This window comes from Cygnus olor, chromosome 12 (genome assembly GCF_009769625.2).
Source record: "Cygnus olor isolate bCygOlo1 chromosome 12, bCygOlo1.pri.v2, whole genome shotgun sequence".
NCBI lineage: Eukaryota > Metazoa > Chordata > Aves > Anseriformes > Anatidae > Cygnus > Cygnus olor.
In genome coordinates, this window is record NC_049180.1 from 19,141,547 (window position 1) to 19,355,738 (window position 214,192).

General features: G+C 35.9%; 3 protein-coding genes and 1 long non-coding RNA gene across 13 annotated transcripts; 2 read left to right on the top strand and 2 right to left on the bottom strand.

Annotated features, from left to right (window-relative positions):
* Nucleotides 1–2,460: 2,460 nt before the first annotated feature.
* Nucleotides 2,461–79,162, bottom strand: PHKB (phosphorylase kinase regulatory subunit beta). 7 transcript variants are annotated; one of them, XM_040571649.1, is made up of 33 exons: nt 78,086–78,221; nt 75,654–75,748; nt 71,461–71,478; nt 68,000–68,089; nt 66,249–66,387; nt 61,215–61,314; nt 59,256–59,363; nt 57,190–57,270; nt 51,154–51,269; nt 46,932–46,995; nt 42,076–42,171; nt 40,427–40,624; nt 39,685–39,742; nt 37,104–37,181; nt 36,366–36,524; nt 34,441–34,535; nt 27,859–27,914; nt 27,581–27,674; nt 24,324–24,407; nt 23,707–23,811; nt 22,807–22,889; nt 22,636–22,726; nt 19,871–19,932; nt 19,620–19,782; nt 18,882–18,963; nt 16,251–16,308; nt 14,408–14,498; nt 13,106–13,308; nt 9,725–9,859; nt 7,731–7,860; nt 7,194–7,301; nt 5,794–5,934; nt 2,461–3,488 (listed from the first exon to the last, which is right to left on the bottom strand). In XM_040571649.1, exons 2-33 carry the CDS (start codon nt 75,706–75,708, stop codon nt 3,351–3,353), a joined length of 3,279 nt encoding a protein of 1,092 aa, XP_040427583.1. In that variant the 5' UTR covers nt 75,709–75,748; nt 78,086–78,221; the 3' UTR covers nt 2,461–3,350. The 7 variants fall into 7 exon arrangements, with proteins under 7 accessions (XP_040427583.1, XP_040427584.1, XP_040427585.1 ...); XM_040571650.1 differs by having other exon boundaries at nt 75,654–75,743; nt 78,086–78,215; XM_040571651.1 differs by lacking the exon at nt 71,461–71,478.
* Nucleotides 78,307–149,872, top strand: ITFG1 (integrin alpha FG-GAP repeat containing 1). Its single transcript, XM_040571655.1, has 18 exons — nt 78,307–78,526; nt 80,903–80,975; nt 81,344–81,489; nt 83,185–83,242; nt 84,235–84,309; nt 85,530–85,624; nt 99,898–99,956; nt 101,834–101,918; nt 115,572–115,666; nt 122,076–122,248; nt 130,036–130,186; nt 130,670–130,778; nt 133,858–133,901; nt 135,744–135,822; nt 142,816–142,940; nt 143,765–143,847; nt 145,461–145,578; nt 148,962–149,872. Exons 1-18 carry the CDS (start codon nt 78,340–78,342, stop codon nt 149,019–149,021), a joined length of 1,815 nt encoding a protein of 604 aa, XP_040427589.1. The 5' UTR covers nt 78,307–78,339; the 3' UTR covers nt 149,022–149,872.
* A 5,529-nt stretch (nt 149,873–155,401) lies between these two features.
* NETO2 (neuropilin and tolloid like 2) lies at nt 155,402–185,033 on the top strand. 4 transcript variants are annotated; one of them, XM_040571319.1, is made up of 9 exons: nt 155,402–155,540; nt 166,903–166,959; nt 168,454–168,594; nt 170,482–170,730; nt 172,765–172,809; nt 172,898–173,025; nt 176,646–176,874; nt 181,262–181,375; nt 184,020–185,033. In XM_040571319.1, the coding sequence occupies exons 1-9, from the start codon at nt 155,507–155,509 to the stop codon at nt 184,598–184,600; spliced, it is 1,578 nt and encodes a 525-aa protein (XP_040427253.1). In that variant the 5' UTR covers nt 155,402–155,506; the 3' UTR covers nt 184,601–185,033. The 4 variants fall into 4 exon arrangements, with proteins under 4 accessions (XP_040427253.1, XP_040427254.1, XP_040427255.1 ...); XM_040571320.1 differs by lacking the exon at nt 181,262–181,375; XM_040571321.1 differs by lacking the exon at nt 170,482–170,730.
* Nucleotides 185,034–185,175: 142 nt separating this feature from the next.
* LOC121076739 lies at nt 185,176–203,526 on the bottom strand. Its single transcript, XR_005823690.1, has 4 exons — nt 203,499–203,526; nt 194,013–194,018; nt 193,885–193,886; nt 185,176–186,947 (listed from the first exon to the last, which is right to left on the bottom strand). It is a non-coding gene; the product is annotated as an uncharacterized LOC121076739 (long non-coding RNA).
* Nucleotides 203,527–214,192: the final 10,666 nt, after the last annotated feature.

Sequence of the window (214,192 nt, forward strand, 5' to 3'; positions counted from 1 at the left end):
ACTTGTTCTCTGCTCTCATGTAGCTGAAAAGCATTTTTACAGAATGATTAGGAATTTTAAGTCTCAAAAATACTTTTGGTCAAGTAGGTAGACTTTTGAAAACTGTAGTAGGTATGTAAATGTTATTTTATGACACTGATCGTGAATCCTGATGATTCCTTGAGGAGTTTACATGTCATGAAATCCATGTGTAATGTTCAAGAAAATATTTTAAATAGCAGTGAAAACAAAAGTATTTAAGATCTAAATAACAAGAGTGGAATGGTAGCTATCTAATGGTATTATCATATGGATATGAAGCTTGGTGTTATCAAATATGCTCCATGCTGACAGACCTTGATTAAGAAAAATCCCCCAGCTGCCATTGTTTTTATAGCATCACATTCAGAATTGTTCCTACAACAGCCTGTTCAAATCAAGGCTCTCTTGCTACATTTTCTGCTGTGGTGGATTAGAAAGTAATGAAGAGAATTTCTCAGATTGATTTTATTAATAGTCTGGTTGTCTGTTTCTTTTAAATATAAAGGAGAAGTTCTGTGCCATTTGCACAAACTGATAGCATGGAAAACAAGATGGAAAATTCATACAGAAGAAAGCAACAAGCTAACAGCAAAAATGTCAAGAGAATAGATTTTGAATTGCATCAACTTCTTACCATCTGAATTCTCTCGACGAATGGAGCAGTTTGAAATGTCTGATATACTGTGAACATGACACCTATTAAGTGTCACAGTAATCCAATGTCAAGACGATGGTTTGGGCAAAATTCAAGGTGAGTTTTGGGAGTAGGGAATGGGGTGTTATGTTTATTACATCAGGAGTTGCTACTGCAAGGTGGTATTTCCACTACTGCTAATAGCAGAGGAAAATGTGGTTTGCTTAGGTGAATGTATTTAAAAAAAACACAACACAACTTAAGTGCTGTATTAAAAAAAAAAAAGGAAAAAAGTGGATGGTTTAAGTGGGAGACTAGAACAGGTAGGAAAATAGGAATGTGAGAGAGTACATAGGCATGCGTATGGTCTGCCTGTCATTTGCTAAGAGTTACCTCTCTCCTCTCTCAAAGAGTATTACAAACAATCTATAGTGCTGGTTAAGCAGCCAGGCTTTGGGGAGTTTGCAGAAATCCACTTTTCGTTCTTTCATCCATATAAAATATTTTAACACAACATGGACATATGTTGTGTTAAATAGTTTAACGCAACATAGACATTACAAAAGGAGAAACAAAAGGGGAGGGAAGGGAACAAAAAGTAGGTTGCTAAACAACTTGTTTCCTATTTGTTCTCATAAATGAAGGAAAAAGCTTCTCAAACAGCACTACACTTGGTCTAAGGGTCAATAAGCTGCAGTGGGAAGAATATGCCAGCCCTGCTAAGGAAACCGTCTTTATCTTGTTAGGTGAGCTGCATCATTCCCCATTATTTTTTTTGATTATGTACTATTAAGAAATATGCCTTTTACATTATGGTCACCTAAAGAAAAATAGAAATGAAGATAATGAAGAGCATCTTCATAATGAAGAGCTGTGGCTGATTTCCACCTGACATGACTGTAGTCCTTTAGGTGAGTGTATGTTATGTTCTGTATTTGTATTGCAAGAGATGTATCAATTTTAGAGCATTTTTAAAAACACTAGGAAGACACATGCTTACTACCAATGTAATCACTGCTCCATAGCTAGTTGTAACTTTGCAAGCAATATAAAAATTAACAAACAACCCCAGCAGGTAGATTTGCTGTACTTGGTAATTCTTGAGTTTAGTACTGCCTTAAAAAAAAAAAAAAAGAAAGAGAGGGTAAGTTGAATTGTTGTTTAAACTAGTAGCTTGTTCATTTTTTTTGCAATGCTACCAACTGATTCTGCTGTTTAATTGTTACCTTCTTGCTATAGTTAGAGCAATTCTACAGCCCCTTAGACAATATTAAATGTACTAACACTCAATGTATCCAGAAATCACTGTGTTAGCCTTTATTCCCATGAACCACCCTCCACTGAATGGTAAATGCAAGGATGAGTGGTAGGACCACTATCCTGACTATTAACCCAAAATTAGCTTTTCTGACCTTTAATTCTCTGCATCCCTTGGCAAGATATTTCTTAATGGCTTACTGTCCTCCTTCAAAAACAAATTCTGCTACCATTTTGGTTTAAGAAGGATTGATTCTGTGATTGCTAGGGAAGTTCTGCAAATCAGGGAAGTACTAACTACTGCCTTTGTCAGTACTCCTCTCGTACCGAGCTTCACTCCATCACTTCTGACATTAGTTTTGCCCTATGACTTGAATTTACCTGCCTTTAATATCAAAATGGCAACAATTTATTGACAGTTGAGTTGTAGCTGGTCTGTAAATTCCATTATCAAAATGTTTTAGGACCAGTTCTAAAGCTTTAGAAGTGGGTTCACCCAGTAGTGCATTAAAAGGCTGCCACTAAACTCAATGAGAGTCTGTGTATAACTCTAAAAGTATTTTTATTGAAAGTTTTTTTTTAAAGCATTTGATTTTTATTACTTTTACCAAAATAAAGCATTTAGCATACAATGTTTTCACACATTTGGGAGACAAATTTATCTTGAATTCTTTCATGCGTTAATAGCTCATTTAATACAAAGCTTTTTCTTCATTGATACTAATTTTAAATACAGTTTGCTTGCCTTTTTTTATAAAAACTATTTATGTTGTTATCATGTGTTTCCCTTTATACAGATGCTTAAACTGGGAAACTACAGTGATGTTTATTGCTAGAGCTTAAAAAAAGCCATTCTCTTGCAATGAAACCTGTATATCAAGCAGTAAATTAAAACCCAAACAACTAAATGCCTGCTGTTAATTGAACTGATTTTTTTTTCCAAGAATAACAACTTCTTAATTATTTTACTTGCTTCTATTTTGTGTGCACAATCTAAAATAAAATAAAATCTAGGTTTCATATTTCCAAAGTTTGGTGTGCATTAGTTAACTATAGTATTTTCTGAATTTAATTTAGAATTTACAATAAATTTGTTTGTAATTATAAATAAATAAGAGGTATAAGGACAGAATCTTACACTGTATTTCTCTAAGATACCAGTTATGGTAAATGCATAAATTTAATATCAAAGGTACAATACCATTCTACTTAAGATATCACAGGACTAACTTCATGTGCTTTCAGTATCATGCTGCATAGCTGAGAAAGAAAAATTAAGGTGCACTTCGTGTCTTTAATGGCACTTTTTTTAGCAAAGGATAGTATATGTATTTGTATTACTAGCCAGGGTTACTCTTCAAAACAGTATTTTAATATGTGCATGCAAAATACATAGAACCCTAAATAAAGCAGCAACTCCTATGCTGTATTTGAAGATTTAGCTAACAGTACAAGGATCGTCATTGCTTGATTTCACTTCCCCTTCTAGCAATAAGGTGATCACAGCCTTACTCAAGTAGCTGGATGTTCCCTTTTTTCCGACTGGGTAAGTGTTGTAGAATGCAGTCATGTCATCCTGCAGGAGAGAGAAAAGATGTTTCTGTTAAGTGTTGATTATGAAAGGCAGACAAACTCAAGTGAACAGGAGAAACATTGTGGATATGTTAGAAATGCAAATGTATTTTTCAAACTGTAAAGCTATACTATAAGTCTGCTCACTTTTCAGATATTTTCTACATGTACTCTCTGAACATGTGGAAAACATTAATAAAACATATCGTATTTATATCCTTTCTGAATTTTCCAGTGCTACCTTCTCCATATTTTTCAATTGTAATAGGTGACAGAACAATTGCTATCTTAAAACATGCAGACAAATGACTGCTATGTGGTAACTTACTGTGCTACCACAATATGATTGTGATCCAGGTCCATGCGTGCACATGCAGAGATACTGACTAAAGACTTATTTAAAAATAAAAATGGAAGTAGTAAACCACAGGTAGCATATGAGCTCATTTTGTTAATCAGATAAGATCAGCAAATAGGTTTTCTTCACTGAACACCTGTTTTGCTCAGTTAATGATGTTAAAACAGCTGCTTTTTCTCCAATTATATATTGGCTGTTATAATAGAGGTTCAACTCTTCAGTTCAGGAAATAGATTACTTTCCAATTATATTATTAAATCAACGGTAGAGATTGCATGATGAGACTATGAGACTTCTGTAGTTTTAGGGTGTGTTGGAAGTTACTGGAGTAATCACTTTTAATACTAATTCCATGTTCAAAGAAAAAAAAATCAAAATATTTGCAAATGAGTTGAATGGAAGAACACCTTTCAGACAAATTATGAGTTATTTTAGCAGTATTTGTTAGGAAAACCTGAGACAGAATATCATCAGGCTACAGTTAACTTCCACTGGGCATATACTTGGGAATAAAGGACACTAAGGTTCCAGAAAATTTTCATGTATGTTGTTGTTGGAAATTCCAACTCTTTAAACATACTAATCACAACTCTAAATTGGGATTTCTCTTTAACAGATGAAAGGCATCATTCTAACCAGATCTGGGTTTAGTAAAAAAAGAAAATCCATTACTTAAATGGAAGCTAGGGCAGCACCAGTACAAATCATTTTTTGCATGGGATTTTTCTTTCAGTTTACAGCCGTAGGGATTTCCAGCCTGTCACTGTAATTGGTAGCATATAACAAGATAGCGTGCAGAGCTGGCACTTAATAGCCATTTGTGTGGATGATATGTCTGGTTCTGCTATGGCTGCAACCACAGAATCATTACCCTTCCAAAATGATGAGGCCAAAAGAAACATAATTTAAAGAAAATTATGTCCCTTTAAAAACAAAGGTATTGTGCAAGGTGACGTGTTGCTAAGACTAACTATGTGGATTTCTTTCAAGTCTCATTACACAAAAGTAGTTACAAGAAAGTGAACCTTAAAACTTCTGAAAAAATACTTGAGGACATTCTTCCTCATCTCTAAATAGCTAAACTCAACAACAGGCAGTGCTTTTGCATATAAGTGTTATGAACCAATAGGTTTTTCAGGGCTAGTACAGATCTCTCTGAATATATTGTGCACAGTACAATGCCAGACTGAGTGAGTAAGATCATCCTCAGTAGCAGAGGGACTTGTCCTACTGCTTGACTCATTTCTTTCTTCACCCAGTCAAGTGAACCTGGCTTTATTACAGAATTACCGAGCTTTGAGGCACCAAAACTTGTAGTGAGACTGCTTAGAGGCCTTTAAAGCATAAAACCTGAAATCCTAGTGAAGTAAATCTTAAGAACTACTTGATCAAGTTTCATTTATTTGGTTTTTAAGCCTTAAAGATTAAAAGCTTGCTAGGTTGTGAATGCGACCACAGTGGAAAAATCAGTAGCTAAGAACAGTTTTGCCTTTAAAATTCTTACATTAATATTGTCAATGAGTTCTTTGGTTCATAAGTTTTTCTTAGTATCTTAGTAACTAAGATCCTAAATTCATACTTGCTGAGCATTAGGTTTTGCTTCCTTACAAATTTCTGGTATTCTAAACTAGAAAACTATTCTAGTTCTGCGCTGCAATTACCTCTTTACCCTTTTAATGAACATCCTAAGCATTTCAGCTTTCACCGTTTCAGAGGTGGCTAACACTGTGAGTGTCCTTACTCTATTGCTTTGAATTCACAATTCAACAAATAAACTAAGTGCATCTTTTACCTCTGCTTATAGGCTTTTGGCAGACTTATGCAGCATTTGGGTATATTCATTCTGAACTCCTTATCAATTTGCTTTTTATCTTTTCACTGCACAATATTAACAATATAGTAAACTTCAACAAGAACAGTAAATGCTGTAAGACAGCAGTATTTTACTCACTTGTTTCTCAGCTCCCTTTGACCTGTTGTGATCGTTCTGAAAGTCACGAAATGCTTCTTGCACCACTTTGTCCAAGTTCACTTTGTCCTGGAACTCTAACTCTGGATTTCTCTCCAAAATAACAGATATGACCATCAACAACTAGAAGGCAGAAGAAGACGACGGTAGGACTTTAATTTGTTAAAATTCAGGTTATATAAAAAGCATTGTAAATAACTGCATATGCTTGTTTCAAGCAGGAAGCAATTTAATAGTGGCATAAGTAATAGTGTGCGGATAAAAAGAACTGTGACTTTTATGAAAGAGTCACTGAAAAAAAGCTGACCTTCATGAAAAGTTACAATTTCTGGTGACTACCTAGTTAAGGACACTGCAGAAAAGACTGACATTAACATCTCACTTTGGGAGTCAGGAAGTTATTTTCCAGTTTATTCAGTTAAGTGAGAGGCTGCACAAACAATGGTGCTCAGGCAATGAAGAGAGTGAAAAGCAGCAAACAGTGAACCTCAGCTGTTGATGTTTTGATTATACACATGGGATAATTGCACTATGGCAAAGTTCATAAACAACAAAGCCAAGACAAAAAATGTTGGTTCAAGAAAATTTACATTTCTTATATCTGAACGATTTAAAATAGGAAGACAAATATGATGAGTGACCTATAGAAGTATGTAGTAGAATCTATATTGGTCATCTTTGTTTTTGATAACTGTGTTTTCTTTTAGCAAAAACTGGGGATGTTCCAGCAAGCAGCATGACCATTAGCTGTTTAGCCAGAATTGAGATGGATTTGAATTAATTTTACTGCGGGGAAAATACTCGCAGGCATCAGGGACACATACTTGGGAACTAACAATGAACGCTGCTGACAGCACAGATGCCAGTTACCAAAGGTACATATGCTCTTGATCTGTTCTAAAAGTATCCATTATTAGCTGCACTGGTGGGGGAAGGAGTTTAAAGAAGTCTCTTGCTTTAAAACCCTAGGAAACTGAAAGTTAGTTGAGTCAGTAACACAAAGCAACTTAATAGAAAGCCTCAGCAAAATGGGAAAGAAGAAGCTATTGCAGGCCAAACTGATGTTTTAGAGCAAATTATTCCTGAGACTTGGAAAATCACTAAGAAAAGGCACAGGCTAAGGACTTAATATAACAATTAGTCTTCATAAGTGTATTGGCACTCTGATTAGTATTTACTTATTTGCTAAACAAGGAAAACATTGTAAACTTAGTATATTCTGAGCATGCTAACAGTAACCAGTTTAATCACACAAAATGCATGGAGAAAGCACTGAAGCAATTGTTTGTATTTAAAATTATATTTCTACAAATTTTATTTATTTATTTAAAGCAGTAACACACATGCACATTATGAAATTTCTTCCATTGTAGGCCACGTACCTCTACAATAATTTGCCTGTATTCTGGCTGGTCAATATTTTGCAGCATATCTTCAACTAGGAGGGAAAAATTCATTTCGTACATCGTCATATCCGATAAAGTTGGTTGCTGAAAAACGAATAATACTTTTACAGAGAAAAGATCGTTTGCATTGTCACTCCCCACCCCAATACAGCCTGTGTGCTTGCTGAATAAATAGTACACAACTAAAAAATATGACCACTGCAGCATCAAATAGGAAGCAGATTTCAGAGCCCATGACAGCACAGCTTTCGACTCCATGAATTGGAAAGGGCGTTTTAGTCTTATAGTCCTACAAGAATGTTTTAATAGAAGTAAATGACTTCCATTCTATTCTAATTGTACTTTACTCAGAACCAAAAAGTAAGTATGATTCAAAAAATATATGTGTATCAGAAAAGGAACAAATTATCCTGAAGTAATATATTATGGCATACAATAAATATTACTATTAATGGTGAATGGTATTATTGTTAATGTAGAGCAGAAATAATTGAGCATCTGTGCATGTTTTACCTGTGGTAAAAATTTCCCTGCTACTATTAAACCATTAGGAGTTCTCTCCAAGATCTGCCACACCCTGTCATAGAATCCAGCAGGAGTTCGATTCAGAGAACCGTCTATTTGTCGTCTGTTAAGCCAGCCTCTGTGGACAAAGGAAATTGATAGTCAGAAACAAAAAGCTGTTTCAGATTCAGAACGAAGTCACGTGTTCTGTGGTGTAAGCCAGTAAGGTTAGCAGTGATAGCAAACACCTATTAATGATGCATATGCAGTACACAGTGTGCCTGGGATGTTAGACTCTGAGGAGAATAAAATCAAGATGCTCAGAAAGTAGTGGTTAGAATGTTATTCTTGTGTGTGTGTTTGTGCTTTATGTACCTGGAGGGAAAAAAAAACATACACAAAAAAGCTATGAAGTCTATCTACTGCAGTACAGTAAAGGTAATAGGCTGAATTCATTATGTCTGTCAATTAAGTCACAGAAGACTAAAACATGCATAAAACAGAAGCCACTGTGTATTTAGCAACAACATTTGTTTGGTTCCCATGACAGGCAAATCTAGAAACTCAGGAAAAAAAAAATCCACTTTATTAACTATAATAGTAAGATTTGTTTCCTCATACCATGTAGGCAAAACAATTCGTTATATAAATATAGCTCAAAGAAATTCTACATCCATAAAATATAAAATGTGGTAGGTAGTGGATTAGAAACAGCTATCATTCTACTTCAAATACCAGGTTAGAAAAATGCATTTCAGCACAATTGCTAAAGGTAGATTAGCATGGAACAAAAATGTCTGATAGACCAGCAACAGAATTTTAAGAACTGGCAGCCATCAATACGATTGGTATAGGTGGTTTCAAAGTACAGGATTAGTCTTGTGTAGCAGTACTGCACATACTTAACAGAAAAGTTTTCCCAAATGTTATTGTCCGCCGTTAGTTTGCAAATTTTTAGTAGAGGGTCTGTTTTCATAAGGTAAGAGTACTGACAGCTCCCCTTTGAAGCAGAGCTCTGATTACAAGCAAGTTAACACTTTTGTTAAGGTTTTGAGAGAAATAACGTCAATATCAACATGAGACAGCAACTAGAAAGCTAGTATTAATAACTGCAACAGAGACACTGAGAAGCATGGGAGAAAATACAGAATATATTGTAAAGTGGACTATAGAGAGTCTACATCATACAAATTAAATAATAGGGAGCAGACACCACATTAAGGAGTTTGTTTCTCAAGCGTCAAAGACTATAGATCTAAAAAATAGAGTGGATTTTGAATTGAGCAGGAACAAAGTACTATGATGTGAGCGAAGGTTGTAGTTGCCATCATCCATTCAGTGAAGGACTAGAAAAATTATCAGCAGTATTATATGCCAAAGTTTAATCTAATTTAACTAGAAGTAAAAAACCTATGGGAGGACTTTTAACTTCAGTCTTTTCAATATAGGTAAGTGGAAATATTGTAATTTTAACTTTTTTTTCATGCATGCCTGCATCACAATGAATATTTGGCAACTTAAAATCTTTTCTCCAAACTAACTAGTTTCAGGCAGCAAAGCACTCTCTTGAGTATTCTAGAGAAAATCCGTTCTTAATTCATATAAGCTAGAAAAAAAGGCACTGAACAGCAGACAAACTTAATTTTGTCTTCCTTAAGATTAGTTACTTAAGTAGGCAGTATTGAGTAGTTCTGACTCCTTTCCCTACGTTGAGGAATATGCTTCACAGTATTGCCAAATTATATAGATTATTACTATAAGTTAAGGCTTCCACAAGGATAAATGTGAAAAATGAAGCTGTGCTACAAAAGAAACAGCTGTAAAACTTGGACACAGCTGAAAGAATGAAAAAGTGCACCTTTGCTACCTCTCCTTAAATAAGTGTTACCGATTGCAGATACCTGCTGATTTAAGATGTATACAAAGTATTTCAGAAATGCAAATTACTTGAACAGTCTATTAGGAATGAGAACAGGTGACACAAACTCCACACATCTCATTACCTCCCCTGCTGCTGTGGTTGAAGAATATCCAGCAAAAGCTGCTTCACTTCACTAGGGGACATCTGGTACAGGTCCTTGGCTGGCATATCTCCGGCACGGAATTTCAATTCATACTTCATAGCATGGATAATCCATCTGAAGTAAAGGGAGGAAAAGATTCATTAATTAAATACAACATTTGCAAAGATAGAAATTTAGTCCAGTAAAATACCTCAGGAAAATTCCATGTCATCCTGTTTGTATTCTTTTGCTGTCAGGACGTGGTATCATATACTCTGCTGTTCTTACTGTTTTGTGGAATTTCCTCAGGATTTTGCATTTGTTTGCCTTATGACTTTCAGTTTATATCATATTGCATAGATTTTAAGAAACAGGTTCTGAAGCATAGTTTTCACAGGGAAGGTATATTCACTACATATCTTCCTACATCCCACGTTCATTAAAACAAAATTTACCTGACTTCTGATGTTATAATTCCTACTCAAAATTATGGTCTTGACAGTATGTGCATTCTTCCGATGAGCTTAGGAAAGAAAATTAAATTTTTTTACATTGAAAAAAACTTCAAGGCTTATTAACAGTTTTAGCCTTTGAAGCCCCTTTTTGCAGTCTAGCACACTTTTGCTACTCCTTTTTGAAAAAAAAAAAAGATTAAATTAAAACATGAAAACTGATGATTTTTCAACCTTAGGGACATGAGAAGCAGGACTTTGCAAGCTGTTGAAGGAAAATGCTGATTTTTCTTCTGCACGTAATATAAAACAATGCTGCAGCTTCAAATGTAATATTAAAGATGAAATAATACATATGAAGCAGAGTAACTGAACATCCACATTGTTTCAGTTCAAGTAGCTATTTCTGTCAAAAGGGTAAAGAAACTTCACCAGTTTTTCTTCATATAGTCTATCATATAACACCCAATCAAGTCTGGGATATGTCAAAGAGCTGTTTTACTCTGTTTATCAGAGAGAAAAGTGAAGTATCGCTAAAATATTTACCTTGTCAGCAATATAGCCACATTCTGCAGGTATGTTACTACTTGACCTACAAAGAATTTTTTGTTTCCCTAAGTCAAGTCACAGACTTCTTTTACTGAGGGATTTTTTAATAACTGCATAGAATTTTGAGATGTCAGGCCAACCAATTCAACATGGTTTTACATTTGAGGTTTCTAGGATCATTCACTGAAGGTACAGGATATGAGGAGAATATGAGGCAACATGGGCGTACTACATTGTCCAGAACATACTGGTTTTATTTAGTTTACTGTGTGAATAGCATTCATCTCTTCTTACTAAGATTAACAAACAGAACTGGCTGGAATTGTTTTGTTGTTGTGTTTTTCTCAAATACATCTCTATGCAAGTCATTCAGTGGTCTTTTCTGTTGGCAGTTGCCTATGTGACATAGCAAAGCAAAGAGTGGACCTCCTACCAAACTTCACAGATAAGGGGTGGGTAGAAGTCAGTTGACTGGAGGTTTTTACAGTAATAGGACTGTCAAGAACTTGATCTATTTCAGCATGAAACCCTGAAAACAAATCAATAACAAGACACTAAATCAAATCATTATCAAACTGGAATGCTTGTTCTGTGAGAAGGTTAATAATTCTGCTCACTGGAGTGGGTGATAACACTAGAATAAAAGGAAACTGAATCTCTAGAATTAAGCTTGGAAGAAAGAAAACAAAAAACTGAAAAAAGGGATTAGTTGCAGAGAATGAGGAAGGGGAAGAGGAGTAACATGGACCTGTAGAGGCTACAGAAAGTGTATTTAAGTGAAAGATGTACTTGCAGTTAGATGTAACACAGGTGATTTGATTGAGAAGGTTTTGGTTTTATAATGACTGGAAAGTACTTCTAATGTAGTAACAGGAATCTTACATGATAGAGAAAAGACTGCTGGTATCTACCTCCAGTGCTGAAATGTCATGTTTTCCCCATCAAAAAATATGGAACATTTAAGTTCTAATCTTAAAGGATGCTCACTAAAACTGTAAAGTTCAGTCACTAGCACCTGTCCTCTTCAAAGAGGTACTTAGCCAAATGCATGTCTGTTCCTAACTGTGAAAAAATAATTACTGTAGACAGCAATGTAAATGCAGATACCATGGAATATGATAGCACTGAAGCATGAACTATTTGTAGTCATATTATCAAAGAACTAAAAAGAACACTCAATTTGGTAAATGATGTTTCAGGCTTGAATCATGTTTGTGGTTCCTAAGCTACATATAGCTTAACCTTGATAAGCAGTCAAGAAGCATTGTGCATGTCTGTAATAAGGATACTAATTTTTTGTTTTCTAGAATAAAAGACTTTTAGCATCACATTATAGGATCAATCAGGTTTTTCTTTACCACGGCAGATGCATGTTTGTAGAGATCTGCTCTTGAACTATGTCTTCATTATGCCAGATGTTGGCTACTCAGATTCACTACCTAGGTGCCTTACAATACTCTAGGGATGTCTTAAATGCTACATGCATTTGAACTACAGAAAGCTTTTGTTACCTGAAGTTCCCATTACAGACAACACTGTAGAAGAACAAGCTGTCTTTTTATGCAGCTTATTGTGCTGAAGCTCTGAAAAGAAATAGTTTAAGTATCGTGAAACACCATCTCCAAGGGATTTGTTGCTCATGGTTACTGGACTTTTAAGACTGAATTAGACAAAACTATATTTCAAGCTCATTATATTAAAACTATATTAAAAGCTCAGCACTTACTGGAAACTACAGAATGCAACTACAAGCATATCTTGTCTTGGAGGATTTTTTTCATTTCAGAAGGGAATCAAATTCATGCTGTATCTTTCCTAGATTGTTGCATTTATAAAGTCTCCCCACTTCACCCATTTGCCCCAAACCTACGTACATAGGAACCTGCTTGAGCAAGCAAAAAGCGTTGAAAGGCTTTACTGCCACCATCTGCTAGGTGAGCCAGCTAGACCATTGTGCCTGTTGACTGCTGGCAGGACAGGGTGACCTGGAGGTAGCATGCTTACTACTAACCATTTGTTGTCAACATGCATCTGTAAAATCCTACTACAGTGTTTTTGGTTTTGAAGCCCTAACCTGATAAAGATCAAGCATTTAGAAATCCTACAGTTCACCACATTAGCGGAAAGCTTCAAATAAGGTATTATAAGGACCACCCTTCCTCCACTTTATACTGTTGACTGGCAAACATAAGGCCAGTTGTGTACCCACTTTTGGCATGATAATTTAAAGCTGGCTTCCTAGAAATGTAAAATTGAAGCATACCCGTTTTGCTGCATCATATTATATATAACTTTTTTTTGCAATGTAACAACAATCTCTGTTGAAGCATGTATATTCCCCTGCAATACTAGTAGTAAGCAAAACAGATACTTTACTGACCCAATTCGTATCTTCAGCATGCCACTGAAAAGTTCAGGTGAATTTGAGATGATCCAACCAATATGGATGACGAGTTCCTGCTGAACCACAGCTTCTCTTTCATCTTGTAAATGACATTTTTCATAGATGATGTTCTTAATGACTCCTGGAGATAAGGGATTAGAAATGACTTCTTCCTCTTGGCCAAAAGCTCCAAGTGTCACCTGCAGTATATTGAAGACAATTCAGAGGATTTAGACAGGAATAAAAGCACCATAGAAGGAATTCATAAACTAAACTTCATGAGCTCTGCTTTTCATGCACAAGTTTCACAACACAAAAATAATTGGATGTCAGTTCTTGACAATTGCTAACAGTGTTAGGCGGATGCTATTAAAATAACAAAATTCAGTAAAGACCACAGTAAATATGGACATTTTTTTCCCATATGGAAACAGAAGTGCAAGAGCGTTGCTTTGGGTTCAAAATTGGGTGTATAATCAAGCCTGGACAGCAGATTTAGATGTTCTTTCATTTCTGGCATTAAGCTGTGGAGTTTACTTAAAAACAGGAATTTGCTTAATTCTGAATTTTTTCTTATTTCTAATAGCATCCCAGAAGTTACAGCCTTCATTTTAAGAAACTATATTATAATGCTGGTACTGGATTGTTCAACCACAAGAATAAAATAAAATAAAAATTAACAAATAAAATTTTAATTTGCTTTTAATCTAGTGTCAGTGAAACACAATAACACTAATTTTTCTCCTATAATAAAGATATTTATTATAAAGGGATTGACAAATGCAAGTTTGGTTAAAAACTTGAAAATAAACAGCTGAAAATCATGCTACATGCAGATGCACCTTCCTCTATACCTGCACAGTGCTAGAGGCACACACCCAGACCTCAGTCTGGAGTATAATAGGGACAAATCTGTCATAGTAGCATTGCATATACATATATATTTTATTCTAAAAATACATAATATTCACTTACTACTACTTGGAAATAGCTCTGCATAAATTTAATTAATATTACTGTACTGGGAGAAAAATTTAAAAGTCCTCCGTAGGAAGGAAAGAAATGATGATTAAAATCTGTTTGGAGCAGAAAACTAAAATCTATAAAAATTTATTAGCCTATAGGATATCCAAATATTAAATATATCTTGATTTTCTCTAGCTTTTTCTTCTTCAGAAAGGATATTTTAAACTATTGGGTATTTTTAAAAGAAGCATCTGCAGCCTTCAAAATGAAAAAGGCCATTTATTTATTTTCTGTTATCACTCCTTAATACATTTCTGAAAATTAAAGACTTACCTGCTTGCCCTGAACTAAAACATTAGTAATAGATGGTGCAAGGCTGTCCACTAGTTTACCTAAAAGACTTGCTGCGAAGCGCACAACAGACCTGAGGGCAGAAAACAGAGCAATCCCACTACATATCAAAAGCTAGTTTAATGAATTCATATATAATTTTGAAGTCTGCCACAGCGTTCATAGATCCCCAAATTAACTGAATACATACAATATTTATAATGTGGAATTCAGATCAGATTTTTATATTCTATTGTCTAGATTTTCATTTTTTAGTCTAGATATAGGTTAATGGATCAAAAATAAATTAGTTAGAACTCATTAAACTACAGATGCCATAAAAAGCCTGTTCTTTTCTCCGCATCATCTTGAAAAACATGAAATGCCAACTTCTCTTTTGTGACATTTTCTTCATTTTGCAAGATAAGCAAACAAAAATAAGGTAACTTTTTAGGCCATGTCACAAAGATGTTGCAAGAGAAAGTACAACATGTAACATGAAGGCTTTGGTTTCTTTTCCACAGTGACGTAATGTTTTACATGTACTGCATGGAAAAAAGAGACTTGCGTAAACTGCTTGGTTTCAGATGGGCTGTGTTAAAAAAAAATAATTCATATATCAACAAGACGTTTAAAGATATAAATATCTTTAATTATAATTTTTCCTGATAAAAAGCAAACTTAGTAGACCTGTATTCAAGCTTTTCTAGCACAGGCTTTGAGGTTGCTAAGAATCATTCATCAGCAGAGCTAATGAAAGAGTTGTAATATCCTATAGTGTTAGTATAAAATTCAAACAGTCGATGTTGATTCCTGTGAATATTGCTACGCACTTTTTAAGATCAAGAGCAAAGCATCTCAAAAATGCATTAGCTGATACCATCAAAATGCAAAAAAGCCAAAAAATCTCATGGAGTTCCATTTCAGACCTCTGGGCACTTTACCTGTTTCCCATGTACCAGTAAAGTAGTAATATGTGGGGCTATAGAAGAAGAAAATTTCTGTGCAAATGCAGCACTGTAGCGCAACACCAACCTATATGTATGTCACATGGCAATCATGGAAGAGAAATGAAAAACAGTTTACATATTTTGTTTCTAAAATACGTTTGGTTTTTATTCCTTAAAAAACACAACCAAGGTATTTTGGTTCTACCTTATTATTGGCAAAGGCCCATTTCACTACACGAACTAACTAAAATGAAAAATGGTTTTTAAATTTATAGTCTCATCTGTTACGAGTAGTTACAGAGCGAGAGAACAGAATTCAGGACAGGCTCAACTCATCTCTTTGTTAATAGGAAATGACATTTCTACTGAGCTTCAAGGCAAAGTAATTAATTAACAACATGTAAATACTAACCTAGTTTCTGAAACCTTCTGAAGTTATTGTGACAAAGTCAGGCTCAAAATAAATTACTTCAGGCGGAGTAAGCAAACTGCGTAAGTGTATCAACTTAACTGATTTGTATTTGGTCACCAGCCTTGCTACAGAAAGCTACTAGAATTATTTTACCTACCATGTAAGAAATAAGAATATTAGTATTCTTATTTTTTCTCATTATTTGAGCTTAACTAGAACTGTACATCTGCAATAATTCTCATAACAAAAACAGCTTGCTATTCTTTATTTCAAAAAACAATGCCAAGGAAATAGTTCTTATTTTTGTTTAAGCATTACAGACAAGATCTTCAGCTGCAATGAAACAATACAGTATTGTCAGTAAGATCGTCCTTTTTTCCCCCTCCTCTAAGCATGTAAGGAACCAGCTTTACTTTCTATAAACACATTAGGAAAAAAAAAAAGGTGTAAACCAAAAGGAACATAATGACATCTGTATACAAACCAGAGTTTTTTGCTGCCGGCTCGTCTATAGATTCTTTCAATATGTTCACGAACAGTACCTAAACACATTTATTAAAAAATAAAAAATCAAAAAACAAAATCAAACAAAAAACAAAAATCCACATTAAAGAGATGCATACTTTTTCTTTTAATATAAATAAGGTAATTTTGATTAGACCGGATAATTCTGAATCTGCTTTAGCAAAGCACTTACGTTATTGTGCTTAACATATAAAACTTAGATACAATTAAGTCCCCTATCATTCAATTGTATGCTGTTACACAAGAAGCCAAACCGAACTTCAGCTGGACTTTCTGCTCCTGCTGTAGAAAGACTTATGACATAGCTCATTGTTGAGATATATTGGGAAAATTAATTTATGCAATGATTTGGCCTAGAAGGTACATCTCCATGGTAAGGTACATCCTCATTGAACTACAGATTATGTTTTGGTTATGGGATGGAGCAGATCTTTCTACACTTTCTTGTGCTAAAGCAGCATCAGTCATGTCTTGTGTATGACAGTGTAGTTCATTCAAGTGATGCTATGTTTGGACAAAGGTTGTCATTCCTGATATCCAAGATACGAGTTGCTTTCAACTTTGTATATGAACAATATATCACCTGATTAATCATCTGAGACTTGAGGCTTTCCTTTTACAGGAAGCTGGGAGAGTATGAAAGAGAGGGGTTTGCACTGCTTTGTGGCTCTACCCTGAATTACTAAAATAAAGTGACCACAAAGATACCAAAGGTACAGTGTGATCTAGCTTTGGTATTCAGGTGCATTACAGCACTACTCCAGTGAAGCTAATTATTACTTTTGCAAAGTACTGGGAATATTTGACACATACACAGGACATAATTATTACTGCATTACTACTCTCCCTCTCCAAGCTGATTTTCTGTCTGCCAAAAACAAAGAGAACATTTTGTTAAGTGCTATATATTAAACTAGCATGATGCTGTACAAAAATGACCTTAAAAAGATGGCAGAAAATGAGAGGAGCACTGCTTCAAAGTCAAAGCAGACAGTCCAGCATTTGGAAAAGACAAAGTAGAGAGGGATATTACATTAATAAGAAGAGATACCATTCTTGTGTCAGTCCACAGCTGATCATATTGCATCAGCTTGGTGTAATGATATCTCTTCAGTTGTACAGGGATCAAGTGGGAACCATTATGTTAAAAGTAAAAATGGTGACAAACATATTACTTAAGCTTCAGTTAGCTTCTAGATTTTAAGTTCTCAGATGGAATGTCAGTGTTTCTGATGCCAGACACTGGTAAACAGTAAATTCATCTGTAACAACAACAGTGGAAGTTGACTCAAAATCATAACTAGTGCCTGTCTGTCAGCTGGAACACCCAAGGTTCTTCAGCTTTTAATTTCAGATTTATTTTTTATTGATTGTGTGATTATTTAACGTCAATTTCAGTAATCTCTAGCTGTAAGAGGACAGGAACCTTTAGTCAGCGACTCAGACTGTTTAAAGCAAGGTGCATACTAAAGAGGTTATCACCATCTACTGTTCCATATTGGATTGCACAAGATGTCTATACAAGTTAGGTCTGAACAGTCAGAGGCACAACAGTACTCCTTTGACCTAAATGGTGTCAGTGGTCAAACGTGGTTATGCTGGTTGCTTACATAGTAAGTCTGCCTCAAGTTGTTCCCAGAGCGAGGAAGGACACAACCTACTAAGAACCAAAGAAAGCTACTGAGGCTCTTGAAGTCCAACAACAGTACAGGCAGTGGTGATGAAAAGCCTGCTGCATGTGCTCAGACCATGACTTTGGATTGACATTGTATTTCAACAACACACTGTGTATCGACCAATGATTTTTACTCCACTTTACATTGTTTTCTATGACATTCTTAATACAGCAGTACTAATATAATGTGTATTTATATAAAAATGACAATTCTTCATCACAAGAAACAGCTGTCCTCTATCAAAATTATGAAGCAGGGATCTATAACATGAAGTGCTAAGTTACATTGCTTGAGGAATAACTAAATGAGTATTATTGAATCTTAATGTTCCTCTTTTTCCAAGAAGTACTCATACATAGTATGAGGTAGCTAACAAAGTCTGGGGGGAAAAAACAAAGCAAAACAACCTTGCAGCACAAGCTGCAAGTCCAAGTAGCCTGTTCTGGATTATTTTACATGAATTTAAATCTTGTGCTCTAATACAAAGCCATAATATAAAATTCAAGTAGAATAAACTTTACAGATATATTGAAATAACAACTGATTACCTAAGATTAAAATGAAAGATTCAATATAGTTTCACACATTTCAGACTAAATGTTACAAATGCGCAAATTTGTCTTTAGTTTCAGTTTTATATACAAGGTCAAATCCCCTATTTCTTACATGCATGTGTTCAGAATTACAAACAGATACAGCAACTGCATACAATATAGAAGAGTTCATATGCTTAGCAGCTCATTCCTCACGACACTGTGAATTTGCATGTCCCATTTAATGCAGCAATTGCTTTAATGGCAAAGAAAATAGCTACAGAACTGCTTGCATGCATAGCCATTATTCATGTTCATTACAACTAAGAATACAGCTGCTTCCTGAAATATTCAGGATACTCAAACGACAGAAGCTCTTACCTTCCTTGGTGATAAAATTCGGTCCTTCCCTTTTAAGCAATATACTTGAAAGTAATGCTTGACTTGCAAGGCAATTGCAGTCCTTAAAAAAACAGCAACAACATAACCACAAATAGCCTTCAGATTTTCAGTGAAGCAAAAAACAGAAAAGCTATTAAAAATATAAAGTGAAAACAAAAGGCCTGTAATAATTTGGCCTCAGAAACGTTTCCCAATTTTCTGCTCGTGGGTCCTGTCATTTACAGCTGAAATTCTAGTAATATCATAGGGAACCATATAGAGTATTTTCTGTGCTCCTGCTGAGCACTGGATCTAGAAACAGTCACTGGTAGTTTTCTTCTAGATATAGGAAAAACAACAGATTGGGACTTTCCCTCAATATCATTAAGTTATCAGTTTATCAGTGAACATCAACTGTTGAAGTCTTTTGGACTTCAGTCTAGAAATAAAGTATTTATTCATAAGATGCATGACAATTTGATCCCCTTTTAGATGGTCATTTATTACCAGAAGATTTGGATAGCTGGGGGAAATGGAAGCCAAAAGTTACAGCATGACAAGCCAGAAAGTACTGATAAGTATGAAGAGGCACATCAGACGTTTTATGTTACTAGCCATATTATTAGCATTGAACCATAGCAGTAATCATGTTGATCTAATTAGGCCACTATGTACCAGCATACAGTATGTTATTTCATGAGAATGAAGTTACACTGCATTTTTATCAAGTTTTCTTACATTAAGTTTCTGCAGAATCTCGTACGTTGACTTGTTTTTCCAGTCATTAATATTTACGTCTGGTTGCTGCTCAAGTTCAGAAACATTTGGAGTACTAGACTGTCTCTTGACTTTTGAATGTTTTGGAAGATCCAGCTCCTCCAAACTCTTAAATACAGGAACCCTGAAAAATAAGTATTTCATTTCTTCACAGTTCAAAAAACATTTTAATTATCAAATACTTGACCATTATTATTTACACATAGCCTTACTCTTCTGTTTCAGTGATTCTTAGGAAGTCAAGTTGCTCAACAACTGCTCCAGATATTAGCGTCTGAAATGAAAAATTTGACAATTAAATTTTAAAAAGATGCAGAAACGTACATAAGTATATAGTTGTTGTTTGATCTAGGATCCACGTTCTCCATATGTTGCTGGTGGTTTCCATTTGGAAAGTAGTTTCTTTACAGTTCCAAGTATTTTTACAATTCCACAGTGTTTTTCCTTTTTTCTTAAGATCTCACTTAGGACAAGAGAAGTCTCTTTGGGCTGCTTTCTCTTTTTTGCTGGGGTTCTGCTGTTCTTTTGCCTGCAACATACACCTTAACCTACAATATCCAGCTCTGCTCCCCCAAAAAAGCACATCTGACGAAAATACCTGAGATCAAGGATTCACATTCCTAAGAGTCCAGCATGATACTCCTGTTCTGGATCGTAATGTTTGTTGTTTCAGGTAGGTCTGAAGGATGGCTACTTTTCCTGTCAGTCTTACTGGTCTTTCAGGAAAACACAAAATAATAGCACTTTCTACTCTGTAGTCATTTCTTAATGCAAGCATGCCTGCCCTGAAGTGTACAGATCAAGTGCAGCTTATGATTATTTCTGTCTCAGAATATTACAAACCTGAAACTCAGTGTTTCATATATATGATGTAGTAATTACAATTAATTCACTCCAATTTTTTATGAAACACATTATACTACAATATTTTTAAGAATGCTTTTTGATGATTCTCAGTAGCTAAACAAAATTGAGCGCACTACAAATGCTTAAATTCCATTTTCATTGTACACAAGTTTGCAGTAAAATATTGATACTGTAAGATGACTGAAAAAAAAGAAGTGTTAAAAGGGTACACATTTTTAAATGAAATCACATTTTGTGTATTTTACAAGAAAAAGGAGCATTCATCCAATTTGAGACACACATCCTATCTCTAAGCACTTTTAGACATACGCATCTAAATGAAGTGGATGAAGACTTCACAAAGATTCAATATATCTTTTGTTGGAATGCATGAATTATTTAAGAAAACACCCCAAGTTAGACACATCCCTTGTTCTTGCCCCAACTCCTCCCCCATAATGAAATGAGACTCTTTCCAAAACATGACAAGTATGCATTAAAACTGAGAGATAACGTCTAAACTGATAGCGAAAGCATACTATATTCCACCAATAATTGCACTGACCACCAACATGTACCATCCCTTTATAAAAAGGGGATGAGAAGTAAAGGTTTTGGAAAACTGTGAAGTAGAAAGGGAAGTTAACAATAAGTAAGAGATGCAAGGCAATTTCCACTTAACCCAAACCATTTTATATATCCTTTGCCTACTGCCATAACAGGAATTATATTGTAATAATTAATATGCTACAACATAACTAAAACTATTGTAGTTTTACATAAGGAGATGTTAGTATTTATGGATGTGGTAAGGATTTCTCTCTGGACAAAGCATAGGGCATTTTTTAATTTTTTTTTAATAGATTTCATTCAGAAGTCTTCAGGGGGGTTGAACAAGTATATAACTGTATTTACATTACAGCCCTGTTACACTAACGAGTCTCTCAGTAGCAGATCCCTGGGAACCTTGGAAGTGATTTCTGCATAATTCTACCCATTTTGTCTATCTACAAAAGTTATAAGCCCTTCAATTCTGCAACATTAGCTGTCGTAAACCAAATCTGGCTTCATTTTGCTTTCCGACAGATCATTTTGAAGTTTTGGGTTAGAGCATGGTTATACACAAATTCATCAGAACTGAAGCAATGACAATAACCAGTGACAAAGCTGGGAAGGTAGATAATGCCTCTGCTAGACCAGTCATCAATGGAAAAATTCAAATAACTGCAACCTTAATCTGGCACCAGAAGACAGCCTGAGGCAGGCATTTGCAATCCTTCCTCCCCTCTCTTGCACTCCTACCCATGCAGTTCCTCTCCTGGCTCTGGTTCACGCCCAACTCACAGAGCACAGGGCATATGGCTTCCTCTAAGTGCCAAAGGCATTAGATCACTTAACTAGTTTCAATGGTAAATCATGGCTTTAGTTAACAGATTAAAACTTAGGGAGCTCACGGTAAAAAATTAAAGCATCATATCTCACACATTTTTTTTTTATTAGTAGTTTTTATTTTTTAAAGTTGCATTAAAGCCAAATATTTGTTTTTCCATTATTTCCACAGGTTCTTTATCTGTCTTTGGTCCTCCCTCTAACAAAAAGAGGGTTTCTTCAATAGGAGTAAACTAAGACAGCATGTGTAAGTACCTAAAAACAGCACCTGACTCAGTAATTTTCACATTTTAATGAAGCAATGTTCCTACTTTAAGATAAATTGAAACACCAAAGATGTTAAAAAAAATAGACCTTTGTTCTTCTAAAAATTTTAATATATGTGAAATACCTTTTTTCCTGTTGATTATCAAATCAAAAGAAATCCTTTAACGCTTGACATCATGGATTTTTTTCTTTGGTGGTAATTTCACAAGACATCTGAACATACAAAAAACCCTTCTCCCTTCTGAAAATCCTCTGTGAAGATTAACGCTTTCAAAAGACTCATCAAAAGGAATTAAAATAAGCCCATGTTATTTCAGAGATAAAAGAAAAACTGTACCAAACGTCTTGGTCCTTGACTTCTTAATTTTATGATGCCAAGTAAAATGTTCAGAAGTCCCATGAAAAGTACAAGTAATAAGAATATATTTACCAATATTAGGAAATAAGAACACTCCATTCAGGAAAAACATCATACCTGTACTCTGTCGACATGAACTTTCACTCCTCCAACAATCCCCTTTTTAAAGGCTGCCAACATATCTAATATCGGATTGAATCTGCTCCCTCTGAAATTTTAAACAGAGCCCCATTAATTTTCCAACGAGGTATAAATGACACTGAAAATGATGCTTTTATCTTTCTCTACCTTATATTGTCTTCACGGATAAGTACAACAAACAGTGGACGACCATGCATTTTCCAGTATTGCTTAATGAACTGCAGTGCATTCTAGGTAAGAAAGTCATGTTAGTCACAAAAAAATACACAAGCACAATGTACTAGAATACACAATCCAAGATATTAGAAGGGATATCTTAAAGTAACAGCACTGAAAAACCCAAGAGGCTACAAAAAACCTGGCTAATAAATAAAACACCAAGAGTTATAGATTTCTTCAAAGAACATGTTGTTTTCAAGTACTGCTTATTCACAGATTTTCTGAAAACACTCCTGATCACAGACTAAATCTGTAGACAGACTACATGTTACGTCCTAGGAAGTATGCACAGGAATTCAAGTCCTGAATCACTGCATGGAATAACCAGTGCCACCTTCCATGCACTGGAAGTAGTTGCTCAAGCCCAGGGGAGTTAGCAGGTAAGCTGCACACTGCTGTCATCCTTAAAGTTGGGTAAGAACGGCAATTTTTAATATTTGTGCAAAGTTTAGTAATATTTCCTCCAGATGAAGCTTTCATATTTCCCATAAGCAGTCCAGTCTCACTCCTTTTTGCAGCCTCAAACATCTGTTTTCCCAAAGAAACAAAGGATAATTTGCCTGCTGCACTACAGCATTCCTAATCACTTTAAGGTGAGTTTCTTTTGTTAGATAAAGATACTCGCTAGAATTCATACTGGGCTGATAAAATATTCATCTTAATACTCTTTCCAACATGAACTGCAAGTTTATTTTTGTATTAGAAGAATACGTACTACACAGTGTTCACCTTGCACATTTGTATTTTATCTAACTCCACAGTTTATTCTTCTACAGACTCTATTTTTGTCAGTTTTTCAAGGGAAAAGTTAAGATAGATCTGTCTTACCTTAATGTCATCAATCAGCATCATAACATCCTGAGACATGTAGAAATCACTTAGATCAAAAATGATTGAGTAGCAAACTACAGTCTTTCCTAGTATTCGATAAATCTATTGGGAGATAAAGCTTCCATTAATCTTTTCTTTAGAATCATAGAAAAATTTAAAATAAAAAACTTAAAAATTTAAAATATTTGAAACATTAAAGCAGCTGAAAAGGAAAAAAAGGTATTTTGAAACTATCAAAGAAATAATGAATGTAGAACAGTTGTATTAAAACAAAAACAAACAAAAAAACCTACATATCTAGTTTTAAGCACTCTGGTTTTTATAAGGTATGCAGATCTACATTGTATTCCAGTTAAACTCACTTCACCACTAATTCTGTTTTGGCCAAGTTTTACTGTAGCTAGATGCCTAAAAAACATGACAGTTTTAATAGTAAGATGGAGCATGTGCATTCTTAATAGCAAAATATGTTAAAAAGACTTTAAAAGTAAGACATGAGTAAAATAAAATTACACTTAAATTCTGTTTAAAACAGTTCAGAGACTAATGCAATGTTTATCTGAAATAGACATTAATAACAATTACATAAAAATTAGAAAATTTCTTGCAACAACCTTTGATGTTCCAAGGCATCCTATAGGCCTGTCCGGTCTTCCAGATAATCCCAGTTTGTCATTGACTCCCAAATGGAAGTAAGCCTGTGAAAAATAATCACAAAAACTGAAGAAAACCTATATATGACTTCCTTATACTCACATAGGAAGCTGTCTGCATTCTACTTTAATTAGAAAGCAAGATTCATAAAATATGATCATTATTTCTATTGCTTTTATTCTTTTCTTCCTTTCTTCAAACGACTGAGATGCATGGGTCCAACTCTTGACTTCTGCAAAGCACCACAGGGGCCCTGCCTATCTGCACAGTTTCAAAACTCAGCAAAAACTTGTTTCTTGTTTTAGGTCTTATTTTTAGCTTATTACTCCTATTATTTTTCTTATCTACAAAATCTATAGTATTTTTAAAATCTTCAGATTGCTTATGGACACTTTACTATTTATTTATTTCAATAAGACCCCAACAGATCATTTGTATTGATTGGCTAATACTGCTTTCTGTAATGCTTTTCCTATGTTTATATAAAGATAAAACAGTAATATAGGAGCCATATAAAGATCCTTCCTTATTCTACTTTTAGTAAAGGCATGCAAAATTGATGCATCAACCACAAAAAGCAAGAGGGAGTTATCTCATTATTCATTACTTGATTCTTATTTGAGTTATATTAAATTATGCATGCCTAGTATTACTTCAACTGATATAATTTTGTAATACTTACATATTAAAGGAATAACCTTAATTTCTTACAGTGTATCAGAATAAACCGTAAAAATGCAACTAAGCTGTGGGCAAAACAACATAAATGTATCAGTTAAATCCAACAGAAAGCTGTACTTTTTTCCTTATTTGGGTTGTTTTAGGTGACAAGCCCATTATTACCAAAACTTAATTCATATTATGATTTTATAACAGGAGTTTTAAACATTTTTCTAAGCTCAATATTTCTTTATTTTATAATAAGAAAATTCAGAAGCAAATGAAAGTGAACATTTGAACAAACATTATACTCAATAGCTTTTTACTACGGTCAGCTTGGGGCCTTCCTGATATTGCCTATGTTTATGCATAGAATAACTATATTCAAGCTGAAAGGAATGGAGACATCAAACATTAACAGCTTTACGTAGCCCATATACACATCACAAAATCAAAAGAATGTTTTTGTAGTACATAATGGAGACTAGAAAAATGGTAATAGACATAAAGACACAGCCTTTTCTGGAGGTCCACTAGGAAAAGTGGATCAGGTGATTTAATCAGGTGATTCATTTTTTTCACTACATTCTTTCTAAAAGTACATGTACCTACCCACCGTGAGTATAAAGAAAATATGAGAATTGTCAGAATTCCACCAGCATTTGAAAAAGAAATCTTAACAAAGTTGTCATAGCTAAGAATTTAATTAATAATAATAAATATATATATATAGTGAAGGTCTCATCTTTTTGTCAGGGAGACCAAAGAAATAATGTATGACAGAGAGACAACATATAGAACTATAGTAAATGTATGGGGTATCTATCTGTTAAATCAAAATTTCAGTTTTAGAAGACAAATACAGTCAGAGAATCCCTTCTGAAATATACCATCAAGAAAACCAGCGAGCAAAAATGGGTTGAGAAGTGAACAAGGCTGAATGTAAACAAGGATATTTGTTTTCTCTGTAAGTATTTTTCAGATGTTAATGGCAGTCATTATTTGGGGGTAATCATCTTTCTGAGTAAGCTGGCAAGGTTTTAGTACATCAATCAGCAATATACCTCAGACTTCTTAAGTCTGCGAGGATATATTTTCTACTCTATTTTTGGTTTTGTTTTCCTCTGTGTCCTAGAAGCTTCTAATATAGATAATGGCATCTGCCATGTGATCCTAGTTTCTGAGGGAGAGACTTGCATAGTTGCAGTCAAGGAACAAATAGGTAACACCTTCAGGACTGAAACTACATACATGGATTATACTTCCCCAAGACATTCAGAATTCATCAGGCTTGTTTGAGACAACCTGTATAATTCAGTTTGGCAAGACCTTCATGTACCTGGTTGATGACCAAACTTCATGTGGAGAAGTATAAATACATCAAGTGCACATCTGTGATTCTTGATCACCTTACCTGTCTGACAGCCTCCTGCAGCTTGTTAAGGCTTATTTATGTACAGACGGGACACTTTTCAAGGCTTTTTTTCAGAGGACAGGACCAGTTATAACAGAGATAAATAGGCACCCAGTAATCATATAGATTTTCTTAGGACTTTTGATATGTTTGCCTACAATTGCAGATCAAAGCATTTATCATTCACAACAGCATCTGTCACAGTCTTTTTACTTTGAATGTATTTCCAGGACAAACAGGAGTGGATAGCCTCAGACTCTTACTCAACATAGGCCAAAGTGTTGTATCTAAAATACTAAAAACTACTGAACAAAAAGATGACTTGGTAGTGCTAAGAGAACACTGAAATGGATCAGTGTGGCCTGTAGATGCCATTCACCTTTGACTACTGGCTTCACATGGCAATGACAGCTACTTAAACAGATGCCTCTAAGCTGTCATTATCAGTGAGGCTCAGTATGAGTAAGGACTAACAGGGACAGCCCTTGGAAGCAAGGGGATGCAGTAATCTGCCACAGGACTACATGCCTGTATAGAAAAAGAAAAATCTGAAGCCTTCACAGGGGATGAAGGAGATTCTGAAAATTCCCTTCACCCCAGGATTTTTGGCCACAGATTTGACCGTAGACTGAGTCAAAGGGGTAAATCAAGAAGGATTTAAACACCAAACTTCCTGGATATACTCAATGCAGCAGACTTGTAGAAGAAACAGTTAAAGAAGACTGTATAATGCTTTTTATAGAGGCTGTACTATGAAGTTATATGATGGCTTATGCCTATTGCCTTATATCCGTTTCTTTGACCATTACGCACTTGCCTGTGTTTGTCCATCAAGTTTCACTTAGTCTACTGCATTACTAATATTTTATTATTATCTTTTTGAGAGTAGCTCAGGTAATAAGCCTAATCAGGTAATACCTGGGCTTCACTGCTTCACTGGAAGCTCTAACTAGGCATGTATAACTGACCAGTACTGGCATATCAAGATACGCAACTGAATTAGAATAACACAAAAAAAAGGTAGATAACAAATCTAAGGAGATACAATTCTAACAGCTTGATATAAACTAATTTTGTTAAGAGAGATAGATAGATAGACAGACAGACAGATAGATAGGTAATTTTCAATGCAGAGTTCCTTACTTTGACAAGTTCTTTTTGAGCCCATATCTGAATTGGTTCCACCTGCTGGGGAGTCTGAGTTTGGATTCCATATGTGTTCAGAAAAACCTGTAGGCTACAAACAAAACAATAACAAATTTAATCAAAAAGTAGTCTTAGCTTTAGCAATTATCTTGGCATCAGATAGATGAGTAGCAGGATGAAATTCAACACTTCCTTGAATCCCTTTAACAAATTTAAGATGTATATTGTTCAGCACTTACTTACTGTATATATTCTTAGTAAAAGCAAATACCTACCGTTGACTTTCTGCTATGAGGGCCACATGCACTACCAAATCATTTTCTAAAGGACCCTAGAAAACAGTGAAAAAGTAATTGTTTGCATTACTATTTTGTTAGATATAACGTGAACAGGGGCAACGTCTATTTAAACAATTCATGAGCATAACAGACATCACTGCATTGTTTTTCCTATTTTGTAAACAAAATGAAAGACCACCACAAACTAAAACTTGTACGTCTCAGAACTATGGGAAAATTGTCCTGTCAATAATACTTTGCAAGATGCATGTTGAAGAATTAATAATAAAAAAGCTTCTGGTATTAATTTCCACTATATATTTTTTTAATTTAAAAAATGATGTAGGAGAAATACTTTGCTTTATACAAAAATTTATAAGTTGTACAATCAATATATTTCCTTCCACATGATACAACATAATATTTTGATAGATATTTTTGTAAAGAGGGAAGTAACAGGTAACTGATAATATCCATTTTAAAATAATGAACTGATTTCAACCCTTTACTCTGAAATACTTCAATCTGACAGCAACTAAGAGTTATATTTACACATATAAAATTACACATAATGTACACTTTATATACATATAAATATATATGATGTATTACATTTAACAGGAGATAACATTTCCTTGCATTGTTTATAACAGATAACTCTGTGTTTGAAGTAAGGAATAGTATTTTACATTACATCAGGAAGTCATGCAAATATGAATAAATTCAGTATGTTGGGTGAAATAAAAAAATCAACATCATGGGTCTTGAAATGGCTTTTCTTTTCAGTGGCAACATGCATTACTAACTAAAAAGATGAGAGGTCTGAGTTATTCCCTGTTTATTTCTTCTCTGTAGTTGAATGACTGAAAAAAAAATCAAAAGAACTAAAAAGAGCACATATTTTCATTCCTAAGGAATTTGTGGGGTTTTATGCCTACTTTTGTCTAGAAACTACCAGAACACGAATGACAAAAATTAAATACATCTTCTATCAATTGATTATATAGAAATACAGCATTTTCTGTGCAGATAGATGGATAGATGGATTAATTTGGAACAAAAAGTTTGGAGCGAACGCTTGCTTGTTCAGTCATCCATCTATGAGCCTTGATATCAAGTAAGATCTTGGGGATTTACAGAAGAAATTCCTGATAACATGTTCCCAAAAGTACATCCGCACTATATTTCTGCTAAAAATGCTGGTGGTTTGCCACATGAATAAAAGATGTGCACAAACAGATCAGATTAAGAAATCAAAAGTTCAAGTGGCATTAACAGATGTTCCTCCTCAGAATCAGTTAATCATGCTATCGATCTCTTTTATACAAACACTAATAAAACACAAACCAGTTCTCTACCACAGTGTCTTGAATTTTTAAAATAAAAAGCAATAACTCCCCAGAGAACGAGGCAGCTCCCTCCAAGACTGCTTTGATTTATATACAGCCTGTGATCTAACTTGGGAGCAGTCTTCAAGTTAAGACTCAGCTTAATTATTACTACATCTCAAAGAATGGGACTAGGTAACCAGCTGAACATAAATCTGTATTGTGAATCTCCATGGAGGTATGTCCTTCTGTGGTACTAGTACTAATGTCTCTCACACAGATGCATTCAGTGACATGCCTCATTTATAGCAGCCAGTAAGAAGTGGTTCTAACATAGGCCATAACTGAGCAAATGCATCTGTTGCACAACTGGCACATCACCAAATCTGGTTATAAGGTATTGTCCCTAAATAAAAGCAAATACTTTTTACTGACTTAACAAAGGTGGTCATTAACAAAGTAGACACACAACAGTGGATTTCCCCTCAGAATTAGACTTCTCCATGTGGTTTTATCGTTTCCTCCCTACTCTAATTTCATCATGTCAAAACCTGAGATTCATATAAATGTGTCTTGAACTAAAAGTCAGAAAGAAAGCCTCAGAGGTATTCATGGCAGCTAAGTTCAGGCTTATGATGGCTGGGCTAAAAAACAGGTTCTAAATGCATCCTGCTTTTGTATGACTAAATCTCTGTATTTGCTGCATAATTATATATATAGAAAACAATACTCAGGCCAAAAAACAGTTTAATAAATTGCTGATTCCTTAATATCTCATTCAAATCTATTTATTATGTGCTGGGTTTCACGGATTGATGAACTAGACAAAATAATTTATCAACACCTACTGCAATTGTTTTTGAGAAGACTTGCTGCTTCCATCATCTTTATTTGAGAAAGACTTGAATGTGTAAACAACTGCCTGAACTTTGAAAAAAGTATTATAGACAAATGTTAAACCAAGAGCTGCATTCATTGTCATTTAGCATGTAAAGACCTGAAGGATCAGAAGTATTCTAGAAAAAAACACAGATAAAGTAACAGACAAACTATTCATGAATAGTGTCACCCTTTTCATTAGTGATAGTGACACATAGCGCTACGTATTAAAAAAAGATGTGGAAAAACATTGAAGTCCTAAATAAGTCCACTACCTAAATCTTATCGTTAAAAGTTTTTTAATGTGTGCTGTTTCACATTTGTGTAATAACCCAAGCCAAACTGCTGTTGACACATCAATCACTGTCTCCCTAGGACACTGTAACAGACCCCCCTCCGCACCCTTCTGCCTTGCATTTTCACATTGGATGGTGGGGAGAAGGATCCGTTTCAACTACATCTTGCATGCTGTGCAAATGATAAATACACCCTGGTGTTTTCAGAAGACAGAGGTAAAAGACAGATTAGTTTTGCTTGCTCTCCAAAAAATTCATGGTTTGTAACAAGGTTATAAACTGTCAGAGGCAGATTGAAGGGAAAACCCCTGACTCCATTCCTGGCACTGGAAGAGAAAGCAGCTCAATATCAGTCTTTTGCTGCAGTCTCACTGGACAGATGCTATCGCTATACGCTTTTCTGCACAGATTCCCAGGAAATCTCAGAACTCTGAAAAAAATCCATTCATTTTGAACATGTGAGAAAAAGTGGACATATTATTCAAGAACACAGATTAGAATGGTACCTATTGGGCTTTCCAAGCATATGGAGCAATAGGAGGAAAACAGAAATAGAATGCAACATAAGAAATTGTACTTAAGCCAAAGAATCCACCTTGCTGCTACTAAACTACAAATGATCCAAAAAACGTCTGCTTCTGAAAGCATCTAAATACTGCTTAATGGTTTACGGTCAATACTACTAACAGACTAGACCTCTCTAATGAAATACAATATGGACACAGGTGTGCCATAAATTCCAGAATAACATTTAACCATTTCAGAATTGTGTTAACTTCAGTAGGCAATTGTATTAACACAAATGAAAGGTAAGAATATGCTTATAAGCAACATTACAAAACAAATCATTAAACATGATAATTTTTAAACCATCAAAATTAGGCACTCTATAAACCTGAGCATAATTTAGGTGGCTGAAAGATCCTAACACGTTCCAGACTACCTATACTTTGCAATTTTATTTCCTTCTTTACGTATGTTACTTAGTTCCCTGAAAATAAATAAACAGTTCACGATTTTGACTATTCCCTTCCCAACATCATCAGGGGGCATTAACTTTCATTTCCAATAACATAAGTGAAGTCTTTACAAATTAAATCTACAAAGCAAAACACTAAAAGGACATGGTCACTGCATGCTGACAGACAACATCATGAATTAATTGAAGCTCTGTACTTATATTTCACATTAACCCAGAAGATCAATTAGTCTAACCTTGCAATTTATTAACATCATTTTTATTGAATTCAAATTTAATATGACAGCAATAAATCAGCTTTCATATGCTGCAGTAAAACACAAAACGAAAACAGAAAATCCTCACCCCAACTCACGACATTTCTCATATGTTATTGTTACTACTGCAGACCCTCATATATTCTCCCAAAAGAGAATCCAACAACTGAAACTGTTATAATCTCTTCTGGATATGGAGATATTGAAACAGGAACAACAAAAATAGCTCTTCTAAGAGCAATGATGTTTTGAAGAGTTAACCCCACTGAAAGAGAATGCCCTGCATTATCTTCTTTCAGTAAAGTAGATGGAGCATGGATGAATTCCATGCTTTGTGGTGTTTTTCTTTTGTTTGTTTTGTTTGCCTTTTTTTTTTTTTTTTTTTTTTTTTAACTTGAAAGGTATTTAAACTGAAATGCTACTGATCATTTAGCCCTACAAAGCAAATTACTAGTGCAAAGGAGAAACTCTCTGACTGCCATCAGACTTCATTATGTTTTGGAACAGTCTACAGCTAGCAAAGAGAATCCTGCTGCAGCGCCACACTGGTATTTCCCCAAAATGGAACATAGTGAGACCTCTTCCTGAAAACTGAGAAATAAATTCAGGAGGGACATTAAAGTATGAGAAAAAACATTTCTTTTAGTTATAAATAGAATAGGTAGTTTAGTATTAGTGGTCATTAAGTTTTTAATATACTGCTCATTTGATCCCACAATTTTCCACAGCAAATGAGACTGTCCTCTTTTTATCAGATTTTGAAGGCTGAGCGATGAATTCACAGCATTAGTTATACTGACATTCGATGTATTAAATCTAGATAAAACTCCCTTCCAAACAACCACCGAGGTCCTTCAATCAGACCACATTTCTGTGTGCCTATAGGCCTATATTCTACAGGAAGGGCAGACCTTCAGAGACCAGAGTTTATATGCAGCAAACCTTACAGTATAGCCTCTTCAGTACAGTAAAATGTTTCCAACATATTAACAGCTGGTCCAAAAAAAATTGTTTTGTTTATTGGATTTGTTATTGCATATTTCTACTACAGAAATAAAAACGAAAATACATTTCAGAACAAATTCTAAGTGAATTTCAATGTTAGAGTAATCATTATACATCCTTAGTGTTACTACTTAGTTTCTTTTGTTCTCTTTGTTTCGAGCTAGTAGCTACAGCGCACAGTTACATTAACATCCTTACATTCCTGTATAATATGCCTCAGCAATGACTGCAAAACTGCAAAATCTTAGCAGAGGTTAAAATGCTGAGAGCATATCAATGCTGCCAATTTTCAAACGGTTATATGGAAAAATAGAAGACTAGAACATGGCACTTTCTTTTCTGACTAGAGTAATATCAGACTAAGTGGTGAACAGAGAAATTTGAAGGGCTAACATTAAGAAAGCTGAATTAATTGAGCAATCTTCAATGATCAGAACAGTTAAACTTTCCTAACTGTACTTCTCCAGCGTGAAACTACAGGCTTACATGTGTATGTGGCTCATCTCATCCTTCACGCTCAACAGCTTGTACAGGCAGTACAATACAGCAATACAACAGGTTTTACATCCACAAAAGGACAAAGTAAAAAATTCCTCCATAACTTATGACAGAAGATTCCTTGGCACACAGCTCCTCTATCAATACTGCTAAACGTTGAGAAAAGAGCAACACAAAAGACCAGAAATAATAAAATACATTGAACAATTGTATGTATCAAATCAAAACGTGGTCCATATCAGAAGGACAGGCAGGAAGAGAAAGTGATGACGGCTGTGGTATTTTTTCCACTTGTTTACATTTAGAAGCATTGGTAGTGTTGTATGAGTCAGTAATGTAGGAAGTTTCTCAAATATAAGAAATAATGTATCTGAAATTTTTGAAATTCTTTCAAAGCTTTAAATTCCTTTAAAAAGTTTCTTTTACACCCGGGACCAAACAAAACTTTAAGATGAAACAACTGATTTGAAGTAAATTATGTAAAAATGCAGTTCTTTCATGTTATTTGCGAAAATAATGAAATAATCTCTGACTCTGCAGAGGTAATTTTTAGAGAAAGGAAGGTTACTTGCCAACAACAATGGTTTTCATAGTGATTTTGCCTCTGTAGGCTTATATGCACCTTACTTAATATGCAGTATATAATATTTTATGCTTCAATAACAAATGCAAAGTGCTGAAAAAGAAACTTTTCAGATATATATTTCTCATACTGAGAAACAAAAAGGCTCAAAAAACTTCTTTTAATTGCACATTTTCATACATCCAGTTCTTACTCTTTAATAAAAGAAGTCCTCTACATATATACCTGCTTTCTGTTTTGTTATTCTATTTACTGCAGATTTGAATTACGAGGTTCCAAGCACTCCCCATCCCTGGGCACTCATTCCTGCTGTGGATTTAAGCCAAATCCAGGAACACATGGATATACCACACACACCAAAAAAAGAACTTCATACTTGTAGCTCTTAGTAGCTCTAAACAAAAATAATATTTCAATACTCTGAAGTGGTGGTAATTAACTGGAAGTAATAAAAAAACGTAAATTTCCTCTTGCCTTCCTGACATATCTTACAACTCAAAGAAATGCAATGATTAGCAGCTATTTAAACTTATAACATGTATCATTTTGATTGTATCACTTAATTTGAAAGCAAACGTACCACTTCCCAAAAACCCCAGATGTTAAAATCTTCCTTTTAAAAGTAATTCTCCATTTATAAATGTACATACAATCTTGAATTTTCCTAGCACTTTCGTTCTAATATTAGAGGACTACATAATACATTGATAATATGTTTTCAGCAAAAACACTGTAATACTAAGGTTAGGCTTACCTGGTTTGAAAATCTCATGCTAACATTCCGCTGATCTTGTGGAGGTACATAACGTCCAATGGGATCAATATCTTTAGGACTTACTAATTTGTCAGCTGAAAGTTAATGATAATAAAAACACAGAATGACTTGAGTGCTTTCTGCAGCTTCTGTGAAGGAGGCATGCAAACATTTTATGCGGTCAGTTCTGCTGCTGTAATCTTTGTTTTAGATCAGTGATTTACGTATCAAAAGGACAGTCTACAAAACTACATTTAAACTAATGATTCAGGTATCATTCTTGCTACATGTAATTATAGTACTGTAGTACTTATAAACAGTGCTTCACTTTTTAACAGAAACCTATTATTTGATATGTGGAGTTTTTTTTACACGGGTATGGGGGGGGGAGGAGGGGTTGGGAAAGCAAGCTAAACTTCCATGATTTTAAACTTTTTCCTGAAAGAAAATTAACTACTCCAATAAAAATAAACATCCGGATAAGGAAGAAGTTTCTGAATACTACGCTGTGTAGTAAATTAAGACAGCAGTTTATAAACTCAAAATACGTCCTGCTTCAGGCCTATCAGTGTTTGGCAGGAACATGGAGCTGAATAGATGGTGCGGTGGAAATCAAATGCTTGGGCAGGCAGTGAAGGGCACTCTGGCTGGGCAGTGCACTGAAGAAGCCAAGAAGGAGCCTGCCGCTGCTGGGAGCTATGCCAGTGGTTCTCAGCCACCAGATCCTGCAAGCCTCTCCCTCAGCCGCCTGCTGCCAGAATGCAGCCTGGCTCCTGCGGGGAAGGACCCAGCTCCCTGCTCTGGCCTCTTCCTGCAGTCACAGGCTATGTCCAGGTGGTTGCATTTAAAAAACAAGCTAGATTATTTAAAAAAAAAAAAAAAAGATTAAAAAAAATGTAGAATTTATTAATATACTAACCCATCAGTGACCAAAACACATTTTAAGGAAAACAGTCATCTGTTTTCAGATGCATGCAATCAGACTTCTCATGCTGGCCAAAGGCATGAATGCTACTTAAATTATTTGCAGTACTGATGACACTATAAAATTGATTAACCAAACAACTGCAAGACCAATGGCCTCTGCCTAATAGTACTTAAAAGGAAGAGCTGTTCCCAGAATTGTTGTTCTATCTCCTCGGTTTTTTAAATTGACTTACACTGCTGAGAAATTTACACATGTAGTCAAAATCATTTCTTATTGAAGATGAGTAATAACAGAATAATATGAAATTTAAGCTAATTTTAAATATTTACGCTTTTATTTAAAAGTACACACTCAGTGTATGTTCATTGCCATTATCAGAAATACATATTTACTGGAATCCAATTTGGTCTATACTAAAAAAAAAAATCCTAAAAACTCATACCTTATTTCTAGAGAGCACAGAATCAACAAAAAGCATGTAAAAAATATAAGAAAAGGCAGCCAGTAAATGAAAAAAAAAAAGAATGAATTTTCAATTGCATGGAACAGCTGAATACCTAGTGGCCGGGCATTACTTTCTCTTCTTCTACAACAGAGACCCTATCATGAAAGCTTGACAAACTTCCTCAACCAAAGCAACAAAAAAATTCTCTCGAAAAATAGCATTACTGCATGCAAAATACGAGGGAATGTCAGGAAAAGAAACAACAAATGAGAAGGCTATTGTGTTTAGAAGATTTTCAGTATTCTATAAAATACACCAGTAAGCTTCATAGCATGCTGCATGCAGCATAAAAATTCAACATGAAGAACAAAAAGCAATTTTTGCCCATCACATATATACCAAAGCAGAAGACACACATGCTACCCATACTACCTGGAGTCCTTTCGAAATTCAAGCCAGTATGTTTGTTCAGATTCAAGAAAAACATTAACAAGATAAATATCCTTTATCTATGATGAGTCAAAACCTGATAGAATTTCTTCAGCCTCTTACCCAGGAGCTTTGCAATGACGTAAACTGCCTGTCCCCACAAGAAAAACTTTCCATCACGTCCACTGTTACTAGGAAATCGTTTCTGACTGCCAGGATTCTTCTTTTCCAGTTCAACAAAATCAGCTGGCACATAGTAATACTTGGGTACAACAGGACACCCTATGGAGTTTTAAAATAAGTACAGTAAGTAAATAAATCAAATTCTATTTCCATTATTATTTGATTGTATTCCCCTAATAAAGCTGAAGTGTTATCCGGGTAGCTATTTGAGCAGACAGACTGCTGTCATTCATCATTTTCTCTCAAAACCACAATCAGTGTTGGAAACCGAGAACCACAGTAAACCACTTTATTTTTCACCAAACATTTCCACTGAATTTTTTCCCAGAATACATACACCATCTGTACTATACAAAAATGTTTTCACTGAAACAAAAATGCACTACAGATAAGAAACCATACCCAAAAGAAATGAAAGCTGCATTAGAGCAAAACACCTTGGGTTTTCTCCCTTCATTTAATAGTCACCTCAGTACTAGACAACTTGTTGGCCAAAAATGGTCAAACAATTAAATAATGCTTGCAAGAGATTATTTCAATATTAGTATTTTGCTATCATGAAACAGGGATATTATTATTTCCCTTTTTGTTTACTGCAACATCCATAAATAGTGTAAGTATTTTTTATAGTTTCAGAACAAAAAAAAGTGTTTTGAAAGAACAATTATCAAATTATACCTTCAGATGTATGTTGAAGCAAAGGATCCAGAAGATCCTGATATTCCTTTACTTGTGCAAAATTTCCTCTAAAAACGCCTACAAAAAAAAACAAACAATAATTAATTCAATGAAAGAAGTAACTGTTCTGTGAATTTAGTGTTCATAAAAGAAAAATCTAGTGTTTATTGTTCTGTGGTGCAGTGCCTACAGACTAAATTGTTCATGAAAAAGTACAACACTAAACTAACTGCTTGCTTATTACCACAGCTAAATCTCACAGGGATCATGAGTCAGACATTGTTTTATCAGCTTAAACTGAAATCAATTGTAAGTTACATCACAGAGTAAAGCTGTGAACTTATAGAGGCTCAGAAGTGGACTAGATCTCAGACAACCAGCCCAGCTAGCTGTAAATAACTTCCTTAATTATAGTAGAATGAAGAAGCAGAGCTTGTATGCCAGGGTGGAGACACATAGGCTGTTTCTAAATATTCAGGACAGAGTTTCAAAATGATCTAAAAATGAATTGTCTAGAACTCCCAAAAGATCAATACAATAGGAACTTGAAAAAGTAAATTGAAAAATTCCCCCCCAAAGATATTTAGATGGAATCTTTACATTGATAAGTTATGTAGATATAGTAATTTTAACATGATAGAGATTAAGAACAGGTGACACATCTTGAGATGTTAAATACACAGTCAACTCTTTATGATGATGCCTTAAGGGAAAAAGTGTTAAGTTTGGAAGTACCAGCATCTTAAACGTTTTTCTAGTAGAATTTAGTCATCTCAAAATTAGTCTGATGAATACTATTATGACCAGCGTTCAGTTCTTACATGAAAAGATGCATCAAAAATAGCAAAAGCATTTCTGCTCATCAAGGAAAACTTGGATGAACTTGACAAATAAGAGTAATCTTTTTAAAAACAGAAATGTTTTGAAACATTTAAAGGGAAAGAAGTCAAACTTTTCATTTTTCACTCCTGTGCATGTCCTTTCTTTCCATGTTTCCCTTATCCTACAAAACCACCATAATCCTCCAGATTCGAGTAGAAATTTAAAAAAGCTTTCAAAAATGTTATTCAAATACTTATTATCCTCCCCCAAAACACACATTGATTTATTTATTTCAATCCTTCCTTGCAGTTACAGATGCATATCTACTATCTATGAAGTCCTAAACAATTTCCTTTTGAGAAACATCCCAAAGGGAAATTAGTACTAAAGCAGTCTTTTTGCACTCTTAGGAATTGTTATTTCTGAAAGGCAAAAGTAAGACAAAAGAAAACCACAAACTAGTAACTCATTCACCAACAACAAATGTACCAGAACATCTTATTATAAACAGTTTAGCCATTTTTACAGTTTAAGTCTCTCTGTATGCACTTCAAATTTTGCATTAATGAAGCTTGTGGATTTGGATGCAAGTGCACAAAATCCACTGATGTAATTGTTCTATTTGCTTAAATTGAGCTACAGGGAAAAAACAAAACAAAACAAAACACTAGGACAATATTTGCATGGTATGTATTTAGTACTTTTTCTTTATAACACAAGAAAAGTAGAGAAACTAACTTCAGTTAAAGACAACTGTATTTTTTATTCTTCCCAAAACTGTAAGTGGGCAGCATAAAATGTCAATGCCTTTCTCCTGGGTTTTTGGGGGCTTCACTCCTTTTGAAAAAAGTCAAGCATTCCTTCAGAAAAATCAACTGTGAAACCTTATTACATGTTCAAACAAAATATTTTAATCTATGGGTGAGCACACAGGAGTCAAGGCAGAGAGCAGACTTCTATGCGTCTCACAATCTTTATTTGAAAACTATTTCACACACTAAAGAGCAAAAACAGCTGCTAGAAATATGGCCAGATTTTCATCCATTTACAAAGCTGAAAGACAAATGAATCTTTTTGATGGCTGTAACCCTTACTGATTTTCTTATTCTGACCTTCCTTCTGTGTGAGTTCTAGCTTCCATCCTGAAATCATCCTGTGAACTTTTCTAGTATGTCTCCTAACCTCGAGACAAGGTCTGTCAGTTGAGGATGTATTTATTTATTCATCAGACCAACTGGCTACATGTAAAAACATAGCCAGGAAGCAAAGGCATTTAAAAAGAGCAACTAGGCCTTCTGCTTTGCCTTATTCTCTTCTAAATTCTGTTTCATTCATCTCAGAACAACCAACTTGAAAATATCTGTGACAACATTCAGTTTGTCATTATATTCTCGATTCTACTTCTTTTTCTCTCATATGCTGCTGTGAAGTACTGATACTGTGGAAGTTTTTAAGACTTAAAAAGCAATGCAGAAGTGAATGTCATAGATCTAAGCTTCTGAAAAATGCATATCAAGTTATATTGTAAGAACAGAATTCAAGTTACAAATGCTGAAATATGGGTGTTTTTTGGTTTTGTCTTTTTTTTTTTTTCTTTTTTCTGTTGTTGTTCTTGGTTTTTAACCCATGAGGCAGAACTCTCAATGAGTCTTCCTTACAGCAGACACTGCTTGTATATGCAGGACAAAAAATGATTTTGTATTCTTCATCTAAGGGCCTGTAATGCCTTTATAAAACAAGAACATAAAGCCATACTTACCATCAATTATCATGAAAATAAAGAACAGAGGGAATTCACATTCAATGCCATCAAAAAGCTAAAACGAAGAAAAATTAATCAGCTATTTCAGATTCAAATTTTAGTTTCAGGAAATACATTTCCATATCCTATAGAACTATTTCAAAGCGACAAAAGACAAAGATGAATGTGAAAACATTTTAGGACACCAGCTCTTCATTTAGCTTACAGTCTCTTAATTCTACAGGCACTTCAACTGTGCTTTTACATATGGCTCATTCTCAAGCAGAGTATTTACATAATCTATGTTTTATTTTCCACAGAGAAACTATTGGGGAGTAAAAATAGTAAATTTTCATTTAGATAACCTTTACTGATAAACACTGTGGTCAAAAGCAAAACTGTTTTCTATACACTCTGACTCTAGTCAGCTGTGAAATTAAATAAAATGATAAATAACTTTCTTATTTGTTATGTGAAATCAACTATACCCTAAATGTAAATGGAAGCACATTCATTACAAAACGAATCAACAATTAACTTGCTGACTTAGCAATCTCTCAAAACTGCACATGCCAAATTACAAAATGCATCTCTCCTTCATTTGAAACAATTGGGAATTGCTGTGTAATTCAAACTGCAAATACTAAAGGTGCCATATCTGTTTTTTTTTTTTTTTTTTTTTTTTTTTTTTTTTTTTTTTAAGTATGGCCTAAACACTCCAGAAAACCGAAACTTGCCCTTATATATATATGCCAAGTACCTTTATTTCTGCTGGTTTATAATAGCGCCGTGTTTTATCCTCCAGCGCTGTTCTGTATCCATCTCTCAGGAATCTTTTAAACCCGTATTTTCCTTTTAATTTTCTAATAATTTTATCTAGTGTTTGATTGAACAAAACCTCATCATCCAAAGCAAATGCAGGATAACTGAGACAGGGCAGAAGAGCTGCATCAGTATTCTGCAGAAGGAGAGGAGAAAACAGCAAGTCATAAGTTTAATCAAATCTCTGAAAATTATGTGATGCACAAAGACTATTTTACCTACTCAGTAAAATATACATTTGAAACAATCTTATATTTATCAAAATCACAGTACTAATATACTGAAGTAACTTGCAAAGTGGGACTTCTAAAATGTTTAGGAATAAACCATATACCCAATATTCAGATATATGATTTGAAAGACAAAGAACTCATTTGACTCAAAATCTGACCTACTTTAGAGTTAATAATCTGTTATAACTGATAATTATCAGTTGATAATAAATGAACATATTGTGGAACTTTGTGTTTTGAGAAACAAAAAAAATAGCCTCTAGCTTATTCCTGGAAGAAAAACAAATATTTGCGTATCCTATGCTCAAAAAGAATCCCGAACAATTTATAAAGGTGCAATGCTGAGAAGTAACTATGATTAAATCATCATTTCTGAAAAGCTTTTTCAGGAATTGTCTCCAACTGCTGTAACAAACAAGCCTATTTGATTTACATTCAGGAAGTAAGGGAATAATTTCAGGAAAAAATATATGTGGCATTTCTCAAGAACTATTGGCAACTATCACAAAATGAAAACACAACAAAAACTATTAACTAGTATATCACCACTACAAGTTAGTTATAATGTTAAACTAAAAAATTAGCTGACAGTGCCTTTTAATTATCCAGTATTATCACTCTGCTTTGATTCTTTTATACAATGAGTAAACCATTAACGTTGAAGATTAATAGTTCATTTCATAAACCAAAATGCTATTAGATCCCAGAATGAAAAAGCAGTAGAACTCCATTATCACTCATATTAAATAACCATCTTTCAAAGAACAAATTTACCTTTGATGCTAATACTGAAATAGATGTTTTTTGATTAATTTGTACTTATGTCACTTAGATTTACTCACTGATAAAATACTTACTTACAACAGTGGCTTATAGTAACAAGAAATCCTCCATATTTTGCAATTAATGAAAAGCCAACCTTAAAGGCTTCTTTTCTATACAAAAGAAAAATTAAAGCTAAAAGAAATGTACTCTTTCAAAAATGCAGTCACTGAATTTGTAACGGAAACTGAACCACTAGGGTAAAAACAAGACAATCACCAAGACTGCAAGCCTTACTTAACTTACTGCAGATCATTATTATTTTTAATTTTATTTTGAAATTATTTAGAAAGATACCAACAGGCTAACATTCTAACCTAAGTATTTTTAAAATAAAGAATGCCCTGTTGATTTCACTTCAGAGACACATCTACATCACAGTGATGTTTAAGAAGCACAAATTTAACACCTTCCCAACAAACTCCTATCCTTATTAAACAGAACAAACTGGTTGTCATAAAGCTAAGAATTATGTTCATATTCATTTATTTTCTCCACACACTGTTAAGGTGAATTCCGTTTAATTACTTACATGAGACCTTGACTCTCGGGGTAGCAATGAACACAGAGTCTGTCTGTTACGGTTATGAGCATCAAAATCCACAAATATAACAGACCAGGAGCAGCCCTGTAAATAGAACATGGAATTTAAGGAGAAAGGAAAAAAGTTTGGCACATGCTGGTGAAACTAAACAGCTCTTTGTTTTAACAATGTTATGCTGTAATAGTCTAGTAGCTGGCAACTAATCAGAAAATGAAACACAATATTACAGTGAAAATGTTTTGAACTTTCAAATATTTTAAAAATAAAGCCAAAAATTTTTGAAAAAATTATAACTTGAAATTTTAAACAAAACCAGGTGTTTTTGTCTACTAGTGATTATGAATTATTTACTCAAGTTATAATCTCTTAATTGGATATTCACGTGATGTCAGAATCTTTATTATTAATTACAATTAAGGATTTAAGTACTGCACTAGTAAGGATCGTATCTGAATTCCTATGCCAAAGTCATACATATTAACTACCTCATGTAGATTTATAACTGTTGTTTCAGACATACACAATAGATTGGGAATAAATTTAAGAAGTTTAGCATAGGATGTTAAAGTAAAATAATGAGAAATTAAGTAAAGAGCCAATTTATTTGTTACATTAAAAATTCTCTTCTCGATGTGTAAATAAATCTCCTTTTGCTGACAAAGCGATTAGGGTTACACCTTGACTGCATTCTTATGCTTATAATTCCTGCTTTTTAAGAAATAATTCTAGTATAATGAAGATGTAAACAAATAGCATTAAAAGCCATGTATGAACTCGTCCTTTATATTAAAGCACATAAAATTCAGAGTACATGAAAAGCCAATTGTTTCTCAGTTCGTAATTGTTCTTTATTCTACCTGGCACCTAACAAAGATTGCAATACAATTAATTGAACATAAATCTAGCTGTGCTTTGTTACATCAAAAAAAAAAAAAAAAAGCACAATTTCTCATAGGATTTTTTTTTTAATGTATCTATATTTCTGGGAGAGGAGGAGAAAGCAATAGTTCAATGTGATTATCTACAACCAGCAAGTAAACTTTATGTCTTCTCGGGTTATTTGCATGAATGCACAGGGCAACTTCCCCATCATGAGATACTCCAAGACATAAAACATACAAGCATGTGTGAGAGCACAGATACAGTAATACGTATATATACACAAATATTTACTAGTTTCTCCCAGTATGCACAGTGTGAGTGGAAATATCTGCATGGAAATGTTGAGCAGTCTGTCGCCAGTGATTTGTGCAGGTTGCACTAAGTGTAGTTGCAGGTGCAGTTCCTCCTGAGGGGCTCAGCAGGATTTCTCAGAGCTATTGGAACACAGCTGGAGCTAAGCACAAAGGCAGGCTCTGCTGCAGACTGAAGGTCAAAATGGTTTCTGCTTATGCAAAGTATCTTGGAAATAAATTCTCAGACTATTTAAACTCGCTTTGCTTCAGCAATTTATTCATCCACTTCAGAATTTAGTAAAATATCATTTGAAAAAAAAAAAAAATAAGAGCCACATTTACTGGTGCTTGAGATTATTGAGAAGGTAAAGATTGTAGATAAATGTTTCTTCTGAAATACTGACAATGTATGTATAATGTCTGATCATTACCTAAGATCCTTAGCTCCTAACTAGGCTCCTAGCTCCTATTTCTTAACACATGGTAACAGTTTCAGGAAGTTGAAATAAACCCAATCTACACCAAATGGCTATGGCTAAGTCTTTTTGCAACAGTGTGTGTAAGGCCATTTTCATACTTCTCCACTCATAAGCAAACAGCCATTATTATATCCCCGAAGTATAACCTAAAGAGAACAACTCTGTTGTCCAAAGGAAAAAAAAAAAAAAAAAGGAACAAAAAAGAAATATCCACAAAAATTATAATGGAAGTCTTTAAGAGTCAGAAACCCTCACATTCAGGGGTACATCCTGCACTATTACTTGAGAAGATAAAAAGGTCTAAAAATAGTAAGTGCTACAGCATTTCCTCAATAGAAGATTTAAAACAAAAATACAACTTTCATTTTTCAACCCAGGCATTGCAATAGCTCTAAAAAGTTCCAGTCAAAACAGGTTGTGTGTGTTTGGTTTTTTTATTTATTCATTTATTTGTTTCTGTGACTACATTGTAAGAAAGTACTTTTTGTCCACTAAGAGAAAGATCTTAATGATTTTTTTTCAGATGTTCAAGCAACTTTTTGTTGCTTGAAAGAGCTTCAAGAGTTCAAGAGCTTCTTGAACTAGCTCCATGTCCCTGAGCTTTCCAATTGTTCCAAGAGATGCAGAACGCTGAGTAATAACGCTAGCTGAAGTGCAGAAACTCTCGCTATTAGTTAAGTACGGTCACAAATAAAATGATTATGACTGAGAATAGTAAACAGGGAAGTACTAGTTGGTGAATGTGATCCCATGGTTTAAAAAGCTCACATCAATAAAACGATGGGGTTCTCCAAGGGGAGTGAAAAACTGTGGAATGGAGTCTGGAAAGCCATCACACTAGTATAAAACAGTGATACACCTTAACAGATTTTTCTTTTCCACAAATGCAACATTCAGAGAACGTAGCAGTGTCCTTTACAATTGAGGTATATCGGTATGAGCCTTCTCAGAGTGCTAAAGCCAAGCACATGAGAAGAAAGCCATCTCAGAGGCAAGGTTACACAAAACACTACAGTATCTGCTAGATTACAACAAGAAACTGACATAAAAAAATGATAGATCCAAACACATTTTTCTGCAACAATCTTGTACCTCCCCCCAAAAAAACAGTAGATTCTTATCACTAAGGTGTATGCTCATGAAGGGTTAAGATAAATTTTTATTATAAGATTTCAAAGCATACTTACACTACGGTAGTCAAGGACAAGCTTCCTACTGTTTTCAGCAGTACAAGACTGTACATAGAAGTCACTTCTACATTTTGTTTAATAGCAAGTGTTAATATACAAATGCAACTGTTAATCTAGAATGAACTACAGACTAGGCTTTTTAAATTCATCCTATGTAGTTTCTAGATAAATGTATGCTGAAATATTATATACAAGTAACGTCTGTACACAATGCATATTTCTGCAATATGTAGCTCACCCACAAACAGAATACAGCTATGTGTTTATATGCTTTGCGTTACTGCAAAATTTCAAAGTAAACAATATTTAAGCTTTACAGCTTTTTTTTCAGTTAAAGACATTTGAGCATGCCACAAAAGGGCTAATAATTGTGTGTTAATTAATATAAATTAATTCTAATATGATCATTCCAATACATACCTTCCATTTTGCCAGTAGAAAAATGGAGACACAAATAACTAAGTTGTTTTTTTTTTTTTTTTAATAAATCAAGTAGTACAGAAATGAACTTGGAAAGTAATTTGGACCTTCCATCTCCCCATCACGTTTACAATAGACCTAGCTTATACACACTATCTGACCCAGAGAGCACCTGAGAATTGAGCTTGTTCACCATTCACCACTTGTATCTTCTCTCCTTTGCATCATTTTCTTTTTGGCAAACCAACTCATTTAGCCAAGTTTCTTAAAGCTGAATATTTGAAGCAGACAAGAATCACAATCTAAAGGTCAGATCCATCTGACTTACAAGACAAAAGGAGACCATAGGTATTGCAAAAAAAGTAAAAAAACAATCCTACCTTGAAAACTGCAAGAATATATGGAAACTTTACTCAGAAAATATACAAACAGTACTTAAAATCAAAGTCATGATATAAAATAATTAAAAACCCAAAGGATCATAAACTGCTAGAGAACAACTGCCTGATTACAGGAAAAAAAAAAAAAAAAAAGTATAAAAATAGGCTATTCATGTAAACTTGTGTTGCTTTTTAGACCAAGTTTTGAATGTCACTCAAGCCTAAGAAGTGATAAAGCATGTTTCATCAACTTCTTATGAACCTCTTTATGAAATGCAGCCATTTGGGCATGCGAGTAAGGTACACTAACTACAAGTTGAAAAGGATGTAAGCTTCCAAGAAAACAGTGCAATTTGGAAGGCTTAGCTTACTCAGCTCACCACTTTCTGGCTTGACCAGCCTATCCTTCCTTCCACAAAATTTACAGGAAAAAAAAAAAACCTCACCAGAAAGTTTACAGCTGTTTCTACATGCCCTTAATGCTCTCCAACTTTCTTTTCAGCTGCACTCCTACCTTTCTTTTCCATTAATTAATAACACCTATAGCACGACAATGATGCATCTCTTCCATTTGTACATTTTCTAAGCTATTCATTTGGAAGATGATTCCTTAATCTCACCTATATACTGTAGGTGTAATACCTGAAAAAAAAAATGCACGTAGAAGGGGAAAACAAGTCAGAGATAAAAATTGAAGAAAAAGCTTGCTTTCTTGACTGATACAAGCCACACGAAAAAATGGGAAAAGATTTTAACACAATGTGACATACTGAAATTTAAAACCTCTAAAACAGTGGGATTATGCTGAAGTAGCTTGTTTAAAGCTCTTGATCAAAAGGCACTTGAAAAAATAATGCAGAAGTAAGGTGATGCTTCTAGGTAAAGGTATACTCCATTACGATCAACAAATACAATTCTAAAAGAAAAAAATTTTTGGCAACATAGTCCTTTTTCAGAAGATGGTGTCATCACTTTAGATTTCTTTAACTTCAGAAGGAAAGTAATTCTTGATAGTAAGAACAGTAATTATTTTACCAGACAATTTCTGTACTTGAAGCAGTAGCAATCAGTTTGCTAACCAATTTTTTTTTAAAGCTGGAATCAAACAAATTGTGGTATATTTTTTTTAAATATTCTCTGATCTTCCATGTAGATCATTACTGCTAAAAAAAGAAAAGAGAAAACAAACATTTTTATTACCTGATTTCCAAAGAGATTGAAGCCATTAATTGCTTCTAAAGCTGCTTTTGCCAACCCCACAGAGCTGAGGAGAAAAATAAATAAATAAACACACAGAAACAGACAGACTGTAATTCAAGCCCAGACTAATATTTAATGTGTTTGATATTTTTCAAAGTTATGATCTCTTCTTGATTTCAATTTTGTGCTCAATGTCTATTTAATAAACTGATGATACAGCAAGGCTTGGGTTGGTTTTCTTTCGTTTAAAAGTACTTTTCAGCATTTTTGTTTGCCTTCAAATGTCAGGGACCATCTGGAAAAAGCACTTCTGCTCTCACCTTGCTGCTAGACATCTGGCATTATGTATTTCAAGGTCTTGTTAATAGTGTACTAACAGAAGATCTACTTCAGCACAATTTTTCAACTCAGGTCTCAAGCGTTATGTTTTAATGTTAAACCTTTAACTTTTCAATATCTCGACACAGTACATAAATTTTGGGAAAAACAAAACTGAACCACACACAAGAAAGAAAAGAAGAAAAACAACTCTTATGAGCAGTTACACTGCTATATAATGATGCTTGAAAAGCCTAAAGTTTTAAGAACTAGGTAAAAACAGAATATACCAATGAATGTAACAGTTTCTTTATCAGCACAGTAATTCCTTGGAAGAAGAAGAAGAAAAAAAAAAGGCGTAAGAAAGGAGTTAAAAGTTTATATCTATTTTTCTCTAAAATTGATTGTCCACTGAGCCAACCACACTTTCCCTTCCTTTGCCATCTTTCATTTGGGATAAAAATTACATAGTACTGCTAGATGACGAATTAAATAAAATAAAATAGATCAGAGGATCGACATGTCCAGATAACAATGTTGGCACAGAGATAGTCATGACTGAAAAGTTAAAGCATCCTTTAGAGTACAAGGGCTACAATCCATTTGTGGGGAAAACAGAAAAACTTACAACCATTAGGAACATTTACTTTCTGAATAGGACAGCTCTAGGTACTTTTTTTTTTTATAAAAGTAATTAATGAAGCAACACTAAGGAGATAGAAAAAATATTCAGAAAATAATCATTAATAATCCCCAACTTTTGTGTGTGAGGAGTTCTCATAGTATTGACAAACAGCTGCACAACCCTGACCTAAAAATTTGTAGCAGCCAAATTGGCAGAAAGCTGCAAATACAGTCTGTGCTTTAACCTTAATTCTTCCGTACTCTAAGAAGCATTTGGGGATAGAGCAAACTTTTCACCTTACTGTACGTTAATGATGTACTAATTCTTCACGGAAAATATCAAATGCTAAAAGTAACAGCTGTTCAATAGCAACAACCACTGATACTCACATAGAGTAAAACAGCTTGTTGTATCTATAAAACATTATTCTCCTGCAAAAGTTGAAGGAAAATACGGATTCCTTTCTAAAAATCATTTCTATTTCACACACTATCATTATTCTACAATAAGAATACTTACTATTTTCTACTTCTGCTTACTCAAAGCCCCTGAAGACTGCAGTAGACTAACAAATACTACTTGCAAATATGAAATGAAAATATGTATATCAACATTAAAACGTTGCTTTCTTTTCCTACATCATATAACACTTGTTCAAATTACGATGCCACATCAAGCATTCAGTTCACCATGCACAGAAGTCCTGCTAAGATTGCTAAATGTTTCATTGGTAAGTCACAGGATGAAGTTCCTTTACAAAAAGTCTGAGAACAGCTGTAATATCAAGCATGTCTTCAAAAAACTGAGAAATCACACAATGCAACAACCCGCTATGGACATGCTACGTTAAGCTACTATTTCACACATTCATTATTCTACAATAGGAATAGTTACTATTTTCTACCTCTACTTACTCAAAGCCCCTGAAGACTTCAGCACTCTTGCAAATACTACACTACAGAGATGTGCAAGATCACAGCTCTACAGTCTTTTGGATTTGGAACATGAAGATACTGCACTTCAACAACTTCATTATTCCCACAATACATATGGGAGGTGTCAAAGACATTTTGCAGAAGTACTCAGCAGATGCCTGGAGAGCCACTTGATCAAATGGTTACAGGACAAATTAATTTTTCAGAAGTCCAACCATATGGGAAGGGGACCACGCTACAATAAAAGCTGTTACAAATCTTGCCTTTAAACCAGTAAAAGACCTGGGTCTACAGGGTGTTTCGCTATTTATCATTTATTAGAAGTGTTTTGAACTGTACTAAGGCAGAATACCAAGGCTGCATAAATACATAAAACATATACATTTTCTAATGTAGGCCATAATTTGCAGTTCTTACTCATAGACTTCATATTCTATATCTTCTTCAAAAAGAATACCCCTTTCAATTAAAGAGGAGAACTAATTTCTAATTCTGAAAGCAAACAGATTGTATGTAGACTTACAGTGTGAGTTTTGAGTGCCAGGAGTCTAGCATTTATAATACTGAAACTTAAGTGACTCATTTTCAGTCCATTATCACTGGAGAAACACATACATCATGCATGACTAGCCTTGATTAGTTATAATCACTTCTTGAATTATGTTTTCAGAGCTCTCTTCAGCAGATACACCACAGTAGTAGCATAACAAAGTATAAAGTATTTCAGCGTACCCAGGGCTTTCCTCCACAGTACTTAACTACATCTTTTTATACACATTATTCTTCCATTTTTTCTGATTTTTGAGAACTTGACTAAATTAAAGGAAATTGTTGGCTTCCTACAGCAAGGTAGAGTATGAACATGCGCACAAGGAAAGATAAATAGGGGCAATACCTGTTTCTGATGACCTAAGTCTACTTCTTAAATTAGGACAAAGCTCTGTACTTCCTTTTGTGCCAGATCAGTGATCTGTTAGATTGGCCTATCCATCTCATAAAACTTCAACCTTAGAAAAACCGACCTATAAATGTCAGTCTAGATTAAGACAAAACAACATGCCCGTTTCCATCTGGTTAAAAGATTTTCCTTGTTTTCCCCTCAAGGAAGTTCACATAGTGAACAACCAGAACATTGCGAACAATGGAGATATAGAACTTTCAGAGTTCCTTCTGCTAATTTTTGTAGCATGGATGTGAAAGGAGGTACAAGATTCTCCAGATAAGCACTCCTGTAGTCAGGCATTTGACAATTTAACAGATATAGTAGGGGAAAAAAAACAATACATGAATAAAACTGGTTATATAATGATCTCTTGGAGTTTTTGGTTCTCATACTGGTACTAAAGCTTTATAAAAGCATTGAAAAAAATACCAAAATCAATTGTTTTGCTGCAATGACATGTCATTATCTTATAGCTTAAAACATACGCCTGTATGTGAACTAATAAAAATTAATCCATTCTGAAAAGGAGAACACAGATTCATTTGGCAACATCTTCAAAGACTGGAAGAAATACATATGTATTATTTGTAAGCCCGCAATAATTATGATGATCAATGATGTTTTAAAAATCTAGGATATTCAAGCTACAGCCACGTTTATAACTGATAAAACTTCAGAAGTCAAAAAGTCAGGAAAACAGTATTAATGTTAGAAAAAACATGTTGCCAGATTACAAATTTGATACTTCAAGATGCACAGTATATGGGCAATTCCACTGAAGTCAACTGGACCACACTAATACTAAAACATTAAGAACATTCCTAATGTCTTATGGGACAGGAGTAAGGATGCAGTTATTTGTAGAGTCTGAAGAACCTGAAAAAGAGCTTGTGCACTATGCTATACACCAGTGTCCAGTGTGTTCTTCCCAGCGTGGTGGAGATAAGAAAATCTAGACTCAGGACTCAATACCTACTTAAATCAGGATATTCCTAATCATTCTTGTTAATCTGATCTACTGCACATGGCTCAAGTGTCTGAGCTGTTCTGTACTCAATTTTCAGAATAATATACATGCAGCTGCACATAATTACTGTAATTTGAATACTCAGCTAAGCATCTATGTGGTTATTTCAGCATGCACATGATGATAAAATTATGCTTCACATTTTCCCAAAATACATCTCTCAGTCTTTAGAAAACCTTAGTCACTTCTCATGAGCCTCTACCTTCACGCCATATAAATTTTCAGAAAAAGTTCAAATAGTTGTTGTGGTGGTGGTTTTTTGGTTTGTTTTTGTTTTTATTTATTTTATTATATATATATTTTTAACTCACTACATGAATTCCTTATATCACATTTATTTGTTTTGACTGAAAGCATTACATTCCCTCACCTACCTTGAATGCAGCTCTGGACTGCCATTGTTGTATTTACTTCCTCTTTCCCAAACACCAAAATCAGGTACACGGTAGGCTCTTTCCACACAGAACACAAGATTTTGAATGAAGGACACCTGTAAGACAAGAAGGGGGGAAAAAATGACAGGAGGAAAATTAAAGCATATTTTCTTTTGTTCATTTTTTCAAAAAGACAAAGTTGTTTTTCCCCAGTTATCTTAATTGTGACTTCTATCCAAAATTCTTTTCAGAGTATAATGTTCCCAAGTTCAGATATTCTCTGTAAAAATAATTTTTATTAACAAAATATAAAAAACTATCCCAAATTTGGTGGCAATGTGATTTAAATGAAAGTTTCTATAAAGCCAGAGATAAAAATGATTTCATATTGAAGACACATATTTGAAGAGCTTCAAAAAGGTGGCATTTTGATCTTCTAAATCAGACTTGTCCTAAAAATAACTTTAGAGAGCAAGATAAATTAAATCCTACAAAATTAGGGCACAGAAATCTTGGTGCTCTTCCTTAATTCATATGATATGCTGTAAGTTCTATTATATTAGTTCTAGATAACATATTTTTTCAGATTCAAACACACTCCTTTATAAACAAAAATAAAACTTGAACCAACGTATAATTAGAATATCTTCTTGGATCAACATGTTTCAACTGAATACTCAGGGCTATACTCAACTATACTCTACTCAACTATACCTGGGGATTCATTTAAGCAGACACTTTTTCCTCATTTACATAGTTGAAATTACAATCATGACCTCTCCACTAAATCCTCCGTTTCTTAGAGCCCCTTCCTCCCTTCAGGAAAGGTAGTAGAATTTACTCTCTTTACTGCAGCTCGATTAAATTTTGCCAGTGCGGACATTTTTCTTCTGTAAAACATTGCTGCATGGGCTTTTTGTCCTTTAATTGTGTGCATTTAGGTACATAGATCTCAACTCTGGAAAAAAAAAAAAAAAAGGTATCTTTTTCTTTACCTTTCATCAGCTATGGAGAGAGAGATAAAAAATAAAAATCTCTTTTCGGTACACAATTGGGATAAGGAAATCAACTAATTTTAAGGAAAGTAATTAAAGGCAAAACAGCCTATCTTTCCCACAAGCCTACTGCAATGCTGAAGTTGATTAATATCATCATACAGAAATGCACTCAATTGTGTGGAAGTACAGGAATTTTTTGCAAGTAGGATTTTTATTTATTTATTTATTTATTTTTTAAGATAAACGATTTCAGAAGAGTCCCATACTTTCTATCAAGTAACACTCGAATTTCTGTTACCTTGCATCATCATATTTACCAGATAACCACACATTCCAAAAACAGGAAAGAACCGAGAATAATTAACATTTGATTCATGACCCCAGAATAACAGACTAGTTGAGATTGGAAGGGTCATCTGGAAACCACCTAGTCCAACCCCCTCCCCAAAGGGGAGTCAGCTGGAACAGCTGGGTTTTGAACATCTCCGAGGATGGAGACTTCACAACTACTCTGGGAAACGCATTTGATCATATTAAGTTCCATTATATGTTATCAATTATGTTCAGCTAGAAACAACATTATGCTCAGTTATATGTTAAGAAACCAATCATATCATAAGCAAGGAGCTTCATAATTGTTACTACAGTCAAATGAACTTTTTTTTTTCATTTAAATAACCTACTAGAGAAAAAAAAAAGATCCTGTACTGAAATGTGAGTGCTTGCAGTTTTAAGTAACTTGCATCTCTGTTTTGTCTTTTTCCCCTCCGTTTTTCTTTAAATCTCAAAGAGTTATTATTTCACATACACCCTTTATGCTAATACCAGTGACATATGAAATTCTATACTACTTGCCTCTCTATACGTTATGTATCTGCTAAAATTTCAAATGGGATGCTCATGTACAGTTACCTATACACTATTGTTTTCATAGCTACTACTTTCAAGGAAACACTGTCCCACACTTAAGATATGCCTAGTACTGTTCTTTCCTACCATTTAGCATTTGCTTGTATTAAGATAATCTTTGTCTGAATGGAGCTAGAATACCCAGTGATTCAATGCGTCTTCTCCTATTTCTGTCATTAACTGAAATTTAGATGCATTAGCAGAGTGAAGAGGCTAAAAGCACCACATAGAAGTATATAGCTAGGTGATGAATTTCTACCAGTGACAGTGTTCAGAACATTAGAAAAAAAATGGTCAATTACAGATATTTTACAAGAATAACTAGCAGTCCCCATATAGCAGATTTACAGAAAAAGAAGCAGATAACAAAAGGGGGGTGAGGGGGGGGTCTGAGGAGGAGGGAATATGTTGTCAAAGGAAACCTTCACAGAACAATCATTCATACCATGGATATATAAATGCTATAACCAAGTCAGTGCTAAAACACTTACAGAAATTATGGACTGTGTGTTAAGCTTATTTATCCATAAGTCAAACATGTGGAGAGCAAGGGGTAATAAAGAATATGAATGAAGCATAGATGAAAGCAAATAATCCTTGTTATTCTATTTTATACATAGGTGCTTCAATCGAGTTCATTCATTTGCACAATCATATGCTGTCCTCTTTGCTATGGATGCTAAGATGTGATTAAATTAATTTTTCAACTACAAACAGATGCAACTAGAGGATAACTCATCGATAGTTGCCATGCCTGACAACAAGCAACCTAGTATACAATGATTTCCTCCTAAGCCAAGAGTTCGGTGTACAAACATATTCATGCAGACAGCCTGCCAAACATCAACCATCTGTCAGCACCTTCCACTGTGCTAGCACTGGCTCAAAACCCACTCTCCAGGAAAGGAAAGAGACTAAATACATCATGGAATTCACAGCAGGAACACACATCAAAAAATACATGAAGCCATTTGAACACACATTTCAAAGTAAAAGCATATGCACTATTTAATCTACAAAAAGGCACCATGGCAATCCATGAAATCTTAAGTATCATTTTAAACACCAAAGCCATGAATGAATACTAAAACAAAAACGTTTTTATAAGAAGTGCTGAAGTACACCACTAACTCCAAATTCTTGAAAGTACTATTTAGGAACAATTGACGGGGATGTACAGTGCCCACTGCAGCACCCTCCCATGCCATCGCTACTCTTCATTATTCCTGAAAATGCTAGAATAAGCAATTAAGAAAAGGGCAGAGTGCGCTATGGTTTGGTCAGCTGACGCACATTGTGTCCTAAGGACATACTTGAAATATTGTTTTGAAGAATGAGGTAACCCAAGCAGGCAAAACCAAATGTACTAGGTCCTAGAAAATAACCTCAGATAGAAAGAATGACTTCCATTTTTTCTTTAAATAGCTCTGCAGACTGCTAGAGTATGCCAGCAAACAGCAGTGAACTCTAGAACCGTTAAAAATTATCATGTGTAAGGTAAAGAAACTTTGGGCTGAACCTTGGGGATCAGTACTCTCTTTGCTGGACCATTACATCTAGAGTGACAGGTAGCATCTTCTATTTGCCTGCTGAGCAGCATTGTAGATCTGAAAGTCACAATTACTTAGCTCAAGTGAAAGAAAAAGATATCTTAATCTTGTCCTATCTACTGATGATTCCAAATTCTGCCAATGATCATGCAGTGTTACAGTTCCTTCATGATCAAGCATTTTAGCAGTTCAATGCTTGTTTGATAGTATTTGATTGCTTCTAATATACAAACCTTCATTACTAACGCTTTCAGCAATCACTTACTGTTGTCCATCATTATCCTGATCACTGCCTGCTACTCTTGTCAACATCTGTTTATGCATGTATTTTATCAATCAGCAACGTACTGCTTCCATAAAGCTGCTACTTCTCAGAGAAGTGGAAAGTCATCCAGTACATTCATGCAAGACACCAGCAAAATATTATTTCATATTTTTCTGGATAACTAAAGATAAAAACGCTTTCAATGCCCAATAAAGCACTTGAAAATCTAGAAGATAATTTATAATTTTTATCCGTAGGAAGATTTTCATGCACTAGAACTGCTAGTAGACTTCCTACTCTACGTTAATTATACACATAACCAGAAAGTTGAAGGATGGAACATTAGACGCTGTGGGTTCCACTCTTTAAAGACAGCATCACTTTTCTAACGAAGTATTTCAAAAACACACCACTTGCCTATTTGTTTGTCCGGCTGACAGTCAATGCTGCATTTAGAATCATACATTCTCTGAAAGAGCCTGTAGGACAGAATGTTTACAGAAACTTCATGGTCAGAAACTTTCCTGAACTTTTCCCTGCAAATTTTAAGATTGCTTTAAAAATCTACTCAGCAATGTTCCTTTCATAAAACTGAGTCTTTGGATTTATCATGGAACTCTGACTTTCAAAGAAACAGGCATGCTGAAGAAGACAGATGCGTAAAAGAATTCATGCTATTTTTATTAACCAATTACTTGAGTGACAAAGTGACAGCAAACATAATTTCCATTTTTCTTATATGTTACCAGTGCCCAAGAAACATTACATAGGTAGTTAAAAAAAAAAGGGGTGGACAAACTTGAAATGAAAGTGATTTTTTATATTATGAAGTGAAGGCATCTGCAAGTGTTCTAAAAACTTGTTTCAAGTTTGAAAAAAAGAAGCATAAAAGGAAGAGATTTCCTTTTAAAACATTAAACAAAAACAAAACAAAATTAAAAAGAATCTAAGAAATATTCAGAATCAGGCAGCCTAAGGCTGAACTGGTACTGTATCACACCTGCAATTTCTACAGGTAACATCATACAAGAGTTTTTAATATTTTTTTTTTAATGCTGGAGGCAGTATTTTCTGGGGACTCTGATAGCTATAGTTTTATGCATTCATGAATTAAAAGCCCTGGATTTTCTTCTTCTGGTCTCTTTTTGTTACATCTCCATAGATCACAGATTACTAGAGCAGCATTGCAATGAAAACTACATCCTGACATTAAAGTGGAAAAATCCACTGAATACAGATTCTAGACAAATGCAATTTTTCTGCATATTTTGTAATTAAATGCAAACATCTGGAGGATAACATAAATTACAAGTCAAGCTAAGTAAATACATAATTATATACATTTGCTTCCTGAAAGACATAAAAGCAAATCATAAAAAATAATACAGACCTATCATATGATCTAACTAAGCGGGTGATTAGAAAGGAGACAAGTTCATCTCTTAGTTTCTCATTACATAATGAAAAATCATTAATGAAAATTTATTTTATAGAAACACAAAGCAAATATACTACTACGGGAAAAATCCTCCCACCCCCCCACCCCCCCCTTTTTTTTTTTTTTTTTTTTTATTTTAATGGTAGCACTATAAATACATTTAAGCTTTTTAAGGCAATACAGCAGCAACTATTCAACAGACCAGGGTAAGTTTAAACAAATCCAGATTAAGAAGAAAAACAAATAAAAATCTGTGCCTTTCATCCCTGTCTCAAAACTTAACCTCATTTTAAAACAGGGCAGCATGTTATCCTGACATGACTTGTCCTCAACAAGAACATGGTGGCTGTTATTATCTTATTTTAAGAATAGTTAACAAACGTCTTTTACCATGATATAAATTGTTTTATTGTCCTTGAAAGATACAGCAAAACTTCTTAACACCCTTAGGGTCCATATGTATTTGATGAAAGCCCTTGAGCTTTCCAGAAGATAAACCCTACCTATTGATAACAATGAAATACCACTGGACAGCATACCTTGACTGACAGCTTGAAATAAGGTGAAAAGCCAGTACAACATGACAAGAAATTATCTGTCCTCAAGGCCTTTTAAATCTTGATCCTGAACATTTCAGGAATAGCAGGGAACTATGAAAGTTTTCAATGTCATGTTACATTCACTCATTGCATATCTATCTCTGTTAGCTTTTCATTTATTTCACTATACCTCCATTCCATTTATCTTTACTGACTGTCAATAAAGTGGGAAATATCTACATTGTATTTGCAGAACAATTACTTTAGAGTTGGCAATGTAATAAAAACAAGGAAAAAAAACTTAAAGCATGTGTTTTAACACGAGAAATCTTTGTACCTCGTCTGTGTTGTAGATAATCTGCAGCCCCGAAGAGATCATCTCAACCAAATAGAGGAGAAATAATGACACAGCGTTTATCTGAGGTAATTAAAGACAAAAACAAAACTATAATTAAGTTTATTGGAGTCAAATAAACAAACAAGCTAAATGTGGAGTTACTCACTAATAAAGATGGTACTATTATAACACAGAATTAGCTGTGGTTCTTCAGAAATATTACTTTAATGTACCAATATCCTACATATATTGATGTTGAAACAATCAAAAGGAGTGTTACTAACACACACTTTCCTCTACAACTTCTGCTACAGCATCATTTTTTTAAATTATTTTAAACCATAATTTATTTATTTTTTTTTGCTGAGGAATAATATTGCTTTGACTTATAGGCAGTCGCTTTAGTCACATCCTGTTTCAAGCATACATATACAACAATTCACCAAAAGAAAACAAGCAGCATATTACAGGGTACATACCACACCTAAAAAGCAGATCACTTTATGCATAACTGGACCTTTAGCATTATCGCCTGACAGAACTATAATTAGAACATTCAGACTATGACTACATTTATGAAAACTTTAATTCTGTTGCTACACATGGCATTTATTATTAATAGTAATTACCTTCAGCTACTGTATGGACATGCATCATAATGTCATTTTATCATTAGTTACACTGCTTTTGTTACACAGAATTCTAGTAAAAATTAGAATTTGTAAAACTTTGATAGAGAAAGAAAGTTTTCCACAATAATTTGCTTTAATGAACTATAAAAACACAACCTCTGTATATGAAATTTAGAGAAACTATAATAAATAATTATATAATTTTCAATTCCAATTTCCAATTTTTCAATTTCAAATTCCAATTTATATAATAAATTGGAAAAATAAGGTCCAGATTCTATAAACTCCAAAAGATTTGAAGAACCAGTGACTTCAATTTCTTAATACGATCTGAGAAGCATCAAGTACAGTAACAATGGCTGGCCAGCTACTTAGCATATTCCCTTTTTCCCAACTCAATTACCTCAGTTACTCTCTTTTTTGTTCTCCCCATAGGGCTGAAAACCCTCTCTTTCTACAGATTTGCTGATGAGAAAAGGGAATGGGCATTCATGTTTATAAGAAAGAATGATTTGCCAAGAAAAGCAGAGACTTAGAACAATCACACAATGCTCCCCAAGTCCCAGAACTGCTGTCTTCTCCCACAGATAAAAAATATGCATGTTAAGGAAGTTTCACTCAGAAATCCAAAATGCCAGCTTAGGATAACTCCCATGTTCATTTTTCTCAGAACAAACGTTTTCTGAATCCAACACATTACTGTACAAACTATTTTGGTGATGTTGGTACCATGAAATAATTACCAACCTACTGTCACTTCTGAGTAACTTCAGGAGCAATTTCTGAATTAAAAGAATACGTAGATTTATGGAATGCAAAAGGACACTCATGAACACATAAAAGGGTCTGAAGGTACAAAGGAAAAAAAGAGTAAATCAATGCTCTGAAAACTGAAAGAGAATAAAACTATCAATAGGGAAGTTATATGATGAATCTGATTAGGGACTGCTATGCAAAATAGTAAACAACAAGTCTCTAACTAGACAAAGCTATTGACAGCATCCGTTAAATCTTTACTGTGAAGGAAATTTGCTCAGACTTATGTAAAATTAAGCTGGGAATGATAATAAAAAAAATATAGAATTCAGTGTAAAATTACAATACTTCTTTCATTTCTCTGACTATTTCAACATTTTAATGCCAGGATTATTTAGTGACAGCCATCTCTTGGCCTGAAAAAGAATAAGGATTAAAAAGAAACAATCATCCACCTCCACAAATCCTGCAGGTATTTTAATACCTTCTCACCAAAATATATCACTGAGTTATATTTGAAAACAGTCTGTCCTTTTCATCAAAAGATGCAGAAGAAATTTCAGTTTTATGAAGTTTAAAGCATCTAACAGAAATCTAAACATTTTTTGAGATGGCCACATCGTGAAAGAATCAAGACATTAACATTATTTAAAAACCATCCACACACACACTCTTTACCTGAAGATGACCATACTCCTTAGCTGAGAAGACCTCATCTCCAGTATGTGCACTGAAAACAGAATGAAGACATTCGGATGGTTTGGGGTCTTGCTTAAACTGCTGAACCTAAAGGTGAATTAAAGGCAAAACATAAAATCAAATTCAATAATTTCCAGGCATTTGGCAACTGCAAATTCACTATATAACTCATGTGTTTCAAAATTTTCTGAAAAGAGAATCAAGCTATGTGAAACTTAGAAACAGCAGTTCATAAAACTTACCAAAACTATATCATACACACTAATGTACACATACATGTGAAGAACAAAAATATACAACCCTTCTAATTTATTTCATTTTCATAAAAAAATGAATGTCTAGTCAGTGAACGTATTCAGTATATTCTAGGTTACAACTCATATGTTTATTGGCATTAGAATATAACATCTGCAATTATGGTCACAAGGAGTATAATCTATTCTTGTCACACCTCAGTATTTGGGTACATATAATTCATTTTAGAAACAGAGAATCACAGAATCATTTAGGTTGGAAAAGACCTCTAAGATCATCCAGTCCAACCTTTAACCTAGTACTGACAAGTCCACCACTAAACCTTGCTACCAAAGTTCTACATCTACACGTTTCTTGAAGACCTCCAGAGAAGGTGACTCAATCACTTCCCTAGGCAGCTTATTCCAATGCCACACAACCCCTTCAGTAAAGAAACTTCTCCTAATATCCAACCTGATATTATTAAAAAGCATGTTCCCTCTGGATAAAGTCAGCGCATATAAAATTTCACAGAATAAAGTCCATCAGTAAATGTCTGTTAGGTAACTGAGACTGCTTATTACTACACTGCAGGAAGAGAGAAGATTTTATAGTAATCAAGGTGAAAAATGACAACCAGTACATCAACAGTTTGACACCTGTGTTAATTTAACACTCGTTATTCATAAATGTACTGATCACCCTCAAAATAAAACACTGCATGTCAAAGAGAAAAATAACAGCTCAAATGTAACAAGATCAATTTAGGTCAAGATTATTTAAAGATCTGAGACTACAGAGAAATAAAGAAAACAGAAAAACTATCATGTCAGCATAAACACAACTGGCAATATGCCTGATTTGCTTATTATTATTATTACTACTACTGATAGATGCCTACGAATTTTACATTTCAGTTTGTGCACTTAGAAGTGATGTCAACTACACAGCAACATGGAAATTATTTTTAATAACAGTTTAAAGTCAGTTGGATGAAATTTAAAATAAAATAATCACCAAATATAGGTATTTAACTGTCCGTAGAATTACTGCTAGCCACTACACAAAATTAATGCACCGTATCTAAATTCTGACAAGGAGAAGCCCTGAATATTCTTGAGTGTACACTGACAAGAGGATTATAAGCTGAATATATACATTATAAAATACAACTGCATTACAGCATAAACAAATTACCCTGTTTCTACATTCACTTTGGATTGCTGCCCTTCTGAATTTACATCATTAAATCAAAGAAGACTGCTAAAGAAACCAAGCAAAATAATCACATTGACCACCTAGGTAAGGAAAATAACAAATGCAATAACCAAGTTCACAGTCCAAAGAAAACTCTCTAGCCTTCAATAAAAGAAATTTTGTATCCTTCCGCCTCCAGGAATAAAAAGACAGTAAAAAAACACACCATGTTACTAATGGTCTAATACTTAAAAGAGATAAATGACTGCAAAATGAATCCAAACAAGTTTCAAATATGCCATGATGCTTACTGTCTTTGCAAGATTCTCCTTTCTTTTGTACCTTCACACAATGCAGCAACCTAGCAAAAATGAGCGACGTTTTTAGCTGTGCCACACAGTAATACTGCATTCCCCTTTTGAATTTTATCTATATTTAGAGGCTAGTTTTTACAGTTGAATTAATGCTTTAGAATTGATTGCTTCTGTCCGCACTACAGTGGTTTACCTTATCGGCCTGACGCATGTAGCAGTAGAGAATTCCTCTCATACACTTTATAGCAGAATGCTCCAGTTCATGAGTTCTTCCCTTGTCATCATCAATACGCCTGGTTAAGAAAGATAATTCATAAAACAAATTGGAAGTGCATTAAGAAAATACAAAGAAAAAAAGGACACATTAATGCTTTGGGGTATTAATGTTTTGGGGTATTAAGTATTTAACTAACATTATCATATAGTGCCCACACTCTTATCAATGTATTTACAGCCCTGCCCATAATTTCCTCATTAAAAAAAATATATTTTTTTAGGTTATGTTGCAGCTTACACAAACATTCCTATATCAAATTTTAAAAGAAAAAAAAATCCTTGAAGCTATTATAACATTGCAAGCCACTGTTCTGTGTTGCTTGAGAGATCCAAAACCTGAAGGTAAATTTGCTTTAATTCTACAAAACATTTCATTCATAATCGAGCACTTTCCTGATGATGTTAAGCTACAGCTATACTCACAATATCTGAAAGTTAACTACACAAATGTCCAGAAATGTGTTTTAAGACACTTTGGTTTTTTATATCGTGAAATCAAACGATACTCACAATTACTACATTACTAAACATATATTAAGAACTATGCCAAATATCAAGTTACTTTAACAAGAAATGTATTGTGTGTAAACAAGCCTGATCACTGCATTCATTGTTCTTTCCCCTTTCTTGATTTTTGATTGAGCTTTTCAGGGTGAAAATAAAATTTTGTTACAAATCTGTAACTTAAAACAACACATTTCTGATACAAATATGCACTGAAGTATAATTTGCTCACTGCTCTTTCTCATTCCACTTTATAGTGGTCACTAATTTGGTTATAGGTAAGCAGACAATAACTACATCAGGAAGCGTATCCTTTCCCACCATTCTTAACATGTCATTAGCTTATGTTGAGGTTTTGCTACCTATGCTGAAAATTAGAAGGTAGTGGTAACTTCAAAAATAATACACATCCAAAATTCATGCTATTTAAATGATAATCCTGGATACAAGAAACGTACTTGATTTCAACTGCAAAGTTCAAACAGGAGTGGGGGGGAACAAGTAATAAAACCATAATACAAACTGAGGAGGCTGGGGTTTTTTTGAGCAGTAGGATTTATTCTCAACATTATTATAAATCCAAAGAGCAGTAAGCAGCAGAAAAATAGGCTCTGAAGTTTTCACTTAATAACCTACATTTTTCTCCTTTTATTCACAACAGCAGTGTTTGTTTACTTAATGTGCTCTTAAGAAGTTTAGGTTTTATTGAACAACAGTACTGGTATGAGTCAAGCCCAGTAATTTGTATCTGGTAGATAATGCAGATTTCCACTTGAGTCTTGTATCTTAGCTCATTTTGAATTTTAGTCATATGCTTAATTTGAATCATCAACTTTTGCCCATCAAAGGCAATTCACTGTGCGGCAGTGAAGTCCAGGACCTTGTTTTGAGCTTAAGTGGAAATAACGCAAACTACTTGTCTTGCCACTTGCCCTTTCTTCAATTTGCAAGTTTCACATATCAACTTCTATAATTCTACACACTGGGAATTAAAGACTGAATAACTCAGGCAATGCTATGCTGTGCTTTATTCTATGAGGCTTTTTCAGCTGCTGAAAATTCAGAATAATCATCTGTGTACCTTTTAGTCTTCCTTCTAAACTTTTTCAGTTTTTTTTTCATTTTCAGATGCTTTTATTTCACCCAAGAGAGTGGAATTAAAAGACACAAACATTTCAATTTAAAAGAAATGAAGCTAATAATTACACATTCTGAATGCTAATTTCCTTGTAGTTTTTGCCAGTTTCTGAAAATTTTGAGATCCATTAGACCTTATGCATGGCATTTCCAGAAGAAAACACAGACTAGTAATTACAAATAAGATCTTTGTATGACTTCTCTTTCAAAAGGCATCATTTCAAAACATTTCTGAGAAAAGAATTTTAATTACTTTTTTTCACATTCATATCATAGGTACAGAATCTAAAGCAACAAATATAGACAAAAAAGAAACTCAAAACTTTTTATCTGCTAGATAGATTATGTTTACTTTGACAGTTGTTCCCCATATTATTTCTGGCACTACCTTTGTAAAATATACTAAAATTTTGTCCAAGAACGTGATTACTACTTCACCACTAGTTGGTGACTATAAAAAACAGAGTAAATTATTCCATATTCGCACACCATCATCTTCATTAAGAACACTACATTTGAGTTATCATCACCTCCATATTTTCTTGGGTGGCTAGAGAAGCAAGGTTGGAGACAAGGAATACTAGATCTCAGAAATGAACGAACAGTAAGTCATTGCAATGCTAGTCATGAAGCACCTTGTATATTACAATGCCTTTGTTCTTCCATATTCTCCAGTTTCACAGACAGTTTAACAAGTCATCTTTATGACTTATGTATAGCTTTGTAACATTTTGAATCACTATGATTTTGCAGGCTTTTGCAAAAAGAGAAATCCATTTATTTTTGCTGAAGTGACAAATCTATCATTAACATGGAGCACAGAATTCCAAACAGTAATGAGCTAAATTGGGAGAGTCAAAACTGTAATATTAGTGAACAGAGAAGGAAGAACTGTAAGCAAAGAAAAATTATAGACACTGATGGAGCACAGATCAAACTCAGAGTTTTCAGTGAGTCAGAATGCAGGCAGTGTGATACGAATGCTTAAATCTAGACCAGCATCCAGGCTTTGAATGGAATCATTCCCACTTATCATCCACTGGTTAGATTTGCAAAACAGCTTTGAAACAAAAATTCCTCTAAGAGGAAACTGAACAACAAATGTACTCTAATACCTCTAATTCCTGCAGTCCCCCAACAAGGTGTACAAATTATTAGTACTTTGAACAGGTATGAATTATATGGTCTGGGGGGACGTTCAGTTTAGGAACCTAGAATAAATCCAATCCGAAGTAAAACCTTCAAAATACTTATGGAGAATTAGGGTCCCCCCTCAGAATCAACAGCTTCAACTCACTGACACGTTACTGCAAAGCCAAATTATTGGTGATTGTAAACAAAATCATAGGGAAAAAGTCAATACTATCACACATTAACAGCAAGCTACAGGAATTCGTCCAGAAAGTGAACCGCACAAAATTAGAAAAGGAATATAGAATGACAATTACAGTAATTATAGTAAAATATTAAGGCAAGTAAAACCAAACCAGTAGCTCTCGATGGTTTAACTGAGTATGTAAGGAAGGATGAAGGCAAGGAGGTACCTTTATTCACAGAGGATGAAGATGAAACTTTTCAAATGAGATCTTGATGAGAACTGGGCATAAGGAATCATCAGAACAATTGTTTTGTTTAACATCATTAACTTTACACATCTGAATGGCACCTAATATTTAATGTATCAGTAGATGAGAGTAAATATTTAAACTGTACACTCAAATGTTAAAATCCACAGAAAAATATTCTTTTTGCTTATTTTAAAATAGTTAAATTTTAATGACATTGTAACAGCAGTTAGACAGAAGGCATTTAACCCACCAACAATTAATTAGAAAAAGAAATGTAGAATTACCACTGAAGCTGAAGAATACACACTTAAAAAAACCTGCAATATACTGAAGATATTTCACATGTTTTTTGTTAGTTTTAGTACTACTATTCAAGGGAAAACAACAGTTTTCTTCAAAAAGAAAGCCATGAAGAATAGTTTTAATTATATGAATTGGAAAGCAATCTAGCACCATTAAAGCCTGGCTGTTTTGATGACTTAGTAAGATTCTGGTTGCAGTTTAAAGCTTGTCAGTAAAATGATTTGAGAAATAAACACTGCTGACAAAAGAATGGAAAGTAAGAACCTTACGCTCTCAGGAAAAGCTGAAGAAATTTTTGAAGAAAGAAGATTATTCAGAAATAAGCGATGAAAATCTTCATCACTTTCCTATTAATTTAGTGAGAATAGATCTTAAATTTGTCTGAGAATGTAAGACCTCCTTCATACCATTTAAAATAGCATTTTTCAATATCCAGATACAATTCGGGATCAGACTGAAGTCTTCCCATTTATTAGTTATTAACATAAACACAAAGGGAGACGGGCCTTCTGCCACCAAACGACGGACTATGTTACTGCTGATAATAACCCCTGGGCTTAGCACAACAGTTTCGTCACAGTGGAGAAGTTAATATATCATTTCCATAGTTGGACCGGATTTGTAATTTTATCTTGTTATGACGTCCTTTCCCACTACTCTCAGAAATCCTGTCAATACACAACCCTTTATATTCCATGCAAACTAACAACCGTAGTCTAAACCAATATAGATGTGGAATTTATCCTGTGCTTCATTTCTGGCTTTTAATTTCAACTGCATACACTTAGTTTAATCAATTATCCCGATGAAACAGAGTTTTCAGTGAACTGACAGCCTAGATCAGCGTCCAGTTAACATACTTGTACTAAGAAGTTAGCAGGCACATAAAGTGGAATTATAGAAAATCAAAGGCAACAAGAAAAGTAAGAAAAAAATTATCATGTAACATACAACAAAATACAAAAAATAACCTTTTGGTTGAACAGTCTCATGTCCTTTGTATCTGCTGTGGATAGTCACTGTTATTTCCCAAACATATATTTCTCTGCATTTGAGTATTCCGTCTTCTGTGAGTATCCCGACTGTTACCCTACCACAAGCCTGCTTCTGCTCTCAACCCATGTACCACATTTGAAATGAGCAGTATTCCATGAGTACAGTTTGCCACAATAACCTGTATTTTTAATAGCGTTTATGAATTCCTCGGTTTCACAATATTGGTACCAATGAAATTATATGAAACTGTATTTGCTTACCAAAATTACAGACATTTTTAACCTAGTCGCTACTTAAGTATTTTTTACTGAGATTCAGAAACATGCATCACCTCTAGGTGTTCACGATAATATTTTGAATAAAATATCATCTTTTAAAACATTCCCGGTGTACTGCATAACAGAAAGTAATACAGCAGAGATGTGAATTTAGAAGTTACTCACCTGTAAGCAAGAGCTAATGCCCAGGAACATGCAGCACAGTAAAGATTGTCATGCACTTTTGCCTTTCGGTTATCCCCATATGTCTTTGTAGGAAACAGACCTGTGGTTGGGTTTTGATGAAGTAGCAACGTTGTCTTAACTGGAAAAACGGAAGAAGAAATTAATTGTTGCTAATGAATAATATTCACAACATGTTTCTTCCAGTTTCTGCATAGGTATAAATCAATATATGAACATGTTTGAGCACGCACAATATAAAAAGGTCAGGAGAGACACACACAAAGAAAACTTTTTCATACTGGTTTGACTCTCAGAACTCTTTTCAAAAAACTCAGTATTCACAAAAATTCTATGACTATTCCTATAGCACTGCCCACTCCACACAGAACCACTCCAACACAACTCAGTAATTTCTCTTTTTTGCAAAAAAGGGTCTATAGTATATTGTCTGCCCCCAAAACAATGTAAACAATAGTTAAACTCAGCAGAACTCTACATTCAGAAAAATCAAGTTTTAACTCTGGCCAGATGACTATTTCAATACTCTTTAAAATGGCAAGGAGTGAGACATTGAGAGCAACGCATAGCATAAATTATTTACATCAGTTTTTAATATTAGCAGTATTCCTACTGCTCAGTGTAGAATAATATAGGCAACACAAAACAGCAGTTACCATCATGGAGCAGTGAATGAAATTCATATTCTAGTGCTGTATAATGTTTATATTTCAAGAAGCCACTCTTCAAAGTAAATTGGGAACAGTCCAGTAAAAAACAAAAACAAACAAACAAAAACACAACAAGGACAAAAAGAACCCCAACAATGCTAATGTTTTCATAACAGTAAAAAAACACAAAATCTGCTTTCATATACATATATAAGCTCTACTAATTTCAGGGCTTTGCAATAGCTAGAGGTTGGGGATGGACATGTTTTAACAGTTCTTAAAAATAATACATCAAAACAACATGGTATTATTGGAAAGGGTATATTTAATTACCTATTTCGTATACTTTGAACTCCTTTATTCAACAATTTAGAAACAACTACGTGGACAACTTCTTAAAAGTAAAATATGTCTGGGCTATTTTTTTCCTGTCCAATTTCCAGTTGGAAGGGCTGTAGCAGAACCAACAAGTATTATGAGGATTAACATGGGAGTGGCTCTACTTATCTAAAAGATGCATAAGGAATATTTTCTTCTCCTACCTCATCCAAGTCCAACAGACACAGCTCAAAATTTTAAAACGTCGCAAACACGTTAAAAAGGTATAAGGGGTAAGCTTACGTAAAAAAGACACAGAACAGAGCAATCTTCCATGTAAAAACCAATTCCAAATCATATCTTGGTTAGTTTAAGCATCAAAAACTATCAGATCACCTTTACTCCCTCCTCATCTAAGATAATGGGGCCCAACTCGATTCTCTATCTATTCTATTGTTTCTATTCCATCTATTCTACTGTTTGACAAGTGCAGATGATAACTTTGAACGCTTTGTACAGGTCATCATGATCTTTCAAGCAAGGTATGAAATATCCAAATATATGTGTTACATTATCACGGAAATCCTATGAGGAATTGTAATGATATATTTTTTCTCTTCAGAAAATAGAAATCCTTATCAGAAATTGCAGATATTACTTTAAGATAAAGCTAATGACTGTTATAACCATAACTGTAAATACTCCTGTAAGTTGCACTGAAAATTTTTCATGGTAGGAACAATTCTTAACCAACTCTTTACTTACCAATTCTGTAATAATGATCTAATTTATCCCACAGACTTCCCCCCTCTGGTTTTGGAAGGTTAATACTTTTAAGTGGCTCATAAATTGAACCTAAAAAAGAAAAGAAAAATCAAGATCAGGATTAGTTACATAATTTCTACTATTACTAAAATGCAATATGATTGTTTGTGTTGTGCAAAGGCATAATTTATCTAATTTCAGTTCAAACAAAAAATAGCATTTTTGTTATCTCAGAGAATGTAACATTTCTGTACATACTCTTTCTACAGTGCCTGTCCATGCAAACAAGACCTCCATGTGGATCTCCAATGCCTCACAGATGTTTAACTACAGCAAATGCCTAGCTGAATGCATGTCTCAAACTCAAGAAAAAAAGTTAGTGTTCTCACATACTACTGAGGTCAGTAGTACAAACTGGTCAGCAGACAAAGCCCCCAAATTACCTACATTTCAGGGAAATAGTGTTATCATTTCTACATTGTTCCTCTGCAGTGTCCCACATACTGACTACTTCCCTGTTTGCACCTCAAAACTCTGTTTTGCTGATAGCTGAAATTAGCTACCTATCAGAAAGATAGGTTTCTTTAAAATTCCTGAGGTAAACCATTTCCAAAACCTAATGTTAAGAGTAACATACTGCTCTCCTTCCATTAATCTTTGTGGCTTTATTCAATACCCTGGATTGCAGGATAGACACAGACACAGACACAGATTTCTAGGTTGGAAGAGACCTCAAGATCATCGAGTCCAACCTCCGACCTAACACTAAGCACTCCACTAAACCATATCGCTAAGCTCTACATCTAAACGTCTTTTAAAGACCTCCAGGGATGGTGACTCCACCACTTCCCTGGGCAGCCCGTTCCAATGCTTAATAACCCTTTCGGTAAAGAAGTACTTCCTAACATCCAACCTAAAACTCCCCTGTCGCAACTTTCGCCCATTCCCCCTCGTCCTGTCACCAGGCACGTGGGAGAACAGACCAATCCCCACCTCACTACAGCCTCCTTTAAGGTAACTGTAGAGAGCGATAAGGTCGCCCCTGAGCCTCCTCTTCTCCAGGCTGAACAATCCCAGCTCCCTCAGCCGCTCCTCGTAAGACTTGTTCTCCAGACCCCTCACCAGCTTGGTCGCCCTTCTCTGGACTCGCTCGAGCACGTCCATGTCCTTCCTGTAGCGAGGGGCCCAAAACTGAACACAGTACTCGAGGTGCGGCCTCACCAGAGCCGAGTACAGGGGGACAATCACTTCCCTAGACCTGCTGGCCACACTGCTTCTTATACAGGCCAGGATGCTGTTGGCCTTCTTGGCCACCTGAGCACACTGCTGGCTCATATTCAGCCGACTATCAACCAATACTCCCAGGTCCTTCTCGGCCAGGCAGCTTTCCAACCACTCATCTCCCAGCCTGTAACTCTGCTTGGGGTTGTTGCGCCCCAGGTGCAGGACCCGGCACTTGGCCTTGTTGAACTTCATACAGTTGACCTCAGCCCATCGCTCCAGCCTATCCAGATCCTCCTGCAGAGCCTTCCTGCCCTCGAGCAGGTCGACACACGCACTTAGCTTGGTGTCATCTGCAAACTTACTGAGGGTGCACTGGACGCCCTCATCCAGATCATCGATAAAGATATTAAAGAGGACCAGCCCCAGTACCGAGCCCTGGGGGACACCACTTGTGACCAGCCTCCAACCAGATTTGACTCCATTCACCACAACTCTCTGGGCCCGGCTATCCAGCCAGTTTCTAACCCAGCGAAGCGTACGCCAGTCCAAGCCCCGCGCAGCCAGTTTCTTGAGGAGAATGTTGTGGGGAACGGTGTCAAAAGCCTTACTGAGGTCAAGGTAAACCACATCCACAGCCCTTCCCTCATCCACCAAGCGCGTCACTTTGTCATAGAAGGAGATCAGGTTCGTCAAGCAGGACCTGCCTTTCATAAACCCATGCTGACTGGGCCTGATCGCCTGCTTGCCCTGCAAGTGCCGCGTGATGACCCTCAAGATAATCTGCTCCATGAGCTTTCCTGGCACTGAGGTCAAACTGACAGGCCTATAGTTCCCCGGGTCTGCCCTCCGGCCCTTCTTATAGATGGGTGTCACATTGGCTAGCCGCCAGTCAACTGGGACCTCCCCCGATAGCCAGGACTGCCGATAAATGATGGAAAGCGGCTCGGCCAGCTCCTCTGCCAGTTCTTTCAGTACCCTCGGGTGCATCCCATCGGGCCCCATCGACTTGCGCACATCCAAGCTCCTTAGCAGGTCGCCAACCAGTATCTCAGGATATCAGGATATCAGGATATCAACCAGGATCTCCCACAGTGCCATTTGACAGGAGGAAGAATGGGAGCCTCCCCTTTCTGGACTGCACGCTGCCCTTCTGAAAAGCTCAGAGAGTGAATTGTCAGGGAAGCCCAGACAGCCAAACACTTCTGGCAGGATGCAGCAGAGCGCTCCTATTCAAGTTGCTTCTTTTGCACTCCCTGCACATATCCAAGTGTTAGACAAGAGACTGTCCATAAGCGGGACTCAACCAAAACCAAAATGAACATGTAGAGTGGTGACAGAAGCCTTATTAACCAAATCCTGAGGTAGGAGGACTGAGAAATGTTTCTTGCCCCTCCAGGACTCACATCTCACCCCTCACATTAGTATTACTTTTGCTTTGCAATAGTAGTAGCTAAGAAAATTCCTTTTCTCCCACCAAAATCCACCACCCGTACTCGAGCAGACTCCCGTGGATCCTTTGTTGTATTCCCTGGTAATGTTTGAGCACACAGTGGAGCTTTCACTGCCACCTTGCCTGTCCTCGCTGGGAGAGGTAAGGAGCAAGGACCACGGACAGGTGGGAAGCACAGAGGGCTCAGCTGTTTGGTTGTCTAAAAAACAAACCTAGAAGACATACGTTGTTCTGTAATAGGAAAGAAACCTCAATCTATAACAGCTCTCATATCTTCTGTTTAAAATTCAACATTCTGAACCCAATTAATTTTTTGTTTCAGACTAGTATTATGTTTTTCAACTTCTTTTTGCCTAGGAATTTCTGTCCTTTAAAAGATTCATGATCTCTATTGTTAGTCTACTAATTCAGTTGTCTTGCAAAAGCACACTATAGTAACCTGCAGCGATGGTAATTTTATATGGTGACTTGGTCAAAGTAGGACAGAATATGCATAGGGAAAAATCTTCAGTCACTTATTTGCATAAAAAGTAGCAAATTCATGAGAAATGTTCACTTATGAGGTTTTCAAAGGCAAAATAAAGATACTTACTCTTAGATTTGTTAACTATGTAACACATACATAGGACACTACTCTGTGTGTGAAGTGGGTTCAGAATATCTCTTTCCTGCAGACCATTAAACCCCACACTGCACCGTGAAAAACAGGTGAGTATTCACAGGCACAAACACGTATACACACAAGGTAAAGTTTCTAAAATAAAATTGTTCTAATTTTCATACTTACCAGACAATCTGTGACCCTCTGTGGCCAACAGAGAAACAAAATAAAGTTATCATGAACAGAAAGTATATGCTTGGCTCCTATTTCATAGCATGAAAATTTCAACTTTGGGCAGAAAGAACATTGAACAGAGTAAACAGCAGGAAAATGTCAAAGCACTACTATCCACCAATTATATTCTTTTAGATATTTCAAACTTTACCAGCAGAAATAAATGAAACAGTCAGAATGGTTGTTGATGAAAAAAAAGAGATGAAGTGGATCCAAAGTTCAAGAAAATTGACTAAAAGTTTTATTCTTTAAAAAGTATATGCAAGAGAAGTTGTTTAAAGGAACACTCAAAACTGAAGTCTTCCGCATATTGCTCATAAATACCTATGTAGTTTATGTTTGTTTGCATGTCTAGATGTCTGCTGGACAAATCCTGTGGTAAATTATGGGTCATTAGTACCATGATCTGACTGAAAGCAACAAGCAGACAGAAAAACCATGAAGCTGGCTGCTACTTCTGTGTGGGTTTATAGTGAGACCATAGCACCAGGGGAGCTGTATGTATTTTTAGGATAGCTAAAAAAGCCTGCCTATACTCTTTTCCAGAATCCATGTAACAGTTTATTTCAGCAAGACAGAAACTTAATACATAAAGTTATTTTCAATTACTTATTTAATGTGGGATTTAAAACTGACAAAATGACATCAAGACACTACAGCACTGAAAGTGAATGACACATGCAATTGAGCTCCCAGCACTGAAACTGAACGAGATGCAATTGAGTTCTCAGTTTGCATGTTACCATTCAGAACAAAGAGAATGAGGACATTCAACTACCATTTTTTTAAATATCTCATTTCATTGTAACCATACAGTACAAGTTTCATTTAAGGTAAATATGCACATGTCCTAGGAAGGAATATTAAAATACTTTGCTGATTTAGTATTTTTAAGCTGTATGCTGATGTACAAACATATACAAAATTTAAATAGGGTACATAGTAGTTTAGATTTTCTTCCCACAGAGAATGAAGCATGCCCATTATTTCCCCAAATCAGAAGTGGACCACTGCGGGTCAATAACTACTTCAAAAAAAACTAATAAATTGGGAATCAATGTCACTTCCTACATTCGGGTGTTTAATTTAGTCTGTTAACAGTCAAAGTCCTTGACCCAACTCTAATTAAATCCCTATTTTTCCTCCAGATATTTCACTAAATACGCTATATCCATATTTTGGACGGAAAATGAGAAAATAAATCCCTCTTCACTTCAGATGTGGCTCCTTAAAGTTCCACATTAATACGATTTCATCATTCTTCAGGTTGAAGAATTACTGAAAAGCCATTTCCTTTCAAAGTATTAGAGAACAGGAAGAGATCTGAAACAGCAAAATAACTGATAAAAGCAGCATCAATTACTAATGCAGAACTACCATAATATTTGGACAAGATATTTAAGACTGAGCTAAGACACTGGAACTATACAAATACATTAATGAGCAGAGTTTTGAGAACTCAAAAGGTACAATAATTTCAGGAAAAATTAACAATTTATTCATCTCTTCTAAGCAGAGTACAATACTGAAGGGAATTAAGGGAAGTTCTCCAAGATACGCTGTTAGCAGTGTGAATAGCTGCATATACAACCTGCAGAGGCTGAAAATACTTATGTCATCCTGACGTTAGAGTACTGGCCTATCCACTTTGTTGTACTCTAGTTATACTCAAGAATAGCATTAATTGCTCTTCAGGAAGAACTACAAACTGCCTAGACATTTAGATTGAGAATCTATGGCCAATATTAAAAAACCCTCTTCCCAAATTCGTATCTCGAGAAGCTTTGAGCATCCCCACATCACAGTAACATCAGAATGACATCAGAATGGAATTCTGGACCTAGACTATGGAGAAAGGTTTACCTACTTTAAGATGGATTGATTATTCAAATTCTACAAAGTACTTAAACAAGCAAACCCCTCAAGTTTAATCACAAGCAAATGGAGGTAACATGACAAGAATTTTATTTCAAACATTTAATATGCCAAAGGCAAATGTACCCGTGCATAACTAATATCAGCACACAGCTGACAAAAAAGCCTCAAAATACCAGATTTCTTTCTAGATTTGATGCATAGCACGAGAATCAAAACTGACTGCAGCCCTTAAACACAACACTAGTTCTGTAATACAACACTTGAGACACGAGCAAGTTCTGGATCTCAGATCACAAGTATATCATTGCCCAATATTAGTACAGGGAATAACATCTTCACATTACAGTCATTGGGACGAAAGAGGATTTTATTTTTTCATGCAGCAAATTTTAAGAATAATTGTACCATATGAACAAATCATATCCTGCCAACGTGACATTTCATTTCCCTCCAGACTCCCGCAATCTCTCCTGAGCTGAGACTCAGTGAGTACTGAAGAAAAATGTTAGATATAACAGATATAACACAGTTTACTCTAACAGTTCTGTGCCATTAACTTGCCTACTTTAAAGTCCAAACTCATAGACTTGAGCACGGTGATAATAACAAAATAACTTTCAGAAACAAGAAATAGGTTTATCTTTCACTAGAAGGAAGACTCATTTCTCATATATTTAAACATCTGAACACTATTATCCCATGAACTTAGCATGTACCGCCTGTGGTGGTGGTGGGTTTTGGTTTTTTGTAATCACTATGTACAGGAGGAAACCATCATCTTGCAGCTGACCCTGATTTGAGCAAAAAGCTGGACTACCTGAGCTCCAAACTTTCCTTCCAAACTGAACCGATACACGATTCAGTGATAACACCACAAGAAAACCCAAGGGGGCAAAAAATAAAAGAAAATAGAAACCAATTTTAAGGCATTTCTCTACCTGAACAAATACTAGGAGTAAATGCAAGGGATAAAGTGTTACCCAGACTGAGGAACAGCAACAGCAGAGGTACAAAGGAGTAAAATCTTATAATGGTTTTATTTGAGTAGTTTTAAGGTGACAACACTTTTCAGTTATTACTTATCAAGAAAAATAATGTGCTGGACTGTGCAGAATTCAAAATATTTTAGAATGGAAAAAAGAAAAAAAAATCGTTTACCTATTTCCCTTTTTTAGTCCATTATAACTAATGGAACATTTTAGTCCATTATAACTAACAACTCACAAAAGTTACCAAAGACCAAAATGAAAAAGAAAACCCTAACTGCCATGCCAGTACACAAGAGCTTCACATAACCAAAATGCCAAAGTCTGCCACACAAGCCTTGTAAATGCTACAAGCAAGGCAGAACAACGATCAGGGTTTTCAAGGCCATCACTGTCATTTCTCAGTCTGCAAACTTAAGACAATACCTCTTAAAACTACTAAAAACATTTATTTTTTGTCATAACTAAAACCAGAAATGTCAAGTAGCAATATGATAATCAGGAAAAAGTAATTTTTATTTATTTATTACAATGTCAACAGTCCACGAGCCTTTTGGTGTTGGAAGAGGCAAAACAGAAATGCCACAGGCAGAGTTCAAGTGACTCAGTTGCAGCAAAAGACAGCTGAAATCCTCTTATCTGGTAACTCTCACTATCACTTGTGCTGCTAACATGTTTCACCGCAGAGTGAACAAGAGGCCTGTAGAGGTTCTTACCAGATCAGCTACTACACATACAGACACATTTGTTCCTGTCAAACTCTTTCCAAAATCTATTAAGCTAAAAATGTAATGGTCTTGATAACTTCATATATACAAGCTCCCGTTGTAGCTAAGGAGAAGCTGCCTCATGAGGCTTTATTTTGCTTCCACTTAACTTCCCAAAGTCAAGCTTTAGAACAATGACTAACTTGCAGGTAATCTTATTCCTTGTCTCTAAACCAGTCATGTTGTTTTTCTCATAAGAAATTAAATCTAAAGCACCATTCTTTGTACGCTTTTCACATAACCATTAGCTTAGAAACACACTTCAGTTATGAGATTGTTATACTGACAGACATTTGCAAGAACACAAACGCAAAAAAGAAAATCCAAACAAAATCGGAAGAGTAGACTTCAATTTAAGTAGATTCCAATTTCCATAAATTTTCACTTGAATTTTGAAGTTATACTGCACAATTCAGAAAAGCTGCTAACACAAAACACTGCGTGAAACACAAAACAATTATCATTTTTGTTGGATTCAATAGCCACAAACAAAAGCACGAAACTGCACACTTACCAAATTTTAAAAAAGCATGCGCAGATGAGGTTCTGTCACCATCCAAATTGGCCATTTCAAATTGGTGCAGCTAATCACAAACGTCTGAGGCTAAGCTACAGCAATTTTCAAAACCGTTTAGTAAATGTTAAAGGCAACCAGCATTAAATTAAGTGAAAACAATGTTAGTGGAGTTATTAAAATGACAGAATGCACAGCACACAGGGTAGTACAATGTTGTTATATTTTGTTTTCCCTCTTCTACTCTAAAAATCAGTTTTAGTTTGCCTTTACCTCACTAACACTTAACTAAGTAAAACGGTATAATCTACACTAAGATCATCTTTTGGACTTTACACAGTAAGTTATGTTTACTCAATACAAAAATTGCTACTAAAGTCTAAAGGTGCTGAATAATATCTGTGTGATCTATTTCAGGATTAAATAAAAAATACTTGTTTAACGCATTAAAAAAAAAAAGTGTTAAGCAATAGTAAGCACTGACAGCTAGAATTCTGCTTATGCATAGCGTTGCTTTTATCCAATGTGGAATTTACATTAGGATGCTTTGCACAGTCATATCCACAGCTTGTGGTACTGAATATCTATTATTTGAAGTGGAACATTTGCCAGTTTGGAAGGTAAAATAAGAAAATATTGCTTGTAGTTATGATGACAAGTTGTTCCAAATCTTTAAAGCAACTTAGGCTCTTTAAAGTAGCTGAAATTTCAGAGGTTGTAGACTGGCCAACTGCTGAACATATTTGTAACCTGTTCCTAACTGTTAATTATCACAGTAGCACCAATTGAAACAGTATTTTATTGTTCAAGGAAGGGAAAGCAAAAGCTCTCAAGAAAACTTGCTCTTACTGGCAACAACATAACATATTTTAATACATATAAGCATCAAGATATGCACTACCTCCTACAGGATAGGGTCTTAAATGATACCTTGCTGTTGGCTGTAAAACATGAATCACTCATGCATTTCACGCATATGAGTCTATATTCCATGTTTACTAAATAGAAAGGCTCCATGTTTATTAGATCTTACTCTGAGCAAGGTGTTAAAAAAAAAGAAACAGTACTGTTTGTGAGCTGGGACTGTCAGCATAGCCCTCATCCAATTCAGAACAGCATGGGGGAGTTTCAGCCAATTTCAATGACGCTAACAACCATGGCTCCTTCTGACAACGCCAGAAAGGAAGAGTAAGAGCTCTGAAGTTACACAAACTTCAAAATAGTTATAAAGATGTAGGAGGGAATTTGAGAAACAAGAACATGATTTTCATTTTTAGGTAAGATTGCTACCTAAAAGATCACATAGAAAAATTAATTTTTGCACCAACTCATTTATCAGAAAAGCATTTCAACTAAAACAAGCTTTACTTCTCCAATAAACAAATTTCTTTGGATTCTATATAAGTGACAAGATCCCTAAGTAGGAAAGAGAGGAATTGAACTACAATAACAATCTGTCACTATCAGAGAAAACTTTTGTAGATATTTAATAAATAAGTAGAAGGCGGCAGCAGATAAAAGAAAGTCAAGCATTCAAAACCACCTGAATGCCTTCTGCAGTGACAGAGCCCAGCTTGGACAGGAACCGCAAAGTTAGCACACTGCTGTGTGGCTCGGGACTCCAAACACGCAGGATCCAGACTGTATCTTGTAGAGCTCTATGGCTACGTTCGCTAATCAATTTCAGATAACAGTACCGTGAAATCATAATTAGCCATAAAATAGGAATTCATTTAGTGGACAGTCTTAATAATGGTATCATGCACATTAATACTATACATAAGTAGAATTCTTAAAGTGTCATCAATCAGAGCACTCAGTAACCACTGCACTTTCTTGGAGGGCCCTCAGGAAGGCCACCTTCTTCAGTCTGACCTGTCACTACGACAGCAGCACAAATCAAATCATGAGTTGTGCAAGCACGTATGCCAAATACAGAAACACCACAGGGGCCACTTGGAAAACTGTTTCCACTAGAACATTAGCAAGTAAAGTCCTACTACTACTGTACTTTATTTAAAAGAGAAAAGAAAACAGGGGTCTTTGAGCTTTGGAAATTCAAGCCAACTCCCTAAACTTCACCCTTCCACTTGAGGCCAGAACCTCGCTGCCCTGCAGACTGACTTCAGCACCTGAAGCTCTCACGTTCAAATAAATAAATGCTTTTCCATGGAAAACCAGGCAGCAGCTGGCACTCCCGTGCTTTAAAGCGCTCCACCTGCCCAAGAGCGATGCTACAGCAGCAGCAGCAGCTCCCTTCACCCAGCCCCGCAGCCCCCGGGGCCGCCCGGTGCCCGGCCGTGCGGGGCAGCGCGGGGTGAGGCGAGGCGAGGCGAGGCGAGGCGAGGTGAGGTGAGGTGAGGTGAGGGGAAGGGAAGGGCAGAGAGCGGGGAGCCGCGGGGCGGCTCCGGGGCCGAGCCGAGAGGTCAGACCTGAGCGCTTCGAGCGAGCCCGCAGCTCCAGCATCTTCCAGCTGACATCGGCCATGTGGGCCGCCGCCGCCGCGGCCGCCGCCATCCCGCCGCGCTGCGTTCCGCTCCCCCCGGCCCGGCGCCCCGTTACCCGCGGCGGCCGTAAAGGTGCCCGGGCCGCTGTCGCGAAACTGTCGCGGTGGAGTGGCGGCGGCGCCGGGCCCTCCCCGGTGCTGCCGTAAAGCGCTGCGGGCGGCGGGCAGAGCCGCCGCGCCATGGGGGGCGGTCGCCGTGTGTCGCGGCCGGGCTCGGCACTGGTGTTGCTGGCGGTCCTGGTGGGGCCTGGCGCGGCGCTGCAGAATGTCACGGCGCAGCTCTTCGGTACCGAGGCCCACGGCACCCTGGCGGCGTTCGGCGACTTCAATTCGGACAAGCAGACCGACCTGTTCGTGCTGCGCGGCGGTGAGCGCGGCGCTGGCGTGGGCAGGGGGTGGCCGGGGCCGCCGTGGGGCTCGGAGCCGACGGGCGGATGCTGGGGCCGGGGTCGCGGCAGCCCGGCCCGGTGCCCGTGTCGGAAAGGGCAGCGGTCGGCCCTTGCCTCGGCCGCTCGGTGGTGCTGCTGGAGGTGATGGTATTGACCAGCAGAGCTGCTTTCGGGGCTGAAATTGGCGTTTGTGTTGCTCCCGAGGTGTTCCCGACATAGAGAAATAGATTTGCGGTTTGCACTAGAGCAGGGCTTTATTTAGGAGAAGAGGTATTTACCTTTATAGTTGGCTTTGTGGTCTGAGATGAGATAAAGGCATCACCTGGCTGAGCGGAGGGTTTTGCTCCTCCAGACCTCCTTCTTCTGCTTTCACAATGTGTTGGGAAGTAGAGATGAAGGACACTTCATGGTTGCACGGAGGATAAATTAGATGTTAGCCCGCTTTGGACGTTGTTAAGTCCAAAGGAAAGTAGCCGTGCACAAGGCTGCTGGCTTGTCAGCTGCTGGGGGTCTCTGCTGAGGCTCAGGTTGGGGAGGGGACCCCAGTGGGAGCAAACTAGAGGTCAGCACCGTCTGTGGACATCAGACATGGGTTGTATCACTTCATAAAAGTATGACAAGTGGAGAAACTCATACTTCTTGTCTGTTGAATCCACTGCTTTCTGCTCGTATTTGATGCCTCTTCCAATAGTACAGGGCAGTGAGTAATTCACCTTTTGCTTTTCACTGGGGAGTTTTGGAAACTTCTGTGGTATCCTGACCACAGAATTTTTAAGCTACTGAGTTGTTGTTTGTATGGAAACTGTGCCCTTTTCCTCACCCTTCTCCGTACTTTTTTTTCCCTTTCTTCTGTGCTGTTTTTGAAATGAGAGGATGACAACTGCAGACAGCTTTTAGGATATTTACACTGAGGATTGATGTAGTGCCATACTGCTTTCAGTTTTCTGCTCATCAGATAATTTCCAGTACTCTGTTTGGCTCAGAGCTCATCAGCAGTCAAAACAAAATTTTCATAAATCTATCTTTAGAGGCCATAAAATCTCAATTCAGAGAAACATAATTAACTTGGAGCCTGCTATGTGTAAGGATCAATCTGCTTCATCAGCATCATTACTTTACCACCTAGATGATAAAAAGGCAGGTAAAAAAAAAACTATAGTGTGAAATCAGAATTGTAAGTTTTAGCAGTCAACCTACATCTTTATTATCAAAAGCTTTAACCAGCCAGCAAGCTTCTTCAGCTTACAGCGTGCCAGCTTTTCCAATCATCTGTGAAGGTACAGTGCAACCCTGGCTGCATTAGCTTGCCAGATGGGACTGCACTAGTTGCCTCTATCCATTTGGAAAGGGTTTGTTTTCATTTACTCATCTGTTGGCATATTCTCCTTTGCAAATACGTTTATGGCAGTTATTTTCCTTTTTCATACCCAAAAAGTTTCTATTCTGATATTTCACAGCTGTGAAATGTGCCGCAGAGCAAAGCCCTTGAAGTACGCTATGGTAGCTCAAGTTTGGAGCTGTAGAATTATTTTCACTTAGGCAACCTATATCTTATGATTAGGGATGCTCCAGGTGAGTTTCTTGGAGAATGCAGAAAAACATCATAAAGGATTAGTAAAAAAAAATAAAAATAAAAAAACTGTATTTCTTCAGCTGTGAAGTATGATTTTACTTGCAGAAGTGTATATGAATTATGATTTTTTTTCTGACTGAAAAAAATTTTGTAGTTTAAGAATTTTTTTCTTCCCCCAATACAATTCTTTGTGCAACAGGAAATACGGGCTTTTATTTAGATTATACTGTAGTAACTGAATGACAGTGGCTTATATCATTGCCTCTAAATGAGGAAGTGCTGTGTGGAACCAGGTTACTCCTGTGAGTTTCTTTTAAGGTGCTTCTGTCAGCAGGCTTGGGAGAGCAGCATCAGATCCTGCTATGTCAGAGACAGTATTTTAAGAGTTCTTTAAGTCAGCTTTTATGATTTAAACGTTTGTGTAGAACTGATGCCTATTACTTTTTCACATGTAACATTTACTGATCTAGTATGGGAAGTTCTATTTCAAGCCATGTGGCAGCGATAGCAAAGAGAAGTTTAACACTAAGCCCCCAAGAATAGTCTTGATATTAGCATCCCTTTAATGCTAATGGATTATGTTAATGATATAGTTAGATTTATATTGTTGTACTGAAGAAGTGTTCCTTTTGCTTCCTTTCTAATGAGGAGGAAGTGTCTGTATTTTTGCTGCTATGAGGAATGAGCATTTGTAACACAACACTTAGTGTTGTTTTTATATATAAAGCATCTATGATCCTTAACCATGAGGGGTTATTCGTTGTCTTACTTGCTTTTGCAGGGAATGAGTTGATTATCTTTTTGGCTGACCAAAAGGAACCTTACTTTAAGCCCCGTGTTAAGTTACCAATGAAGTAAGTATTGATATTGAATGATGAAACAATTTAAGTGCTCGTTTTTCTTGAAGGGATATCTTTACAGTCAGTGGGAACGGGACTAGAACTGTCTGTGCTGTGGTCTGATTGGCAATGTGGTTCAACTTGCCCTTAGAGCTCAAGTTCTTTGACCAAGAAGCTTCCAGAATCATTTCTGATACACTTTTGTTTTGCCTTTTTTTTTGTGTGTGTGTGTGGTTCATATGACAGAATTTGTGGATTTTGTTATTTATGTAGTTAAGGTGTGACTTACCACCCCCTTGGGAAACTTATGTCCGTTGATTTTCTTTGTACTCAAATTCAGTTTTCATGCACATGGGACCTCTTTTGTTTGTTTTTACTTCTAGATCTCTAGGTGTTGTCATAACCAGTGTAGTTCCTGGAGATTATGATGGTGACTCACAAATGGATGTCCTCCTGACTACCCGGACACAAAGTCATGGCAGAGATGAACTTTCATTGTTTATTTTCTGGGGCCATAACCAAACATTAGGTGAGTTGCTGAGGCTGCTTACTAATAAGACTGTTAGACTTCTTAATAATTCCAAGGATTTTCTGAAAGTTCTGTTACAGTGTGGAGATTGTTTTTACAATTAAAATAATGATTAGCAGCTATTCAGCTTCATACCTATACATTATTTTGCTGTTAACCTCTATTCAATAATTAACGTAAGAGAATAAAACTAAGACTTTTGCTTATATATCATGCAACAAGCAATACCAAACAGTATTACAGATTGACAGTAACCTACTAACTGAAGAGCTACCTCTCATGGCTTCCCCATTATGCATGTGAGCTTCACCAAGATTATCCCAAGACTGCCTAATTTGAATTTAGATAGTGCTAAGAGCCTGATACGAAGTTCACAGCATAAATTTTCAAAAATGTCACATAAAAACTTATTAACTGTAATATCATGCTCGTATTCCTATTAAATGAAATTCTTTAAAGACAGAGATACTGAAATAGGCTTGGGAAAAGAGGTTGTAGATTCTCTGTCACTGAAAGTTTTCAAGAGCCTTAGACAATCATCTTTCATTGGTGTTCTAGGTGTCTAGCAGTGTTCTGATTGTATCTTAGGGTAGAGTCATGGGTGATATGACCTCTCGAAGTCTCTAGTGTTCTCTGTTAACTTTGCTGGGAAAGCATTTTGGGAAAGGTTTAGAGTTTAAAGAAGAACCGAAAAGCAACATAAGATAATCTCAAGTCCGCAAAACCTATTGAAAATAATCAATATTGCAGACAACTGTATTATTAAGTAGTTATAGATGATGCAAGTGATGGCCTTAGATCCCATTGCTTTTGGCTTTATTCAGAGATGAAACAAGCAAACCAGGAAAGTGCATTGGATCAAGCATTGAGAGAACAGGAGGTAGCTGTAGTATTGGGAAGAATATGAAGGACTTAGATGAAATTATGCTGTCTCGCTTCTGAATAAACAAATACTGGGAGAGACAAAAGCGGATCTCAGAAAGGAGTCAGAGGTTAAAAATTCAGGAAATGGTTGGTATGTAGCAAGGCTACTGGAAAGGATGTGGTGCCTACTTGGGTAATAGAAGTATGACAAATCAAGAGCAGGGTAATATCCTATAAAATATGGGACTGGAATGAAGACAAAAAGTACAGAGATGAAGGAACTGGTATGATGTGGCAAGGGGTTTGGATTACAAGTAAAACTGAAGTCTGTGAGGTGATAACCTGATTAGGACTTAAAATTGTCATTTCCAATTTAGGCAGTCTACCTTTAATCCTTATTTCAAACACACAGTGTATATTGTTAGGAATATATTTATTGTGACAAAACATTAAACAGAGATCTTGTGTGCAATGTTAAATTTTGAGTGTCTTCGTTCCAACTATTTCACATTTCGTATGTGTATTGGATAGCAGTCACACATAAAAATACGTTTCATTATGATCTCTTTAGAATAATTTGTTGGATGTTTTTAGTGGAGAGAGAGGAGAAACTAGCTTCAGCATTTTAACTATTACTTGCCTTTCCTATCCAAAATTAGAAGCTTACGTTTATGCATAATCTCAGGAAACCATTTAGTTGTGTATGCTCGGTGGTGGCTGATTTTTTTTATTTATTTTTATAATTACATTAATAGAAGGATTGTACTTGCTAAGTATGTTACTGTCATAACATGTTGGTAAGTTAATCAAATGGGTATTTTCTGTTTTCAGATCTTAACCATAAAACTGTGCTAAATAAGACCTTTCATGATGAGCCTCTAGTAATGGAGTAAGTATAGCTTATCTTTTTAGAAAAAATGTTTTATAACAGTGACTAACAGCAACTGGATATATATATTTGAACACTAAAATTTCAAATGTGCTCATTTTAAGAAGAGGGTGGCTTGTTTAATGTCAACTGATCTAACAAAAGACATTGAAACATATCATCCATCTTTACAAATCTCATATATCAGCTTGGCAATAGTAAATAAAATAAGCTTTAGTGTTTTTTTTTTAATTTCATTACTTGGTGTTTTATGCAGAAAAAGAGCCATTTATTTTTTGTGAATTTTGAAGGTAACAAGTCACCTTACTGGCTTATCAAAGTGAAAATATCCCTTCATTAAAATGACTGTAAGATATGTGCATAGTATTGCAGGGAGGGATGGGAGCAGGTATGTCAAGGGAAGGAGCAAATTTAGGCTCTCTTTGTATAAAGCTGTTACTTCTTGTAAGCAGTGTATATTATGTTTTCAGTATATATTCAAGCCCTATTTCCAATGTCAAATAAGCTGTGATTCTATTTGATTATGCTGCTGAGACCTCATCTTCCAGTGATGATGGAATTCTGTCTTCACTAAGCCTCTGCCATGCAGGATATACGTAGACAAAAACTAGGTACATTTCTGGAAATTGGAGAATATCTATTTTAGAAGGGTGGAGGAGGTAAGAGACTTGAGTAAGAAGTTTTTGATCCGTTTTGCATCTTAAATCTGAAAAAATCTTTAAGCAAAATAACTAGAATTATTATTCACGTTAAGTGACAAAAAGTGACTTATACAGCTGCAAAATCAAGTGAGTGGCAGAGTTTTAAATTTTTGAAGAAGCATACTACTGTCAGCAGCTCAAACAAGAGGCAAAACTTGGATAAGACTACACAGATGAAAATTCATCATTGCTTAGGGGGAAAATGCTAACCAAATACAGGATAAGTTAAGAGCAACCAGTTTTGTCTCCTGTAATGAGTAAGGTAATACTGAAACTGTTTTTCATTTTCAGCTTTAATGGTGACTTGATTCCTGACATCTTTGGTGTCACAAGCGATTCAAATAAGCCACAGATATTTATAGGCGGGTAAGCTAAATATTTATTAGCATCAATTTTGATAATTTATTCAGTCATCTGCTTCTGTTCTCATGAAAGAGACATGAGACTGGAACTGTGCATACACAAATCTGCATTCCATGTGTATCTTTAAACATTCTATGACAGTATGTAAAGGTGTTGAGCTTTTTAGTAAGGAAGGTATTTGGTCGGCTTATTAGTTTTCATAAAAAGACTGCTGCAAAAGGCAGACAACTTTGAGTTGTAAAATAAGTACATGCAAGTGATATTCTCTGTATTGCATCTTTTGTGTTAAGGAGTAGCTAGGGCCACTTTGCAGTCATTAAGAGTTGTCTGAGTTGGCTACAGTTTTATGTGATACGATTGCAATAAAGAGGACTAAGTTAATCATGTCACTGCAGTAAACTAAGTCATTCAAGAAAGCAGTAATATAACTGCCCTGCTGATGTGTATCGCATATAGAGATTTTTCTGAGTGTATTAGCTAAAGCTCCTGAAAGTAATGTATTTGATTCAACCACTATGCCTTTGAATTTTTTTCTTTTTTTATATTCAAATATGGTGCTAATAGGGAGGTTTGCTGGAAGTTCAGTCATTTTTAAAACAGAAACCAGCAGTGTATGGCGTTTTGTTTTCTCTGGGGTTTTCTTTGAGGGTTAGGGGGTTGCTTGATTTGTTTGTTATTTATGTTAAATTAAATATATATTTAATCACCTGCTTGGGAAATGACATAGCCTATGGTCTATTCTAATGTGATAGCTTAATTCTTGTTCTGATTTTTACTAAATGACTGAAAATCAAGTTCCTTTACATGTAGCGGGCATGAGCTGCTTTAACAGCATGTGATTGTGTCTGGTTTTGTTCATCTTAATTGATCTGAAAGTAGATTTCAAAAGTACTGATAGTAACACTACTTGTGGGAAGGGAGCAGTATTTCAGAATTTAGAGTGGAAGTGAAGGCTCTAAACTTTGTGCATAGTGATGCTTTTCTGTACAAATAAAGCTATTTTAGAAACCTAATAGAATCTAACCAAAGCCCATCCTCTATGAATCATCCTTTGCAAAACCTTTCAAACAGTTACTGTAGTCATTTAGTGTATCGTAAGCTAAGTAGTAATTTTCACCTAACATTAGGAGAACGTGATTTATTTTAATTTTAAAGGTATATTATTATGCTTAACAGTCCATGAGCACTGATGAAATGTATTGTTTTTTCTTCTTGCATTGCAGAAACTTATCATTGCATGCTGCATTAGATACTCAAAGTACAATGTATATACCGCACTCTCATGCATTTATAGATTTAAATAATGACTTCACAGCTGGTAAGTCATGAAAGTATTAAATACATTCCTAAAATTATTCATGAATAAAATATTGTGTATTGTATATTTTCTTCTAATATTTCGGTCAATGTCATGGACAGTTTTAAAGAGTTGGATCTAGAATGCTATCTTCGGTGATTATGACCTTGCTACTTTTGATTTTTAATCAATATCTGCACTTTGAATAATGCTTTTTATTCATTCTGGCAATCTTTTTTTTAATCATACTTTTATTTTGGTCTGAATAATTGTTTCCTATTATTAGTGATGCTGTATTCTAGTATTCAGTTTGCAACTGAATTAGGTGTTTTTCTGCATTTTCTTCATCTGCAGTCTGAAAGAGTTCTATAGTTTGTTTAGAAGAGTATTTTCAACACTGGACTTATTTTGTTTCTTAAAGACTTCAATATGATTTCATTCCATTTTGTTAAAGTTTGTTCTATCACTGAGAAAATTGCATGTGAGACTTATTATTCTATTACTATATGACCAATCGTAAAAGCTATTTATAGTTCAGTATTCACAAAAAATACTGAAGAAGGTTTTTCTTAAGGTTGATAAACTGTATTCTAGTTTTGTTGCTGGTGATTTTGTTTTGTCGTTTTTATCTGTTTTGGTGAAACATGCAATGCAGTTTAGCCTTCAAGTACAGTGGATCTATTTATCGCTTCCATATGTGGTTTGTATCTCAAAGCATATTTAAACATCCTGCTAAACTTCATTTATTTTCTTAAAACAGTAAATGGATTTTGAAATGCATTCTCTTCTGATAGATATGCTTTATACATTAACTCATATGTGGTAGTTTTGGAAAGAAAGCTTACTTCTTTTTCCTTCTTAGTAGTGTGGGAACGAGAGAGGAAAGAGCACATTAACTTAATTAATATGCTTTTCATTTCTATGGATTAAGTTAATTGCTTTAGCACATAGTCAAACTAATACTCATTTCTGGCACATTGCTGCATGAAGCTGTCAAGTGGAAATTCCGACTGGAAAATCAAGTATATGGTTGCTTATTATAATCAGTGTAATGTAATAACCAATTCTAAGGCACTTAGCTCGATACACCCTTTAGAGTTTTGGTTTAATGGCATGAGCAGAGTAGATGGCCAATCCAGGTAACTTTTTAACATGAATATATTGACATAAAAGCTCACAGGTAGGTGAAGGTAGGAACTCTAAGTTGTTTATGTAGATCAATCACAGTTTGAGCGCTCTTGCTAAAATTGATCAAAGTTTTCTGTGACAGCTAAATTGGTCTACAAAATGTCCAGAGAGTTCCTGTTAGTGCTGGTGATATATGGAGATGCCTCTGCAAAATAAAAAATAGTAGTCAGTATCTTTGGGGGGGGAGTGCTGGGAGCTTTTGTAGATTCACATCTATATTCATATCTGAAAATGTGAATAGAAGCTTCTGTGAACATCTCCACTCAAAGATGTTGACTTTTATTTACTTGTAAGAGCACAGATATAACTCCTCAGGCTGGAATCTGTCTTATGTTAGAGCAGCCTAAAGAAAACTTCAAGGAAAATAATTAATTCTGAGAAGAAAGCTGGAAAAAAATATCGCCATAGAATTATTTTCTTGAGAATAACTTTTTGCTAGTAAGATGGGAATTGGAAGTTGTTTCGTGTGGTCCCTGTGAAAACTAGACCAACAGTGAGCAATGCATACGTTGCAGAGAAATAATACCGTACCAGTGATATTTGATATTTTGTGACTGACATGTTATTCCAGGCCTGCCTGCTGCCAAAATGAAAAGCCACCAATTGTCTGGTCTTGTCCGTGCATTTATGGCAGTTCTCTCTCATCCACTATAGCGACTGCTCAAGAAATGTATTGGGGAGGGTGCATGGAGCATGATTCATTTTCACTTGTGTTATTAAACTGATCCAGGTCACCATGAAGTTTCAGGGTTGCCAGAGCCAGTGTAAGCACAGAGAGAACTTGACTCGCTCCTCTTTTTAGTAGCAGCAGTTGTAGTCTGCCTGTAGTCTGCCTTTTCTGCATGAAATTGCACCTTGAGACTTATTGTGCCTCTTCCAAAAAAAACCTGTTTGGTGTACTCACAGTGTCTCCTTTAATTTGTGTTAGGTTGTACAGGGTTTGGCAAGTGACTCAGAGAAGTAGTCATAAAACTAGTCAGCTGTGGGTTTTTTGATGGTTTGTTTTAAATAAAAGCAGAATAACAAAAAAAAAAAAACCTGCCTAACTGCCTACACAGTATTGGTAATACTGTGTTTGTAAATGCCCTCTGCCAAACACTGCTGAAATAGGTGCTGATATTGCTGTAGTACGTACCTAACTGGTCCTGTGTCCCACTCTGTACAGTCTGGATAGACTTTGCAGGACAGCTAAATGTCTCTCCTGTTTCATGAGCTCTGTTCCTGCTTTGCACAGCTGGGGCAGCCCAGGACCATCATTGATGTTATATTATTTTTCAGTGGAGTCAGTGGAATCTGTTGGTTGGTTGAGGTAGAGCTAGTGAAAATGAGATGATTCTTGTGACAGTATTAACCTGTACTACCATTCCTGAGTTGGGACAAAACTCATTAAGCATAGGTCCTTGTGCAGATTAAAATCATAGTAATTAGGAGGGAGGTATTGGCAAGGACGCAAGGGTATAGTCTGCATGCTGAAATCCTGTTGTCCAAAAGTCTTAATGTTATTAAGATATTTGCTGCTGCTGTGGTGTTCTCTGAAAAAAATCAGGGTATTTACTCGTTGGCAGTACCACTATTCATGAATATGAAGATACAGTTGTACCTAAAATAGATGCACTGGTTTTGTTTAAAAATAAAAATAAAAACCTCCAGAATGCCCCATCTTTTTTTTTAAGGCCTTTTTCTAATGTTCTTCCATGTTTTGGGGCTCTTTGTGTTCTGTAACAGATGCAGCCAATTCAGTGTTTTTTAGCTAGGCTATTTTTGGCAACTCCATTATTATAAACAGCTTAGGAGATTTAAAGTGTGCTTGACATTTTAAAAAAGAGAGAGAGAAAAGGGGAAAAATAAAAACCAAAAATCCTCTCTGAGCTGAGAATTTTTTTTGCTAGTTTCTTGTCTAATCTGTTTTCAACCTGCCAAGATATAAACCCTCAAAACAGAGCTTTTAATTGGCACGCTGCTCTGCTCTGGGTGAAATGAAGTTGAATTGTTGTGATTTCTTTATATGAGAACATGTTCATAAAGATGTTTTTAATCCCTGACAACGCTTCATGAAAGGCTAACTGTGTAAGGATTTTACAAATCCAGTAACAAGAACAAAGATAATACTAATCTTTCTTGGTGAGAATTAAACTAGGTTATTTCAGATAGTAATGTTGCTGCTGTCTTAAAATAAAACATCATGTAGATTCTTACAATTTTTAATTCAGTAAGTAAATTTGAGTTAGGCTAGCAATCTTATATAATCCATGTAAAAATGTGCAGTATAAAATTTTTACCGAAGGGTCTGTTTGTGCTTTGTGGATAAGGAGAAAATAAATACCAAATTTTCAAGCGTCTTCTCCATGTGTATTATGTACGTGTTGCTCCGGGGAGGAATTTAGAGTTCACAGAACAGCGGAGGTTGGAAGGGGTGTCTGGAAACTGTCTGGTCCAACCTTCCTGCTCAAAGTGGAGTTAGGGCAGTGCCTGGGGTCATGTCCGGTCATGTTTTGAACCTCTCTGAGGATGGAGACTTTGCAGCCTCCCTGGACAATGTTTCCTAGCATTTGACCACCCTCATGCTGGAAAAAAAAAGTGTTTTTTCTTTTGTTTAAAAAGAGTTTCTATTTCAGTTTGTGCATGTGGTCTCTTACTCTGTCACTGGGTACCAGTGAGAAGAGTCTGGCTTCACCAGACTTGCACCTATGCACATGCATTCTCAAAAAGTAATTAAGTTTTAAATATTACATATTGCATGTTTTCAAAGCTGTATAGGAAGTTACTGCAGTACTGATTTTTACCTCATAGTCACGCTTCATATACCTTGACTCCAGGAAGTGATGCAAATTGCTAGTGCGATGTGCCCTGCTACATTAGCACATAAAATTTTATGCCTGTTGAGAAATGTTCTACCTCTTAGAAATTAAAAACAGTGAAATTATTACTGAACTTCAGATAAAAATAGTGAGTATTTCTGTCCTTTGATAAGTATATCTGTGTGCATTTCAGTGTTATGGTTGAATTTTTACTCAACAGTTCATTAGAGTTTCATCTCTTATACTTCAGTGAAAAGCAAAATATAAATTTGGGTGAAAAATGTTAAATTAACTGTGCGTTTACATAAAAAGTTTGGTTTCTCAACAATAAAACTGTAGATATTTAAAAATGAGACGGTGTTGTTGAATTTGGAATTCCAAGTCTTAATGACTTCAGCAAGGAGGAAATAAGTATGTGTAATTGCAACATTTTATATATCTAAATGTATGAGACACTAGCTATATTTAAATATGTTATATTCATTCACATGGCTTTTCTTCCTTCCCACCTGAATTGTACAGCTCTATTCCAGAACCCACTTCTTAATTGCCAAGGATCAGAACTTTCAACCCAGTCATTTAGGTCAGAATTGCACCTTATGTCAATGCTGATGTTTGTACATGCACCAAGATAGACTGAAAGCTGAGAAAAATGTGCCAAGCCTTGTTAGAATGAGGTTACTATGTGTCTAGTAATACGTAATCACACTTGTTCTTTTTAACAGCTTAAGAACGTAATATTGAAGCTAATAATCATAGGCTTGTCTGAGCAGGTTAACTTCAGGTGTGTTTTATAGAGCAGGACAGTCTAGGTGAGCATGTCCAAAGCAGGCCACCTAGGTAAGAGGCTTGCCTTAAAAATGTCGTATCCTCGAACTGAAAGATTTATATCACATGACTTAAGAAGTATTTGAACAGGATTTAACTATTTGGACTTAGAGCAATAGGAGTAAAAAGTAACTTACCTTAGTGTTAATTCATTCAGTTCGAAGTAAATAGGAACTCGGTCTTTCTCAGAGATATGTATCAGATGTGTTAGTCAGGGGATGGGGATGGTACTGTTTTATTGCGTAAACGCTATTCCCAACATGGTCATCATCCTGAAGATTTCACAGTTGAAATACCTGAATGTAAACATTGAGAGGAAGTGTTAAAATTGGAAACTGGGGCCAAGACAGGTAAAAAGGACTCGATAAAGACCACGGAAAACTCCACAGATATGCTATGGAGTTAAGTACTGTTACAGATCATCTACTTCAAGCTAGACAATAGACAAACATGTTTTGCCATTGTTGATTTGTGTCACAGTCAGCATTTTCAGACAAGTACTTTGGACCAAGGTGAAGATTAAATTGAGTATATGTCACTAGATGAATGCTGGTTAAACTATCTTAAAGCTGTTGTAATGTAAACTCTCATAGACGTATCAGAAGTGCTTTATCTAAAGTTGAAATTCTTAGGCTAGTGATAATTTTGTCACGTTCCTTTTTCTTTTTTCCTTTCCTTACTGGTTATCTTGTTTTAATTATCAATAATCATATTCAAATATCAGATGTTCTGGTAGGGCTAATGCTGTTTTTCCAAGCCAAAGTTGAAATACTTAATTACTGTAGCAAAAGTATTACCAATAAACAATAAATCTGTATGGACTTAGTTATAAGTCTGCTAAGAAATCAGGCCATAGTTCTGCAAATATTTAAAATAATAATAGTAATGTTTAAATGTATGAGACAAACTGCCTTGGGCTCTCAATCATACTGTCACTTTTTTCATAGTGACAGATGTATCATTGAGTGCTATGAAAAAATATCTAATGTATTAAATATTTTGTTCTTTATTGGGTTATGTGATTTGAAAGTTTTGGAAATACTGCTTTTGCAACCTGTCTTGTCTTGAATACTAGCACATGGTGTGCATAATTGCAGATATTTCTGCAACTGTTTGCAGACAATGAAGGAAAATTCATAAATTTGATTTTGGGAAGAATAAAGTGGAAAAATCATTAGTCAGAGACAGCTTGCTGTAAGCTAATTGCTAGTCTCTGTACTGGTTTCTGATGGTTAATTTTCTTCTGTGGTTTTGCTTTAGGAATCTAGAAACCTGATGTCCCAGAACACTTACAATGTGTTTTCTCTTTGATTCCCACTTAGTTTAAACCCATAAATGTAGATGTTTTTTCTTCTTGAAAACCAATCACTCAATCCACAGGTGTTTTTTCTGTTGTAATCAACTACACTTTGATTCTGAAGACACTAATGCTTGATGCCAGACTCTCATTGAGTTGTACTTTAATTTTGGGTTGCCTTTTGATGGAAGCTGGTAACCTCTCTGCCTATAATATTATCATAAAAGCTTATTTTTTGTAGTAGATCTGTGTTTATTCTCTGTCAAAATAACCAGGCTCATTATGTTTGTAAACAAACTGTCTGGCCTTTTAAAACTTAGCTTGAGGGGTATTTTAAAATAGAGGTGTGTGTATATACACAAATCTTCTGTCTTCATTTGAAGTCAAATTGTTCTTTTTCATTTTGCTCTTTCCCAAAATAAATACTCGGTAATACCTGGTCACTGTTTCATTCCTTAAACAGACTTTAATTCCCTACATGTTTAAAGCTCAGATAACAAAGCTCACCTGAGAGTTTACAGCAAATAATGGAGTCAAAAAATGTATTATAAAAGATACATGGGAAATCTCATTCTCAACAAACGTGTCTATAAACTGTTGCATTTTTAACTATTGCTACTATTCCCAAATTGGTTATCTCTATTACTTCACATGGTATTGAACACTGTGCAGGAACACAGGCAGTTGTTCCAGCTCCCTTTCATAAGATGAACTCAGAGTTGTTTATTTTACTAGCTGTGTAATTCTCTTGATTCTGCTGGGATTGGTCTGCTTCTGCCATTGCTGCTTTTCTTAATCATAGCTTACATCATGAATAGTATTAAAGGATAAGTAAGGATATCTAGAGAAAAGAAACAGCCATTTTAACTTGTTTTGCCTAATCCTTCTAAAAGATTCCTATCACCTCTACTATCTGCTTAGCAGTTATTAAAATTGCTATAATGAAATATCTGAAAGGCTATTCCTTTTGAAGGTTTTCATTGTATACTGATAATATGATATTTTTATGGTAATCAATTGCAAATAGATGAAAAGTAAACTGGTTCTGCCTCAGTATTTTGTTGGGTAGGGAAGCATGGAACATGAAAATGTGTTCTGAAAATAATGCTGAATGTGGTCATTTTCCATTGCTTGAAACAACATTCTTGGTTTTATTATAAAAATAAACAATTTTCTGTCAGAAGACTCGTGTGAGCGCTAAAAACCAGAAGAATAGACCAACGTAGCCTGCATATTCACATGCATAACCGTTTGGCATAAAACTAATTTAGAACTTTTCTATTTAAATGATGCTTTTAAATTTGTACATATGTTTTTTTTCTGTAGTCATTCTTAATAATGAAAAGGGATTTAAATGCTTAATTATATTGTTTATAATTGTTTATCGTCTTCTTTATTTGCTGTTCTGGTAAACATTTATTGCATTTGAAAAAAAAAAAAAGATGAAAATTGAAAAGCAGAAATAATCACAAAATCACACAGACTTGTTGAGGTTGGAAGGGACCTCTGGAGATCATCAGGTCTAGCCTCCCTGCCAAGCAGGGTCACCTAGAGCACATTGGATAGGAATTGAAAATCTCCTTTATTATAACCATACTTCATAAAGATTTGTAAACATAAATTAGCTTGTTCAGAACACATAAAGTGCTTTTGGTTTTGCTTAGTTTTTTTGGAGGATGAAGTGGCTGGAAGGAGTGGTTCCTGTAACTACTATTTCATGTGACTAGCAACACAAATTCACGACAACTAATTTGTAAATTCATTAGTGTTGGTGGTTGTACTTTTTATATGTATTGTGAAAGCTAAATTATTTCAGCTAGGCAGTAGGTGTATTACATGTTATCTAGTACACTGCTAATGCCAACTTGACCAGACAAATCTGAATAACAAATGATAAAAGGTTGCTGTACTTGAGTGGAACAACTTATGAATAGAGGCACAAAATGTATCCAATAGTAAGGTTTGGCTTGCTATTTCCTTGTAGTAAAGAAATAAGACTGGCTGTATATAGTGTTTTTGTATAAAGTTAGGTTTGTGCATAATTGAAATGTATGTAGGGACTAAAAAAAGCTGTAATGCAGTGATATTTTCTATTTTTAAATTGAATTTACAGCAAAGACTTCTAGTTCAGTACATTATTTTATATGCCAATACATACAAGCAGATAGATGATCATATCCACAGGTGACTTCTAGTTAAATGTTGCACTTATTAGAAATGTGCACTGACACAACTAGTCCTCCACATAAATGAAAAATCTTTCAGACACGGTTGGCATGCACATGTGCACGTTCTAATTGGTTAACACCTTGTTTTGTAAGGAGAAAGCTCAGACTGCTATTCATGCATTTTGATAGCACTTAAAAGTAGGGTCTTTTTTCTTTATTAACTGAAGGTTCTGAAGGAAATGTGAAATCAAGCTATAACTTAAGAATATTGCTTATGCCCTGGTGGTTTCTGAAGATAACTATAGTTGCTGGAGGTTTTAATTTTGAAGTAAAGCCCTCTGACATTAAACAGAAAGGTCAAATCAGTTATTAGTGAAATGAACACTCTATCTATAAATAGTACTGGTTTTTATAACACTCAAAAGTGAAGGAAAAGAACAAGGTTAATTAAAAGTGAACTTGAAGCAGATTCTGTGTAGTTTGGCTTTGTTGTAATTTCTTAGTGGTGCTAATAAGTAAAATTAATGTTTGGAAGTAGGGTTTGGAATACTATCTGCTTTAGTAAGCTTGTCTGAATTTTTCCAGATGGGCTGAAGTCTTCCAAGCTGTCTCTCTAGCTCTGTGTTGAACTTTTTCTAACCTTCAGTTATACTTGCTGAGCCACTTGCACAAACTGAAGTGGGGGTAGAGCTGGTTTAGAATTCGGCAATTTGGGCCCACATTTTTCATAGTGACCTAGCTCTTTTTTTTTTTTAGTAAGAATGAATGCTGAATTCAGTGTTTGGTATATGTATTTACCCTTGATTAGTAGTACTAGGGATTGGATAGCAGCATTTTATTACTAAGCCAATTAAATTAAAGAATAGCCAAATTTCCTCACCAAATCACTTTTAAGGGAAAGTGAGGCTGTGAGTAAAATGATAGTGTGATTTTGTGTCATAGCCTGTCAGACATCTTATGTATTTAGTATAGATTTAGATTTGGTTTTCAGTCTCATGGATTAAAATGCTGGGTAACCTCCGTGATTTTTTTCTTATTTCTAGGGTGTTGAACTCGGTTTACGAATTTTCCCATTACCTGTGTTGTTTTTGTTAACCATTGCCTGCTAAATCAAAAATAGCAGAACGTTTATATATGAGACACGTCACTTTGCATTTGTTCAAGAGAAATGTTTCCTGCCTGATGATGATGCTTTTTCATAGTTCTAGCCATTCAATTAGGCTGTAAGCGTTAAATTTTGGGAAATCTGACATGAGGACATTCCACCATCCCAGTTATTAAAGATTTTACTTATCTTTTCTACATCATGTCACAAATGAAGAAGTGCCCTTGCAGGCTTAGTCTAGTGGTCCATGCAATTGACCCAGTGTTCTTTCTCTGGCAGTGGCAGTAGGAGAGTGGCCAAACTGACTTTTTTTTTCTTCCTCTGGATCATTTTCAGTGTGTATCTCCAGAATCTATAATAGTCTGAGGGTTATACATACATGCCTACTGTTTTTGGTATCCATTTATATATGTATGTTTTACTGAAATTATCTGGAGAATCACTTTTATATTCTGTAAATGATAAAGATTCTTGAGCTCAAGTTTATTTCATTTTATAACCTCAGGTTATAAATATCTCATTGTGCTGCCATTAGGTTTATAAGCATTTGAACAGAGCATATGGTTCAGCACTTAATACTGTATCTGTGCTTACAGAACTTACAGATCTATGTGCAAATGGTTTTGTTTTCCTCAGCTGAAACTGCGGCCACAACTGCCTCCAAAAGGCAGTGGGGCAGCATATCTTTAAAGTGACATTTCCGTAGCATTTGTAATACGAGATGCATTCCTTGTAGGAAAGAGGTGTTGAGTTTTCATGGCTTTGGTAGAAGCAAAACAAAATTGTTGCTGTTTTCAAGATAATTAGTGTATTAAAATATAAAGTGTAGAAATGAACTGTGTATCCCTTCATTGTCATGTCATCCGAGTACTGAGTACGTATCTTAATGCATTTGTTGGTTCCATATATTCTCCTGCAGCCCTCCTATATTAAAGAAGGTGGTAATGATAGGCTAAGGAAACCTGTAGTAGCAGTTGTGAAAGACACCTACTACAGACACTCCTTTGGGAAGGAGATGCTTGCCAAGATTACTTGCTATGGCTGTATAGAAAAATATATTTATAAATATCACACATTCTTAACGGACCCCCCATCTCATGAGTTCTTGTTCCTAATAACCAAAAGCATATATAATAAAGTCAGAATCTTAAAATAAGTTAGGTTGGAAGTAACCTTTGGAAATCATCTGATCTAAAGTACTGTACCAAGCAGGACTGGGTTTTTCTAAGGCTTGGTTTCTTTCCTACAGACTTGGAGAAAACATTTGCAATTCTAAACTATACAAATTTCTAAATTGTTATTTGAAGTATCTAAATAACATTGTCTGAGGTATTTTACACTACTTTTGTCACATAGAAATGTTCTTATGCTTGCTTTGATATCTATGATATTCTTGTTCCAAATAGAAAGCTACTTTTAAATACTGAAGTTTCATTTTACTCCAGTGCCAAAGGATTTAATCACAAAAACATGCATGAGAATTTGAAACATGTAGTTTGTAAGCTGGTTTAAGGGGGACAATTGGCATTAACGTAGCAGGTGAATTGGTTCAGCTAGTTCTAGAACTACAGGAAACTTTCCTATAGCTGTATTAAATTGGGGAATATGGGAAATCACGGCTTGTTGCTTTACCTTAGGAGCAGCGTGGCATTAGCTCATCTATACTATTTATGGAAGATAGTCTATTTTTGTCTGCCTTTGCATTTTACCAGCGCAGTGTAATATTACAGTAGGCTTGAGCTGCTTTGGTGTGATGGCTCAATTGGCCGTGTAGCACATAAACAACAAGTTAGGGACAAGGAGGGACAGAGGGGTGTATCAGAGGAACAAAGGGCAAAAGTAATTTACTGGCTTTCAAGAGGTTGAGGGTTGTTTGAGCAGTGGGAGGAAGTTCAGTGTGAAAAAGGCATGAAACACGCATGTTGCTGAACTTCCTCATCTTAAAGGCACTGTAGTAGGTGATGCTCAGCACTGATCTCTTGCAAACCATAGAAATCTACAGTTGTTGAAAACATAGCTCGGTTTTCTTACTCTCAAACCATGAAACAAGCATTCATACTAAAATACCTGGTTTGTACAGTGTCTGAACAAAGATTTTAAATCTATAAACACCTCCCCTTCTGAGCAAAGTAAACACTTGAGACATTTTAAATTATTGTCTTTCTATTACCTCTTTGTAGTTTGACTTACGTTTAGTGTCTTGATTTATTCCTCCTACACTGCAGATAGCTAAATGCACTCCTTGCATTTATTATCGTGTGACAAACCAGCTACTGTGGTTCCCCCCCACCCTTGTTTAATGTTTATTTTAACACTATTGAATCTGGTCCTAACATCTGAGATTTTGTGCCTGTTGCTTCTTGTCCTTCTCTATTATTTCTGGTCCCTGTGCAATTATTTCTGAATATTTCTATATACTTATGAAATCATGTTGGGGGGGGGGGGGGGGGGGTGGAATGCAGAGGAAAACTAGCATAATCTGCTCCTGACTGAGGATGAGGGGACAAACGTGATTTTTTTAATGCATAAGAAAAATGCACTGCAAATCACTTCTTTTTCTGTTGTTGTTGCGTGTTCTTACAAAGTAATATAGAGTACCCATTCATGCTTTGTTCCACATAACTCCCTAGTACTTGAGTGAGCAGGTAGTGGCTGTTGCTGGAGGTCAGGATTGATAGCTTTGCAGTTCACTGGGCTGTCCTTGTTGCCTAGTCCCTGTTGAGTGCCTGGCTTTCTGTGACCTGTTGTAGTTCTGTCTGGGCTGAACAATAAGGAATGTCTCTTGTGTCAAACATGGCCATTATATTTTCTGAGGAGCTGTAACTAATACGTTTACTCTGTAAAGCTCAAATGAAAACAAGATGTATTTCTGCTTATGAATACTTTAATTCCTAGTAATGTTTATGTGACTTCCCATTAATATGTGAAGAACATCAATTTATCTATTTCTCTCTTCTGTTTTAAGGATAAGTGACACTGCATTTACCCGTTGAAGGAAATATTTTTTGTTACTAAGAATTTGGCATGGCATGCTGCATTAATATAGGTTTTAAAACTAAGAATAATTAATAAATAAAACTCCATCACATGTTAAATCAGTTAAGAGATAATGCTGTTTGATTTTTGCTCTTCTTATTTTTAATGAACTTAAGGTTTTAACCGTAAATGATTTAAAGAGCTAAGGACTTCGTAATACTCCCAGCATAACTCATATCTGCCTTTTGTGGTGTTTTCTACCGTAGAAGCATAACCGTGTTGCATAAAAACTTGATGGATTTATTTAACCTAGTAATAACCAACTATTCAGAGCTAGATTTCTAGCAGAATAGTATTAGGTGAATTATGGCTTGTGTTAGCAGCTGTGCTATTTTGTCTAATTCTGGGAAAGTCACAAAACATATAAGCATAGCATTACCAGCAGGAATGCTGTGTTAATGGTCCCCAGGATCTCTCCTTGCACAGAGGACTGGGCAGGGAGAGGACTGGCTTAGCAATTAAAGATGAGAGGCCAGAGCTGCAGTGCCGGAAACTGAGTCAGAGATGTTTTGGGAAAAAAACAGGTACAGTGCCAACCAAAATGTCTGCAAAAGGTTAGGCAATCTATTATATTTGCTAATCAAATATTGGTCGTTCACTGTGTACTTTAAATATAATATTGAAAGAGCCTGTTGTGGCATACTCTGTATGTGACGTAGTCCATAACAAATTGCAGTGCAGATTACAGCATGAATGTACTACAACCCTACTTGAAATACCTGTTGGATCATTTAAGTCTTGGAAAAAAAATAGAGGCTTCCATTGTTCTGTGTTTTTTTCTTTTGTTAACAATCCCTTCCCCACACACAAATGTATTAGATTTTAATTTTTTTGTTTTGTTTTATATCCAGTGATAATCAGCAGTATTGTTTAATCTTCCTTCTACATGCAAGTTCAAAATTCAGAGCTTATAAATGCTTTTTAAGTTACAACCCTGGTATTTTCAGACCATTTCTATGTCTTCTGACACCGTCTTCAAGAAATGCTTAAGCAGCAATAAAATTCATTCCAATGAAGCACATTATCATAAGGCTTTTCACGTGAGTGCTCTAAAGGAAATTGCTATTTCAAGTACTCAGGGGAACAGAATTAACATAACTTCCCTCAGGGAGGGGGAACCTGTAAGCAAAATCTTTTGTTTCCATTTTGTTGTGTTTTTTTTATTTGATATGCAGGTTCTGGTTTTTTTCCTTTTTCCTGGAAGACAGTACCCCTTATTGTGCCATTTGAAATTCCCTGTACAGCAGTCCACCTGCTTATTCGGTAAAACACCTCAGGGTATGGCATTAATATTCTTTTTTCTTTAATTCATTTTTTTCTGCCCACAGAGTAATGGTTGTGTTCTAACTCAAATAGTGATATCTTAAACTAGAAAGCAAAGAAGGAGGACAATGGAAAAGAAATCAAGTGCTTAAATTTTAAAGGGTGATTTTCTTAAAATCTTCAGTACACTAGAGATCATCCTTTTTTTTTCTCCCTCAGGCTTTTTTCTTTTTTTTGATGCCCCTTGCAAACTTCTTTCTTCCCCTTCTCCTGAATAAGCTCCTCTTTAAGTAGGCATCATCAGATAAATTTTCTGAAGCACTCTTTTGTACTGTTTTCATGTTTAAGAGAATTTTGTGTAAAGGAAGCCTGAAACGTTTCTCCATCTTTTTCTCTTCCTGTCAACAGCATATGTGTTACTTATGTATCCAAAATAAAAGGATGTAATAAAAGGCTGTTATTAGGTTTTCATTTTTAATTTTGACTTTAAAAAAAAAAAAAAATGTATACTTTTTCTTAAGTTTGAAGCCTGTCTCTTTCTTTATGCTTAAAAAATGTTCTTCAGGTAATGTTAAATGTTTTATTTCTCTTGTTTTTTTCTTCCTTCACAGATTTGTTCCTTACTACATCAAATCCACCCAACATTCAGTTTGAGACGTGGGTAAATAAGGTAAGAGAGAAGACTCAAATAACCATTCTGTTAAAATGCAGAAACATCAAACAAACAAAACATTAAAGGTTGTCTGACATGCCTGGTGTTAGGAATGAGTTGAACCGAATTGAAGGAAATCTTTTAGTCAGCATACATTTCTCTGCAGGTTTTTTTAACATGACTGCAAAGGTAACCAATCAGATTGACTTTGCATGCATTAGCAGGACTCCTGCTGTGTCATCAGCTGTTGTAGCAATCTACTGACACTTAGCACAATGGTTTATGAAGAAATGAATGATAAGATTTTTTTAATTTTGTAGTCTCAAAGATTTATTTTTTTAAGCTTTCTTAGAACTGTGATTCCATGTTTTGGGACAGAGGTGCAAAATCTCACTCCTAGCCATTTGACTATGTACACAAGTTACAGCTGAGAAAACTCCAAGTCCTATGTTAACCAAATATCACAAGTGTAACTCAAGGTTGGGCAGAAACAGGTCAAATGATTATTTATTTAAGAACCTCATTGTTAATAACAACTAATAATATTAGTTGATTTGAAACTAAATGCATCCCTTAGACTACGTGTTATCCTAAATTACTGTAGTTAAGAGTATTCACACCTGTGCATTAAAAGTTTACTTTTTTGTTATAGTAGAAACTGCTGAGTTCTCTCTGAACTTAAGAGACTGTTTTTTTTGTGGGTGGGTGACTGAGCATTGACACGAGTGGCTCAGATTGTAGAGTCTCCATGTGAACATAGTCAAAAGCCACCTGTACATGGTCCTGGGAAACCAGCTCTGGTGGCCCTGCTTGAGCCAAGTGCAAGGTGGAAGAGCTGCAGGGGGAAGGGAATTCCACATGTGCTTTTACGTTGAATTACTGAGAAGGAAGTGACTAAGAACCACCATCAAGTAGCTTAGGGAAAGGTAAGATAACAAAATGAGTACCTGCCAAACTTGGCATAGATCAAGTTGGGTAGGTCATACTGCAGACATCTCATCACTGAGGGCATCCTGTGACACGTTCACTATAGCCACCTGAGGATTTCTTCCATCAGTGGTATCTGATGATTCCCCTTTCTTTCAACATGTGTATGTATAAGAATTTTGAGTGCAAGAATGAGAAGGGTGGTAGCTGGAGAACAAACCAAGGCCTTGTTACTTTTTGTTCATAAAGTACACAGGCTAAAAGTCAGTTAACAGATTGCTGACTTTCTTCATTTCATTTTTTTTTTTATAACTTAGGTATGTATAGTTGCATCTGTGTCACTTCATGAACTGATTGCAGTGACTACAAAAGTGGGCCTTGAGTTGTCTTACTTGGTTATAAAAACTTTAAATTTTAAATGGGTTTTGGTCCAGTTGTTATCCAATTTTATAATAAACAAGAATTCAGCACTCTTCTGTCTTTCTGATGAAATATTAGAATATTACTTTCTGCAGGCCAGGATTTTAATAATAGACAATTAAAACAAGACCTGAACCAGACATAATGTAAAATCATGATTTCCTTAGTAGAAGGAAGATCAGAAGCATGTGTGTTTTTAAATATTATCTATAAAATTACATGTCACTGCATAAATACACATTAGTATTCAAAGTAATTAATGATTTAGATTTTGGTGCTGAAAACTCAGTCTGTTTCTAATAACACAAAAAAAATGTGGACAACTCTATCTGAAGAATGTTACTACTGGATATCCATAGGATTCCACGAAGAATTAGAAATGCAAAAACTCAATTCCAGTATCCAAGCAGTGCAGTTTTCCATAGTTGAGCTTTCTCTTACCTATTTAAGCTCTTCTTTATTGATGTGTATTTTCTTTGGTTTGAAAGTCAAGCTTTATCACTTGATATGCAGTTCAGTTTCTCCATCATCTTTGTTCTGTTTGATAGGATGGGAACTTCTCTAAAGCTGGAAAAAGCAAAGAAATACCCAGTGGTGTGGTGATTGTTGGGCAGTCTGTGTTTGCGGATTTTGGTGAGTTTCATTTTTCTAAACTACTCATATCCTGTGTTTCTTTTTTGTTGAATTATGAAGTTATTTTTTTAAGGTGTTACATCTATTTGCCTGTAAATCTTGAAATATGTAGGAATATTTTATTAATAAATTCAGCTAAATTCAACTGTGGCTTTTCCAGTACAGTCTAACTCACATATATCTACGTTATTTCAGGCATTGTACCAGTATCAAACCTATTTTTATCAGATGTATTTTGTTTTTCATGATTGTGTTTTGATTTTTTTTTCTGAAACAAGCAAAACTTCCTTTAATGCACAGGTTTTTTTCTTAAAGCAGTTTGTTCAGAAGGTACAATTTAGCTTACAGTTTGTGTAAACAAAGAATTTAGGAACATGTACTGAAATTCTAAATTAATTAAAAATGATTGTATAAAGATTGATGAAACGGTAAGATTTTAATGTTTATAATTGAAAAATTCTGGGAGGCTTTTGGACAGAAGAAAATCTTAATTTATATATAAATGCAACTAACTTCCACTGACATCTGTTTGCAAGGGTTAGTGAAAGACTATTTTTCTAGTAGAAGGTACTTTTTCAATTAGTTCTGGCTTATCAATGTGTGTGTCATGTTATGGACAACAGGAATGGTTGGTTTTGTAGTCCAAAAAATACTTTTTGTGTGTGCTCTAAGATAAGAAATTTGTGACCCAAAAAATACTACAGGCCTAATTCTGCTGACGCTACTGTGTCAGTGACATCTATCTTAATAAAGAATTAATTTATTATACTTCATATATGACATTGTTGAGGCTGAGCCTGTCTTTAAACATTGTCAAATGGTCGCTTTGTTGCATCATTTTAATTTTCAACAATTGTGACATGGGGGCATGACAGCTTTTTAAATGAAGTCCAACTCCATATTAGAATGTGTCCAATTCTCCTGCTCTACTGCTGCTACTTAGAAGAATTCTAGAAAAGCTATTTCCTCACTTTTAACTCGAAGACATCTCTGCTGGACAGTTAGCTTTCCTTAGTCCTTTATATAACAACTGTGGATTAGTTTACAGATCATTAGTAAATGAAGTAAAATGAAACCTGAAGAATAGTCTAGGTTCTTCTGTGAAATGTTTACCGAGTTTTGTAAGCCCTTTTAAAGATTTTTTGTAATATCTTTTAATGTTTACAAATATAAATGCTTGTGTATAAATACTACATTTTTGCAATTAAAAATATTTTTAAATATGTTGGTTTTTTTGTAACTATTTTCCAAGCTGATGTTCTGAATAATGTGTCTTAATAAGTATTAAGCAGATATAGCAGATCTTTTTTTAATGATGGCACTGTGGAAAGCAATCTTCTTGTAGGATATTTTCATCTCTATGTTAGGTAGTTAATGAGCCCAAGTGATATATCATAATTTTAGAAATTTATCATAATTAATGGGGTTTTAATAAGCCGTGGGGTGTCTTTGCAAAGAAGAGAACGGTTCAGATGTTAAAGTTAAAACTTTGAAAATGTGAATAAATTGAATGCACAGCACTCTAACAGTGCGGTACACTGTGTGGGTTTGGTACAGCCAAAGTTATGGAAGGCACTGGCTGGTGTAGTGATCGCAGCAGCAGGGAGCTGCCATTGTTTCAGAGTTCCATCACCAATTGTGTAATGCACTGCTCTGCTAGCTATCATCAAACTCATAGGGGAAGCATCAATATGAGGGTATAGCGGAACAATCTTTCCATTAATAAATTTAATGGGAGAGAACGCCTGCAGGAACTTAAGAAATGCACACAAATGAATGTAGAGGGACAGCATGTATGGCAACAAGAATAGAGAGGTGGGGAACAATCAATACCATCTATTGAAGGCAGTGCTGGCTTTTCAGAGGCTGACTTCTTTGGAATTGGTTATTCTAAAAGATCTCAACCATTTCATCTATGAGAGAGAAGATAGGTATCTACCCAGCGTATCTTGGAGTATGAGGACCTTGCTCCCTCTTCCGGAACAGCTGCATTCTCACTATTGTCTTTATCTTCGCAGGTGAATGCAGATGACACAAGCCCATCCAGGGTGAAAGAGGGGAGACACTGTAATGGTTTTTCTTTCCACCATCTCCTCAGTGGTGGGACATATTTTGATGCAGCTCTTGCTATGTAGATTTTCGTGAAACATATAGAAATGCTTTTCTCAAGGCATCAGTGCCATTTCCTTGGCTGATGTGAGCTGATGTTCTCAAAATCATTAGAGGAGACAGATGCCTTTTTTGATTATCAGGTTAGGCTTTATTGGGACACCTGTATAGAACTTTACAGGGATTATTTTTCTAGACCTTTTTGTGGCTGAGCATAGGTACGTCTTTCAGTCGCTTCTAATTAGCATGCAAAAGGGAAGCGTGAAGAAATCTGATGCAAGGACCCCTAGTTATGGAGTGCTTAAAACATGGCTGAAACACAGAAGACACATTTCAAACAGGCAAAATATACACAAATATGAAAGAAGGAATGTTCCATGTCCTTTGTGTTGAAAAATGACTGTCATATTACGTCATCTGTTCAGCTGCAGAAATGGAGGAGATTTGTATGGGAAAAGTAAAGCAGCTATCTTGCTTTGCTGTTTCTAGGAGTAGAAGTCTTTTTAAATGAAACTGCGGAGGGAATTGTGTGGTTTCTAGGTCAGCTTTCTGCAGTCTTTAATTGTAGAGAAGAGGAGGGAAGAAAGTTTAAAAAAAAAAAAGTGCTTTGTGGACTTTCAAGTAAGAATTGGATACAATAGGTTTTAGACTGCCATGTTGGCAATAGAAGATAATTGGCTGCAGAGGTTTGAATCTCTGTATGTAGAAGATAAGGAAAAATTCCCATCTGTAATTAAGTCTGAAGGAACTAACTTGACAAAAGATTAGTACAGATTGTCAATGGCTGTATCCATGCTGGAAATGTTTTGATAAGGGAAAATAAATGTGAAGAGATTTGTGATATTAATGAAAGAAATTAGGTGTGAATGAACTTTCTAGGGGTTTTTTTTTTGAATCTTGCTTTGAAGCAGGTGTTAAGGTGGCTTTTATTTTCCCACGTCACAATGCGGATACATGTTTTAACTTTCCTAAGGGAGCGAAAGGAGTGCTGTAAGCATGTGTATGTGTATGTTGATAGAGGAACCATGTTTCTTCTGACAGTTATGGAAATACTTACAGCTATGATTTTGAAATAACTATTTGAGTACAATTATGACTTCAGTATTTAATTCATCTTCTGTTGCAACAGTGGATAGGAAATTGAGTAGTGCATTATTTTTTTCTTCATCTTGCCAACATTCATTTAAAACGACAATGAATAATTATTTTCTCATTGAACAAAGTTTTAGAGGATACTGAAGTCAATATACTATTAAAACAACGTACATAAGTAGTTAAGTGATATAATTTAAATTCTGTTACTTATGAAGTGCAGTCTGATGGAAGTTGAATAATGCCCTACCACATCCAAAAAAAATAAAAAAGCTGCCTAAATACCTCTCTAAATGTGGTTATACAGTAATCGGAAGGAGGAAGCAAAGTTTCATTGCAAAGGAGTATTTAAGTTGAGTTCTGATAACTTTCAATCCAGTATTTTTTTTCTGCATCAATCTAGCTGCCAAGAGGCAAAATCTTGTGTTACCAGAATAACACTGCATTTACCCACTTTGCTATGTCAGCATGTATTTAGAGACTTCAAAAGGTAGGCATTTATTGTACGGGTTCTGTGTGTAGTGAGCTAAAGAAAATGCCTTATTAGAAATGGTTTGTCGGACTTGAACATCTTTTTTTCAGTTTTATGTTTCAAAAATGATGAAATAATGATTGTCATAAGTCAAAAGGAAGTTAAGGTGTGATGGTTGGCAATTTAAATTGTAATTTGGCTTTCTGTAATGGGGCCTGAAAGAAGTTTCATTGCACAACCAATCAGACTGTCAAATGATGTAAATGATTCCTCAGAGCAGAACCTACCATTGCTCTTGTGCTCCACTTTGTGCATGCTGCAAGCATCTTCTCTGTTGACAGTGGGATACAGCTGCTGTAACTAGAAACGTGTTCAGTATACAGTCATGAGCTTGTTACGTTCCCATCCTATAGTATTTTTAGTGTTGCCTCTCTTTTCTTCCCCTTTTTTCAATGTTTTCTGTATCTCGTAGCTGATGTACCAGGCTCTCTGTTCCCTAAAGGTGTCAAAAGATTCTATGTTTCTCTGCCACTTCTTAGTTACTTAACCTTGTGCACATTAAACTGTGGAGCTACATCCAGTCTAGGCATAAATTTAAGAGTATATCATTTGAGCTGCCTTTTTCTCATTTACACCCACCTTTCTATTTATGCACTGTTGTGCTTCTGCAGTCCAAGATTCTGATTTATTGATCATATGTACATCTAACAAAACATCTTTTGTTTCAGAAGGTGACTTAGTCTAACATTATGTTCTGTTTCCAAAAGTTTTATTTGAATAAACCTTCCCAACCATAAGTCTTTACCTGTCCTTTGAAGGGGGGGGAAAAAAAGGTGGGAGTGGGAGTATCTTTGAGTAACATACTGACTGAGAAATTCTAAAGGCAGCTAGTTTTGGGTTAGATTCCTTTTCTTATATTAATTAGGTTGAACAATAGCTATCAAGTAGAAACCATTTAGGTAAGTAAACATGTTTAAAAAAAAAAAAAACACAATATGGTGATTCATGAGAAACTGTTACAGATGTTAGTGTATAATCTTAGTAGCTAAGCACTAAGATACTAAGATTCCCTATTCCCGATGCACTCAAATAATGAACTTATATTTTTTCATGGAAAAGGTATTCAAACATATGTTTGTATGCATCTATATATGTGAGTCTGTAAGGTCTACGATATTTCTGTATGTACATATGTTTATATGTGTATGTATATTTTAGTGGAAAAATGGACAAATATAGGTGTACATATATGAAATACGTGGTAATGTAGTAGACCTCAGGCTTTGTCTAAATTGGAACCTGTAAAATAAGTAGCCCCCGCTCTGTTACATGATGGTGATGATTTTTATATTAACCTGACTGAAGGACAGCGAACAATTGACAAAGTTGTATTGCCCTTTTTAAAATAAATCAGAAATGCTTTGTGACATGCTTATTACAAATGGCATTTCAATTGATGAAGGTGAGCAGAGCTGGGCACTAGAGAATTCTGCACTTATTTGGCTGACACATTACTCCAACAAGTAAGAGCTCTTCATTATTACTTTTTCTATTCTTCTCATGTCGCTATGGTAATTGCAGTGCAGTGGTTGCTATAGCAAAAATGATTAATCCTCCGTTGTTGTTGTCTGTATGCTAGCAGAGGCTTTTTATAAGATCTGCTTGTACTGGCTTCAGAGGAAATCATAATGTTGGATGGAATTCTGATAAATAATTGCAGTTATAAATTGTTTTAATTGTATTAGGAATTCTGAAAAAATTTATACTTGTAAAGAAACATAAGGATTTCAGTGGAGCATCCTGAAAACAGGATTTGGAGCAATAAGATGAATGTGAACTGTATCTCAACACAAACCTGTTATTTTCTTGCTACATTGAAGATTAATGAAATATGTCTTTAAAGGAGTGAGCCAGAAGCAGTTAGTGTGGAATATGGTGCTGTTTATGCAGTCTTGTAATTCACTTTTATTGGGAATTAATGTTATAATTGCTATTGACCTATGATTGGTTCACTGGAGATTGATAAACTATCTTTTATGATGTCTGACCTGAGAATTGAGAAGTTTTATTAATCAGTCACTGCTTTTGCTTAGTTCACACAAAATAAATAAATAAATTGTTGCAGCTTGTATGTAAGAGAGTCAAAAATAGCTTTCCAAAATGAAAGTAGAGCATACTGTTGATAGTGTCCTTGTGAATAAATACAACACAAGTCTTACTTTTTCAGGGTAGCGTTTAGCCAACTTTTTACTCTCCATATGTTCTCTTAGCTGCTGCTGGGTCTTCATCTGTGTCGTCGTCTTTAATTTATGAAGCCTGTGTTTATTCGTACTATGCAAACTTGTTTACTTTTTTTTGACAAAGCAAGAATTGGGATTGTTGAAGTTCTCCTGAGACCTGAACTCAGTTTTTTTCTCATGTTTAGAATCTAGTAATCCAACTACTAATTGTAAGACATCATCTCCGTTCACCAAGTAACTGAAGAGTTTCATGTATGTTACTTGAATGTCATATGGTAGAAATTGTCATTTTTCTCATAGGTAATGAGAGCTTGTTATTGACAGCTCATTGTGTTTAAACAGTGTAACAGAGTGCCTAGCCTTTGTTCATTTTTCCTTGAAACCGTTCATTGCACTGTGCAAAATGCATTTTGTTGAAAGATTTTTTTTTAAAGTAGACTTTGATTATCCTGCAACTGATGATACCTTAAATACATTGCTTTTATGCCTGCAGAGTTTCATTGCGCTTTTGTAGCTTCCAGTTCGGTATCTCACTTTTCTTTTAGAATCTAAATTTCTTTATTTTTTTCCTCCCCTTCAGAATGTCACATCCTCAGATGCGGTAACTATGTATCACAAGAAAACTTTCAATGATGTATTTTGGTAAATAACATCTTTACTTAGCAATTGTCTTTTGAGCCCTGAATTGTGGAAATGTACTTGAACTCCTGTAGTCAATAAAAGGACTCTTTAAGAATCTTAAGATGCAGGAAGATAATATATCTGCGTTTGAAATACTCAGCATATGAGGAATACTGTTATTACTGTGATCAGTTCATGTGAAAAGATGTAAAAACTGATGGTATTAAAGAATTCTGAATAACCTTATCTAAGGAAGAAGTTGTTTTTGTGATAGACCCACTTGAGTTCATCTGAAACAGGTACATGGAGATACTCCAAGTTAATTGCCACTTGGGTATTGAGTTCAAGGTGCATTGTAGAAAGTGTATTTAAAGGATAAACCTGTCTTGCTTTTTAATTGATGACCAGGAATGCATGCTGTTCAATGATACTTTTAATTTTTCTTAGTCCTATTTTTAAATATCCAGCATCATGACAGTTCTTAAGAAAAAGATCCTGTATTGAGGTTAAGACCATAGCTGTAGCAGTTTCCCCCCCTCATTTGTTAGCACGTGAAAGTTTGATACCACGTGCTTTCTAAATGTGTAACATTAGATAGTTCCAAGCTTTGCTGGTTCTGTTCTTACAATGTGAAATACTTAGAAAAGTAAATTTCAGCATCAACTGCAACAGGAATTTCAGTGCTGACACTTGTTTAGTGTGCAGGTAGCTTCTCATTCTGTTTTTAATTTTATTTCGTGTTTAATCCCTTCTTTTCCTTCTCGGTTTCCAGTTAGTATGTTTAATATGCTCTTCTTTCCATTAAGATAGAAGATCTCACTGGTGAATCAGATGCAGCCTAGAAGTCTTTTTGTGCAGTTTGCTGACATGCTGTGTTTAAATGTTTTTCTTTCCATGGAGATGTTAATACAGATTATTCGGGAGGGTATAGACAAACCTAAAATCAGAATTTTAATGTGAAGGAGTGTGTTATTAGGAGGTTTTTTTAATGTTCACATAACTTTGATTCACCTGTGAAAGCTCTTTACATCTGTCTTTTGAAGTTGTGATTCACATTTTCAAAAAGCAGCTGACATTGATTATTTTAATAATGCGTAATTATCTTAGTAATTTATTATAATCATCTCTGTCATGACCATCTCCTTGAACACCTAAAGGCAGAGAGTGACAAAAGAATTCTAATCATTTTATTACTTCAGAAGATAAATTTAAGATAATCAGCTTTCAAACAAACCTTTATTTTGCTTGAATATCAAACTCAGTTGTACTGGTTGTCTTCTTTTTGCCTGCCCCAGGAGAGTGTTTTGAGTGCTGCTGTAGCAGGATTTTTTTCCTCCTTATTTTCTGTTCTTTAGAACTTTAAATGAAAGGCTCACAAGGAAGAAGAATGAGAACAGTGCAAAGCAGTGAGGGAGAGATGTGAGCAAGCTATGTGCATGGTGAAATAAAAGGCATATGAACGTGCATTAGGATGTATTATATTAAATAGAGATGCCTGATGCTTATTTTGAATTTAAATCAACAGCAGAGAAAAGCTTCTTGGCTTTTATTGTACCATGCTGAGGAAATGTTTTTTCTCACCTTTTTGAAAGGAACTGTGAAGACTGCACTGACAGGAGGTCTATAATAACACAGCCAGTTCACAATGTATATTCTCAGGAGAGAACAGTAGGTGTTGAAGGCATGAGGACTGTGTGGTGTATGAAGTGCCTTGCTTTGATGTAGCATCGGATCCAGAATTATGGAAGCTAGACTGTTCTTTCTGTCTTAACGTGCGTAGTTAGCTTATGTTTATCTCCCAGAGGGGGGGGGAAAAAAGGTTTTTTAATACAACTGGAATAAGTTATGAGTTTATTATAGCAAAAAAAAAATGGCTTTAAAAAAAAAAATTTGGATCATACACCCGCCAACTTTATTGTTTTGCAGCTTGGTTGTAAAATACCACTTTTTAACACCTTTTTCTGTTTTAAAGGAATTTGACTATCTGAATTGAGAAATCTTGTTGCCTGTTTACTTATGTTTAACATATGATAAACATGCTTATTTATAAAGCATCTGTCTGATACATCGTGATTTTGGAAGAAGCTTATCAGGTATAGATCTTTTTTTTCCTTAAAGTGTGGAAGAACATACTTCATTAGCAGTCCTAAGAGGAAAAAAAATCAATTTGGTAGTGCAGGGTTGTATGCTGTCTTCTCTGTTGCAGCGCCTGCTGGCTAGTCAGCCTAGTTACTTTATAGATTTATATTCCTCTTTAGTTATGGAAAGATGAGGGTGGTAAGTTAGTTACCAGACAGAACTGACTGATGGACCTGGGAGTGTGTGTGGTTTTGTTTGCTCTTCATCATAAAGGGTCTATGCTCATTTGGCTGATCATCCAGTTGGTTGATAATGGAAGGGGAAAAATCTAATGGACCTGCTACAGCAATCCCCTAACTGTCAGAGTTGAAACTACACAAACTCCAGTGTCACCATAACAAATTAGGACAGCACAACACCTACATGTAGATGTGCAATTTAGTGAAATGCTCAGGAGGATCAATGAGACCCTCAGAGTAAATGCTGAGACACTGTTTGCTATTTGTGCTTTTGTTTTAAAACATCCGTTTGTTATTGTACGTTAGTATTGAATTTTGAACATACAACACTTTTTAAAAATATCATAGTGTTCTAAATTTTATTTGGGTATTTTTTCTTTCTTCCATTCATATATATTTTTAGAAGAGATGGAAGAGATTTGAGCTGTTTGAACATCTTCAAAGAATTTTCAAGCTTTAGTTGCAAGTAATTTTTCTCATACAATCTATGAAGTCTACTCCCAGTGATCTGCACAATCTCTGTCTTTTGGGTTATTCTTTTTCTGGATTGGAACAGTAGCAGTTTGCAGACATGGAAAGGAGTCTTTGTGCCCATGGCTTTTCATTGAAATGCAGTGAATAGGTAGTTGTAGGTAACAATTCTCATGTGATTCGTAGAAGATATAAGACTGCTAATTTTATCTTTATATATTTTGACATAAATACAGATTTGTAGCTGATGAGTGTGTGGGACTGTTCTTTTTTCATTTCCACTACCTATAAAACCTATAAAGCTTGATTTTTTTTTTTCTTAGCGTAATTCTCTAGTATCACAAGCCAGAGTCATGTGTTGAGAACGTGATAGCTACCAGTTGAGTGTTTATTTTTATGTCAAACAGGCTTTCTTTTAAGATGATTGAAGCTGCCGAAGTACATTGGGAGTCTAGGATATGTTTAAGCACATCTAGTGCTATGAGGTGCATTGGATTTACAAGTAACGTTAACCGTGAGATTTCCAGCAACTTGAACTAAGGTTGGTGAAAATCCATACAGGCACAGAAGGATAGACCAGTAGACTCTAGGAGCTGAGTAATAACAGAATTTCTAGAAGTAAATGTCATGACTGGTTCTAACACCTAATTCCCTTGGTCACTAGTTGCACTAGGATGAAACACGTGTAGTGAAATTTTGCATGTATGGTATTTCTGTACTGTTTGACAAAATGAAGGCATTTCACTGTTTAGACGAAGTATAAATTCGTATGAGCCACTGGGCCACACAGAAACACATGCAAACTACATGCAGCCTTACAAAGGTAATATTGTTGGCACAGCTATCAAGAAAATGCATACTTGTGTTTAAATATTAGTAGATCCTGTATGTAACTAAGGGAATTTCTTCTCATGTATAACTCTGAACTAAAGCTGTGTCCAATTTTATTTACATTTGTATCTAAGCTAATTTGGAAATGGCTAATGTTCATAAAATGTTCAAATAAGCAGTCAAGATCTCCTAAAATGTATAGAAATGAATGTTGCACTGGTGGTGACTAAAATGAGGTTCCCAGAAAGAAAGAATTTTTATAATGGTCACATTTATTAAAAAATAAATAAATAGAGCTTGCAATGTGGATGTCAGGTTTAGCTGGATGTAGGTTGAAGTACATTATTAACTGATGTTATGCGGAGTGTTTTTTCCTTGTCTTTTAATCTGTAGCTAGTACAGCTTATTTCAGTTTATCTAATGAGCTCGTCCAGCCATTATCACCAACGGTGTATTCATTAGTAAACCCAAAAGAGCTTCATATGTGTGTTTTTTTCACCTATGAAAACCTAATAGAGCTGGAGCAAGTGTGCTAATGATACTCCTTTTTCATTTCTGGCTTCCTCCTCCTTTGTGGAGGAATTTAAATTCAAGATTAGAGTTTAAAAAAAAAAAAAGATGTTTATTTAAATTGAGAATTAAACCAAGCATGAAGATGAGACGAGTTATCATTATAGGTCCAAGATAGGTTAGTTGTTACAGTGAGATTGAGTTCTTTGAGCAGCTCCTGGGGTATTTTCATGTGGTTTTCAAGATCTATAGAGTTGTGCAAAAAGCTGGAATTTTAGCTGGCACTTCAAGGTATGAAATCAAGGTAGGAAGCACAAAGATTAAGAATCAATTTTCTTTCAAAAGTGGAAAAGTTGCTGGATCCATTTGTTGTTTCCACATAGTGCCTTTGGACAGACTTCAGAAATACTGGAAACATTGTATTTCTAGTTATTGCGGATCAGGACAGTGTAAAATGGCAATATGAAAACTGGAAAATGAAACATTCTTCTCTAATTTGGTGCTTAGGGCTGGTTTGGGAGGAGGTGTTTTTTTTTTGGGGGGGGGAGGATTTTTTTGCAAAGATTGAGGCAAGATTTGCATTTAAACGTAATATTAGCCAATATTCTGGGTGGGTTTTATCCTTATTTCTATTTTGTTAAAAAACATAACATTTCACTAATCATTTACAGCAGTTATCACTTTTGACAAATCTGAGTTTTCTTCAGAAAATGACTTTTGATTAAATAACCGTAATAATAAAAGAAGAATCTGTGCATTTTAAGAGAAGGGTTAGAAATAAAAACTAGAGAAGAAATAAGAGATAATAGTGTGACAGACATGAAGAATGCTGGGCTTTCCTTCTCTTGATTGCTGCTTTTCTGTAAGACAGTATTTAACTAATTGTAGGTTTTCTTAAACTACTCTGCTACGGCTCAGAAGATATTCTCACTTCATTGATGTCCTATTTCCAGCTATATTCTCATGGTTGGCACTTCACTTGATGCCTTTTAAGCTGCGTTTGTTTTGCGTGCCCTGCAGTGTGAATATGTACCTTGCCTTTTTTGGTTTGTTTTTGGATGAAAGATAATGGTAGTGAAGCTCTCAATGAGGCAGCTTTATCAAGTGCTCACTATGATGTACACTGTAAATGTTACAAATGTTTGTTGGGAAGTTAGACACTTAATTGTTCCAGCTTTCTTTTGCTATGTTTTTCATGGTCATTGTTGAAGTCAGCGATAATGGGCACAGTTCTTATTCATGGTACATAAAACATTAATTCTGAATAACTATCCTGCTTTAATTGTTTTACTTGAATGATGCAGGAAGAAAACTGCTTTATAAGTTGGTGCTGATTTCAGACCTGTCAAATTCACTGGTTGCTATGTTAATTTCTCTGTTCAGTGGTAATTTACTTTCTCATCTCTTTGGTTGCTGACTTACTGGACTTCTACCTAGGCTAACTGACATCCTAAATTGTTTGTACTTGATAACAGAGCTGCGATAATAATTTAGGAGGGTTTTTGCTGTGAGATAAAATAATACTTGAGGCAGATGGCATGTAGAAAGCCACTGAAGGTGGTGGCTCAGCTTTATCACTTGGAGGTATTTAGGGAGGTCTGATATTTTTACAAGTCCTTCTGCCCCTTATGACCCAATTTTCCATCTCCCAGCTTCCTTACGTAATAAGGGAGGTACCTACAAATTTTAACTATGTATGGATGTATATACTAAAAGGTGGTTCGTCTTCATAGAAATATAATTTGGTAAGCTGAGGCATCGTTTATTATGGTATAGGTTAGGTATGACAAAACGTTTTGGTTGTGGTCAATAGTGTATTGGGAAATAAGTAAGGGATTCAGTAACTTTTGAGGGTGATCTAGTGTTTTGGCTTTTAGTGCTTTTTTTTATATTAACTAAGGAGACTTTTTAAAGCAACTGTAAAAAATCCACTTAAATATTAATACCAAGCTGCTCAAAACCATATGGGCTATAGGGCAATTTGAAAAGATGAATTTTGCATTACAGTTTGAGCCTTGATTTCATAGCCTGGAAAAGCAAATTCTCTGAAGCTTTTATGAGTTGGGGCATAGCATCTCTCTAGCAAGTCTAGTTTGGCATATATGGTTATAATCAGGACTTGCAGCACTAGTCATTAACGCAGCAATTCTAGCTTCTCGCGGGCTGCTTACATTCAACTGCCTCACTGTTCTTTCTCAGCCCACACAAGGTAACTTGTGGTAGCTTGGGAATATTCAAGGCAGGGCTGCAAAATGTGAATGTGGGGATTTCTCCTGGAGTAGATAACGGAAAATCATTTTATTTCTCATTATATGCTCTGTGCATCAGAATTCTGGATGCAGTTAGACATTGCTTGTTTAAACATGTAGAAGGTCATTATTCTCCTAAAGGTTTTGGAAATACATGTGCTAGAAGAGCTTTCTTAATCTGTGATTTAGTCAGATTTACCTAGTTCTGTAGGCCTGGAATTTATCAGCCATTGAGTTAGTCAACCTTCCAATGTTGTGGGTTTTTTTTTGTTTTTTTTTTTTTTTTTTACCTTTTAGTATAGATTAACATAGTACATGTGAGCTCATGACTCTTTTTAGTCTTCCTGACAGCGCAGAAGTTTAAAATTGGTTCCAAAAATTGGATTAGCTTGTATGGTAGATTTGTAATGGTAGATTAAAGAGTAATTTTCTTCCCAGCTAAACACAGGGACTAAGTAAATTAATAAGCGTTTACTCTTCTAAATATAATACATTATCATCAGATATAAAATTTAAAAGTTCCTCTATACTGTGGATCGAGATGAAAATACTCAAAGATAATCCTCAAACAAAAGATCGATGATATCTTTTAGATGAGAGATTACAAAGGTAAAGGATTTTTTCAATGTCTAGTTTATTTGCAAGAGATAATTAACTGAACATTTTTAATGTGAAAAAATAGACCAAAATAAAGTTTCTGATTTTGCAAATACACGTTGACCATCTTTTTTCTTTGGCAGATGGTGATGGACAAAGTGAACATTTGTTACCAGTCTGTGAAGACCAAGCATGTCAAAAAAGTGTCATCTATTTAACTAAGCTAGGACTGGATCAGGTATTGTGACTTTTGGAATTGCAAAGACAAAGGAAAATACTGTGTTTTATGAATAAATACGGTATAGAAAATAACTTTTTTCTGAAAAAGCAAATTTCTCCACCTGTAATGATATTATGTAAGATGTTTTTATGTAGGTATGTATTTATTATCTAGCTCAAACTATGGTTTTGATGGAAAGTAAAGTAACTCAAGATCTAGTAATGTATCCATTTCAGCTTTCTAATCTTGGCAATTCTATACTTACAAATGCATGTTTTCCCATGCTCACAGGTTTTCGTTTTGTTTTTTAAATTGCCTGTTTTCTGTGTTCACAGGGGAATAGATTATAGTGCTGCTGGATACACAGCATTACAGTGGGATTTGATTTACAGGTCATAGCATGTGCATACAGCAAGTAGATGATTAGTTTGCGATGCTTGCTTTGCTTTCTGGTCAAAAGGAAGAACACTGACTTGTTAAGCATGTCACATTGGTTATGTTACTGTAACATGCTGCTTGCATTTCGCATTTCACTTTTGAGTAGTTCGGGTGCTCTTTGTCAAAAGACATTGTCCTTCAGCTCTAAATTTAGTTCCCTATTCTTGATAATATAAGAAGCAAAAGACATTTGATGTTTTCTGCTCAAGTAAATTTGAGACAAATATTCCAAATGAAAGTAAATTCATTGTGGAAAATGAACCACACACAAATACCATGTACCATTGATGGGTACCAAGCTGTTACTTGATGGTGGTGGGTGGCTTATCAGTGGGATAAACAAAAGCTGTATGGTATGTTATTTATTATATGTTTCTGGAAGGAAGTGATTTAGTAATGTGTAGATGAAGGTGTGGAGCAGTTTACATAATATCAGAATTTTGCCAAAGTTGAGTCTTTTATTGTAGCGTGCTCTGAAGTAACATTGTATGTAGACAGTTTTCCTGTTCCTTCATAATTTCATTTTTTTGATAGAGGTCAACTATTTATTTAATAACACATTAGATTTCTAACACACTATTTTTGACTGTCTCAGTATATTTAATTTAGCAATTACACTAATTTCAATTTTAAAATAGTTTCTAAGATAATGATCTTTGAGTTTAAAAATTAACAGCTGAATATTGTCATTTTATTTTAGGAAGTGAAGAATCCAACAGATTCTCATCCTACTAGAAAAAAAGCATTAAGAAGTATTAAGGTTTACCTAGAAACTTCAAAGCAATTTTTCTTGCATATTTTTAGAATGACTTTCTAATTAAAAATGACAATATCAAATGGCAGACAATAATGACTTGTTCTGATCTAACCTTTTTTAAAAAATTATATCTTGCATTTTCTTTTCTTGTATTCCGACTCATCTAGAAGTGATGGAGCTTTTTCTTCTAAACCATTTTAACTTTCCCATTATGAAAAAGTGAGAAAATGTCAGTACCTTCATTCATGTCTACAGTTTTTCCCATATGTTGCATGTTTTCTTCAGGTAGAAATCTATTCAAACATCTTGCTTCCCATTTTTATTTGGAAGTGAAATGTTTTAATTTCATTGCATTTGGTCATCTATGAGATCAACTGACCCAACTTCTGATATTTGACTAAATGAATTAATCTTTGTGAGAATTGGTAAATATAAACTTTGTGGCAACAGACCAAGATAAATGCTCTTTGTTTAATTAATAACTTTACAGTTTCAGAGAAGTAATAAGCCCTTGTGGTGCAGAATATATTGAAACAAGGAGATGGTATCCTGTGTGTGACAGCTAGATAACTATCTGGAATCTATGGGAAACAGATTTCAAGTCTATTATGGAAAAAGTAGAAGATGCTACATATCCATAATTTCTGTTCAGTTTTTGTTGTAGGGTTTTGTGGGAGTGCTTTTGGTAGTTACAAATTTTTGAGAAAATTACTTATCTCAGATCTTAAGGATAATAAATTACATGACTGTCTTTAAAAAAAAAAAAAGAAGAAAATCTTGTGGTAACTGGAGGTGGTTTTGTCCTTCGTTGTCACAACAAACAAGCAGTGATATTTGATGAATAGAAATGAAAAACAGTTAATGTGGTTTTCTTGTATTGTGGGATAGACTGAGATGAAACGTGATATTGTGGGATAGATTGAGATGAAATACATATCTGTAGAATTTGTGGTTCTGAGCAGTTATGCTATGAGGAGGCATTCAGTGGCATGTCAGGTTTTGGAGTTGTTGGTCTGGTAAGATCTTGTTTTGTTTGACAGCTGTCAGTCTATGGTATATTTCCTTCTTGTGCTGTGTGTGGCATAGCTGGATGGTTACTTGGAAAGCCAAGCAGATCTAAGAGAATTATTTCAAATTTCAAGGATGAAATTCTCTCACCACAGGTTATATTTTATTTAACCATTTAATCTTCAGAAGTATTAGAAATATCTCAGGTAAATTTCCTTCTTTTGGATGATGAGGCCAAAGGACAGGCCAAAGAATTGAATACGAGTAACTTAAGGAGATACAGACCTACTAGAAGTTTGAAAGAATGTGAATGTTTCCACAGCAACAGAAGAATTGCAGTCAGATCTGAACTAGAATCCCATATGCTGTTTCAGATTGTAGCTGGTATTGGGACACCTTAGACTTCTTGAATTTCATGTGCAGTAAGCTGCAGACTAACTTGCTGATTTAGATCTCATTTAGATTCTGAAAATCAGACTGATCTCTCCCTGAAACTTGTTTTAAAGTCCCTGGTAATGTGTATTGTAGAAACTGTAGGTATTGTGATATTCTTAGAGATGACTAATCTTTCTCTTAATTTTGTCTAGTATTCAGTATGACTTTATTTTATTTGTTTCCTGAGGCAAACAGTATCATTTCAGTCCTTTAATTTAAGAGTTTCTTTGTGAGCATTCTTATAACCTTAGTTCTTATAGCTGTGAACCTTCTTATAACCTTTCTCTATACAATAGAAAGAGTACAGCTTTATTCCTTTTATAAATACAGCAGCTGTGGTGTAGAACATAGCAATGCATCCTATAGCAAACCACAGGTCTTTCTGGTGTCATTCTGTAGGCTAGACATGTATCCAACAGTACTGATTATCAGCTGTAGTTTGTCATTGTAAATAGTTTTTCTTGGTTCCTCTGCAACAGTTTAAAGGTGGGGAGGGGGGATTGCAGTTGATGTAATTTTTCATTAATCCCAGATTATGCAAGATCCCCACATCTCTGGATTGTTTGTCTTTCTCAAAGCAGCTACGAGTCTCTGAGCCATGCTCTTGTACTGAAAATATGACTTACTGCTTTAGTTATTCTCTTCTATGTTGCTAAAGTAATGCTGGGGATTATCATCTTCTGGGCTTTGGACACCATAAGTTAATGGTGTAATGTATGGTGGTGTTTTGTGTTGTTTTTTTTTTGCAGTGGTGGCTACTCAATTGTATATGGAATTCAGGTGACCTTCATATGCACTGAAAACCTAATGCCTCCTGAAATTACTGGATTTATTCTTTATGTACAGCTGAGCTATAATGCATGCAGACAGCAGAAGGGGAGCCCCTAGGAAAAAGGACTTCTGTTGCTGTGGCCAGTTCTGTCAGGTCACTCTTGATCTTCGTATAGGATGCTATATAGTGCCCCTTGCAGAAAGGAGGGGAAACCCTGGCATTTCCAGGGAAGGTAGTAGCCGGGAACGGACTACCAATTTCCAAATGCTTTCTCACTCACAGCAGACTCCGTGCCTGTGTTACATGGTCTGGAATTGGGCAGCTGGCTGGATGGGCTAATTGTTCGTAATAGGTTTCCTGGCCAAAGCTTAAAAAAATACGAGATGTGTTATCCCCATATTTTTGGTTCAAAGGGCAGGCTCTAGAGCAAGGGAACTGTGTTTCCTAATGTATAGAATAACGTGGACTCAGAGAGAAATGAACCCTTTTTGAGTTAGGTGGGGTAAGTGCAAAAAATTTTTAAATATCTTTAAGTACTTGAGATCTTTTTCAAAGTGAAAAAGAAGCCGTGTTTTCACAGGGCAATAAAGCATTCTGTCTACTACTTGATGAAAAACAAATATTTGAGGAGTTTGAGAATGGATTTTCAAGCACTTAAAAATCATTTTAGTTTATAACATTGTTAATTGAAGGAATATATAAATGTTTTAATTATATCAGTGCAAGTATTTAATGAAATTTAACGTAAAGGCAAAAGTAAATCCTTCTCTGAATTAATTTTATGTATTCATTTAAATTTTCTTTTAGATATATTAACTCTGTTTCTCAATCTTTTTTTCATCTTAGGTAGGTAAGAGAAAAAGCATGATGAGACTGCAAGAAATAGCTTTGTGTGTCCTCATTATATCCCACCTATTTCTGTCTTTCAGTAAGAGGAAAAAAAATGGTTTTAGTCTTTTTCCTATTAAGCTTCATACTTGCTATTATAACTTTTAAATAATTGTCTGGGTTAACAAATTCAAAAGTAGTAGCAGATTTATATTGTTGACAAACCTATTTTTTTCTGCCTTCTGTACTGAAATACGTCCTAAGCAACATGAACAATTAATCTTGCATTCCATTACTCAGTAATAGTTACAGGAGAAATATACAGAAAGAGTTTCACCATAAATGTGTATTACTCTGTGAACTTAAACTGTCAGAATAAATTATGCATGGTACCAAAATGTGTCCTTGTTACAGATTGAACAAGACTAATGTTTTGAAATGTTCTACAACTGCCGTTATAAAAAGTCCCGCAACTGGTTCAGTAAGATGCGTAGTGATGTTTAGTAGCAATAGGTGGCTTTTGTTGTACTCACCTGTTGCTTTGTTTGCATATTACTGTAGCCTTTATAATAGTAAAATTGTTTTTTATGAATCGTTTTCTGAGTAGAGTTTTAAAAAAAAAAAAGGTAAAAATTCAGGTTTACTCCTAAAATTTCTTTTTGAATTTTTTTCTTTAAAATACTATTACCGTACACAGCAATATTTAGAAGGTATATGATAAATATAATTGGATTTCATTGCAATGGCAGTTTTTATTTTGCATGCAATCATTAACACAGTGTTTCATGGTTCTGTTTCCAATTAGTTTTTCAAATTTACTGTACTTTGCAGTAATATTTCAACTCTTCTGTATGACAGGGAAGTGCAAAGTCTAACACTGAAATTTTCTCTCAGGTTGAGTCTTTTCCTTTCCTTTTTTTGTCCTTCTTGGATTCTTCAAACTTTCAGCAGCTAACAGTAATTAAATAGGTATACGTATGCTGGGGGGAGGCAAGAGGGTAATATGACCAAGTATGTTTAAATTAAACTTTGAGTTCTCATCAGTGGTGTGTTATGGATCATCTTAGCAGTTCAAATGTTGCAAGTTACACAGGCAGGCACACAGTATATGCACATCTGGCAGAACTGTTCTAGGTTTCTAAGCTCTCTGTGATAACCAGATAAATTTGACCTTAGTGCACTTCTTAAAAAAAAAAATCGGGGGGGTTCTCATGTTCATGTGTAATCTCAAGACAGGTCCAAGTGTCACAGACAATTGTCATGTGGCTGGAATGTTGTTGGTTGCTGGATTGTGCTAATGAGGGAGTCTCTCCACAGCAGGAAACAATGCTGTCAGGGATCTCATTCTGGTTCCTGAAATTGCTAAATTAAGGCTTGGGTGAGAGACGTTGAAGATGCTGTTAAGTGCTGTTGACATTGCTGATAGTGATCCTTTAGGATGGCACCCTTCTGTTCTTTTGAGGATGTTGTCAGTTAGCTGACACAGAAAATTACTTCTGGCTTTAAAAATGGCACTGATTTTTTTTCTGTAGAATTGAAATGTTAACCCTCATACTTCAATTTCATACCGACTTGTGAAATTACTTTGATTTTAATTAAGATAAATTCCTATTTAGCCCCTCTGCAGCTCTTCGTGGAAAGTAAGTACGGAGACATTCTGTTTCTTGTCCTGGAGAAATTGAAATTGTACTTTGCACTTCCTTTGTATTTTCACAGATTTAATGAGAGTGTACCCCTCTTCCAGTTTTAATGCTGCCTATTGCTTGCAATTTTAGACAAAAAAAAATCACTAAGGATCTGAAGGCCTGATAGTTTAGGTGTGGCTACTCTTAAAAAAAAAAAAAAAAAAAAAAAAAAATTACAGGCAAGCATGAATTTCAGTAAAGTTTTTCCTGAATATTGCTATACACTAGATGCTTTCTAAAAACACGTCCTTTATTCTTATAACCTTATCTAGTTTTTTTTTGTTCTGGAAAAATTTAGTACCTAGAAAAGGTTTCCTATTAAAACAGTCATTTGGTGTCAGAGTTGGGAAATAATCCTTAGTTCCTCTTTGGAAATTCATAAACCATTTCAGAATTGTGATGCAGTATAGACCTGTCAGCCGTTTTAAATAGAATTGGGTGGGTTTAATACATAAAATGTATTTCCTTACCTATCTGTTCTGTTCTTTTTTTTCTTTTTTACAGTGGATTCCAGTCTTGCAAGACTTCAAAAATAAAGACACGGTTTGGGGCTTTGTACCACATCAAACTGACAAAACTACATCAGAAGTTACATTTCCAATTACCCTTCATATTGGAGATTACAATATGGATGGCTACCCAGATGCTCTTGCTATATTAAGGAACACATCTGGAAGGTGAAGTATATGTAAACCTAGAAGTAAAGACCATTAAATGGTTGTACAGTCATCAGTCATATAGATTACTAAATCTTAGCGCATTTTAGTGTGTAGTGAAGTACTTTGTGGACTTTTTATTAACTTTCCTTGTATTTCTTTGCTCCTACTTTTTTGTTCATCTGGATGTTTCATCTACTTTCTTGTCATCAGAAAGAGATGGCAATACCTTTCTGTGCTCCAGCAGTTTGATCTTGATCTGCTGAAATCTCTCAAGTTTTTTGAGGTGTCTTGCCCACTGATTCCTTTTATGGAGGACCAAGCAACCAGTTATTTAAGATGAAATCTCACTTTTTTAAAAGGTTTTTTAGTGTCATCTGTGCTTAAGTGATCAGAAAAGCCAGTACATTCTGCAACTTCCATAAGACTGGATGCTCCATTTATAATAGCTGGGATTCATTTGCTACTTAGTTTGTCATCATTCATGATTTATTGTAGCTGAGGCAACAGAATTAGGTTATGCTCATAAATGTAGAAATCAATTTGACTTTTTTGACTATTGAATTGTGCATTGGAAAGTGATATTTGTGTCAACAGCAAAGACTATGTATTTTTTCAAGGTACAGTGGAGAAGAATCTTCTCTTTTAGAGAGAGAATAGCTGCAATAAAACATGGTGATGAGAACCACTGCTGAAGACAGGTCTTCCAACTTCAGTCTGTTAATTCTCACTACAGCTCTGTGATCACTAAAATTACTTAAAACCTATTAGGCAGGTGTCCTGTGTTTGGCTGGGATAGAGTTGATTTCCTTCCTAGTAGCTGGTATGGTGCTGTGTTTTGGATTTAGGATGAGAACAATGGTGATAACACTGTTTTAGTTGTTGCAGAGCAGTGCTTGCACTAAGTCAAGGACTTCTCAGCTTCTTGTGCTGCCCTGCCAGCGAGGAGGCTGGAGGTGCACGAGAAGCTGGGAGGGGACAGAAACAGGACGGCTGACCCAAACAGGCTGTTCCATACCAGATGGTGTCATGCTGAACAACAAAATAGGGGAGTTGGCTGGGGGAGAGGTGATTGCTCAGGGTCTGGCTGGGCATCGGTCAGCAGGTGGTGAGCAATTGTATTGGGTATCACTTGTTTTGTATATTATTATTTTTTTCTCCCTTCCGTTTCTGTCCTATTAAGCTGTCTTTATCTCAATCCATGAATTTATAGCCTTTTTCAGATTCTCTCCCCCATCCCACAGAGAGGGGGAAGACTTGAGGGGCAGGTGAGCGAATGGTTTTGTGGTGCTTAGCTGCCTGCTGGGTTAAACCATAACAGCATGTCACAGACAGAAAATATGTTGTTAGTAGAATATATACCCCAGTGCTTAAATCCTTAGAGAAGGGAAATAAATGATTCTAGTCTTTCCTATTAAATTTGTCAGTGTAATTTTTCTTCTCTTTTATTCTTCATTGTTTGCTTTCCCAATGCTTTGTCTTGCTACAATCTGGTGTTACAGCAGGTGTAGTGATCCGAACTGGGAGAGTATTGTACATCAAGGAGTTAGTGATCCACATAACAGTTGACCTGAGTACATGCCTCTGCTCTTCTGCACATATCACTTGGCTGCAGGATAAACTTAGCCAGCTAATCATAATGGAGAAGCCTGTAGGCAGCTTCCACTTGGCATCTGGTGATGATGCCACTGGCATGTCCTTGTCTTTACCTTGAAGCAGCATGTTTTCGTGTGAACATCGTTTTGCTTGATGGTAGAAATGAGTAGAATTGTTTACTTCCAAGAAAAATGTAAAAGAGCTCTTCAAACTTTTAATGCCAGTGAATCTCACTATGAACAGGGTATGCACAGCATGTGCCCTGACTAGAGGTCTTGCTGATACTGTACAGCTTGGATTTTCCAGCACCGGATTATCTATGCTATCCACTCTTCCTTCCTCACATAATCTCCCATAAAAGGTATTTTAATCAATACCCTATTAAGTCTCAACCTCTTTCTTATTGGGATCTATGATGAATACTTGCATTTGTGCATTACAGGGAAAAATTAAGCCTCTGTCACAGGTGTATTTAGTATCTTCCTCTGTATAGTGTTGTGGATGAGCTTGGGTACGGATTCATAGTTTGAATTAATACTCGATAAGGAAGAGAACCGAGGAGCTCACTATATAGTGTTTAAAAGAGTATACAGCAAGAAGTTAGATGCTTAAGTTAGAATCAATCCAGATCTTCCAGTGATTGTCTAAACATGAGTCACCCACTGACATTTTTGTGTTGGAGTTCTTTATGTGCACCTGCCTAAAAACATTTCTAAAAATGACCCAGTTTGAAGAGCTACGTGCTTGTATTCTGCCTACACGAAGTTGTGATTCAGAGACTGAGCAGCTGAGCTCTGCCACTGTATTTCTGAGCCCTAAGATAACTAGTGCAGCAGCCTTTGAGCCTTAACATAACTAGCACAGCAGCTGGTTTGGTTTTGCCTTTTTTTTTTTTTTTTTCCAAATATGGCAGAGAAGAAATTGATGCAAGTTCTGGGCAGTAACAGCATAGGCAAAGTTAAAGCACTCAGTCCCTGATTGTTGGGTTTGTGTTTTTTTCTTCATAGCCTTGCTCAGTTGGGAGTTTGCATCTTCAGTTCAGCAGTCATTGAAAAAAGACTATAAAAAGTCTAGAGAGCAGACTGGAACCAAGGTCTTTCCTTTTCCATTGAAATACTGAGGCATTTAAAATGCTAAGTTGTTCTTGTCCTTTGTTTTTTCTAAAGCCCCACAAATCTTTCGGTTTCTGCTGTACTATAAGCTATCTCTTAGCGTGTATCATGATGGCTAGGACACTTTGAAAGAAGACTTATGGAGTTCAGAGGGTTTTTTTCAAAGTTTTTATCTTTTAATATTACTAGAAGCCTCTGTTGTCTGGATGGCGTATACTTAGAGTAATGTAATATGTCAAAGGTTTAAATAGTTTATAAATAGTTACTCCTATGAAAGCCCAGGAAGTTACCTGTCTCACAGCAATGGATTACTGTGGTACACTTTTGTCTTTATTCTCCTTGCTTTTGAAATTATTTATTCCATTGGGTGTGTCTTAAACTTGTTTTGAAACTTGACTTCAAAATTGAGTGACATAGTTAGGCATAAGGACTTGAAAGTACTGGCAGGTGATTTGACAGGCCGTTCAAAGGAGGGTTCAGAAAACAGAGGAAGTCTGGCAAAAAAAAACAAATAAATATGTTGTGTGTTAACACAGTATTTTCCCTGTATTTGTTGAAAGGTAATGGAAACATTTTCTGTAGTGACTATCAAATGTCACTTTCACAGTACTGTAAATGCATTGTTTCTGAGAAACATAAGCAAATGCTTCCTTTTTAAAATTTGTAACTGGGTCAGAGAGAATTAAAAGTGTGGGACTTAAATTAAAAGCTCTTCTTAAATTAGATCAAGTTAAAATGAAAACCTTATTTAATTGAATTTAAACACTTCTGGATCAAGCTTTTTATTTCTTTCTTTTAAGCTTTTCATGCTACATCTACAGATCTAATTTCAGTGATTGATTACTGTGATTAAATGATAAAAGCATTTTTGTGAACTCTTGACCTCAATCTGTGTCATAGTATAGAAGGCCTAGCTTCCAGTTGCTGTCTGTAACTTAAAGAAATTAAAGGAAGCAGAAGCCATTTTACTAATCTGAAAATATACTGATATTTGACAATGGAAGAATACGACTAAAATCAATTCTATTTTTATTATAAATCTGGAAAGGACTTTCAGATTTATTTATTTTTTAATTCCTATAGAACACTGAAATAAAAACATTTATCATTCTTGGGGATAACTTCAGTTTACTGTCCTTCCAGGTGATTAATAGCTTCAAATACTCGTAGAATTGCCATAAGACCAGTCTTAGATCTCCTGTCATATTCAGTTGGTTTTCAGTAAGGGCATGCAATGTTCTGACAGCATGGATACATTCCTTATTAACAGCGACAACAAAAAAAGGAATCACTTGTAGTTGCAAGTGTGGTGGGGGTTTGAACTCCAAGGGTCTATGAATTCGAACAGGTGAGAATGCTGCATTCAGTCAGATCTAACGTATTTGTCTGTCCATTGCGAATTCTTTTAACTTGAGTCAAAACCTGCACATTAGAATTCCAGTCTACAGGTTTTTCTTTAGGTTACACACATGCATGATTTTTTCTTCCCACTAGTTATGACTATATTAGAATTTGTGTATGTATATAAAATAGTAATAGGTAAAGGGCTTTTACCAGTGGTTACTGATTGGTTCATCTCTACTTACTATCTTATCTAAATTAATTCATTTTTTTTTCACATGCTGTTTTTAAATTCACTCTGGCAATATTGGAAGTCTAACTACTTCATCGGAGTCTATAATGCTTATCTTTCGTTCAGCCACATAACTAGATGAAATAATTTATTTAACTGCTTGTTTCCCAAGTAGAATACTAATAATTGGCATCTAGCATTGCAAACACATAATCCAGGAATCATTTTTTCAATGAGGCTTCTACTCAGAGGGAATGCTTTTCACAGGTTAAATGAAGTAACGGTATAGATGGAAGTTTAGTATCTATCTCGCATACTGGCGACAAATAGCAGTACAGATTGAAACTTGGAACTAATCAAAAACTGTATGTGAACAGTTGAATGAAAAACTTTAAGTATAACACACTTCTGCAAAGTTCTCCAGACACTCATGCACAGTTTTAAATAAATGTGTGTGTATTAATCCTTTGCATGAGTCTACTTAAAAGGACTCTCATTTGACCAAATCATCTCTTCCTAAATCATTTTTAGTCGTCACTTTCAGAAACAGGGTTGGATAAAGAACTTCTTTAAAATGTAGAAATGATTGACTGTAGATGAGCAGTTTTAAAAATACAGGCAATTTAATTTATTCTAAATGTCTAGAGTAAGATATTAGTTGTTTAGATGTCCCCTGTATAACAGTAGATGGCATAGCCTAAAACTGATGGAATGAGAGTTGTATGAAATTAAGCAGTATATATTTAATTGTAATTGTGAAGTAGCATGTTAAAATAAAACTGAGATAAATCTTCAGTCTGTCTTTGGTGTTAAGCCATGTTTGTAGTAATTCAGTCTTACTAGATTTAGCTTTGCTGCATGTGGCCTTCAGTCAGAAGGTTCCAATCTGTAGACAATTCTATACTTCCTGAGCATCATTTGTAAGTTGTTTCAGATAAAGTTCTGCAGGTAGTACACTAGTTGGTGAGACTGTGTACACAATGGTGTGAATATAATAGTAAATGTTTAATAAACATTAAAAGTTCAGCAAGTATCCGGTTAAGGGTGATTATGCTAGTCTTAATACGCAGTGCAAAAGAACTCTGAATTCTTGGTATTTAAGCTGATTTTTTCTCCATTGTCTGTTACGCATTTTTGTAGCACATGAGCATTGATTTATGGTTTTATCATTTTAACAGTCTGTGTTTTCCTATAGGCTTTAAGGGACATTGGTTTGTCATTTTAAGTATATGTTGTTGATTTCTACTGTTACAGGTAGATTTTTTTTCTGACTGTGTGAATCTCCTTCAAAATTTGGTTCAAAATAACAAGGTCATGAATTTGCTCTTGGTAATCATAGCATGAAGTAGAAATAAAATACAGAGGAAGATGCTTTGATTCTGGTAATTGTAAATTAATTAAAGCCCTAAAAAAGCATAAGGAATCAATTAGCAGCCCACAGGCCAAATCCAGTCCTCAGGAGTTCTTCCAAGAAAGAACTGAACAGCTGATGGAGGCAGTAAACAGCTGATGGCTCTTCCCTTTGCAAACAGCCAGGCACTGCAACTTCTCCTGTTGCTGTAGCCTTTCAAACAATGGCCCCCAACCAAGGCTTCCCCCTCCCGTGCTGAGACATGGCACGGGGCAGCTCCCATATCAGCACAGCCCAGGAAGTGGCCTGGAATTGAGGATCAAGAGAGATAAAATGTGGCTAGCAGTTACTTGGACTCTGTTTTGAATGTTGTATATACATCTTATGCCAAGATGATGATAAAGAGAAATTGAAACAATTTGCTTAGCTTGAGTTGTCACACCTTAATTTTATAGTTGGTTAATTTGACATACAATAAGAATGTGAGCACTTAGCAATTTCAAGTTATGGTTATGAGTTCTCAGGTTCAGATAATACAATGCCTTAAATATTGTAGATCACCTAATTTGATTTTTAGCTAGACATTAATTCTATATATTCATGCTTTTAACATTGACATTGTAACAAGTGGGTTGTTCAGATTAAGGCTCAGTCAAATGCAGGCGTATGGCAGAGAAATAGAGGCCTATTCTTTGTTTTTCAAAGAAGCTCAAGAAATGTGATTATAAGGTTTTGAGGAAGATATTTAAATATCCCATTTGATTTTTTGATAAATCTTACAGTGAACAAAATCCTATGTTATTCCCATTGTAGATCTTGAAATACTAACTTGACATTGTGCAAAGAAACTATTACTACATTGTCAGAAATATTTTTTCCTCAAGGTGAATGTTTTGCCTTCCTCTCCTTCTGAAAAGGATGGTGCAGAAATATGAGTATTGTGGGATATGATTCTTATTAGAAGCAAATTACGTGAAATATTCCATAGAAACAAAAACTTTCCTAAGGAAAAAAGCTGAAGTTACTGTGACTGTATCCTGGAGGCCTTGGATGCTGTTAAGATATGGAAAAACACCTTTTTGTCACCTTCTGGAATGGCATTATGTTCAAGGTCATAATGAAGAAGTGTTTTTGGTAATTGCCCTAGGCTCTGACATGCTTAGCTAGTTTTGCTGCTAGCTAGCAGCAGTTGGCTGCTCCATTTCCTGGCTCTGCCCCCGGAAAGAGAAGAGGAAACTTCATCTGTTCCCACTGCCAAGGCAGTGATGGATCCCTGTGGGCTCCCAGGATAGTAACTGAGACTTGCCAAGGAATCAGACTCCCAGCTGGTGAAGTCCTGAAGGTTTTCACCATTCCAGTGAGAGTGGCAACCTTACAATATTAGAGGCTATGTATGATGCTACTAGCCATCAGGGTGCATATATGAACCTGCAGGTATGGACCCTGTGTCACTCATCTGTGTCTCCCACCGACAAACTGATGCATATTAGATGAATTTTTCAGAAGGGAGGCTTTTTGCTATGCCACACCTGCTACTCTGATCTGTTTGTTTCTTGTTTCAGTATTACAGCCTTTCTCTCTGTTTGTTTGTTGTGTGACAGCAAATGTCTAACTTGGTTTGTCCCATCCAGTTTTTTACTATCCTAGTAGTTTTTTGGCTTGGTTTTTGCTTTGAAACAATTGCAGATGTACTAATGGAGATGTGCTTTAATCTTAAATGTGTAAAACATCATGTAATGTGTAAGAAAATTTATTAATAGAACTTGGGGTGGGAACAGATTGTCACAAAATAATGAAAAAAGCACTGACACATTTCAAGCAGCATATAAGCTGAGGGACCATGGGGAGGGATTAAGGAAAATGGTAGTTAGGTGCACTTGAACTTGTCTCAGAATAAAGTAAGAATAATGAAATTATTCCTGCTGATTTTGAACTATTTATTTAGTGTATTCGTAGGTTTAAATCAGGTGTGACATGATGGTTGTAATTCTATCTGTGAAATTAACATAAATGCTTATGGATTTGGAAGTAACTATTGGCTGCTAGCTTTGGGTTTTTGTTTTAATGTTTTTATTTATTTACTCCATTTGTATTGGACACTAGAAAAATATTGTAGAAAAATATTTATTATTTAGACTTTTTATAGGAAGTAAGTTGTTATATATATGTTTTACAGCAACCAACAAGCCTTTTTACTAGAAAATGTCCCATGCAATAATGTGAGCTGCAAGAGCGTGCGTCGTATGTTTAAAGTTTTTTGGGAGCTCTCAGATCTAAATCAAATCAAGGATGCAGTGGTAGCAACCTTCTTTGACATATATGAAGACGTAAGTTCAGCTCTTTACTACAGCAAGCAGCATCACTCTGTGTTGCTGTATCTGTCTTTTTGTGCCGTTGGTAGACTGCTTTGTATAAACATTTGCTATACAGCTTGTGGCAGACAGTGCTTTTAGTCTGGAACATTGCTGCTACCTTGAGATGCTCTCTGGAAGCTGGGCAGGTAGCAGCAGCCCATCAGTGACTAAAAGTTTGCTGGCCGTCCATATGCTCCATTTGAGCTGCTGTCTTCCGTGGCAAGAAAGAAGCCACAGACCACGTGTGTTGCCCTGGTTAGCTGTGGATGGAGCGCTCTATCTAATATTGCCTAAGATTAATACGATATGAAAGGTGTTAATGTTAGTAGTGGAAGCATAAATTTTGCTGCACATGCTCCATGTTTTTCCTTTGCATCTCTAAGAGAATTTACTTGCTAAATTTAGATGTTATCTGGAGTAAATCAGAACTCTAACAAACTTTTTTTTTCCCTCTAGGGAATCTTGGATATCATTGTAGTAAGCAAAGGCTATCCCAACAAGGACTTTGCTATCCATACATTAAAAAACAACTTCGAGGCAGATGCCTATTTTGTTAAAGTTATTGGTAAGTTATTTCCATATAATCAAATAAACATCAGATCTTTAGGGGAATATTTGATCCTCTGTGTATGGTAATATTATGGTAATGCTCTATGCATGATAAAAGAAAAAGCATGGCATGGAAAATATTAGGGACTGCATAAGTATATTGCAGAATCTATACTTTGATACCAAACAAAAATGACTTATCTAACTTTTTTTCTTGTTTTATTTTGGTGTACTTATTTATATTCCAAGTTGATTCTGGCCATTATTTTCAGCACTTTAGCTGTTTTTTACCAGTTTTGATGGCAATATCCTTTTAAGGGTTCATCATCTTTAGAGCTTGTATTTTTGTTTTCACAAGAATGTGTGTCTTATTTCACTTGTTACCTAGAAGCAGTCTAAATCCTTCCTTGCATCCTGGAGCTTTCATTAACCAATTTTGCATTCTAGGAAAATTGTAAAGGCAGTACTAGGTCTTTAAAAGTTGATTTCTCAGCTGGCTTTTGAAGGGAGAATGAGAATTATCAAGTGTCTAATATATAATCTGCAGGGAAACTGAGTTATTCAAACTAAAAGAAATTTAAGGAAGATTCATGTCTTCAGTCCATATTGATAGATGACAAGAAATGCTGCGTCTGTGCATACAACAGAAAGTAACCAACTTAAAAAAAAAAAAAAAATGCGAAGAGTAAATAGTAAGAATAATTTCCTAAACGTCAGCTTTCCTAAAATATATCATATTATAACAATTTAGGATGACAGTTAACATAGCAAGGGTATGTGAATTAAAGCCTTGGTTTAAAAGGCTAGAGTTAGATCATGATATCTGTAACTGAAAGTAATTAAATGTTCAAATTGCGTGCCCTACCATGTTCTTCCACACTGCAAAGGTGTCGAGCTTTGAGTCCATTGCTTGTCTATCTTGCTTGATTTTTTTTTTTTTTTTGAGGAAGAGTAAAAGATGAGGCTGTAAGTAAACTCATGTGGAGAAAACTACACCAGTGAACTGGAGGTTTGCTGTGGAAAGATTGCATTTGTCTTCATTTTACTTAAATATACCTTATGCTTCAGCCTTCTACACGTCATAAGAACTGCAGCCACTACTGTGGGCTGACTTATTTATTATTTTCTCCTTAGCTTGGGATTTATTTTCATCATAACGGACTACAGTGATTTGCCATGTTGGTGGAAGCCTTCTTTTTAAATAATACTGCATATGGGTAATATAATAAACATGAGCATGCAGAAAGCCTTCTAGAAAAATCTTTTACTTCATGAAGTTATATTAGAATAACAACTGTGATATTTTGAATGAGGGAAAGGAATAATTTCTGATGTGCTTTTTGATTCAATGTATGTACTTATATCTTAAAAATCAAAGCAAGTCTTTTTTAGCATCATTTCAGGGTGTGAGCATTTCTGCATAGAAACCCCATAAAATGGGAGTTTGAGTTGTCTAAAAAAAATTGTGCTGTGATAAAGGGAGAGTATTTCTAACAAAACATGCTTTATGCCAATTGGTGTATCGCTAAATGCATTGTGTTCACTTACTTGGTATATGGACAATGAGAGCAGTTTTGCTCATTAAATCTGATGTCCAGTGCACTTGGTCAGATTATTTGTTCCAGCAGTGAAATTGAACAGCAAATTGCAGTGTGCTGTTTTGCATCAAAATGGGAAGAGTTGGTGCCACTTGCATACACACTTCTGTCTAACATATAGAATAAACTCATAGTTTTAAAAGTATATTAGTAGATACAGACAGTCTTCAAATTGTGCTTTGCCACACCTTCATTTTATTTGTCCAGATGTCCAGACTTTCTTTTTGACTATATAAAACCAACAGATGCTTCTGTATTTGGATGTCTCAAATGTTAAGTTGCAAATAAATTATAACTTGGGAGTTATAACAGTTGTTAAGATTTGCACTCAGAATATTACAAATGGTCCTTCGCTAGAACAGTACCATTTCTGACTCTAGTTTGGAATATTTTCTGATCACACTGCTACACTGTGAACGTCTTATGTACACCACTTGGTACTTAACTGTCACCAAACATTTTATACTTGAACCTCAGTGGAACCTTAAAGTAGATAGAAAATGCTTTAGAAGCTTCCTGTCGGTCAGAATGACCTGCCATCAAATCTGGTCCACATGTTTATTTTCTCTGTCTGCAGCACTTGGTTGGCAATATAACTCGTGGAGAGGTTATGTTTTTATTTGTCTGCTGCACCGATGTGGTCTTGTTTGTATCTTTTTCCCTGCTCATGGCCGTTACTGGGCTGCTTCTCAACCAAACTGTTGTCATTTAAGTCTGAACGTTGCATTGTAATGACACCTTAGATTTCTTGTATGCGTATGTGCCTGTTATTTTTCTTTTTGCTGTTATTTTCTTTTAAAAGGCATTTTAATATGATATTCTGATAATGTGACACGGTATTTTAGGTTATAGAACAGATGGCTTTCATTGTCCCTCACTTAGTGAAACTTATAAATGTTTAGTATTTCTGTAATTTAACTGATTTTTCAAGCTAACAAGTAATTTAACAACTCATAGGCTTTAGATATTAAGTAGCTTTATACCCATATGCTTACAATACTTTTGAATACATAGAATAAATGGGTAATGGCAGTTCTGTTTATTAGAATTTCAGTGAATTTCTTTAAATCAATTGTAAAGCTGTCACTAGTATATGGGGAAAAGCCTTTGCTTTCCTTTCTATCAGTTAAAACAGTAATGCTGAATATCTGTCAAGTATTTTTTTAAATGGTTAGAAGTGAATGTTAATGAATAAAATGTGTAGTCCACTATTTTTAACATGTTATAATTTGGAATTTTTTCAACTGGCAAATCTTTTGGAAGCTGCCTAACAAATGAGGTATGACAAAACAGCGATTAGCTGATTAATTTCTACAAAGCAATATATCTCAAACAGATTAAAAAAAAAAGTACATAAGTCATACAAAAGGAAGTTATTTTCTTTATGAATTTTAATGGTACATGACATCTGTTAATATACTTTAATGGGTTTCAGAGGTTGTGCTTGTAAGATGGATGTTAATATAAACACTGTAAGCTCACCTTTTGTACTTGCAGTTCTCAGTGGCCTCTGTTCTAATGACTGTCCTCGGAAAATAACTGTAAGTATAATTATAACTTTACTATTTAGCTTCAGATGAGCTGGGACTTTATTATGCTGGGAGATGTCCACATACGTAACTGAGAAGAGTCACTGACTGGAAGAATGTGTAATCCAAATCATGACTGGTCAGGTTCTATGTATTTGAGACCCATATCTTTTTCCAGCTGCCTGCTCAGAGACAAAAAGAATTGACTGATTCTGCAGTGAGCATTGTTATGCAGCATCACAAGGGCTGGATATACAGATACAAGAAAAATGTGGGACAGACTGAGCCATGGGCTGCCTGACAGCAACTTGTGGGCCAACATAGAGTATATGGGTACAATGAAGGATAGAAGAGAAGGGAAAGGAAAGTACTTGGTTCTAATGGTTCTGCAGATCAGTTACGTGTTCATGTGCTAATTTCTATTTCAAGTGTTTTAATCATCTCCAGAGACCTTGCATATCAACCACCAAACTTTCGGTTAGCAGATTAGTTTTCACAGTGAAAGATGGCCTAAAAGAGGAACTCAGAGAAATCAAAGCTAGAGTTTGCTTCTTAGCTGTGCAAAAATATGAACTTTTTCTACAAGCCTATTTTAAGTCATAAGGGTAATTTCTGTTACAAAATAATAAGGGGTTTTGGTAGTATTATTAGCTTAATTGCAAAACTAAAGGTTTAGAAAGTAGATCTTCACAACAGAACAACAGATGTTGATGAGCGCCTCATTATAAAGATCATTGAAATACTAATGCCTTCACTGTAAAAGAAATTCTGTTAGAAAGTATCATGAAGTATGTTATGCCTGAATACAGCTACCTGGGAAAAATAAAGCATGTTTTAACCTTATTTACTCATCTTTCACAGTTCTGCATTAACATATTTTATCTGTCTCCTTACCTTTCATTCTAGCCAATTCATTATTCTTTTTCAAGCTTTGATCCCATCTTTCATCATTATCACTTTATTCTTATGGTTTACAACTTACTATTTTTGAGGCATGATGTGAAATGTGTCATCTCTTCTTCAGTGTTCTTTCTGCAACTCATCTGAAAGATCATCTACTGAACTGGATGCCCTAATATCAGCTTAAATTTGGCATTTGAAGGGGAAGAAAAAAACATCTTTTTTTTCACTTGTTCCCCCCTCCCTCCCACCTTAACAAATAATTTCCCCCACGCACGCATCCCGTTCTCACTTAGGCACGTTTGACATGGTTCATCACTCAGTAATCCACCGCTCCCTTTGTTTTTTTCTTCCATTTCCCCCCTGTAACTGTACTTTGATGTTTAAACACGTTTTCTGCCTCCAAAGAATTTATTTTAAATAGATATTGGTACTTGAGAAGTGATTATTCAGCCACTTTAATTAAATAAAATACTGCTGAATAATAACAATTTTTAATGAAATACCGCTGAATAATAACAATTTTGAATTTGTGTAGTATTTTTAGCTTCAGAAAGTCTGTCAAGATGGTGCATTCTCAGAAAATATTGAATGAGTTCTGTTTTTTTCAGAACATGCAGTTATAATTTCTTTGAATTTAGTTTTCTAGTATACTTAGAACTCCCCAGAAAACATCAAACCTTTTGCCATAGGACTGAGTAGTATTGTGCTCTTCACGAGAAGCTAAATGGTACTTAGACAACTAATAAGTCTTGTTTTGAAAATGAATTTTCACATATTACCATGAGCAAAGCAATAACAAGGTTTCAGAATTATCCATATAAAGAAATCATTTTTCTGTGAAAGTGTCTTTGGTTTACTATTTAATTAGTATTGCTTTATGTGTTCCTAAAATTTTGCCTGCTTCTTCCTCCCTTCCTATACACCCTTCCCCCCCCCCCCACGCCCTTGTAGCCTTTCGGTGTTAATCAGCCTGGTCCTTACATCATGTACACAACTGTAGATGCAAATGGATACCTGAAAAATGGGTCAGGTAAGATAATCTCATAAGAATACACATGACTAAATAATAGCAATAGTCTAGGGGAAGAAATGTGGATATATTGGATCATAAATCAGTGATAATTCTCTCACCTTGAACGCTGTGCTCAGAACTGTTTATTCCACCCTAGAAAAGATAAAGAAATAAGATATCCTGAAATATGCAATACTTCTATATTCATGTGTGCTATGGGCTTGAAAGTATTAACCTGCATTTGTTGGTTAAATTAGTAATTAATGCTAATACGAAAATGCAGAATACTCTTTCCAGGTGCACAAATTCACTTTAACCAACTAATCATCCTACCAGTTTTGTTCTCAGTTTTATTGCTCTGAAGTTTTTCTTCGTAAGTGAATTCTAGTAAGAGCTTACTTGTTTAGGTAGAAACACTCAGAACTGCATCATGAGCTTAGAGATTTTTAGGTAGTCTCAGATAGAATAGTATATCAGACTCTTGCCCTTAGGCAGCCAGTTCACATTGGGTAACAACTGGCATATCTCTATTATTGCAAATTATCAAGATGAGGGCTGGCAAACTTTGTCAGAGCCAAGTCACAGAAAACCTTTTTAACCATACTGGAAAATACTGGTAAAGGCTTGTACAGGATCGCTCTCCTTATTCCTTAAAAGCATGAATTCCTGTGGATGTGGAACTTACTTCGGTGTACTGTCTTGGTTATTTGTAGTCCCAAATAACTTGAATCTGTTGGCCTACTGAAGCCAATTTTAATTGAAACATATGTGCCTCGAGTAAAACTTTACCTGTTCTTTAAAAATCAACAGTTAGGTAGAATTCCATGTGAGAAAAAGACTTTAGTTAGAGATCAACAGTTATTTGGTCTGTTTTGTCCTCAAGCTGGCCATATGGTCAATATACATACAGTTGGAGTTAGCCATAGCCTGAATGTTCTTGCCCAAGCAGTAACAAAGGAACATAGCGGACAAAGGCTTAGTGTTCTGTGGAGGGATTATGGGGACATAGAATGCAAGGCTAAAAAGTGTTGTAGGTTCCAGCCAGGAAACAGGACTGCTCGCAAAGAGATGCGGGATGGATATCCATGCAAATACAGTCATGTTTTATTTCACAGTTCATGTCATGGTTTTGAAGGCATTTTGACTCAGGCGAGATCTCTAGAGATACCTATTGTTGTCCATTTTACTTTACTGCTTATTGGAGTGCCTGTTCTGTTCTTGATGACTGGGTAACTGATCTCTTCTTTCTGCTGTTAAATAAATGCCTTGCAGTTGGTCACTACCCCTCTGTACTCTTCAGGGCTATCTTCTTGGAGTATAGAGCCATTAATAAAGCTTCTTGACAGTTGCTGTCACAGTTGCTGGAATTTACTGTAATTTCTGGATTAGAAAACGTCTTTCCAGACTGCCAATTAAAGTTCATTCAGTGTATTCATTGAATGAACATGCATCTAAATGAAGAAATCAGTGGGTTTTAAGTAGTGTAATGTATTTACTGCTTCAGGCTCACTGGGCCTTAATGTGGGCCTGCCTAAATTTGGTACATACGTGCAAAGATAAACTAACTTAATGAAAACACAGCTTCATAGTTCTCTGGCCATGTGACTTTTGAGCAGATACCGACACACAATCTTACTATCAAAGAATCAGAAGTACTGCCTATGTAACAAAGACTTTTTTGCATAAGTAAATAAACATGTTAGTAATACAATCAAACGGACCTTTTCGTCTTTAGGAAACTGCTATAAAGTAGCTATAAATCAAATAAACTACAACACAACCTCCGCTCAGATCTAATTATACTCATTTAGATTCATTGTTCATGTAGTTGGAACAGTTTTTCACTTTGCTATGTATCTGCAGTTAACACAATTTCAGACTTAAGTCCTATATTTTAAGTGAGGTCATAATATACATTTATAAAACCATGTCTAACAGCAAGTAGAATCTGTATTATCAAATCCTTAAACACTTTATATATATGTGGGATACAATAAATGATAACTGTAGAGGATTGCATGTTGGCAGACCTGGATAATTTATGATATGCTGCTTTTTAAAATAAAGTTAATTTTTATAAATTGACATAGTTTTAAGCAGAAGATGAAAAATAATGCGTTTATGGGGTCTGAATGCAGAATATATATTAAAAGCTTAATTCACAGAAATATAAGCTGATTTTGAACCTTACCTTGAGGAAATGTAGAATTACAAGTTTAGATGGGTTTGGTTTGTGTTTGACCCGTTAGCACTTGTTTTTTATGCAATCTTATAAAATAACCTAGTGGCAAAATAAAGTTGATTGAACTACTGGCATCTGTGTCATGGAAGAATGCACATAGCTTACACATTCATTTTATCTGTGGCGAGGAAAGCTGGTTTAAAATTTGGACCTAATTTATGTATCATATTCTTAATCTTTTGTTTTCCACTTTCCTCTTCCAAGGAAAGTAAAAATTTTTTTTCCTTAAAAACCTTATCTTAGGTTTGGTTGTTTGTTTTTTTTCAAGGGGGTTGCTTTTAGAAATTGAATGTTTTTTACAATTTATGCTGAGAAACATCTATCAAATATGATTTAATACTGCTATAGTACCATTCATCTTCACTACTACCATATTTACAATAATAAAAAACTGAGTCCAATCATGATGAATTTCCTTTTCTGTTTTGACATTACTGTTATTTCATAATGAATTCCAAGTGTATTATGACCCTCACAGTATTGTTGCAGGGAATTTTATAATACTCTTTGATCGGTTTCTGAATTGTAATATGTTAATAGATTTTTTTGTCTTTAATTTCTGCAAGTACTTCTCAAAATTGAGTTTTCTGTAGCTATTATATTAAGTTTGTACTTAAACTTTCTTCTCTTTCAAGTCCTACTTGTAAAATTCAGTAAATGTTTCTCTAACTGGAATTTTAATGGTATACAGGTTACTGTCATGAAAAGATTTGCCTGTTATAGCAGAATTGTGTTCTATTTGACTGTCAGGAAATACCTCAAGCAACACTTTCATGTATGTGTATTGGTTGACAGTACCAAACCCAGATGGTATTTTTGGGGCATTTATAAACCTATACATTATCTTTTCCACATTAAGTTTAAACAATATAGTATCAATACCATTTTAAAGCTATTTTTTGTCAACTTATTTCCATTCTTTATATAATACCATGGAACAATCCATAATATCCAAAGCTTTGAATTTTTGAAAGCAATAATGAGGGAATCTGATAGTTTGTTGTTACATTTTTTTATATAATATCTTTCCCAAAAAGTAACATGAATAACAACATTGTTCTTTATCTAATGAGAACAGTGTTCAGCGTTCAATTTATTTTTTCATGTCAACTGATGCTACTTCTCTTTACCACTGGTCTTGGCATAGGAACAGTTATTGGCTGGACCGCTGAAGCCAAACTTATCTATTCTTAAGTTATCCTTCCATCCCTGGGCTAAAGTAAATCATACAGTAAATGAAGAAACGTTCACCGTTCTGTTTCTGATGTTCCTAATTCTGCAGGTCTTTAGTTCTGAAATATGGTATCTTTCATGTATACAATATTCATGTGAAAAGTAGAATAACAAGGCACATATGGCTGTCCTTATCAAACTCATTTTAAGGTTCTTTGATCTGCCAAGTCTTAACTACAGGAAATTTGCATAATTGAGAGGATTTTTTAAAACATTGTTAGAATTACTCTCTCTACTATTAACATTCCAGTGTGCTGTTAAAAGATAGCAGAATAATAATTAGCGTATACTTGGTGCTTTTACTTCTACATTGCTCAATTCTCTTTTAATCTTAAAAAAGAAATACTGTTAAATTACCTACAAGGAATAGCAATTACCAAAATAAGCATTAGAATTGAGAAGTATTGGGTCTTACATCTTTCGTTAACATCTCCACAGACCTTTCCCCTCTGAGAGGGAATTCAGTTGTAACAACTTTTAATATTGAATGAATTTTATGATCAAATCAAGGTCTGTTGTAAATCTGGGAGAAGTAGGCAAACTAATTTCAGGCATGCACTCTCATCTCTTTTCTGCAGTCTGCCTTCTTCACTCCCTATTTCACCTCTTGGAGTTGTTATTTTTACAGAGATGCCACAGTTAAGTGTGTGTCATCCAGGATTTTTAACTCTACATCTGCATTTCTGGGTTTTTATTGGCTTCTAAGAAATTTCTAATATTATTCTGACAGTTTTTCAGCTGAATCCTGCATTCAACACTGCCTGACAAAAACTAGAGTAGGCTGAAGTTGAGCACAGATTGAATTAAAGCTAAGCTGTTCTTGTGAGTTGGGGGGATACATGATATGAATTTAGTAAAGTTAATCAAGTGCAACTTTAGGGGCTTTTTTTAAGGATGCTGAAGTTTAAAAAACAATGAGAAGCAAAAAGTCATTTGTGATAATAAAATAGTAGCATTACTGAATCTCACAGGTTTTGAATGTGTTTGCTTGAAGACTGCAGTAATACTGGCTTTATCGAACTGGTATCAGTTTATACAGCTCTATTTATTAACAGCTCTGACCTTGGCTAAACTGCAGTTATGTCATTTTTGCAAGCTGGAGTGGTCCACAGTAATGATCCCTGGTGTTTTCTTGAAAAGACTACCTACTTGATATTTTTGGTTTCATTTATTTTATTGTCAGTAACACAAACTGATTTTCTTAGAACTAAGTGTCCATATGGACTCAGAAAAACATAAATAAGATCAGATACTTTAATGTAGAGCAGCTGGTTAATTTACTGGACTATTTTCATAAACTGCACAAGGCCAATTTCATATTGTAGCACCAGCACAAGAGAAGCATTTTAAATTTATTAGATTGTTGCCTAGTCAAGGGCTGAACAAGTTGAATGGCAGGATTGTCGTGAAACTTCATACTATGAACATCTGGCTACCTCTAGCCATCATCATCTTTTTACTCCATTTTTCTTCCTATCTGCTATTTCTTCCCTCTTTACCACAATCCAATTTTATTGTGTTCCTGCTTGCTTTCTCCCTCTTTCATGCAATATCAGAGACCTCAAAATACCTTCTCTTTTTCTGCTTTGTGTGAGGGCCTGGCCTTGAAGTCTGTCCATCTGCTGCTTTACACTCAGATAAGACTAGCAGCTCCATAACCATAGCAGTACTGGCTGACTCCTTACCATGTTGACAAGCCAAACTGCTGAGGGAAAAATACAGTTCCTTCTATATCTTCTTGTGATAAGATCACCTTTGGCAGAGAGAGCCTGCTATTTTATGCGGTGTGTAACTTACAAAAACTATTTTTGATACGTTTTTTGATGTACCATGTCTTACATACCAGACAGACCCTTGCGATTACACAAGCAAGGCTCAACGTGGATGGAGCTTCAGGTTGATCCGTTGTTTCATGTTTTCACTTCAGCCTTTTAATTTTCTCTCTTGAAATATGTCAATATAAGTCAATAGACTTATTTTTGACTTTGTAGTTAGTATGAAATGAATAGGGTCATAATTACAGCTCGTGTATACCAAAAATATTAATCCTGTGGGCTAGGAACCCAGGAAACTAGGAACTTTTGGAAGTCTGCTTACTCTTTGTTGCGTTGAGCTCTCATGCTGTTTAACTAAATTGGATTGTGAGGTGGACACTAAATTCATCGCTGCAATAGCTGCTAGACACTTTATGTAAACATTGCAGCATGTACAAGACAATCAAAGGAAGTTTAATTTCGGTAGTCACTTGACATTGCAAGATTCATTATGTAGAATTTCACTTGTCACTGTATAGAAAGACTGTGTTCATAGTAAAAGCTTGAATCATTTAATAAATGAATACCCGAATTCTGTTAAGAGGGGGGGTTTTCTGGTTGCTCTATGTGGTGATATAGTATGTAGTACGTTTTTCTATGAGTTCTTTTTGTATAGAAACCGTATTTGAACTCTAGCAATATTGCATGCAATATTGCTAAACTTAAAATGTTCAGGTGTGAATACGTGCAGAAAGTTTGAATATCAGCAATATTATGATTTAATTGTTGCTTTACTTGAAGAGTTGGTGTTTCTAGTTTTAATTCTCTAGTTTTGTGGTGTAAAGTCATTTTTAATGAAAACATATTCTAATGTAGTTATGTCAGCTTTGGAGCTTGGGCTTTCAGAAGTATCACAGGTGTTAGTAGCACTGTATATAATAGGCATCTAAGTTGCAAGTGTGCACATTCAGTCCACTTTCCCCTTTTATTTTCAGGGCTGAATTCCCTGTGGTGCTTATGAGATGCTAATATTCGTGCTGTGGAACCAGATCACTTGCTAAGAGGCTTTCTAGAGAGAAAAAAAAAAAAAGGAATCCCCATAGGATCTGGATCAGTTTGCCAGAAATTGAGATTACAGGAGTTCTACTTAAATGGAGTAATTGGCTACCTTAGAAATAGGATGTTGGTGAACCTGTAGATAGCTCCAACAAAGAATGTTGTTTTTCCCTTACAGTCTCTCACATAGTTATTTATAATTACATGCTCTTGTGAGGACGTAACTTGCAACCACTGTAATCATGTTGTCATTAAATCAAATTATTATTTGAGAATTTATGATCATTTTCTTAGCTAATTTTGTAACAAAAAAAAACAATAGTTACTGTTTACTACTACTAAGAATGCAAACCTTTACATGTTGAGTCTGAGCTTGTAAATCAGTGGGGCAAGAGACTTGGCACTAACCATATCAAAACAAACATCAACAGCTCATTTCTTCTCAACTAGTAACAAATAGAGTTTGTTTGACATAGAAATGGCACTCAAAAGAATCATCTTACCTAGAAATCTCAAGCATTTAAGCAATTCTCTAGTGCCCACAAGTAGTTTGGAAATGTGGTATTGAGTCTTTAAGAGTTAAATAATCATGTGGTCGTTCAATTTTTTAAACATTTTTATGGTTGACCCAGAAATGTGTGTTTGTATAGAAGTCTTTGGTTTGTTTTTTGTTTTTGTTTTTTTTTCAAAATACTAACTTGAGTTTCCTTTCTAATTTTATTGCAGCTGGACAACTTAGCCAATCGGCACATTTTGCTCTCCAGTTGCCATACAATGTGCTAGGCTTGGGACGTAGTGCTAATTTCCTCGACCATTTGTATGTTGGCATTCCTCGTCCTTTAGGAGAAAAGGTTAGTTGAAATTTAAGATTGTCAAACTACTATTTGTGGTGTTACCTTTCCTAATAGAGTGTAGAGAGAAATACTGCTAGGGACACTTATTTCAGAAGTACAAATATCAAAGAAGTTTGCAAAAAAAAACACCCTATAAGGCCTGGTTTTGGGGGTGAGTGTAAGCCCTAAAGCTATAACAGTAAGAACAAAAGATGACTGGAGTTGTCTATAAATGTTAGGTATATGGTGCTTGTTCGTATCATAAATCCATATTAGGTCTGGTGGATCAATTATTATGGTCTCAGATGTAAGATTTCCCTGGGGCTGGTCTGGCTGGCCTGTAAACTCAGAATCCTTTCTGCTTCAGTGCTGGCACCATGATCAATATGATAGGAGGTGGAGATTGCCATGATAATCTAAATTTCAGGTGGAACATGGAAGTAGGGTCCTGACCACTCTGTCTTTTTAAAAACCTGATGGTACTACTTTAAGGTATTTGTATTAATATACTGTCCAAACTGTGATTTGGATAATTGCTTTGCCTGCATAAAATTCCTCTGCAGAATTGGTTCTTTTCTTCTTTCCCTATTATGTTGTTGCTTTATACTTTTTAAGCAGATGCTGTGTTTCATGTCAGCAACACTTATTTTGCTTTTTGTTGTTGTTTTTGGAGCTTTTAGAAGAAAAAGCTTTAATGAACATAAGGGAATAGTCACTTATACTTACAAAAGGAAAAAAAAAAGCAGTTGACTTTTATGTTTCAACAGAGAATTTCAGAAATCTTTGCTCTTAAATTAGGAATTGTTTGCTAGGAATTGACATAGTCTTTCTTCTTCTTTCAGTCCATAAGAAAACAAGAATGGACAGCTATCATACCAAACTCCCAGCTTATAGTCATCCCATATCCTCATAATGTTCCTCGAAGGTAATTTCGTCATCTTGAATTGAACTTCACAAAATTACATTATTAATGCCTATAAAATTAGGCATTATGTGTAGGTTAAAAAGCCACTTGTCTAAAAAGTAAATCAAAAAACAGCCAAGGAGGTGGGAGTTAGCTGTCTTCATGTTGTTGCTTCTGTGACTGGGACGAATACTTGTGAGTATTCACATGGACTCCTATGTAGTAACCATTAACAATCAAAACCTATTACCAGCTCAACTCTCGTAAATAATAACTTACTTGCTAGATTTACCAGCATTCTTTTTGAGAAATTGCAAGCATGGTAATGATGGAAGCAAGTATTTTTGTTTCGCCAAACATGCAATTTCTGCCTAGTTGCATATAAAAGCTTTGGTTCAGCCCTTCTGAATGGTATCTGTTGCCATAGGTATGAATGTTTTTCTTTAAGTAGAGGTGAAGGGGTTACTTACACAAGAGCTTCAACACTGAATTCATTTTGCAATTAAAATGTTTATCCCAGAAAGCAAGCATGTTTCTGTCTTTGCTATTAGAGAAAACATTAGTCGCATATTCCAGCTGCTTTTTGCCGCTTGATCTACTAGCGAGGTCAGTTGCATTTATCATGCAGAAATGATTCTGACATCAGTTTCAGCAGCTAATTTTACTATAGAACAAATAACAGTTGAGAAGTGATGTGCCACTTGAGTTGCTAATTAACAACCACAGGAATAACATCTGCTAGAAGTAGAAAATTTAGTTAGAAACTTGAGGTATTTAAAGGTATGCATTATATAGAAATCTTCTCAGTTGTCTTATCCTTAAACTATTTTTGCTTTCTTATAGAGAAAATTCATGGACACTATAGAATAGTGGAGGATAGAATTCTAGGAGAAATCAGATTTCATAATAAATGCTTCTTAAATTCATGTTTTCTTTTAATATAAGTGTCATTTCCTGAGAGGCCTCAACATAAGGGATCCTGCTGACAGCTTTCCCATGATGGGAAGCCTGGAGTATAAGCACGGTGTTACTGAGCCTCAGGACCCCACAACATTCTGGAGATGTCTTCCAGATGGCCTTAAGGTGCCTAGTTTTATTGCTCTCCACCATCTTCCTGACATAATCAGCTGATTCTTTTGCCTACAACTACAGTTGTCCCTGGCTAAATTTCAGACTGAGAGTCCTAAGTGTTCCCCACGAGCCTGTTCAAGAAGAGCTTCCTTTGTGGGTTAAACAGTCTGTTACAGGTTACTTCACCCTGCTTCTCCATCTCCCCAGGTCCCAGACAGTTTTGTGGAAGGCTTTCCTATGCACTTTACTTTGTCCCAGGGGGACAGTGTGAGATAAATCTAATGAGGAAAACGTCAGTCCCTGAGGATATCCATGGCGTTCCTGGATAGTTATATAGCAACTGAATTTCAACGTGGCATTACCTGAAAATAATTATATTAAGCCATATATTTCTAAGTAAAGACCATTAAGCTCCAGTCTTCAAGTATAGCCACTAGGTTTCTGTGGACCAAGTTGTTATGTGTTAACACTAGCAAGTTCTTTTCATCTTTTTAAATTAAATCTATTTTCTGCTTCCTAATGAAGGGTATTAATGTTTCCTTGGATTTTCCTCTTTTGTATAGCTGGAGTGCCAAGCTGTATCTGACCCCAAGTAACATTGTGCTGCTAACAGCTATAGCATTAATTGGTGTCTGTGTCTTCATCCTGGCAATAATTGGCATATTACACTGGCAAGAAAAGGTAAGCTTAATTAGTAGTATTTTTTCTATATTTTCTATACTATTTAACATTTCCTGATATTTTATAATGTACGTTTTTGAGTAGTTTTCTGCAGTATAACTTGACACATACTGCATTAATTCCCAAAAGGTATTTATTATTAATTCAGTATTTATTGCAAGCTTAAAAATTGACATTGTTTATTATTTAAACTCTAAGACACTTAAAAAGGGAAGTGACAAGAAACATGGATAAGCTTTTGCTATTAAGCTGTTATTCCCAACTAAATGCAAAGTTTTTGTTTTATATCTAAGTGTTCTATTTTGCAGAGTTTAAAGGAGCACTGTACTCAGAAAATGGAACATAAATTCAATTTACTTATCTTGAATTATGCTGGTAATATGAAAAAAGGAAAAACATCTCTCTTTCTCTATCTTTGTTGATTGCACTAACATTAGCATTCAAGATGGTATAGGGAGTCAATCGTGTGCATATTGGCTGCTTGCTCTGTGCGTCTGAATTACACATGCAGTGTATAGAAATCCATTGATTTGAAGAAGCATTTTGAAAGGGGCCTTTCATGTCACAAAAGAAATGCGTTCCCATTTTTCTTAACTATGTGCAGTTCACAATCATATCCAACTGGCAGAATTGCCAATAAATGCTACTACATACCCAAACCATAATCTTAGCTGTCAAATAGAATTACTGCACATTTTGACATGGTAGAACTGTTTGTTATTTTGTGCTTGTGGAAATAAAATGACCTTGTTAAATATATAAAATATATAGATAGGCTTTGCGCATGCTTCATATTTAAATATTACTTGTCTGTCATTCTCCACTCTTCAAAATGTTAAATACAGTCTCCAAATAATAGCAATGCTGGGTGTGAAACACCCAAAGCAAGGAAATACAAATTTCATGACAACTGTCCTTAATGTGTCCTAATGTACCAAGAAAGCATTGCTAAATGGTAGCTTGGACTATGCACTGGCTGGGTTTAACTCTGTCTTCAAGACATCTTGAGCGACAAGTAACAAAAAATATTAAAAAAAAAAAAAAAAAAAATGGGGTTGTGAAGGACTAACTATATACCAATTCCATCTGGAGAAACTGAGGTTTAATGTCAATGTTGAAAACAATTCTATATGTAATAATTCATGTATTTTAATGTAAAAAAGCACTCAGCCCAGAGTGTTTGCTTTCTGAACCCTTTTAAACCCCATTAAGTGTATGTGAATGAAATGGTATTGCTTATATGTTAAACTCCTTTGCAGCAGCTGCATCTTGCTCAAAATAGGCGCAAATATTTAGATATATTATGTGTATTTTCAGAGCACTATATAAATACTTGTTAATTCCAATAATTTTCCAATGCCCTCCCATTGATTTTTGCCTTCCCAATTTTTAGAAGAAATGGTTGAGGTATAGAACAAGAAAGAATCTGACCATAGCTGAACTGTGCATCACTGGCGTGACTGGGGGGATTCAATTCGAAAGTTGCTTGTTTCTGAGTTTATGCTTGCTTTACTGCCTCTTTCAGTAATCCTCTCATAAAAATACTGTTCTGCCTAAATGCTGTTTTCCCCTGCAGATTTCTAGAGTACCTATCACAAAGAAAGAAAGGGGAAATGTACAGGCAGTTACAATCTCTTCTTTTTCCCAAGAGGATATATTGGTCTGTAAGCTGCAGTGTTCTATTCAGCAGTTAAAATAAACCATGTACTTTGACCTCTGCAGATAAGTAGTCGAAGTTCTTAGTCTACAATAGTTCTTATGCACTCATTTACCAGCCGCTACTGTATTGTTTAAATAACTGTGGTATTTAGGGATATTATGTTACTCTGTCATTCCTTAGAAATTTTGTATCCACTTAAAAAAAAAAAAAAAAAAAAAAAAGCTGTCAAATCTCAGTTCCTAGTTTTTACTATTACTCCTCTTACAACAGTATAGTCTGCTACATTAGCTAAGGACCTCGATGTTCCTGTATTCTGATTCTTTTTAATTTGCTTTGTGGTGTTGGCACTATGCATTGACGATAATCCTGCTAGGCAGCTTTGGATGGATTCATTAGAATATAAGTTGGTCAAATTTTGAAGTGGTAATTTTTTCATGAAGCAGACAAAAAATGGAGTGAAAATTACTTTCTAAGTGAGACCACAAAAAATTGTGGAATGTGACAAGCATTTCAATGTCAGAATATGCCACTCCCCTTTTCCCACCCTATTTTTGACATTCAGAATACTACTGGAATTGATAAAGCCTCTGCCAAAAAGCCAGGCTGATGTATGTTAAACTTCCCTGACAGCTCTGCTGCTGCTACGAAATGCAATAAAATCCATAGTTAAACCAATGGAATCACTGTCACGTATAAATGTTGTGTGATGAGGAAATCTTTGGCCTTGAACCAGAGCAGATGACAAATTTTCATGGCAGAACACATGCACTGATTTCTACCAAAATTGTCATGTATATTTATCAACTCGGGTACAAATCTGAATGCCCACACAACAGCATACTGTAAAGGTTTTTTTTGTTTTACTCATCATCAAAAAAAAGTATAAGCAAGCTAAAAAATCATTTAAATCTGTGTTTGCTGATTTTTCTTATGATAAGATTAACAGAGACTTGTCTGTCATGAGAAAAACACTGGTTTCTAGAAAAGTTCACAGTGCGTTCAAAATCCTGGAACAGTTGCTTTCCTATTCTGCCACTGTTTTAAAATGCAAGAGGAGGCAGGTGGGAGAGGACATGTAATTGCACGTTACCTGGATTCTAGGTACAACTTAAATATGCTTCTCTTTTCTAAGCACCATCCAAGCTACTCTTTCAGCAGATCAATGTGCGCTCTGCATAAATAAGCAGGGAAATACATCCTACCTCACATTTTCTCAATAAAAACAAAAACATGGAACAGTCTGTTTTTAGCCCACTTGGTGCTGTTAATTGTTGAACTGCCATCTTTGTCTGAATTTGTATGTAACATTTTTTTAAAAATCTCATTTCAAGTGTAACATAGATGGCAACACTTACAGTTAATCCAGAGTGATTTCATCTCATATTTATAATATAGACTAAATAAATACACACTAGCAAACATCTTTTGTTTTTGAAATATTCCTCTTTAAAAAGCATTATATAGAACAACAGAAAATAATGGGTCATAAATACAAAAACAGCTCAGCATTAAAGCAGAAGCCAATCTTGAGTAGATTATTGCTTTTACAAACTGACATCATTTAAAAGCTAATTATTGAGGCTTTTACTAAGCTTTTTGCATTTTGTCAAATGAGTGACTTGGAGAAAAATCAACCATTCGCTGACATTTGACAACTCATTTCTATAACAGCATTGCTCTAGATCCTATGAAGTGTTTAATTATTTTTATTTTTATTTTTCAGAAAGCAGATGACAGAGAGAAACGACAGGAGGCTCATCGGTTCCATTTTGATGCTATGTGACATGCCTTAATATTTGTGAAGGAGCTGCTACTCATTTGCTTAATTGAAATACTAAATTCTGATTTGTAAAATGATTACTGTGGAAAATATTGCTGGTGTGCTATTTGTAAATGTTGCTTTATTTGATATTTATTTGGAACGTATTAAAGGTAGAGCTGAATGTCTCATAAGGCCTTCCAGGAGAAAAAAAATGTATATAATAGCATTTGGTCTTTATTTAACAAAACTGTAAATTTATTTTTCATAGTATGAGGGATCATATTGCATGTACCATTGTTTACATACCACCTATTCTTTAGTAATAATCTGATAGAAATAAAGCTGTGTAAATAACGTTTAGCATTTCAGTGAGCAGAATACTTTGTACCACTTGAATGAGTATTGTCATTTATACATTCCTGCAAAGTAAACTGCCTTTCTGAAAATTCATCTTGAGCAATTTCTCAGATGATGTAATCGTTAATTGATAAATGGTGCTCAACCTGAAGTAGTCTGCATTTTTGTTTATTAAAATCCATATGTGCAATAGTTAAGAATTTAGGAATTGGAGAACTAAAAGAAACCTGCAGAGTTGATGCTAGTTCAGTAGCTCATGGCATAAATACAGTATTTATATGTTGGTTCTGGAGAGATGATGACACATTTTGAAAAAATTATATAGTCATAAAATGTATTAGCATGACACAAACTGCTTTTGTAAGTAAACTACAACCATGCTTATTTTAGGAAGGCCTAAAAGTCATGGAAGTAACTTTTGGGATGTTTTTGCCATTTATTTTTAAGAAAGGTGGGGGAAATGTTGTTTGGTCGGATGTTCTTGTCTTTTAAAGAAATTAAAAGAATTTTGGAGTGGAAGGAGAATGAGGATTGACTCCCTAAAATTCATTATTTAATGGATGAAATTTGCAAAGATTAAATCAAGAACATAATAGGAAGCTCAGAGTAAGCAATGTACGATATGCCCAAATAGTGTAAGTCTGTAATAACTACAAAAGAAGAGTAGCTCAACTCTGTATTAAAGTAGTGATTCATGTTAGAGTGGCTCACTATAATCAGGACCCAGCTATACTCTCTAGAAGTAATCAAGCTTGTATTTTTGATAGTTATCACTATGGATATAGGAACATTAGTTTATTATTGTGCATTTAAATGTCAGCTTGCATTCTTAATAAATACCATTTGATAAATTAGAACACACTTTCTCAACAAACTTAAATTTTAAAATAATTGGTCTTACTGGCAATCACCTCAGTAGTGTTAGTGATCAGTAACTCCTCCACCCTGAAAGCTGGTATGCTTGTCAATACAGGAAGAGTTAAGAGGGCAGGTACAAAACTTGAACTGATTGTATCCACCCTGAATCACAACTGAAACACCTTGTTATGGGGCCAATGCTGAACTGGCCCACTATAATAGCAGCTCCAAGCCAAAACAGAGAAAAGTACTGAAAGTCTCCTCGGTTACCAAGTTTTTATTTGCTGTTTCTTATATGAACTGATAAGATTCCAACAAAGGAGACTGTCATATTACATTCCCCCAACTATTCAGAACAGCATATTTTCTTAATATGCACCTTTAATATTTCTCTTAAAATAGCATGAAAAGGTAGATTTTTTTTTTAGATAAATCCTTAAGGCTATTGTATTTGTTAAACCCCATTGATAGAATTCTTTCCTAATAGCAAAATTAATAAAGGGTTTCATAATTAAGATGAAGCACAATTTAATGTGTTCTTTCTTTTGGATTGTTGGAGAATAGGGCTAAATGCATAATGCCACTGTGGCAGCAAAGTCAGCTGTAGCTCTCTGTCACAATATAACAAGCATAGATTAGCCTCCTTATGTTTTTTGGAAAAAAACAATTAGGAATGAAATAACCTCATGCTGACATTTAAGCTGCTGTCAAGTTAACAGAACAATGAACTCAGTATCTGTTGCTTTAAGGTGCTTTAAGGTGGTTTGCATGCTCAGTAGCACATCATTGCGTTCCTTCATGTACAACGCTTTCTTGGAGCCTTAATAGCTTTCTTATAATGAACTTTATGACAGGTTCTAACTGCTCAGAGCTTGGTTTACAACAGTCCATGCATATTATTTTGAATTAAGGCATTAAATAGCGTTAAACCTCTTGTCAAAGGTTTTGTGTCATACTTTGGCTTTCTTTCTATTCCATAGGCATCAAAAAACTGTTTTAGTAAGGTGGTTACCCTTCTACCAGCAAGTTTAAGAAAGCAACATCAATTAGAAAGTGTATTTCCAGGTAATCTTCACTGGAACTGAGAAACAGTTTTAACTGCATAAATTTTCAAAAGACATCCACCCTAATAAAGCCCTGGTGAGAAATGCTATTGGAAGGCTTCTTTGGTGTGAAATCTCACCTATATAAAAATACTGTTGACATGCCAACTGACAGATGGCTGTTGAAATACCAGCTTGCTTTGTTCTCATTTTCCATGAGAAGCTTTAAGACTGAATCTTCCTGCTAGATTTATCATTAATGCAGTATAATCCCCAACAAAAGAACCAACTTTTCTGCTGCAGATTAATAGGCATGTTCTGTATAGTAGGGGATCCCTCCTATGATGAGGCCATCTTTAGTAATAGCTGCACTAAAAAGATTTGCTACAACTCATTGAAGAGTAATCACTACAAATGCACCAAGTCAATTCAGGACTTCTAGAACTTCTTTGAGATAAATGCCACTTAATAGAACAGAAGTCAACCCATATACTTCTACTATATTAGTTTATAGTCATCAGAGCTTAGTTTTGTCAAAACAATGTCAGAGGGCTAAATGTGCTAGCTTTAAAGGTATTGATAACCAAAGAGATTTTTTTTTTTTTTACCATCTGTGACTCAAATGCATTCTAAAGGAATAAGCAATTTTTTTTGATCAAAGACTGAGACATATGTCAAGCAACAGAGAGCTATTGGGTTTTTAAGTCTGAAATACTCCTATGCTGTTTCAGTAGCTGTATACTATCCATTTGATTTTTTCCCCCATTTTGGCAACTGGATCTTTTTGTTGAGGCTCTAGTAATACCAGCCACAGCTGTCACTTTGAAAATATCAACCACATAGCACCATTATTGTAATTAATTCCTGTCTTCAGTGAAAAATGGAATCCTTTCTGTGATACAATCCTTAAAAAATGTAAAATATATTCCAACCTTGTTGCATGACTTGCGCTAGAGAAGTTTTTAGACGTATTCTAATGCTCAGATTTAATTATATTGCCTAGCAAATACAGAAGTGCACAGTAAGCTTCCTGAAGACTATCAGTATTCTTAACGACTACTAGAAAGTTTGCAGTGTTCTTAACTGAGTAGTAAATAACAAAGTCAATTATACATTTCTGTATGATTACATATTATATTACCACACTGAGGCACCTGCATCTTCCATCATTTTCTAATTAGAAATTATATGTAATTAAGATTTAACAAATGCACCTAATCCTATTGACAAGCCCAAGCAACAGAACAGTTAAAATGCTACTCCTAACTTCCTTTCCTAATTACTCACTGTTAACATCTGTATTTTTGCAACCTCTTTTAAAAACAATACCCAGGTAATCTCAAACAAGGTCAAAACCTGACTGTTGGTCCAAGGCTATTTGTGATGTACAATCTGCTACCTGAAAGCAGCAAATATGTCAGGTAATATTAAAATTTAAACTTCTTTGCAGAACAGTAAAACCAAAAGAAGTTTTAAGGAAGAACTATTGGGAAGAAGCAAAATCAGTTCTAATAATGGAAATCCAAAACTTTTATTGTAGCAGTTCAACTGACTCGTTATTTAACTGGTTGTGCAAGTATTTAACTAACTGTATGAAAATGAGTGATCCCGTTCCCTTCCAGGAACAGCTCCCATTCAAGAATGATGACAGCTCAGTAGGGCAGCAGAATACACACCTGGCTGACCAAAAGCAGTTTTTAATCTTTGTTAACTACTAAACTCAAGCTTAATGGTAGCTTGACCTGATGGCACAGCATTCTCTTCCCTGGAAGAGAAGGCACTCTGCAGGCTCAGAAAGTGGGAAGCAAAAGTTTTTTCAGACCTGTCACCAGTTTACTGTAGAGTATTTTAAAGCACCACTTATCACAAGAATTGTAATGAGACAAAGCAACAGGGATGTCCAGATGAGGAATTTCTCTGAAAGCAGCAGCAAATGGTAGCAGAATATGTCACAAATGCACGAGTGGATGCTGCTACCCAGGTCTCCCACACTGACAGATGGATGCAACCCTGGGAAGAGAGGCTGGAAATGCTCCTATGCTTCTCCAAGTGTGTAATAGCTCTGTCCGACCTCCTAATGGACAAACTAGAAGTGCAACTTTTCAGTTAAATTGTCTATAGCAGACCGGTTCCTTGCAATTACTACCAACTCGTATTGAGCACGAGATATTACTATTTTATGTATTTTTTTTTCTGTGAAACAATTGACTACAAATCATTTACCTGAATGCACATTCAGCTTGCAATCTGAGAATCAGGCTGGTTGTCTAATTTCTTGTATCATCAGAAGCAATAAAAATACCAGAGCCAAATTTTGCCATCAGCTACATTGTGCATTCAAAAAAAAAAAAAAAAACAACTAATAATAAAAAGCAACCCCTAACAATCTGCACAACAGCATAGTCAGTTTAAATTTTTTGCTTATGTACTTCAGAAAGGATAAAAACCTGTGGATGAGGCACAGATACAGTAGAAATTATTATTCTGCTTGGTATTTTCTAGGGTTGCTACAGTTAAACATTTTTGTTAGCAGAGAAAAAAACCATCGCAAAGCAGATCCACCTAATGAGGACTACTTTTTACATAGGAATTTTCACTGTAGAGTTGAACATTTCCTCCTACCACTGTAAAAATGTACAGTTACAAGGTGAATAGAAAGAAACTGCTTTATCCAGTGCTGGAATGCAGCAGCTCTTTAACAGTTCATGGGAAACTCCCCTTTGAGAAGCGACTGTATCGTCTCTATTTGAAATGAAAGGACAGTTCGAGTAAGCGGAACAATATAATTATGTAACTTGGGATTTTGCCACAGCATCAAGCTTAATACTTCACATCAAGCTGTCTAGAACACCGAAATGGCTCTGTAATGCCCAGAGGCGCTGGGGACCTTTCCTCCAAGGTCTCGGATGTCCCCTTCAGGCCGCTAGCCAGGAGTAGGAGCGTGGCGTGTTCCCCCAGGACATGCTGACCTTTGAACGCCGTAGAAAGAACTGATTCAAACGCAAAGCACCGCACCGCAAGGCAAACAGAGCTTCACGCCTCACGCCCACGCCCGAGGCTGGAGCAGGCGGCCCCGCAGGCTGCGCACCAGCACCTAAAGGCCCGACTGCCGTGTCCGTGGGGTGGGCTCCAGGCTGCTTCCACGGGGTGCCCGAGACCCCCGGGAAGCACCCTGGGGGTGCAGCCAGGGGCCGGGCGCGGGGAAGCCGCGGGCGCAGCGCTGCGGGGCCGGCCCGGGAGCTTGCGGCGCCTCAGGTCCCCCGGTCCCGGCTGCCCGGCGGCTGCTCTTGGTCCCCCTGCTCTGCGGAAGGCGTTTCCCGGGAGGCAGGCAGCCCGTGCCCGGTGTCCCACCTCGGGCCCCCGCCCGAGGGCACGCACAGCTCCTCTCGCCGGCTGCCCCGAGGTGATGGGGCGGCAGCCGGGCGGGCAGCGGGCAGCGGGCGCCCTTTGCTTAAGTTCGTGTTGAGCAGCCGCACAAGGGCGTGTGCCGGGCTCCCGAGCCGCAGGCAGCACAACGCCGCCGGGCTGGGCACGCCGCCGGGGCTCCGCCGGGAGCAAGGGGAGAAGGGGGGAACGCCCGGCGGAGCGGGGGGCCGGCTGCCTGCCGCCCCTGGTCAGCCAAAGGCGGGCACATCCGTTCTCCACCTTCCTCCAGCCGAGCCCCCGGGCGGGCAGCGCCGCCGGGCCCCTCTCCGCAGCCGGGTGAATCCCGGCGCAGGGGGCCGCGGGGCCGGGGGAAACCGCCCGGCACTGCCCTCCCAGGGCACGGGGCCGCCGCCCCCGCTCGGTGCCCGGCCCAGCGGGGGGCGCGTAGCGGCCCCGGCGGCTGCGGCTGCTTGCGGGGCTCGGCGGGGGGCGGGCACATGCGTACAAGCGACTGAGGCGAGCAAACCCCCCTCGCGGCTCGAAGCGGCTTCATTCACCGGCTGGGAGTCGCCGGGCTGCGAGCGGAGCGTCTCACCGAGAGCCTCCTCCCCGGCCCCCGGGGCGGGCCAGCCCCGACGGTGCCCGCCGAGCCCCGCTCTAGATGGGACTGAGCGCGGCGGCGGCTCCGGGCTCGGGAGAGGGAGGAGGAGGAGGAGGAGGAGGAGGAGGAGGAGGCTGAAGCTCCGGGCATGGCCGCGGGCGGGCGGGGGCCGGCCGAGCCGTAGCCGCGGGCCACAGCGCCCTCGCGGGGGGCCGCCGCGCCCGGCCGCGGCCATGGAGCGCCGCTGATCGCCGCCGAGTGGAAGCCGCCGCCGGGAGACGATGGCCCCGCACCAAGTCTGCTCGGTGCTGGAAGGTAGGAGCCCCCCGCCGGCCCCGAGCCCCCCGCCCTGCCGGGCCGCCCCTTCGGCTGTCCCCGCCGCCCTCCCTCGGCCCGCGGAAACTTTTGGCCGAGGGGCCGGGGATGCTCCGCGCCGGGGGAAGCCGGCGGCAGCTCGGGGCGAAGGGGGCCGGCAGCCCGCAGCCACCACCGGCTGCCCCCGTCCCGTCCCGGCCGGGCCGGGCAGGGCAGGGCAGGGTCGTGCTGCGGGAGCTCTGCGGCCGGGGGGACCCAGCCGCGGGGTCGGGGGATGCGAGGCTGCCCCGGGGCTCGGCCGTGCGCTCCCGAGACGCGTCGAGAGCTTCTGCGCTCCATCTTTTCACAGCCAGAATCCTCTTTCTGCTCCCCTAACTCTCCCGGTGAGATGTGGAACTGTGGGCAGGGTAGCGGGCTCGCTGTCAGGAGCGAGCTCTGTCTGTTTTCAGCGAGGTTTTTACGAAATCAGCTCCTGCTTGACCGGTATTCACCTCTGCTTCCCTTTCTCCTGAGGCTTGTAAATCCTGTTCCTAACTACTTCAGGCGCAGAGGTAAACAGCTGAGGAAAGCCAGCCTTCCCCCCGGCCTTTCCTTATCAGTGCTATTATTTATAGAGCCCGACGACAAGCGAAGGGTCTCTGATAGAAAACAAAGCTAAACGTGGCAGTTAACCTTGTGCCTCACGAGATGGTTTCTAGCGATCTGCATCTTCTTCAGCAATACCAGACGTGCACCACCAGGGATTTTTTTTATTAAATTATTCCATTAGGAAATTTTGGAACGTCTGTTTGCATTATTTAAGCCATCGAGGCATTACTGCAGTGGGGAGAACTGTTTCTGATGTGCATTGATGTCTTCCCACGGTATGAAAGTTGTAAAGAAGTCTGTTTTAAATCCAGAATGTTTCCTTAGCCCATAAAATCCCATGTCTCTGATCTGAAGGATAGTTATCTTGAGGGTTTAAATAAATATTTTTCATTTATTAGCATAATAATTGAGAGAGAAAGTCTTTGCTTTCAGCAAATGCCTATTACATAGAGGTATTAACCATCCACTGGTTTTAGACACCACAGGAACAAAAGGCTTACTGGGTAAGCCCCAAGAAAATGTAGTTAGTTTTATTTTTCCACTTCCTCTGTAAGTAACGTAGCACATAGTTAAATACCATAAACCATGGTAAAACCACCATAAAATCCAAGTGACAATTCTGCTGCTTAATTACTTTCTACGTACACAGACTTGATTGCATTTCAGAAATACCCGATTCTTCACAATTTGACTGTACAGGATTTCTCCTGAACAGAGCTCGCTCTGATCGTTTATAATCACACTAGTGTCCAGTTAAAAAGAAAAGCACTTCTAAAGGAAGTTTTTAGTATCATTTACAATAAATAAATTGCACAAAGCCACTAGTCAATAAGCTGTTAGTATTCTAAATGCATCACTTGCCATGGCTACAGAAACAAGGTATCATTACTTAGCATCATACATGCCCTTTTATCTCTTCTTCACTAGAAGTCTGCATATAGTCAGAGTCTTACAGCTAATCATGAAGCAGAAGGAAAAAAAAGAAAAAGATTCCTATAAATAGACACACAGATTTAATCCTAAAAGGAAACTATTGGAAATAACATTCAAATCAAGCCACCATATTTACAAACTGCATCTTAAATTCTGCATGGAAACTCAACCTACAATGACAGTAGGGTTTTTTTCTCTATACAAATGGCTTTGTAATTTACTTACTGAGTTCTGCTGAACCACATAAGAAGCACCCTGAAGCTCAGTACATTGTGAAAAACCCTATATCTTTCAATAATACTTAAAATGGTTTCATTCAAGTTCTTAATATGAAATACATGCATACATTTCTGTCATCCACAAAGGCTATATTTTTGGCTGCGTACCCCAGGGCAGGCCCATCATACTCACTTTGGGGCAATTCACCTTTCTTTTATTATACTTGTTCAGAATTCCTGTAGGTTATTCCTCAGCTATCAGTAATAAGGGCTGACTAAAATAAACATTTTAATATAATTCTTATTGCCTTTGTCCATAGTGTTCAGCCAAACTTGTAAAAGCCTCGCGTTATGTACCGAAGCCCATCTCACGCCGATTGTTTGCTCCCATCCAGACGCAGCAGACAATAGTGCTGAGTGGCAGTGGTGGTGGACCACGGCAGCACTGAGGCTGCCATAGTGCTGCAGGTTTTATCAGAGTGGAGCCCAGCCCATGTCTGCCTGCCCTCTCAGTAGCACGTGGGCTAGTGGAGGCCAGGGTGCTCCCTGCGTTTTGCCCCTTTAAAGGCAAAGCCTTTTCCTCCCTTCTGAGTTTGCAGTAAGTTTTTGACCACCACTAGAACCATTCTTGAATTCTAGCACAGCTTGCAAAATGTAACTGCTCTGCAACAATAGGGCATTATAACCCTCTATTTCATATGAGAGAAAACCAGCCACTTTCTTGATAAACCATGTTTCTGTTAAGCATTGGAACTAAATATAGCATCCTGAATTTCCTCATATCTTCTATTCCCCCAAAATGCGTTGGCTATGGGCTTGTTCCCATTTTTCAGCTATGCTCCCCTCCTTCGTTTCCATGCACTGATTGGTTAAAAGAAATAAACAAATAAATAAACCGTAAGTTAAATCCAGACTATGTATTAGTTTTGCACTGCTTCGGTTATTATACCAGATCACCTTAAAAAGCCAACTAGAGAATTCTGTAGTTTCTGTCCTAATTCAACAAACAGACAGGGTTAAAACAAATTACCGCTGCTCCTGGAAAGTTGACATTCCCAGCCTTCCAATGAGGTACAGAATTATTTCCAACTCTGCAGGTTGCAAGAATGTGGACTTCTATGATTAACTTCCTGCCATTCTGCTCAGCCCCCTCATTTGCATTTTGGCATGATTTTAACAGCTAATTTCTCACAAACAAGTAGTGTTAGGATGTAAGGCTTCCTTCCACGTGAAAGCTAGGAGTTACAGTCTCCTGTGCCCAGTCAAAATAACAGCCTCCTGTACAATCAAAAGTTGTAACAATTACCCAAGAAGCTGAAAGCAAGCAGACAAAAATATAATTCAAAAAATATGTTCCTGATTTCATGACTTGTCCACTGAAACCAACAGTGAAGTTCTGTTTGTAAAGACTAAAGTGGCCCTAATGAAGGCTGTAGCAAGTGTAAGCCAGAATTTCATTTGTTTTTTACCTAAAGAAGGGGAACAACTTGCAACCTTTTCTGCTGCACTCAAAAAAATAAAAGCTAAGACTGCTTGCACTGTTAAGCAATTAAGGAGAAGTAACTCAAGTAACTGTAGAATATTTCAAAAAGCTGTTGTGTTAAATACAAGATTATTTGGTGGTATGTATTATGCCTTACTTTTAATACACATACAAACTTAGCATCCAAAATGTACTGCTCCCAGAGTAGCATAACTTCAAAAACATTAACTCTCTAGTTTTCCTAAGACATACTTGACAATGACTGCTAAAATTTTTACAGAATAAGTTGGTTATAAGTGCATTGCTATTAATAGAAAAGTTCCATTTATAAGTCAGGTATATAGATGCAGTTGGAGTACAGAATAACACCAGGCTGAAGCTAAAGGAGCTACTGAATTATGTATCTCTATCTCATGAAAAGCTAAGATGATCTGCACCTTCCCTAAGGTTTAATTCATGGAGAGAGATTAGACGGAAAGATTACTCCCCAAATTAAACTTTATAAGCTATTCATCATTTGTGAACCTGTCAGAAATTCACATTATAATTTATTGCAGGGATGGTGAAGGGAGCGATTAAACATCTGCAGTTGTACCATAAATCGCGCAGACTCTTGTCCACGTTATTTACCCCCAGAACAGGTTACACATGCAGTGAGGGACATGCTTATCTAGACTCAGGCAAAGTCTTAATTATAGTTACCTCGGCTACAGTTGGGGCTCTAGCACTGCAAAAGGCTTGCTGCTTTTCTGCCTTGTATACTCCAATTTGGTTTTTAATTAATGAAGCACTTAGCAGTCTTGGACAACCTACATACCTTGCTGCCTTTCTTGATATGTGACTGACAACTGCTGCCTCAAATACAGCAAGTAGCTGGGGTGGGGGAGTGTAAATTTTTCAACAAAAAAACAGCAGGTAACTTTTCATGAAAAAAACCACATTTGTTTTATTTTAGCTTATCTTTGTGCTTCACTCCATGTTCTGTTATTACAAAGCTGACCCACTATGCACCAGGAAGGGACTGCCAAGATGTTAACAATACCTATCACAAAACCTCCTCCTTTAGCAGACAATAAAATCCATGAACACAGAGCAGTCTCTTTTCCAGGGACTAAGAGCAAGAAGCCAGGAAAAAAATATTTATGCTCTACATTAGCTACTCTCAGACATGACAGAAGACAGCAGAACATTTAATATTAATTCCATGACAGATGTTCCTGAAAAGATTTCGACTGAAAAAAAATACACTATATTGATAATAAAGAAATGAAAGGATAACAACGTTTGGTACAATCTGATCTATTTCTAAGTGAGAAGTATCACTTTCCAACTGTTCTAGGAATAAGTAATCTCTGGGAAAGATGTATTCAGAATAGTCATGTACAGCAGGATCAGTTCTGTCAGGTACAGGGAACCCTTCTGAACTTTAAATCAGTGTATATATTTTAATAAGGTTTTTAGAACCCCTCATCAACATGGTTTGCACATGCAGCCTTCTCAGCAGTCGCTTGCTGCACACAGCTTGGAGATGAAAAAAGATCTTCCATATAAAAAGGAAAGTGTCTATTTAAAAAATGAAAGATATTATTCTTCTGGCAGAAGTTTTGCTGGCAGAGATATCCAGGAATGGATTATAAGTAACAGGATGTGGAGCAAACTGGTAGAATGAAGCAACCCACAGCTGCTCAAATATTTCTAATGGAGGAAGAGATCAGAAATGTTAAATGTTTTGGGCAAACCTGGAGGGGACTCTGTCACAGATCCATCCAAGCGTGAATTGCTCTGCAGATGATTTTTATGGAAGGGAAGTGGGAGCTGCCTGTACCTCCTGAACCAGTTAACCTAATTTCTCTGCAGAGATACAGACTCCCAGTTTGTTTCTCTGGCAATCTTAAAGAGAGGAATCCCTACTGGAAACAGCCGGAGTGAGATGAAACTCATATCTGAGCATAGACCTGAGTGCATTCAGACAGTCTGCTGGCAGGCTAATGGCTAACAAGATTTGGATCTTAGAAAGGCACTAGAGTCACTGTTAATAGCTGATGAAGCCCACTTCTGCTACCAACATTTGTGAGGAGGATTAAAAATGGGTTGGCAGCTCCACTAGCATGCTCTGGGTAAGACTTACAAACAGCTAAAGTACGTCTTGCCTCATGCACGCCTTCATCTCTGTTACTTTATTCTCTTGCAATCCTGCAGTATATTCCAGTAGCTCAATAAATATTAAATAAATAAATTTAAAATGGAGAAAATCACTGGGGCTGTTAATAAGCTAAGTTCTAGGCAGCCAACTTTATTGCTCTCTGATATTCATTTTAACAATCTGTGGATGTCCTGTTGAGACCACAGAAAAATCTGGGAATATATACAGACTGCGAACTGTAAGAGCATGTGAGATTTGAAAACTGCTGTGTTTTCATCCTCAGCAATAGAATTGTTTGCTTAAAAAAGCAGCAACAAATGCAATCCAATATTCCTTTTATCAACTTGTAAATGTCACCAAATGCTAGGAAGAGAGGAAAAGAAAACTTATTCCCATGGAATTTACAGTTTGTCTGTTTCTGAGTTAAAAATGGCTTGAATCAGAAAGGCGCTCAATTAGCTTCCTGAAAGAAAAGGAGGTGACCACCCACACAGAATTATACAAAGTCCAGAGTGCCTCTGTTTTCCTTTTCCCACTTTACCTTGTTTGTCCAAGTTGAAAAAGTTATTTACAAAACCTGTCAAATACTTTGCATACAAGCAGCATCTAACAGCATGGGTCCCTACACTTGATCAGAGTCCTTACAGGCAACTAAAATGCATATGAACAAACCATGCTGTACATGTACTCTTGGCCAGAGAATAAGATAAAATGTAACATCACAAATGTCTCCACTACATTAACAGCTAAAATTAAGGTTTAGACTAATGTGGAAAATCATTGGATGTAATGCTGGGATACTGCAATTAGCAGTTACTGAAAGTAATATTAATTTTAGCATGGGGGGGGAATTAAGAGCTGAGTTTAAGAATAGTACACAGAAAAGGACTCGTTCCCATAAGGCAAAACACAGTATATAATTAAGATCAAGCATTTGTTACTCAGGGCTGTATCTGCCAGAAAGAAGCAGGCATTCTGGCAAGATGTTCTAACATGCGTGACCTGCGTGGTGCCAATTACTGTCTGTTTGGACTTTATGTACACAAGGTGCTACCTAATCCAGGGAGTACGGCAGAGATAAAACAGTGAATCCCGCTCTAAGCAATGTCTGTCAACTTCATCCCTAGCATTCTGACTACCACTAGTACTAAGAACATGTAATGCTCTAAATGATTAAGTTTTCATTTTTAAAATGGTGGAATTTTTCACTCCGTTTCTAAGTTTTGCTTGATTGCTCCCAACTTGGATATTCAGTTTGCCCTGCGTGCATAGATCCCCCATTGTTATCCCTGAAGACAGACACTGCTTGCAGAGCTACGCAGCACATCTACTGTGTTTTCTCTATATGTGAAGATCCCTAGAGCATGCAGAAAAAGCAGAGGAAAGACGTACCATAGAGAGCTCAGAGCAGTAGTGTATTCCATGAAATCTGAAGAATGCTTCTTGCCAGAAAGTATAAGCATATGTCAGATTTGCAGCCTACGGCACTTGTTTCTCTAAGCAAAACACTGGTTTCTTAATGTTGGTTGAGCTTTTGTTTACTATAAAACTATATTATTCTCATGTTTAAAGAGAAATAGGAGCCACTTGTTTTTTAATCTATATGTGTATATACTTCACAAACAAATTAACAAATATTTTTTGCATCTTATATTCATTTTAGAGAACTTTAAGAAATGTCAGCAAAGAAAATCTTGACTCCTGCAAAAAATGCATGGTTTATTACACCAGTTCAAGGGATTCTTTTATGTTATTCCATAAGCCTATTTCAACAACCGAATAGTGATGATAACTTGCAATGTATGATTAGTGTCTTCACGCTTAAAAGTCTATATTGCTGTCTGCAGGCTATGTGATCTAAAACATTTCATGCAAAGAAGTGAAGAAAATGAAAAATAGATTGTTTTAAAGGCAGAAAAAAACCTTGCTGCTTTTTCTTTATTTCCAGTTAATGTCACACAGGTAAAAACTATCAGAGCTTTAAATGGCAGTACAAAAACATGCACCATAATTAATGGAATTTGTCTGTAGCAAATACCAGATTCATGAATAAAAGAAGCTCCTCTTAATCTGTCTACCTCAATGGCTTTGCTGCTGTTGGTTTAATGGTAGCCCCTTGTACAGTTTAGATAGGAAGCAGAAACTTATTTTAAGTTGCAGAATCACTTGTCTCTATTATCTTTACCAACTAAATACGTGGAAGTTTATAAGTCAGTCTCCCAAATCTCAGTATTGTCTAGTAGAATTCTCACCACGCTCCTCCATGAAAAACAATCCTAAACACCCTTCCGTCCCTTTGATATTCAGTGTAGTCCTGCAATTGTGCACTGGTTGTGCTCCTGCTTACATTAGCAAGCCACCTTCAAGCATTTTGGGGCACCTACTACTTCTGTTTCCTGTACCATAGTAGAATACAAGGCTAAGTCACAAGTTACCTTTCATCCACACGGAAGAATGTCATGTCTCAGTGATACCTAAGAGACTTTAAAAGATGAAAAAAGGAGCAACAGAGGAATACTGTGTCTCATTGCAAGTTCAGGTGCATTATAACTATTTGAATTTCAGTTTATCAGAAATAACAAGGTGATTTATGATCCTTCTGAAAGTGCTACAAGACTTTTAGTGAATGTAGTTCAGTATCTCCACGTCTGCTCTAGTCACTGTGTCTGTGTTGCCATATGCACTATCAGGACACTGGTTTAGCACTAGGTCTCCACTGTGCCATCCTACAGGATTTGTCTCTTCCCTTGACATCTTCCTTCCTTGTTACTGACTTGTATGGTTTAAATTAGTCTTTGAAATTTGAAAATGTTTTTCCAGGAAGCAATATAGATTTAGGACACCAAATGATTGCTTTGTTGTTTTTAAAATTACACAAAAATGGGTTAATGGAAGCAGTTTGAAAGGTTTAAAAATATCCTGGCTCATTTTCTTCCTTCTTTTCTTTTCATCCTGAACAATAATAGGCCTTGTTTCCAGCCAAAAAGCTCCCATTTGCTATCATGCACTGTATTGTGTCGTGTAAATGCACCCAGTTTAAGGCAATGCTGCCTTAGGGGTTTCTGCCCACTACTCTCAGGAAGAAGAGATGTAAGTCCTCTCTCCACCTTTTCGGTATCATCGTCACAGAGATAAGGACAGCCCACCTAGAGAATATTAAGCAGTGTGTTTAAAAAAAAAAAAAAAAAAAGATGTGTTTATCACCAGGGATGAAGGTAATGGCAAAGGTAGGCCCTTAAAGATTTGCTACCTGGGCTGCTTTGAATACATCTTAGGGATTGAGAGCATGAGAGGGAGCATTGCTTGAGAAAGGCAAGAGTTCAAGAGATTTAAAATGAAAAGGATGAAAAGGGCAGGGAACAATGAGAAGGTGGCCCATACTATATATCCACTCATCCATACATATCCATACATATATCCACTCTTCCGTATAACATGACAAAATTAAGACAGTAAGACAAATATTCAGACCATTTATCCTCTGTAATTGTCTGCATACCCATGCTGTTCTGCAGGAAACTGTTCTTTTGCACTTACACACACACAGCTCTGGGCTATTTATAGAAGTAACACAGGCTTTAGTGAAAACCAATCAGATTTTCTGAAGTCCTTTTAGGAGGCTTGTTTCTGTCTTCACATCATTTCAAGAAGGGAAATGACTGGTTAGTGCAACTGAGTATCTGTTCGGATGTTCTTTCTACCTGTAGAAGAGACCATGGTCACTGAAATAAACATAGACACTTACTGATGTTCTTAGGGGGAAGAAAACAAACAAACAAAAAAAGGTATGCCATAACAGCATTAGCCACAGGAGATAGCTATACTAAAAAAAAAAAATGGAGATTTTTCAGTGATACTTGAAAGGGACTATCTGCATTCATTCTGTTAGTCATGAAAGTATTTATTCAAGATCTGTGTTTGTTTGCTTTATGAAAAAAAGCCAAAACCCATTTTGCATTTTAAGAAGCAGCACAATAAACTGGTCTAAATTGATTTGAGCTTGCTATGTCCTTGCAAAATAGAGGGTGGTCATCTTTAAGAAATGGAAAAAAATGGTCGTTGCCGAGTTGTCTCATAACCGTGTACAATCTGTTTTAATATGGGTAGAGAGAAGAGAGGCCAGCAGAAACATACATAATAAAACAGAAATGCAAGACTGACACTTTCAGGGGCAGACTTTGATTCCTTCCATCCCTCCGTGAGATAATAGATCTGTACCAACATTACAGTGGCATCTATATGAATTTAGTCAAGATCTCAGTAGTTCATAGTCAGTGCATGCTCCCTCTGGAGCTCTCAGAAGGGCTGAAAGTCTAATAGCAACACAGAGAAATCGCAGATAGAGAAACTGCCATTTCAGCATGAGCAACTAGAATGCCTGAACAATGAGAGGGAAAAATCGGGAAATAGAATGAACTTCTTGAATGTGACAATGGAATTCCTGCTGAAATCTTTTTTTTATAGGGATGAGGCCATGCCCGTCTGACTTAGTATTAACAAATTGATTAAGAACATGGGAAGGGCCATACCAGGTCAAATCAAAGGTCCATCTAGCCTGCTATCTTGTCTTGCACAGAGATGCAAAAGCAGAGGTCTCAGACTGTAAAAGTAGAACAAATGATATTTGCCTCAAATACTATCCCAGCCTTCCAGCAGTTTATGAATCAAGGGGTTCCTGAAGCAGAATCTTCCACTCTAAGGATGTGTTATGAAGTTTGTGCATTAAAATAAAATAATCTTAGTTTACTCTGAACATGCCACCTGCTAGCTTTGTCTGATACCCCCTGGTTCTTGTAGTGTAAGAGAAACTAAGTGTTTGCTCTCTGTTCCCCATCTCAGTGACACATATGATATTACAACTTGTATTCTACCTGCCCTCAGCCAGCTTCTGTTCGAGTCCTAGCCTGCTTCACCAGTTCTCTAATGCACAGGTTTAAAATTAGAGGTATTCAAGATGGAGGCAAACCAAAGATTTGAAGAGGGCATAATAATATACTCTAACTTCATTCCCTTATTCCCTTCCTGGTAATCCCTAACAATTCAAGGAGACAAAGCATTTTAGGAAAATCTGGAGATTAAACCTGCTTTAAAGCTGTTGATGAATAGGGGAGTGTGGAATCCTTAGTATGTGCTGTTCAGACCAACACTTCTTGGGTGCAAGGGAAGTGTAATCATAATGCAAAGTCTGAAAGCAAGACCATTGAGACAGCTTCTTTTCATGGAAGGAAGGAAAAGGGTTGGGGGAAAGAATATAACAGAAAATCTTTAACAGGTCAAATATCAGTTCAAATCACAGGTTAGTTCAAATCTAGAAGATGCCAGCATGTAACAAAATGCATCAGCAAACCAGCATGCTTTCAACAGTGTACATCCCAACATCATAGCTGCTGTAACTACTCAGAGTAAATCTCTCCATCATTAGAACTTGCATCTGCACTGTTTGCAGAAATCACTGGTATGGTGTTGTACCAGCGTCACAGCAACCAGCAGATACAATTCTGTAGAGTTCCTGAAACCTCTGTAGGGATACGACCATGCAGTGTCTCCTGTGGTCCCAATTAATTTTGTGTAAGCTAGGGAAGTCTGTTGTATACACATTATGCATATGGAGGTTTAGGATAAATACTGTTCAATATAGCAGCCAAACATCTCTTTTCAGGATATAAAAAATATGTAGAAGATAGACAACATTTAATTTTATAAAATGTGTTCAAATCTGTAGATCCTCTATAAAAGATTCTTGAAGTCCCTTTAAACAATAAATGATTATTTTCATATAGGCTTTCTTAAGGAACATGGAAGAAGAACCTGCAGTGCACTTAAACTACACTAGTTTCCTAAAGCTGAAATTTAAAAAAGCACATATATTATGTATTTTTTTATGTTCTGAGTTGTTTGGGCTAGTGATTCTAGGATTTGCATGAATCAGGATTGCATAAAATGGTCTATAATTTTGTTCAATTACTGATGCTTTTCCTGTTCAATTTCTCTTACCAGTGTTGCTAGTAACAATCCTTGTAGTGGAAGGGATTGCCATTGCACAGAAGACACAAGGTACAATTTTGGTTTGATGATTTTCTTTCCAAAAATGTAAGAGTTTAGTAGTGTTGAATTAAGCAATATAAGTCAAAGTATTCAGATACTCGTAGGTCTTCAATTAATTATATGAATTCCGGTCTTGTCCATCCCTGCCCCTTCCCCCCCCCCATCATTTACTGCATTTTTTTTCCAGTTGAACAAAGCCATCCAGTCACAAAGAACATGAAGGTTCACTTACCCAGTTAAAATTCTATGGTTTTAGACCTTAGAGGTGGGAAAAAACACCACGGAAATTCATGTTTTCTGTATCTGACAACAAGCTTTTCAAGCAGTCCGCCCACAAATATTTTTAAAGCCAATACCTCCTAAGGGGGGAAGGCAATAGTTTCACAAACCTTATTTTCTCATATGTGGGATTCATCCACACATAGGAGAGAATTCCTTGAACTGACACCTACAGAATTTCTTTGAACAATTTCTGCAGGAGAGACTAAGTTTTCACCCCCGTAAATAAAGGCTGCCAAGATATCAGTGGAAGGTGATGTAATTTGCAATTTACTGTAGGCAGCTATGACCTGTATCAGCATGGACTCCCTCTCAAAGGTCTGCAAGGAAAAACTGCATAAATATAAATAACATGATGAGGGCACCCCTGTGAGATTTAGGAAAAATCTAGCAGAAACCACATATCCTGTGTCTTACTCTCTTCAGTTCTGCTGATTTCAAAGAAGAGGGTCAAAGGTACTTAATAAGAATGTTAGAAGGATCATACTACTCCCAAGCCCCTTCTCCAAGGATAAGGAAATCTGATCTAACAAAGCTTCTGTGAATGATCCAGCATGGTGCATGATCATAGTAAAGTGCAACATCTCAGCCACAGATTGTATTTTCCTGCATCCAGAAGAGAGCTTTGATCTTAAATGAGAATCTTAGCTACCAGTGCAATCTACCTACTGCTATTAATTTTACTAACTACCATTGCTGTATTTAGTTTATTTACCCATCATAAGCATTTTTTATTCCAACATGCTATTGTAAATAGCTTAAGGGCGATATGCTTTAGTATAGTCTGGAATCAGGGTCAAAAGTAGTAAATGATAACAAATATTGTGGATTACATTTGCATAGGAATAGAAAAGACACAGGACATAAAATAAAGCTGTTCTACTGGCAGCCACTGTAACTATATGATTTAGAAAAAAGCATCAAGAAATCTAAATTCATGTGGGTAAAAAAAATTTACTCCCTCTCTTCCCTTCCTGAGGATTACTGTACAGATCTGATGTTCAGAAATTGTGATCTCATCGGGATATACCACACCACTAAATTAACCAAAAGATTTTCCTAGCTAGATATTAACAAGTGGCATATATGATAAGAGGGTTCTCAACCAAAACAAGTTACTTTCTTCTTTTATAGGCTGTGTATTATGTCAGTGTTTTACCTTTGCAAAATCAAATTTGCATACTTGCAGGAGACATTTATTTGATCTCTTTATTTTCCCTCAAGGTGGGCAAAATATTGGATTGAATCGCATTCCTCCTACCCAGTGCGATAACTGGGTACGGACTAGTAATGGAGGACACTTTGCTTCACCAAACTACCCTAACATGTACCCACCAAATCAAGAGTGCATCTACATCTTAGAAGGTACCAGCTATATTTCTGTTTTGTTGTATTGTAACCTTACTGTTAAATTTATTATGTTGAACTGTTAAAACTGTCGTTTTAACATATCGTCAAGTATTGTATAGTCATATTGATAATATAATCAATTCTTTAGTTACTTGGTTGAGTGAGAAGTTAAATGTACTCTTTTGGGTAACAACAGCACATGAATATAAAAGGCAAACGTAGGAATTATCAATATGGAATAAGGCATAACCTCACAGCCAGAGAAAGCAGAATCAGATCTGCTGTAATCTATGAAAGCACAGAACTATTAAGATAAAAAATGTGGCTTATCTTAATATCATGTAGAATATTGCTGATAATAAATTGGAAAAGATGGCTGAAGAACTATCTTTAGCATTTATCAGATCACACTATATTAGTCTAAATCTATCTCAGGGACAGCAAATCTTTATGCTGCCCTTTATTAATAAAAACCCCACACCTGTCTGTCACAGTAGCACTGTACTAAAAATGGACACTTGTCCATTTTTGCACTACTGAAGTTATGCAATGGGGACAAAAAAACCATTAACTAGAAAAAAATACATTCTATTGGGAATATCTTGGATAGGCTGCAAGACTTGGGACTAAAAACACTAGTTAGCTTCATCATCAGATTCATATCAATTAATTGGTGTTTTTCAAGTAACACGTTTCAGAGAGTTTTTATTTGTACTGATTAATAGAGACCCTCATTTTTGTTTCCATGCATGCACATTGGAAGTTTGGTATCTTCCCTGCCACTGAATGCATGGAGAGCAGACATCCTGTCCAGCTTTAGAGTTCAGACATACCGGATCCAGTGCTGGATCTTCCTTGTGCAAGGCAGTTTCCATGGGGCACAGAAGCAGTTTCCATGCCTCTGTCCTCACAGTCATTACACAGGAACACTGTGGGAACTTGAGCGAGAAAAACATCCTCCACAGTTTCTAGCTAAGATATGGTCCTTCCTGCAGACCACTGCCAATATGTGCAAACCAGCAGCCAGAAATATTTTTAACTCATGTATAATTAAGGTGTAAATGTCTAAACAGTGTTAAAGATGTATAAATAAATCCTTTTTGCATCCAGAAGTAGACAGCATATGATTCATTAATGCTGTTGTTCCAGATACCAACTAGTATCTGAAAGTTCATATAGCACAATAGATGACACTAGCAAGAAGCACTAAGACTATACACACAATATAAAGTCATGATTCCAAACTACAGATGTGAAAGTGCGGTCAACAAGTAGCCTTTGCTGCACTGCATCAGGAATTTGGGATCTGATCCAAATCCTGGTTCAGACTTACCAACATCTGTAGTCATTCATATATTGATAATATATATTAAGCAATTACACTTTTCTGAGTATTCTACTAGAAGACATCTCCTGCCAAAGGATCTCCAAATTTGGGCTTAATGTTTAGGAAATATATCAGTGAGTAGTAGTTCTTGATATCTTTTTCTTTTCCATTGTTTTCTCTATCCCTAAATGCTTTTTCCTTTTTTTTTTAATGTACTTTGGTCCCAGTACAACACTAATTTATCTTTTAATATTAAACCTTGCTTGAATACCTCTGCATATATGTTGATATGTGTTACACATGGTATTTTAAATTTATGTCCTTGCTGAATTTTCAATTATAAAGGTCAAAGAAAAAAAAATCCATGTCATTCCATGAAAAAGTATCTCCCACAGAATCAGTTTTAGAATTTTTATTAGAGTATATCTGAGTTTTTGTGGCAGACTATTAGATGTATTTTGAGAAGTGTCTAGTCCCTTTATCTTGCTGTTTTGGAGGTCTCTCTCCATTTTATATCTTCATGTGTTTTTTATATAGATCTACATTTAATCTTTTGCTCAATTTTTTATGTCTAGCTGCTCCACGACAAAGAATTGAGTTGACCTTTGACGAACCTTATTACATAGAACCCTCATTTGAATGTCGCTTTGATCATCTGGAGGTTCGAGATGGACCTTTTGGCTTCTCCCCTCTCATTGATCGTTACTGTGGTCTGAAAAGCCCTGCATTAATTAGATCAACAGGGAGATTTATGTGGATCAAGTTTACTTCTGATGAGGAGCTGGAAGGAAAGGGATTTCAAGCAAAATACTCATTTATACCAGGTAAAGATGCCTAAAGTTAATGACCAAATTAATGACCATTTGCTCCCATGGAACTCTGTGGATGTGTTTATTCTGACAGTCTAGAGCTGTATTTCATCATAAGCGCGTATGAAGGCAAAGTAACAACGCAATAGTTAGAGGTGTCTGTCGTGCTAATCCTGATGGATACCTGAATAAAATCACTTTGGGAAATTGACCAAAGGGAATTACAGGTCTGTACTTTCCTAGTGAAGAAGTCAATTGATCTTGTTTGTACTGAAGGCTTTAGCAACTTCCCTCTTTGGTACTCTAATTTGTACCAGCTCCACCAGTGGTATAATGGAAAAAGCATTTATGTAGACTAGCAGTTTGGCATTTTCAACAGCCTATCTTCTAAGGAATATCAGACAAGATGACAAAAATATCTGAGGTCAATCTATAATACTACTTACAGCCAGATGCAAAACATTTTAAATTTCCATTTCTGAAAAGCCAGAGGAAATATCTATACAGTCCAAATATCAACTATCAATATAACTAGACACCCTCAAACCATGGATTCAGACAACAGCATTGTTCTTTGCTCAAAGAACTGTGTAGTTTACACGGTATAAAAGACAGGCTAATGTGTTGACACTGCCTTTAGACAGGCAGAAACTACATCTGCTCTGTTGGGCCACTTAAAACTGGCAAGCATTCTTTTTACAAGTGAATTTGAACTGGTATCCTTGTGCAATGCTTTATTGCTGTACTTCATAGATACAATACGTGGGTAGTTATCAGCATTTTATTGTCCTTTGGGACAAAACACAATGTACAAAAGTTAGTTCTACTACTACTATAAATGTATACACAGGCATAATTTTTTTATGCCATCTTTACCCAACTGGTCTTTAACCCTACAGCCATGAAAATACTATACACAATTATATATTAACATTTATAGAACTGTACACCTTGCTAGGGATTTAGATTTGGAAACTCTCCACATTAACATAGTAACCAGTCCACTGAGAGTGACCTGCTAAAATATTTCCATAGGGACAGTACTTATGCATCTTGCTAAGTCCATTTCCAAAGCCATTTCATTAACATCACTTTCAAAACTAACCTAGCCTAGTTCCAGGCTGAAGTGCTTTCTTTGTGTAGACTAACGTTTCATGCACATGTACACACTACGATGTACATGATTTGCTTGGTGACTTTCTACGCCACACCTGAGACAGCATGCATCTTGTGAGTTTCTGTGCGATTTGTGGGGAAACACATATCGCTAATATGTAAACCTTGGACAGCCCAGCCCATTTTAGACCCATTTTTAGCCAAGCCCTAGTCCCAGTAAAGTCAAGTACCATCATTTAACCATTATGAAAAAGTATATTCTTAACTCACTAGTAATTTACATACAGTATGTTACTATAGTTTACTACACAGACACATACAGTACATTCACTGTGCATTTAGAAGGAGGAACAATAGAGGAGCAATCAACGCTAAATTCTGCCCTAATAAATGGTATCTAGAACTGTGCTACTTGGCCTAATATAAGCAGCATGGGTACCCAAGGAAAAAGTATCTTTAGTACTGAGCTGTCTTTTTCTATATATTAATTATTAATAGCAATTAGCAATTTCAAAACATCAATATATTATAATCTACTCCAGTTCAAATTGTTTCCAGACATACAGACAACAATCTAATCAAAATGATGCACACAGAAAGATCCCTGTACTCTTGTGAAGCTCCAGTGATTTCAGTGAAAACTGGCATAGGTAAAGTTAAGAATGTATCATAGGAACAAAATACCTAATAATAATTTTTGGTGTTCGGCTGGAAATCTGAACTGTTAGCATAGAATTACAAGGTCAATCTTCGTGAAGTGATGTATTATCTAAAAAAAGTTTGTCTCTGTACCATCCAATTGATTCAACAAACTTTCTGGCAATTTTTATTGTGAAATAATAAAAATGGACATCGTCTTCAGATTATAATAAGCCTTGAAATGATTGTTAAGAATTGATAGCCCCTGTGACTCATAACTTCTTTCTATTACAGATCCTGACTTCACTTACCTAGGAGGCATTTTAAATCCCATTCCAGGTCTAGTATTAAGTTCCAATTTCTTTATATATGAAATTTTAAATTAATATCATATTGCATTTGACAGCAAGGTTTATGTTCTCCCTAGACTGCCAATTTGAGCTCTCGGGAGCTGACGGAATAGTACGTTCCAGTCAAGTAGAGCAAGAAGAAAAAACAAAACCAGGACAAGCAGTTGACTGCATATGGACAATTAAGGCTACTCCAAATGCTAAGGTGGGTTTCATTCATATCATTCAGCATGTAATGGGTTTCCAAGTCATTAGTAACAAGTAATAGTGATTAGCATAATGTCACACTTTCATTGGAATGAATTATGTATCAGTAGCTTAGGAAATTCAGACATAATATTGTTTCTGAAATGCAACATATACAGCAAATCCATGGTGTTATCCTCCTATTATTTCAAACTCTAAATAAAAAATAAAACTGAAAACTGTTCAAGCAATATTTTCCAAGGACATTTGATCTGGCCTGTGGTTTTATTGGAAAACTGCAGGTAAAAATGCTGGCTAACAGCTTTGATAAACTACAGTAAATCTCGCTGCTATGATTTAAAATTTTGCTGCCAATAGTTCTGCTGGAGGATTTGGTTCTGTTCAAAGTCAGCAGAATGTGTACGTGGCTCCTCCCCAGTCTAATTCACAGTCCAGCACCTTCACTAAAACCCCATCTATCTCATCAGCAGTCTGAGCTAAAATGAAAGGTTTTACCTGGAAATGCCTGAGGAGCTATCACTTTTTTCTCTTCTAACTTTGCTATAGGATCATACCCTCTGAAAGTGCCACAGTAAAATCTGGTTGGACTTTTCTGAGTCCCAAAAGGGGCACGGTAGCTGCTTGAGTCAAAAATCAGCAATAGATATATAGGTACTTGATATTTGTGATTGTGTCTGCAGCATTACTTATGAATACTACTTATGAAGACTACTTATGAAAAAACACACTATTTTATAATCATTAAAAACAACTTCAGCTTTATTGTTGTGCAGAGAGAAGGATTCCAAAATACAATAACCTTAGCCTGTTTTCAAAAATAGAGAAGCTACGTAACATTTCAGAACCATACACTTGCTAATTACTTACAAATTGCACTGAAGAATATGTAATTTTTCTCTGTATAACATACACATCTGTTATTTGCTTCTGTGTGTGTATTAAAGCACATATTACTACTTGCCTGTACCACATGTACATAAAAGTTAAAAAATATGTATTTTTAATAGCAGGACTTGCCAAGATGACAGTCATTCTTATCCACCACTAAGAGTTAACTAAGTAGCCCTATTCATCAACTTCCAAATCAGTACTGAAACAGCAACCTAACAGACAGAAATAAGAGGACAAGACAAGAAACTAAAACTCCACTGATATATCTGAGCCTTTGAGGAAGTGAGTCAACTCCCAAGAGCCCTGTACTAGTCTCAGTAATAGTAGCAGTTCTTCCAGAAACAATAATAAAACCATTTTCTCTCTACATTTCCACTTGAGTGCACCAGGTCTTATGCTTAAGTATTTTAATAAATTATTGAATGTTGCCAGAAGGCAGAGTTGTAGCTGGGTCAGTCCTGAGATTAGACCATCATCCTAAATTATTGAGGTAAAACATTACCGAAAAATAACTCTTCGTATTCTAAGAGTGGTTTCCCGAGCTTCAATTCTGGCAGAATTATGATGATAAGACCCATTAGATCTGATATGGTTCCATCTCTTGAAAAAACTAAGCATAGACATTTTTAATTTCCTCAATTTGATTTTGCATTAAAAATATATTTTTAAACTAACAATTACAGCAATGAATAGGCTTACAAAATCTGCACAATATAAATTTAATAAATCACTCCAGATTTCAGAAAATTACTAGAATTATCAGTATAATCTAAGAGCAAAGACCTTTTATATTTACTTGCCTGGCACACTAACTAGAAGGAGCTTTTGCAGAGCTGAACCCTTTCAATGGAATTATTCCTTTGTTTTCATATGCAGATAGCTCTACTAAAAATGTGCTAATTTATTTTTAGTTTCCATTGTAATTTCACAGCACATACATAAAGCCAATCATTAAATGAAAATACCAGCACATGCAGCTCAAACCCCCCCATGTTTGTGAGATAAAACATCAATAGAAGACAGGTTCTCAGTGTAGCTGAGAACTTCCACTTGTAAATCTCAGACAGTGGGGAAAAAAAAAGAAAAAAAGACTATTTACAGAAAATCACCTTGCAAATCACAATGCTGAACATGCATGGAATCACGTGTGTTCAGGGAACGTACTTAGGTACAAAAAAAGTAGCATAGTGAGTAGCATAGTGAGCAAAAGTAGAATAGTGAGATGAAGCATGAGATAGTATGACACAGGCTGCACCTTATCACAGAATGTGCAAGGGGAGAAAATGCTGGCAGCCTGCTTTTGGAAAACAGCAGAAAGAAAGGAGAAGCCAGGTTGTACAAGTGTAACCAATTTTTTATGTTCTCTCTTACTGTGTTTTAAATAGAGCCTGTTAACTGTAGGTGGGGGGCATGTGTTGGTGTTGTTGTTTTTTCTCACATATGCTTTTGTTTTAGTGAATTCTTTAAAATTCAGTTTTCACGCTAGTTAAGGTTAAAAGCAGGAGATGGTAAAAGGGCAGAAAAGCAGGTAATATAGCAGTAGTATGGTATTCATCCACACCGTCACAATCTAAACAAGAGTTTGAGATTCCTGTCAGTAGGCAGATGCATGAAAAATTGTGCTGTTGAAAAGGTCTTTAGTATTCGTGGTATCAGCCAGACAGGCCATTGTAAATGCACAGTCAAGACCCAGGCTTATCCAAGGAACGCACTGAGGACCTCATGGTTTAGAACCTCCTCTCCCTCAGCCTCCACATGGATAGATTTCTTCTCTGTCAAAATTATGGACATCTTGGGAATTTTAAAGATGGCTTTAATTTACAGGTGGCTTAATTATATATCTCATCAACTTTCACTAGAATTTTGAGAGTTCCAATATAGACGTACAAGGGATTAAAAAGCCCAATGATCTTTCTATGCAACGCTAACTTAATTGCAAGCTTTCTCAAGATTCCTGCCCTAGCAAGATAAATTATTTGCTTACTCTTCAAGTACCATCTTGGTCTTCCAATTTCTTTGCTGCATATGCTCTACCACATATGTTACTTTTTCTTTGGTTAGATTTCTATTTTTGGAGGAGTTAAGATTGGCTTAATTTTATTAACTCTTTCTAGATAGCCAGTTTACTTATCTCCTGCTTCCATTTTTATTCAAATTACCCATGGTTTTCATGGTTTATGTCTTTCATAACACAGCTATGTATAAGTAATTAGCTTCCATTCTGAAGCAACAAATTTTAATTTCCTTCTTTCACTTCAGAGCTTTTCTCACTAGATTCCTTCCCTTATATTTTAGCCTGATTTTTATGAATTAAAAAGGCAAGAGAGCAGTCAAAAGACCATTAAGTATCCTTTCAGGACATTTATGTGTTCCTTGCATCTGTTCTAGGGTAACAGGCTGTACGCTTAGCAGAGCTGCTTACACCTTTATTCAGCTCGTGTGTTGATTTTTATTTATTTTTTCCCCAGGGGGAGCAGAAATACATCAGAGTAAATTATTAAGTAAAGATTGTTTGGGGAGGGGGAATGAAATGGAGACACTTATTACAAATTCCAGGTAATATCCCACATTGACCTTTAATGAGAGGAAATGCAAGTTTAAAAGCATTGTGAATCAGGAATTACACAAATGTGTATGGGGACAAAACATCTTATTCAAGTCTAAAAATCAAAAACTGTCTTCTCTGTATTACTTTTCCTGGATATATTCATTTCTGTTTTATAACAGATTTATTTACGATTTCTGGACTATCAAATGGAGCATTCCAATGAATGCAAAAGAAATTTTGTTGCTGTCTATGATGGAAGTAGTTCTATTGAAAACCTGAAGGCAAAGTTTTGCAGCACTGTAGCAAATGATGTCATGCTGCAGACTGGGACTGGCGTGGTACGAATGTGGGCAGACGAAGGCAGTAGACTAAGCAGGTTCCGAATGCTGTTCACTTCATTTGTGGATCGTAAGTACATTTTCAAGTGCCTATTCTGCTATCACGGTACTTCAGGTATTTTAGGAAAAGCCATTAGCTATGTCTTGTGCAGCAGGAACTTACACTGTTTCCTTCACATACAAGTAGGTAAGTTAAATACTTGCTTTATTACAGTTATGAGCATGGTTCCTGAAGAATGGCTTTCCTCCTTTCTTAAAAGATTTATTTTTCCTTTGAATTCAAGAATAATACAGCCTTAGGGTAGGTCCTTCTCAATTATTTCTACAAAGGTACACAGACTTACTTAGAAGACAGCAGTGAGACTGAAGTGTGCTATCCCGTTAGCACCCAACTTCTGTTTCCCTGCCAGACACCACGATAGACTCTCCTCAAGCCCACCCTGGACAGTCACAAGGCTAGGAAACACTTGTGACCCTGCTGAGTCTGGATATTCTTCCTATCCACAGCCCTACCTTCGACTGCAGATCTGAAGGTACCCCTGCTCCTGCCACACCTAAGCTGCTGCCTCCTTTCTCCACTGCACATGGCTCTAAAACAACCCCATGTGTGCTCCCTCACCAAAGCCCGGTTGTGTTACACAGCCACGAATAAGGCAGTTGAATTCAAATTTATTAAGAAGGCTATATTAAAAGCAGAGCTACAAATGCTGTCAGGGCTTCTGTTTGGATTCCATAGCCTGCCTTAGAGAGAGTCATTATTCTTATTGTAAATTAAGATGCTTCTTGAAAGCATTCTGTCTGTGAGATTTTCTTCTAAGCACTTTCTCTCTGAACTTAATTGAATTTGGTTGCCTCACATATTTACAAAGGACAATATGGCCCACATTGCAGAATGTGGAAACTGCAAAGAAGTGTCATCTTCAGCACAGAAGTAAACTGAGTTTGGAGGTGCACAGCAGATCTGAGATATACGCAGAGAACTGAATAAAATATGTCTGCTACTTCAGGAGAGCAGACCTATGCTTGTGCTAAAGGTTTTCAGAAAGCTCTGCTTGGAGTGTAAGTAGTACACATTTGCTGCCAAAGACATAACTGTTTTTGACAGAAGTAACATGTCTGTAGAAAGTTCTGAAACGGATCCTGGTCACCATCTTGCAAAAAAATTCAAGTTACAGGTAACAGGTAGTTTGATGTTCAGCTCCATTGAACAGGAAAGTTTAACACAGAATGAAAGATAGTTTCTGCACAACAGCCTTTATAAAGTAACAGCGATTGAAGGTAACTAACTGTCTTATTGCCTGCTTTGTGTACATGGTAGTAAGAACCAGTAGAAAGAACATTTCAGAAACTAGTCTATTGTTTAACCTAGAGTAGGCATTTAACAAACTTTATTGTGAATTTAAGTATGTTTTAAGCACAACCTGCTTACCAAATTTGTAACAGCTTTTCCAGTACCTTTTACTTCAATACACTTATTAATATTAGTGATGAAAGCTGGAATTAATTGCACTATCTCAAAAATGCTACGAACTTTTCCAGGGGAAATTATCCCTGTATATTTTAAATATTATGAGGCAGGGGAGGGATGAAGTGCAAGATGCTGAAACAGTAACCACTTCTAGAGCTGAATAACTTTTCAAAGTTAGAATTTTAAAGGAATTCAAAAGTCCTTGCCAGAAGAAAGTCTGCAAAGGCGTGCAGTTATTCTTATTTATCTTCTAACTTGACATACTGTCTGTCTTGGATAGGGTAATTCAAAAGTATGTTCCTAAAAACTGAGCGTTTCCTGTATTTTTAAATAGTCTAGTGATAATCAAGTTTTCAAACTGAAAATAGTGAATCTGGGTTTATCTTCTCTTCAAATCTCTAACCTATTTTTCTCTTCTACCTTATTAGTGATTTGTAATTATAAGAAGCCAACCATGAAAACAATCAATATTTCTGAAAAGATTTACATAAATGAGCTAATTGTGCATGACAGTCACCTAACACATACCTAGTGCTGCTTGCAAATTTGACTAAGTAATTCAGCTAACAACATTAAAAATCAATGTATTTGATTTCTGGCTTGATTCAATACATGAATAATGCTATATATAAAGAACACTGTGAACACTGTGCAAGTTTTAGGCAGCTGTTATGAGAGGAGTCCAGCTATGTCCTTGAAGTCCTGGACTGGAACCAATCAATCACTGTGACTGGTAGTCAGACTTTTTACTCCCCATATAACAAACAAAGGAAAATGAAGTCAATTTGTCCCATTTTCATGGACCTGTGAGCAAAAGCCATCCCTAAAAAACATTAAAGAAGCTACACAGGAATGTAAAATAGAGAATGTGCTGGGGGATGGAGAGGCAGCAGCAGAATGCATCATCCAAAAAGATACAAATTGAAAAAATACAGGAATAAGAAAAGGAATGTGTCTTGCATCATAATTCTTCCTCTATGCCTCCAAAAGAACTACAACTCCATACAGATCCGTACTGAAACACTAACAAATACACATGGATTCCTGGCAGCTGCTCTGGACACCAATTTCATAGATCTTCCTTTGTCTCAGATATTTTAATAGACGGTGTAGACTATTACATACACAGCTTTTTAAAGTTATTGTATATAAAGGATAAATAAGATCAGTATCGAACTCTGGGGAACACCACTATTGACTGCCTGCAGCTGGACTTTCTGCCTCTGATCACATTCCTTTATGCCTCTCAGTTGAGTCAGTTTTCAGTCCACCGCACTGTCCTCCTACATAGCCTGTAATTCATCAGTTTCTCTACAAGGCTGTTATGGGACACAGTTTTGAAAACCTCACTGAAGTCAGGATATACAACATCCACCACTCTCCCCATATCTACCAAGCGAGTTTATTCCATCCCAGAATGCAAGCGGATGGCTCAAGAATGACTTCCTTATTGTAATGCTAACGTCTCATTCATAACTGGTATAATTGGCATGAGCTATAACTTTCTAAGCATTGATAATACTTTAAAGCAATGTCCTTCATTTTCTGAATCTACTTTCCAAACAATTAAATTCTCAGCTCAATTCAGTAATTATTACATGTATCTTCCTCACTATGACATTTTAAAATACTAAAGTTATGGAGATAAACTCTTCCAAAATACCTTCTAAATAAATTCTGTAGTATGTTAGAGGAAGAAGTACTACAGTGCTTGTACTACAGTTAAAGCAAGCTTCCTATATGGGTCTTCTTGCCAGGTTGTCAGGGGTTAAAATTAACATGAAGGTAGTACAAAAGATTAAAATGAATGAGTGGAGATTACGAAAATTGAGTGCAGTAAGAAATGGGAAGACATGCATAACTGGGTCAGGAAATGCAATTTCAAAATTAAAGGCTTGAATTTTCTTTTCTTCTTTAGGCATGACTCCTATTTTTGTCACTGAGTCTGAAGCCTAACAGAAGGAATAAGTGAGAAACATGAGGTATTCAGGACTTGTCCCCCTCCTCTAATTGTACCCTTTGGGTTTCACTGTCGGTTTCAGAGAATTCAGACTACTCAAGAATAAATTCTTTCTATGAAACCAAGTAATAGAATGTCTATCACAACATCTGTGCTATTTAATATATAATTGATTACAGTAATAACAGACACTTCTGTGATAAAAATAACACATTGCTGAGACAGAAAAAAAATAAATTCTTGTCTAGTGCCCTTAAGTCATAGAGAATTCCCCAAGTATATTATTTAAAATATATGTATTATTTTTCAGGATGTTCTATAAGTATTTTTCTAACATCAAGGAGCTATAACAAACATTGATGCAAAAAATCTTTAGAGAAACTTTCTAGTTAAAGTATTTCTTCAAATTTCCAGCTATATATAGACAGATAGATAAAAAGATGGACTTTACTCTCTTAATCGTTGCATTAGTTCTGATAGGAGGATCTAAGAGCTTTGATTCACAAACGGGAATGACTTAGATGCCTCCAGTTACTGAAATCTCTTGCAGTTACTGAAACAGTCCTCCACAAACTGAAATCTGATTTGTCTTAAGATATTAATGGGCTCCAAAATGCAGATGTTCAGGAGCTGTTTCACAGCCATTTACACAGCAGATATACGGCAGACTGAATAAATTTATAATTGATGGTGAACATGTGATTTAAGTATTAAGCTTTTAAAGACAAGTATTAAAGCCTTCTTCCATTACTTGTGTCGTGTGACTGTCTTTCTACTACCTGTTTTGAGCAAGAAAGTTTTGTTTGTAGCATTGATAAATACACAGGAAAACAACCAACCAACCACGGAGTAAATAATCTGTTAATTACTGATGTGCATAAGAATTGTTTCAGTTTGAAACTGTAAAGAGAAAAGAACAAATACGCATGTTAAAAGCAACAGGAATTTACTATCTTTTTTTTTTCTTTTGTCGTGCAATGTATGACTTACTGAAAATTCCTAACATTTTCTTCCTCTTCTCTACTGCAGCTCCCTGCTCAGGCAACACTTACTTCTGCCATAGCAACATGTGCATCAATAATTCTTTAGTCTGCAATGGCATTCAAAACTGTGCATACCCTTGGGATGAAAATCACTGCAGAGGTGAATATAGTGCAAAGTATAGCCTTTATAACCCAGGCTGGTCAGTTTGCCTTTCAAGAAAGTCCTGAAATGTCCTTTCCTGGAAATATGCTGAAGACAGCTATTCTCCTAATCTCAGAACGGTGTTCCAAATTTTTTATTTAAACTCAGGAGGCATGTAAGCATACTAAAGATTGATCTAACTGCTTTATAAGTAAATCTCTTCCTCTTCAGCATGAACTTTTCATTTTAAAAGAATAATAGCTTAATAGGAAAAAGAATGTAGTATTTGCCAGGTTCCATCATATCCATTTCTAAGTTTTAAATGAAGCAAGTTGTAGGGACAAGTAATGCCTTTTATTAGGAAAAAAAATGATACAGCTGGAAAAAGACAGTCCTTCGAGCACAGTCTTTTTCCACTCTAAAGTAGAAGCAGCAGTCTCCAGAGATAAATGCAAATTTAAAATATTTGTTTTTATTTTAAGTTCTTAATCATTGAGACCATCTCAGAGTACATGCACCTGCTGCATGTGGTGTAACAACTAGTGGGAGGAAGGAGGGATTGGTAGGATGTGAAGAAGTCATCACTTATGGAAAATAGAGACACGTAAAACACTGCTTCTAGAACCTGGGGCAGAGAAGTATTGTTTAAACTGTCACAACTACAACAAGTCATTTCAATATCAGGCTTTGTACAGAAAGTTCTCATGATTTGAAGAAATTACTATTCTACTCAAGCACAGATATATTTATCTGTCTTTCAACAGTAAGCGAATTTTCAGAGTTGAAACAAAAACAGTTTAAGGTCTATTTTTTTTTCTTGCTAAAGAAGCAAAACAAGAACTTGTGCTCATCTGACAAATGGAATGGCATAAGTAGGTCTGAAAAAAAAAACCTGAAAGATTAAAATATGTACTCAGTTTCAAAGAGAAACTCTTAACTGTAGGAAGGGTCAAAACTTTCTCTAAGAAAAACCTTGAAATAAAATAGTGTTTTGTTCTTATTATTATTTACCAAAAGACTAAAGTTTGATTTCTGTACTCAAAAGCTATTTTGCAATTGTATTTCGGACAAGCATTGTAAAAAAATCACACTGCTCTAATACACTCTAAGGGAAGGTGCATTATATATGTGTTACATATTATGCAAGTTTTCCAGCTAAAAATCATGATCCATAACTGTTAAGTTTTCAATGGATAAGTAAGTTTTCTCTAAATAATCCTTAGCTTTAATAATATTCTGTGTTCCCTATTAAGTGGAATTGCTGGATCTATTTCCCATCTCTAAGTGCTTTTCTAGAACCTCACGTAGAGTCTACACTTCACTAATGCACTACAGTATTTCAGAAACAAAATTTTTTGAAAACTATATCATTAGATAAGAAACCATCTTTCCCAATATTTGTGCATCTGATGCTGAATAATCTACCATGTTTTATGTTGGATACAATTGAAACGCTGCTTCAGTAGTTGCACAGCAGATAATTAAAGGATAGTTGAAAATTGGATCCATCTTGTCAGCTAAGGCAGACTTAAGGAGACTGATGAAACCAAAAGAACAATTTTGTCTTTGAAAAGAAGGCTTCTCAATTGTGCTCAGTTCCCAGAGGCACCTAGAGTTCTCATTTAGTCCATGTCAGTGACTGCCTAAACCTGATTATGTTGCAGCCTACCTTACACCTAAGGCCAGTGGGTCATACAAATAAATAGTTTTAAAAAAAAAATCAGTCACATGCAATTTCTTTTAAGAGACTGGGGAAGACATCACCTTTTGATTAAGACCTTCTTGATGAAAAAAAATCTTCCAAGAATTAAGAAACCTAGATACAGATGAGAGAACTACCATAGCATTGAAATTTGTATCTCCCACAGAAGTATGCTAACAAGAGCCAAACTGGGTAGGACAAGGGGAGATAGGCTCATTCATATTAAAGCAATAAATGTAACTCAGAATAAATAGGCTAAGCTCTGAAGTGAAACGGTATTTCAGACATGAATTATTAGTCAATTCCTCAGGACTCTGTTTAGTATATGGGTTGTTTTACATTGCATAAGTTGGTATGCAACTCTCTCCATGCACTGTGTGTGGAGTACCTAAGTGCATAACAGACATATCCAGATGCCAGGAGCATGATAGCTGAAAATATGCAACATTTAGGCAACATTTTTTTCTACAGTCTTAAATGCTTTTTCCCCTCGCTAGCAAATGTTACAGAGTCTATCACTGGAGAAATCTTGCAATCCTCTAAATGAAGTATTTTTACAGAACAGAAACCTAACTGGAAAATTTGAATCTCCAAAAAAGAATTTTAAGTATGGAAAACCATCTTGTACTGATGCTGCCATCTTGTGTGTTTCCATATGAAGTACTACCCAAAAGTGCCATATTATTTAGGTTGGTTGAGGTTTTTTGCTCACCCTTTCCCCACACTCTTTCCCTAACTGAGTTTATTACCATCACTAATGAAGATGGGGAATTAGACTTGCTGAATAAATGCACAGATCTAATATAACAAATCATACAGGTCTAGTCTCTAGTACCATGAATTCATTTCATTAATAGCACAGCACTTACGTGGCAATCACAATGCAGCTTGCTTTGTTCTAATATACAGTCCAAAATATGAAAAGTAAGAACTCTCATAATCCCCATTTTTTCTTTGCAGAAAGGAAAAAAGCTGGATTGTTTGAACAAATCACCAGAACACATGGAACAATCATTGGTATCACGTCAGGGATAGTTTTAGTTCTTCTTATCATTTCAATTCTAGTACAAATAAAGCAACCTCGCAAAAAAGTTATGGCTTGCAAGACTGCTTTCAATAAAACTGGTTTCCAGGAAGTATTTGATCCTCCACATTATGAACTGTTTTCACTGAGGGACAAAGAGATTTCTGCAGATTTGGCAGATTTATCAGAAGAACTTGAAAACTATCAGAAAATGAGGCGCTCTTCAACAGCTTCCAGGTGCATTCATGACCACCACTGTGGCTCTCAAGCCTCCAATATAAAACAAAGCAGGACAAACCTCAGCTCCATGGAACTTCCCTTCCGCAATGATTTTGCACAACCTCAGCCAATGAAAACATTTAATAGCACATTCAAGAAAAGTAGCTACACTTTCAAACAAGCGCATGACTGCCCCGAGCAAGTCATAGAAGACAGGGTGATGGAGGAAATTCCATGTGAAATCTATGTTAGAGGAAGAGAAGATACAGCACAAGGTTCGTTATCTATTGACTTTTAATTTCCTAGTTAAGGTGTTATCAGTGTACATAGAGGACGCTTGTGTATAAGGACAGTGTATATATTAAAAGTGTATTATATGCAGCGTGTGAGATGCACACACTTTTAGGTTATTATACTTCATTTGAAAAAAAAAAAAAAAGGAAAGAAAGAAAGTCTTCATAACTAATTTCTGCTGAAGAACAGTGGACTTCCTCCCATCCTCCCAAGCTACCTGTCCGATGGAGCAACAAGCCAGACTTTGCATGGAAATTGGAAGTTAAGGATGTTGGGGGAAAGACAGCAACAACAACCACCACTGTCATTGATCAGCAAAAACAGTGACTACTACCCTTCTCTTCACATCGTTTTCTCTTATTTAGATGTCTGCTTTTCAAGACAATTTTAATACCTCAGTTACATAAATAAAAGTAGTTAAGTGCACCACGTATATGTCAACATAGGTGTCTTATTGTATTTGTCAGATTGAAAGAGTTAGTGTTAAGTGCCAGTTAAGACTCAAGAGTTACATTACAGCCATCTGTTTCATCTTGCCTGCCATTTATATTGCCTTTAATTATCAGTTCCTCACTCTATGCTTTGTGAGAAATAAGTGTAAGGGGTTACTGCCTTTTTAAAAGATATTGAGGTTTATTAATTTTAGTACATTTGGGAATGTGACCCTCGCAGCTTGCGGTTAAACACAAGCGCCCATGTTATTCTAGATGCAGACTTCAAACTGTTTGCTTTCAAGAAGGCTTAGGATTCTAAAAGATTCTGCCATGTATTATAAATCCATGTGGCTACACTGATTTCACCGCTCTGTAGTTAGAAAATAATTCTGTTCCTGTGTTTTCCAAGTATTTACATGAATAGACTGTACTGTACATTTCTCTCAAAATAGCCTTTTAGTCCTTATGCAGCCAATCTTCCCTACTGAAATCAGTGATGATACTTTTAGCTCGTGTCCTACTTGCCTGAAAAGGATTGCTCTGACATGTGTGATCACCAGGGAAACAAGGAGAAATCAAACAACTCTTGTTAACCTTTATGGAACCTTTCTCATGCCCCTTGTTGCCACTTGAAAAATTGCACATTTCATACCTTTTTTAATGGTGGTTTGGACCTAATTTTAACATTTTTACAATATAGAACAGTTTTTTCAAATACAATAATTCTCATTGTGTTTTTTTAGACTTTTTATATAGTTTGATACTGTATAGACTATTTATTAAATCAAAATCTAGCACCTGTACAACAGGCTTGTTTCACTGTCCGTTTTAGCAGCTCCGAATAACATGCAGTTGCTGCCATGTATACCGCAATTTGCCAAGCATACTTAATATGACTTCTGCATTAGCCTACATTTTATTCCCTGGTTTGTTTGGATTTATTCTGATATTTTCTTCACAAGAAACCTTTTACTAAATGTGACCTACCAGCTTGCACTAGTTATAGCCTTTATTTGGAAATGTATATAAAACCATATTTACAGTGAGATGTTTGTTGGGCTGACTACAGTACAAAAATTAGTATATGACCTCAGCAAGTGAAGCCTCTTCTCTTAAAAATAGATGAACAACAGCTATAACAAACTGATTTTTCACTGAATGGAAAAAAAAAATCAAATGTTTATAAAATGTAAAAAGAAATGCAAAATCATACAAAATTTAAGAAATTGGGGGGGTGGGGGAGGGAGGGAATTGATTATCCTCAACACTTCACAACTTCAAAATTAAGCCTGCCGTGTATCTAAAAGAACTTAGGCAGAAGGTCACAGATCAGACCCCTAAGGTTATACCCTGGTCTCAGTTTTTGTGCTTATCCCAGAACAGATTTCAGTTTGAAACAACAGAAGTGGGCTTTTTTTTTTTTTTTTTAGATGCACTTCATGCAGGTGTTAAAAAAAAGCTAGTTAATTTTGACCTGATTTTTTTAGTATATTTAATTAAAACATTTATTGACATATTTCATTTACTTCTCATTGATTTCAGTAATAAATCTCTCATCATTACCTGTATGGACCAGAATGTTATTTGCTTCAGACTTAGTTCCAGATTCTTTCAACAAGAAATACATAGTTTTACATGAGTCCTTTTTGTTCATATAACTCTGGTAAGTGCTAGGTCTGCATGATTAAGTTTCCTTTATAAGGTATATTTGTCCATGTGATAAAATATTATGGTCCCTATTCTTTCCTAAGTTACATTGTCTTTGAACACTAAACCTGTAATAATAAAACAAACAGCAACCCTGCAGAGTGCAAGTCTGTGGAGAAAAGGGAAAAAACTCTACTCAAGAATTCTGGAATGGCCTAAATAATATTTTCGTCTCTGTTGCAACTTCCTGGTGACATGGTCAGAACACAGCTGCTTTTCTGCTACCCTAGAGCAGCTAGGTGAACTCCCTTAACCAGCTACGTATTGTCAGCAGCCTTTTCCAATATCCCCAGGCCCAGCACTTTTTAGTTTGTAGCAGAAAGTTGAGATACTCTTGTCTAGTTAACACCTGCCCGTTTCCCAGTACAGAGTGAAAACTCTGAAAAAGGAGAGTTCCAGTATTTCAGTAGTAGCAGACCCAACCCATATTGTGGCAAAAATCCATACCTTTCTAGGAGCATTCTGATTTTGCACTCATTTTTACCCATATCCCCAATACCTTCTGTTAGCTCTGAATGCATGTAAGCAAAGAAAGCAAAGATACATTCCCTATATACACGCTGACCAGGAAACGGTCAATGACATGACTTATAAATACCAAAACATAGTTAATTTTTATCTTCTATAGTTTAGACATAAAACCATTTAACATGAACTATTTCTTCTCAATAAAAGTTGTAAATCTACAGCTGACATGAAAGTAAGTGAACAAGAACCATGATTCTAGAAGTTCTGTAAGGAGATGCTTACGTTTGCAGATATGATGACAGTGGGAATTCAGACTTCATGCTGGAAATGACTGAAGTGTTTCAGTGATCACAGACATACTAATCTGTCCTTAAAAAGCATGAAATTCTCTTCTCCAGAGTAGAATTTACGACCTTCATTGTACATACAAATTATAGTGGTGTATGATAGGAATTACTTTCTATTCTTATTAAACCAGTAAAAAGAAAAGTTATGGAAAGACCTGTCATTGACTTACAAGAAAAAGTGCCTGTCATGTGAATGCTTCGCGGAACGTTTAAGTCATTAAAATATATTTTGTTTTGTTTTTACTTGGTACAGAGAATTCTGTTTATTAGCAGCCCATCTCTTGATACTTGACGAAAAAATACTTTCCTTATTTTCGAATCAATTTAGTCCTTAAATAGATTTTTTTTAATATCAAAGATCATAATAAAATTTGCATTTCTGAACTATTTAAGTATAATCTTTTCACTAAAGTGCTACTTACTAACAGCATAACTTAAAAAAAAAATCAGTACCTATATTTGAGAAGTCAAGAGCAAATTACATCTTGAAATGGAACCACTAAATTCTTATGGCTATACTGAAACTTTCTACTGAGTGGCTGACTGCATTTTACTGTGAATAGATACAGAGACTGATCATCCAGGAAGATCTATTTATATTTAGATGTCCTTCCTTCAAAGTTTATGTATGAGCCCTAAGATTGCTCAAATCTATGGACTGCTTGCCAAAACACATTTATAATCTATGTCAGACTGAAAGATGAGCTGATTTTACATTATTTGACATCATGCCATTGCAGCTGAACATTAATTTTAAAATCCTTACCCCATTATAACTGAAAACCATTGAGTTAATTCATGTTTTGAAAACATTTATAGCACCTATCTCAATCTAACAAAATAAAAGCTAGAATCTTTAAGACTTCTGTTCCTGGGGTTTCCAATAACTATCTATATGTGGGATAAATCCCTCCTATGAATACACAAATAAATCACATGTTAATGTGCTCTAATATGTGATTCTGTGTCACTACGGAATTGCAAGTTTATTTTCACATTCAAATTCCTTTGCTACGCTTTACAGAATCAGCTTAACAAAAATCTGTTTTCCATCTGTTTCATACTTTAACACCAACAGGCATTTATTACTTGTCAACTTGTTCCCTCTTATCTATCTATCAAAGATAATCCACTATATACCAGATAAAACAGCTTAATTTTTTATCAGTCTGTCTCTTCTTACAGAGCCAAGCCCAGGGAGAATCAAAGCAAGAACTTAAAGTCTTAGTATGTCTTTCCATTACCATCATGTAATTTATGGTAATAGCTCTTATACAGGAGAAGCCCATAAAATTTACATCAAATTCCGCTCAAGAAAAAAAAATCCAGTATTATAATAAACCAAGTAATAGTACAAAAGACCTGTACACCTCAAAATTAAATATAATTAAATATAATTTGCTTTGCCTTAAATATAATTTGCTATTTTGTAATCTCAAACACCTTCTGAGAGGTAAGATCTGTCAATGCTGCCAAAGTACTTTAATGGTAAACACCATACTGTTTTCTCTGAACAACTACTTCCTCTCCACCCAAACAGATTTCAAAGAGATCTTTGAAGTTTTAAATCTTATTTCATTACTTTATTAATTTATTCATAGAAATATAATATTATTTACATCTCACAATTAGCCTGAAATTACATTATCACCTACATAAAAGTTGCTTCTCTCTTCCTCCCAGATATGTTTAGGGAACAAGAGTTATACTGTAGACGTATTTATCATTAAACCATAGCATTTCAGAGTTTAAACATTATGCTAATTTCTGGTTTTATAGTGCAGCTTATTTGTCACTGGAGAAGTAAGAGACTACAAGAAAAACTCAAAGCTCACGAGATTATCTCCTTAACCTCAAATTAATATGGCTGAACTGGAGCAAAGTAAATTGGTTTTCTAATACTCAAAGTCCAGTATTTTGTAGGAAAACAATATCAGAATTTAAAAAGGCTTTTTTTTTCTTTCTTAATTGTGAGAAAATGGGCTTTGTTTGCCCCTGGTTATCACACTCAGTTTGCTCATAATGCTTGCCCTTAATAACTACCACATTCACCTCTGAATAACACAGAGCACAGGCTTCCTTTCAGTTCCACTGGTGAAGTACATCAAAATGTACAAAAACAAGAAGGAAAAAAACTATTTGCAGAAACAGAAGGGGAGCTGAAAATAAATAATTCTTTGTTCTAAATACAAAATGGGAGACAGTAGAATACTGACCGCTGAACATTTCTGATGCAATTTTTAACTCACCCTTCAATGCACTCAAATTGCTCTCCAGGTAATAAAGCATACAATTCTATTTAAGCAATATGTTAGTTTCCCTCACTTCAGTAAACACCCTCAATACTCCTAATAATTTGGAAAACGCCAGATGCTAGTACTGAGAGTTTACTGGATAGCATTCTCAATTACTGCTGATTATTATATAAAAAAACTATTCAGTGATTAATGGGTGTGGAAAAGAAGCAGAAAAACAAGAAAAACACTCTTGAAAGCAATTATGAGAATAAGAGATTCTTAGAAAGACAAGTCAATAAACCCCAACTCTCATAGATGCTGTAATGAATCTTCTATTTGTAAAGAACAAACAGACAAGGTACATAAGCAATACTACTCATTACTGGCTCTTCCACTGCATGTTTAATAACCCAACAGAGCAATTGAAGGCCTGAGGTGAAGCCAAATCATTTTAATTTTTCAATAGTAACGAAAAAACAAAGACCAAAGAATGAAGATGTTTGCTTTGCACTTACCAGAAGCATAAAAACTGCACAAGCCATTTTATCTTCTATTGTCATTACGTTTTATCCTGAACTGTGAAGGGAATTCTGGAATATACAAAACCAGCACAAGATATGCATGTAAAATTCAAGTGTATAATAAACTAATAAAAAAGTAATGGATGCTTAAAATAATCTCCTATATTGGGTAGTTTTTAGAACTCTATGACTCTTAAGGTTATCATATTCTCCCAGACGTTTCTGCATTTATGTCTGTTTTGACAAATTTCAGTATGTACACTTAAGCATAAAATTCATGCAAGAGAGGTAGAAAACTAAGTTATTTGCCTTTAAGACCCAGAACTAATAATTAAAGCTGCAAACTTGGAAAGCTTTACTGCACTGCAGTTCCCAGATCAGAGTGGGAGTAAGGACAGCATATGGGAAACACATCCTTACTTGAACTAGCAGAACCCAAACACGAGATATTTCTTACTGATTATTAGAACAAAAGTGTTGTTGTTTTAAATATACACACACTATAGTATCAACTTTAGTTAGCATCAGAAGACAAAATGCTTTTCTAAAGCAAGCATGTGCATTCCTTGTCCACAAAGCTGTAACAAACAGTGGGTAGATTTAAATATCGCATTACTGTGTTTAAACTTATGAAACACCTGTTTTAACGTCAACTAATAAAAGTATAAATAACTGCACTATATACATTCATGGAAGAGTTTACTTTGCAACAAGTTACCAGATGTGTGACATCAGGATTTAATGAAAACATCTGGGCACCACATACAACACTCCTTTGCTTCAGTTGTCAAACACTAATGCTCGACAAGACAAACAAAGTACAAAACCACTTCTTTATCAGTACTCCCTCCTCCCCTCAGCAACATAAATAAGGCTACTAAGTGGTTTATAGCAACAGTACCATCCAAGGAGCTCAAATTAACAAGCTGCCCTCAAAGTTTAGTGAAAAGCTCATGAGAAGTAGAAAGTATAAAAGATATTCCTAGATTGATTTTGTGTTCCTAAAAAGGTTGTGGACTGTGGTTGTTTATTCCTGAAAAGTTTAGAAACAAAACAAAAATACCCACAATTATCAAACAAATACTACCAAGGGAAGAAATAACTCACTGAACTCAGTTTTCCTTGAATCACAACTCGGGGTCGTGGCTTATCCTTGTCATAGAACTAGACAGAATTAATATTGCCAAAGAAAAAAGAGATGGAAGAGTCACTTGAGATCTACAGTACAATGAAAAAATTATTTCTGTAAATTTGCAAGAAAATGCAAATTGATTGCCCTGTTGAGTTACAAATAGCAGGTTAGAATGGTTGAAGGAACTAGCAGAAAGTCAAGCCTATCTCAAAGCAGAAGAAACAGTCTGCCTCATATAGGAGATTTACAAACTAGTCTTCTGGCTGTGAGGCAACCTTCTTTTCTTTAATTACAGAAGCACTTCAAGTAACAGTAGAAGAATATCTTAAATTAATGTTAATTTTGCTTGTAGACCCAGGGCTAGCCTTAACAAAAATGTCTAATAATGTATATCCAAGGTGGGGGGGGCGGGGGGGGGGGGGGGGGGGGGGGGACGGAATACATCTTTGATTTCCTCAGAAAAGAGTTAAAGTTTCAGGGTCTGATATAAAGTCTGCAAGATTTAGTGGATAAACAACCAGAAATCAAGGGCCTGCCCAGTCACCTACAACATCAGAGAAGGGGAGAATACAAAAGGCAATAAAGCTGCCCTGAGATCCATGGCTTTGGAATTAGGATTTTCTGCAAGTCTTTTGTCGTTCCAACAGTTAGAAGTCAATCCTCTCTGCATCTAGCTCCCTGGCTGTCTTTCCAAGAAGGAAAAATATATCAAAATGGTAAAATAGTTATACCCTCCTCCTCCCCCTTGTTTGTTTTTTTTTTGTTTGTTTTTCACACTAGCTATGATGTCCAGTGTAGCTCTATACTGTTGGATATCTGACTATAAACTGGAAATTTTGTTGATTTTTTTTTCAGATAAATTTGTCTAATCTCTAATCAATTATCATTATTACTAAAGTACAAATATTTGCATTCTCTTATGACTTTAAGGTTGAATAGCTGCTGTTGACTGCCGTTGCTAAAATATGAAGAGCTTTTTAGAAGCTAGAAGAGTTCTTTAGAAAACATTATCATGCTTTACATCAGTTACATTTAAGGGATGCAAAAAGCAATGAATAAGCCTGCAAGAGCATCTTAGTGACAAAATGCGTGTTCAGCCTCCAATGAAGAAGCCTCCTGTATCATAAAATAAATAGCTGTCTGTAGCAGAAAGAGATAAGCAGAAGGAAGAGAGCTAGCCTGGCAAAAATATATTAGAGGTAACATATTCTTTTCAGACAAGGAACTGTCTGAAAACAGATTTGGCCTTGAGAAGCCAAACTATTTTTAAACATTGGTACAGACATTTTGTTTAAATGTTGATGATTCGGTGCCTTTTTTGTTTGTTTTGGTGGTTTTGCTGAGACAGAACATTACAGTATCATAAGATTGTTTCCAGTTGTATGCTTTGAAATCTTGTTTTAAATTATTTTATCATCAAATATATCTAACTAAAATACAGACTGTCATTTAGGAAAAAAAAAGTCTAATGCATCAGCAGCAAAATTTACTTTGACACCATTTATTATTTATCTGGAGATGCAGGTATACAGGAAAAGTTTCATATCACTAATGCTGTAGTGCTTGATCCCTTACTAATCAATTAAGAGATATTCCCAATTAACTCCTTTTCTGCCTTTGTTAATCAACATTTTACCCATTCTCTACCATTCAATGAAAGGTGCCTAAGTAAATCTAATCAAAGTATGGATTGGGATTCCTCCAATTCCTGTGTAACTGTGATGCTGCCTCTCCCTCCTCCTGTTCACCTGCTGACTCTACCACTTCTTTGTTCCACCCTGAGCCTGGTGTCAGGGACGTAAAGCTCAGAAACAGGCAGCTGTCCATCACACAGGCAGGCAGACTGGCTATATGAACTGACTACTTCAGCAGGATCCTGGTTCTGTCTGAAAAAATAATGATAAAGGCAAACATCTCATTCTGATGTGCATACTGCATGCCAAGAAGAGTCCTCATGCCCTGACTTATGACTGATGCCCTGTTTCTCCCCACCCCAGCACCCCATCCCTTTACTGCAACTACAAAAACTTTCAAAGCATATTCCTAACTTACTGAACAACAAAGGCAATTCTCAGGCCAAAGGATACAGACAACCAGTTATATAAATGCTTCTTATTATCAGTGTGGAAAGATATCACTGTACAGCTTTATTGCTTTGTATGTGGTACGAAATATAACACATTTTATTTCAGAAGTACAGTAAGTCATTTTGCCAGTCACCATGTTGCTTTTTTTTTCCCCTTTTTTATATATATATATATGTATATACATGAAGTCAAAGAATTGCTGCTACTTTCTCTTATGTTCACAGCTTGCCCACAGGAGTGACACTACATCCCATACATGCAACTAATGATTATTTTTCAATACCTATGCTTAACAGAAAATAAATTTTGCAAACAGCCACAACCAATTTATTTCAAGAAAATAGATATTCAGTACAGCTATTAAGGGATAATCATTTCTTATTAAAAGGCTTTCATTGTAAGATATTCAACACCCAATTCAAGTGATATTGTCACAAAAATCCTTTTTGCCGCCTTTGTTAATCAGAACTATAACCCAGTAACATCGGACTTCAAGTCTGGAGTGTTGTAAAACAAACAACACTCACAAACAATTGTTGCCCAGGAATTCACAAACTACTCATTTGAAACCTGTGCCCTCATCATTTCCTGCATTACATGACATCTACCTATGACACTAAGGAGAGTTTGTTCTTTGTAATAACCAAAAACTTTGGTATAGTGCTCTTCAGCCACTAGCCCTCCAAGTGCTTCAGGAGAGTAGCTAATGCTCTACAGTTTTCTAATGGTTGAGGTCATGTTCAGAGAATGAGACCATCTCCCCAGATTTCTTCTACCTTCAAGGCGATTAAAAATAAAAATAAATGACTAAATTATGTACTATTCTAATAAGCCTCTTGAAAAGATCTAAGAAGATATCTGTGGACTTACTCCACATTTTATAGAAAACGATTCTGACTGACATGAGATGAGGGAAACAAAAGTAAACAAAAGTAAAAGTCTCAATCATACAGACTTATAGAAGTATGAACACAAACCTCAGGACAAGATGACAATATATGTGTGGAGATAGTCCAAAACCTGGGGGGAAGTCCTTCTATTCATATAATTTGAAATAGATTTTAAAAATCCATTTATTCTAAGAGTCAAAGCCATCTCATTTTTGCACTATTCTGACATATCAAATATCAGCATCTTCAAGCAAATTGCTGTCAGCTCTTAAGAGGTCACCTGCTATTTTAGAGGGAGCACTACCCCTCTAGTTAGAGAAATCATACTGTCTGATGTTCTCCCACTCCCTGGCTACCATCAGCTTCTAGTCTCGTCGAAATATTTGCATTCTTGGGTATTCATCCATCACCTCTTTCCCACTCCCTTCATCTCCACTCCTCCCTGTCCCCCCTCCAAGTAATCTGCAACTCAATCCTTACAAACAAGGGAAGCATAAATGAACGCCAGAGTCAAGCACTGAAATCTAAATTCATTTTCCTATAAACTTTCAATAATGAGAGGGGAATTCATTTTACCTCTCAGAATTAGTTATCTACCTGTAAAATAAAAGTAGTAATACTGAAATATGGGAGTGGCAAGACCTACTCAGGCATTATCTCTGTATGCAAATATAAGTTGCATGTTAGAGAAATGCCAAGGTCACCCATGGGTCAGTTCAGAAACATGACAAGTGGTGCATATCTTCCCCTAAAGTCCTGAAAAGGTAGATTCAGATATCTGTAACTAAACTTCAAAGTTTTAAATTGTTATAGTTATTACTAATTATGAGCCCCACTAGTACGAGTTCAAGAAAACCCACCCTTCTCTACGATTAAGATAATGCAATTGCTCATTTTTAAAGTCCACAAAAAGTTTCTTGTAGCATCTCTTTGGCCATTAAAATCATTTCTTCACCTTTGGAGATGGTGTTTTTTGTTGTTGTTGGTGGTGGTGGTGGTGCTTTTTTTTTTTTTTTAATAAAGTTTTTTTACCATAAAAGCATTTAAAAATAACTTTGAGTTAACTCCTCTTTTCAGATACACTGGCATAAATGAAAATCCTTGGTTACATCCAGATTAGGACACCTGGGACCAGAAACAATCTCATTGAATTTGAAATTCTGAGATGAAAACAGACTGTCTCAGGTCAAAAGCTAACTAGACCAGAGAGAGACACAAATGTTGCCAGCAGAAAAGGGAAAGAAGCCATGCTTCTGTTGTGCAGTAAACATGAGGGATTCCTAATACACTTCAGCTCAGAGTGGTTCAAAGATGGTTACTGAGATGCTTCTTCAAATTAACAACTTCCCAAATAGAGAGCAAGGAGCAAGTTAAGGTAGGATTTCCTGTCCTATCTTTCTTTTACCTTTTATCCAAGTAAATTAGGTCAGCCACACAAACTACAGTATTCTGTGGTGTGGTACAAGATATAGGCATAGTTTAGACAGAGCCACACATGATACAGCCAGAAATCTCTGATATTTTCTTGGTCTACCTCCTGGTCCTCCCTCCAGGATGCCTCTCTCCTCCTTGTAGCTGCCCAAAAGGGACAGCTTCTGTCATTTTCAGAAATGTTCCTAGGCCTATTCCTAATTGGGTAACAATGAAAAAAAGGTGTATTACCTTACTTCTCAATGTTTAAAATCTTCATTTATTTCATATTAGAGATCAGTAAAAAAGATCATCATGAATTAAAATATAAGTTTTAAAAGAACATGAAGAGCTGAAAACACAATGAAAAGTCAGTAACTAGTATCTATCAGATTCTCATTCCTTCCCCTGCTCTGTTTGATATTGGTACTACACGACGAACACAGCAATACCATAGTGCCAATATTGCTAAGAGCGCACAAGGACATAGTAATTCTCATCTGGGAATTCCTTTACGTGAAAGAAAAACGTTTACTGTAACTGAGACTGACTTGCTCTAAAAGTTTTTCATTTGAAAAAGATTTAACTTATATTGATAAAATAAAAAAGCCAAAAATTTCTAATTGCCAGAAAAGTGCCAGAAAATAATATTTGGGTGCTATATAATTTTGGGGGGCAAAAGTCATACAATCTCCTAAGGAACTAAATCTGTATCCCCTACAAATAATAGCTAGACAGTAGCTTTACTGAACAGACTAAAATATTTTTCAACACTAATCTACGTACAAGTTTAAAGATTTCCAGAGAGCTCCAAACATCTAGAGTGTTATTCTGAAGAGTAATATATTACATTAGCAACACTACTGATTAACAGCACGGCCCTGTTACTAAGGTCAGAGGTGCTTATTGATTTTTTTTTTTTTTTTAAGGAAGACTTTGTATGAATATTAATGGCTAATAACTAGAATCCTAAACTTGAAAGAACAATTTGCCAATTGAATTAAATCAGATTTTCTGTCCCCAACAGCTAAGCTAAATAAGCAAAATGCCACATATGATCAGGTGATTATTCCTACTGCTTTTTAAAGGTTTTTGAAAAAAAGTCTGTCATGAATCTTTCAGGAAGGGGAAAATCTAAGTGGGAAAGTGTGTGTATATATATATAAATACACACACACACATAAAGGTTAAGTTATTGAGGTATCTGAACAGATACTACACAATGACAATCCAGAAAGGGGTGAAAAAGTCAATTGCATATATATAACCCAAAGCATTGCACTCTTATGTCTCTCTAACATCAAGAGAAAGCTGAAAATTGGGAAAAACTTACTTTTCTAGAGTTAAAACAACAACAACAAAACCTACAGCTTTATTGAAACACTGCAGTCTTCTACAGCAATATTTGTTTCATTTATTACCAGTGAATGTTTTCACCCAACTAATGATCTAATTTTCCTATGCTGACACCACTGGATGTTTTACTCAAATATAGACTGCGGAGATGCTCACATCACTCATGATCCTGATGCTGCGTAAAATAGATGAAAGATGAAGTTCTTCATTTTTACTGCTAAAAACCCTCACAAATAATACCTAGTACTATATCATAGCATTAATATGGAAGAAGAGTCATTAGCCAAGTACCTAACTCCTGCACCCATTACATTAGTGGACTCTAATTAGGAAAAGTCATGAATACAGGTGCACTTACTTATGTGTCATTCAAAATTCAACTATTTCAACAATGTCAAAAATTTTGTAAGGAGTGCAGTTTTACTCACACAACTGTACTCCAACTAAATTACAAATACTGATTGGAAAGGATTACTGATACAGTCAAGTTTCAGAAGATAGAGTATTAGTTCTTATTTCAGGAGCTGTGGACTTCCTTCCCAGTTCTGCCATTCTTCACTATATTTTCTTGGCTTAGTCGTTTGACAACAAATGATTAAATCTATTAATTGGCAGAGTTTTATTCTTCATCTATGAGAAACATACTACTTTTCAGTTGCAAAAATTAGGAAAACAATTTTGCTGGTACCAACTGGAGCTTTAGACTATTCTTTACTTAAAGCCAAACATCAAGTTCTATATTTGCCAAATGTTAAAGTAAAGGCTTAGTTCTATAAGAGGGGTGGGTGAGAGGAAATATTTTTTCCACAGATGCAGTATTAAAATGTTAACTCTCTGCTCTGAACTTTATAAATGGTGTGGCAATACTCATTTCCTATAAGATTCAGATCTATTTCAAAGTGTTACAGCAGACATTAAACAGGTTCTCCTTAGTCTTTTCACCTTTGCTGTCCTGAACTCCAGAAGCAAGACCGCATGTACGTAATTGAAAAGGAACTGCATTTTTCTTCATTATACTCTCCTTAAAAACAAGATTGTGGTGATTGGCCAGAATTTCTTTCACAGCACAGAAAAAGAAAAAAATAACAACAAAAGAGTGTTAAAAAAACCCACACAAGTAACTGTTTTACCTGACTAAAAGAAGGAAAGACAAAAACAGTTGACACAAAAATTACTGTTTCCAAAAAGCTGACTACCTTCCAGTTGGTGCATAGGACTACTTACTGCTGCTTCTAGGTGAAGTACAACCACTACTCTATCGTGCTATAAAGCATATATAATTGTTTTGTGGCAAATTGTTTTATGGCATACAGTTACATAAAGTGCAGAAAAAGAAAAATGTGACCACAGCATCTCTTTAATGATAAAAGGCATGATGCTCTTAACAAGTCTCTATCTCAGATAGCAAATTTACAGTTAAAGAAACAAAAGCAGAGAAATTAATGAGATCTTTAAAGTTATATTTAAAGTTGCCTACAGTGAAAAACTGAAATGGAAATATATATATATATATATATTTTGCAACAATGTTAAGGTAGGAACAATAGCAGGATCCTGACTACATAGATATCATATCTTTTATGGTTTTGATTTCTTTATGCTTCCTTGTTTACCCTAGTCCTGAAATATGAGAAATTACAATGTATTATATTTAAATTAAAAAAAAAAAGGAAAGAAAAATTACCCACAAAGTTGAACATACGAATAGTATATTAGAAAAAGATCTTTTCAAGTTGTCTACAACCAGAATACTGGAATTTTTTGTGCTATAGGGACTTTGCTGATGCTAGCATTTTGGCAGCAGATTAATAGGTGATGTTCATTATTCAGGTCATGTTCTTCTGGAGTAAACATTTATAAACAATTACAGTTTTTATATAGTCGTTTCCTGGCCTCTCAGGTACTCTCATGTAATCTGGTTCTGGGTACAGTTCTTCCCACTTCTAACAAGGATGATACTAAAAACAAAATAAAAAGCAGTCGCAAGATAGATTAAACTTTTGATGTGAAGGAGGATGACAGTAATGAGAAAAATCCATTCTGGAGCAGAGAAGGCCAGGTGAATTGTGTTCCTTTGTCTTTCTGAAGAAACAAACACCAGACAGGCAGGAACAAGAACAAACTCTGTTTCTGTACAGCATCATCCAAATTAAAGCTTGGTAGTAACTGTGAATTATGATTCAATTTAAACCAACACAATTCCATAATAGTTGGAATAGTCACAGAGAATGACAGCAAGGGTTAATTACTGTACTTGATATTAAATGGAGGTATCTCATTTTGCTGGCTTACATCTATTTAGCTTGCTTTTTCCCCACTGTGATTCAGCTTGTCTCAAGTCAGAGTAACTAGTGGATGAGAGCACCAGGGGAAATTTAGGTAGCTACTAAGTGTACCTAACCATTAACACATATGAAGCTAATTACAAATTTTTAATTGGTATCTTTTCCATGCCAACCTTCTTGCTCCCTTCCCTCCCCCCATACTGACTGCAGATGACAATACCTACCACACAAGTATTGACTTGGAGTGAAATATTTCATCAGAAAACATCATCATAAAAGCCACCACTTGACAGCCAAGTGTCATTGCCCCACCTAGGAGCCCCCCAAGGTGGCGCTCAGCACAGGACCATGCCTGCTGTTGTAGGTGCATGGTGGGCTGACAAGGCAGGTCAAGTATACCACTGGGTGGAACGGTTACATTAGGAGGCAGGAAATGACTGTTGGTATACAGAGTGAGCAGTTGTCTTTTAGGTAGAAAGTGAAAAAAAAACAGTTCAGGCAAGAAGGCAATTTATAGGTTATGGTATTGAACAAAACATATATCCATTCCCTGATCAAACAAAAGCCCATAACTTTTCAAGAAAAAAGCATCACAGTAATGGATTATTTAAAGCCTCCGAGAATGCTTTGACGGAAACTAAGCAAAAAATTAGAGAAAATGGAAACAAAGATTTCATTTATACCTGTGGCTATGAAAGTAGATTACAAAAAATAAAAAAAAGATGAAAGGCTGTAAGTTCCACTGTTGCTTATACAGAACCACAACAGGAGAGAAAGCTCAAAAGGCTATGCACACATTTTGCTCTCACAGGGAAAGAGGGCTAGAATAGAAATTGTAAACTCTATAGGTGATTTCTACACAAAAGCTACATAAATAGTTCAATGAAATGAAAATCAGGTACCACCTGCATCCCTTTCTCCTCCTGCGCTCCTCCCTCCCCTCGAACTGGTTACTAAATATAATTCTTCTTTTTCTGTAAAAATAATTATTCTGAATATACTACATTAAAGGAAAGCAAAATATGGACTACTATGGGATATTTCTAGCAACTTTTACCAGCGCTGCTCTAATATAGTTAAACTATAACATTCCCCATCCCTGTTAGTTTGAAAATTCTGCTTCTATACAACCCGGACAAAACAAAGCTGTCTCATGCTACTTTATTCAGCCTCCAATCATAGGCTTTAGAGATGATAGTTGAACATTAGCTTCTGTTTTGGCAAAGATGTTCATCACATCTATCCAGGTTGCGCAGTGAAACAGTATCATAAGCTCTAACAACCCTAAAGTATATATGATATCTTAAAAGAAAAGTGAAGAAAAGTCTTATTTCTCTTTGTCTGTTTTCTTTTTCTTGTTTTGGTATTATTTACAGATAAGCTACAAACAATACTGAGATAAGCAAAAGGAAACTGAACTAAAAAAGCATATGACAGTAAGCAGTTTATCAGTAAAAGTAATGACCCCTCTCTGCCTCATTGAAGTTAAAGGGGTGCTAGGACTTACAGGATGCTGGATGAATATGCTTTAAAGATTTGAAGGAGACAGACTCCTGGAGAATGTGATGGCTGCTAAGGTCTAGGTAGGGGCAAAGATATAGGAACAGTCATTATCTGCAACTAGGCTGGAAAAAAGCTCCTCCAAAGTATGAAGTGAAAATCGGCAGGACTGTCTCACAACAGGCCGTCCTGCCTCATCTTTCCCAGATGACCTAGCAGCCCAGTGCAGTGATTGAGGGCACTACAGAAAATAACACTTCACAGATTGTGGGTCAAGCTGTTTTCCTCCTTTACAATACATATTCAGATTCAGAACAGACAGAAAATAAAGATACTAGAAGGTAAGTGTAACATTTATCTCTAGGTATCTCAGACTTGGATGGTACAACCCTCTGCGTAGCTCTCGGTATAGATTTTCTGTTTTGGTTTGATTTTTTTTATTATTATTATTTTTAATCTCTACTAAAATGAAAGAACTACTGCACAATTGGATCTTGCTGTTCCTGTGGAGCTATCACCAAGGTTGAATGTGAAACATCACTAATATTTATACACATAAGGATTACCTTTAGCATATGAGGTTATCAGGACAGTAGAGCTTTAGAAAGTATAAATACATTTCTGAATATTATTTACAGCGGGAAACTATTCCTATGCTCACCCCCATTAGTTTTCTCAGAAAACTAACTCATCCTGTGCTGTCATACAGCCTTTAAAGGACACAGATGCAAAACACTAATGCAGTTTATATGCTTTTTATTATTGAAAATTAGGGAAAGCATGTTTGCTCCTTTGCCATAATTTTTTACTTCAGTTTTTCAACCATCAGATCAGCAGGATATCTTTAGCCCTGTAATGAATGCAGTAACATTTTCATAGAAGGCAAACTGCTGATGGGTGCTATACAAGTTTCTTCTGCAAATTCTGCTCATGCATTCAGCTCTGCTTTGCATTATCGATTTTATTACTGGCCTGGAACTCTAAGAGACCAAAGCTGTGGATTTTACAAGCTGAGACTAGTAACTAAGCAATGCAAGTCAGGCAGTGAGAAGAATGTTTAGGGTATCTTGGTATACAACTGGAAGTGCTGCATCGGTGTCCAGGTGCCACTGGGATAGCACACAGAAAGAGCAACGAAGTCCTGAAACATCAAAGGAACAGTTAAATAAGAAGGAGAGATGTATCAGCCACCTAGCCTTCCAGGACACTATCTTGGAACCAAGCTATTGATGAAGGTCAGAAAGGAAGTAATGAGGTTGCCCTGAAATGATGCTGAGCAGACAACTACAAGACTGTATTTTAGACAGTATTAGATCAGACAGTACAGCCTTACATAAACACTGTTGTAACAGCATCAGCAGAACCACAAATTCAGTTATTTTTCAAATAACTTTTTGCAAATATTCATACATATGCATTGTCCAAATTTACCAAAGCAGTAATCATCACTGGTGTTTTAGCTTTTACGAAATTACAGGCATTTTTGTTTTTGACACACAAGGCCTCTAAGTATTCCTATGTTATATAAATACAGGTCTAAACTTCTGAAAAAAAAGTCCTCATTAAATTTCTTGCCTGCAAAACTGCTATATGCACTCTAGTTCTATACCCTTCCCCAATTCCCAGTGCTCTACATTCCATTTTAGTTACAAGTTCACTTTCCTCAGTGTTTCCTGAGGCTTACAGGGAAGACAGAGCACAAGAGAAACATACTCCTTTTTTCCGCATTTTTTACACCGGTTCTTGATTGCAGCAAAAATAAATTGCTATTCTTGAAGATCCAAGATGGAGTATGCCAGCTGTAATTTCTCCTCTGTAACGGGATTTATTGTGCTAACTTTTTAAAGGATAAGACAAAATTTATTTTCTGCAGCAAATAAAGACAACACAACAAAAGGATAGATATTATTGAGCAACTTGGAGTTGAAGTGAACTAAAACACTACTTTTTTTTACAGACTTTTTATTTGAAATTAATACTAATACAGTTCTGGACTAAACCCTATTCTTTTGGACAGGTACTAAAACAAAAATTAAAGCAAAGGTCCCCATCCCAGTAAAGAAAAGCAATTGCAACAGCAGTAAAATTTGTCCTGTTTCATCACTGTAGAAGCACAAGTGGGAACAGGGAAGCTCCTTAAACAGTTGAGAATTTGCCTATGTTCATAAGAATGTATTCAGCTGTGGAACTTAATACCAGCAGTTAAGAACACGAGGCATGTTTGACTGACAACACAAATAAGAGTCCAAGTTTAAATATTCATCAATTTGAGAACATTACAAAGTATATAAAACTTTTAGTGTCAGGTTTTAATTAAATCCCCCCTTTTTATATATTTAAACTCACTCTTTAATGATACACATACCTCAGGAGTGTCTTACACTTCATTTACAGGCATCACATCAAATAGGATATTGGGATATGAAAGGGAAAAAAGAAGGTATGAAGTAACAGATATTGAGAACTAAGTCTTGTAACAGTGAGAAAATGGGCATTACTGTTTACAACAGCTATTCAAAAATTTCAACAGAGCACAGGTCTCTCCTCACAAGTGACCTACTGATTTCAAGTTAAGAATACCTCAGCAAGGTCCTAAAGGTGAAGTTCAATTCTTTGCAAAATATCACCATAAATCCCACGCACCAGGTGGAGTTTACATAGAGTTTAAGAGGTACATTACTCTTGTGTCAACTTTCTACTTGGGTATCAATTCTGCCTTAACATACAAAGTAAACATTGAAAGAAAGGTTATTGCATAGTATTTAAAAGAAAATACGACATTCAGGAAAAAAGTAAATACCATCATAGTCTCTATAGTCTTCACTACCTCAGATACTTGTAAACTAAAAATGAATAGCATGGCTCTTCAGTCAATCAAGAGGAGTCTGCATACTACATGTAAAGCAGATACACAATTACATGCATTTTTATATCAAATTCGAGTAGGGTTTTTTTGGTTGTTGTTGTTGCTTTTTAACACATAAACAGTGAATATTCTTGAGCAATCTTACTTACTCCACCAAAGACCCCAAAATTCTATGTTCTCTGGATGCCAGAAATGCCCAGACGACTTCTGACATTTATCCATTGCTCAGACTAACAGCATGAAAAGAAGGTGAAGAATCAGCCAGCTAATGAGCTACTTTCAGTTACGCAAAATCTTGCCTAATTTCTTAATACTTATTGGGCTGACACTAGCTTGTTTTTTATATTACATATATAGAAAGAAGATAATAGAAAACTGATTTGGATTTATGTGAAAGAGAAGCAGAAATTATATAAATTCTATCATATTTGTGTATTTTTGCAGTGTTGCTATGATGATCTATATTTTCTACATTTAAATGGAACCTTCATTGGCTCTGCACAGAATGTAGAGAATCTACTAATAAACTAGACAAACAACACCTTCAAAAACATATTCAGGAAAAGCAGAGACACTATAACACAGTCTAGCATTATTTAAATAGCTCAAGAAGATCTATTGCTGATTTCTGGGACATATGCTCATCATAAATGATTTGCTTACTGATTTTAACATGCAACATCAGTATCTCTACTGCTTGAATTTTTTTTACTTAAATTTTCAGCTTGTGTGAATTCTTGTGTGCTATTGCTGCTATTTCCTGCAATTCAAAGGGTCTTTTTGTTTGTTTTAAAACTCATTTTGGTATATTTTAAAGTAAGCTGATGTGCATTAACATGTAAATTTTTTTAAAGTAAAATTACATACTGCAAAATACATGGTGCATTCAGGATTCTTATGTCATTTTTTATTGATGGATATCAAATTTGACTGACCATTTGCACATACTCTCTAACAAATTCATGCACTGACTTCTGACTACCAGTGTAGATACACAGCAAACCAACTCAGGGTTTTTCACCACTGCAGGCAAAAAAAACAGTACCACAGCACAGCAACAAAGGGCAAAGAGCAGAATCAGGAGTTAGTGGCCAGGCCTGCCTCTTGCACTGCTGTACATCTGGTCCTGCTGTTCACCATGACTTCCCTGGTGATGCAGAGCCATCACTCTACCCACCCCTTGAGTGGGTAGACATAACATAAAAGAATGCAAGCCTCTTTTTGGCTTTGGATCCATGTTACAAACCCTTAACTTTGCAGAAACAGATACCCTATCTGCCCCAACATTTTAGCATAAACATTTCTTTGCGTTTACAATTCCCATTCACACCCATCACAGCCCCAAGACTGGGAATAACTGGCACAAAGAGTTCTTGCTGATACTTTATTTATCAACTCGTTTCATTCAGAATTGGTTGGAAAAAGGTCATTTTGGGGTTGTGTGTCTTCTAAAGAATACGCATATCAAATTTATTCATTTTCCTTGAAACAGCCAAGAGGTCAGCCTTCAACTTTCATATATTCTCAAAGGTTAGGACAAGGAGCAAGCATGGGCAAGTGCTCAGAGTAGCAGGCCTAGAAACAGGAAATATTCACTGAGTTCCTTTTTCTTACAAAGATTTTCTGTATGATCTTCATAAAGAGTCCTAAGATGGCTTCTTTGTCTCAGTGTCCTTATGCATAAAACAGGAAGAATTACTCATTGCCTAATCCATTACAATACTCTAAGACTTCAATGATGATTATTAATAAGACTCATAAGTGCCAATTTTTGCTTTAAAATATGTACATACAACACCTCTTAATCTCAAACCAGAAATTTGCTTCCTTATCTGACAGAGAAGTGAAACTGTCAGTCTTTCAAATCAAGATCGGAAGTATCATTTAGCTGCTGCATCCTTCTCATACTTACTGAAGCAATGCAAAAAAGGGAAGGGAGGACTGAGCTATTATTATCTCCAGCATAATTTTAATCTTAGCAGTGCTAGTATAAGTTTGCCAGACGTGTATAAGTTATCACATCCAAATGGTTAAATTTATTTTTATTGGAAAGAAAATTGGAATATAGTAACAAACTATATACATAAATCTTGCTGTTACTATCCATAGTGATATTGGACTGGAGTGGAGAATGATGTGAAGCTGGTTGCACAAGAGATCTTAAGCTGTCTCAATAACTATTTTAAAATCACTTCGCTACTGCTCCAGAAATAAGTTTAGTACTGGGGTAGAATTGATGGGAAGCTTAGCGCACAGGTCTCAGGAGCTCACTTGAACTGTTCAAAATAGCAGCAGACACTAGGTTTACAATCCTAATTTAGAACGTAAAAAATCAGTTTGCTACAATTTCTCATCTCTTTAGGACACCATAACCGTATGGGATGTGTGTTTACTCGAAATTTAGAAATCCCTAAGTCTTTCTAGTTGCAAACTAGTCTACAACTTTCATTACCATGTTCTGCTTGGAACAGTTGCTAATATATTAGTACATTAGTTCTAGAGACAGAGGTTCTTCTCATACAGTCTAACTAGTAAGCAAAACCCAGCCTGGCTACTCAATATTCAGTTCAGTTGTGTATTTCATATAGAACTAGCTAAAAAAATATGGCATTGCTGGCCAGCTAGCAGAGAAAAAAGTATGATATGCTCTCTAACTTTGCAAGATTTCATGCAAATATATACAACAAAAGAAAAAAAAATCATTTTTCACATTTATATAATCACTTCTATTTTATGCCTCATCTCTCAAGACTAACACAGCACATTTTCTTTCCAAAGAATCACTAAATCATTTTCTAAAGGGTAACTCCCTCTTCTATTGATCTCTTCTAGTCATATCACCCTTTTGACACAGCTTTTGCCAGTAGGAAGAGGAAACTGTTATTTGATTTAGCTCATTTTGATGCTGTGCTGTAGCTAGGCTCTTTGCCCTCTCTGTCAGCTCAGAACTGGCAATGAACTCTCCTTCTCCTACACGTTACGACAGTGCAAGTCTATACCCTTTTGTACCCATACATCATTAGCTGAGATGCTTCCTGTCGGGAGCACTCAGCTGTTATTGCCCAGAGGTTCCTACACTTGACAGGAAAAGGCAGTGCTGAAGGTACAATGTTTGTGAGCTGGAGCAACGCTGGAGGGCATCTGGGCTCATTACTCACTTCACCATCTGGAAGCAGCATATTTGTTAGGAGACCTTACCTCCACCAGGGCATCTTATTTCCGAGGTTATCAATATACTCGATGTAGGCCAGCTGCTCAGTTAATTGTCAGTGTGCCAAATCCACGTACTGTAATTCTATTGACTGAGCAAAATCAGCTTGTTTGATTAACTGTGATTGTTTCTGGTTTTAGCAAGTAGAACTGAATGACTTCAAGGCCCCAGGCTTTCAGCTATTTTTCCCCGAATAAAAAGCCAAACTGTTTTAAAGCTTAATAAGGTGACAAACGCTTAGCAATGCACACAATGTTCCTGCGTGCAGACTCAACAAGCTCTTCTTCACAGTTCTGTGAACATAGTTAAGGAGCCAGTCTGCAACACCTCTACTATGCTCATTCTATGCTTTTCTTGTACTGAATCCAAAACATCGGATTGTCACATTACATAGAATTTAAAAAGCATATTTTTCCACAAGTCTTAGCTGCACCTTCACATAGGTCATGAAAGATGAAAGAGTAAAGTTGAGTCTCTTGAAAGGATGCATTTTAAGAGGTCTGTCCACAATACTGAACCCACTTGAAATCATACCTATTGAGGCGATGTTAACCTACAAGCAGGAGTTTTCAAGGTGGATCACATTTGTTAACACTAGGATCAAAGCTTAATACTAGAAGCGAAAGGTTATGTTTCTTAGAGAAGTAACAATAAGTCACACCTAAGTATCTGACAATCTTAGGAGCCAGGAATAATCACTATGGTTTCTACATAGTACTTTAATGTATTACTGAAAAATTTACTTTTTTTTTTTTTTAATGCACAAACAATACAATTGTTAAATCATCTTTTGTTTGACTTTCTACTCTATAATTCCTCCCCACATGCATTCCAGTGGTTTGACAGCAGAATGCTTTATCCCTGTTGAATGACAGACTACATTACTACAATCAACAAAGATACAGAAAGAGCTTTTCTCAGTCTATTCTGTATTTTAAATAATTGAGTTTTTCCTCTCAGCTAGTAATCAGAAGACCCAGGATTCGTCCCACATTTATTTCTATTGGATACCATGCTTGATATTCTTAATGCAAAGGTTTCCCCTATCTTCCATGTAGTTCCTCAGTTACACTCATTTTCTGAATTAAAGGCTCCAAAATATTTCTTCAGGATTTACAGAATTGCAAAATGGTTGTCTTAATTGACTCTTAAGTCTCACTCATAAGAAGAGTAAGAAAACAGCAAAATTTATTTTGGGTGTTCAAGTTCAAAATGTTTTCTGGTCAACTCTTCCACAAGGAAATCACTTAAGTAACTGTAAAAAAGGATTATGTGATACAGACCTCTTTGTAAAGTTCTTTCTCATGCCCTAGTAGATAGTCTCTGCACTTCTTAAAGGCCCGAGTTATTTGTGTTTTTTTTTTCCTGTTTCCTTGGTGATGGATCAGGAAGTAAAGAAAACCCCTCACACACAATGCTGTGGTCTCCAGTAAAAGATAATGTAGGGTGTTACAAGTTCTAGCTATTTTTATGAGCTGCTCCTGAGAGACTGTTACACTTGGCATTAAAAACAGGAAAGTAGCTCTGGCAGCCAATCTCCATGACATAGTACTTACCTAAACTTCCGTTTTACCTCGAGATACATAGCAAATACCACTCAGCCTTTGACCTCAATTTGTCTGCCATTTACAAAGCTCCTTTTTTTCCCTTTTCCTCCTTTTCAGCTATTACCACTAGGTTTCAGACTGTATTCTTTTCCTTTCTCTGAGAGCATTACCTTATTTCTTCTTATTATTATTTTTGTTACCAGCCTCAAAGTGGAAGCACTGGATTGTCTGACCAGACTGTGTGGAACAGATTGTGCTCAAGTTTTCACTTCATTGAATTCAAAGAAGCCCCACTAAGCTCACTACAAAATTATTCAAAATTATACAAAATTTACCAAAGTTTGGTAATTTATACAAAATTACCAAAATTATTCCTGATTTAATTGACTGTAAACCTAATAGTCTTTTTTTTCCAAGTCTCTATTTTCAAATTACTGTGGAAATAATTCTATGTCCTGATATTTGTCATAACCAGACAATTTGAGATGAGTAATTAATGAAAACTGTTTAGTTTGACGAAGTGAAGGGTTTTGTTTGGAAAATAACTTTTAAGTTAGGGCACGTTACAGGCCCATAAAGGAGTAAAATTATTTAACAAGCAAAAGCTCCCTCTAGTGGAAGGATGGAAGAAGGCCCAGTAACAGCTGCTGAAATTAAAACTCACACATGGCCTGATTCCTCATCAACATATTGTCATTCTCTCTAAAGAGTTACAAGCACACAGACACAGGAAATATGAATTTCTTCTACAAAAGGAGGCAAGAATTAAGAGGATCAAAACAGTAAGAAAGTTCACAAACTTAAGTCAACTGAATTCAACTCTGAAAAGATCAGCAGCATCCCAAACTGCCACAGCGCATCTATTACTTTAAAAAATAAAATAAAATTGGAGAAGTGACATAGTTTAATATCAGGCCTTCCCCCCTTTATTAAAGATTTGATGATGAAAATGAGAAAGCAATGGGAATGTTTTTTGAACTACATATTTCAACTTTATTCAGAAATGATGTATGCCCAATTCAGAAGAACCAATGCTTTCAACTCTATCTTGTTTTAGGGGGATTATTTTCTTCACTGATAAAAGTAATAGACTGCAAAGTTCAGAAGTTTATCTGAATACATTCAAGAGGAACGACAATAATTGTTTTCATGCTAGGATGACTGCTTTTCTGATAACCAAGGGAAAAGAAGACTTCTAAATCTGAAAAACTAAGTATTGTTATTGTTTCTCCTAAACAAATTTAATTCTGTATTCACTCCTTTCTTCCCCTTTAGAATTACAAAAAAGTTCATTGAGTAACAGCAAGACATTCTATTTCCTCACCTTTCCCCCTTAGCAAATCTTTCATAAGAGGTCATGAAAGAGTGATTATTCAAGTGAAAGGGTATGCAGCCTCGTTAATACTTATTTTTCCCACATTTTACTGGAGTACAAAGGTAACAGGTATATAAATAGCAACTTCTGTTATTAAGACTACAGAGGACCTGCAAAACAATTTTATTACTTCCCTCTGCTAAGTCACGTATTGTTCCCAAAGGCGGAGGATTTTGTTGGTAGCTGAGAGAAAGGCAGACATCCCATGCTTTCAGATAGTCCACATTATTAATTCAGTGACAGATAAAGCTATTCATATTTCAGCTTGATATTCAAATGTTTCAAAATGGCAAAGCTTAGATAGGCATTTGGTAAAGCTCCAGACTTTCACTTCTGTTGAAATCAACAGTAAAACAGATTAAATTCATCTGGAGCAAGACTAAAACATTATGAAGTAATCTTTAGAACAAAACCAAAGACACAAATTGGTGGATTGTTAAACTAAAGAAATAGATAAATAAGAATAGAGTTGCCATTTAGCGCACAACTTCAAAACAGCACTTTTAAAGTGGTCAGAAAATATCATCCTAGCTTGTAATATTGTTTCATCCCAGAAAGCTTCAAGTGTGATGATTCTCTGACTTTATCTAAATGCAAAAACCCATTTGTTACCTAAAATTTCAATCAGATGATCTCTCTGCAAAATAACACAACTCTAGACAGTAACTTTTTTTTTCCTGTAAAAAAGAAAATATTACAATAATTTTAATAACCAGGTGAAGCATTACTATATTTTATTTGCAGTCTTTACACTCAAGGAAGTTACTGAAGTAAAATATTTCATGTAAACAATTTTATCTGAGACAGAGCGTGAGCATGTGCAGTGGAAAATATTTATAAAAAGCTGATATCCAACAGCTCCTAATAAATTCCTTATGCTTTTCCTAAACACTGACGATAAAGGAACGTATTTAGCAACACTTTGACTCTTGGCTGTAATAAGAATAATTACAAATATAAGCTCAAAGCATAGAGGAAATAGTGACAAGCCATCATTGAGTTGTAATTCAGTAACAGCTCTGGGGAACGTGTTTATCTTGTCCAAGGACAAGATTCCATGAAAAGCTGGACTGGCTTCTTTTTGAGACAGCCACTGAGTGATAGATCATTGGTAGACTAAAGAACAGGTCTTTTTTTTTTTTTTAATAGAGTAAGCCAGCTAGAAATAGCCGGCTACTTCTATAAAATGCTTCCATTGCATTCTTTATATGTCCTAGTCTCAAAACATTAAGAGCTAGTTATCTGCATCTTTGCTGACTCCCTTCTTCTAAAGGGTATACCCTCTTGTGGACGAGCACATTCAGAGGCAGTTTATTACCTCAAGAAGCCATATATAATTTTTTGCTAAAGCATTCTTAAGACTATATATTTCTTCATTCTCCCTTGTTTCCCCTTCCCATGTAAGTACTTCCTTCTTCCATGTACCTACCCACCCACCCTTTCCTTTAGAAACCCTGTAATAGCATAACTTAGATCTGACAACAGAGAGAATCTTCAATACACTATCCAATTTCTGTTGCTCAGAAGGCAGGCTTCCGTTTTTTTTTTTTGTTGTTTTTGTTTTTTTGTTGTTGTTGTTTGTTTTTTGTGGTTTTTTTGTGTTTTTTTTTTCCTGTATTTTAACTGCAAGCGGAAGGAACTATACCCATACGACTGTTTAGGGATTACATAAGGATGATTCACAGATACTTGTGGTCTCTTCTGAATAAGGATTAAACTGATGTTTGTCTCCAGTTACCTTCTCCAATGTTTTCTCTCATCCTTGCTTAAGCCTTTGCACAGTCTGTTCAGCATTACCTAGCTTACCACTTTACTCCGCAGTTGTTACCTTCTCATATACTGTAAATTTAGAGGGCCTAGTGTATTTTATAACAGTTGCAACATACTTTAGGAGAAATATAAGTAGATACAGAAGTATTGCAACAGTATCTTCACACTTACCTGACAAGAAAGCATCCTTCTTACCCTGCCTTGAAACAAAGCTGTTTGTTCAGAATATGCCCTCCAAGTAATAACCACGAACATATTTTTCTTTACAGAGAATGCTTACACATATTACATAAAACAGGACCTAATAGGACAGATTGTTAAAAGTGTATGTTTCAAGAATATGCAAACTTTAGTTACATCCAAATTAAGTCTGAAGGTATAAAACCTGTGCAAATATGTCTTTTTATACAGACTGTGGTTTTGCATATGTTTTACAAGATGTAGCCTTTTTCTTAAGAATGCCTTCGATTCCCACACCACTCAGAATTAAGGGCAAAATTGACATGACCAACAGGACTTCTGAGTAACATGCATAAAGATTTCCCAGAGTGCAAGTAAGTTAAAATTGTTAGTAGAATTAAAAGATCAGATACTTACAGCTAATATGTTCATTTTGGGTTGAATATCACAGGATACACTGCTCACTGGGAAAAAAAAAAAAAAAAAAAAGAAAAAAAAAAGAATATTATATAAAAACAAGTATAACATATCAGAAAACATAATTAAAAATAACAATAGTTGGCAAGGCCAATTCTCATTATGACAAAGGCCGTACTTGCATCTGAGCTGTTACATGCAATGGACATCCTAATAAATTGAAGCACCTTTTCCAAATACAAATCTTATTAAAAACATCTTCTCTAGTCCAATTCCCAGCAACACTGAGATCTTTGCACCAGAACAGGAAGAAAGTTGGGTCCTGTTCAGGAATTTAAACAATAATAAAGAGACTCCAACAGGGTTAGCAGAGTTTTTCAACTTTGATTGTAATACATTGTCTTCCAAAACTGTATTCTTATTATTTATTTTTATATAAATTATAAAATTGAAATTGATAAATTCTTTCATGAAAAATTCATTGTATACTTGAGATGTGAATCACTTTTTGTACTATCCACTCACTCTTTGTTAGTTAACCATGTGGTATTTTTCCCTCGTTGGCTTTCTTTTCACAGTATAAAAAATTAAGAAATCAGACAGTGCATATAATATACCAACTGCCTAATCTGATGAAATTGGATATCAAAAAGGTTCAAAGCAATGGCCAGTTAGGCTCTCTAATTTTTAAGTGCATAGCTGCATTCTTATTGAGGAAGCTTTTAAGCAGAACACGTTATTAATGATTATTTAAATTTGATTGTATAGCACTAGTTTTAAGTAGGAGTCAATGATGCCTGCTCATATATTCATCTGTCTAGGAAGACTCCGTTAAACATACAAGGTAACTTGGTACTTTTTTGAAGGGTGGGGGTTTACTTTATCACTAAGGTGAGACCAAGCTCTTTCTGATTCTCCAGTGACAATTTGTACCATACAAATAATGCATAAAGGTCTGAAACACAAACTGAGTTTGAATGATCCCTTTTGGAGCCTTTGTAAAGCCAAAACAATACCTTGAAGAGCTAAGAAATGTGCCATCTATTTAAAACAAAAAAAAACCTTCATATGGCAACTGCTGTAGTTTTAACATAGCTGCTTTTCATCACATTGTGTGAATATAAGTAATATTAGAAACTAAATGAATAAGTTACCTGGAGGAAATCAATAAAGAAATTAATAATAATAATAATAATAATAATAATAATAAAAACATACAAAAGAAAAATAAACACAATGTGCAAGTGTTAAGAAAAAGTAGGGGACAACTTTTCAGCTGCGTGCCTAAAAAGTTCCGTCAATACAACTCATGAGTAGATGGTAAAAGCTATTCAACTACAGTTTGACTTAATACAAAAATAATGATCCAAGTTTGTGGTTTTTAGCTCTACTTCAAAATAGAACATAAAGTTTCATCCCTGAGGAATTTTCTTACTACTTATTGTACTACATATTGCATTAGCATTTGGCTATGTAAGACATAAAACAGGACTGTAGTAACAGGGATGTTTTTGGCAAAGGAGAAGCAAGTATACAAACACTGCTTCTAAACTGCCTCATTAGCTTGGGCTCAAGCTGATATGTCAAGCTCACCTCCCATTCCTGTTATCCATCATTCCGCTGATTTACATTCTGGCATGAGTGGCAAGCAAGCTGCTCAGCTCACTGGATGGGCAAGCCTGGGCTGAATCATACTTGGTGAGCTTCATCCCTACGGACATAGATAGGGATGGCACCCCACTGGTTTAAGCTAGGTTACCTTTCCTGATCTTCAGTTTTTGCTTTTGTTTTGTTTGTTTGTTTTTAAATGCAAAGACACAATCGCACGCTACCCTATGGTATTTTAAATATTGCTG

Excerpts from the sequence above, each read along its gene's own strand:
- PHKB (XM_040571648.1), bottom strand. The coding sequence starts at position 78,170 with ATGGCGGCGGCCGCGGCGGCGGCGGCCCACATGGCCGATGTCAGCTGG. Across the intron at positions 68,090-78,085 it reads GGCTCGCTCGAAGCGCTCAG|GTTCAATTTATGAGCCACTT; the intron begins GTCTGACCTCTC and ends TTTCTTTTTTAG. Across the intron at positions 13,309-14,407 it reads TTTTAGTTCAGGGCAAGCAG|GTGACACTTGGAGCTTTTGG; the intron begins GTAAGTCTTTAA and ends AATATACTGCAG.
- ITFG1 (XM_040571655.1), top strand. The coding sequence starts at position 78,340 with ATGGGGGGCGGTCGCCGTGTGTCGCGGCCGGGCTCGGCACTGGTGTTG. Across the intron at positions 84,310-85,529 it reads CCACAGATATTTATAGGCGG|AAACTTATCATTGCATGCTG; the intron begins GTAAGCTAAATA and ends CTTGCATTGCAG. Across the intron at positions 115,667-122,075 it reads CTAAGCTAGGACTGGATCAG|TGGATTCCAGTCTTGCAAGA; the intron begins GTATTGTGACTT and ends TCTTTTTTACAG.
- NETO2 (XM_040571319.1), top strand. The coding sequence starts at position 155,507 with ATGGCCCCGCACCAAGTCTGCTCGGTGCTGGAAG. Across the intron at positions 155,541-166,902 it reads AGTCTGCTCGGTGCTGGAAG|TGTTGCTAGTAACAATCCTT; the intron begins GTAGGAGCCCCC and ends TTCTCTTACCAG. Across the intron at positions 166,960-168,453 it reads CATTGCACAGAAGACACAAG|GTGGGCAAAATATTGGATTG; the intron begins GTACAATTTTGG and ends TTTTCCCTCAAG.